The sequence below is a fragment of the Ooceraea biroi genome, chromosome 4, assembly GCF_003672135.1.
Source record: "Ooceraea biroi isolate clonal line C1 chromosome 4, Obir_v5.4, whole genome shotgun sequence".
Classification (NCBI taxonomy): Eukaryota; Metazoa; Arthropoda; class Insecta; order Hymenoptera; family Formicidae; genus Ooceraea; species Ooceraea biroi.
In genome coordinates, this window is record NC_039509.1 from 7,010,174 (window position 1) to 7,292,980 (window position 282,807).

Sequence of the window (282,807 nt, forward strand, 5' to 3'; positions counted from 1 at the left end):
TTAGACCAGTCGACCGACAAGTAATCGGAGCACGTGCTACGAACGCTCATGAATTAAAAATGCGTTTCTTCGTAATGGCCGAATAAAAGCCTCTTTGTCGTGCATTGCAAACACAATCGACACCGAGATTAATTATTGACACAATATTCCCGATGGTAATCGAGCGATTGAAAGTAATAAGATTGTTTCGCGGTCGATGTCGAGATCGGCGATATCTTTCAGCGTCTCCTGATCGAGATCACCGATCGGCGGTCGCACGGCGCGGAGGGCTATCCGAGGTCATCTGGCGATCCTCCGCGCTTGGAGAACGAACTTACTGTGCTCGTCGACAATGACGCGTCTTACATTCGCGCTCGCCCGAGTACGTCGAACTCTTGGTTGGCTTGGTTCGCGCCGTGTATATCGCACCGTTCGCTCAAAGAAACTACCGCGAAACGCTATCAAAACAAGAATCGATACGACATGCCCCGAGGCCGCGGTCGCGCATCGGGAGAGACGGCATGCCGATTGCAAATCAAGTCGCACTCGCTCGCTCACTCGCTCGCCGATCGCGAGAGAATCGAGCAAAGGAGAACGCAGCGTGACGCGGCTAAGCTCTAAGCTCGTTGCCTGACTCGCTCTCTCGCAACTGTGTTTCTAGCAATGTCGGACGGCCGATCCGACTTCGTGCCGGCCGATTCGCGGCCGCGATTACGTCGCGAGAGATGTCGCGTATCGCGATTAGGTCGGATTTTAATTAAACGAGCGCCGATAGTATCGCGCGCGTTGCTCGCTCGCTCGAACAGCCCAGCGAGTTACTTTCGTGCAATTAATTTCGACGGCACAGATTTTAATCCCTCTGCGACGTAGATATGTAATAGGACTAAAATACTCAATTAAGTACTTTGATTCGTAATGTGTAAATTAAACTTATAAATAGCTGAGAAAAAAATATTGTAATCTGTGACAGCATAATTATTTCATAATTAATTACTTTTAGGAGTTTAAAAAAGTTTGCGTAACTACATTTTATTCTAAAGAATAAGTAACAAAACGTATGGTGTTTTTTACATAACAACACTAGCACGAGCATTTCTCAAGAATAGACCGATTGAAGTTTAAGATAGAATCCTGTTTAAAATCGGAAAGCCCATCATTTTATCATAACAATACTCCTAATCAAACGTTGACCGAGTAATTCCTTTCTTTCTTCTCGACAAGTGAACTCGACTGTAAATCGACATTTACTTGGATGCAAGTCCTCTCGTTCGCCGTTGCTGCTATCAGTCGCTTGCGACGGCGACTTTTCCCACTGCGTGAAAGTAGCCGCCATTATCGATGCCGGGAATCGCGCGGAGGCCGAGCACATCGTGGCTCGTGGCCGTACGCGGACTTAACTTACGCCAGGTAGCCGCCGACGACTCGCGCGGTGTTTCCCGCAGCGCAGCGCGGCGCAAATCACACGTTGCACGCCGGTATGCGGGCGAGTCGGCGTCGCCGCCCGTCCGCAATTACAACCGCGCACTCGTTGTAATAACCGTGCGCGGTCCCGGCACGTGTAATATATCCAAGCCACCCTGAAAGAGTGCGCCGACCGCGCGCGCGGGGACCCGTTCCCGTTCTCTTTTGCCGGCCAACCCCGTTTCCGAGGCGATGCGCACCTATATCATCGTACGCCCGTCGCGGAACTGCGGGGTGAAACCGCATATCGGCGATGCCGGTGCCGGGGCACCGATAGGATCGGGCTGCCGTGCGGCCCGCGACGTTATTTACGATCGATAATTAGCGGTATCTATCGCTGCCGGCGCCAGCCTCGCATGGTACTCCGCCCAACCCGGGCCAATGATATACCATAGGCCGCGGGAGAGAGAGAAAGAGAGAGTGAGAGTGCACGAGCTCGTGTCTCCACATTGCCGTTGTTGTTCGCTGCTGCTGTGAATTATTATCAACAAGCTATCCTTTCGTGAATTTGCCAGAATTGCAACGGAACAATGAGATATCGGTGAATTTCTATTACTGGAGGATCTCGATGCGATTTAGTCAAAATCCATGTTGGAAATTGCAGATTTTGAAAGATTAATTAATAAAAGCACTAGAGGCTTTAGAAATCAGTGTGTCATGAATTGTGCACTTTCCAGAGGAACATTATTCCTTTCCAAAGTGCAAGAATAACAATCCACTTTAATTCTTAATTCCACTTTATGGATCAACTTCGTACGTGGGCTGCAAAAGTATATGATGCGCATACATGTCTAGGATATGAATTCCTTCCTTTGCGAGGATTACACGCTTTGCAGAAGCAGGTATTTAATGTGCCATTGTAAAACCAGGCAAATACTACAATAGCGAAATCTCTGCATAGGTACTTAGACCGTGGGGAACAACTAGCCGACAAAGCCACGGGATATTTATGATGAAGGAAAACAAGTCCTTATGCAGCGAAGTTGACTTTACGAAATATCGCATTTTTGTCGTGGGGAAACATAGATCATAGTCGGAATGTATACCGCTATGCATAATACTATGTGGAACAACTGTTCGCCTTTTGCAGTCGAGTTAAGTCTTCCGCAGCGCTTCAAGTTGCAAAGAACGATTTGCCAGGCAAAAAACTATTCATGAGAGGCTTAACAACGAGCACAGATTATCATTGTCCAGCCGAATGCACGAGATGCATCGATCGCGGTTTCATGGTACGCTACATGCATACATATACATATTCATAAAACAACAGTGGATATCTAATAATTTCCATACATCGATATACATGATGTGTCCGGTTGCGAAATGAAATTTCGTAGAAACGTTTGTGGGAATATCAGGAATATCAAGAGATAAAGCTTCGTGCATAACTCCACACGATGCACCATCGCATTAACAACGTTAATCAGAAGGCGGACGTACACCTGGCTACGCGCGCGCTTTATATAAATCATTACAATGTAGATAAATTCTAACGCTTATCTCCCCGTTGTGCTGCGGCTCTGCGGCCATTGCTGCCGGCTGCTCTGAGATATTACAGACGCCATACGCGAGTTGTGTCCTCGTATAGTATTGCGAAAGGAAGCTGCAGCAGCAGCTTGTAATCGCGCCGCGATAGAGAATCGCGAAATCGAAAAATGGCGCTCCTTCGTAATACCGAGCGTAATACCACTAATAATCTAAACGAAGATGAAAAAGGCATTTAGACAAAATCAAGACAGACCGAGCTTTTCATTCAAATCTCGTAACATTCCCGAAAAAACTAAATTATATTTTAAATTAAATAAAATAAAAAAGATGTTGAATATAAAACTGCAGGAATAGGCAAGCGTATAAGTCCCTTAAAGTTTCCTCTAAGAGACAATTGCACGTGTCAGCGTCGATAAGCTCGTGATAAGCTTCTGCCGGGACATACTTTTCACGTGTAAACTGGGAGAGAGCAAACGTCGTTGCAACGTGCAGAGTCACTTGACGGAACAGATGGCGATCAGTGTTGTACAAACCGGAGTGGCGCGCGTCCCTTAAGGATATTCGTGTTCGAGACAATTAACACCCCGGGCGCACCATTTTTCAGAGCGCCGTCCGTCGGTTTGACACTTTTGACTTTGTTCGGCGCGCCCGTGGCGTTGGAAACCCTAAAACCCGAATTAATTAAGCTAATGGTCAGGATCGCCCAAAAGAAGCCGATAGATTGAAGGGAAGGAGAACGGTAGCCAAGATGCACACGATGGGGCACGGGAAAAGTTGAAATAAATGGACGCCAGCGATGGACGGTGAGCGGTGTCGGCGCATTGAAAATAATCGTAGGAATTAAAGTCGAATTAATAACGGCGACGTGACGCGGCGCGTTAATGACAGCAATGCGGATTTAACACCTCAAGGTCGCGATACCTCGCAGCAATTATGCAGGGCGACATCAAAAAGCAATCTTGCTATTAATATTCATGCGCTCTGTATATTAATAACTATCGTCGCACGCGTGAAATATTTAATTACCGCGGAATAATTCGCGGCACGCACTATGGAAGCTCCAAATCAAGATCAATAGTTAACCACCTCGTTAATTAATATTTCACGCCTCGGAGAGAAGTGCCTATCGAATAATAACAGGTCGTTGCGGATTTATCACCGAATAGCACGTGCACAGCGCGCGTCTACCTTCGTGTTGAAATATTTATGTGGATCGCTAAAAATGCAAAGTGTTGTATTTCTCAACGTTAACTTCTCGGGGATAGGTACCTCGACGGACTGCAAAAGCTACTTAGTTTCCCGGTTAAACTTTGCTCTTGGAAAGTTGGCCGAGCCGAGTAGCGAAGTTTACCGACGTACATAGGTGGCGGTGAGTCGATGCGGTTCGATTTACCCCTGAAACATTTCGAGGAATCCATCAATGACGGATACCGCGCCGATGTTACGCATGATGCACGGAGCAATGACGGCTGGCATCGGTGCACGTAAATGTGTATGCGTACGTAAACACATTTACGCGCTCAGAAACGGAACGAAGTCAAGAGCGCTCGACGGAAACGGAAGTGCCTGTCATAGCTGGATACATAAACACGTCGCGCTATTATATATTCACGCAACGGGTGCCGCGAATAATCTCTTAGTCGCCTGGAATTTCCTACCAGAATGCCTGAACAAATACCGTCACCATGCAGACGCTCGCTCGCGCGGGATGCGCGTAACGCGGCTATGGCGGTGCAAACGCGATGCATCGGAATGCAATCCGGATTCTCTCGGGACGCCGACTGGCAAATTGCTTTATCACGCGATGCAGCGCGGTCGAAAATGCTAAAAGTATTTCACGCGTCTTAGACGCAACGGGTGTTAGTATCACTCGATGTCACTTGTTGAAAATACGTGAAAATTCTCCCGTGAATATAACGATCCCGTGAAGAGCACCCCTGCTCGATATCGCGAGTTATCGTCTACGAATATCGCGATACGTTTATCTTTACTCAATTCTTCTCGCGACTCCTTCGCGATAGACGTATTGAATAATAATGAAGCGAGTAGCGCGAAAATAACTCATTGCGCAAAATAGAAAATCGAAACCTGCACTTGACAAAGAGCAAGATTTGTATTTAGCAAGAGGTAAACTTCGATCGTCGTTTTCGACGACGAAGCCTTCCGGTACCCGCGGGCCGCGTACGCGGGCACGCATATTATTCAGGGCCGTATCTGTGCCATGTGGTCAGCAGGGCTCTCGGCAATATTTATGCCGTCGTAACTGTCCGCCTACCAGTAAAGGGGTCTCTAAACGCATCAATTTCACGCGGCGGCGCGAAAAGGGCGTGAATATTTGAAACGGATATCCATCTTCGGTTACTTTGTTATTTGGCCGGTGCGATCGCGTAAAGGACCCACGTTTTCCTTCTCGTCATTCTTTTTCGCTTCGCGCGTCGCAGCGTACGCACATTTTACGCGCACGCATGTTGCAATTACCATGAAAGCTACGAGATAGAATAATTCCCCGGTTAAAATAATTTAACATAAAACTTTGCAAAAATGCAACATAAACGCATAATCGCGTGGAGACTGTAATAATTAGCATGGAACGTTACGTAATTCGATTGCTTTTGTTTTTTCTCAAGTCATTTTAGTCGTTATTTTCGCACGTGAGGTATATACGAATACACACACATGCACGTTCACACATTAGTGGAAATTTCGAGCCTGGTCAGCGCTCTTCACCACAGAAACGACCGTGACGAACTTGACTCGCGCATAATCGATTCGCACATACGGTTCTAGTCGAATGCGCGAATTTGCCTCACGGACGATCTGTTTTCTATTCACGGGCGATTTGACGAGGAGGTCGCCACGACGGCTGCGGTGGTAACGGCAGGCAGCTTTGTTCGCAATTCGGTATAATGTCGCATGTATTTGGATCACGTTCGACGATATGTCAATATAAAGGAGTTACTCGCGGGTCTCTGCATACCAATTCGGGGGCGTAGCAGCTTGTTATCCTAAATACACGAAATCCTTTGGAGACGTACGGTCCGCCTTTGCCTTCCTCCTTCCTTCGCCTTGTCCTTCTATCCTATCCCCGACCGTCTGTCCTTTCCCGCCATTTCCGTCTCACCCTCCCGGCGAGACCCGGATATAATGCTAGACAAATTGATGATTCAATCGAATACCAAAAGATACACCGCGTCGCCCGCTGAAACTATCAGCTGATGGGTCAATTTAAATGTATTATAGAAATGATCAAACGTCGTGGATTCTATTGCAGTCAGCATAAAGAAACGTGTGAGTTAAATATTACACTTCTTAAAAACATATTAACAATATATCTTTAATACTATATGTAATGTAGTACACGAACGACTAAATCCATACAGCCCTGCAATATACTGAAATTATTTTACATAAATGTGTCTACAAAGAAAGAAAAAGAAAATTCTGCCTGCGATTTCTCTCTCGGCTTGATTCGTGGACTGCGAAAGAGGAATGGATGCAAAGAGCGAGAGAAGAGACACCGCGACCTATCTAATTTTTAACGCCGATCACTTCACCTCAGAATATCGACGATGTCGCTGCGGGAAAGGCGCCGATGCAGAATATAAAACAAGCGAGTTGAAGGAGAAATCGCGCGGTACCGGTAGAAAAAGAGACTTCTTTTATTTCTCACAATCCGCACGATGCGGGACGCGCGCGACTCGCCGCACTCTGGCGACGGTCGTCATCGTCGTCGGCGATGGTCGAAGCAGAAATTGAAGGATAGAAAGGAAAGAAGAAAGAGAGAGAACTCTCGCAGCTTTATTCGCACGAGGCGCTTTTTTCACATCTCGATTCCTATCCGGTGGCATCCCGTCTTTGCCTCTGCGAGCGTCGTCGTCTTCGTCTTCGTCTTCGTCGTCGTCGTCGTCACCGGGGACTCGACTATAAAATATTTGCTTTGGTAATGAGGCCACGGTTGAGCAACGCCCATGGGTACATCCCGGCCGAAGGGTAGGATTCGAAGTGCAAATAGGAGAATAGGAGGGATTTGAATTATCGTGACACCTCCAACTCGAGCTGTGACTCGACTACGCTTTCCCGTGCTCTGGCACACGATCCGGTCGATAGCCTCTGCCAAGAGAACTCACAGAAGCAATCACTGTGAATCGGATGCATGTGAAACGAACTTCGCACGTCGTTAGTAGGTTACTAAACGTCACGACAGAAGGGCAAAAATTTCTTCTGCGACGAAAAAAACTGCTTTAGCAGCACACAGTGTTTTATAAGATATTCGTAAAAAGAATTATTTTTTTACGATAAGTAATCCGTTTGTGCTAGTAGTATTATTTTTGACACGCGAATTTGCTACCCCTAAATTAAGAAAGATAACTGAAGAATCAAATTTTAATAATCCTCGGCATTTACTGAAAGAAATGGCGCATTAATTTCAAGGCGCTAATTACCATTTTCCCAGAATACATAGCAATTATTCTTACATTATGTCGCGACGATGATTTAATCCAGATAAAACTGAACGCGGACTCACGCACGCATTATATGTCAATTAGAGAAATGCATAAAAAGCGAGACAGGATGATACCGATTTACACACAGAGCATGGAATCATTCGTGCCCGATCTTGCAGAGACGAGATGAAGCGCCGTCGTTTTTTTTCTCTCTCTCTTTCTCTTTCCCAGGAGAGAAAGAAGAGATCGAGCGGACACGTTGCAACGCGTTAACGCACAATGCCGTAACGAGCTAACCACGATATCAAATTCTTTGCCTGTCAGCGCGGCATTTCGATGCTAAGATATCCGGGCGTCGTGTCGGTAGGGGGTCCAGCCCGTAGAAAAACGCCGGATGACCGATTATGATGAAGCGATTCCTCGCGCGCCGGGACCGCGAATGGATGGGCGGCGAGCGGAGGAGAGCGAGAGGAAGACCTGTACGAAGACAATCCCCGATACGTGCCTGGGGCCGAGCCACCTCGAATAATTGAAACACGCAATCTTGTACTCACGATAATGCGTCTACCCGCGCGTCGACGAGGCAACCGGCGCTATCGTTAACGAAAACCCTAAGCCTGTGTTTCTTCTCACCGATTTTTCACTAACGTTATCTTGCTAGCATCAAGCTGATCAAGTTCAATCTTTAGGAAAGATCGGCAAGTAGTTTTCTGTCATGGAAAGACTCGAAAGGCCAAAGATATTGATCGATGTAAAAACATTTGAGAATATCATTGCTTTTCTCGCAGACGTTAGCGCAAAAGGGTACCGAGCGACACGCGGCCGGTAGAAAGTCACCGATCGCGCAACTCGCCAGTCGTTAGATCGCGGATCAGACATGCGAGATCGAATCTTTCCGAGAACGGGCTCCGACGGAGGCGATACGATGGTCGATATGTCGCGATCGGTATTTACGGTTGCGCGATGAAATGCTGCGGTGGTATTACTAGAGCCATGCGCGCGGAACCAGGAACCTGTCGCTTTGATCAGCAGTGCCGCCCGCGATCGGATCTTCACAGCCTCGAGCCGCGAGATACTTCGTTGTACAAATCGCTCCGCACTCTCGTTGTACTATTTGTTTTCGCGTACTGCGAGAGTAGCAGGACAGCCGAGAACTGCCTTGCAGCCGAAACCGTTGACGATCCTCGCGAATAATTTCGATCAATCTGCCCGCTCGTCCCTCTCGTTGCGCGTCGGACCCCCGAACGAAATTCCCGACGACGCCACTCGCGCGGCGTTATTCCCTTACAGGACAGTCGGTTCTCAATGTACAAGACAAGGCCGTACACGCGGATCCTGGCGAGCGCGAGACGAGTCCAGGTACGTGCGACGTGGGGTACGGTGCCCCGTGTCAGATCGATCATATATCGACCGCGTCGAAGCACCCCCGCTGCGTACGGGACAACTAACCCCGCAATCGGTTTCCCCCGCTTGAAAGAACGTGTCCACCCCTCTCTTCTTCGCCGATCGGAACGACTCTCTATACACGTGCACGCGACGCACGCGCGCGCATACACACACAGGCAGCTGGTACCCTATGCTCGATATGTTACAATAAAAGTACTATCCTAGTGCCGACACGTGATGACTCTATCAGACGGAGCGGTTGGCTTGGTTCCTTTCTGAGAATCTCCGCTTCACGTTTCGAGCACGATGCACCAGTCATCGTCGAGACGTCCTCAGCATGTTACTCCCCCTCATCCTCCTCTCGTTCTTAGCAACTATTCGTGGCTGGAAACCATGGTCCGGTTCCCTCCTCGAAGGGGACGGCAAACCCCTCGAAGCGCCTACGTCCTACGGCACTGCTGCCTTCGAGCGAGATCGAACTGGCGCGAAATGGATCTGGCAGTTGGAGCCGTGCAGCTTCTCGGTCGTTTTTTCAACTTATCGATAATATCGGGGGGATGCGCTGCGACTCTCGCGCGTAGTCGCAGCGCATCCCTCCGGTCGATATCTCGACGGCGTCGGGCGACGGTAATTTGAAGGAGATACGAGGCGTTCCGCAATTAGCTTCCTTCTCGCCAGAGAGGAGGGAGATTGACACATTAATTACAAAGGATAATCGATATTAGCGACTGGGATGTTCGTATTTCTAAAGTCTAATCTGCAGACTTTAGCTGCATGAGCGATTAGAGATTGAAACTGAGAATTGAAGACTTTTGTCATGCGGAACTATACAAATGCCGAATCAAACATGCCGTTTCTCATTGTTTTGTGCTACCTCTGCGAGAAAAGAATCTTACGCAAATTTCCAATGCCATAAAGCATGCTTATTTATCATTTTCACCTATAAATAACGACGACAAGCAATAAACGATAATATCATAATTTTATAACAACGCATTTTGTGTTTGTATGTATGCGTGTATTTGCGTGCTTATACCTGTCCCGTGATAATAAAACTCATTTTATTAAAAGACTAAAATGAATGTAGTTATTTTTATTAAATATGCTGATCCAATAAATGCGAATCTCCTCATACGTCGCTCATGTACTCTACCATATCAATACACTGTCGACGAAACGAATCATTTGACGCGGCAATCGCGCTGTATCGGCACGCAATCTAACGAGCGCACAACGCGCTCGTCAGGCGAGCTTTTTTGCCAGCCAGCACTCTGACGCAGAAACTTATACTTAAGTCGGGCTCGCGCGCTCGATCTCATGCAAATTAGGTCCGGCGCGAATCGCGTTCTCGCTCGATGCCTGACGAACGTGACACGGGCAAGCGAGCGATTTCGTCGATCGAACATTCGCACGCGTGGCTTAAGCCAATAAAATTTTCACGCCGCGGCCGCCATTGCTATCGTTATCGGATTATTGCGAGAGAAGAACGCGTCTATCAGATATTTATTATCACGCTCCGTATCCGCGGTGCCGATATCGAATGCGGCTTGTTCGGTCGTATCTCATCAACGCCTTCGACCCCGTAGTCACACGCGCCCGAAATTACAGGGTGCGCCACCCCTACGCCAAGTCTCGACGAGTCTTTCTCTCATTGAAAGATTATTTAAATTTGCCGTGCACAGCTGAATATTTTCGCCTTTTCCCTTTTCACTGCGGCGAAATTATTCGCCGGACGGAGTGCTTTGTTTTCAAGATCGACGCGCTACGTGATCTGAATTTTCAATTTAGCTGGGAGCTGCACATACGTCCAAATTATCCGGTTAGCTATAGTTCTGATATAACTCACGGAATAATTTGATAATTGATGCATTTTAATAAATCACAATTCCTTTTATCTTAATAAATGTGATAAATGGATTTCTTTATATGGATCAATAAGAAAGTATGATTTAGGAGTAAATTAATGCCCGATGATATTACAAACGAAAGAACAGTTGCATACGCTCCTGCTTGTTCATTCGGCGAATTAAAAAGCGAGAGAGATGAGTGACTCACTCTTTCCTCAATTAAATCTCCCAATAAATAGATAGACAGATGCCGAATGTCATCGCGTATTGCTCACGGTGCTATTCTGCTGCACGTGAATCATTAAATAATTCCTGGATTTAATTCCTCGAACTACAAAGCGCAATTATTATTTCCAATAATTTATCTTAGCGTCAGCAATAAATACAGACGACAGAATTTCACTTGCGGTTCGGCAATTCCATTCTCACTACAATTGCAGAATATAACCACAAACCTCAAAAGGAAAATTTTGGTTTTTATCAAGTTACATTAATATTATTCGATATTACTTTAAAACTCATTATTTTCCTCTCGACAATTCTAATTCGAACCCTTTAACGCGAGCCGTTAGAAATTATGCTGAGCTATCGCCTCAAATCTCAGAAGAGAAGAATTGAAGAGTCACACGACGCTCTATCGTATATCGAGTTGTAAAAGGAATCCTTCAACAAGAATCCTTCAAGACTGCGGACGTGTCCTTCAAAGTCTACCGAACGACGTCGAACGGCATTCAAACTCTCTTCACTCACGCAGGCCGACGACGCACGTGAGGATCTTTAATTCCCACTGCTGGCCGGCGCCCATTTACTCTGCGGTCAGCACTTGCGATTGCAACAGGCCGCGCAAGTGAGTCCCTGATGCGTCCTGCGGTCGAACGTCATCACCGTAGCTCACGCGCCTTGACGCAGGATGCACCTACCCTGCGGGACCTTCTAATATTCGAAATTGCACGTCCTGGCATGTTTATTTGACGTCGGGGCTGCCGTAGAGAGTCGTCCTCCCGCCCCGACCCTCCGATCCTCCGCGCTGCCCTTCTTCCAATTTGCCGGCTGACATTTCTCAACTCCTTCCGTCGCGCGCGCGTCGTGAAGCCTCTTTTTTCATCTCCTATGTATCCCACGGACTCGCTTTGCCTTCCCCTTTCTATCGTCGACGACGGCTTTCGTCGGCGGTTGAAGTGCCAACTGCGAAAAACGCGACAACTCCCACGGAACGAACGAAGTCCGAGTTGGTGCATCCAGCATCGCGTTGCCTGCATCATGCTCGCAACAGTAAGTGACATAATTCATATGCACATACAAAGAAAATGTGCTTTTATAAATAAATATGCTCGATTTTAATGGACCATTAATAACTTTGCTCGAATATCGTACAAATAAATGAATATCGATATTGCACAATTGTTTCCTACTTCTTATATCGATTGTAACATTTCATTGTATTATATTTATGATGCAATCAAAAACGAGGAAACCGCTCACATGCTTAGCAAATGTTTTTTCAGGAAATTTCGGAAGAATATATCAGTCCGTTGTAAAAGAATAAGTTATATATCTAACGGAATACCATGCGCGTGGCAAACCGCATCCTAACTGTCCGGTAATTAATCGATTATCGTAAATGATTATTTATGACAAAGTGGAAGTGCCGTGGAACGCATGAAATCACCTCATGTATTACTATCTCACAAAAAACGCGAATGCGCCCATATGGCGACGCGGCAGCGAGAAAAAAAATAATTGCCTGTCGACTCGCGTCTTAAGCAGCGCCAACGTGGTTACGACGGTTTTCCGATTTTTACGTTAAAATGTACGATGCAATCGGACGTAGGACAATGCACTTACGCCGTGCGGAACGACAGCCGCGGCCGCAACGCGCTCGTAACGTGGCGCATCCTTGCATTATGCATCGCGCGAACAACGGCGCACGGCGCATCGATCTAACAATAAGACACGTCCGCCGGCGATAAATCGGGTGATATATACAGAGAGGTGCAATGTTACGCGGCGCGATATCGTCGAACGGGTAATTACCAGAAAGCGCGTTTTATAAAACTACCAACGTCAGCCTACTAATTATAGGCTCCCGCTTTGTGCGCTGACCGCTGTTCTCATGTAGATGTAGCCGGCTTCTACGAATCAACGAACCTTATACTGAAAGTGAATCTTATACTGAACGACGCGGATCCTAGAAACCGTTTTATTGACGCAAAAATATATCTATATAAAAATATATAAAAATTAATATAAGAATAGGTAATAACAATCTTCAGAAGGTGCACACTTTCTTAGAAGAATATTAGTTAATATTAGAATATTAGTTTTAATGTAAGGAAAGAGTTAAGAAACGTAAAATTGTTTAATCCTGAAATTTTCTAATTGTTTCAGACTAACTTTTGTCGAGAAATACTTTATTTAAGGACGTATATGATGGAAGGCTACCATGTACTGTATAACAAGCATGCTTAAAGCATAAAAATGTTCATTATATATTTGCTGTTTTAATTTAAAGCGACGCCCGTTTTCGTGACACGAGCGCTCGTCGATTAAACGGGCCGTGCGCCGTGCGGGCGAACGACACCTTGCGTAATACATTTTTAATTCCGGTAGGCGCATTGAGCCACGCTCAATATCACTGGTGGATCTGTAACCGGATATCGCATAGGCGCATCTCGGTCGTTAAGCCCCGCGCTTTTTGCGAGATGTCGAGCGATCCCTATCACTACAAATGAGCGCCATTTGCTCGCGACCGACTGCATGAAGATGAATATACACGTCCGAATCAGCTGTACAAACGGTGACTTCGGTCATGCGGTTTATACACGTTATAAGAGCTCATATCGAGAGAACGGGATTCTCGTAATTTATGAAAGTGCTCCCGCGTTGTGAGAAATTTCCCATAAAGTTTGTACACAATTTAACTTTGTTCGTAATTTGCTTGACTATATCAATCACGTGATAATTTTACTCAACATTGAGTATGTGAGATATCTAGCATTTCCTAAAGGGCGATCTTCTTATAAAGTTGCTCAGCGGAAATTCAGAGTGCATGTATACAATATATAAGCATCTATTTTTTAATTTCTAATTTTCGGACTATATCTAATATACGATTTTTTAAATAAATTTAATATTACAATAAGTTCTTTGAGATTACTTTAACTCTGTCTTTCCTTTTGCTAATATTTTTATTAAACTGTTTTGCAGAAGAAAGAAGTAACAATTGACATATTTCGACAATAAAATTTGCATGTTTAGCTTGTACCCTCGTATCTCACGAAATTTTGTTCTAATCATTGATTTCAAAAATAGAGTTATAAAGAAAGTCATCAATGCTCGAGATCATATGTTCGTACTTGCATTCGCAAGCAGCAACCACCCGCCAATTTGCGCTTGTTAATTCGACTTATCGCTGCCAAGTGGGTGCTCGCAGAGGATATGAAAACCTTTGACCTTTAACGGGATAAATTATGCTGAAGTCTGTCAGCTATAACTTTCTCATACTTTATGCTCTATAAATTTAATATTTTTGTTATTTTTATAAAAATGTCCAAAAAGCTCAATATCTTATAGCTTGCAAGCTCAAGCTGTAAAGAACCGATATGTTGCAATATATTATTCTTGTGTTTGATATTTTTATAATCTTGCAGTTTCTTCAAGTAAATATACATATATAAAACAATTAATAAATACAATCGTATAAACTCTAATAAAATCTTATCTACATATATGTTATATTTTAAAATAAAGTAATGAAATTTTATTATTTTTTAACAAAACGTTGTTAAAAAAATAATACATGTTACGTCCAAAATTATGTGTGAGTACCACACCAATAATCAATACTATTTTTATTTGAAAAAGTATTCAATACCCAATTCACCCAACTCAGCAAAATCAGAAACCGTTATTACTCGAGATGGCTCCTCTCTTCATTTCCTTCAATGCTAAAGTGTAAACATCGAAAAATCAGATAACCAATATAGGGTAGGCTTACCGCAACGGCACAGATCTGCACACTCCATTTATTTCCAACGATTTTTAGATCAATCGCCATCTCCCTCCTCTTTGATCCAGAATTCCAGAACCGATGTACGCGGAGAAAAACCGGTAAATATTGAACTAATGTCGAAACAGTAGAAACGCGTTTAAGTGGCCGTGACGTCACCAGCATCGCGCGTTACCGGACGATCCGCGATTCGCCGCGATGTTGCACGCACGAGCGATTAGCCGGTTTGGACCCGTGTGAAGTTAGCCCCCCAACATTAAAAAAAATTAACTATCTATAGCTTATTCGATTGCTCATCGTTTGCACATGTATGCACATTTCGAATTTTCGTTTGCACATTTCTAGTAAAAAAGTTATTAACAAAACAATTTTGGGGGGGCCAACTTCACGCTAGCCCCCCACCCACGAGCAAATTAATTAAAAAAACACTTAATTGACAGATTTTCGTTTGCACATTCCGAATCAGGTCGATTTTTCGTTTGCACACCCTTAGATAAAAAGTTATTAACAATCAAAGTTTTAGGATAGGTCAAATTTGGCAAATAAGCTCGGAACACGGATTTTGCATTCAAAGTGGCATTAATCGACAAAGTTTCGTTTACACATTCCGAATCAGGTCAATTTTTCGTTTGCACACCCTTAGTTAAAAAGTTATTAACAATCACAGTTTCGAGATCGGTCGAATTTGGCAAAAAAGCTCGGAACACGGATTCTGCATTCAAAGTGGCATTAATCAACAAAGTTTCGTTTGCACATTCCGAATCAGGACAATTTTTCGTTTGCACACCCTTAGTTAAAAAGTTATTAACAATCACAGTTTCGAGATCGGTCGAATTTGGCAAATAAGCTCGGAACACGGATTCTGCATTCAAAGTGGCATTAATCAACAAAGTTTCGTTTGCACATTCCGAATCAGGACAATTTTTCGTTTGCACACCCTTAGTTAAAAAGTTATTAACAATCACAGTTTCGAGATCGGTCGAATTTGGCAAATAAGCTCGGAACACGGATTCTGCATTCAAAGTGGCATTAATCGACAAAGTTTCGTTTGCACATTCCGAATCAAGTCAATTTTTCGTTTGCACACCCTTAGTTAAAAAGTTATTAACAATCACAGTTTCGAGATCGGTCGAATTTGGCAAATAAGCTCGGAACACGGATTCTGCATTCAAAGTGGCATTAATCGACAAAGTTTCGTTTGCACATTCCGAATCAGGACAATTTTTCGTTTGCACACCCTTAGTTAAAAAGTTATTAACAATCACAGTTTCGAGATCGGTCGAATTTGGCAAAAAAGCTCGGAACACGGATTCTGCATTCAAAGTGGCATTAATCGACAAAGTTTCGTTTGCACATTCCGAATCAGGTCAATTTTTCGTTTGCACACCCTTAGTTAAAAAGTTATTAACAATCACAGAAATGTGCAAACGAAAATTCGAAATGTGCATACATGTGCAAACGATGAGCAATCGAATAAGCTATAGATAGTTAATTTTTTTTAATGTTGGGGGCTAACTTCACACGGGTCCGGTTTGGACGAAATTACGGCACGCTCGGACTCCACAGATTCCGTTCGGCGGATAATTTCCGCGTGACACTTTGGACAAGCCACACGAGGTTCCGCACGAAATCCAACAATTTTCGAGCGAGCGAAGCGATCACGATGACCAACTCGTCGGTCATTAGTGTCATTACACGATTCTGTCACTGGGAACGCGGGAACTGACCGCGCACCGCGTTTCGGTTTCGGCTCGGTTCCGCTGCAACTTCACGCTGCTTAGCAAATGTGGTGTATTCAGGTGTATCGATAACGAATCCGATGTGCAATTTTCGTTGTTTCGTTGAACGCGGTGCGGTAACGGTATGCAAATCGAACGTTTTTAAGCTTGCGCCGGCCAACTAAATGCAATTCGGGTGGCAGTTTAGAATTAAGAGAGGTTATTCGGTTGCTAAAGTGATAGACGAGGTGATGAACGATTGAATGCACCGTCTTACTTCTGAGCGAGTTGATCGGACTGACCGACGCAAAATAACAACGCACTCGACGCGTTTAATCTACGCAGAGGTTATTCAACATAGCGTTTCGCGCGAATATTCCCGACGGATCACGAATTTAACGAATTTTTAACGCACGAAGTGGTGACTTGACTCGCCGACCGTTACGCGAGTTTGTTAGTGAAACGCGGAACGCTGAATTGGTTCATGATCGTGCCGCTCTGATTTCCAGTTCTGCTGCAAGGTAAAGAAATTTTCGTGTTTTATTTTATTTCGAGTATTCAATGCGGTACTATTAAATAGATAAAACAAACGATAGTATTTATAGATGAAGCAAGCATATGCTTGGCTGATAATATATTATGTTATAACTGAAAGAGATAATTTTAAGATTAGTAAAGATAATTTGTATGCATGAGTAATATAGCAGTAATAAAATAAAAATAAGGTAAAACAAAACAAAAAAAGAAATCAAAAAGGAGTTATATATTCCCGAACCATGTTCAATATTAAGTTAAATTTTTAATATATGTAAAATTGTAAATGATTACAAGTTATTTGTGTGCACAGGATGTGTAGAAGCTTTCGCGTTCCTTCTTCATCGTACATACGATGCCATCTACCGTGCAACAGACGAGGCGCCTCGCACTTCTTCAAGCGGCGCTCTTACCGACGTTGCGGATGCGGCCGGAAACTCATAAAGGTATACATCGCTGCGATGATAATAATAATAATAATAATAACAACGACAAGACGGATGCGGAACGCGTAGCAATCTCCGCCCCAGGAACGCCCTCGAGTAGGCTATTGGCCCGATATCCCTAGTCCGGGAAAAGGCTGCTATGGCCGGCGCGACCGAGCGAACGCGCCAATCGGAGGACGCCCTCGGCAAAACAAAAGGTACGCATCGCTTCTCTCTCTCTCTCTCTCTCTTCTTCTCTCTCTCTCTCTTTCTCCTCGTTTCTCTCTTTCACTTCGAGAGAGCTTCTCTCTCGAGGCCGAACAAATGAGTGCTATGCGGGGTGAGCCCCAGGGGTGTCGCGTACCGGGCAAAGAGGATCGCTTGGAAACCCGGCCGTGACCAGGCGGGGGTTCTCCGAGTTTTTGATGTATTAAAACGCGGGCTCTACGTGACACCGAATGCTAAGTAGACCTTCACACCGCGTGATGGCTTCGAGTCGCGAGAAGTGGCTCTCTCTCCCTCCCTCTCCCTTTCCTTCTCTCTCTATCCGCCGCTTTATTATTAATGTAACTATCGTCGTCGCATCACACTTCCTCCCCTTTGCAAACGGCAGCTGTTATTATTGCGCCGTCGCACTCGATAAATTAAACGGCCCACTTGAGCGTAACCCGAGTACCGCTACCGATCGTGGTCGACGATAAGATTTCGATCTACTTAAACGTACCTGTCTATATCCACAGTACGCTTCGTGGCTAGCCGAGATATCACCGGCATCTCTAGGGAGTCTCTCGCTCGGCTAACTGCCGAGCGTTTTCGGGAACACAAAAGTGCATTCGCGAACGCACGCGAACTGACGATGCGACGATCGTCTCTCGCAGTCCACAATTAATCGCAACAATAAACATACTTTTATGTATATCGCGCTCGATGCAAATGACTGTGCACAAATTTTTATAAATCAATTACGTACACGTCCCTACCGCATAATATCGAGAAATTTTTCGATATTTGCTTCGCTAAAAATATAATATTTAATTAAATGCTTGAATAAATTATATGTATGTATGAGTCTTGCCTCGGATAGTCGGACGACAAAAATAATATACAGGGTGTTTTCTAAGTAAGTAGACAAACTTAAGGAGGATATTCCTTGGCTTATTTTAAGAAGAAAAGGTCATATAAACATATGTCCTAAACTGCTTTGTTTTCCAAAAAAAGTACATCACTGTTTTCGTTCACTTTTCGGATAGCAGACTTAAATCCAGTAGATTTTTTTCTACGGGGACAGCTTAAATCTTTAGTTTACGCTACACCTATTCAAAATGAAGAAGATCTCAGAAATCGTATAATAGATGGATGTGAAAGAATACGTAACACTCCAGGTATTTTTGAGCATGTACGTCAATCAATGGAAAGGAGAGTTGACGCGTGTATCATGGCTGCAGGTGGACATTTTCAGCAGTTACTGTGATATTATTTTTCTTTTTAGTTACTATTTTCTTTTTCGTTATAATTTTTCTTTTTGGTTACTATTGTTTTTCATTTGTTTCATTTGCAATAACACAAACTGTTCTATAATAAACGAAAAGTGAACGAAAACAGTGATGTACATTTTTTTGGAAAACAAAGCAGTTTAGGACATATGTTTATATGACCTTTTCTTCTTAAAATAAGCCAAGGAATATCCTCCTTAAGTTTGTCTACTTACTTAGGAAACACCCTGTATATGCAATGAAATCATCACATAATAATGCAGACATGATAATCCAATTTTAATAATAAAGTGTTTTGCGCGTCCACGCTTGTCTGAAACTTTGAATACTCGATTCAATACTCGATTCAATTAATAACGGAAGACGAATAATTTTCTGCTCAAACTATCTCGCGTAAACCGGACGTGACGGATATCGTTCGCATGCGTTAAAATGAGTTTTTATGCAGTCGATCGAGCTCGGACCTTTCTATACCGCAGACCTGACTACACCGGAACGGCGGCTTTTTATCGGCTTTTTATTTGCGTTTCTCCGTAGTCAGGGCACTACTGTTTGTTTGTAGTCTCTCTTATTTAGCCGATAATCGCTCTTTTCCCCGAGACCTATAATTTGCGGCCCGATTGGGTGCCTGGCGCGAGTCAATTAGGACGAGGCGAAATGAAGCGACGGTTGCAGCCTCGCACACTCTTCGCTCTTCATTTTTGAGCGTTCCAAAAGCGTCTCGTCACGTCCTGTCTGTATATCCCTCCCATTTTCCGATTCCATTTCAAGGGCAATGCAAAAAGAAGCAGCGTTCACTTTGATAGTACTCGCAGAACACGATGTAATGCTACGCCTCGACCACGCTAAATATGACTTCTCCGTATGCATTAACAAAGAGTTGGAAATATCATCTATTTTTAAAAAACTGTACATAACGCATTTGTAACTTTTTGTTAATGCATACGGCAGTCATATTTATATTATAGTATAGTATAGGGTTGAAAGACCGTGAAGAAATATTTAATCAAACAACATATTCATAGCCACTGGTTTCGAAAAGAATCAATTTCACATTGCGCACACAGAAACTGAAATCGATCAAATTTCAGCAACTGTGAAAATATTATCATACTGAGATGTATCTGGATGCTTGAGCATTCTTATTATACGTAGCACGACCAAACACTACCTGAACGATCTGGTTTCCCTTCCATTCTTCTGATTTCCACTCGTATAAGATCGGAAAAACCGATCTAGTTAGAATTTACACAGAAACGAAAATCTGGCAGATTAGTTCATAAAGGTCGTGTTTTCGTAGGATTCTTTTGTACGGTCAATATTATTTTTAGTACTAAGCCATATTGTTCCGAGGTATATTCGCAGCAACTCTTTTAAAGATTATTATCGCGCGATCGATTGTTTATGCAAAATTTTTTTTCGAGAATTCCCTTTATATCTTCTGTATTTCTAGTAAACTAAAAGGTATCGCGGTACTGTGAAAAAATATTCGCGACATTTTTTGCGTTCACGAAATCCGCATGCAAAGCAGCTGCGGCATAGTGTCGTCCAGCGAACGAGGAAATAACGATGTACCTATAAGGGCGCGAAAATCAATTTGATAGACGAGCGTACGCGTGCCGAATTACCTCTACGTGATGTCGGGTCGTTTCGCCATTTTCGCCATTACATTAACGACGAGACGCGTCGCGTCGGCTCGACTTCCCGCGCCGTCCCACCATGGTTACAGGCGTAATGCCATCGTTGACGGCGAACAATGGATAAGCATCGCGATCCCAGGCACGTTTCGATCCTGCGACTCGGACAAGATTCAGGGAGCCGGCACGTTAATTAAGGTCATGCGGAAGGTGGCCATTTTCCGAATTTGTACTTTGCAGGGACCGTCCGGCGTTAACTAGAAAAATTAATACTAGAACCTGATAAAATTGCCACCCGGGAGACACGGACAGCAGAATATCACGTATTCACGCGTCTGGCGTTTCATCTTCTGCGTGCACGTTAGGAGCAAGTGAAATATTAAAAGTGTATCAACTATAATATTCAAGTAACATCGTTATCATACTCTTAACTTTTGCTTTTGCAACAAGAAAATCTCCAAATTTGTTTTATTTAGGAAATTAATAAATGCAAGAGAACGATAATTAACAGAGCATCGATTTTAAATGGTGCTATCGGCGCGAACAACTGATTATTCGTTCAATTATGCAACCTCGACGTCCAAGCTCCCCTCCTCCAGCTGGTTTACGTGCCGTTCCAGCTTCATTAAAAGTACGCACGGGGTTTAGATCGGGTGGAAGCGCCGATTAATCTTTTTTCGCGCTCGATATAATCCTCGACAGAGCGAGGCAGTAATCCGGGCCGCTGTCACCCGTCCGTGGGTCCTGGAACTCCATCCGACGGATGAGACGGATTACAGCTCGTACCAAATTAACCTTTGTCTCCCCTCCCGCCCGCGCTGATCCTCCCGTCCCGATGTCTCAGTTTTACACGAGAAGTCGCTCAACTGGCCGCGATAACGCGAACCTGGAGGACTGTACGTTTGGTGACACAACACAACAGGTGTCCACAGAATGTCCCGATACGGATCTACAGATCCTCTGGTTTTACCAGAGAACACGTCTTCTGGTCGAGTCCATTTGCGATCGCGGCTGATCCTTCCGTTTCGCCACTTCGCTGCTGTAACTGTATCCGCTCCTATGCTTCTATGGAAAAGGGATAAAGAATCAACGCACTGCGTGATAATGCATTAATTTTCCGACCATTTTTTTCATTATTTATTGCAAAACCATAGATATACAGAGATGAAATAAGAATCTTCGAATATCGATCAAGTATATTCATATATCGACCGGAAGCTATCAACTATTAAAAATAGTTGGTTTCACAAGAGTAAAATAAGATCAATCGTGTTTATATCTTCCTGTAAATCTGACACAGCGTCGTTTTACAGTTATATTATTTCAAAAGTAACGCAAACGGATCTTTAGATTTCCTCTTTGTTGCTATATGAGATAAAATGAAGGGCGGACAAAACCTGAAAGAGAAAAATGTCCGTCCGCCGCTGATCGTCCGCTTGCAAAATGGCGTTTCCATCGCCGAAGGGTGGTACGAGTGTGCATTCCAATCCCTCGTACCAACCCCTGTACGATCCGAAGGGTGGCGGGCACGTAACGTTATGTAACCGTATACACGCCTAAGATCCTGGAGGGTCGAAAGCGAATCGGGCTTTGTCGCTCGGCCATGTGTCCCTAATGCGACTCCCGTGGGGGGTCATTTCTATTCTATTTCCCTTTCATGGGGTGTGTCGCGAGCGGACGACCCTCTCCGCGCGCCGCCCTTATCGCTTATGGTAAACGCATCACCGAGACTCCCGTAAGGGTACTCTCTGCAGATTGACGTAAAATCAATGAACGAAGTCAATGGGCCCCTTTCGTCCCGTTTATCCCGTGAGCGTGGAAGAGTATATTATACGAGTTGTAGCACCTCGTCCACACATGGATAACGCGCCTACATATCACACGCAGAAACAACTCGAGTGGGCTCATAGAAAAGCTACATTGTTGTTCAATTTCGCTGAATGTCAGAAAATGCATTCTAACAATCCGCATTGAACGATTTTATTTAATGTGTACGACTAACCGTCCTAGGATTTCTAGGATCATAAAATTCCGACAAGGCAAAGAGCATTAACTTGATGATAACTGACGTGCTGATTTATTTAGCTCGAGATGCTCAGAACTGCGGAAGGTACCTAATCCAATAAGGAATGACAAAATGTACGCAACGCGATTCCAAGATTCGCGATTCAATTAAGCGCTGTACTCGAACTTCTTACTTCGCTTTGACGTCTCTTAATTTATCAAGTGGAGAACATAAGTTGAGAAATCTTTGATAGCAGCGATAGTGGTTAAACTATCAAACATTTATTGTCGCGAGCACCGAGAGAAAACGATCGTCGTCCTAACGATCGCGCTGAAGAAATAATTCTCCGATTACCGGCCCCTCGCGAGGCGTAATTCGTCGCAATTAGTCGTAATAAGCTGTGCCAGCGTTCAGTGATGACGTTAAATCGCGGGAGACGACGTGGCACACTCGCTCAGCGAGCGAGACCTTCACCTTTCGATGCTTCGAACTGAAATCGTGCCGGTCAGTTTCAAGAGTCACGCTCATCGGCGGAGGATGGCGTGGCGATTTTGCGCGTGAGAAAAAAAGCGTTCCATAGACTAATTTCCGTGCCGGTTTATTTATATCCACCATACATGTAATCGACACTCGGCTACCGTGTGACGTAGGGGAGAAAATGCGCGGTTAAGCTCTCGCAACTCGGGCCTCGTAAAGTGGAAGAGTCATCGTCGCTAACGAGGGAGCCGGACAGTCGAGGATCGGCCATTGACATCCTCTTTCGAGGATACCTAGGCGATCCTCGGCGACAGATAGTATCGCTGCTGTTAAGATTCTTGGCCGCGGAACCCGCTATACAAGAGATACATTAAGTATATATACGTATGTATGTATAGGTACGTATGCACGTACTTCGCCGATCGTTGCCATTAAATCGCGCGAGTCTCTTTGAAACTCTTCACGGATCGCCTTTGGTGCGCTGACATATCAGCGAATGCCTCGACGTTCGATGTCAGCGCGGATGGGTCTGAATTTATATAACGAGAGTTATTTAGGTCGCAGGGGGAAGAGGGGGACGATAATTGTGACGTCAGCTGCTGTGGCAGGCGTTACGATACGATTCTGAATGTAGAATACACGCCTTTCATGTGCCACCTGCGAGTCACGTACAAACGTTAATGCCCATTCATATTTCTATTTAAGAAAACACACACGCGGAGTGTTCGGTACGTGAAATAATAATATGCCGGCCATATTAAGAGGCACAGTTTGCTCTTTGAGACGTAAGACTTCAAACGTACCAGAGAATTCAATCTCGATTATTCGTTACGCTTATGACGTCACCTCCCTCGATCCTCGATTCACTCTTATTTTATCTGATTTCCTTTTTCAATATCCAAATTGTACGACAAAATCTCATCCATCGCATAGAATCGAAAATCACTCGACCGCCGTTGCTCGCATGTGTTGAAGCACGCGTGCAAAAATTCATCGGCGCACAATTACAACGTGAAACGTTTCTAATTCACTCTTGCGGAGGACGGACTTGTCCGGCGGTCACTCGTCGCGGTTACGCTCGCGCGGAGACACGGAACGAAGCCGGCGATCTCTCTCGAGGATCGACACCTCCGCTCCGTCGAAGCGCACCGGAGCGGAGATCAGGTCGCGCGCGCGTTAACGGGGTTTTTCGCGGAAACGAAATAAAAATGACGGCGAAATGCTCTCTTCCGAACAGGTAATTCCCGACATTTCGCTCTCCCTCGTCGTTCCTCGCCCGCCCCCTTCCTCATCCTGTCTTTCTTTCTCTCGCCCCCGCGCGAGCGGCAACAACAACGGGGCACCCTCTCACCACCCGGCTGGCACCATTGGGTGCCGGCAGCAACCACCCCGCGAACAGCTCAACGGCAGACGAACGGTTGTCGAACGGATTGCTTTTTGTTCGGCGCCTCCGTGCCCCGTCCTTTGTTTCCGCGAGTCGCCGCGCCGCGAGGAAATGACAAACAAATGAGCGCCGTTGTGTATAACGGATGCCACCCCCCAGCGTCGCCATGGCGATGCGACGTGACGATCGACGTTTTTAACTCGTCGCCACTGGCGGATACGTCGAGCCTCTTGGCGAGCGATCCAAAAAGAAATGATTCTCATCTTTTATTGCAAATACGTCTCATTGAATTTGCATGCTAGAATCGCGAGATTCAATATTATCATATTATCATGCCTGCTTAAACGGGATCTTTCTCGGGTACGGCGAATTTGCAAAACTGAATCTTCCTTTTAATAAAGAGCGTGAACAGACATCGCGAGAGTGATTAACATCCGATGATATTTATTTTCGCGAGACATTAGCGTCCCTTTTCCGCATTTATTAATTTATTAATTTATTAACGCATTTATATGCATTATTAATGCATTTATTAACAAATGCATTAATGCAAATCAACAATTCTATCTAGTGGAAGAATAACATGTTGAACATTAGCAACTTGATTTTATTTCTACCGTGATGCTAGAATTTATGCAGGTATTCTGTAAAATAAAAGGGCTTTCATTTGGTCGCATAAGAATTTCGACGTACATCAGGGCGTTGGGGACCTTTGTATCAGAAACAAAATGGCGCCTCCACCATGTGCTTTTTCCAAGAGACGATAACGCGCGTGCATGGCGGGGAGTTGCGCCGCTCGGTCACGGCGGTCGATCGCATGTGTGCCATTCAAAGTCGATGAAGAGGTGAGCCGTGGCGTTTTCGCCGGGGTGGACCTCGTAACTATCGATTGTGCTTCAAAGTCGATTGTGTCCCCATTATGTACGTAAGAGGGAGAGAAAGAAGACACGGGGTAGAACGACGAGGGGGAGGGGACTGTGTTCCGGGCGCCAGTAGAGCAGAGGGAGAGAGTTAAGAGAGATAGGGACACCCCTAAAGTACGGGCCGTCCAATTGACTCCGCCATATTGAGTTTGGTTCTATGGGCTCTCGAGCACACGGGCTCTTGGAATTGAGACACGTTATACGAAGGTCCGTCGTTCGTCGGATGGAGCTTCTCCAAGCTTCGGTAACTTCGTTACGGGGTTTCTACGTGAGCAAAATCCAAGCCGCACGAAGGTATATCACTCGGCGGCTTTCGCCTTCGGTACTGCCGTAGAAGTCGATGCCCGAGCGTCGATACGGCTAATTAATCGCACACCTTTTTATTCCTGGAAATGCCAGCGGAAGAATTGATTAAAAGTCCAAGAAAAATATTCACATGATTAAAGCTGCCGCTTTGTACTTGTATTATACAATACATAGACACAAATAACATCATATAGCATAAATATGGCACAGATCACGGCAGACAGTATATCTGCTTTTTCCAGTTTTACTTATTTTAGGAATATCTCAAACACTAATTTTTAATTCAAATAATACTCCATTTTTTGTCATTTTTATGATAATTTTTTGTCTCTCGGCAATTTTGGTAAATGCAGATCGCAAGATTACACATCATTTCGTCACATCATGACGATCACGGTATTCTCGCGCGATGGCACGGAATCGAGATAGACCACGATGTATTTATCGCTCGGGGTATCCGACTGGATCCCGAACAACACGACCCTCGTGTGAACTGCTGGCCGCGATACGTATCAAATTATTCTTTTAATAGGAAATGGCGGCAACGTTACACCTACCAGGTGTCGTGTCACGAGGCGCCGAGAAACGGTGCCTACGATGAGGAGGACACGGTGAATTACAATACGTCTTCGCCGCATACAATAATGCCGTCACAATGCTCGTTTCTGGCTACAATGGGTGTTGCTTTAATGGGAGTCCGGTTGCAATGGGAGCCTGCTGAAACCACCTTCGCCGCACGATTTTCCCGTGCGTGTAAACAGCAACCGCGATATCTCTCTTCCTTCCTCTGCCTTCCTCTCTCTTGAGCGCGCTCTCTCTCCTTTTCCTGAGAGAGAACAGATCCCTTCTTAAAAAGAATATATCTCGCTGCTTGCAACGTCAAGATTCTGAAACGTGAAACGGCTAAGTAGCAAGACACTCTCAAAGATCGCCGATCATTTTACACATCAGAAAACGATGCATCGATATGGTTTCCGCATCAATCATGTTTATTTGATCCAAGCTTAATAAGGAGTAAACGCACAAACGAGAAATCGACCGTTAGGCTTGCCTGCTCCTGTCAAAGTGAACTTGCACTTTAAGGAAGTGCGCTGGGACGCAAATCAAAATGCAGTCGCTACCGGAAGGACACTCCAACGTCTGGAGGGTCCTTCGCTATTACTGTGGAGGACTTCGCAGTGCTTGACGAATCACTCACTAATTGCGTTCGTGACATGGCCCGGAACTAACAAACGGTTCCTTCGTTTGAAATACAATAACTTTTTTTGCCAACGTATGCGTTTCGTCAATATACGCGAACGAGATCAATTTGCATGAATGCAAAGAAAAAGATGACGTACCTGTTAATAAACTGATTATACTATTTTCTATTGAATCTATTTATTGAATACAGAATTTCGTTGTTCTTAAGATACGTTTCACGATACGCAATTATTAATTATTAATTAATTAGATAAAATTAGATTTGTGCAATAGATTTCGTAGTGAATCGGAACTATATTTCGGATGAAACGTCCAATAGACTCCATCTCCTACTATCTCTCTCGCTATTATTCCCTATTGTCCTAATGGTGGATAATCATAAGGCTCTTCTCGAGAGTCTCATTACGAATCAAGGACCCTTTAATGGCTCCTATGAAACTCATTGGCCATTTAACGCCGAGGACACGCTGCGACATGCTGGAAGATTGACAGATTCGAGAGCGAATTTTCGTGTCAACCATTTCATCTTACGTAATGCTCGATTGCCGAGATTTATATATACCTAGATGTGTAATAAATTTTACGATAATTGCACACGATAATATTATGATCAAACCTTTATATATTTTTAGAAATTTTTATATAAATTTGTATGCCTTGAATTTTATTTTTTCCGAAACTGTTTTTTGAACACAATCATGTTACCGAGAATAAAAATATTATATGACATTAGTGTTAATATTATCTACCGTAATTATATCTGCAATTACAATTTACAATTAAACAAACACACGAGTTAAGGAATTTGCATTCTTTCCTACGCTATTGATTTCTCTGTGAAAAATTATTATTATGCAAATATTACACATGCATCAACTGGAATATGACAATAATAGCGCTGCAGTTTTTTCAGTAAAGCGACATCGTATACGCGATACGTGCGCAAGTTTTAACAATGGCAGTCACTCCATACTTGCGTACGTACGGCCGACACCCTTTACACGTTCCCCTTGCGGAAACGCGACGTCTCCATGGTTACAACATTGAAACCCCGCTGGGGGATGACAAAATGGAGAGGCGCAATACTCGGCCCGACAAAAGCGAAGTAGAATCGAAGAACGCCGTCGCCAACGTGCACCCGTATTTGAAAAGCCGATTTCTATATACAAAGTGCTTCACGTAGTCGCACTTTGTTGATAATGTACTTGCTGATAATTAAAGCCACTCTATGGCAAATCAGTATAGCGCTTTAATGTATTAATTGGAAAAGTTTTTTCCCAAAAAGATATTAATTTTGTCGATTAATTCTTATTAATACTATAAACGTATATGGAGTATCACAAAGCAGATACACACAACAGATACAAATAGATATATATAAATCTAGTGATTCTCTACTAAACTAGTATTTTTCAAGATGTAATTTGTTATTGACGCAGCATAATTATTAATTTTCAAATTTATTTCAAGACATCCATTCCACTACTTGCAGTCTGATAATATTCTGTCTCTTTTTTTCTATTTGATATTAAAAATAAAAGATATGAGAAAAAGAAATAAATATTAAAGTAGCGGTATGAAAATTAAAATTCACATTATGCAGCCTGCTTTAAAAATTCAGAGTACAAATTTTCCTCAGGATTGATTTCTACGATCAAGCACGAAACGGTAGGATGAGGAATATATTTGCGGCGCAATCGTGTTTCTCGCATTGTCGATAGTGCAAGCCAGGTGAAGATCACATCGTATTTCCTGCAGTCCCCCGATGGTACCCGCATTGACACTATCTGTCATCGGAGACATCTCGAATCACGAAATGCGGAACGTCACGTTTCTCGCCGGCCACCCCAACCGGAACAATCCTAACGATCGTATCTTCGCGCCTTACACGGCGTGATCGTCCCTTGACGATAGATAATATCGAAAATATAGCGTTATAGTTATTAATTTTTTAATCCTCAACGGATGAACATGACGCAATGCGTTACGAGCAACAAGCGCTTCCTGCGTGTTTGAAAGCGAGAAAAAATATTTCATAGTGGCTGATAAACAAAGGGGGATCACCAGAGAAAATGGCTACCCGTGGTATGGGGGCGTCTAATCCCGGATGAGACGACTACGGATGTGCGTCGACGACGACGGCGGAGACGAGGGTGGAAGCGGGAGACGGCGCAGACACATCTCTCGGATTACGTCTTAACAAGCTCCACGACGTTCATTTGTCTTATCCGCTGCCGCTAATGCGACAGCAGCTGTTGAAATGATTAATTCGGCGCGAGGACGCCGCGCCGCCTCGCTTCGGAGCCCGAGCGAATCCGCTCTCGGCTTCGCCGTCGCAGACGTGGCGTGGTTAACCGACGCATTGTGGTTAATCACTGTGGCTGTAAAATGCAAAGCGGACGAATGGCTTCGTTTGGCGCGTGTAAGTCCACCGAACGAAGGAGAAGAGCGAAGCCGCAACGCTCTTTATAACGTATGCATTCAACTGGAAACGTGGCTTGTTAAAACAAGATAACGATTTACGTCTCTCTCGGGAAATGTCGGCAGGAAAATTGTTTATAAGTCCTGCATGCCGTTCCTACATCACGCGCGATGCTCTGTTTGAATCTAACTGATAAGACTTCGATTCTTTCCATGACAAGTACATTTTAATAGCATACATTGGTGTTTCGTAATAATCACGTTGTGATTCGTCACGGGGAGGAATTCTATATTTCTCGCTCGCACCCTGATCCGAATTGACAGAATTCGTGCGCGTGTCCCCGCGTATGCGCGCGATCCGATTGGATTAATTTTCAATTTGCAAAGGCCACCTGTCGTCGACGACGACGACGTCGACATCGGCGGATCGCCGATCGATGACTAATCCGCGGGAACAAAATCCACACGACTCCTAACTGCGCTGGACGGACGCAACGCGCGCACGGACTACGGAGTCGATTAGGGTTGCGCGAGAACAAAGAGGCGCGCGGCGCGACAATTGCGACTCATCGCGCGGATATAGAGTTACAAGCGCGCGAGCGGAGAAAATGAGCGGCGAATATTAAGCCAGCACGGCAAAATGGCCGCCACGTACCGTGGGCGACAGAAAAAATAGGCACGCATTCGTTTCCTTCTTTGTTCCCCCCTCGCTGTCACACGGCGAGCGAAGGAGATGCGTAACGACCGCTCCGCTCCGCTCATCGCGTTACGACGTGATGCGGATCGAAATTTGCCAGCGTAGTGACGCATGCGCGACGCACGTCGATCGAAAGCTCCGCCCGGCGACTGCCTTTGTTTAATCCACGCAGTATCTACGCCCACCGTGATATCGGCGTAACTAGAGGTTCTGCGAGATTCTCGCAAGAGAAACGTCCGTAAAGAAAATGTGTTTCTAAAACCTAAAAATTACGGGACTCTTTCTTTCTTTCTTTCACGTTTATGATCCACCGTTCTCCGCTTTTATTCTATCTTTATCCGCGAGCTTTCACTCCGCGATCCGACTTACCACAGATTTTCCCTTTTCCTTCTGCCGCCCGTCATTTTATTCATTTTTACACGTTTGCTCTGCCAACAGGAAATAATCTACGTTTTACGATGCGAAATAAATCTATTGCTTGGAGACTTTACTTTTAATTATCTTCTCATTCGTGTCCTCCGCTCTCTCTCTTTCAAAGGACTCATCTCTCGTCGTAGTGTCGTAGCTTGCAACTTTATGACGCTCAAATCATTCGTTTATCCTTTGGGAATTTTAATGAGACTTCCCATACAGCACAGAAGCTTGCACCAACATTGCAGCAACGTTGCAACGTTGCAAATTGCAATGCAACGGTACAAAGACATTGCAGAGATATATATCCGCAAAATGCCAGCGCACTTGTAGCAACATGACATTAATATTTCGGAAACATTGCACAATCAAAATTTGTAATTAATTAATATTAATTATAATTCATTTTATTAAAACATTGGAGTCTTCCTATCCTAACGAGATTCGTCCAAATCTATTCGACCAATGGTGTGTGATGACCAGAATCTGAGCTCGGTAATATGCGCATGCGGTGTTTGTCTCTTTCGACTATCTAAAGAACATGGTGGTTGTACGACGCGAGCATCATTCTAAAAGAAAGTAGTTACGTAAAAGAAAAAGGTAAGTACTTTTTTATAATATTATGTCTAATTATAGCACTTGTGTGCTGTTAAAATCTTGTATCTATTAATTAATTATAATAGAGAATCACTCTATTTGCCTATCTCACGGTTTATATCACTATAACCTCAAAATTATGGAAATTCATTAGAAACCTGCATATTAATAGTTGTAATATTTTTAATAACTTTTTCTGTTATAGAAGCTGTTCGTGAAATACACAATCATGCCACTGATGCAGAAATTGCTGAATGCATTTCCAAGTGGCTTGCTCAAGCTCCGGTTAGGATTGAGAGATCAAAGTATGTTATTTTACATATAATTCTATACATACTTGCAGTATGTATATTTTTATGTAATTTTATGCTAATATATGAATTTTAATTCCTATTTTATTTTTACAGGCAACATACAAACAAAAACGAAGAAGATTCAATTATTTAATTAAAGGAAAAATATTTGAACATATAATTAAAGGAAAAATAATATCTCAAGAAGAGGATTTTTAAGTTTTTTTTTATAAAGAACAGTTACTTTTTTATAACAAAAATAGAGAAAATGTTTATTTCAGTTTTTATTACTATTGTTATATTACATATAAGTGTCTATTTATGTTAATAAATAAAAATATTGAAGTTATATAAATACAAATATTTAAAGTATATAATAATGAATAATTATAATTATTGCAAATTCATTACATTGCAATATTATTATGACGTTTCGTTGCAATGTTCCGAAAAGCGGACATTTTCACATTCCTGCAATCCTATAGCAATGCTGCAGAAACATTTCGCAGTGAATTTGTAATGTTGCTACGTTGCGGTGGAGATTCCTGCAATATATATGCAATCTTTGCGTGCTGTACGGGTCAAAACAGATTCGGGCAGGGATTTTACAAGCTGCCGGAAAAAGAGGAGAGTTCTCCTTCAAAAACCGTATGTCCCACAATCCGATCGCGTAAGCACATTTAGGACGTACTCGAGCGCAGAATTACTGCAACGAGACCGCATCGCGTATTCATCGGCAAGATGGACTCTCCGAACTTGACGTGCACGCGGGCAACTTTTGCGTAAGGAATAGAGATTTGAGCGGTTAATTGCGTGCGCGTGGAAATGCTCGAGTCGTTTGGATACAGTGCTAAACACATACTTGTCCCAGAGGGGAGCAATTTCCGCGCCGGTCGCAGGCGAAAAGTTTATCGCGCTTGGCACGTTCTCGCACGCGTGATGCATTCTCATTGAATGAGCGCAGCGCGTCGAGACGCAACTCGATTCTTGCTCACGTTAAGATCAGCACTCTCCCGCGCCAGCATCTTTTCTTTAGCAATCGGAGATATGTTTAATAGTTGCTTCCAAAATTGATTGAAATATCTCGACAGGTTTCGTTTTAATGAGGCAAGATTTAATTGTTTAATTTCTACTCGTGTTATCTATCGGTGCGTCTTGGCATTGGCTTGTGGAAAGATGAGATGTCACATCAGACCGCTCGGCCACGCTACTTTAATTATAGCTACGTTGTACGATGCGTGATGAATATGTATTGCGTGTAGGTGTACGTGTGTGCAATATATCTATATATGGTGCACATAAATTAAGGTTTGACATCATCACGGTCTCCAACGGGTAGCGTGGCCGAGCGGTCTAAGGCGCTGGTTTAAGGCACCAGTCTCTTCGGAGGCGTGGGTTCGAATCCCACCGCTGCCACATTTTTGCACAACTCTTGCAGGATATTTTTTTAGTCCAAAGAATGTTATACCCGTCATATATAAAAATACGCGACACGATGTTTATTATAAGTAATCGATAATCCGTCAAATTACCCATTGCTGATAAACGATTTGTTACGCATCGCCGCAAAACTGAGTCGATAAAGTAGCACTTGTTCCTTTTTAGCTCGGACTTCATAGATGTAACTGATGAAAACCGAAATTTTATTACGCAGTTCCGGGTAATTGGCCTTGATTAATCTTTCCTGAATGTTTTGCCAAAGTCTAAGATATTGATGTATAAATTATCTTAATTCAAAATCGATCGAGTTCCCCGGTAGTTGATACGACGGCTGATTACGTTTAATCTTCGAATCATGTGAGTCACGTCGACTATCGGAATTGCGTAATCACGTCTCGTACGTCGTAAATGGTAAAAGATAAATATCAGCACGATACGTCGCGCTGATGGTGAAGTTGAATGAGTTAGAATGAGACAGTGAGGGCACGGGTCCACAGTTCAACAGCGTTCGACTGACAATTCGAAGCGAGTTCCTCGAGTATAAAACGAGGGAATCTTTTCTCCCTACTTCGTGTCCCGATCTATCTTCCAATGGAAAGCATAGAAAAACGGAATCAAGCGGAATCGCGGGCGGGAGAGAAAGCGAATCTCGAAGACACGTTCTCGCGCGTGTTCGTGACTGTCGAATGAATGGATTGTCGGCTCGGCGCACAGTGGGCTAGAATCGAAAAAAGCTAGCCAAAAGTCGAATTTTTTCAACTCTTGGAAATCTGTGCATTTCGACCTTTTTTGATTCATGGATATCAGTATTTTCAAAAATGTGAATGGAGTTTCGTAGGAAAAATTTCCTTCCCATTAATCAACAATTAATAGGAGGCAACGCGTTAATGTTCCGAAAAACGAATTATGAACGAGTATAGGCTATAGCTTACATTCTTGTATGCGGATGCAAGTAATTTTGCTTTTTACTCTATAAATAGAATTGAAACTCTTTTTCCAAACAGTTATAACCATTAAAAATGTTTGTTCATCAATTTGTGTTAATCTAAGTTTTTGGTTTCTTAAAATATAAGAAAGAAGTAAAGTTCAATATCATTTTTTTTAAACAGCTGTAAAAGGCTGTTTGGGATTCTTGTTTTATCATCTTGTGTAGGATTCAAACTAAGTATTTCCGTTTGAATTGTGCACACCAACGCACACCTTTGCGTTATATACAGGATGTTTGATTTTAATTTTCATATCGTAATAACTCGAAAATTTGGTGTTTTGGTTAAAAAATGTTTGAAATGAAAGTTGTAGGTTTTTAAGTGAAGCATTACATAGCAATACCAGTATGACCTTGATAGTGTTGTCAAGATCATGTACAGATCACCGTGAAATCTTTAAATGCCGCGAAACGTACGACGCGGCGCGGTAGCGACCGTAACTTTCAAGCTTCATAACTTCGAAGTATTTAACGGATAAATACTTTGTTATAGTGTTCTGAAAAGCTCTTGAGGTAAGCTACAAAAATATCTAATGAAAACTGGAGGTTCCCATTTAAAAAATTCAAGGTGACCTTTGCGTGACCTTGGCAACGCTATTCAAGGTCATACTAGTATTATTATCTAATACCTGATTTAAAACCCTATAACTTTTATTTGAAACATTTTTTTCTAAAACGTCATGTTTTCGAGTTATTACTTTTGGCCAACTTTTTTCGAGTTTAGCCCACTGTGCGGCGGTGGGATGTGGCGGTGTTCCACTTGAGTGAATCTTAAATTCTCGGATACCTCAGGAGTACGTCACACACGCGAAACGGATAATTTTCAGAAAGATGCCTTTCAGCCAAGCGCGGAGATCCGATAAGAAGATATCTCGTTGCGATGGCCTGCGCGCTCTTACGACCGAAAACTCCAGTCAGTGATACCCGTTCCGTCGTCCGTGATCCGACGCTGACGCCAGAGTGCCTCAGGGGACGCCAGATACCGATCTTCATCGAGGTTCGTTGCATCACGCCGATACGATCACGAGCGTGCAAAAGTCGCGCGTAAAATCCGGAAGTTGGTCATTCGGCAATCGCCGGTGCGGTACTGTTCCGCGAGCGATTAGTGCTCTTGCTTCGTTGTCAGTGCTACGCGCGTTCTCGAAACCTGACTAAACGTCACACCCGACGTCAACGTACAATGTGCGTGTTGTCTAGTTGCCCAATTTACCGTGACACAATCACGTAGCTCGGAAGTGCGCTCTGTGCTTTGCAACTAAGCCGTTGCATGTTCGATAGCACTCGAGAAGCATCATCTTGCGCAGCTGGTGTCGCGGGTATCGATATTGTATTCGTCTACTACCGTCTTTAGCGTCCGAGCAAGTTCGTCATCAGTGAAAGAAACACGAGGTCATCGTCGAGTCGCGCGACATTCTTGACGTGCTCGTCGCTGTTTTGCTGACGACGCGCACGTGTCACCGGCCCGCGAGTACGTGCGAGCGTTCGAGCACACGACTCGTTGTTTGTACAGGAGGTAACTGGCGAGTGCCGTTGCCCGGGATTCAGAGAAACGGGTTCTCGCGGATCTCTTCGCGTCGAAGGTCGACCTGCGCGTCTCTGCTCCGATCGACTCGTCTGCAGTCACAGATCGGCTGGAATCATGGTCACCGTGAACGGCAAGATCGTGCGTGCATCGGCCGGCGAGATTATACGGCTGCACTTTCTGTCCTTCGCCTATGGCCTGTACCTGATAGTCAAGCGGCTGCTGAAATGGGCGTGGGATCCCAAGAAATTCTTCATGCTGCAACAGCGTGATCAGCCACCGCCGTGTCTGATCGACAATAGCCTCGGCACGCATTCCTACGTGAAGATCAAGGTAAGATGACGTATCACTATCTATCTGAACGCAATCCGGTGGATAATGCCCATGCGTGGCGCCCGGGTGGCGTGAGTAATGTTACGAGATACACGCCAGCGCGAAATATACTTCTTTCTTGACCTTTGATAGCTCCTGGTGGCATGACGGATTCCATCGCGCTGCACTCGAAACTGTTTGCGACTACAGCTCTTGCAGCTGAAAAGTTGCCTCTGATATATAATCGCAAAGATGCGATTTTCTCTGATTCTCTCGTTTATCTAGTAGCAGAAATAGAAATTCGAAAGCAAGAATAAATACAAGAGATTGTCGTATGTATGAGAGAAGAAATGATTTGCATAAGTTTTGCAGGCATTTCGTTTCTCTTTTATTCAGACTTATTTTGCTCTTGCACGAAATTTACTAAATTTACGCTTACGTCGATTTCAGCTATCCAGAGAATCTATGTTTCAAGAATTCTTGAAAGTTTGGAGTAATGCTCGATTTTCATACATTCGAACGAATTGAATCAGGATACTTATGTATCACAATTATATATATATATAATCACATGAGGTTTCACCTCGCGATATCAAGTGCAGATGACACTTAATCGCAAGAGAATAACACATTGCACACGGCGCATAGTGATAAGCGAATATTCTTAAATTGATATACTTTTTGTTTTTTATTTTTTTTTTACGATATCTTATTTCCTATAAATTCTAATAATAATTGTTGAGACAGATTTGGACTTGGACTTAAAATATGTAAATCTATACAGAAAAATGGTAGAGGTTTCATGTGCATTCTATGACTTAACACGTGAGATGTAACGTAACAGGAGTAGTGTATAATTGTTGATGATTAATGACAGTTTTGCAACAAAGTAAACTATTTGCGTTGTTATCGACGCAATGATTTGCATTACGAGTCTATTGTATCTTATGTGTACTTTGAAGTTCTTCGCAAAAACCAACGTCTGCAAAAATAACGAACGCAATCTATTTGAGAAGCTGCGAAAGCAGTAGTTAAGAAGTTCATTGTCTATCTTTTTATCGGTGAATTTGAAAAGTGTGACGATATCAAATTATTGTTTAGTCTAGAAGACAGACGGAGAATTCCATCACGGGGGAAATTATAAATCGTAAAGGAAGGCGTTATTTATACGAACGTTTAATGTAATTTAATCACGTTTTGATATGCATTATATACGCTATATTAATAGACCATCATGATTGCAATGACATCATTATCTTTCGTATTAAAAGATATACATTTAGTTAAATATAATATCATCAACGAATTTTTATTTATAAAGTTTATTCTCTCTGCTTCTGTATTAAAAATTTAATACATGTGTACAACTAAATTTATCTGATTTAGATTTTGAAAGCAAAAATAAGCCGAAAAAATTTATTTCCGTCTATTAATATAGATTTTTTTCTTATGTAGGGTGTTAAATTCCATTATGTGGAAGCAGGGGATAAAAATAAACCACTCGTGTTACTATTACATGGGTTTCCAGACTGCTGGCTATCTTGGAGAGAACAAATACCATGTCTCGCTGAACATTACAGGTTTCATATTTTATATAAAATTGTTCCACGAAATTATACGATATGCATCAGTGTGCTGATTGATAATCGCTCATTCGTTGCTGTTTCAGAGTAGTGGCTATAGATTTAAAGGGTTTTGGCGACAGTGACAAACCGCTCAACAAACGATCTTACAAACTTGAAACTTTGATAGACGAGTTGAAACAATTCGTTTTGACTCTCGGTGTGAGAACGTGTAACGTGATCGGCCACGATTTGGGAGGACTTTTGGGTTGGTACATGGTCGCTCTACACGGAGACCTCGTTTACAAATTTGTGGCTATTTCGAGTCCGCATCCCAACTTTTATTGGAACAGAGTATCAGGAAATTCTGCATTAGACAGCAAGTAGGTGTATCTTCGTGTATATTATAAAAGAGAATCTTCGTTAAAACATGATTCAATTATGTCACACAATTATATGTATTAAATATTATTTAATTATAACAATTAATAATATGGTGTTCCAGATGGATGCATTTTAGTAGATTGCCATTTCTACCAGAAATCGATGCGCTTAAGGAAGACTTATCTATTATTAACGATACATTCCGACATCTGCAAATGTCTGAAAATGAAATAGGAAGAAACTACGTTGAGGCGTATAAATACGCCTTCAGTAGAAAAGGTGAGTGAATCAAAAACCTTAAATCATATTGTTTGCCTCTCGACATATATTCTATATATATGAGAAATTAAAATACTCTTTCGCAGAGGATTGGACAGGACCGATCAATTATTATCGCAATCTTCCATTCGCGAAACTGAACATAGATAGTGGCGAACAAATTGATAATAAAACGCTGCTGATAGTCGGAAATATGGACCCTCTCGTAACGATAGAAAATATCATTCAAAGTTCCGAACACGTAGAAGTATCCAAGGTTAAAGTCATATCAAATGGCCAGCATTTTCCGCATCAAGAAAAACCGGACGCCGTCAATAAAGCAATCATCAAATTTCTAATAGGTGAGTTTTATTTCACTTTATAGTCTTTCACTTTTAGTCTATTTTAGTCTTGTATAAAAATTTTTCTTTTTACAAAACTTGCATCATTCAAAATTACATTCATTAATAGTATTTAACATTCAACTATCTTATATTTTTTTCATTATGTATACAATAAGAAAGTAATACATTTTAGGCACGACACATAACTTGGAAAAGGTCCCGTCGAAGAGTATCATGTCTTCCTGGTTAGGATCTTTAACTAATACCGTTAAGTATGGCAATCAAATGATCGATGCAGTACACAAACGAACTAACGGCGTAGTAAATGCGTTGCCTAGCAAAGCACTTTATTTGGGTCAAACAACAAGTTAGATGGTATTATCTAACTTATCCAGTTAAGTATTTAGACTTTGTACCTTATTTTAAATCTAGAGGTCCTACCTGTGTGCGTTAAAACATTGACGTATAAAGCTCTTAAAAGGCTTAAAATATTCCCTTGTTCTCTTTTTCATACAAACTTGCTCGTAACTTGCTCGTAACGAACATTGTGATTTCTGTGAATGACATACATCCTATCTATCACATTCACTTTTATGGAAACGATATCAAATTTTGAGCTATTTTTAGATCTTGTATACGTTCTTGATAAGATCTGTATGAATAATACGTAATCAAGTATATTTTTTACGGTTGCATCAGACCATTATTTGATAAAAAACAGCGCTTTGATAGCAATTCAAGTCTATGTAAAAATAAATTGTTAATATTCTCAAAAAATACTGATATAATAGTTTTAGCCGTATTAATTAATATCAATATTAATTAATATTTATAAATATAATTATGATATAAATCTCTCAATTATATAGCTAATAATATAATTATATGTGATATAAGTAGCTAATATTTTATGCCTATCAAATTTGTAACATCAATATAAGAAATATATTAGACAAGCATACTTATAATATGTTAAAATATATTAATTGCATATTAATTAGACATTGCAATAAAAGGCATGCAGACTTTTCTGCATACTCGAATCTCACAACAAATACTAGAAATATATCAATTGCGAAATATATTATTTAGCGCTAAGGATTAATATCGTTTGTAATGCCTTGTTGTCGAAAAGTGCAATGTACATATTATGCAAATATATAATTGTTATATAAAATTAAAGGTATAAAGGAAATATTTTAGTGCCATCTAACACCGATATATATATATATATATATATATATATAAATTATATATAAAAATTGTTTTTTCTTCGGGCATTAATGTTTAAAATGTATTTTAAAAACGTAATAAATTATCGGTTCAATATATCCTGTACAGATAAACTAGATAAATTAGATGCGATAGTTCATTCAAAATAGTTGAACATGTCATCGTATTCGTATGGGATATTACAGTTGTGAATAATTTTACAGGCAATCACGTACTCGTCGTATTTTCTTCTTTAGGGTTTTTTCTGAAAAATACAATATATAAGTTAATTAGATGTAAGAAGACTAACAAGATCACAATAGATAACAGAATTATTTTATACAACATCCATACTTTCCAAAGTTTTCGCCGTCTTCTATTGTCTCTGGCAATTCACAGTTCATCGTTTCTGGCAACAGTAAACAGAGCACAGCACCTATTATTGGCCCGATACCAAATACTACTGGAGGCAACCAAGCTTGGATAGTACCCTGCGAATTATTATAATATATATAATTAATAAGACAGTCATTAATTTTAATCATTAGTACACAATTGATTATTAGAATTGCGCCTAATGACATATCAAAAGATATCTCGCTTGCAACGTGCGTAATAAATTACCATCGTGGCGATGTACGGTGCGATCATACTTCCAATTCTCGCGGAAATGCTTCCCAAACCAACGCCGACATTTCTTACGACAGTCGGGAAAACCTCACTGCTGTACAAGTACACCGTAGGAAAGCTGATAGCCATACCCACCAGACCCAGCGAAGCTAGAAATACTCGAATGTTTGCATTGGTTACGAGAGTTATCAAGAGTAAGCTCACGCCGGACAACACGTTTCCTCCTATCAAAATCTTCAAACGGGATACTCGAGATATCAAAAGCAGAACTATTATAGTTCCAGGTAATTCCATGGCAGCTACAAGTGACGTGAGTATTTTATCAGTACATACACAATTGCACAATCTAATACTATTTCTAATAGAATTATTTTATCCCAAAATATGTAAGATTACCTGAGACTGCGACATTAATGAATATATTGCCATCGATATGGCCCACATATTGCACCAAGCCAAAGAAACAACTACCGCACATGAACCAGTTGATGGCGATGCATAGAGTTTTCAGTCTTAAATTCGGAGTTCTGAATAAATGTGTAATATTATATTTTTCTTTGCTCTTCGCGAGTCGGGTTGCCGCTTGATTCTCATAGGCCTCAAGGGCTAATTTTACATTTTCAAGTGGTATTTTGTTCCGTCCAGCAGCTTTCTGCAAAATTTGTCCTGCTTGTCTAGGTTTACCCATGGCTAACAACCATCTTGGTGATTCAGGAATAATCCTATTTTGCAAAATGGTGATTTAGTATCAGGACTAATATTCTGTATCTTTTTTACTAAAAAACTGTGTGTTTTGGAGGTATACATAATACACACAATTTATCTACATACCAATAATATGCTAGTAGGAAAATTGACGGTATCGAAACGGCCATTTGAAATCCATACCATGTTAGCGTCAAGTAAGAGATTAAAGGGTTCATTAAATGTCCGAGTAAAAACGGTACGTGAAACAGGACTGATATAATTGACCGCCATTCAATACCAACAATCTCCATAACTGCAATTAATTAATTGATTAATTCGTAATTCATTAATTTATAAGCAACTGTAAGACTTATATGAATAATATAAATGTTGTATTTGTGACCTACGTAAAACAAAGCTAACGAGCATCGTGCCACCAGTAGTTACGGCACACAAAAATTTGAGCACCAAGAATAATTCATACCACGGTGCAAACGCACTCGCGAATCCCGTCACTGACTGTAATGCAATTGCAATCATCAAAGGTTTCTTTCGACCAATTCTGTAAAAATAAATATTGATTATTAATAATAATGCATGTGAAGAAACGCAATTAAAAAAATATACATATATTTACATTTATAATATAAAGCTACTGTGTTATAATACATAGTAATCGCATGCATTAACATACCTGTCGGCCATTACACTAAAAATTAAATTGCCAACAAGTACACCAAACATTGTACAGGATTGTGCAAAATTCGATAATTGTTCTCTGTCACATACTAAATCCCACTGAAACAATATGTAATTATCTCATGTACATGCTTTTCTCTCTCTCTCTTCGTTATATTATACTAAATTAATATATCTTCGTGCAAGCTTTAATTAAGAAAATTAATGTTATTATATAAATATATATCTTCATTTATATATTTTTAGTAATAACGAAAAGATACGATATTTAATAAAATTGACTGACCTGCGTTATAATACTTTCACGAAATATTCGCTTATCGTATCTGAACGCAGTACATTTTTCCATAGTACCATTCCCAACATCAACTTCACATTTCATTATCATGGATTCATTGGTTGTTGATAATGGTTCAATGCATGAAAAATTAGTCGGTGGTGCAAGGAACACAATAGAAAGTTGATGCCAAGCTACTGGAAATTTGACGAGAGAGAGTGCCACTGCAATAACGATGTGCCATGGACCCATAGAGCCCATGGCTTCTTGAACCATATCCAAAGGTACGAGACCTAGAAATAAAATATTTAATTTAATTTTCCAAATTTTTAAACTATAAAGAGGAGAGATCCTGTTCATAATTTTCATCCTGTTTACATTTTTTAATCAAAACTTATTTATGTCATATTTTACTTATTACATCTAATGTATTTATACTTATACTTGGATATGTACGCAAAGTTAAAAAGAAACAAAATATGCGAGATTGCAACATTAATAACCTTTCGATCATCCATTTTGATCAACACGAAAATATCGCATATTTATGGAATGACTCAATATCTTGGACTCCAAAACATATCGCAATAAGACAATTATATGTATAAAGTATTTATAATATTATTAATATATCCGCGAAAGGAATATTTTTTTATTATTGCGTGTGCCATTGTTTGCGCGTAAAATTTATTGTAATAGTAGTTTTCATAGTAGACAATTTACTTCAAATTTCCGCTAGTGTTCGCAATACTTATTACGATACGTTCATGATAAGACTTAATTTTTTTGTCTTATCAGTCGTAAGTAATTATATATCCTGGATATCGTCTTGTATGTTAAGGCATAGTACGAAGCGTTGCGATAAACCGCAAAAACCGCTATGAAACTCATCGAATTTCTAAACCGGTATATTATCTACTCAACATGACATGTACGGGTATGATTACGGGTATCAATACGGGCACTTCATAATTTATACATATATGATTGCACACATGCATTTTGATATTATAATAATGATATATTGTATCACAGATACATCTGAGATTAAAATGCAGTAAACACGTACAAACTGTATTAACAATCGTCACATTAGCTTTTACATGAAATGTTTATGCAATAACTATTAAGATTGTGTAAATTTCGTAAAACATGTTAGACAGAAGAGTTAAAATATTCATGACATAATTCATGACATGGTACATTTTAACGACAAATGAAGATAAAGTTTTGCTAATTAGTATTTATTCAGTATTTACGTACTTAATAATAGAATTGTAAATGTTCTGCATTCTATATAAATAAATTTCTTGATGCTTAAATACCCGTTTTCTGAAACGACAATTTCTTGCTACTCGCTTATTATGAAATATCAACGAAAAAAATTACGGTCACACACCAACAAATGCATCATAATTCACGGAAAGATAATTGTGCACATGTTCTTATCGCATATTGCATATCACATTCTTTTTAACGATAAGTATGACCACATTCGTTTCCGGCTTGAAGTAAAACGAATTAATTATTCATTGCTACGCATTCACGATCATTTTTAATTTATTTAAAACTAATTTCTTCATTTATTACGAATATAGTCATTAATTTATGAAAGCAATTTTGGTTCAATTTTTCTTCTTATTATTTTAATGAGTAAACTCGAAATAGATTATTGATAACGCAATCAGCTGACATGAAAATTTACGATTTATATCAGAAATAAATAATAAAATACGGAGTTATGATTGTCACAGTCGTATTTACGGTGCTTACGTCTCTCGAAAATGCTTACACTGCATAGATGCAAAGTTATGCGCTGTGCGTCTTTTATTTCGCAAGTGTGATCATCAACCTTCAAGCAGTTGACATACAATAATTTATCTTTAAGTCGTAAAAATTTTTAAGTTATTCTTGTTGAATAATTCAAATTTTAATTCAAACATTTGAAAAATTCAATTCGGTATCGCACATGAAGCTATAATAAATAGATAAATTCTAGATTATTTCTCAATTTTCTCACAATCTGACAAAATAGAGAATTAATATTACTATTATTCGTGTTGAATAATCTTCTAACAAGAAACTTTAAAACAGATTTTTTAAATATTTTCCTGTACGCTACAAAATTATTGATTTTTTTCTTCTTTTACTTTTGACTAAATATTTTAATAACCGTATATGGAAATGTGTAAAAATAAACAATATTCTTAAGATGGTGAACACTTACAAAAATAAAAAAAATCTGTACTTGTAAGTAAACTTTTTTATCATAACTAATAATGAGAAGCATAGCGAAATTGTATTCGTTATCAAAGTAAGCATTTGATTTTTCGTGGATTAAAAAGATATACGATTTACAAAATATCTGTAAGTGTCTGTAAGAGATAAACATTATTGATAAGATCATGAAGTTCACAACATCGTTAAAGGAAGATTCCAAATGAATAACAGTATTGATGTATTTACCGATTGCACGCCAATTTTTCTCGATGTCACGTTGCATCCTTTATGTAACTTATTTTCCGTAATATTGAGTATATCAACTAATTATATCAACACTTCGTAGATCGAATCTAAAGAGGAATCTTTTATTAAATAGTACGCGAAAAATAAAAAGAACCTACAAGAATTTTCCGAGATGATCGACAGTGAATTGTTTAAGATAGGCTTAACGTGATATAAAGAAGAAACGAGACAATCAAACGCGAACAACATAGCTGAATCGTTAGGTTCGAAACAAATAAAAGAAATAAATAAATCATTTCCGCAACAGGCCTATAGGACTCCTGTACGGGATAGGTAAGGGGATCTGTTACTTGATCTTTCGCAAGGGAGATAGTGTGGTCAGTACTGTGCTCCAACCGCCTAATTTATGTTTCTTTGCCCGGTGAAGATCAAGTACTCATTTTATTTTCTTTTTCGGCCTCAAGAAGCCTGAATTTTTGACAGAAAATAACAGAAGATACTGTACTCTTAACGAAATTCGAATCCAAGTTGATACAAATAAATATTCGTTGCAAAATACACATAATATTAAAAAATAAAAATCAAATAAAAGAATATTAGATATATGATATTGTCACGATACATTCGCAAAATATGAGAATATTGATAATTTATGCGTACACTTTTTTATCAGAATAGAATTAAAATTATTTCTAACAGAATAAATAGTAATAAAATATTATTCCGTTCTGACAAATAAAGCGTACTTATATCTGCACATAAAATAGATTTAAAAAGTAGATACGTGAATATATCCACGTATGGTATTATAATATTTAATATATAACATAATTAAATATATCACATTATCAACGATTTTGTTATGATAAAAAACAACATTTTTAGTGAAATTATTTCAAGCTTTAATCCGTCGCATCATACGCGCTTTTATTTTTACAACGGGCGATGAATGCAATCGTTCAACACGATTAAAATTACGTACATCAAGAAAAAGCTATTAGATACAATTACATCTTAGCAACACAATGAACTAATTTAAGAAGCGGCTATCTCAAGAAGTATAACGCAATATGCGATGAAATATGATGCGACAGCAAAACGTATAAATCGCGGAATTTCTGCGAATTACTGCACACTCGCGCAATTAATTAAAATACCCTTTAAATTAAAACAAACCACCAGTCACATACGAGAAGCGCATTACACCTTCGTAGCCATAAGCAATAAAAAAAAGAAAAAAATGATTGGAAAGAAAAGAGGTGTGAGAAATAATCAGTTAGAAGATCTCTTGGCAGTATCACAGTGAATCACACATTTGAAATTGAGAACGCGATAAACGGGCAAGTACTCGTCCCTCGCAAGACTGTGCACTGTGGGAACTAGTTGCGCGGTGATGCAATTAAGGACACACGTGTCGTGCATTGGTCACTTCGCGTATATTTAGCGCGCCTGCTCTTAGGTCAAAGGTTTCGAAAGTATGTGATTTGCGCCAAGCGTTTTGCGAACAAACCTGAGTTGACTTACCTTTCATCGTTTAGCCGGTTCGCTATATGCTACCGTCTATGTGACTGTGAATTTATTTTCGAATCGATGCGGCAACGCGATTCTCCTCGCCGTATATTACCGTGTCGAGTGGCCGAGAGACCGATGCAAACTAAAAACGGATCTTAAGTTTGCCATCATTCTACCTTATCGACGCGGAATGGCCACCTTTTTATCTAGTTATCGCATCAGAAACTTATCATCGATTTGATTGCTAAATTGCGACATATCATAAATGCTCTTAAACTTCTCTTTGCGTTATACATAGTCGATATTATATATAGTTCTGACCTAGTTATGAGTTAATGAAATACACACATAGCAACAACGGAACTCCTTAAGATTCTTACGGTGCGATCAAATTATGTAATGATACAGATAAATATACAAGTATAAAAAGAATAGAAATAAACACATGTGAAACATATTTCTACAATTGATATCGTTTAATATCAAAGGATTTAAAAAGTTCGATGTATAAAATGTACTATGTATATTGAATATTTCTAATCGAGAAAATAAAATTTACTTGTCGAATGCGAATTTGCTGAGCACGCTGCTTGTAGACCGTTTCGCTTCGTTACTGCGTTCATTGTCCGGACTGGATAATTTTCGTTTCTTCAAGAGTCCTGGAGATTCAGTTGTATTGTCCGCGTTCGATGGTCTCGTTTCTCCTTTGTACCGCGTCAAGCCAATTTTAAGCAATTCACCGTCGATCATGTCGGGGAATTCTTCTTGTAGGTTCTTCTTATTTTTCGCGTACCATTTAATAAAGGATTCCTCTTTCGATTCAGTCTTCGACTTCGACTTGGTGGTTCTCATTAATGGAGACTTGATTAATGGAGATTTTTCCGGTTTTTCCGGTATACTGTTCAGGCCAGCTAAACCTATTGCAATATAACAAAATAGTGACACTTCTGATAATGAAGAGAAGAAAACTAATGCAGTCTCATTTACCTCTTGGCGATAATGGCGTGTTTTCGGCTTTTAAAAATGGATTCACTCTCTTTAACATTTGATTCATGGCCAACGGCTTGATTTCTACTTCCGGGGTTTTAATAGCTGGTAAAGGCACGTTGTCTTCCTCTTGGGTATTAATATCAAAATTATCATCGCTAACGATACTCTCCGAGTGATTTACCGTATTTTCTTCTCTCTTTGAACCATTGAAAACCGTTGACTTTGCGTCAGCAATTGTCTCCAATTTTTTTGCTAATGCCATCTTATTTACACGAGTAGCGTACCGTATAGCCAAATCTATGGTTCTCGTCGACGCAATTTGTTCGCAAATGTCCACTGCGCGATATTCCAAATCGCTTCTGCAGGCGAGCTAATTGTAACGATAATTAAATAAGATTCACAAACGTATCTAACATACTTGATTCTTAATGGAAAATAAATAAATATAAATATAAAAATAAAATATAAAAATGTACAAACGTTACTAGGTGAGAATTACTTACTGCTATCAGAGTTAATAAAGCTTCAGTTTCGTCTAGTGGATTGCTTCCTATATTCCATAGCTTGCGTTCCTTCTCAGTTTTATCACCTTCTGGCTCACAGAGTGGTATAGACAGAGGTACTTCAATGATTATTGGACGCGGAGTCGTCGGTGGATAATAACTACCCTTACAGAGGATGCACCGCATATTTCGTTCTCGTTCGCTCACACCGATCACAAAGAAATGATCTGCTTTACCCTTACCCTAAAGTAAAGTTATTAATCATAAATCGTTGAGAACTTTATTCGAGAAATTTGCAATTTCTGTGCATTACAAAATACCTGTGCATTTACATCACAGAGCACTCTCCATTGACAAGATGCTTTATCGTATATCCTGACGATATCTTCCGAATCCACCACAGTGGGTGAACAGGCTTCAGATAATCCCAACCACATAAGATCAGACGTTGGTGAAAGCGGAAGCGATAAGGTTTTACTACGTATGTGCACTCCCTGTATTTGTATTATCATTAAATTTATATTTTGATCACCCGCTGGACCTTTTAGTCAAAACAAAAGAAATGAAAATTAAATATATTTGAAAGAATGAATAAATAAGTTATAAATAACGTTAAAAGAAAAAAAGGAATATATTTTAAGTTAATTCGGTTTCTATTAAATAAAACTGTTTACCAATTCCAGCGTGATAAGCTATCACAAGATGACTTCCTAGACTATTCATTGCGATTACGGGTCCAGGCAGAGCTAAAATTTCACGTTGCGTTCCTCCTATCATGAATATTCTTAAATTTCTTCTAGATGTTGCTACCGCCACAAAATTATCGCCAACCGCCAGACACTCGCTTTCTTCGCCTTCTGGCAAATCCAGTGACCATTCTTTATTTCCTGAACCCCAACCTGAATGAAAGAACGGCAAAGTTTATTCAATTCACATTTATTGTTTAAATGAATCCTAAATAAATCGTTTTACTCATTATTTTTTTCTATCACACGTGCAAGAAATTTATCTACCTTGCAGAGCTATCACGACAATTTTGCTGGGACTGTCTTCAGAAGCCGTGCAGCTTAGCGCAAGTGCTTGAGTAGACAAAGCAGCCATTGAATGTCGCAGATAATTATTAATATGCATGCTACGATGAACTGCAGCATCGTGAAACTCCACTTCGATACTGCACTCTTCCCCATCCTCTGACGAGAAACATCTCACCATTCCAACATCGTTCCACATCTGAAAGCAGCACATGCGAAATTAATGGTGGAAATATCGTACGATATGCACAAACTATTCTTATATCGTACCATGAAATACGACAATAAATGAGAGGGTGTTGATCCTGGTTGAAAAGGTGATTGCAACTTCACGTTGGGGACGAAAGTTTTCGCGTCGTCTGGAGATTTCTCGGAGCCTGCATCGGAATGACTTTTCTGATCATCCTCCAGACTGACAGAGGCCTTAATTTTACCCAAAGATATCACGTTTTCCCCATCGTCATCATCCGATAATGCTAGATTATTCTCCATCAGGTCTTCATTTTTCTCCGAATCGGCGATTACCAAATTATGCCCAAGGTTATCGGAGCTTATCTAAACAGATTATCGTAACTCGCGATTAGTTTCGGTTCCTAGATTGTCATCTTTCTTATCTAGTGTCAGGTTGGTTTCCTCCCTGACGAAGTGAACCGTGACGTTCACGAAAGCAAAACGACAAGAAACATGACTCCAAGCCATACCTAATTGTAATAATCTATGCTATTAAATGCCAAATTATTGCAAAAGCTTGCAAAAATCTATCAAAATCCTGAAGCATGTGCATGCATGTGCGATATATTTTCTTACCACATCAACACACCCCAACTTCCCCATTGCGTCGCAGAATGCAATTTCATTGGAGTGATCTATGTGCCAGGCCAACGCGGTGATCTTGGTATCTTGTTCATGTTCCAGGTGTCCAATCACTTCCTTCGTTTCCACATTCCACACAACGATCTCTCCATACAGCGAACTAGCGGCAATGTACGCACCACATTCAGAGAATTTACAAATGCTAAGTTCCTGTGGAAAAACGAGGAAGTAATGTAATTCAGCCGTTATCGCATGAAAGAATCAAACTGAGCCAATGGCAGTCTTACAGTTTTTAAATTAGGACATTTGAGTCTGTACAGTTCCTTCCAAGACAACCTCTCCACTATGACTATATCCTTGTTAGACGGGTACGCAAGGTAGCTGCCATCAGTACACTTGAAAGAAGGCGTGCAATATGATTTTGCAGTAAAGAAGGAATTGCATTTTGGAACAGTATTATTCCAAACGTGCACAGTTCGTTTATCTTTGATGTTCCACACTCGAATCGACCCATCTGCGCTAGACGATGCCTGGGAATACAAAAATATTGATTAAAATATATTACTTTGATCTGAATTAACCTAAAGCTAGAATGTTTAACAATACGTACCACAAATTCTTCTTTTGGATCTAAAGTTAAACCTAAAATTGGCGCCTCATGCCCTTCCAATTCGATGCTATCTGACGTATTAATGTTTGTAACTTGGATCCGCATGTCACTTCAAGAAAAAATAACGTATCAAAGAATTGTTAGCCCATTTATAGTTTATATCATTTATACATAATGTTAGAAATATCAAATTTTATGTACCAGGCTCCAGATACTATTAAATTGCTATCTTTTGCGGTTGCTAATGCAGAGACTGGTGCTGAAAATCTTGTAACTATTCCTTCCTTGTCTAAATCAGGATAAGTAAGTATTTGCACTGTATTGTTGTCATTGCCCACAAAAATTTTACCATCCTTTAAACAAAAAGTGTTTGTTGCATAAAATTGATACAAGATTACTATTCTGTTTGCTAAAAAGTTGTCCTTATCACAGATATTCTCAATATGATTTTTATATTACGCTACTCCAATAAAGTTTACTCTTAATGTCTTAGAATTATTAATCACCTTTGAAATGGCAGTAATTGCTTGTTCTGAGATGCAACTGGTGATTGGATCATCATCCATTAAATTTAACCAGGATCTAACGTCTCCATCGCATCCGCAAGTAATAAGCCCTCTTCTATAATCAAAGATATATTTATTAATAAGTGACTAGTAATTTATTAATAATTTTTATTAAAAACTATATATATAGTAATATATGTGATGCCACTCACTTTTCGCCAGAATAGTAACAAACGTCTGTGTGTCCTTCCTGATGTGCATATCGCATAGGTTTCCTTTCCAATGGCATGTTCACTAAATTATTAAATTATGATAAAGAAAATATTACAGTCCCTGTATTTTCCACGTATATAAATATTTTAAAACGTTTGTTTGTTTGCCACGATATGAATCCTGAAGCAACTCGCTGTCGCCATTGATACCGGTATAAAATACGCGCGAAACGAATACATTGTAGTACGATTTAATCACACTATACTTAAAATATAAATTTTATTTAAATCTTCCGTGCAGCCATACCATTTAACAACAAAAATTAGTAGTTTAATAATAATTCATACAATTCAGCAATATTATGTATAAATAAAAAGATTTTCCAGCCTGTTGCACGTGATAAAATATGCCTGATCCACCATTTAGTCGTACTACTACCAGAGAGAAGCCTGAGAGCGGTCACGCTCGCGTTTTAACTGTAACGCCTCAAACGTGGACATTGAAGTGATTGAAGTGATTCTGTCTTTATTGCTCACTGAATATTGAATAAAGATAGAATGACGCCGCGAGCGTTGGGAGCGTCAAGTGGAACGCATATGTCCACGTTTGAGGCGTTACAGTTAAAACGCGAGCGTGACCGCTCTCAGGCTTCTCTCTGCTACTACCTCATCAATTTTCCTCAATTAAAATACCTCAATTTTCCAGTGGAGGCTCGTAGCGGAGTTTCTTCAAACTAATTCAGAATGCGACGCTCGTGGTCAGTAAACAGTTGTCTAAACTGCTCGTTGGACTTTGAGCGTCGTAATAACCCAATATTCTGCGAAAATATAATGAAACTAAAATAAATTAATGAATTAAATCAGATTAATCTTCAACAATCAATTTATTAAAATTATTGATGATAAATTGATAAATTGATTGATGATAAAAATGTAGCTATGCCGCATATTGCTTTCTTCGGGATAACCAAACAAACTTACACGGCTCGCATGTCAATCTCATCTTGTTGGAGATAAAATCGCGATCTATGCGAATGATCTATGATCAATGTTGATCATTTAAATTGTCCTGCGTTCTTCAGAAAGCTATAATATATTCTCTTATTCTAATCGTTTATAGTTTTTTTTCGATATGATACATTTACTACATTTACACGAGCGCTACTTCTGTAGTAACTTACTAGAATTATAGTAACTTACGATAATTCTCTGCGTGTAAACCTTTGACTATATACCTATGGACTGCTAATGGGCAGCCATTGTGCGATCCAAGATCTCAGCGCCACCAGGTACTAACGGCCAAACCAAGAACTAATAATCATATATTTCGTGAACATTGTTTTAAGAATATAATATTCACATTCTCTTATACTGCAATATAAAACAAAATATTCATGGTCATTGTATTAATATGATTTTTTAAATGCTTTTTGAACAGTAAAATTGTTGCACTTTTCATGTTAAATTGCAAAATAACTTCAAATTCTTTTCTTACTTACAATAAAGCATTAGGTACATGAGAATATAGTACAATAAAGTATACTTGAAAGGAAAAAATTAAGAAAATAAAAACGTAATCTTAAGAGACTAAAAATCAGTTTTATTATACACTAGCATCCCCCGACACGCGGGCTTCGCCCGCGATATTATGTGTAGAGTTAAATAAAAACACATTTTACCCCTTCTCACCCGTTAGGGGTGAATTTCGGAAAACCCACCCTTAGTGAGCACCTACGTACTAGTAGGAATATACCCTTAAAATTTCAAGTCGATAGATGCAGTGGTTCGGGCTGCACGTTGATGAGTCAGTGAGTGGTATTTGGCTTATATATATATAGATTACACTTACTGCCCTTTGAACAAAATTAGTTTTGTAAAATCTTTACGGACATATTTTACATGTAAATTACGTGTCAATTCTTTGCCAAACCAATATAACTTTATTTTTAAATAAAACTCTATTATTGTTTTTATCATTTTATGTTTGTGATTTTCTAATAAATCATTATCTAATACGTGCGCGTCAAAATTGGTAAAAAGATTTTGGACATTTATATTTATTATTACGTGCAAAGTCATTCTTTGAAATGCGTGTTTTATTTTCTATTCTATAAATATTAAATATTTTTTCTGTTAGGCTCGTTATTGTATGAGGTATGATCCCAATGATTAATCGACGTTCGTTCGTAAGTAAGTAAGGAGAAACCTTTCAGATTCAAGGATCTGTGCATCATCAACCATCGGAATTGCGGACCGATAATCGCAGAGAATTTAAGGAACCAAGTGTGAATTCTTTATTTCGAGACGATTTTTGTATTCCTGTTTTGGCTTTGTATCGTGTGATTGTACATGATTTGATACAACAATAACGAACCATTTTGTTTTCACTTAGAATTTGTCACTTATAACACCTCGCATGCGTCATGAAACCACAGAACAAATGCTTCAGTCAAAGGTATATGTATGATTATTAGTTCTTGGCTTGGCCGTTGGGACGTGGGTGCGCTGAGATCTTGGATCGCGTCTTTTACATTACCTAAGTGGCAACGTTAGCAGTCCATAGGTATATAGTCAAAGGTGTAAACGGGGTAAACCGATAATTCACTGCGTGTAAATGGGGTAAGTTACTATAATTCGAGTAAGTTACTACAGAAGTAGCGCTCGTGTAAATGTAGTAAGTGACAGGTAAATATATATAGGAAAGATAAACTAAATATATTGTAAGGTGCCTTTTCATGCAGCGAATTTTTCGCTGAGAATGATTTTTAGCGAGTAGCGAATAATTCGCCGCGAAGTGGCGAATAATTCGCCACGAATAGTTTGTGAGCGTCACATCTGTATGGTTGCATGTCAACAATAGTAAGAAAATATTATACATAGTTGTTTTGAAATGCTTTTAAATATTATATTTAACAAATATAGATTAAATTATTACTTTGTAGGAAAATCTTGAAATCTTTGTAATGGACGACGAGTCGGTTATAAACTGGACTTGGTATAACCACTAACTGCAGTGGTTATTGCATATGTACAATATGTACAATAAGCAAATTATTATTATATTGTACAGAAAAGAAAAGCTGCTGCAGTTGCAGCTACACTTTTACATTTGAGAAAAAGTGGAAAAAAAAGATATTGTAAAAAGAAATATTGGATAGCACCCATTTTTCAAGAAAGGAAAGTGCATGGATTCTTTCATGCTGTGCTACCTAAACTCGTTTTAGAAGATTTGAGATTTAATAATTACATACGCATGTCTGCAACTCAATTTGAAAAGTTAACATTCTTAGTTGGAGCAGACATATTCGCTGCTTGCGAATATTCGCTACAAGTTGAAACTTTTCAGCGAACAGCGATTACTCGCTAGTGAACAGCGAATGATCACGTGACCTTCATTCGCGGCGATTATTTCGCTGCATGAAACGGCACCTTTATGATATACCATGGAAACACTGTTAGATATCACCACGGCCTCATGTTAAAATCGAGGTAGTAGTACGACTCGACGGCAAAACGTTCGCAACTCTATTTTCACCAATTTTCAACAATTTTCAATAAATAGTATTGTTCAACGACGAGATGGACTTTCGAATACAACTCAACAGCGACTCGAGAAAGCTTATTATATAATATATAATTATAAATATTATAACAATATTAGAAAGCTTATGAAATATAAAAGTGATTAAAATGTTCAATAAATGAAACAAATTTTTCATTAGTACGAAAAATTAGTATTAAAAATAAGTTTTTTTTATTTATCCCACCAACCAAACCGCTCACAAAGAGTCCTGGAACTAAAAGGCGCATTACGTCAGGACTCTCCGCCGGTTCCACGCTCCCGGCTAAAAAGGGTGATTTTGTACGACCTACGTCCCCCTGTGGGCTACGTCCCCTGCCCCCAGGAGGTTCGGCCCCCCCCCCCCCCCGGATGCGCTCGTCCAAAATGCCGTGCATCCCTGTTGAGACCGGGCAGAATGCCCCACGAGTGGGTCATGCTGCCGAGTCGGTGACACTAAAACCGCGCCCGAGGATGAAAGGGTAGGAGAACCGCGGGTCCGAGAGCCCCGGTGGGAGGAAGGGTAGGAGGCCCGCGGGTCCGAGAGCCCCGGCGGGAGAAATGGAAGGGAAGGGTAGGAGGCCCGCGGGTCCGAGAGCCCCGGCGGGAGGAATGGAAGGGAAGGGTAGGAGGCCCGCGGGTCCGAGAGCCCCGGCGGGAGGAAGGGAAGGGAAGGGTAGGAGGCCCGCGGGTCGAGAGGGGGGGGGGGGGGGGGGGGGGGGGGGGGGGGGGGGGGGGGGGGGGGGGGGGGGGGGGGGGGGGGGGGGGGGGGGGGGGGGGGGGGGGGGGGGGTGGGAGGCCGCGAGTCTGAGAGTCCCGGCGGGAGAAAGGGAAGGGAAGGGTAAGGAGTCCCGCAGGTACCGCCCTAGCGGGGGGAAGGGAAGGGATGGGTAAGGGTCCCGCAGGTACCGCCTTAGAGGGAGGAAGGGAAGGGAAGGGTAAGGAGTCCCGCAGGTACCGCCCTAGCGAGAGGAAGGGAAGGGAAGGGTAAGGAGTCCCGCAGGCAACACCCTAGCGGGGGGGTAGGAGTCCCACAGGAAGAGCCCTGGAAAGACGGGTGGACTGCAGTCGGGAACGCCCGACTCCGAGGGAAGGGAAGAATGAAGAAAGACTACATACAAAAATACATACCAAAAAGCAAAAAGAACAAAATTACAATACATATTATTATTAACAAGTAATAACAGAAATAAGATAAAAGTGTACGCAAGTGTAATAAAGCCAGTAAGCACAGATACAATACACACAAATATAATAAAAGCCAATAAGCAAAAAATAAAAACAATTTGCAATATAGTAAACTAAATTAATTTCGCATATAAATAAAAACAATTTTCCGCGTTAAGGTGGCGTGTGGATCCGCATGGCGCGTCTGGGTTCTCAAATTGTTGCGCGTTCGCGACATCGTTGAACTCGAGCACAGCCACATTGGAATTCGTTGTAAACGTCGGATACGTCATCAGCCACTCTTGGTAGCCTCCGTTGAGGATCTTGATCTTCTTATACTTTGTGCCGGTTCACATTTCTCGAAAATGTCCTTCAGTATGTTCAGATAAGTGCTGGTCGTCAAAGTTTCCTGCGTAGTGTTCCAGTCCACCAGAATTATTACGTCCACGTGCTGCGCCGACCGATGCTTAAATAAATCGAATGACTGTTTGTCCTTGTGAAAGCAGTCCGCGAACTTGTAGCCCAGCTTTCTGAAAGCAAACACACCATGATGAACGTTCCAAGCGCGTCGATGAATTGAAAAAAAAAAGGATATTTTATAAAAATAGAAAGTTATAAGCGAAAAAACTTTATGCGAGATGTTGTATTTACCCCGGTTTAATTTCCGATTGTGGAATGTTGATGCACTTGTCGAACGTAATTTTGGAACCGTCATAATGAGCCTTCTGCCTGACGTCGATGATCAAATACCTGTCCACCTCCATTTTCTCCACCGCGTCGTTGTGCTTCCTGGAACTATGCTCACAGCGTATCTCTAACTTTTGTCTCAAGTCTGCAAGTATGTTTTTCACTTAATTTATCTAGAATACAAACATTCATGTATTTACGCACATGCAGCGGCACACAGTCATCTGGCTGGTCACTCTGGCATACACTGCCATACACTGCTGCTTACCTGATCGCTGGTCATGTTGGTGGAATAGATGGACTTGCGGTCCTTGTAATCCTGAGTTTTCTTCAGTCACTTGACCGTGTCCAGCCATCTCTTCAAGAGGATATACGCAGTCTTGTAGTCACCGTTCTTCTTCGCCATCTCGAACTTCTGGCGCATAGTGGGAAGCCTCTGGTACACGCTGCGTGGCTTCTTCCCCGCACAATTGACTCTCGCCTGCCTCAAGAGATCATTTACCCAGGTATACCCCAAATTCGCTCCGTTGGGCATCGTTGCTCGCTCCCGCAGCCTCGATCCTCGCCGCAAGAGTGAAGCATCCAGTGACACTGGCGACGTGTCCGGCGCGATGTGCTATCAGTCCAAGGATACGCGTTAATCGCTTTTAAGGGGGTATTCTAGTGTAAAAGCGGAATTTGTATGCTATTTTGGTGAATTTTTTTTGAAAAAAGTATAAGGTTTTTTGAGGCAGGGTTTTCCCTGCTTATTCATACATATTTGGTGTATGTTTCCAAATTTTTGTATTAGACAATAACTATAAATAAGTGCTGCACATGATATTAAATAAGAACATGAAAAAAAACAGTTGGTCCATGGTTCCCATGATTTCAGCTGTTCTGCTCATCTGAAACAAAAAAGCCAAAGAGATTCTTAATTAGTATGAGTGTGGCTATAGCAGGTACCAGAATGAAAAAAAATGTTGAAAATTTAAAACATGACTTCATTGAAAAATTAAGTTTCGATTTGTGCCATTTTTTTCACCATTGAAGGGCTGTAGAAATTCCAAAAAACAATATTTCGACTTTATTGTGGTAGGGGCTATAGCCACACATATACTGAAGATGTGTGCAAAAGCCTGAGTCAATTGATTAACTGGTTTTTGAGATATCATGGGAACCAATTTGAAAAACATGGTTTCGAGAAAAACACGTTTAAAGTTTTTCATACTGATTACATAGAGATAATGTTACTTACGATCAATCGGCTAGTCCAGGGCCATACAGGGGACATTCCTCTTGTTCGTAGAAGTCCTGCAGAGCTGATCTCTCTTCCCTGCGATTCATTCTCTGATCTCGAGAGAAGGTAGTGGAGCGCCGCTCCGAGCGGGTGATACGAGCTTCGTTCCGGGAGTTTGCGTACATCACCGCTTGCTGACCAATACTAACTCCCATCACGTTCATAAGTTTGAAAATTGGCATAAATCCTTTATTGAAAATTATAACTGCCAAGAATGTTGCTATTTCAACAACTTTCACGCCAGCATGGAGATGTTTTGGAGCAAAAGTCCAAATCAATGAATTTAGAGATTCATTGTACTATATAACCTGTACTATACAAAGGCTCCAATTCAAATGTACGACCTTCAAAGAATAACTATTTTCCGACCCTACCTAAAATACTAACACAATGCTCTGTTGTGTACCGCGCGGTCCAACCGCCGAGCGCGCGCCAGAGGTTATTTTCTATTAGGTGCTATTACTTTGTTAATTTTGCGAATCGGGCTAAATCTTCTCGCAGACATATTTTCCATACCATATACTTGCAAAATATGCCCAAAAAATTCGATTTTTCTGACATGCTACACTAGAATACCCCCTTAATCTACTTAGGGCCTTAGCTCATAGTGATTCGCAGAAGGGAACGTACCTGGCAGGTGCCGACGTGATATTCGCAGGTTCGCGCCGCGAACGAGAACGATCGCGCGACTTGAAGTATCTTCGTGGATCGTACGTGTCAGGTTTACGTCGACGGATAACCCGTCCTGCCGCGAACGACGAGCAACGACGTGCCTCAGGACGGCAACACTCTCGCTCTCTCTCTCTTTCTTCATTAGGCGCACCGGACGATACCGCGACGTCAAACCTAACCTCTCGTACGTAACTCGAACACCAAGATAAAGTTTTGACGGTGAATTTTGGAGGTTAACCTTTTCTCGCCCCCCATTTTTGCGCATATTTAGGTTAGGGCCAGCGCACGTACACTGAGGTGCATAAATGACTTCCTTTTTCGGTGTAGATAGGTGTAGATAAGCGCAGCATACATTCGACCACGCAGATGGCGCGCTTATCTACACCATTTACACCGAAAAAGGAAGTCATTTATGCACCTCAGTGTACATTGCCGTAGCCATAGACATAGTAAGAATAGACCGAGCGTGAAGCGCAAAACGTGAAGCACAGCTAGAAAAGGACGGAAAGTAGGTGGAGGATCTCTTTCTCTCTCTGTTCGCGTCTTCCCCACTCTCCGCTCTTACCCCTACTCTTCTTTCCTTAGAGAGAGAGAGAGAGAGCAATCCTTCGCCTGCTTTCTCTCTTTTTCTACCTGTGATTCACTGCCAAATCGAGAACACGCTCGGTCTATTCTTACTATGTCTATGGCCGTAGCACTTTATGCGACGCGTAAGCCATCGTGCGTTGACGCGACAAACCCGTCAGTACATGTCGGCCGCGCGGGCGACGCGCGATGGCTTACGCGTCGCGTAAAGTGCTACGGCAATGTACGTGCGCTGGCCCTAACCTAAATATGCATACGGATTCTTCTTTTTGAAGACATTTATGAAAAATGGGTCGGAGGTGCTACTTGTGCAGTAATTATAAAGAAAGAATAAAATCAACCGACACGTGATCGACACGAACCGTAATCCGTATGCATATTAGGTTAGGCTGATGGCAGAGGACGCGACGTAACGCTCACGTCGGACGTTAACGTAGTACGGTCCGTCGGCCGTACGGCGAACCGGGCGAACCAAAGCCGGAGAGCGCCCAACTAGGAAAGATTGGCTGCTCGGCGCGGCGCGGCTTATATACCCCCACTCGGTGGTCGTGGTGGGGGTGTGACGTCACGTCGGCGGCAGTGGCGTAGCGCCGCGGGGCATTTCGCGTAACGCGGAGCAGTAGCGTAGCACGCTACAAAGATGTATTTTAGATAGCTTCTTCGCGATGGTGCTGCCATCGTCGCACAATATTTGCACAATAAAATGCTTTTTACAAAAATTTAGCAATTTGTACGCACAAACTTGCAGCGGCCACCACTCGGGATAAAATAAAGGAATATAATGAAGCTTTTAGAAGTGACTGTAGAAGCGTAATAAAAAAGAAAAGTATATGTGAAACTCATGTATGTATGTATAAGTACAAGATACAATGTATGTATAGGTATAAGATTTTCACATATACAATGACCTGTTTTGACGCTAAAAATGAGCGTCAAGCGTCAGCATGAAAAAGCACCTTAATAGTTAACATAATATAGAGCAACACCGAGAAAGTCGCACCATAAAGAGTGACCGCAAAATTCGCCTATTTTTGGTCCCGCGATATTGGAATTGAATTGTGTGCCAAATGGTACTTTATGATAAGACATCAATCACCAAAAAGTTTTAAGTTGAGGTGAGAATTAGTTTCAGAGATATGGAGGGTCAAAGTAGTCAAAATTCATTAACGCGTCAGCTCATAACGCTTTAAAAGACGAATGTTTATGTCAATCTAATAATTAAAAATTTCGTATCCAGAGGTTTTGCTGATTGTTAACAACGAATTTTAAGTCAGATTTTAAAAATTCAAAATGGCTGATTAAATATGGCGAATAATATATTTAAAAAATGCATGACTCAAAGTTACAAAATCGATTTTCGAATCCTAACGAATTTTTAAATTGTTGAATATTTTATATTAATTATATTAATTAATTATATTAATTTCATAATTACTCTTGTTTTATTATCATTGTAATAATTTCGATGATGCATCAGTTATAGCTCGGGAAAGAAAGAAACAGAGGATGCTGTGCCGGTGATGTCAGACTATAGCCGTGACTAGCACGCAACTATTTTCAATATAATAATTAGTTATTTTCAGAACCTCTTTTCTGATAAGTAAAGTTCGGATCATAGAGATATAAGAATAGAGTGCGTGAGCGAGCTGAAAAAGCAATATAGCAATAGAAAGAGAAAGCTGCAAAAAGACCCCTTTGTCTTTGCACATGTGCAGATATGGGAAGACTGCGTATCTCTGCAAAGGCGCATGCGCAACTGAGAAGGACAGACGGGCCTACATGCGGCGCTCCTTTTCTATTCCTCTATCGCAACCGCTTACGCGTTAGCATTTTGAATTTTTAAAATCTGACTTGTAATTCGTTGTCAACAATCAGCAAAACCTGTATACGAAGTTTTAAATTATTAGATTGACATACAAATTCGTGTCTTAAAGCGTTATGAGCTGACGCATTAATGAATTTTGACTACAAACTAATTCTCACCTCAACTTAAAACTTTTTGGTGATTGATGTCTTATCATAAGGTACCATTTGGCACACAATTCAATTCCAATATCGTGGGACCAAAAATAGGCGAAAAAACCACTGATTTTGCGGTCACTCTTTGCTCCGATTAAAAATTTGAAACGTGCGAAATCAGTTTTTGATGGATACTCGCTATATTTTTCATAATTAAATCAATTTGAACTTGTGAGAAGTTCCAAAAGACTGAATCATCTTATTTTTCCTTTTTGTACTCTAAATTAATCTAAAATCTAATCGCAATATTTGACTGCTATTTAATATATCAAGAAACGATGACTGAAATGACTTGAACGAAATGAAAAGGAAAATTCCGATTTATAGTTTCAATAAACGACGGAGTGTCAGATCTGGAGCACCCTGTAGTTGAAAAGCAGCGGAAGGAAGAGCCGGAAGGAACGCCTTCGTGTGATATCGCTGCCGGCGCCGGCAGCGTATATCGGAGCACGCCCCCGAAACGAAACGCCAAAAATACGTAGGTTTCAAATGGCTGTCGCGGGAGGAACTTCCTGAGGGGAGAATCGAAACGGAAACACGTGAGTCGACGAGTGTCGCAAGGACGCGAATCCTCTTCGTCGCCTAAGGAAACGCACTCGCACGTATTGGGGTTACGTGCTGACCGCGGTCCGCGTTCCATGGGCGACGCGTGTGACACGTAGATCGTTTGCTTGCAGTTGCACGGCAGCAAACAACGCAGCAGTAACGTGGCATATGTTGAGTGTCGGTTGACGCGCGACAACGAGAACGATAAAGGAATGGGAATCGACGGTATGAGAGTCGGTGGTGGCAGATGCCCACCCCTCCTAGTTGGAGGACTGCTGCTGGCGTGCCTCATGCTCATCTGCAACTGGTGGACCCTGTCTTCCGAGAACCTGGAGCTCGTCAGGCAGATCGACGACCTGAACGAACAGCTCAAGATTAGGTAAGACGGCCTAAAAATTACCTGTCGCATAGGCACAATGCGCTTGCCAAAAGTGCTATGTTATTTCATCAGCACGATTGTTATGAAGTTAGCTGCGAAATGTTGATGTTGGAATGGAATGTCAAGATGCTTCTCATGAGACTATTTGCTTGTAGCGTGCTTATGACATGGTATGCACTCAATATTATTGTCATCTCCCGGTTTCTTCGTAAATCATTATTTTCATTCATTTCAGAGCACATTCTTTACTGTAAAATACAATTTTATTTTGACGAAGAAATTGGTTTTATTTTCCAGTGCCGAAGAGAGGGATCAGTGCGTAACGTTACGTGGTAACTTAGAACAAAGATATAAACACACGGAAGATGAATTGGCTTCGCTACATGTTCGATTGGAGCAACAAATTGACCTTAAAAAGAAAAATGAAGAACTCGAGGATTCGGTAACCGTGTGCAAAAGCGAGCTAGACTCATTGAACAAATTGGATGCCACTAGGACTGCAACATTAGAAACGTTGAGATTAGAAAAAGACACAATTAATACCCAATTGGACGTGAAGCGGGATGAAAACAAAAAGCTTCAAGAGGAAGTAGATAAGGTACGAGATATGTATTTTGTCTTCTAAAGTAGCAAACTTTTACTACAACGTATCATATAAAGTCACTCATTTCTCATGCTATTTTTATAGTTGAAGGAAGACATAGAGCGAGTTAAACTTAATTGTAATTCACCGCCTGACAAGAAAGAGACTCCCATTCTTCTGCCACGTAAGTCATAGTTGTTTTCACCTATTTTTGAATGAATTTTATTTAATACGTATTCCCACATTTGTGTTTCCCATTACAATTAACGTCAATTGTCAAAATTGATTTAATTTCTTGCAATTAAGCAGTACGTAAAGTGTTGTTTTGCATTCTATCACCAGTATGAGTATACGAATTGGAATGTTTGCTAACCTAGATAGCTAATTGCACTCTGCTTCATCGAGAGAAACAATCCTTAGTTGATTTTTTTCTCGAATCTCGTCGATATTCCCATTGATTATGTTCCCTGTAACTGCAATTGGGCTGCTCATGCGAGCATTAACGCGCGGCTATGACCTCGTTCCACTTTCTATGCACATTTTTTGACTGGCTCAGCATTATAAGATATTATCCGGGATTTGCTGATCTAGCAACGACGACGGTCATTAACAAGTCTCAATTGCCCCCGGTACCGGAGTCGGCTGTAAGAGTATCCGTAGCTGGTCAGCGAGGTTTGAAGTTCCATGGAATTCCGATCCTACCAACAGACCCACCCGGTGCTGTGCGCCAAACTCCTCGTTTCTCAGTGACCATGTTGAAGAAAGGTAGTGATACCTTTCCCCGTTCCCGGGGCGAGAGAATGCTACCGCAGATGACATGAAATTAACGAGTTTGCAATAGATTTGTATATAAATCACATTTTCGTATATTTATATACTTGTAACTAAAGCTCTGTTTGAAGACAAAACTTACTGTATCGCTTCTAAAATACCGTATCGCCGTCCATCCCTTGCTTCAATACTAACGATCTATAACAACTATTCTTTATCTATCTTTATCTAAAATCACGATGAAATTTTTATATGACGAAAGATCGTCTGGATTGTAATGCAAAATTGTCTATTAATTATCTACGAAATGTGAAATATGAAAATGTAGTAGTAGCCTTTTAGTTATTTTATGCTTTACATTGTCAAGTCTGATTCCGTATTTTAATTACGTAAAAATTATGATAAAAATCAGAAAAGTGATTTTTGTGAGTGTTAATAAGTGCCATGCAAGTTTTATTAACAAGCATTATTAACAACTTCTTTCCCTTAAAAATACAAAAATTTTGTATTTTTAATGTTTTAGTATAATCATTTTCTCTCTTGATTTTAAAAAAGAGAGAAATGTTAAAAATTATATAGTATAAAATAAGATTCTATTCTGCATATATTTATAATGCTTGAACGCTTTGCCCTATATTTATCGCGCTATAATCAGAACGCGAGATTGTTCCGACGATTTATATAATTATTTAAATTACGAATATATAATTACAAGAGATTTATTTATGTAGAGCTTTTTTTATATACAATTTACTAACAGCTTGTGTTGCAACATAATACTATATTTGTAATAAGATTTTATTAAAATGAAAAAAGAAGCATTATAATGTAAACCACAGATTTGGATTTGTATTTGTAGAGAAATATGTTGAAGAATAAACGATGATAAACTAGAATTGTCAACTCTTCAAAAATTGTAGGCATAAAACATGTTACGTGTATATTACTTTATTACATATAGAACATATATCTGTGATACGTTCAGTAACACACTCTTGCTTTTGGATTATATCAAACAGAATTGATATAATGATTATTAATAAATATTATGCGAATATCCTGATATCAGAGGATTCATTTACTTTATATTAACATATACTTTATATATGCGCGTGAAGCTTGCAAATATTGATGGGACTCGATTAATATTGAATTGAATAAATTAATAAAAGCAAACAAAGTTAATAAACATTAGTTATTAATGATACTCTCACATTACTGTTACTGTGTATATTCTGTATGACGGATTACGATTAAAATTCAGAAATAAGACAATTTTCAATTTTATTATAGTAACTTAGCTTACGTGGCTTTCAGTTGAAATGGAATCGAAACAAGTGAATGGCACATCGATTGATGCCGCGGAACAGGATGTGCCAGCTGACGTTTTGGAAGATCCTGAAAATCGTGCACGTGGTAATTAAAATTTTACATTGTGATATCACCATGCGCATTTTGCTCTGACTTTGCTCAAATATAATGTAGTTAACATATTAAAGCTAAAATGACACATATGATAAGCAGGAAAAATTTTATTTGTTTTAAATTAATTGGTTTTATATTATATCAAATCTCAATTTATCACTCACAACCGCAAACGTATACGTACACGCGTATTATTCTCTCTTTTCCATATAGAAAATTGAATTTCAAATCATTAAGAAAAATCAGATTGTGTGTTTATTATTAGCAACAAATTCTTATTTTTTATTTTCTTATTATTTATGTAGATAATGAAGATGACATTCAAAGCACAGACGATACTATGATACTTCTAGACAATGAGGAAGAAGGAAAAGCACAGGACATTACAAAAAAACCAGGAGATAAAAATAAATAATAGCATACAATGTAATATAAAAATGAATATGGCATTTATTTTGTAATAATCTTCAGATAACTAATTAGGCTAAAGTTAGTTGCAGAGAAATATTAAGCAATATATTTGTCTGCTTCATCATAGATATATTATAGATATATTTTTCCAGTATATCATGCAAGATATTCTGCTCATTTAATTGCATTATCTCAATCGTTTGTGATACATATATATATTTTTTATGCGTATGTTATTATCTTAAGAGAAATAGAATTGTTTTTTACATATTATTAAAGAGCTAGAACGTAATGTCAATACGTAACAAGATAAGTTCTAAATAAGTCGGTTCGGTACGCACATATACATTAATGAATATTAAGAGAATCTTTATTCATATAATAAGCGAATCCCGCATTATTGTAATCGTTCAAAGATCTGAGAATGACAAATAATTGCATCAACAATTGTTTCAAATAACATGTCTACCATAATTTTTTAATAAGCCATTATAAAGTGATTATTTTGCACATCATTTAAGACAACTGATAAACTTATATTTATTTAATAAGATGACATTTTACATAATTGTACAAAATATAAAATAGCGCAGCCAGAAAGACTTTAATTGAATAAATAATTAAGATTTGTATTTTATCTTGTCAGTTTTATTATAATCTTACAAGTAGACAGTTAATAATAAACTTTAATATAAACATATGTACACAAAGTATTACATTCGCGTTGATAGAGGTAAGTAATAAGCAGATTCATATTTGTAATAACGAAATATATTCAGATATAATACAAGTATGATTTTAAAATTTTATTTCTTCAATAATTATTACTTACTGTAAAATTATTTTGTATTAATAGTATACAAAATATTTTAGTTTTGTATTAGATCAATGCTTTAGCCAGCATATGGAATATATATATTTTATATCGCGAAATTCTTACAATTTTTATATATGATATTTATTTGTGCCATCAATCGAACTTGCTATCTGTTAAATAAAGAAATTACATCTAAATTAGAGGTTTCTTTTTAAGTACACGTTATTAAAAGTTTACGGAATTCTTATAACAAATGTATGTACATGCGTAACATCAAATAAAAATGTAATATGCAAGCAATCATTAATTATTATGTCGACCTTATACATTTTAAATATTCTTTATATGCTTGTTGTTACATTTTCCATTCACGATACTCTCATGGTTATTACACATGCGGAATTTATTATCTGCGCGAAATTATATTTCATATTTAATCCATTTTATATTTAACTAAATGTTGTATAAAACGACGATATAATTTAATTATTCGTGACATGTATCAATTTACTTATATATAAACATTTTTATATATAATTAACAATAATGTCATATACATATTACAATTCTCAGTTTACGTAATTTGATTTTATACGTCGTTAATTAGAAAATAATAGCTCTAAAATAACAATACTTCTCACTGATATGTGAAAGTATGAATATTTCATTTGCAATATCGCATCTTATGGCAATTTCTCTTTTTTTAAAATACATATAACTATTATTTATTAGTAAAGAAAGTGAGCGAGCGAGAGAGGGAGAGAGAGAGAGAGATAGACAAAGAGGAAAAGAAAGTTTACTTGATAGCCATTTTGTATTAATTATATTGCGAAACTTTGGCAAAATTATCAAAAGTACATTGTACATTATTATTACGGAGTAAATTAGTATTTATTAATAAATAAAAGAAACTGCGTTTTAAATAGATTAAATTATATTTTTATAGATAAAGATATTTATTTGATATATAATATTACAAGTAATAACATATAAAAGTGCACATTGATCAACGTTTAAACTATGTAATTAAACTAATATAAATTAATGTATTACAACAAAATGCAAAATGTGACTAGGACAATTTAAGTAACGACTAGACAATTACTATGCAGGTGCTTACATCTAAATAATTCTCTCTTTCCCTTGTTTATATATATATAAAATATACACATATCAGTGCAAATTTATATTCTACTACTATTATAAACATTTTGTGCCATTAATTCACATTAAATGTTAGATGAAGAAATAATTAGTGTGTGAACAATTTATTAATTTCAACTTATATAAACATAATTCTATACTTGAAGAGCTGCATATATGATCGAGGCATTTATCGTCAAATCGTCAACAAAAATTAAATTGCAATCAAACTGCAATGTTGTGCACTGTAACTGTACAACACATGCATAAGAGTCATAATTATGTTAAAAATCTATACAGTATTTCTCCTGGAGCTGTCGTATATTGGTAATGTATAGAAATAATGTATAATAGTTGCTTATATCGCCAGTTTAATTGTCCGTATTTATGGCAGACGTATTTTATGATATATTTCTCTTGAGAAATATCTCTTTGAAATATCTTGGAGATCACATGATTCACGTAATGCAACAATCTTAAACTTTGCAACTTATTGTAACTTGGACAAAGTTATCGCGCGCGCGTATATAATTTTTAGAGTACATATTTATAGAATGTACATTCTAAAAATCAATCTCTTTTATATAAAATCATTTAATACTTATATAACATTTCTCTCATATTTACATGGTGAATTAAATTAGAATAAATAAATTCAGTTTATCATTTACCACTTGGAGCGCAATAATCTCTCATGTAAAATTGCAACAATCTCTGTTACGAAGCTCTTATATAATATCTTGCACTTGCCACTTCGTCTTAATGTTTCATATACTTCTCTTTGGTCACGTAATCAGCTGCTAGTAGCAAACTAAAGTCTACAGATCGGAGTTTATTACAATCAGAGTTAGAATAGAGAGACTTTACTTGAGACAGTCGAAATATCTAACTAAAGTTGGATACTTTCGGCATTTAGCTTCGTCATCTCATCACTGATTGCTTCACGAAGCCTAAATGAACGTGAATGTACGTTAACAGCCTTTGAGAGATAAATCATGGAAGAGAGACTGCTGTCATCGTAGGAGAAACTGGAAGCCACGAGTATGACGTTGCGCCGTTTACAGGAAGCATGATTCTCTCTATCGAACGTTATATGTTATATATATATATATATATATATATATATATATATAACATATATGTGCACTCATATATATTTGTTATATACGTACATGCCGAGTAGCACGAGTGATTGACTAATCTGAGATCTCAGATTAAATACAAGTGCGCTTTCCAGTCTGTCTCTGACAATTTCACCTTGCCGTATCCAGAGTATATGGGGTCAACGATAAGGCAGTGTGGTGTTGACAAATCGTCAGTCTCTAAACAAGACTACTGTGTGAGTTATAAAAAGCTATGGGCAATTAATACGCTTACTTCGTTGCGAACCCTCTTGATATTACACTCGTCCTATTGCTGCCTTTGATTTCAATAATCTTGCTAGTAGGAGGCTCACTATCGAAACGGTTTTAAAGCGAATGATGGGAAAGGTGCCTCTGTTTCCGCCGGAAGATGAACGCGAATATCGAACGAATCCGCCACCAGCGGCTGCGCTTGCGGTTGCGGGACTTCTCCTTGGCGCGGATCTGCCTGATCAACGAGAAGAACGCGTCGTCTATGAATTGCCTGAGCGCAGCGGACGTCTCGTAAAACGGACAACCTAGTTCCTTTGCCAGTGCCTTACCCTCCTCCATGCTCACCTGAAAGGGGCTTTCAAGTTGAACGCGGGCGAGAAACGGCGTTGTTCGTACTACATGCTGTATGGACCGCACGGATACTTGCGACTTGTTTAATGATAACGATGATGATCGACTCGAGATGAGATCTGATGATCGGCATCTAATACGTACCTTTCGATGATGCTGCAGATCAAACTTGTTGCCGACCAACACCAGAGGAATCTCCTCGTTGGCGCGCACCCGCGATATTAGTTTCCTGTACTCCATTATCTCTTGGAAGCTATGTCTATCCGTCACGGAGTAACATATCATGAAACCTTCTCCGCACCTCATGTACTGCTCGCGCATGGCTGTGAACTCCACCTGTGCACATACAACATAAGAGGACCGTTCTCAATCTCATGCGCATTAAACAGAGACACTTATATACGAATACATAATCTGCCCTTCTTGCTAGTTTCCGTGTAATGCTATTTTCACCATCGTAACATACATAAGAATCTCAAACCTGTCCAGCTGTGTCCAAAATATCCAAGAGAGCTGCCTCGCCATCGATAACCACTTGCTTCTGATATGAGTCCTCTACAGACAAGAGAGAAATTGTTACATACATCTGCCTCGTATTCTTTTCTGCTACACCCTCAAGTATAGATCCTGAGCAGAGTCTCTTTTAAGCAGATTCGACTTATCTCCGATCATCTACTTTATCCTTATCTCTGTGACTCCTCATTGACTTGATTCTCTGCTAAATCCACATCTGTACTTGAGAGTTAGTGAAAATTCTATCACTTTTCTCTTCCTCTCCATTTCACCATGTACACACTGCACACACACACACACACTCTCTCTCTCTCTTTCTGTCCAGCACGAAAGTCTAGGTCTAGCTTACCTATAGTAGGATCATGATAATCCAGAAATCTGTGACTGACAAACTGCAGCGTGACGGCTGAAAAGCAACCCTTGTTACAGCGCAGCTCATACTCAAACGTTCAACGAGACAGCGCGCGCTCGCGGATACTCGTACGCGCCGATCGGACAACGATACCTGATTTGCCAACGCCACCATCGCCTAGCACTACGATCTTGTAGACCCTGAGTCTGCACCTGGTAGTGGTAGGCTGCACCACCACAGCTGACACGTTGTCCTTGCCGTTGTAGGCGATGTTGCGTTCCTGCGGCTCGGCCACCGTCGACATCGCGGTGGCTGGTGGTCGACTGTGCATACCGACACGGTGCGCACCCGCGTACGCGCGCGCGCGCGCGGTCCTAGCGACCGCGAAGGCGCCGACACGCTCCCGTCGGCCGTCGGCGAGGTGACTGACACACTCGATCGCACCGTATCGGAACGCGATCGATTCAGCGGACACACCCGCGCTGCCGCCGGCGGCCACTCTGCGACGCACGTGAAAAGCGTAGCCAAGCGTGGCTCATATCTGACGCGAGAACGGTACGCCGGCACTCCTGGATCCTCGCGCTGCCGTGCGGTACGGTCCTGCTCGAATCAACGGAACGGGCATCGACTGCGTCCGCCGCGACGGCAAATCCGCATAAGCCACCGGAACCAGACTCGACGAGATCACGGGAACACGACGACTGGTGACCGCGGTGATGCCAGCGAGACGCTGCAACATGCTAACGCGTGGAGGGGGATACGCACACGAGAGAGCGACCGCGTACGTGTGCGCGCTGCGCCTCGGCCAGCTTCGGCAGTCGTACAACCTGCCGCTTCTTTCTCGTCCGACCTTAGCCGTAGCTCGAACGCCGCCACCCGCGAAATCATAATTCGAACAAACATTGGTAGGTGACGCCACGGCTCCGTATTAGAACTTTTTTTTATTTTTCACTCGGGGCCAAAAAATTTGGCTACAACCGCTTTAATTAAAAAGCAACGCAATGGCATGAATGGCGTTTTATCTTGAAATAAAGCAACCTTATGGCACATAAAGGGAATTCTCCTTGACTAAATAAAAACCTTAGAAATTTATTCAGCGATTTACGCACACAAATCGTATGTCTGGCACACATTTAGTCGAGTCTTGCCAGATTTTGTCAAACATCGCTGGAGATCTCGCGTAAAGCGACTTAAATAAATAAAATCGTGAAAACAGCATCGGGATATTTTTTTACAGGATAATATATGATATACGAGGAGTTATAATAAAACTGACTTCGATTCAAACCTTGCACAGTCTTGCAAAAAAAAGTGTAATAATTTCGTTCCTGATTGGTTGTAAATTGTTTTGTATTCTTGTACAATTATCTTATAATTATAATAATAGTATAATAATATTATATCAGACAGATTCACACAATGTCCGTGGCATGAAAAATAGGGTAATCACCCTTTGCTGTTTATCCTTTTCCTTTTTTCCATTTACTTTTTGCTAATGATGCTTACGCTCCCTTGATGACTAACATACGTAGCGCAAAATATTCGATAATCGGTCTCATTTAAAAGTGAAAAATGTGTAAAAATGTGAACCCTCGATGCAACGACAGTATAGAGCATTACTTTTTTTTGTTTCTGGGAAGTTAATTCGCGATGTACTGTATTCCATTGGATTTTTATTTTCTTATCTCGTAATAGTAGTTTTGGGATTCACTGGAATACTCCTAATTCCTGTCAGTGGCTCGAAGCTTCTCCTCGACAGCCTCCTCGGAGGCCTCCGACAAATCCGTCGCCTGTATGTACTTTTGTACACCGACCAGCGATTTTTTCAAAGCATCGAAGGAACTCGAGTACAACATCTTCTTCTTCACCTTAGCCGTGTCGGGACACCACGACATCAGGAATAATTTCTGTTTCTTAGATGCCTGTAAAAGATGATAATGATATACGTTTAAGAATATTCTTCGCTCTATCAGACTATAGATATTTTTTAAATCTATTACAGAGAATAACATTCATAAAGATAAGCCTGAAGTTAATTACCTCAGAAGTACCCTGACACTGATGAGTATACTCGAAATCAAACAGCCCATAACGACACTCCCCGCTACCGCCCTTCTGCAAATCCTCGAGGAAGGCATCGTAAGCCGCGTCACGAGGTCCGATGACTTCGACGTCTATCTGCCTTTCATCTTTGATGTAGAAGATCACATATCGATGCTTTTTGTCTTTTTTTATCTCCTCGTACGTTGTCTTGCAAACATCCGCGACTGTCACTCCAGATGCCTAATGAAACATCAATAGGAACATGGATTATCCAGTGATATACCCCGAGAGTGATGAAATAAGCGATCCCGATGATTCAACCAACCGTTTGTTGGAATTTCCTAAGAGATCAGCTGGTATATTAATGTAATTATTATTATGTAATACTAACAAGGGAACTAACACAACTGTCCCTCACCGATTTTGATGGGCTTTGGATATGTTGTAGAGCATCGAAAAATATTAGACCCCTATTTTTTTTAGCTGCGTATCTCAACGTTAGGAGTTGAAACAGCCCCTCGAAGATAATGAATTTTTTCATTTTGAGCGAATATCTTTGAAAATATAAGATATATAAAAAAATGTTTTATACAAAAGTTTTATAGTATTTTATACTCTTTACAACGGTGTATTCACATTTTTCGAAAATGTCAAATTTTTTAATTTACCCCTATCTTCGAGGGGCTGTTTCAACCCCTAAACGTTATCAATACATATCCAAAGCCCATCAAAATCGGTGAGGGACAGTTGTGTTAATTCCCTTGTAAGAGATCTTCTTAATTTGGGAAGCAATTTTGAAAACTTTTCCTCAATGTATCTCATTTCATTGCAAATACGAGCTATGAACAGAAACTACACAAAAAGTCGCAAAACAGCTGTTTCGGCGCCGATTGCGCCAGGGTGGCCAGTTTGATTGGCACGGACACTGGGTCCTCAGTAGGTCGATACGATGTGCCGGCGTCCAGCAATCGGCACATCGCGCTGCCGTGTCGGTCAGGCCGTTTAAGCTTATTCCGCGAAGAAAATACGTGGGGGACGCGCTACCAAAATAAATTCTTCCCACGCGCGAAATCCTCCCGATGCGCTAAAAGAGATCCGGCGATCCCACTTCTAAAGTTATCCCCCTGGTTTCGGGCACGTGCCGCGCGCTACGAGCTCTCTTCTCGTAGCGCGCGGTCCTCTCTCTCTCTCTCTCTTTGCTCCGCGGAAGCCGGTGAGATGCGATCAACAGACACCTTGGCAGCAAGACGCAAGGTTCAAAACGCTAACGCGTTCTCAGCGGCTGCAACGCCGAAAAGAATCTTGTATTCGAACGCCACGACGTCCATGTGAATGTAATTTATGCAAGACTTTACGTGACAGTCGAATTGTCGAGCAACGTTTGGCTTGGTCGAGATATTCGCATGACGACTGTGCGACGTCGGCTCAGATTTCACAGAAACAGATGAACGGACACTGAGAATAGATCGACGATCGTGTGGAGCCTGGACAAGCTCGATAATCGATGCTAATACCAATATATCGCTATAACGTTCCCTACCTGGCAGACTATGAATAATGATGCGAATCCCGCAAGAGAAACGCAAAGGTTCGTTCGTGAACGCGGAGGATGCAACTCCCGGGTCGATACCCTAACAGGGCGGCGACAAGGGACGTCAGTTAGAGGGATGATGCCGGAGGCTCCCTCTTCTAGGCCATGTCGTACCCCTCTTAAATCTGAATCGCGTACAAGGTCAGAGGCGATGACTCATCGAGCTAGCCTAACCTGGTTTACCGCAGAGCCGATACGTCCGTTAGTTTCAACTGCACTTTCTTGCACTTTGTATGTTCAAAATGAAAATGGTACTCAAACTTGCAAAAGGAATAATATCGAGGTGTAACGGAGGTTGATAAACCCAAGTGCTCCAGAACGTTGTCTGGAATTCCGTCAAACATTTGTCAAACGAGTGCCTGTTCCGCAGCTTGCGGCTGGAAGATTCTTCTCGGGTTTTTGTCGAAGTTCGATTGCAAGGAAACGTTTCGAAGGGCGATAATCCGCGAGGCTTTCCGAGAAAGGCCATTCGCAACGTGGCGAGAGGTTAATCAACTGGCCGCCGCCACGTTCGCGGACGTAGACGTCAGTGAACTTGGAGAATCGCTGGCCCGCGAGAAAATAACCGACCTCCTTACAGGCTCATTGAATTTTTCCCTCTCTTCGCTACCGGGCGCACTGGGGCGTGCACCGCTCCTCTCTCTAGTTCACTGTCATCCTCGAGCGGCGGCGAGGAGGCACCAGAGATAATCGGCAGGTTGGAGGAGGCAGAATTTCGCGAGGACAGCCGGGTTCGCCTCGTTAACGAGGATATCAACGTGCACGTTTCCTGAATTTCTGAACGAACGAGAGACCGGCGCGACTGCTGATGAGAAATACGTTCACAATTCTCAATTCACACGTTACAGCTCTCCGTTTATTAATTCCAAGAAGCGCTTTACGCGATTCAACACTTTCCGGTAGTCCTATCTAATATCGCGCAGAAAACTATCATCGCTTATTTTATTTGATAAATAAAGCATATTTGTCACATGGAGCCTAGACGAAGAGAAAGAGCGTTTCACTTTTGTGCACGACATCGAAAAGCTGTCACTAGATACCTCCCGTAACTGTTTTTTTTTTTTTTGCATAGGTAATTTCCTCGAGGTAGAAGACCGGCAAAAGTACTCTGCAAAGGTACTCCGCGAGGGTTAAGGTCATGCTTAATTGCACGGATGGGAAACGTCGCGGCGATTCGACGCGATAGCAAGACTCTCCGGTACGCGAGTCAGTCTTTATTTATATCGCGCGAGCCGCAAGTGGTTTCGATAAAAGAAGCCCACGACCGTCCAGTCGCTTTGTTGCGCGACTGTAACTTTTCCCGATATAAGCTAGACGCGCCGTTATCGCCGCACTCGTGTTCGCTCATGTGCCTTCATTTTGCAACCGCGAGCTTCTTCGATTCTCTCCGTCATCGCATCGCTCACCGGAATCGTGTTCGAACGGAGGCGATTCTGCTCGGCGTGACACGTGACGTGCGAGAAAGTAGCTCGATTTACGTTCGATCCAGTGGATGACACGCTCTCATTAATCGCGAGTCCGTCTTCTAACAATTTCTACTCTCGTCTTTCTCTCGTACGCTCGAACACATTCATACGTTAACTTCGATGCTGTCGATGGAGATCGATAGCACGTCGGACCGTCATTCCTTCGGTAATGTCTCTGGGAATCGTCGAGATACGATGCGTGGACACCGTCGACAATCCCAGTGGGAACAGAAACGAGTGAATTCAAATAGAAATAGTCGGCGAGAGCGCGACACACATCGTGATTCGTGAAGCGACGACCGAAATAAATACGCGACGAATAAGGTCGAACGTTCCGCTAATCGACAGATCTCGAGAACAATCGCACTGTTTTGATCCTGAAATGATGTTTTCAACAGGTGCTCCGCAGGAGTCCTTAATATCCTGCAAGATCGCATCGGAATTCTATAATCTCGAACGTAGGACGCCGTTTTACGACCGTGCGTATTAAATTTAAACAACAAACCGGTTGGCGGACGGGTCTTCCGACGTTCACCTCTAAAATAAAATGATGCTCTCTAATTCAAATATAATATGCAGATGCTTATCTTCCGCGTAACGGAACTAGGCGTATCGCACATGACGGAGTGTTTTTCGACGGAGTAGAAAAACAATGTAAATACGTAACAAACACATCTAAAAATACGTAAAAAAAAAAACAAATATGTAAATACATTATCACTTCATTTGTCCGCACATCGGGCTCCTGTAAACGCGACATTAACAAATGTATATTTAATGACGAATTGAGTCATTGGCGTTCCTGGAAACCGTTACCTTTTACGTCGCGTTTGAGACGATTGTCGGGATGTCGAATACCCTCACAATAGCCTGCGAATCTTCAGTGAGCGGAGAATTCGACGTATTAATAAACCCTCGTCATATACAAACGGAACAAATTGGACTATCTCTTCTTAGAGGCAATGCAGCGAAGCTTTAAGAGAAAATCGAACTCGTCGGGATTGTATATCGATTAAAATCGGTTGCACCGCTCGAGAAGGGACGAGAAGACGGACAGGGATGTGGTATGTGCGAGAGATGAGGGTGTGTGCGTGCGTGTATAACATATATATATATGTGTGTGATGATACGTAAGAGGGAGAGAGCGCGAGAGAAACAGAACGAGAAACGCAATCCGGACACAAAAGCGCGATCTCACGCCGCGGTATGCGATGACGCGCGATTCTCGTCGTCACCGATCGATCGTCGGTTGGTTGGTCGGTCGGTCGGCTCGTCTCGCCAAAGTGGAAATGAATCATACGCTTCCTGGAAGCGACGGCAATTCCGCACGCACTGTCGCAAGACTCTCTCTCTCTCTCTCGAGTAGGAATCAGCATTCGCTGATGGAGAATACGCAATGGAGATTCGACGCGCGAGCCGCGATACGTGGCCGAGATGAGGTAATCGAGAGAACGCGAAACGTTATGAATTCTTCCAGTTGCCGTTGCGAGGAAGAAGGCGTATCTCGCCGGGCCTAGCGAGCAGAAATGGCGACCGGCGCGTCTGCTGCGGCCATAACCACAAAAAAGTCGCCGGGTGGCCTCGCCCGTCGGCCGACCGCGGCGCGTCACCGTTGCATTTGCGGGCGGTTTTCTCGGGACGGTTTTGTACGCGACGGATGGGTGCGCGACCCATCAGGATATTTACCATTTTCCGTAGGAAGCCGTGTAGCCGGTGGGCAGAGTCACGTGAACGAGCACTTTAACCGACACTTTCCCGGAGTATCTCGGCCGTGGTGGAACTGGATAGCGGCGTAGTGTCCAGTCGAAGGGGTCGCGCGGCTGGCTCACGGGCGAACGGGAAGGGAGGCTCCTCTCTCGCAGCCAGCTCTCTCTCTTTTTCCGCGGATCCTGTATCCCTACGCCTGCGCGCGCACTGCCGACGCGGTCGGTCTCTTCGATTGGCTCGCCGGCCGCCCGCGCCCCGTCGCGCGTCGTCGAGAGCTCGCGGTTGCGCACTCGGGCCGCGTACGTTACGACGGGCGCACGCGCGCGACGTGTAAAAATCGCGCGCGTCGCGAGCTTGCGATATTTAAAACGCGCCGGAGGACGTGGCGATCGACGGACGAACGGGCGGGCGGGCGGAGACGAGCGCGAAACGTCGACGGACCGCGAGGCTTCGCGCGATGCGAACGCGTGTTCCAACGCGTGTGCCAACCTGCCGCAACACGGCGACGAGTGCGAACGTCGTAGCTCGCACGAGAAATATGATGAGGATCGATCGATGGATGTCCGTAACGTTAGCCTGGCATGTATGTGCGCGAAATCGATTCGCAGGACCACGGACGCGCGTTTCAGGAGGAATTAGTCATTGACGCGGACGTGCCGATCGCGCGGCCCAATCACCGTCAGGGATGTAGGGAAATTGCCTTATATGGACAGCGGCGCGCGAAGGATCTGTTGGGCGCATACGCGTCGCGACTGCGCACCGACTTGTTGCGAAACGTTCCGAAATGCACGACTATGCGTCTTTAAATCGTGCAGTCGGTAAGGAAGAATCAAGAATCGACTTTTGATGCTCTGGAAGGAAGTTTAGCTTTTGTGGCTTTTGGACTCCTTATTACAGACAACGTTCATGCAAATAATAGGGAAACAACGATGATGCATAGTACATGCAAATGCGCTAAAATTAAACGATAAAAATACGATGACAAAATGGAATTTTTTATGACATCTTGTATCCGTACGAGAAACGCGTAGTCATTTGATTATGGACGTAATATTCATATGCAGAGTCTAAAGAAGTAAATAAATATAGGTTTTTGAGTACTCGCATATATTTTCTTAATACTGATAATAATAGTAATTATACAGTTTACAGTGATCGTATCTTTGTACATTTAAGAGCAACAGACACCATTACGTATACCCTAGAATAATAGACAAAATCATTATCTCATAGACAAATTTCTTCATAATTTACAATAAATGATATAATTAATGCTAGAACCGTGCACATAGATATTTTTCTGATAAAACGTACGTGTTTTGTGATAACGCATAATTGTAAAACTCATTTTAGACATCGTAAGAATAATTAAAAAATTACGCATCACATCAATAACAAACAAAAAAGAAAAAAACAAAGCTGTTATACGCGCTATATTGATAAATCTAACTTTTGCACGTAACTTATATACTACTTCAAAATAATAAAAAGTGTATAAGAACTTGACCTATTTTTTAATTCTATCTATTACTTGTCACTCTTCCGAGTATTATAAACATTATGCTATCATTTTAGCGCTTGGCTCTCTCTAACTTCTTCGTGAATATACCATACAAAGAATATATTATACAGATATAGATTGCTTTTTATAATCACGAGGTAAGCAATGCCAATGCTGCTTACACAAGTACAATATAACTTTTTCAAAGATGTTTTCTCAGTCAGAAAAATAGAACTTGAAAATGATAAAAAAAAAGTTCTCCAAGCTTATCTATGTTTAAACATAGCACATGTCTAAATATATGTATATACAATTTCGACAAATATATAAATACGTATACGAAAAAATATCATGTTACGATATAATAAAATAGAATACAATTTCCGTTTTGCATATATATTATGTGTTCTTATATGCCATGATAATAAATGTATGCTATTTTGTACGCAACCGATGTATCTTCATTGCAAAATTACAATACATTCAACAATGTTAAATTCATAAAAAACTAATTAATTAATTGATTAATAATAAGGTGCCATCAATCTGATGGCTTAAGCTAGTTTCTAATTAGCTCGGCTAATTTCTCAATTTAAATAAGAAAAAAATCTATATATTATTAACGGTACTTTTTTTCGATTGTATCAATATCCCCAAGTCCCTTCCCGAAGAATAAAAATTATAACAAATTCGAAATAGATGCATGATTTATATACAATGTTTTTTTCATAGAAATTATGTTGGCACTAAATTGCGACAAATATTAAAACGGCAATATATCATACTTCAAAATGCATTAATTACAGTAGAAATATATGTGCGCGAGAGAGATTTAATTAAGAGTAATAATGATTACTTGATATTAATATAATTAATTATTATCTACGTTAATTATATGCATTCTGTTTTATGACAAAATGACTTTTTAGCAAGATTTTTTTATTCTATCATGTACACAATATACGACGCGCTCACATATGTATCGCGTATTGTAATTACGTTGCGTTGTAATTAATTTCTATATTCTTGAACAAATATTTCCGTAAGTAGCGTAGAGTTTACTCACATGGCTAATAGTTTTTCCATCGTTAAATGCAAGTGTATCTTCCTTCCTTTGCATATATTTTTTCATATCTTCTTTCTTATTCTTAGATATGAAACACAAGAGCGCTACAACGTTGGAAGATAAAGAGCACTATATTTCTCTTGATATCAAATAATACGCCTTAGCCTTTAATTATGTAGCTATTAAAGAACATGTTCCAATTGTGTCATTTTCATGGGAGAACCCAGTTATACGTTTCATGTAGCGCAGTGTCTGGAGCATGACAAAAAGTCGCTTCGTCCTAATTGGAAAGATTTAAGATGTATAATATGCTGAGTGTCACGATGAATGGACGTAGTAGCTAGCAATGCTCTTTACCGAAATACCCTAAAAATCATCGAGTATTAGTTTACATTTCTCCTTTTTTTTATTTATTACGATTAATTGTAATACAACACCAGCTAATAATATTTCGCGTGTAAAATCAACGTGAACGATCATCGGCACTCAACGTATTAAACAGAAAAGGTTCAGTCGTCTTAGAGTAATGATATTACAAACGTTATATAAATAATCAGATTTCAATCAGTCAATCGTTATAATGAATAAGAACATACATCAGCTCCTCATTCGCCAATCGCGTTTGGCGAAGCGAGGCGATACCTTTAATTGCTACAAGATAGTTGCTTCGATAACTTGTCGTGTCTTTACAACGTCGAGAACGTGTCGACTGTTAGATGAGGCCACGCTTCTTTTTATAATCTTCTAGATTTAATGATCGACGAGGTCCCGTGTCCTTGATATTGTTGATAGGTTTCGGTAAGACACTGACAGGGTTGTCTAAAAATAAGATCATACATGGATATATGAATATAAAATTATACACACACACACACACTCTCTTTATAACTCATTGCCACTTCTTTTTGATTAAATATTAAATAAAATAAAAGCTTCCATTATGAATCGCGAGATATTCTTTGCGATACTTACTTGGAATAGGAACTTCCAGATCAATGGTTATATCGAAATCATGTGCATCGAACAGGTCTTCCGTGCTCTGCTTCTTCTTAGATTCCTGTCCGTTCTCTTTATCGTTAGCAGTCGACATCGAATCCCCAGCCGGATGGGCATTCGACTTGTCGCTTACTGGAGTTGCGGTTATTGTCTCAGATTCATCTTCCGGCTTGTACACCATCCTCGGTTTAGTACTTCGCCTGGTGAATGGATCGTCGACTTTCTTGCCCTTATTAGCCTTTATTTCTTCCTGGAATTTAATTAATTAGTCAACGATTATATCGCGCGTGTGCAATATATATCGAAAGAGCGGATCCCACAATTTACCATTATAGCTTTCTCAGCCTGCTCCACGTTTCTCTTTCTGTTGCGATCGTTTATGTACGATATACTGGAGATGGTTGCTGTACGCATCTTGTCCAGTTCCGACGCGCGCTCCTCCAACTCGCTTAATTCCTGGTTAAGACGACTAGCAGTCTCGTCATCTCCCCTGCAGTTAGCTGCGTCGCGTTCCCTCATCAATTGAGCCTTCTTCATTGCATAATTGTACGGCGTTTGTTTGAATCTCTCCTTCTCGCGGACTATCTTCTCTATATCCTCCTCCTTGAACTCGTATACCAACGCCTCCTTAATATCCTTCAGTTTTTGTTCCACCTCGTCAAACGTAGGCGTCGATATCCCTTGCAACGCGCACGTTTCTTTCCACTTGAAGAATTCCGAGTCCGTGAACTCCTGGTTCGAGACGAACTCCAGCCTAAACACGCGTTCCTGCGCACCGTGGCGCAACTTCAATCCCTTGTTCGTTCTCGTGCCGCCGAGCTGATAAATCTTCCCCGTCTCGCACACGCCGCTTATCTCGGCTACTCTATAGACAGGTTTACCGTTATTATTGCCGATCCCAATTCTGACGAAGCAGCCCTGCACTACCCTGTCGAAGAAAGGTAAATGGACGAATCTCTCCATCTTGTAACGAGATAATCGAATCTTGTTTAGATCTTCCTTAGTACTAATGTATACCGGCTTCTTCGGTCTAGCCTTGGCACTAGTAACCGATCTGAAATAACGATATGAAATATAAATTGATGCCTGACGCATGTAGAAAAACGTAAGACCGCTCGCGAGACGACTCACTTTTTATCATTATCAGAATCCGAGTCGCGACTTTCGCTGGAGGATGATCTACGTTGAGACGATGGTTTCGCTACTTCCTCTTCCTCTTCCGCACTATCCGATGAACCACTGTCATCGGAATATATATCTGATGCTTTAAGTTTCGTCTTATTTCCGCCACCCTTATGATCATCTTCCAGCTCTTCTTCCTCTATATCCTTCAGCTGTTGCTGTTGCTGCTCTATCCTCTGTTTCTCTTTTTCCTCTGCAACAAATATAGCAATTAAATCATTAAAAAGAGAAAAATAATAAAGCGAAGCAAATGTGAAACACGAAAAGGCATTTTAATGGATTAAATTTTTTACCTCGTTCCTTCTTCTCTTCGCGTCTCGCTTTAAGCAGCGACATTGCATGGAACTTCTTATCCTGCTTCTCTTCTATCGTTTTCTTACGATCCTTACTTCTTTCCTTAGGGTCCGGTGCCCTGTCTACTTTTTGTCTCTCCTCAATACCCTTCTCCTTCTTCTTCGATTCCTTTTGCTTTTTCAATTCCTGTTTCTTAGCCATTCGTAATTTCTTTTCAATTTCGAATCTTGTTTTCATGATCTCACGTTGCTCGATTCGTTTAAAAATTTCTTGCTCCCGTTCCTTCTCGGTCATTTGAGCGAGTCTAGCTTGATCTTCTGCGTCACCCATGAGTTTGTCGTCGTAACCATCGTTGAATTCTTCTTGGCTAGAATCGGAAACACTCGCATCCGAATCTGACACTTCACCTGTCGCAATGGAATGATCATCACTGTTTGCGCATCAAGATTTAAAAAGATTCTTAAGAAGAGAAATATCTTCTTCATATTTATAAAATAAAAAAAAGGATATTTATAATACACTAAGTATTTAAATACCTTCTTCTGGCTCTGAAAGTTCCTTGGCTGGTTCTTTCTCACTAGCACTATCTTCTGTACTAGATTTTGTCATCTTCCGCTTGCTCTTTTTTGGCACTTTCTTTTTCTTGGTTTTTCCAGTCTTGCTATTCCAATTGTCGTCGGAATCTGACGTGTCTGTATCGTGTTTAACGTCTTTTTTAATGGCTCCGTTATCTTCATTCGACTGAGAATCATCTTGAGACTTTCGTTTCTTTTTCTTTGCCAATGACAATAGGTCCTGATAAGATACAGGTAGACAATATGTACATACACGTTAGGAACTATAATGCGTAATGTGAAAATAAGATTACGTTATGCAATTTTATTTAGTAACACATTAAGGCATTAACTATAAGACGTTATCTATTTTAGGTATATGCAAAAGTAATTAGTTTAGCAATTTTTTGTGCATGTTTTTGCTTATTAATAATTAATCATAAACCAGGATGATAAAATCACTGAAAAATAACAGTGAGCCAAAATTGTGTTCAAATCATTGAACACATGACGAAATCATACATTCTAGATGTGATTGTATATTGCACATTGCACCTGTTGTGTTAACGAAATACAAGCTGCAATACGTTTCTGTACAATTCGCTCGTACATCGTTCCGTGCACGATAAGCACATTCATTTATTACCGTAATCTGCTACTGCTATTCATAGCTACTTCCGACGCATGAATATATTTGAATCTTTGTCGTAGAACAAGCGTTAAATCGCCAATTGCAGCTGAAAGTTGCAAAAAACGGTCGCGGAGATACATGGCACGAGACTTACATTGTCCAAGTCTGAACCGCTTTCTGACGCACTCCCGCTGCTATCGGAGTCTATCAATGCTTGACTCTTCCTTTTCGGCATCCCGGCAATGCAAATCTCTCGACGAGAAACGTAAATAGAGTATGAGCTCGCGACAATACCCCACCGGACCTCGTACGAGAAACAACAAACGCGAACTGACTCGACCAACCGACTGACCGATCACCCAATAGCACGAAGAGTCGAGAAACTAAACCAAACTGATGGCACATAGGACGCGGGAAGGCTTGCAGCGCGGCAAGAGCAACGACCAATTAGCTTGCAAACATGATTGAGCACCAGAAAAGCAAGACACTGATTGGCCACCGTGTGAATCACGCGGCAGACGCAGTCAACGAACTTGCAGCTGATGCGATCTACTTAGTGCTACAAATGCTTCTTTCATATAAAAAGAAGGAAAAAGTGTTTGAAGCATTTGTAGTGCTAGTGGACCTTGTTCTCTATATGATATATAACAATTACGGAATAAAATTTCCCTAGGCAGTAGAGTGTTTTCAATAACGGCAATTACTACGGAATGTGGTAGCCCGGCTGGTTGGAGCCGGACGGACCGAGCTGGTCGGAGGGGGTGGGAATAATAAAACGCTAGGTGTGTCGGCGTCCGTTTTTTTACGTGCAACGTCAAGGATCAGCGTTTTACCGATCGCGCCGATCTTGCGTCTCGTCGTATCGGCGGTGGCGATCCGATCTGTGCGGATCGGCTTCTCTCAAAGCGGAATGTCAAGGGCGCACGTGGCTATGACGCTGCGACGCTCCGAGGCTGCTTCCGCGAAGCCGCGACGATAGCGTATCCCAACAAAGTAGCGGATATCATTGAGGTAACGGTCGCGTCGCATACATGTGCCTGTCGTTTACCCGTGCACGAAGGAGGGTATGCTCTTATGGGGTAGCGAGCGGGCGGTAGCCTTTGCCGTGGAATGGAGACGGAGAGCGTAAAGTCCGGGGCTAGCGAGCATAGCCATAGCCACCATAGCAGAAGTTCTCAGAAGCATCATCGGTCTCACAGCACGAAACAACACCATAGACAACATTCTCATCGCACTACTAGGTACGTGCTCTTGCAAGTTTGTACTACAATAATCTTAACTGTGCCCAAAAGAGTCGGCGTTTCAATATTTTTTCCGAGTACGTGGCTCTTGTGCGTTGTACAAAAAAAGTGTTAAACGAAACTGTCAAGTTTTGACATTGCATGAATATACTTAAAATATTTTCTCATTAATATCTTGCATGGTTAGGAGCAATCGTAGCCAGAGGAAAGAGAGACAGAACTTAGATAGCAGTGAGATGGCTCCGTTTCAAACTACCGTGAATGTGCGGGGGGACAGTGTGGATAACTTGGGTCAAGAGGTGATAGAGGTACAGATATTACCACAAGATGAGAATTGGGGGGAAAATACTACGGCCGTTACTGGCAACACTTCGGATAGATCAGAATCAACCGAGGATGTGAGCCATTGGCCGAACGAGTCTGACGGCGCGTTCGGATCTGGCTGCAATCGCTATATCGGACCGATCGTCGCAATGATACTCGGAATGAGCGCCTTCCTTAGCCCCATAGCTATGGTTGTCTTGCCTAAATTGGGATTCTTCCCTGACTCAACAACAGTACTGACAATGCAACAGAAGCTGCAGCTACTGTCATGCAATGCCGAATGTAAAGGCCAACTGCTAGGTTTAGCCTTCAAGCTGGTGCTGCTGAGCATCGGCAGCTGGGCGGTGTTCCTGCGTCCGCGAACCGCCACTATGCCGCGCATATTTTTATTCAGGGCAGGAGTACTGTTGTTCACCACACTGTGCATTTGTGCTTATTGGCTTTTTTACGTTGTACAGGTTTGTCTTTACAAATTTACAGATAAATGTAGTACATATTTTTACAAATGCAAAATAGATAGATATTTATATCGAGGTATTCAATTCATTTCAGGTCACCGAGAGTGCTAAGACTGCCGCCAATGGCGAAATAACAGAGTACAAAAGTTTAGTAAATTACGCAGGTACCCTTACCGATACGCTTCTCTACATACACTACATTGCTGTGCTCCTCATTGAAGTTCGTCATTTGCAGCCCACGTTCTACCTTAAGGTGCGTCAAGCCTTTTCTTATATCTTTAAAATGATATTGCAATTGTAATCTGTTGCTTCAAATTATTTTGTTGATGTCTCATTGATACTTTTGTCCGCAGGTCGTTAGATCGCCGGACGGTGAATCGAGATCGTACGCGATCGGCCAGTTATCGATACAGAGAGCGGCCGTGTGGGTCTTGGAGAGGTATTACTCGGAGTTCCCGATTTACAATCCGTATCTGGAAAGAGTGCCGGTTTCGAAGTCGGGCAGGAAGCAATCCAGCTTCAAGTTTTACGAGGTCGACGGCGGAGTAGTGACTAGTGCTATGCAGTCGCGCGGCGGTGGTACTGGTGACCGGGCGGTCCTGGCGGCGCAGGCACGCCGTCGAGACTCCAGCCATAACGAACGTTTCTACGAGGAGCACGATTACGAGCGACGGGTAAGAAAACGTCGCGCGAGACTGATCACTGCCGCCGAGGAAGCATTTGCGCACATCAAGCGCCTGCATTCCGAGGTAGACTCCACGCCACATCCCGGACCAATGGATCCCATGGAAGCCGCGCAAGCAGTGTTTCCTTCCATGGCGAGAGCTTTGCAGAAGTATTTGAGAATTACTCGGCAGCAGCCGCGTCACTCCGTGGAATCTATCCTAAATCGTCTGGCCCGGTGTCTGGCCCAGGACGCGGCGCCGCGCGCCTTTTTGGAACCATTTTTTGCCACAAGCCCGGTGCTGTCGAACGAGAAAGAGAGACAGAAACGATCGCATCATTGGGCCTTAGTGTGCGAGGGAGAACTGCCCTCGCGTCCGATCGCTAATGGTTGTGAGTTTCAGCTGAGACAGGGCGAAGTGGCACTCCTATGCACAGTGCATCGATTACCACATTTTAATCTTACGGAACAATTGGCGCATCCTAAATCGAACAAATTTCTTCTGCGGTTAAACTCAGAGACTTCCGTCTAAGATTTCTCCCCGTTCACTGAAGCGTAGGCTATTGTAAGGCTTTATTATAGTACTTAAATTTTCTGACATGACAGACTGAGAGAAAAAACAGCGGTTGAAGAATAGCTACTCGACATTGTTTTGTCACATACTTAATGCTTGATCACTGATGTGATACGTAGGGGTACTTTGAATGCGTACATTACGCACTGCCAATGGGATGTCTTTTATTGTAAGACATAATTTATAAAGCAGATATGTAGATTACATATATATCCTTCTAAAGTCTCCTGGAAAATTTTAGCAACTAAATGAAATTAATATATAACGATCTCTCTCTAAAAGTTTCAAGACTTTTATCTTACGCGTAAGATGTACTTTCACGAATCCCATCAGTGAAGTGTTAAACACGAACACAAATTTATGATATCAATGATATTAAATTCATGACATTATTTTTTACTCTTTGAGAGGAGAAGCCACAGAATCATTAATTTGATTTAATTCAATATTAATTAAATCATACTCTTTAAATATATAGTTTTTAAGCAATTATTATAAAATAATAATTTGTATTTTTATTTGTGCATCAGTTTCGTAATGCCGAGTATGTACTCATTTCTTTCTCTCTTTTAATTTTAAGATATACATACATATTTATTTATTCCATTCTCATATCATGAGCTATAAATACACTTTAAATATATTTAAACAAATTTAAAGTGCATATATGCATATATGTATACTGCTGAATGAAATGATCATTAAATTCATATAAATAATCTCTGAAATGAACACAAGCAAATTCAGTTAAAATTGCTTTTTCTGAATTTTTTATTGGAATTTTATATTAAAAGTAATATTTCTATCATGTAATTGCTATGTTTGATACATATACTATAGTAAATTTGTATTCCAGTAATTTTTCCAGTGCCTCATCTTGTTGAATAATATTTTGAGGTCTTTTAATTTTAAGACAAGACATAAGGAGTTGAAGGAGTCGAACAATTAGATATATTTATACATATAGTACATTTACATTAATTAATATGTATTTCCGGATCCACATAAATTGTATTTGTAGTGCGATACTTACACGAGGAGATGCTTTTATACGTACATAAACTTACACATATGTGTTCATACGCATATACGCACATATAGCAAAAATGCACACGATTCATATTTCATTTATTGATGGGAGAATGTGAAACTTGTATCTTGTTATCTTGTGTTTTGAAATGTAATAGCACACACAGTAAACAGAAAGTCGGACGACTAGAATCGCAATTTTTCTGTGCTAACGTTTTATATCATTTCTATTTTGATAGAATGTTTATCAAGTATATACAAACGGTAAAGTAAATAATAGATAGTAAAGAATTCCGATATACAATTATCTCTGTTAAGTTTATTATCTCTCCTAGCAAGTGTCTTTTTTTGCATTATTTTACATTGAATATTTCTATATTATGATCACAAGTTATTCTTTTAGGAAAGAAGAGTGCTTCTTTCCATTGGTAACTTATACATCTGAGTTTTACGTACTATATGTCGATCTTTTCTGCTTTATTTACTCTTAAATGCTTGCTTGAATAATAATGGACAAAACATTTTATATAAAATTTAAAAATGATTTATTATATACTAGTCAATTATTTTTTATTGAATGGTCTTATTGCAATCTATTTTAGACGCGTCTTCCTCCACGATCTGTATTATCACATAATCTGATTATTATAATAATTATTTAATTGCAAGCGCTTTTGAGTAAATCATGGAAATCATTTCAAACAATTGCACAATTGATTAAACATGCAGATTATATGTAATTTATAATTTTAATAATTAAATTCCATTATAAAATAACATATCATAAGCGCACATTTGTTTATGTATATTTGAGCGCATATTCCGTATCATTTTTTTACCGAGGGTTATATTTAATATAAACTTGCGCGTTTTGGGATATGTATATAGTTAATAGAAAGAGAGAAAAAGAAAGATTTTCTGATTACGACATGTGTGATGTGTGTGTGTGTGTATATATATATATATGTAGATAAAGTGTATATATATATATATACATATATATTCATATAAATCTCTCATCATTCAGAATATATATTGATGAAAACGATAGGTTGAATTGTGAGCTAGGAGAGAAGAGAAAAGTGAAATTTTATATTAAAATAATATTATAAATTTCTTTGTCGCATTCCAAGCTAAGTCTTCATCGTCGTGATAAAACAAATGATAAATGTAAATGTATAAGCCTTCTACGACGGTGCGAGCTTTCCAAGAAAGCATACGTTTTTCATGACACAATCGTTTTGCGCTTATATAAGTTTTCACCGTTGTACACTTTATCATATTTGTAAATCGGTATATGTTAAGATGAAATGGGTAACGCCTAAGATTCTTTAAATTGCGCCAATCCGAAGAATCTTGATTTAATGAATTAAATATCAATATCGATAATACTCAAAGTACTTTGCTTAAACTTGAGATTATTACGAGTATATTTTATCAACGTAAGAGTAGCTTTTTGCTATGGATGTTTTTTTTTAATTTATGTGTGCTTGTGATGACTGTATACTACTTGAAAGGTGAAATATATACATTTGATGCATAAAAATGCCTTCTTCAGTAATACTATATTTATGATAAATAAATTGCAGCAACCAAATATTACGAAATTCGAATTTGTACAGAAACTTTAACAATTCTTGATTGTATTATATTGTTGCGGAATTTTGCGCGCATTCAAAGACGCGCGACACGAGCAGAAATCATTATTCCAAGATAAGGTGCGTAAACACGCGCTATCTAATAATTTGCTAAAATAGTTCTGAGAAAAGAAGCATCCAACAAATGTACATTTATTATTAGATACTCATCATAATAATGTATATTTGTAATATATTGTTTGTACCAGAAAGTAGGAGTAACGCAGGAAATGGCTGTATTGGAAACATCTGCTCCGGCTCACGGCATGTAACTCCTCCTCTTACATTATAAGATGAGATGCTATGTCTATGTAGTAAAGATTGATTTATTTAAACATTAAAATAATCTCCTAGATTAGTAATGTTTAATTATTCTTGTAGTCCATTTTAGAATTATACAGCGTTTTAACGGCCGCGTACATTCTATTATTTTTAACAGCTCCAGTATGATAATTTCTCGTTGCAGGAATAACTTCTTGCTTAGAAGTTACTGACCGAATAACAGATGTGTCTTTGTGATGCGTTTCAGCTTCATTTTGTACACCTTTGTCAAAAATAAACGTACTTCTTATACGATCTAACGCTTCCTCTAAAATAATAATCATCATCATAATTATGTGTTTAATCACAATTACGTGTCATTATGAAACGTGGATACAAGCTGCATTATGATACTTACGCTCATTCCTATGAAGTATCAGGTTGTTGGAGAAAGTTATGTTCCGTACGAACAGGTGAAACGAGTTTTCAATGTCGGATGATCGAATAACAAAATCGGGATCACAAATTACGAGATGGCATAAGAATCTGATACCTTGCCTCGATACCTTATGTTGAATCTTTTGTACGGTGGACCAATAATTTCGATCCAATTTTTCCGGATGTTCTTCCGTTTGACGTTTCTCCGTATTCCGTTCACTATGTTTCACCTGACACGCACAATCTTTGTAATTAACTCTCTTCAAGGCGTAATGCTGGTTGGAACCAGAAAATGGATTCTGCCACTCGGTACTGTCGATCACATCCAATCTGATCTCGGAGCACTTCTTCAACATGTTGATTGTGAATCGCAATAGTTTCACGTAACAGTTACACGACTCCGAACTTTCAGGTCTTAATAAATTATTGTTCGTATGCAGGATGTACCATACGGACGATATTAAAGAGTGCGTCATATTTACAGTGGTAAGAAAATCGGGATGAAAATGCTCCATTTGCGCCATGAGGATTTGTAAGACGCATGCGTCTGAAACACACGAGCATGCAAGAGTTATCCTTTGACCCATCTTTTTACGTAAACAAATATACTATTTTTAAAAAATAATAATAAACTTGAAAATAGCATATAAATAACCTGGTGTAATATAAAATAGGACGTACCTGGTGTAAAGTGTAATGCGCCTTTCCACATTTTTATCGCCATTGAATCTGTTGGAATAATTAACGTATAAATGATATCTGCAGTACATGTAACGATTAAAAAATACTAAATTTTTGCTGACTACATGTTACACACTTACGCGAACTTCTGCAAAGTTGCGGTACAAATACGTTACATTTACTGAAGACCATTACGAAATCTACCAAGGAAACGTAACAAAGTGACAATGGTCTCGAGAACACGAGTTCTTTGAATATAAGACAAACATATTGTAATCTGTAAAAAAGATAAAAAAATGAATGATATTACATAAAATCGGCAGGTAATATAAATTTATTTAAATTAAATGTAGAATGTCGATATATACCCTTTCTCGCAGTAACCCACTGTTTGCTGCACGTTACATAATACTTTTATAATTGCATTTATGAGACCTGTGAATTGATGAGACCTCCTCTGCAAATAATATTTACCTACTATTAAACATGTTCTTGTCAAATCTGCTTTTATTTGATTGAAAAAGAAGAAAAATGAAAATAAAATATACTCACAACACGTCCTATTAAAGTGACACACTCTAGAATAATTTCAAGCATCTCAAATTCGTGACCTTTCATTGGCCAAGCATTGTAACGCATCATTTGTGGCAAATAATGATTGTAGCAGTCATCATTGCGCGTGAATAATGGCGATTTTCCTGCCAAATAATTTCTTAAATACAACGACTCCAAACTGATACGTGAAAGTGCACCGAGCAATCTTCTCGCCTCGATACCACGTTCTCCCTCATGCCATGCATCTGCTTCACACTCGGATTTGATACAAAAATTATGATCCTTATAAACTGTAGAAAAATATAAATCGTTCATGTCGCGAATGTCGTCATTCCTCATGGCTTGAAAAATTGTTTGCAACACCATGATAACATTCAGCGTCAATTCCCTTGCAGTCAAGACTAACTAAAAAATGTGTATGTATGTGACATATATTCTATTCTATATTCTAATTCCATATAATAAATAAATATCATATATATATATATATATATACTCTAATTCCATATAAATACGATACAATTATATATTTAAACGATATAATTATGTATTTAATTCCATATGACACAACTATATAATTTAAAGATTTTAAAATAGAAATACTTCCTCACATACCTTATTAATTATAGGTACACACGTTTCTGATTCAATTTCTGCCTTAACTTTCTGTTCAAGTGCTGCAATCTCAAGCAAGATAAATTCTATTGTTAACCGTTTTTCATCTACCATAGTAACGATTGGTTTGACCAAGTCAGGATTTTCTGTATTGTATAAAACAAGAAAAGGAAAATGTATTAAAGAGAATTGTACCAACGAAAAGAAACATTCCATAGATATTCCTATATACAATTTTATAAATTCTCACTTACCAAAAATCCTAAATGTTTCTTCTTCTTGCAAGATGGGTAAATTTCTTCTTCCAGTTTTTTCTATTATTTTTATGTTAACGACCGGCTTTTCCGGCATTGATGCAGTAAACATTAGCTCCGAAATTCCGGCAAGAGGAAAATCTACAGAATAGTTAAACATTAAAAAATCATATGATGAAAACATATATCTTGTGCATATTCTTTTCTAGCATACTCACAAGTGTTGCATGTCTTAAGTTGGTAATTATTTTTCTTGTAAGTATTAACTTGGGTGCACGTTTCTTTTATCAAATTCCTATTTGTACTTAGCCTACTGAACAAACATTAATTTCATGTGTATTTTTATATTACATTTCAATTTCAAGAATGTCAAATCAAATATAATTCAATGGAGTATCAGCTTACCGATTTGTTGGAGTGCTACATTTGCTCTTATTATGAGAATTGTATAACACTTGTGGCTCTTTCAATTTAATGCTTCCAGACTCTAACAATTTACAACGTTCTAGAAGATTTCCTATTTCTAAATTCTGTGTATTAATAGATAACGTTATTATTCTTGTTCTTGTACAGCGATAAAACAATTAAAAAATATAGGATACACTCACTTGCAGTTCCAGCTGCGTCTTCAACTGTTCTTTTTCCTTATAAATATTGTTGATCTGCGATCTGTGACGATTGGCTTGTTCTTCAATTAAATGCATTTTTTCTAGCTTCTCGTTCTCAACTCGCAACTGAGCCTGTTGCAATTGCTGTCGCAAAAATACAATCTCGCCATCCTTGGTTATAAAGTCATTCAACAATTTTTTATTCTCGTTTCGCAGTTTTTCCAATTCCTTGTCACCTGCACAAGTCCTTATCATTTGTAAAGAGGGATTGCGATAGAATATTTCTACCATTTATCAGATATTTATTACCTGGTACAACAATGTTATTTCTGTTCTGAAAAGTCGAGTTATGATCCTTTCTGTCCATCAATTTATTCTTGAATTGAGAATAATCAATTTCTGTCACATTCTGACTATCCCGACTCGTACCCTGCATATTCTTCCTCATCGTCCATGAATTAAATGTTTCCACAGGCAATAGTGTCTTTAATCGTGACGTTACTGTTTCATTATGGGCAACGGTAGTAGGTGCAGGTACAGGTTTCTCCAGAAAATTCAGCCCTGCTGAATGTGTGCTGCTTTCAAACAACTTTGAATTCTCTAATATGTTACCCTCCTTGAAAGTGAGAATTTGGATGAAAATTTTGTGATTGCATTTTGGTAAATTTGAAACTGATTATTTTTTCAGCTGACAAACCTGCAAACACGCTTGCGATGCAATCAGGTCCATTTCCTCGATGTCTTCTTGATCGAAGTCATCGCCCCAGAGATCATCGTACTGCACGTTTCTGTTTCGGGAAATCTCAGTCTTCTTCTTGTCACATTGTTGATCGTCGAGTTTCGCTCGCTTCGCGGGCACATCGTAATTATTGTCCGTCATCATTTTCTCGGTCCGTTTAAACATCGCGACACGAGATTTCGTCAAACGTCACTGCGTAAGAAGCACGCGCGAGTGCGACGAAGTTGTTCAATGCCTTGCGACGTTTACGCATTATTTCCCTTTGAGGAACATTCCTCTTCTGATTCAGAATTGAATAAATCGCAACGGATTGAATTACGCCAAGAGTGATGCGTTAAGAGAATGCAAACCGTTGTGTGATACTTTATGTACAAATTATGTTAGATGATGTACAGATTAAGCCTTTCATCTTAGATTTTGATGTAAGCCGGCTCAATCGACAGCTTTTTCAGTACGGACCAAGGATTGAAATATTAAAAAGGTAGCTCGAAACTATAAAGAGTAATAAGTCATTAAAATGCCGGTTTATGAGGTTAAGAGATCTGTCAGACAGTCAGACTGACGTGACATAACTATTCAAACCTTGTTTTATTTAAAAAGAAAACATTGAATGAGTCTTACGTTAAAATAAAATCTAAGATGAAGAGTTCAATTTATACATTTACCGTACTCTATTAAACGGAAAGGCCTATATCAATACATCGCCGCTTTTCTAACCAACTTGTAACATGTCACTCTACGTTATCGAATGATTTTAGATTCAAGGATAAACCCTTGTCGATAAGTTATCTTATTGATAACCAATATTATAATAATGAGTAACTAGAATACATCTGGGTCTCTTTACACGGTATTTTTTTACATAGTTTTTTTAACGTTTTACTTACTTTAACACGATTGCAAAAACGCACACACTAATTATATATATATAATAATTATATATGTATAATAATTAGTTTACAGAAAATATGAAAATCATGCGTATCCTGTACGAATATTTCAAATTTATCTTATCTTCAATGTACTGTACAGTGTAGATGTGTTTGTTTTGCTGCAAATCCATATTTAAACTTTTTTTATACAGTCCTTTCTTTGCAAGTTAGTTTTGCACATCCACCATGTAAAAAGGGGTGTACTGAAATCGATGATTTGAAGTGTAATTACGGTGGCATAATCGGTTATGCATTATGTACAGATTGATATTACATAAGATGAGAATATTATAACAAAGTGAAAGATATATGTCTCACTCGAAAACATAACAATTTATTTCGCAACTTTATACATTTATTTTCTACATAGGAATGTTATTCTTAGAAAAATATGTACGTATTGTTATCTGCTATTTTTGTACGGCGCACTCGATGCAATGCTTATTTTGGCGTACTCGATGCAAAATGCATAATATAGCTCAACGTTATTTTACATTGAATTATACATTCTTTTTGCTAAAATATATATGTATATATTTGACATATTTTTTTGTATAAAACTTTTAAAATTGCCTTTTATCATATTTTAAAATACTACAAGCCTGTAATTTATTACGACTATTTCCGTTAATCGCAAAAATTATATTGTGCAGGTGACAAAACGTTGTTTTCAAGATACACTATATAGAAAATATGGAAGACTGTTTTAACCCTTTAACTTAAGTTATTACTTCCCGCTATAGAGTGAAAAGCTACCATAGTAGTTCTCTTCTTTATCTCGCATTGAAAGCTATATATATCATTATAAGGTGGGAATGTCTTCACATGTTTTGAGCTGCACTCGTTTCATCAAAAGACTTTAACGAAGCTGTTACTTTATACCAACTAGACGAAATACATAGTTGAAGAAACACCGATCGCGGTATTGATACTGTTAATTCATATTCTGCGACAGAGCTACCCGTCCAGCGGTGGAGCTCTATGACTAACTCCGCTAAGTAATGTGAGATTTAATTTTCCTTAATCTTGCTTACTCGATAATCCGTCTTGCGACTTTTTGGAACCGTACATCGCAAAGAGGGATAGCTGAACTACGTTGAGTGAAAGACCAATAACGTTCTGAAACTACGAATGGAATATGCATAAATTTCAGTATACTGACTACCTATTTGTAATGTACATTAGGAGACTATCTTTTCGTGTGTATATTCAAATTGCAAGAATACTTACGACAAGGAAAGTATTGTCAATGATGTAACCATACCACAGCCACATGAAGGAAACTAAAGTACCCGAGACAATAATTGGAATTGGAAGAATGTCTGCGTTCTTCGTTTCGATAACTTCCCTCTAAAAAATAATATTTAATCAACTTGCTATGAATATAATTATGATAAATAAAGAAGAAATTGGGTTTCCTTACAAGATGTACAAGAGGAGACGCAATTAAAAGAAGAAGAAGTATCGTGACCAGCATGCCAAATCTGTATTCAATTTTTTCTGAACTTTCCACTTCTGCATACGCAAGGAAGATTACGACAAAACCAGCTACCTTAATCATCTGTTTGAATAGCTTCTCCTGAGAAGAAAAAGATGTAATAGAAAATCTGGCTACCATTAAATATAAATCCAATATTTCTTAATTAAGCTTAGGCAGAAGAGATACCGTGTCCGGAGCGTAGTAATAAAACACTAGCATGTAGATTATACTAGTTATTAAACCAAATATATTAACATTTATCATTGCACTATCATTCAACATCAGTGCATATCGAAGCATTAATGTGCATCTGGAAGAGATTAGTAATATAATTGAAATTAATAAGTACATAAAATGTTGTTATTTATAAATATATTAATTTTAATTGTGACATTATTAAATAATTCTTAGTATTAAATATTGCGTCTATAAATCCGTATACTCACACTGCTGTAGCGCCAATAAAAGGCATTGAATCGGTACCTTCAGTTGTACCCTTTTTATATATGTCCTTGCATATTAAACTGCAAATTGTAAATTATTTAGAAAAGCACAAACAACATATACTTCAAATATTAATATAAGTGCTTGAATTTCAAGTATATTATATATTTAGCAGTGGAAACTTTGAGATACAATTTGTATCAGTGTAGTTCGTAATGAATATTCATGATATAAGTGATGAATCATGAAATACCATAAGATGCAAGATGTTATTATTGCAACATCATGTTAATGACATAATTATCACAAATATGACAATTATTACAGTGATGTCTGTGATGATTGTGTAATTTGCCATATAGCAAAATTCGAACATTTTTAAGTTTCATTTCTTTAATATCTGCTCAGCATTTTTTTCGATATTTATAACAATGTAAAGAAATATTTACAAAAAGCCAATTTTGCAATTTGCATGTATACACAACTTCTATAATTTTCACTATTAGATCCTCGCTGTAAAGCTTTGCTAAAATGACGAGGCCTTGAATTATAATTACTACTAGAGAAAGGAATATAAAAATATATTCATTGCAATGTACTTACGTTCCGGCTAACATTTGCATCATAGTAATTATCATGGCAAAAAATCCTACGGTTTCTTTATAAGTATCCATTTTATTTACAAGATTCGGTATGTACAATTCGTTATACTTCTGTCAACGCTTGCCAATTGCTCTCAAGGTCAAATGCTTCAAATTGATTGGCGTTAATGGTCAAGAATCAATCGTGAGAACCAATTCACGGCGATGCGTCGAATGACTCCCGTCACATTAGCGCGACTCGATTTTGTATTTGTTAAAGAGGAATGCGCATACGCGAAATAAGGAGGTTATCCAGCGCTGCAGTTAGAACTAGGATCCCTCTATAGAGGATCAAGCCGATCAAGTGACACGACTCAACGGCGAGGTAGACCAAGCTTTTACTTTCTTGGGTGCGTTCAGGATGACATTTAGGATGAAATTTAATAATAGTTTATTAATATTATTTTTTTCATCATTTGATCGCTCGGCGTCGGCAGGAAGTCAGGTGGCCGGTGGCGTCGGAGCGGAGGATCCAGGTGCCGCTCGCGGTCCGAGTGCGGAACTTCCGGTTTCTAGTCGCCGCGAAGAAGGGCACGACGACGAGCTCCCCTGTCGGGAGTAGGCAGTGGATCGGCGGGACTGGTGCTGGCCTCGGTGATGGTGCTGCCCGGGATGGTCCCGGGGTCGCGACGGCGCTGCAGATCGGCGCGGCATGGGCCGGGACTTTATTACGATCGTCCCGAGATTGATTATGGCTCTTGCACGTATTTTGCGGTAGAAATACAAAGCAGTATCCACCTACGGTGGTTGTTGCCACATTTTGCGTGCAAGAACCAATGAATCACGGCTAATGAATGATCGAACGATCGAATTGAAAGTAAGTAACAAGCGTAAGCACCATCTCGTCCAATTTGCCTTTCATTGATTCGATCTCCGTGCGTATGTAGTCGTTCTCGTCGCTGGCGCTGTACTTGTCGTCGCGCAGCGAGCAGAGCGCGTACCCCTGGTTGAACAGCTCTTCGGCCAACTTACAACTTGGATCTCGCCAGCTCGTTCGGCTCTTTCATCAATCTCAGCACCTCCTTGCGTCGCGGATCGTACGTCTTCAGCGCGGCCGGTTTGCTGCTCCGATCGATCTCGTTCTGCGACGGTGCCTTGTGCCGAGGAGCTGGCGCGTCCGGGTTCTCAAATTGTTGCGCGTTCGCGGCATCGCCGCGGAACGGCAACTGTTTGCCGTCGATCGATATCGTCACGTGACTAGTGAAAAATTTTGGTCTTGGCCGGCAAGACGACGTCGTTGCTACGTCGTTGCTGTTCGACCTGGCGTGCTTCGACGCCGCGGACTTGTCACCGTGATCCATCTCCATATCCACGTCCTTGACGGCAGTCTCCACGTTGTTCGGCTTGTTCTGCGCTTTCTTCGATCCCTCGTTCTCTTCATCCTGTAAGATCTGGAAAGATAGTCGAGACTGACAGGTCGTATAGAGGATCAGAATGAAAACAAGTTGATCACAACAGTAGGAATATTGGCCGTACAGCCTAAGACCTAGGCGTGTGAACCAGGGATCCCGGAAAGTTCGAGTTCAAATCTAAGGCAGTCTCCTAGTTATTTTTCGCCTCTTACAATTCAGAAGTGGGATAAAATCCGCTACCCCTCGAAGACAGTTGAGATTCATCCGCTACCCCTCGGAGAGGAGGGAGTTGAGAAGCAGCTGGCCGGTAGTGAAGCCTGAACATGGAGGTCGGGACGGACTCAGAGGAGTGAACCAACATGGAGATTGGGAAGGACTCAGAGGAGTGAACCAACATGGAGATTGGGAAGGACTCAGAGGAGTGAACCAACATGGAGGTTGGGAGGGACTTAGAAGAGTGAACCAAAAATGGATGTTGGGAGGGACTCAGAAGAGTGAACCAAAAATGGAGGTTGGGAGGGACTCAAGTGGAGTGAACCGACGATTTGGAGACATTCGGGGACGAATGTAATGTCAGGCTGGCCGAGCTGTAAGATCTGGAAAGATAGTTGAGACTGACAGGTCGTATAGAGGATCAGAATGAAAACAAGTTGATCACAACAGTAGGAGTATTGGCCGTACAGCCTAAGACCTAGGCGTGTGAACCAGGGATCCCGAAGAGTTCGAGTTCAAATCTAAGGCAGTCTCCTAGCTATTTTTCGCCTCTTACGATCCAAATGAAACCGATCCGGATATTCAATCGGAATGAAATCCAACATCTCGTTCACGACGTCGTTGAACTCGGGCACAGCCACATTGGAATTCGTTGTAAACGTCGGATACGTCATCAGCCACTCTTGACCAAGAGTTGTTCGGCTTGTTCTGCGCTTTCTCTCTTGGCCAAGAGTGGCTGATGACGTATCCGACGTTTACAACGAATTCCAATGTGGCTGTGTCCGAGTTCAACGACGTCGTGACCGACATGTTGGATTTCATTCCGATTGAATATCCGGATTGGTTTCATTCGGATGAAGAGAACGAGGGCTCGAAGAAAGCGCAGAACAAGCCGAACAACGTGGAGACTGCCGTCAAGGACGTGGACATGGAGATGGATCACGGTGACAAGTCCGCGGCGTCGAAGCACGCCAGGTCGAACAGCAACGACGTAGCAACGACGTCGTCTTGCCGGCCAAGACCAAAATTTTTCACTAGTCACGTGACGATATCGATCGACGGCAAACAGTTGCCGTTCCGCGGCGATGCCGCGAACGCGCAACAATTTGAGAACCCGGACGCGCCAGCTCCTCGGCACAAGGCACCGTCGCAGAACGAGATCGATCGGAGCAGCAAACGGCCGCGCTGAAGACGTACGATCCGCGACGCAAGGAGGTGCTGAGATTGATGAAAGAGCCGAACGAGCTGGCGAGATCCAAGTTGTAAGTTGGCCGAAGAGCTGTTCAACCAGGGGTACGCGCTCTGCTCGCTGCGCGACGACAAGTACAGCGCCAGCGACGAGAACGACTACATACGCACGGAGATCGAATCAATGAAAGGCAAATTGGACGAGATGGTGCTTACGCTTGTTACTTACTTTCAATTCGATCGTTCGATCATTCATTAGCCGTGATTCATTGGCTCTTGCACGCAAAATGTGGCAACAACCACCGTAGGTGGATACTGCTTTGTATTTCTACCGCAAAATACGTGCAAGAGCCATAATCAATCTCGGGACGATCGTAATAAAGTCCCGGCCCATGCCGCGCCGATCTGCAGCGCCGTCGCGACCCCGGGACCATCCCGGGCAGCACCACCACCGAGGCCAGCACCAGTCCCGCCGATCCACTGCCTACTCCCGACAGGGGAGCTCGTCGTCGTGCCCTTCTTCGCGGCGACTAGGAACCGGAAGTTCCGCACTCGGACCGCGAGCGGCACCTGGGGGTCTATAGCCTTCGGCAGACCAGCGCGACGCGGCTCGCGATGCGCGATACGCGACGTGCGATATCCAATGAGCGTATAGCTTTTCCATAAAAACTGTACGCCATCGGATATCGCATGTCGCGCATCGCGTGTCGCGTCGCGCTGGTGTGCCGTACCCGTATTACGTATCTCTTCACGGAGTGAAAATGCGAAAAGTGAGCAAATTCACTAGGTGTTGACCAATTAAATTATAAATATTCTAGTAAATTTGCTCATTTTTCACATTTTCCCTCCGTGAAGAGATACATAATAGTACCCCCTGAGTCCTCCGCTTCGATGCCACCGGCCACCTGACTTCCTGCCGACGTCGAGCGATCAAATGATGAAAAAAAAAATATTAATAAACTATTATTAAATTTTATTATTTATTAGTAAATTTTTATTATATTATTATATTTATTATTAAATTTGATTAAACTAAAAAATAATATTAATATTAATAAATTATTAATTTTAATCTATCATGAAGTTTTATATTTCACAAACATTTGTATTGAGTATAGAGATGAATATGAAGTTTATCCGAATTTCCCTAACTGTAGAAATATCATACATTTATTTATATCATGTCACGTATACTATAGATTTTCAGCGCTACATAGCGCTAATAGCGTCATCCTGAACGCACCCAAGAAAGTAAAAGCTTGGTCTACCTCGCCGTTGAGTCGTTCCACTTGATCGGCTTGAGTATGGTTCAGGACGGCCTAAACGAGGGATTGTATTAATTTTTTGTTTGTGAGTAACGATGCTCGATATGACGAAAACTGGATCAAATCTTTATTTTCAAATAGGCGAATTCGACGATCGATCTGACGAAGATTTCAATTTCAGATAATACAATTCAACACGGTATAACGGTTATGTCATTATTCGCGGGTGATCACTTGGCGTGCTTTTAACCTAAACTGGATGACAGATGCGTAAAATAGTTATGTGTTATTTCACGAGGAGCAAATGGATACAGAAGTGAGAGTGTGCAGATCTCTGCCTCCGTTGGTCGAAGGCAAGATTCACGGCAGTTTGAAGCTTATTATCGACGAGGTACTTTGGACCAAAAGAAGTCCTGGAAGTATCACGGTAGTGGCTTCCTGGTGGGGCGAGCATAACAGTGCGCAATTCAGGTGATTTACAATTAAAGCATGCTGAAGGCAATACGTTTCTTGCGATAAATCGTAAATTGCATCGTGGAAGAGAAAAGTATTCATAGTTTTTGTCTTTCAGACCAATAGACTGTACAACAGGTGTATCAAGAACAAATGAAGATAAAATAGAAATATATACCATAAAAACTAATGCAACGCTCTTTGAGGATTATATTAAAAACTGTAGAACGATAGAGTTAATAATCATCACGGAGAAGACCAACGAAGTTATTGGTGCTGCACATGTAGATTTATCTATGATATTTGAGCATAAGCTTTCTTCTCAATTTGTCTCAATATTGAATGACAGCGGTAGCAAATTAGGAGAGTTACGCGTCTCTCTACAATTAACGTATCTGACAAAGTCTCAAAATATACAGAAAATGTGCAAGTATAATAAAGAGCAAACAGATAACGATATCGTATTATCCACGATTGATAATTTAAAGCATAGAGAAGCGATACCTTATAAGAATTTAGATAGCATTAAAGAAAGCTTCATGAAATCTGCGAAGGGTGATGCATATGACACCTACAGATCGGTCCTTAAAGCTAAACGACCAGAGTTCCAAGAATATAAAAGGAAACACGACGAAGCAATAACGGACAAGTTAATTACCCAGGTTGTTGCGAGGGCGCAACGACTTAGAGGCGCGATATTGAAAGAGACTTACAACGAAGATCCGTTAGCTTTAAGCGACAGTTCAATGAGCAATGAGTCGTATCCTTGCACCTTGGTGGAAAATGAAGCGAAACTTTACGAGTATATCTTAGGAAAGGAAATGACTCTCTTGGAAAAGAAACAAGCCTTGGATACGTTAAAATTGACGTCTCCGACTTCGAGCTTGATAGATCTGGCATCTAAAGCGATTACGGCTCGTGAAAGTAATAACATGGATAAACTGAATGAAAATTCCTCCGTAAAACGGAACGATCCTGTAAAAGATACATCACGTAAGTGAATAATTCATACCAAGTCAAAAGATTTACAAACTAAGATTAAAATTTAAATAGTTTATCAAAAAAACAGTTGTGTTTTTCAGGAACGCATCCTCTAGATTACGTGGACAGTATAAGAACTTTCATCGAATCCTTCACATTGAGTCCCGCAGGATATAGACGTGCAAGATCGACGTGCTTGCAATGTACGTTGAGTCAATCTTCCTTCTCTTTTCTCTCTCTGTTATTTCGCAAGAATTATTAATAAAGTTTTACAAACTGTGTTTGATAACGGATATAAATAATATGTTTTGTAATCTTCTTAAGCACAGATGGAGTACCATTATCTCTGACATATCTTGTCCAATATGATACAACATTCGGATCTGCAAGGCAAGATGCGAAATCTAATAAAGAAGCCAAGTTTACGAAAATATGTGCCAAGAAACAAGTTGGACAAGGTAAAATAAATAAAATAAATAAAGACCAATTTTATCGCCAGAAAATCGTATAATCGTAAAAAGATCATTTCAGCCAAGATATGCGATAATGCAGTATTAATGCAATATAAATATCGATAATATAAGTACGGTAATATGTTATAATTATACTAACATAATTTTTACAGTTATCGATTTCAATACCGAGGGTGTTTATAATATATCAAGGGAGATCATAAGTAGAAATTTCCCTTTAAAATTTAAAGTGCTTGTCCGCCACCTTAATCATAAACTATCAACCGAATTGGGATGTGGTTCCATAAATATCAATGACGTTGCGAATACTGCAAACTTAAGCAGTACTCAGGACGTAATAATAACCAATAAAGGTATCAAAATAGGCGAATTGAAAGTTACGGTAGAATTAGGCTCCGATTTTCTTCACTTTGGGAAAGAATTTGTCGGTGAGTGTGATACATCAAAGTATGCTAATTGCAAGTCAGTTAAATAAATGCGCTGTATATTCGATGACGAAACAATTTTATCAGATGCTGTAATATCCGCAAAAGAAAATATTCCTGTTCTGGAGATAAGGTCATCGCTGAACACGAACGGTAATAGATATAGGAGCATAACAGGGACCCATTCCTCCAAATCGAGCAAAGTTTCATCCGTCTCCGCCAAGCGAATCGAATGCCTAACTAATGACAACAATCAGGACTTGCTTATCGCGAAAAATATGACGGAACACCAAGAACGAAGTTTGGATAACAGAAAGGTTGATACAAATAATCCAGAAAGTGCTAATAAAGATAAGGTAATAAAACAATTGGAATGACACAGCTACATCTTAAATATCTGCCTTACATACCCGTATTCCCGTTACTTGCGTTGATTTTCTATAGGTTTTGCTCCATGGCTTGATATACGTGGCCGAGGGTAAAGATCTGCCAGAATCTAATACCTATCTAATATGCAGAGCATTTTGGCGAGAGGACAAGGCAACGAGTCAAATCTGCAGTAATACAAAAAACCCATTTTATCATTTTTTTCAAGTAAACGTTTTTTCTTTTTATTGTTTAACAAAATGATTCTGATTGAACGAATAGGAATTTTACATTTTGAAAAACATTAATTGCAGCTGGTACCGTTGATTCACGGTGCCGAGTTATTGGAGAGAATCAGAGATAATTATATAATCATAGAAGTATACAGTCGGCAAAACGGCAGAACGGATAACTTGTTGGGAATAGCAAAACTACCTGTGCATCAATTGTACGTCGCCTATAGAGATCCGCTTGTTTTACCTCACTTATTATTGTCGAAGGTAATTAATCGTACTTTAAGGAGATTTAATATTTCCTAATTACCGTACGCAAACGTACACACGTTATTTATCTGTTTCCAGTATCCTGTAATAAGCGTAGACGACTGGGTTAGCATCAACGATCCAGTAAATGGAAAGTATTGCGGAGAATTGTTTGCGCTGGTTGCGCTTGGAACCGCGGAGCAAATTGCACTGTTAGAAGTATCGAGGGGTCTGAGAAACGCTAGTATTGTATCACGATCGGGTTACAATTATCATCGCCGCGTTCCCGACAATACCCCCAATTATGCAATAAGCGTCGGGGACGGCTCGCAGTGTAACATTCCCGAGATGCCCGAGAGTCTAAGCGCGGAACAATTTCCTCGTGATAATTTCGCTTATCACGTTTACGGCATGCCCGATCGAGACTTGGCCTCGGTCAATTACAAAACTCAAGAGAGTCAAACGGATATTTCGAGTCTCAAAGACGCAAGATCGGAGAGGTCGATGCAGGGGACCACGTGTTCGGAGCAATTGGTTCTCCATGCCTTGGTCGACCGTTTAGCAAATGCGTTACACGTTAATAAAACCAGTGCGGATCAGTCGGCTCAAACGGAGACGAGCCAAGCGGATGAAGCGGAAGCACACGGAGCAGGGATACGCTTAAACACGTTAAACAGTAACAGTCTCACTGACGACAGCGATAGTTGTAGTCCGAGAAATGATTTTCAACTGCCTACTGAAATGTACAGAAGCGTTGGCGTCGGGGCAGAGTACGACGACGAAGAACCGAATCGACAGCGAAACGATGCTTGCAATAATGCCTCCGACTCGTCCGTAACGGAGGGGAATACGAACGGAGAAGAAACGAATATCTCGCAGAATTGCGACAACTTTTTCTTCCGAGCTGTCGTGGAGATCGAGTGTGCGCTGCACTTGCCGAAAGTCGAAGGATTGAATGATTCGGTGGAACCGAGCACATACGTGACCTTTCAAGACCTGATTCGTAAACTTGACTCCAGCGACCGATCGAGTTCACACGTGGTAACGAATGTTGTTCCGCGTAGCTGCGACCCAAAATGGAATTGGAGATGCGACGTGAAGCTGCCAACGGATTTGCTCTTGAACGTATGTAATTTTATGAATGTCACGTGTACGTGTGTACATTGTGCGCATCATTTTTGTTGATCCTTTTTCAGAATCAGAAGAGATTAATTCTCAAAGTGTGGCACCTGATCGATCCGGATACATCTACGATAATAGATTTAGAAAAAGATGTCGTGATTGGTTTCTCCGCTATCGATCTCTCGGTCTTGATGGCGGGATTCCCTACGGTATCTGGCTGGTTTCACATCATGGATTTTACCGGAAAGTGCAACGGACAGCTTAAAGTAAATTATATATATTGCGATTCTATTTTCGGATTTGATATTTATTTTAGTTATAATCTTACGTACATTTATATCCGATATCACACGCACACACAAGCGCATGTGTGTATATGTATGTGTGTTTAAGTATATATTTTTTGGTTTTAGATAACTATAACACCTCTGGATAGTTTATTGTCGTTAGGAAAAGTTGCACCAAATAGCGTTATTAATTTACAAAATTGTAGTAATTTGTCACAAACAAACCTGCCATACGTGTATAGTGTACCATATAACAACACAGAAGCAAGAGACGCACAGCAAATCTTACCGTGTACAAGCTTTAACAAAGACAAATATGTAGAAAACGAGTGTAAGCAGAATGATTTTGTAGCGAATGTTGGTCATAGTTTGGAAGACGTTTCCATGTCCTTTCTATCATTATCCTTGAAGTAAGTAGCGAAATTGTTATTATTTTTACTTTATTTCTACTTTTTGCCATTTTTTAATAATTATTGGCACGTGTGTGTGTGTTTGTGTTACAGACAAAAATTAACTGAACTAGACGTGATTACAAGACGCTTACAATCACGTCTACACGACGTCACGAATGCCGCTTTCGAGGATGATTTTGACAATGACTTCGACATGATCGAGCAAAGTAGCGACAATGAAAACACCGATGAAAAGAACGTCGAGTCCCCAGGGCCGACCGTTCCTGCGCATTCCGTTAACGCAACGTCACAAGTGCCGAAACAACATGAAACGGAGGGCGATCGAAACCTCGCGGACGACGACGAGAGACGAACCTCTTCCATTCGAAGCAGCAATAATGATCCACATTTCCAGCCGACGCATAGTCAAAAGGCTACGAGTGCCGAGCCGCCTGACACCGGCTACTGCTCAAGTTCCAACACGCGATTCAGTCAACATCCCGGTCACGGCGAATACAACGGACACCAAGTTCGGCGTAATGGCTCGACTCGTAACAATTTGCCGGACAACGTTGCGGAGCATCCGGCGCGAGGTACTAAAACGCACATAAATCACTTGCTCGACAAGCTGTCGCTGGATCTGCCGCCTAGGCCGCCTGCGGGGGCAAGCGTGCCGATGAAAAAAGATATCTTGGAGTTATTCGCGAGTTTACGGGAACACAGGAATAACTGGCAGGATCAGAACACGAACAAGAACGGTCTCAACGTCGATACTTGCTCAGCGGTCACTCAGACTGAAAACATAAGTGAACGATGTAGCTACCCTCGCGCGACGAATCTCGCTTCCACTTCCGACAGCGGCAGCGACGAGCACCACGTTACCAAGCCACTCGAGCAAGCTCAGTCCCGTGATAAAATATCGACGCTAATACGCGAGGAACTGGTCGCGGACGAGAGTAGCGACAGTTCCAACTGTGATGAATTGACAACATATCTGATAACGTCTAACATACGTCACATGGACTTGGACATACTGAATCCACTTCTCTATCAATATTTGATCCCGGATTTACGGGTTGCGTCCGCCGTGTCGCCAGAAAGTAAAGCCGTAGAGCAATTGGACAAACGATACGATACGGTAACGAAAAGTCTCGATAAAATGTCGCTCGACGACAGAACTGATCGATCGACGGACAACGATGCTTCATGTCGACTAGATGCGCAAGTGAAAAGTCGAACGAACGTGTTCGAGTCCGCGGAAGAGAGCGCGAAACTCTTTCGTCTGACGCCCTCGGGTATATCGGCGAACGTCGACAGTAATATTGACGTAGCCGTCGTTCATAAAACTAGCGACAACGATTTAACGTCAGCTAACAGCATGGAATCGACCGCCACGTCGTTGGACAAATTATCGCTGGAGCAAGTCGATGCCAAAACGGAGAATCATTGCTCCACCATGTCCGAGTTGTCTGTCCCCGGAGTATCGAGACAAGCACCCGAAGGTGGCAATCCGGTGGAAGAAGTCAAGACGTCGGTAGCGACATTGTCATCTCAAGACGACAGCCAGGACGTGTCGGTGGAGAGCTAAAATTTTCGAATCTTTGACGGGCCTCTTATCGGGTGATCAGGCCAGACTGTAGAAAAAGGTTTACAAGTGCATCTCTTTTACGATATAATATATAGTACTGCATTTTTTGTAACTATCATCATCTTAATCATCTTAAAGGCGAACGAGTGAATATTAACGTCGATTAATATTAATACTTTGAAAAAAATTACTTTTATGTTAGTCTGGTTAATGATATTCTTTAACGTAAAAATGTAATATTTATATGAACGTTTCAACTAACTTTGAATCGAGGTACGCTTAAAACTTTCTAGCTTTGATTTTTTTTCTATTAAGAACAATATTGAAATTGATATTATTTAATACATTTCCTATTAACCGATGCTCGTATACGTAATGATATCAAGTATAAGATTATTGTTGTCAAAGTATCATACGAAATACTTGAAAATTATATATATATATATATATATTATATATTATTATATATAATATATATATTCGCGAAATATCTACTGCGTATATATGCGCATATTTTTATATAATCTTTGTACATAGTTCTCAAATAGATACATGGCTTTACGAAATGCATTGTATAAATATTAATTAAGAATGAAATAAATCGAATCTATGTATAAATATCTCCATATTTGACAGATAAATAATAATTACGGAGAAAATTCGGGTAAATTTGAGAATCTAGAGTACGAACAATTGATCGCAATACTTTCTTTAATCTTTTAAGTAAGCCGAGAGGTACGTTTCTCTTCTCGTCCACTGTTTAACCAGAGCGGGATGCATCAGCCACACCTTTGCATCAGTACCTTCGTGAATATGAATAGTCGAGCAATCTCTTATTTTCTACAATTACAATCATGTACGTGAACATTGCGTGAAGATTTAAATTAAGTTATACCTCGTTTCGGAAAGAGAAAACTTACGTGAAACAGCGCGAGCTCCTGCCTCTTAAATTTCACTTGTTGCTGAAACTCCTTCGTCATACACGTCCTGCACAAGAAGATTTTATTATTCAAATGCCAGTAATCTCCCATTGGCTTTTTGCCACATATCTTGCAGGTGTCCGTGTTACGACTGCAACATTTGAGATAGACGCCGAGTTGCATCTTCGCTCTACCCCCGAAACTGTGCTCGAACCTAATTTCCCCTTTCTCCGGCCACATCTTCCTCTTGACGTACATGCCGGGCCTAAAGCCAAATTGATGTTAGAAAATTGAAAATTTGTCACGGCACGCAAAGATCCTCACCCTGGATTTTTGTTGCCATCGAAGATCCTTCTCTCGGCGGTAGATGCAAACGGATATCTCTGTGATTTGACGAATTTAGGGAAAGAAGGGACGTTGTAATCGGACGGCGATGGCGAATCCTCTACGTGGGCAACGGGCTTAGCAGTACCACTGAATCGAGCGAGGCCACTGTAGCCCTTTTTACTGATGCTATGAGAGCATGGCTATTCAACGGATCAAACACAAATATATTATAACTATACGTACTTAATTTTACTTTAAAGAATAATAAAATGTAATATACTTGAAATTGAAAAGACTGAAAAGTTTGTACCTTAGTTTTAATAGTGTTAAATGATTCCAAGATATTGTAAGAGCCAGGCCCTATATTGGGATAATCTTCCAAGGTACAGCATCGCATGAAAGGACTCATGCCCTTCTTCGAGGTATCGCGTGGCTGTCCGGAACCGAAACATATTTTTTGTTGTTCTGGTTTCTTTATAACGTATTCGAAATCTAGTAACAGAAAATTAATTATATTTGGTGGCGTGATTTTTATTTTCAAGGGATACGGTATACATACTGTTTGGGCAGACCCACATCTTTGACGATGCAACTATTTGCCTCACAAAAATCTTCGCACAGTACTACATATATTACTATGGTAACCTTAACATCGATCTATTAACCGGTTGTACGATCAAAATTATTACTTACGTATTTTAATGCATGTTTATCATTAAAAACGATAATTTTATATAGGTACGAGGTATATTCTCAACAAAATATATGCATAAACGCTGCATTAAAAGATGCATTTTCTATTATGTAATAATAAACTTGTCGTATTCCTATATTCATACTTTCCATACTCAATTTAGTTTGATGTGCTTCGATGACGAAAATATATTTTACACTGCGATATAGGCAATCGACGAAAGAGAAAATATGCTTCTCGATGTAAAGTCAGCCGAGAGATTTTCAACGTACAATTGGTATTTCACACATTTCAATCGGTACGCTCGTACGACGTTCTCTCCTTTCGCCCAAGGACCATTAACCAAGTCGTAATTTCGCGCGCAACAGCGCCCTCGCGTGACGGCGCGTGCGCACGTTCAATTACGCGCGCGGCGCCAACGGTGTTTTGCTCAATATCGTTACTCGAAAAATTGCCGATAATCCTCATCGAAAGATACACGGCCGTTTTTACTCGTAAATACTCGAAATAACTCGTTCTGGGTACGCGCGTGCATTTAACTCGCGTTAGATACGTGGCGAAAGACGATGGGCGAGCGTCGACACAGGAAGCGGCGAGGACGCCGTCACTTGAGCAACATAGTGTCGTCAGTCGCCGCAGGTCGATGGTGTTGTCCGTACCGACGGTCCGTCCGTAGCCGTCTTCGCCTCGCGATGCGTGTTTCTGCACATGGCCGTGCCGCCCGACGAGCCTCTGCACTGCTCCGCGGCTTCTGGCGTCCCGCCACCGGTAAATGCACGTATTTGCGTCAGATTTTCACCCGTACCAACGGGAAACACGCGTTTTTCGCGGGGAAATATGTGAAAACCCGATTTTCGCGGCGGTTATAGTACGCGGTCGACGGAAATACGAGCCACCGGATCCACTGCTACGGCGCGCCGTATCATCCCACGGTGTTGGCGCCGCGATGCGAATCGTCGTGTTCCCCTAGCCTCGAGGAACGTTTCCTCTTGCCGCGACACGCACGCCGTTTTTCACGTATTTCTCGCTGAAAAATTGTTCGAGCTAATAGGACGCCGAGTATTCGTCGCGCATTCAAGGCCACGAGTCGTGACAAACAACTCGATGTCTATATAGAGCTGCGTCTCCGTCTTCCTCTGCTCGATATACCGCGGTGTATCCGTAGCGATTTCCTCGTTTCTCGACCACGAAAATCATTCACGTGGTCATTGAAATATTATAGTCGTGCTATTTCGGCGCTTTAGTTGCCATAAACGATCGTTATTTCTTAGATGGAAAATTATCTTTTCGTTAAAATCTAGAGAATAACAAGCGAATGATTTTTCCAATTAAAATATACTCTTCCCCTTCGTATTTTTTTATGTGTAAACAATTAGTATAAAATCACCTTTCCTCATTGTGTGTGTCTCGTGTGTATCATTTTTAATCCGTAATCTTTTCAGGATTGTCTCTAGCTATCGTTATATTTTTAGAACAATCGTATTTTACTTTGTATCCACCATGACTACATCATCGGAAGATGTTTTAATGCAAGTGAGCCAAGTACGTTACAAAAAGGGAGACGGTACTTTGTACGTAATGAACGAACGGATAGCATGGATGCTCGATAACAGGGATACCGTATCCGTCAGTCATAAGTATGCTGACATTAAATGTAAGAAACTTGTGCCGTTATATTAGTATTTAATAAATGTTTGATAAATTTCAGATTAATCACTGATCGATCAAACTGCAGAAACGTAGAGTTACGATTCAAAATTTTTCTGTGTTACAGTACAAAAGATATCTCCAGAGGGGAAGTCAAAGATACAATTACAAGTAGTACTACACGACGGTACATCATCCACGTTTCACTTTGTAAATAAAAATGGGCAGGAGGCACAGATCAAAGATCGCGACGACGTGAAGGAGCTGCTGCAGCAACTGCTACCAAAATTTAAGAGAAAAGTCAATAAAGAGCTGGAGGAAAAAAATAGGACGCTTCAGGAACATCCTGTGCTGCTTCAGTTGTATCGCGACTTGGTGATCACGCAAGTCATATCGTCGGAGGAATTTTGGTCGCAGCACGCCGCGGAGTATACGCAAGCCAAAAAGACTCAACGCCAAGAAATAGGTGTTAATAGTGCTTTTCTAGTAAGCCCTCTTCGATATTGCTCGAGATACATAAATAATTGTTAACGATATAATCGATTACGTAACGGTCGATGAAATGTTTCCAGGCTGATATTAAACCACAAACCGACGGCTGCAACGGATTAAAATACAACTTAACCGTCGACGTGATAGAGTGTATATTTAAGACTTACCCAGCTGTTAAGAGGAAACATCAGGAGAACGTACCTCACAAGATGTCGGAGTCCGACTTCTGGACGAAGTTCTTTCAGTCGCATTATTTTCACAGAGATCGTATCAACGCTGGGACCAAGGATCTTTTTACCGAATGTGCCAAAATAGACGATCAAGAACTCAAGAAAGATCTTCAGTCTGGGATAAACGATCCTTTGGTAGACATCACTTCCTTCGAGGATCAGACGCTGGACGAGAATTACGGCAGCGGGAGTAGTAAATCTGATAAAACGTCGGGCAATATCGTTCATCAAAGTATGATCAAGAGATTCAATCAACATAGCATAATGGTCATGAAAGCTAGCACTGCCAGACAGTCGATACAAACCAATCAGCCACAATTGAATGGATCTACACCGTCTGCGAGTAAAGTTACGAATGATGAATCGGACGATGGACCAAAGATTAAAAAGGTTCGTTCAGTCTTGCGTGTCTGTAAATCGCGCTCCGTGTAACACTGAAAATGTGTATCATATGTGAATATATATATAATTCTCTTACAGCGTAGAATACAAGAAAAGCTAATTTATGATGATCTCGATGCAAGCTGTGACACAAATATAAATAACGGAACATCATTGAACCTGACGCATGTAGATAGATATTTGCATGGGCCTGTACCGGGCTACGGAAGTGCGGAATCGACTTCCGACGAGCTGCTCGTTACGTTAAGTCATTTAAAAAGGGAAGCTTCCGGATGGATATCTGGCAACACGTTACCGCGGCAAGCAGCAACGTCCTTAGTCAGTCCGGCTGCGGCAGTGTCGGCTCTGGGTGAATTAACACCCGGTGGATCCTTGATGAAAGGTTTCCGGGAAGAGAGTCTTGGACGTGAGTATATTCTCGACATTAGATGAAAATTATAGGAGAAAAAGGTGAATTTATTGAGCATCTTATCATCATAGGCCTCTATGCGTCTCTTAATTATCGAAATTAAGTGAAACAAAGTTGTATCTGTCTAAAACAAAAATATTACAGAATTAATACCAAAGGATTTGGAGAAGGAGTTTCGTAACGTATACGTGTGCGCGTGCGAGCTGTTGAGGCACTTTTGGCGAAGTTTTCCTCCGACCACGCCGCAGCTTGAAGAGAAAGCAGTCAGGATGCATGATGCTTTACATAGATTTCATTCTGCTAAGCTGAAACCTTTTGAGGTAACGCATGTCGCCGATCTCACATTTATTCGTTTCCGCTGTTTCGCATAGAGACACAGTAGTCACGTACATTGGTATCGTACAGTGTCACGGATGCCTCCTGTTTTTTCAGGATCGTGTGCAAAGAGAATTTTCCGCGGTCAGTCAACATTTAACGAGCCACCTCAATCAATTGCTGAACACCGCATACAGGAAGTTCGCGGTATGGCAACAGCGAAAGATGCAAATGAGGTAGCCGTTAAAAATCTCTTAAAACAGCAACATAAATAAAAAGCAGAGCAATATTGATCACATATTGCATTTTGTAATATATACATGTTACCGTAATTAAATATTAATATGGATGTATTTTACAAAAAAAAAGAAGAAAAACCAAAGCTACGCCGGGTCATGCATCCTATGCTGCCACATATTGTGTTTATTTATTATTTTAAACGTGCTTACGACTACTTTCCGAACTACTTCTGCAGATCCATCAGCATTTGAATTCAATCGCAGCTGATACGTCAATTCGCAACCATCCTCATAATACGTAGTTTATAGCTTATTTATTTGTCTTAAGATTTTATACTACGTTCGAACGCATAGGCTTGCTTGAAACGCACGAATATTCTAAAGCCATCTATGTTCCCGGGAAATAATTAATTTTGTAAATCTTTACGTGAAAGGAGGGTATATAGTTGCATATAATTATCCAACGTTTACAACATGCGGCTATTTTTCAATCCAATTGCGAAATCACAAGAAAGAACGAATTTGCGCGCGCAAATATTGTACGATATCAAAATAACTGTGATACCGCCACTGTACAACAGTCACAAGCTCGTTAATATACTTTTGCCCTTGCCTCGATAACGCCTTCGTGATTATAATCCATTTCGATTATATATCGTTTTGTTGACGTGTGTGAAACAGCGATTTGTGATTTATTAATTTATTTTTTGATCTCCTTATTTTTGTAAGCAATGGTTGAAAGAGCGAGAGAGAGAGGGAGTGAGAGAGATACGATTCCTTATCGCAATCACAAGTGATCCATACTTGGTAAATTTGAATCTCTAAATACGTCTTGAATACTATACATATGCGAATCTTCCTAGATTTCATTGTTCACTTTACTTTTATCAAGGACAGTGGCATTGGTATACTTTGTACGATATCTGCGATATACTCAACTAAGTGTCTTAATTGTCGAATCCTATTTTTCCTTTTGTATTACTGGGTAAGGCGATCTTTACGTGACTTTTCATAAACTGCCTACTCGGTCTCTACTGTAGCAATAATTTTGTAGTTATTAAACAAAAGAAGCAGATGATGTGTATATATGTACGTGTGGTATATGTGCATGATGTACATATATATACATATGCATATCTCGCAGAGTAACAAGCGGCCGTATACTCGCGCGCGCGTTACACTATTATGATTATAGCTAGGATATATAATGATTATATTCTTACATTATGATTATAATAAATGTTATTATTGTGATTACGAATTATTAATATTATATCCATACACTTCGGCATTTTTTCTCCCCCGTCATACAGCTCTTCTATTATATTTTAATATATTCTCTTTCTCTCTCTGGTATGTTACATTCCAATATATATATATATATATATATATATATATATATATTGGAATGTAACATACCAGAGAGAGAAAGAGAATTTCAAATATATATATATATATATATTTGAAATTTGAAACATAGGTATTTCCATTATTTTAGTTTTTATGTGAAAACTGTTAAAAAATATGCATGTAATACGCTACATGTGCTGTCAGAGAAGTCTATACATACAATCAACAGGTTGCTAGTAACTCACGTTTGAAGAAAGCAAGAGAGAGATACATATATATATATATATATGTATGTATAGCTGCTATTAAAATTAAAGATCTTGTTCTTTGAAGGCAAGCAAAGTCGATCGCATGTAGAAAAGTGCATCTAAAGTACCCAGCAAAAGCTACTTCCGTAGAAACTTCTTTCTCTTCGACTTAATCCGTGACGAACGGATACGACGAAAATATGTAGCCCGATGTCACACGATAGACAGTACAGTTTTGACTTGGACAGATTTACTTGGAAATCCCGCTCAGCGTGCGGCAACATCTTACTTGAAACAGACGCGAGATGGCACGATCTATTGTTGATTGGGATCAAAATGGCGGCCAATAATGGGCAGCAGTGCGGGACGACATTGTGCACGGTGTGCACGGACGTCGCGGCTAACAGGGTCGTCGGGGAACGTCACTGTAGACGATAAATGAGCTCGCGCGAGAACGCCGAGCCACCGCGACGCGCGCCAAGCGGTGCCCGGAATGCATGCTTCCTGCTGTCGCACGCTCGGATCATGTGAGCGCGACTGGCCGTCCGGTGGTGCTGCTGCTGGTGCCGCCCGCGTATCGCTTGTCACGCGTTTGCCGCATATCTCGTGTAGCCATATTTACTGTATTATTCGCCGAGACGTCATCGTGTTTGATAGTCCGGCGAGCGTCGTATCGTTTCGCGGTGCGCGGCCTGCCGTATGGCTGCGCGCTATACCTGAAGAGGATCGCGTCGTCGTCGTCGTCATTGTCGTCGTGGTTGTCGTCGCCGTCGTCGCCGTCGCCGTCATCGTCGTCGTGCCGAGAGGATCGCTTCCGCGCCAAGTATGCAGCGCGTATTTCCTGCCGCCTCGTCGACGTCGGCGATTGTCACTGCCGCTGATCGTAGCTAAACGCTACAACGGTGTCACGATCGCGCTTACGGCCGTGTCACGTCAGAAGACGCGTCATCTACGAGTAATCCTGGGTCTTGCAAACACGTGCGTTCGTTCGTCATTACGCGGTCGAACGCCTGATCCTGCGGTGTTCCAGAGACGCTTGATTAATCAAAGCACGCTGTTGTCTCCAGTTGCAGCGTGCATCGTTACATTGTTGTGCCTCGTCCTGGATCCTGTGTGAAAGGTAAGTCAGTCAAAGACTCTTTTCCTTTATCGTTTAAATTTTGCGCAAAGATGCAGATTTCTGGAAAAGTTCCCTTATTAGCATTATACTTTGCACTTTGATTTTATTGTTCCGTTTTCTTTTTGTATTGAGTTTACATACTTGAGATATATCAAAGTTCATCGTGTTAATGGAGATTCTGATTATCATTCAAATATTTTGTATTTATCAGCAAAATTGATCGTATAAAAGTAGAAGGTACGATACTTTGTAATAGTAATTGTAACACATTCTATATATCACTTTCCTCTGTATTGATTAATCTTTAAAGGATTCCTAGAGAGATAATTCCAACAGCTTTTATTTCATAATAATGAGCTAAATACTATTTGCTTTGTTATTGATGATAGAATCAAACACAACACTGCTCTGTTTTGTTTTCCAGAAGATAATGGAGAGTTTCCTTTGCCAAGTCGCTAAGCCTGACTGTTGGACAAATTTATTAGGATTGTGCACTCACTTGGAAAATGTTTTCTAGAAGAAAAGTATAATTTGTTACAAAAAGTGTAAACAGACAAAGGTAAAAAGGAGTTATGTGATAAGAAGTTATGTTATGAGTGTCTTAGGATACGTCTTTGACATTGTTAGACAGGAGAGTCCACTACACGTGCACCAAGCAAGGCACTGTAGTGCCAAGCTTGGGTAATGGATCCCGTTGGTCCATGGTACACGTATAATCGTCTTACTGCGAGCAGTGCTACATTTCAAACTACGACAACGCCAACTACGAGTAGTGACTTTGTATCTCATCATTTAGCAACGGCTGCCACACAGGCGGTTCCATCAACAACGACGTCGCAATTACTTTTACAAGCAGCCCACACAACAGCAACTCTGGCGGGTCAACCATCCCCTTTTAACCCGGGGGGGTTCCTATCTCCACCCCCTGTGGGTTACGATGTCTTTTCCCCCTTATTTCATCATCCTAATACCAAACAGGCGCATTATGTCAGTCAACATAGGCAAGCCCTCGCTCAAGCGCAAGCGGTATCGGTGACGAAACAAAACGCCACGACGGATTCCGATATTCCTGTATTGAGGGAGAACTATAGCACGACGCATCAGCCTACATTTTTCGAGCAGCAAGGCGCATCAACGTCGCCCACCACGGCATCCACACTAGCTTGGACGCATCAGAATAATATGCAGCTTCCTAGCCCGTTTGGTATTCTACCGCACGAAAGTGTTGTCCCGTCGTCGCCAGGCCCGCCCTCCACGAAACCTAACAGTGGCTACGAGAACACCTTTAACGCTCATTTCAATACGGCGCAGACCATAAACAGCATTAACGCGTCCCAATTAACCAGTCCGTCTGCGTGCAACGCAGACTTTAAGCAGGCATCCGCCTGTCCGACCGACGCGAAAAAGTCAGTCAGCGTGAGATCTCAGTCGCCTACCGTCAGCGTAAAATCTACAGTGCCCACAAGCCAAGTTTCGCAGGCCAGCAGCAGTCAAACATTCTTCCAGCAAGTTCCGACGACGACTTTCAGTTCCGACAGCTTGACGAATAGCTACCCGGGCAATGGAAACCAATCCACCGGCAATGGGAAGGTACAATCGTTGCAGCATCAACAATCCTGCATCGTATCCACGCCGAACAACGCCTCGGGTAAAGAATACAGAATTCCGCAACCACCTTCAAGATCGACCGCGTCGACAACCATTTTTCTGAGCACCTCCGTACGATCGGGCACAACGCAGGGGATTCAGGACAAGCAGGGGACGCGCAATAATAATTTCGCATCGCCGCCTAACAAAGCAGCCGCTACCACCACTCAACAAAACATACAGACCAAGGCGCAGACGAAGATTTATCCAGAATTGGGCAATCATGGAATCGAGCACCGGAGAAACGAGCAGCAGGGACATGATAACAGTCAGTCATCTCCGATTAGCTTCTCCATTATGGATAATCGCGGCTTAAATTACGCCGCGAATAATGCCGCAAATTGCAACGCCACTGGTAAGCTTACGAACAACCAGAGAACCTCGTCCAACGGCAATCTACAGTCGCATCCGCAGCAGCAGCAACAACAGCAGCAGACATTTCACGTTTTAAATCAGCAGCAACAGCAGCAGCAACAACAGCAACAGCAACAAGCTACGCCTTACAGACATTATCTGACGGGATCGACGAATGACACGGAGTATCATCATCCGGGCAGATCGAAATCTGCAACCTCGACGGATTCGGCTTACTCTTCAAACACTTCAACGCAGAATGGGCCCGACTGCAGCGTCGTTGTTCCACGGCGACCGAGTCCCTTGCAAGCTCATTCGCAGGCCAGTCCTTTGGGTCACGTTCCGAGTCCGGCGTATCCAATGTACAACAGCCCAATGGCGACCATGTCATCGCCATCGCCGTTGCAGCAACACGCTGAGAACAGCGGCAATCAGTGTGCCAACGCCGCGGCGTATAAAGGTGGAGTACAACAGCAGGTCGCTCCACCGTCCCCTCTGGACGTGACCGTTCCCAGACCAGCGTCGCAGGGGCAAGTCGCCTACTCGTCAGTGATCACACGTGCACTAGGCACCACGGTAGAGAACAGCAAGGCCGCTTACAACGCGGAGAGTAAAACGTTCGACGGTAGGCAACAACAGGACTTTTCGCAGACGCAGAAGCAACAAGTCTGTTGGGAGAACGATAATCGGGCGCAGACGAATAACGGCAACCGAAAATTCTCCGTCGCCGTGTACACCAGCGCGAACGCCGCCGGCGACATGAACGTGCAGAACTTGCCGGTACAGCAGCAAGTACAAAGGCTGACGAACGTATCGGACAGACAGCAATCGTATTTCGAAACCAATCAAGTGGCATTACAGGATCTCAGCAGTTGCAGGGGAGATCCGATGAGCATCGTAAAGAATCTGCAGACGTTACAAAGTCCCTGTCAAGTGCAACAGCACGCGACAGCCGCTACTCCGACCGGTACAGCTGAACAGCAAAAACAAGCCGAGGAGCGACGAAAAGTCGATAACGCTAACAAGAAGAGAAAGAGTCTGGAAAAGGGCACGTCATTGTCGAACGAGCTTGCTGGCACTACTACGACGATGACGGAGTACCTCAGTAGGATACCTCCGCCAGCGCATCACAATGCGAATCAGCAGCAACAGAATGGTTACTTCGACTTTGAACGGTGGAACTTACCACCTCCGCCTACCAAGATGTTTCCCGCTGCATCTGGCGCCTTTGGTTCTCAATCGTCCTTGCATCATTCGAGTAACTTCGTGGGCAACCCAGCTCATCAACATCAGTCGTTGATGGTGTCGCATCATCACGCACCACCGCCCATTTCGTACTTTCCGGCTTTCCATATTCCCGCGGGTCATCATCCTCATCATCCACACGAGTTTCAGTCCTCGGTCGAGATAACGCCGATAGGGTTCGGCGAAAATACTGCGAATCAGAACGCCAACTACAATCAAGAAGTCAGAGATGATCAGCCTAAAGTAATCGTTCCTAATATCGAGGAAGAACTGGGTTTCCTTCAACAGGATCAGCAACTAATGCCCAGTGTGAATCAAATGAATAAAGACTTCAAACGACCGAATAGGGATCCTAACACAGGATTTATGACGAGTTATTTAAAATTTCTGCAAGGCGAGAGGGATCCTTCTCCGCCGCCTACTATACGTGGCGGTAGAAAGGCGACGTGGAACAGATCGAAACCGTACATACCCGTTGAGACGAGTAAACCCGCGGAGGTTTCGACTAACGGTGAAATTGTTAGACCCCAAGAGAAACCAGCGCCGGTCAAGGAAACGCCGGTTAAGGAAGCGCCAGTAATAGATTACACTAATGATCCTAGGTACTTTCCGCTGCCGAAAGAAAGGAAGAAGCCGAACTTCGATTCGAGTGACGATGGATTTACCAGTGACGATGACTTTTTATTTTCCCCTAAGAAAGCTGAGAAGAAAGTGCAAAATGCAAGTAACACGAGTAATACGGAAGTTGTTACTGTTAAGCCAGAGGGGAAAGGAAGAAAGGGTCGACCTATTAAACCTGGTGGACCCACGGACAGAAAAAGAAGAGCCGCTGCAGCGGCAGCGGCGGCGGCGGCAGCAACGGCAGCAGCAGAAACAGAGAAAAAATCTTCGAAGAAAGTTGAAGAAGGTAATTCACAGATCTATTTTTATTATACGTGCGTGTTGTGTGTATGTATGTGTTTTACTAGATTAATATTTTACGGAAATATACGTCGTATGTTTTGTACGTAGTGGATCCTTTACTGCTTCCTCCGAGACGTGAGACGTCGCGAAGAAAGGCAAAGGAAAAGACTTCGGTGAAGCAATTTTTGGACCGACAACAGGGTATAGACTATTTTGATAATGACGAAGAACAGGCCGATTCCGACTCTGATCCAGCATGGACGCCTGCTGTGAAATTGGTAGGAGACGAAGAAGAGAAACGGAAGAAACGTGCGAGACCCGTCATCACTAAAAAGATTCGAAAAATCTTGGAAGAGGACGGATACTCGTCCGGGGAGGCTGTCATCACGAAAAAGTCAATGAGGAAAAAACATGAGGTGTCTTTGAAGAACAACAGTTCTGGCAAGCTTTCCTGCAAAATTGACGAAAAGCTAGTAGCTGCAGTGAGCGACGAGGACATCGATATTTCGCCGTTTAAGGTACCTAATACAGTTTGCAAATTTTATACGTAATGTTTCGTGTCTTGTAAATATAATAAATTCATACTCTTACATTCCGCATGCAGCATTCCGCAGGAAACTCAGAAGACGCGGTAATCTTCAATTTTATTAATCTAGAATTTTAATTTAATTTTCAATTTTACTAATCTAAACATTCATATCTCGTACATTGCGCAACAATTTTGAAATAATATTAATTTCGTGCAATTGGATTGTATTACGAAGCGCCTAACTAAATACAGTATAAAAAAATAAAATTACTTTTAATAACAATACTTTTTATTTTCTTAGTCCGGTGAGTTTGTCGTGATCAAGACAGACCTAGATGAAGAATATCCTCCTCTCTGGAGGATAGATGGCAAAACTTTACTTCAGAAATATGAGCCGTTTAAGTCCAATGGAAGAACTTTATACAGAAACATATCTACGGTAAATTTAATTACGTATTATACAATACATACCTGTTACAAAATATGTTACAATGTTATGCTATTTTGTCGTTTTCCGTGTTCCATAGTATTCTGCATGGGTTTCGCAAAATCGCCACATATATCAACAAGTGCCAGTGAAATTCTGGCAACAGGGTAAGGTGGAAACTATCGTGGAGTTCTTGAGGGATGAGATGGTCATCGATGACAGGTAAAATTACTTGCATATGAAAGACTTTTGTATCTCGTCATCAGCTAAAAACTGTGCAGATTCTCATGACATGTATTTGCCTCTGATTGCAGAGAGAGTATCGACAAGTCTATGAAAGACACCGGGAAGTATCAAGATAATTTTGAAGTATATATACAAACATTGATCTCGCAAGCTTTGGATTCCAATTTTCTCACAGAGATATTTCAAGAGCAAGGTGAGAGACTTGAATAAACACCTTTTGCTACTTTTCTTTTTCTAGGTATTGCGTAACGATAACAATTACAAATTTATTATTATTATTATGTCTAGACGATTATTTTTTATCGAACGTTAAGACTGTCGACGAGGTGACGGAGGAGAGGAAACGTCGCCTCCTGTCCACGACTAAGTGGAAGCCGAATATCGTGACGGCGATATCAACGTGGCCGTGCGTTAACGTGCTCAAGGACTTACCGCCGTCGGAATATAAAGGAAAATCTTGCGCCGGTTGTCAGCAAGCTAAGATCTACGCTAGAATTCTTCTTTACGGACAGCCATATAACGGTACTACGCTGGAAGGCTCGCCACCCGATCCAAGAATACCTCATGAGAAAGTATGGCATTTAATGGGATTTAATCAAGTGTAACATTATCCTCATCATGATACATACTTAATCTTGTGCTTCAGGATTTTTTGTTCTGCCGCATTTGCCAAACGAAGATAGCCTTGTACAATAAAGTCGCTCATCAAAAGTATCTAATGTTTTTGGAGTGCGCGAGAAGGGTGGCAGAGAAGAAGGTAGCTGATCCGCACAAGGACACTACGATAATATTAAATGAATTATTAGCAGACGAAGCATGGTTGAATCAAGTACGTGCATCTCTTTACTGTCTTCACCCTATAAATAATAATAACGTACACACTCATTAAACAAACGCGAATTGCTCTTCGTTTCAGCTTTTCAAGGAAGTGAGGAGTATCTGGGCCGAGATCGACAGTACGGAGCAGCAAGCCAGGGTGAAGACGAAATCGAAAGCAGCGCTGTCATCATCGGGGAAGCAACATCAGAAAGCAGAGGCAACAGTCGCGTCTGCTCCTACTACCGTACTTACGTCTAGAGGGACTGCTAATACTTCTGATTCACAGGTGCCTATACAGAATACTGAAAACAAACCCCAAGCAGCATTTAGCGATGAGCATGTGGGTAGCGAACCATCTTAGTGGTGCTGTAACAACTATTTACATTTAATATAAAACAGACTAAGACTGCTACGGGTCCAGTGATACAATGCACCCAACCGATGCACGAACGTTCATTACGCCAACATCGATCAAACCAAACTACCAATCAAACGGATGTTTCACTGTGTAATAGCGGTGAGAAATCTTAGCTGTAAAGATTATATATGGCGACAAATGATCGAATTAAAAAGCGTGATTGAGGGACTATAATTACAGCGATAAGTCATAGTATACATATTAGGCATAGAAATGGGACATACACGCGTGCGTGATGACGACACACACGCATTAACATACGCGCGCGAGCACTCGCGCTACATACCGAGTACATGTACCATATTCACGTTGGATATAGTTTAGCTCTAGCCGAGATTTTGCCATTACAGTAGCATAATGATAACATAATAATAATAATGGAAACTGATATTCATGTGAATATAGGCATCTAGTTTAGTCTTTGTATTATCGTGATAATCTTACGTAATATAAGAGCAGAGAGATCCGATATAAATAAATAAATAAATATATATATATATATACACATGATGAGATCTGAAACATACGTTGAGATGTTATGGTGATATGTATTCTAACGCATCATCACTTTCTGTATATTTGCATCCTTACATTTGCATCATGTTTTATTTGCAAAATTACAATTTGCATAGCACGTATAAAAAGCCTTGCATTATTTTTCTGAATATTTAACGCGAAAGTATAAAAATCATGCACATACGTACGTACACGTTGCGCGCAGCGCGTTAAATTATTAAAAATTTGTAAATTTTTAATAATTGAGTACGATTTGTGATTGTTCCCTAAATTTGGTCTTGTATACACGTACACAACTGATATGAACAAGTATTAGTCGCCATAAAATTAAAAAATCTACGCTTTCATTTTTAAACAAGGCCCTATGATAAATGCAATAATTTTTAAATATTTGTATTAATTATAAAATTTAATATATTTATACATGCATATAAAACATTGCTGCATACATGAATTTTGTTTTTTGTGTGTGTGGAAGGTATGTTTCTATTGTGTCACACATTTCACACAATGAGTACATGCATTCAATAAGTGCTTTTCTAAAATGCAATATAATAATTTACATGTACAAATATTCTTCCATATTTATATATTAGGACGAGTTGCGTATAAATGGAGTTTGAACATATCGCAAAGGGCTTTTTAAAAGAAAATTCTCGTTCCAATATTTTCTTTACACTTCCATTATTACTGCGAATGTGCATATAAAGCTAAAGGCTTTTTCTAACGTGACATTTATCGCAAATTTGTACAATATATACATCAAGCTATATTTTATCGATTCTACGTTTCTGTGAAATCGAAATTATATTTGTTTCTGTGAAATCGAAAAAAAGAAATAAAAATACATCGAAATAATAATGTTTTAGTAAACAAAACGGGCAAAGGATATATACTCGCTCGCTTTAGAAAATTACAATTATTTTTATGTCTCTACTGTATACAATACTACATACCGTTTATAGAATCTTTACAGAAATCGAAACTTGATGACGATTCAATTAGGACAAAGAGAAAATGTTACACAGTTGCATTGCAGTTAAAATAATAATTTATGTTATATATTAAGTTGGCCTCTTACGAATACTTTCCAATAACCGATAAGTATCTTACGATAGCGTGATATCCGATAGCGTGATTAATAAGTTCGCTGTACATTAAATATCGTTACATATTTTAGATAACACACTGTGCTTACTATAAAATATTATTAAAAATTAATGATTATTATTTTATTATATCGATATCTGATTGTTTAAATGTGTAATTGTTTAAGTTTTTAATTTGTTTCCAGATTTATTAGAGAAAAGAATATTCTCTAAAGAGCAGAATAGTGATATGCATGTGTGGCGCGAATGTATTTTTCGAAGATGATGTATCAAATTATATTTGTAAATTGTAAAGATATAATATAGCGAACGGGAAGACGAGAATGTAAACGGCTGCCGTGTTGTCAGCCGGGGACACGATAACTTTTCAGGCTTTTTCGACAGGGGCAATTTCGAGTCGAAATTTATATGGTAAATAATTATTCCGGTGAGACGAGATCGGGATTGTATAATAAATTATCCAGTGGTTTATACTGACGCGAGAACTAAAATGCGGGCATTTGGACATTGACGCATAATAATTAACAAAACATAAAGGAAAGTACGCAGCTATGGAAGGCTTTCTTTTCAGCGAATGTGCCATGCAATAGTTCATATCAAATGTAATTTGTATCGCGTGCGACAATTCAACCCGCAACCGTAAATCGATTGCGAATTGATCAATCGAAATCTCTTCCACTTGAGGTTGCATTATCGCACGCGGTGCTCGCTTAATATGTGCGATAAATATTTACACAAGATTATTGCCAATATTATAAAACCAGACTATTATATGTTATACTTATGTTTTCTTCTTTTCATCATCTCTCCGCGAGAGCGTAATTCTTTCTCATTTGATTGTAAATTAGCGCTTCTCACATATTCATGCGAATCGATTACGAAGGATTATTAATAGTAATGAGATGACGTTACAGTATTTTGTTATCGCGCGCTCGACAAATATAAAAGATATGATCAAAATATAGATATTATATTATAACAAAACATTACTCGCATAATTTATGTTTTTATTAACCATTTTTCAATAAAACTTGAGAAACTTGTAAATTTGTGTGTTGAGGCGAATGTCATGCTTTCATTTCTTGCGATAACTGGAATGATGTGAGCACAACGGATGCAAGTATCGTTAATTATTATATATAATGCTGAACTTTTAAATTGCGCAAGATTCCTGTGTGACCAAGATTATTAATTGTATCTCCCTCTTTTCTTCGTTTATTATCTAAATTGTTTTAAATTATATATTATTTTATGCACGCATTAGTAATCTATAAAAATGTATTTTTCAAAGATAGTTTTATAAGAACTTGACAAACACGTTAACAGAGGCAATTCTTTACTATATTTATAAAATATCAAAATTGACGAGATAATATATTAGAAATACTTGGCCTTATAATAGACTTTAAATAACTTGAAAAGTTCTTTACGTGCTAATACTTTGAAAATATTATCAGAATATGAAATAATAATAACTATAAAAAAGTATAAGTGTGTGTGTAGTATATGATTTTGAGAATAAAATAAATTATTTATCATTGAATTAAACATGGAATAATTTAAAAAAATTTTTAAAACGGAAACATGAACGAATGAGAAATGAACGAGAAAATTATTTATATAAAATTACATAAAGCATTATATCGTAATTTTTAACCAATAGTCATAAGTCCAGAACGCGCTTACAACGATAAAAGCTCTTAAAAAGTGGCTTAAAAACCATCTGATTGGCTGAAAAGCCACATTGAAGACGCTTTAATCGTTTAAATGTGTTCTAAATATGGACCATAACATAAGTATTAATATCTAGATATATTTTTGAATCAGAAAACTAAGATCTATCCACAATGTACAGTACATACCATGAATATCGGTCTAAAGTTTCGATATCGCCGCGCATGCGTCGTTAGCTAACGGATGTTTGGCCCGCCATCTCTGGTCTCACGATTTTCCTACTACTCACTCGTGACTTGTTTCAACTTGGTTCGGATCGCCAGTCGCAGTCAGTCGTGTTTGTTGCCCATGAAGGATGCCTTCTGCCAACCCTAAACTAGAGAAACAGGCCTCTACGGAGGCCGTGGATCCCTTACGCCAAGTGATCGTCGTGGTCGAGCACAAGATACGGAATCTCGAGAAGCGTAAGGTAAAATGTAGCAGCCGATAATGACGTAATTACGGAGGAAAATCTATTTGTCAGATTTGCGGTGATTCCTCGCGCCGTGCGATCCGCCATCACCCCGATGCGCCATGTGCTCGCGCCGCGACATTTTCCTCTGCTTCTAATCAGGCGCGTCCGTTTCGTCGTTTCGTACACGCAGCGTTAATCGAGTCCCGGTGCGTAAAAGCACGCGAGCGACGAGTTTTCCTCATTGGACGCTCAAGTTGCGAGCTTTCGAACGCGCCAATTTGTCAACTTCGTGTCATGGCGGTGTATTGTCCGTGTATCGTACGCGAGATCTTGCTCCACGCACGCTTTTAGACGCAGCACCGCCGTGACTCGGCTCACGTTTTTACGTTGACACGTTTATCGTTAACGTCCGCCGATTGTCACGCTTCATTTCACTCTCGTCGTACGGGAACCGTCTTCACGATCATCGCTTCGATCGGATTAGCGATTCCGGGTTGTAGCTCGATCGCCGCAACCGCTATCGAGTCGTCCCGGCGATCGAATCGTCGTGCGATCTTCGCGCGTCCACGAAATTTCGAAAAATAATAATAACTCAAATTAAAAGTAATTTCTAAAAATAATAATAATCCCGATTAAAAGTAAGATCCGAACGTACGTGTACCTTGCTATGCTCCGCTTGGAACTTGGCTAGATTTCGTGTCACGCTGACAATTGTCTCATAATACGACTTATCTGCGAAAAATTATACAAATATTTATTTTATGACTTTTTTTGAATGAGTTATGTTGAACGATCAGTACAGTAGCATTTGGCTGTCCCAAAAGTACAAATGGAGAAGAGGTATATTTTCTGTATTCAGGCAAGGCTCGAGTCCTACAAGGATTTGCAGAAAAATGGGCGAGAACTCAATGCAGACCAAAAAACTGCAGTTGCCAGATATGATGAAGTACTTCAAACGTTGGAAATTACTCGGGACATGTATAAACAGATTGTTAGTATCAACAATGACGGTATGAAGCAACAAAAGAAGCTGGCGCGGAAGGAAGTCGTTGAACGAATGCAACAAGATATTGCAAAAGTATATACATATTATTTATTAATATTTCAGTTTTCAGTATTCTTTGCAATATCCACAAGTAAAGAATATAACATGGTATTGATTGTAGGTAAAGGAGATGGTAGTTATTCAACATATTCTCATAAGTATGGTTAATGATTCTATAAGGGATGACTTTGTTCATGGGAAAAATGGAGCTTTAAAATTGCTGGAGGAAGAGCTGAAGGATTTGGATAGTTTTTCTAACGAGGTGATGCTGAAACAGCAGCGTGGAGAAAGTGATCTGATGTTTGCTCAGCAAGCTCAAAAAATAGCTGAGCATTACGTGGCGATTATAGATGGGAAGCAACGCGAGGTCGTTGGCACTACGTACAACAAATTAAAGGAGATTATCGGGAAAATCACTCAATGCGGTTATTTTGATCAAGTTCGCAAATGTCCGGAAGCAGCAGCGCCAGTAGAAGAGGTACGCGTTCAATAGCGATTCCCATCGAATTAATAATCTGATATACAATACTATAAATTTTTACTGTATCTTCGTCCCATTTGCAGATTACTGAAGCTGTGTCGGAGGCTAAGATCATCGAGGCTCAAGTTGTACAGGAACAAGTTAACGAAGAATACAACAACGGCAACGATAGGCACATTCCACCCGAGTCCATGATACCCATTCCAAATTTTCCAGTTCAAGTCGCCTCACTTCCCGTTGTTTCCGGCGCCGCTCCGGTCTCGGGACCCATCCCGGTCGTTCCGCAACCCATACCGCCTCATCCAGCCGCACCAGTCGACACTCCTTACTACGCGAACGCTACTAATTTTGTAGCGCCGCAGCCACAACCGCAGCAGCCGCAGCAACAACAGCAACCAACACAGCAGCAAATCCAGCAATCTCAGCAGCAGCAGCAGCAACCTCCGCCCGCGCCGAGAATCAACGATGTTATAGGCACGCCGAACTTCTTCTTCTTACAGGAATCCGAGCTCGATTCGCCGGACGTCACCTCGCAAGCACCTATCGTATCGCACATTCCTCCCACGGTCAACGCGCCCATTCCCACGCAGACCTTTACGAACCAGAGTTTCGCGAGCGCACCGGTGGCCGTACCCCAGCAAGTCATATATCAGCATCAACCGCCGCAGGATATGTCGCACATTCCCGGATTCGCGAATCCCAATCCACCGCCGCCGATCCCCATGCCGCCGTCTCACCAGCAACCGAACATGCAATACAGCCCGCAGCACCCGGCCGGTTTCCAGCCACAACAGCAGAACGCGACGCAACAGTTGCCCCAACCAGGCCAAATTCAAAACTTTAATGACCAGACGCATCAGCAGGAGACTCAAACCCAACTGGAGGTAAGTCGAGTACCGCCAATCGCTTGAAACTAATTTGGAGATCGCGGGTATTATCGGCGACGATCGGTGATTCACGAATGTCTTCTAGGAGAAAGCTGAGAACGGGCAAAATGAGACTGCTACCACCGACTCGTCCTTGGAACAGCAAAATGAATCTGTCGATTGGTGTCAGATGACCGAGACCAACGACTGGAATCAGCCGGATCAACAGCAGCAATCTGTCCAAGACTCTCAGCAAGCACCGCAGCAACAGGCGTCTCAACAGGGTTGGGGTGACAACCAGCGCAGTGCGTACAGGGGTAGAGGAGGCAGAAGGGGAACCACTAACGGCTACAACGGTAGAGGCAGGAATAATTATCAGCAAAACGGTCGTGGGAATCAAGGTGCGAGATAAAATTCGATTTTATTAGAATTATTCGAGACACCTTTCTTTTTTTCTTGAAAAACTAAGGTGGCGTTATCTTTTGAAATTAGGCACGTACTATCGCAACGATGGTAATTACCAGAACGGATATCAGCAACGCCCCTGGGGCAACAACGACGGAAATAACGGATTCAATTCTGGCTTCAAGCGGGGCGGCGGCGGTGGCAGCGGCACCGGCAGTGGCGGACCTAGGGGTGCACGAAGCGAGCGCGGTATGGACAGAGGCGGTCGTGGGCAATTCCGAGGTCAGAGAGGGGGCAATCGTGGTGGATATACGCCACGCGGCAAACCCCATACGCAACAATAAATAATATACACTCTAAACAATACACACTTTGCGATTCATGATTCACCTGTCTATTTATGAAAAAGCTTAAGTCGGAACATGATGCATTTGTAATACAAAGTGAGACTTCAAAGTAAATAGATATCGCGTGCAGTATCGCGCGCGCACGAGTATTACACACAATAATAACTTTGATATTAAAGATTGATTAAATAACGGAGATTAACGCCATGCTCTGGAACATAGTTTTTGTAATATACTGGAGGAATTGTATAACGTGTTTTTTATCTATCGCATACTTCGCACGCGAATTAAGTAATTTTGCGAAGATAAAGTTGATTAGTTATAAATGAAATATAGTTTTGCATTTGGTGTAATTATACAAAGGTACGTATAATATGAAAGGAAAAAGAAAACTAGTTTGAGAAATTTTCTGTTGATATTTGTTGAGACTCGTGGCTTAGGATATTTCCTAAATATGACATATTGAACGAATGGAAACTTTGCATTTTAATTTGATGTCTATAATTACAAAAGAGCAGATTAAAAAGGGTAATATTGATAAAGAAAAAGGATAATGCGTAGAGAAGTGACATTTGTGATATATATAAAGAAAGATGGTGTAAATTCAGAAATGTGAGCCTACCGTGCAAGTATTACTGCGTTGTGACAGAAGGCAGGTTTCACAGGGCAACAGCTAATTAACAAAGATTTAAAAAGATAAGAATAATTTTAATATTACAAAAAAATACAAAAAAAAGAAGATATCGGAGAAACTCGTACATTTAATGTAAAGACTACGAGACGTATTTAAAGAATAACGTTAAGATAATTACAAGTATGTAATAGGCGATCTGCACGACTATCTCTTCGTCTTGCGGCGCATCGTTCCAGAGAGAATTTTCTAAGATACCAGAAAAAAGGGGATACACAGCGAGAGCAATGCCTTTTAAGCTATTAAATATACCTTCTTGACTTCATACTCCTTACCTGGTGTATGAACTTTCGAGGCGTACATACATACATACACAAATAAATATTTGAAAATTTATCGAGAGATTTATTAGTTGGAAAGGAAAATAAGTCATTCGTGTATAATGATATGTAAGATCTATGAAAGACGTTTTTTCACACATAGTTGTATATGTATGATATACACTATAGATATCAAACACAGCACACACACACACACACACACATGGAATCGCTGTCGCTCCCTATTCTTTCTCACTTTTCTTTCTTTTTTCTGTATAATTGCAAAATTCTTCACTCTATGTGCTCGTCCACGCAGCCGTGGCCAAGCGAAAGAGATCGCGGTGCAATGTTCTCGTTTACGATGTAATGCGTAATTACCTGTTTTTCTTTTTTTGTATTTTGCCACGGAAAGAAAAAAAAACAACGTATATAGTTATTTTTGAAACGAAGCAAACGACTGGCAGTGAGAGACTTTGGCATAACAAGTCTAGTTTGTCGATATGCGATTACTACTGACACCCAGAAGCGGGGGAAAAAAAGAGCATGAGAACGAAAATAAAGGGTATGCTTTATGTAGTTCACCTGCGACAAGCCACGCTCCATCACGTTAGACACATAAAGAAAAGTACCATTTATCGTATTTCGTTTGTATATTTGTGTTAACTATCCCACCCGATTCCATCCCATCCCGATTATGTTGAACTATTCAACGAAATACCTATGTATCTTCCAAATAAAGATCTAATTCAACTCGGCAATTTCTATTTATTTGCTCTATTTGAAAATTTCGACAAATCATGCGTTCAAAGTGTTCTATTTCTTTTAACTTTAATTTTTTTTCCTACGAAATCGATTCGCAATATTTAGTCGATTCGCACCAAAAGATTTGATCTTTCGACTAATTACGCAAATACTTTTATTTTTTCACCGGTTATCTTTCAGCCCCTAATGGTATGCAATCGATGCACTATGCACTGTGTGCACTATTGGAGGGGATACGGTACAACCTGCTGTAATCCTATTTCCGATTTATTGTTTTTTTAAAACCATTATGCGCACATTGTGTGTACGATTGGCACAAACATTTTGTTTGGGACGAAGCAAAACGCAACAGATTAGTTGATATTTGATTATAACAATGATTTGACATTCCACTCTTAGGTTATCCTCGATTAGGTAATTTATCCGAATTAAGATTAATAGTGCATTCATCAGAGGTTAGTGAATAACAGTTTAAAACTTTTACATGTTTGTATATACAGTGGTTACGTTTATATTCTATATTATAATGTTCGATCTGTTAAGTTTGAAGTTAACATGACAAAGGTTAGTAGCGCGTTTTAAAATTGTGACTCGTTAGAGATTAGGGTAAATCGATAAGATTAAATCGTCTTTTTCAACATAACAATTACCTGACATTACTGCTTGAAGGTAATAAAATGCTTTTTCTTTATCATTTTCTTTATCACTTATCACTAATTTATCTTTTCCATGCTTTTCTAATTCAAATACCAATTCCAGCCAGTCCACGAAAATGCTTCTGCAAAGATTGTATCGCATTACGAGGTGCAGTCGAGATCTACGAAGAATTATTCCATGTAAAAATATTCACTCGACTTTTAAGGTACAAAATAATAATATATTGGAAAATACGTATAATATAATATAGATACAACATTGTACACATATTGTATGCATGCAATACACTGTTGTGCTAATTATTAATATAAAATCAAACAAAATTTTCTTTCCAGAAGGAGAGCAATGTGCAAGCGGTTGGGAAACTATGGGTAACATCGCCGTTTATTATAATGGGGATGTGGAGTGTGACAAAAACCAAAAATGAGGAGGAGACCCAAGTCGCGGGACAAGTTCTTATTGCTAAAGCAGACGTGCTCTTCGATCAGGGAGATTATAAGGGTGTATATGATCTTCTGTCAAAGTATGAGGTAATAAAATTAATCGAGTCACAATTTAACTGCAAATTTGTTTATCCACCTCATGTCATCCCTTTATAGGATAGTAAGGACGTGGAAATCTTATGGCGTTTGTCCAGAGTCATTTACAAGATGTCCGAAACGGCGAACGATGTGGAGGCGCGGAAACTGATTTATCATGGATATGACTTGGTACGCGTCGCTCTTGGTATTCAAGAAGATCACTTCGCCGTTCAGAAGTGGATGTCTGTGTTTCTCAATAGCAAGAGTTCTCTGGATGGCACAAAGGCACATCTGAAAGAATTGTACAACATCAAAAAGCACATGCTAGTAAGTTAATTATCTATAATGTAATAATCATTTGAAACTTGAACGTTTACGTCGAAAATATTCGCGGAAATTGCCATTTTCTCATCCCGTTTGCGTTCACGTCGCAGAGAGCATCCGAGTTGAATCCTACTGACGCAACGACGCTCTACATGCTTGGCTACTGGTGCTACGAAATTTCTAATTTAGCATGGTATCAACGAAAAATAGCGTCTGCTCTATTTACCGAACCGCCAACCTCCTCCTTCGAGGAAGCGTTGATGTATCACAAGAACGCCGAAGAAGTCGATCCGAACTTTTACAGTCACAATTTGCTTATGTTGGGAAAAACGTATCTGAAGTTGGATCGCAAAGAGGAAGCCATTAAATATTTGAAGAAGACCGTGGAGTACCCCGCGAAGAATGACGATGACCAAAAGGCGAAGCAGGAAGCGCAAAAGATACTGAGCAGCATTTCGGGATAGGATATGGATTGAAATAGTTTTGATTCGACTTTCAGTGAGAGAACACGATTCAGATTGTTCCAACATCGTCGCTCATACAATTTCCTATTACATGATTTTACGTACAGCTGCGTACACTGTATATACACACGTAGATGGATGATCGTTGATTTTGGATACACGTTTTAGCTTAAAACTAGTTGAACACACATTAATTATGCGATACACACACACATACGTATAAGAATACGTACGTAGGAACGTACAACATAATTATTTTATAAAAAAATAAATTTTATCTAAAAGGATACACGCACAATATGTGAGATCAAAATAGAGAAGAATTTCCTAGAAATTTACTTAATTTACATATAAATTTTGAGGAAGTAACGTTGATAATGGAGATGGCGGCAATGACGGCGACGGGGGTCTCACTGCGAGAGTCTCCAGTTCGCTGCAGTGAAATTGACACGCGGAGCTGGATGTGCTCAGAGTAGATTCCGACTGCATTCCTCGTCCTTTACAGATCTTTTTCGCTTGATTGTTATCCTTGTCTGCTTCTATCACATTGTCATCATCGTTGTACTTATGAAAACAGATCAATCTCTTCAACCTGTGATAAAAATTTTCATAAATTTGTAATTATTTTGTAATAATTATTCCATTTTATCATGTATTATTACTATTTGTGCAGTAAAGTGATTGTGTGTGTGTGTGTATATGTGTGATATTTTATTTACTTCGATTTATAGCCAAGAAAACTGGGACCAAATACAAAGCACAAATACCAAAAACAAATACCAAATTCTTAATTTATTACACCGGTCTTTCAACCTATGGACTTGCGCTTATTTTCCCTAGCTCTCTCCCACCTTTCTTCGCCCCTCTGTGTGTATGTGTGTAGTTAATCAATTATATGATAAAACAAACTTACTTGGAATATTTAAATTGAGCAAACTGTAAGGGTCCCATAATTGCCAACATGGGACACAAAAATAGCGTGGCGTACAGCCAACTCACTCCCATTACGAGTAGCAGAAATACACCGATTTGTATGTACGCCAGAACGTGCGAGGGTAACATCAAAGCACCTGCAGCTCCGCTCGTAACCGCTGCCATGAGAGTCGGGCCGCCCATCCGTTGCAATGCCACTTTTACTCTATCCGTTCTCTTGTTAGATATGCATCCTTTGTAACTTACGGCGTAATGTAAACTAAAGTCTACAGCGAGACCTGGTGACGACGAAAATTTTATTAATTTCATGAAATTAAAATAATTCGAAATCTTAATCAATCATTTTAATCAAAGTTTTCTCGTTTACCTATTGCTGTGGATACCGCAACGCTTTCCAGCACGTCCAGCTTCCACCCGAGAAGGATGAGGATAGCAACAGTTACGATTATTGCAGCGCCGACGGTCATAATGGCGAACAAACTGATGAGAGGGTTTAAAGTCACAAACGCCAGTACGATCAGAGCCAACATCAACGACACTCCTATCGCCCAGAGAGTGCCCTCGTGCAGCGCTCGCTGGAGTTCATAAAATTCCAAGTTGCTGACAAACCATCCACCTCGCATCCCTTTAGGCGCATCCCGTAATTGCTTTTGCATCCAACTCTCAACCTGAATTTCATGATTATGAGTATTATATTATGAAGACTGAAGTCTACTGCAGTTCTTTACGAGTATAAGTGTGAGTGCATGATGCTTACTTGATGAAAGAATTCATCCATATTTGTAAAGGAGAAAGTGTACGCGTACGTGCTGTCGTATTCAACAATGAGCGCTTTAATTTCAGGTATTAATTCCGTCGCGTTTGCAAGCGTGTCGTTTAACATCGGAGGCGAGGACAAGGCCGTAGGTTTGACGAATTTTAGGCCCGCAGAAATTCCACCGTTTCGAATCCACAAATACGGCGAGCGATGTAACTCCGCGTTAGCTGCGGCCGCACATCGCTGGAGAACGTCGGGTTTAAACGGAAATCTGCTACTTTGGCAGCACGGTGCATAATTGATGCTGGGATCAATGGGATCCTCGCAACGTCTCTCCATCCACGAGCGTAGCGATTCGATAAAACAGTTGGGCAACAAGGGCCCCGTAGTGGTGCGGTAGAAGGGCTGCTTCCGTAAATCTTGGCAAAATCGTGCGAGCCACACTTGCGACTTCGGGTCAGAAATGTTAAAAGTTTCGTCCCAATCTGCCGTTCCTTTATCGGTGGGATCGAGATAATTACCGTTATCAACCGGGTTCATGCCCCATACAAATCGCATCGGCAAAATCTCGGCATCCCTTCCAATCTAGATAGAAAATCAAAAACATATAAAAATGACTCTGCTCTGTTACATTGCCTTATCGGGCAAAAGAGGTAAAGTGTAAATGAAATACAGTTATACCATTTCCTCTCGCTCGAACCAGAATCTCCGCACGTGTGTCATCTCGTACTGCTCGAACAGATGGGATTTATGGAACAACTGGAAATTGATGTAGTCTGGCAGCTGCAAGCCCGGATAATGGAAAACGATGACGCAACATATTATCGCCAGAATGCCCAAACTCGGTAGCCAGATCCATTGCAAGCGAAGCGTCATCTCGATTAAGAAGGCGGTAAATGCTTCCGTCACCTGATCCCCAAATAATCGTAGGGGACGTATAATCTTTCGAGTAATAAAATTCATTGGGGATAAAGTTATTTTACAATGCTCCGAGATGACCATGCACGCTGGTATCCACGTAACCATCAAGACGAAGTTGGCTATAACCGTCATGCCTGCAAATAAACTGTTATACAGAAATTATTATAGCAGAAATGGAAAAGTTAACAAACATATTAGATACATCAAAGCACTAGAAAATTAATACCTGAAGCAATTTATAGCGGTCACGTTACTGACACTCGACGCGAAAAAAGCTACAGCCGTGGTGAAAGACGTGACGAACATGGATGGGAAAGCGTGCTTCATGGTTTCTTGTATTAAGCATCTTAGACCATCGTTGGAACGTTTCTGCTGCTTTCCAGATTCATATATTTTACAATACACAAATGCATCATCCGCTCCAATGCCTGGAATATTTATGAGTATATTATATATTGTTAATAGCGCAACAACATATATAATTGCATTCTCGTTGTATGAGTTTTACGCAGATTATTATTTGAAATACTGATACTAACCTATGGCTACAACGATGGCCAACAAATTCATAAAAGGAAAGAACGTTATACGCAAGACGAGGGTGTACACCGCGTATGAAATACCAAGACTAAACAGCACCGTGAAGATTGTCGTAATGGTCAAAATTATTGAGCCGGTGTACGCCCAAATGCAGAGTGTGATAAAGATAAAGCTGCCAAGCAGCAGCCTCGAGTCAGATACCAATTGTTCGTCGAACAACGTAGTTTTTAGACCCAATTGCATGCCTTGAACGTGGAAATCTCCATACGTCAAGTCGTCATTGTCTATCGCATTGTAAAAGTCTAAGGTCGCAGAACTCGCGGCGATAGGGAGAAACAGCATGGCAGATTTCAACGTCGAGTCGTTTTCATTGTCCTTCTTAACTGCCTGTAACGATCCAATCGATTTAATCAATTCAAGCTATAATCAACATGGCATGATAATTAATTGACAGAAAGATACGTGGTCTTACGTTTGAGATAAAGTCAACGTCCAGGAGATAGTGTAGCAGATGGTACACCGCGTTTCTCGCGTAACACTCGGCCGGCACCTCTCTCTGACACTTCAGGTCGTCCGCACAGTTAGGCAATAACTGACGATTATAATAGTAATGAGAGCATTGCTGCAGAAGTGTTTTTACTTTACTCAGATCGTTCTCCGTCACTCCCAAGCAAGAGGTGCGATTGGATAGCAGTGCCACATAGTTGGCCGGCGACCAACTTCTACAGCACTTCTGATGCGCGGAACCTTCGTACGCGACTTGACACAGAGATGGGAAGTGAACGTTTCCACGAAGTACGTCATCGATACGACACTGAGCCAATACACCTTCCAGCGACCATAAATCCTTGTCTTTCGACCTCGCGCCGATTATAACACGAGAATACGAGGAAGTTGGTAGATTACAGAAAAAGTGTTCACCATCAACATGCTCCTGATTCTTATTAGCGTTTATGTCTATGGTGGGTGTACAGTTTGCCGATATTTCGTTGAACGGATCCTCTGTCAAAGTTTGGTTGAAGTTACTGTCAGTTTTCGACTTTTTTCGATTCTTCCCCTTTTTATTTTTATTTCTATTTTTATTTCGTGATTTCTTTTTACGATCACTCTGATAAAAGACAAGCTGATTATGATTTTGCATATATTAGACTATAAATGTAAATTTAGAGACAAGGCAACGACATATCGTTTGCTCATTGTGTTTCTATTGTACGTCTACTTTTATCAAGAACTAAAGCTTTTTGATACGTTGCAAATATGTTACTTTGTCCCTTGGAACAGTAACGATGATACAAAATTATCGAAACTAAAACTTCACAGACATACCTGTTGATTTGCTTGTTGATGTACATATAGTTGATACTCCAAAGGATTATCAATTAGTTCTGCCCTTCCCTTTGTAGCTTCCACTAAATTATGCCAGGCTGTAAGTCTTTTCGCTAGAACTGTACCTCTTGCCTCGAAACCCTGTTACAGGATATTGTTACATGCAAACAACAGTGTTACATTTATATGTATCTATACTCATAACTTTTATCTAGATTTGTACATACCATTTGAGGATCCCTAAAATCTGGAAGCTTGTTGGTCATAAATGGTATGATCATACATATTGAGGAAAGTACAAAAACAGCGATGAAGATAATATATGGGTGGTGAGCCACCACACGAGGAAACCACTCTGCTTTCATCTCTATAACGTTTTACTCTTGCTTTATATTTTTATTCTGAATATTTACCTACAGAGAAAGTTATTGAAAATCATCAATATGATTAACAAGTTTGTTATCATTCAATTCATTATTTTTATTGAATATAATTCGAGAATAAAAATGATCGACGTATAAATGATTTCAGCATCTCAACCCAGTGATTTACACTCATTAATGCATAAATTCTTTGTGTAATAATTTTTTTAATTTTATTTCATTCAAGTACTTGCAAATAGTAAGTGTTCTTAATAAAATACCTTATAATTTTTACGATATCTTTATACATGTACAATTTACACGTGCAATGTTTTAAGATGATTCTCGAACGTGATTAGCGTCCAGCGTCTTCCGAATGCACGGACAAATAACTACAAAAATATAAACAGATTTCAGCCAATTTGAATCTATCTACGTAGTATTTTCTTTTTGTTCTCATATTATTATTCCGTCATACCGAATGCGAGTGCATTGCATTTTCTCTTTACCGATAATTCTTCGAGAAGAAATAACACTACCTCTCTACACCGATCTACTTCAAATAATGGCACGTGTTTACAGTTGGTGGTAAATGGTATAACCCGAGTAAAGCACGAAAGGGCGGAAACATAGACGGAATTTTTATGTGTGTCTCTTAAACTGCAACTCGCATGCGCGTCATTGTATACTTCAATAAAGTTAGCCGGACAACTTCGACTTTAAACATTTTTGTTTATACGAATCGTTTGTTAGTCGTTTGTTATTGATTGTTAGATTAATTAAAACATTTGTTAGACAATATTTTCTATGTAAATACAAAAACAAATTTTAATGTCAAGATAGCCGGTAAATTACAATTTTTGTTTTAAAATAGGCTTAATCGATGCGGAATCGTTTGTTGTTTCCAAATATACTAATTAAAACGTTTATTGGATCACAGTTTCGCTTAAAAAAGTGAAATTCTATTCAAAAGAAGAGACGAAATTCCATCAGTAGTTTCCTTTCTATGTTATTGAATGATTTAAGGGGATACTGGAGCTGCTAGTGAACTTCTTCGCGATGGTGCTGCCATCGCACAATATTTGCACAATAAAATGCTTTTTACAAAAATTTGGCAATTTGTACGCACAAAATCGCTGTTAAGCGGTGTTTGGACACAATTAAGGAATATGAGACTGCTTTTCGAAGTGACTTTAGAAGCGTCATAAAAGAGAATTCTGTGTTTTCCTTTAGGATTAGAGGTTAGAATACAGGAGAACACAGAATTCTCTTTTATGACGCTTCTAAAGTCACTTCGAAAAGCATCCTCATATTCCTTAATTGTGTCCAAACATCGCTCAATAGCGATTTTGTGCGTACAAATTGCCAAATTTGTGTAAAAAGCATTTTCTGTGCAAATAATGTGCGATGGCAGCACCATCGCAAAGAAGTTCACTAGCAGCTCCAGCATCCCCTTAAGGTATAAGAAATACTGTCACGCCATTTTAATTCAGGACAAATATCGTTAATATTCGTCCTGTGATATATTTATAATTATGATAAGAAAGACTTGCTCAGACCGTTTGAGCACATCATGAAGAACAGGTAATGTAATTTTATTCTATAAATTAATTTTACCTTTATTTAATTTGTAGTTGTAATCGAGTAATCCGATGTTATATATCCATGTAGAACGTTCTTTATAGTATAAAGTTAAGCATTGTGTTTAAGATCAGTAAATTTCGTTACATTCTCTTTAATTTTCATTTATTATTCTTTAACGTTGAGTTACATTCCCACATAAAACGAAAACCTCCATTGGACGTCCAATGGACGTCTGTCATGGAGGTTCAGACCATCCAGTGGACGTCCTTTAGACATCCAATGGACAGCCACTAGAAATCCATAGTTCCGCTGTGCGCACGTCCAATGGACCTCCATTAGACATCTGCACAGACGTCCATGGGACGTCGATTGGACGTTTTGTGGATCATTAATAGAGGGTTCACGGAGCCTCGGTGGACGACTAACCGACGTTCCATGGATCATTAATGGAAGCTTCATGGAGCCTCGAAGGACGACCCAGGCAGCACATATTGGTTTCAAAGCCGTTATAAACGTTTTAACGTAACGTTTCATAACCATTTTATTGAAACGTTTATTTAGGAGAAAAATGTCCAACGAAAAAACGTTAAGAGAAACGTTTCTTTTTCGGGAAAAAACGTTTCAGAAACCATCAGAAAAATATTTATCAATTCTATATATCAGTGCCTCAAAGATAGACAGAGTTAAGTCACATTTTTGTAAAAAACTAGATTTTTATATTTTATGAATTACTCTCTAAATTTCGTGTAGTGAAATCTCACTCTTTTGGAATGAGATATCACTTCAAGCAATAATGATTTCAAAAGAAAAGAAGAAGAAAAGAGTACTGGATCGGTTTTCCGGATGGTTATTTATAAGGTGATAACGCAAATGTTTCTTGCGAGAACGTCACGCCTGGCCTGGCCATCTATCGGTCGCTTGGTGAATCAGAGGCGGGAATTTCACACACACTTATGTTGATTTTTGTCTCTTGTTCCATAATCGAGTACATTGAAACGTATGATGTAAAAATAATTAATACTCGCAAATTAAGTAGAAATTACTTTTTTTTCTATATTAATTATATAATTTTGAATCAATTTAATAAAACACATTTTTTGTTTCTGTGGAAACGGGAAAATACGTTTTTAAAATTTAGGTCTAAAAACGGTTTCTATTTAAACCGTTTCTTAAATGGTACTTTATGTTTCTTAGACATTAGATACGTCTAAGAAAGATATATTAGACTAACATGTGCTGCCAGGAGCCCAATTCTGTACTCGCCTACCGATGATTGTCGGTGTCGTTAACTAGCGACAGCCTATGAGAGCCACGCTTTTCTCCAAGGTCGTCCTTGCCATTGGCTGTCGCTGGTTACCGACACCGCAATCATCGGTAGGCGAGTACAGAATTGGGCTCCTGGGGACTAATCGACGTTCCGTGGATCATTAATGGACGGTTCATGGAGCATCGATGGACGTCTATTAGACGTTCCGTGGATCATTAATGGAAGCTTCATGGAGCCTTGATGGACGACTAACCGACGATCCGTGGATCATTTATGGACGGTTCATGGAGCATCGGTGGACGTCTATTAGACGTTCCGTGGATCATTAATGGAAGCTTCATGGAGCCTCGATGCCACGAAACGTTGGTTAGTCGTCCATCGAGGCTCTATGAACCTTCCATTAATGGTCCATGGGACGTACATTAATCGTCCACCGAGGTTCCGTGAATCTTCTATTAATGATCCACGGTCTAATAGACGTCTTTAAAGACGTCTAAAGGCAGGAGCACAGACTTTTGCATAAGCGCATAAAAAGATGCATAAGAAATTTGATTGGTCTATAAGCATGTGCATAAGGAAATGGACCAATCAAATTCCTTATGCATCTGTTTATGCGCTTATGCAAAAGTCTGTGCTCTTGCCTTAATGCAGATCTACTGGACGTGCAAGGCGGAACTATGGATTTCTAGTAGCCGTCTAATGGATGTCTAGTGGATCTCTACTGGATGTTCCGAATCTTCATGACATACGTCTAATGGATGTCCATTACAGATTTTCGGTGGATGTAAATTTATGTAAGATATAACTTCAATTATATATATATTATTAATAATTAAAAATAAATTCTATAATATTGTGAATTTCTAAATGTTAAACAAAATCAACTGAAAACTTGTAATTAATAATGAAACTTAAATATTAGTTTATTGGAAATACTCTATATGTTTAATAAATCTATTATACATCCATAATGGATGTCTAATGGACATCTGCAATGGATTTGTAGAGGACATCTATTATGGAGGTATCATGGATCTCTAATAGACGTCCATCTGACGTCTATCGTGGAGATAGATGTCCCATGGAGCTATGGAGGCTTCATGGACATCCACTGGATGCTAATTTCTATGTGGGATTATTTCCGTTACGATTTAGTCGCGAAAAGTAAATCCGCTTCGTTCAAATACCCGAAAACGTGTTGTCAGTTCGGATGACTTATTTCCAGAACACGTAAACACGATTCCGCTCGCTCCGTGTTGTCCATGCCCATAAAAGGCAATTTTCTAGCCGAAATTAGGGCAAATTCTGTTAGTCTCCGTGCCCGGACGTGAAAATCCGGGGATACACTCGGATTTTTCGTTCGGACAAAGGGCAGAAGCGACTACGACGCGATACCGAGTGGATCGTATAACGCTCGTGTCATCGTACCGTCCAGTGTCAGAGTCATCGCGCGGTGCGCTCTCAAATCGCGACCGTCGCGGAGTTGTTCGGCGTCTCAACTACGTTGAGGCCTCCTACGTTGAGTGCCATTGAACTGCAATTTCGAACTGTTGTCATTAACGAACGGTGCGAGAGTGCCCTCCGTCGTCGATCGCTCGTGAGGACGTGCGCGGCAAGATCTCCGCAGAGCAAGATTTCCGAGACCTCCGACCTCGGATTCACGTCCTGCCGTTCAAACGATCGAGCCGTCGGACATCGATCGCTACAGCGTTGTCTAGCACTCTCGACCGGGATCAAGTGGTGAAGTCAAATAAAGCTTTATTTCGACCAAATCCTTGCGATCAGTCTTTTACGCTCCGCTCTCCTGACACCTCTCCTCTCGCTTTCAAGAAGCTCCGACCAGCACGGATCTCGCGCTCATCGCTGAGCGATTCAGTGAGGCCTGCGTGGTCAACCAACCGGCCTGCCTCTTGCACAATACACATTGAATTTATAATAATTTTGCATAATCTAACTATTGTTTGATTGAAATTTAATTTGATTTAATGTGATTCAGATCGTCTGTGTAGAGATCGATATGGTTGAGATGCATGGCCCAGATTGTTTATTTGCAAGCGCCAAATATTAGATCCGGTTGTAAGAACATTTTTGTGAGCGTTTTTCATCACGCGGCTAGCAATCGTGATGAATCTGTTGTCAAGCTGGCCTTTTCCATGACCGGTAAGCTTATTAGTGAATTTCATTTTTGTGCCTGCCTCGAGGGGCAGGGCAGGGGAGGAGAGGGGAAGGGAAGGGAGCCCGCGGGTCAGCGCCGTCGCGGGGGGAGGGGAAGGGAAGGGACGGAAGCTCGCGGGTCAGCGCCGCCGCGGGAGGAAGGGAAGGGAGCCCGCGGGTCAGCACCGCTGCGGGGGAAGGGAAGGGAGCCCGCGGGTCAGCGCCGTTGCGGGGGGAGGGGAAGGGAAGGGACGGAAGCTCGCGGGTCAGCACCGCCGCGGGGGGAAGGGAAGGGAAGGGAAGGGAGCCCGCGGGTCAGCACCGCCGCGGGGAGAAGGGAAGGGAGCTCGCGGGTCAGCACCGCCGCGGGGGGAAGGGAAGGGAGCCCGCGGGTCAGCACCGCCGCGGGGGAAAGGGAAGGGAGCCCGCGGGTCAGCGCCGCCGCGGGGGAAAGGGAAGGGAAGGGAAGGGAGCCCGCGGGTCAGCACCGCCGCGGGGGGAGGGGGAGGGAAGGGAACCTGTGGGTCAGCACCGTCGCGGGGGGAGGGGAAGGGTAGGAGGCCCGCGGGTCCGAGAGCCCCGGCGCAACAAAATTACAATACATATTATTAACAAGTAATAACAGAAATAAGATAAAAGTGTACGCAAGTGTAAAACCAGTAAGCACAGATACAATACATACAAATATAATAAAAGCCAATAAACAAAAAATAAAAACAATTTGCAGCCTCGATCCTCGCTGCAAGATTGGAGCATCCAGTGACACTGGCGACGTGTTCGGCGCGATGTGCTGCTGTCGGTCCAAGGATACGCGTTAATCGCTTAATCTACTTAGGGCCTTAGCTCATAGTGATTCGCAGAAGGGAACGTACCTGGGAGGTGCTCCGAAATGCCGACGTGATATTCGCAGGTTCGCGCCGCGAACGAGAACGATGGCGCGACTTGAAGTATCTTCGTGGATCGTACGTGTCAGGTTTACGTCGACGGATTATAACCCGTCCTGCCGCAAACGACGAGCAACGACGTACCTCCAGAACGGCAACTCTCTCTATTAGGCGCACCGGACGATACCGCGACGTCAAACCTAACCTCTCGTACGTAACGCGAACAAGTACACCAAGTTTTGACGGCGAATTTTGAAGGTTAACTTTTTCAAGGAAATCACATGTAAATCCGCCATTTCCGCAACTTTTCGCGAAAGTTTTGATTTATCGCTTTCTTTCATAAGGCTGAAGTCACATGGTACGGAATAGAGTCATAGAAAGGTAGAGATAGTGCACCTCGGCCCGTTTGCGCATGCGTTGGAAATTGCCAGTCTAACCTAAATATGCATACGAATTACGGTTCGTGTCGATCACATGTCGGTTGATTTTATTCTTCTTTTTGAAGACATTTATGAAAAATGGGTCGGAGGTGCTACTTGTGCAGTAATTATAAGGAAAGAATAAATCAACCGACACATGATCGACACGAACCGTAATCCGTATGCATATTAGGTTAGGCTGATGGCAGAGGACGCGACGTAAACGCTCACGTCGGCCGTACGGCGAACCGGGCGAACTGAAGTCGGGAGCGCCCGACTAGGAAAGACTGGATGCTCGGCGCGGCGCGGCTTATATACCCCCACTCGGTAGTCGTGGTGGGGGTATAGCTACTATATAAAGGATAGCTGACTCGTCCGCCATATTGGAGCCCAAGCTTTGTTCGGTTGTAAATTTGTGATGTTACTTTTTATTACGTGGCAACTTAATTGTTTTGTAAAAATTACTGGCTGTTCGGCCCCAAAATGTTCGAACCACTCTAGGAATGGTTTTAAATTCTATAGGTAAGTATTTTTATTTATTAGTAACAACAAAATGTAACGACAAATTTGTCTAACCTCACATCCTTCTTTTTACTTACATATATTTGTATTGACTATTTGTTAATTTGTTAGCTACTTATAATAAGCATATAATGTAATAATATAATATTATAATTAAGAAATATTCATTAACAAATAGTCAATACAAATATATGTAAGTAAAAAGATGGATGTGAGGTTAGACAAATTTGTCGTTACATTTTGTTGTTACTAATAAATCAAAATACTTACCTATAGAATTTAAAACCATTCCTAGAGTGGTTCGAACAATTTGGAGCCGAACAGCCAGTCATTTTACAAAACAATTAAATTGCCACGTAATAAAAGGTCTGTTCTTTATTGCTGAACTGCTGCACTAGTTCAGAGTTTATCCTTTTCCTTTCAATGTGTAGTAAAAAAGATAAACTCTGAACTAGTACAGCAGTTCAGCAATAAAGAACAGACCTAAAAAGTAACGTCACAAGTTCAACCGAACAAAGCTTGGGCTCCAATATGGCGGACGAGTCAGCTATCCTTTATATAGTAGCTATAGGTGGGGGTGTGACGTCACGTCGGCGGCAGTGGCGTAGCGCCGCGGGGCGCGGAGCGCCCTATTTATTTTGCATAAATACAGTTTCTGAGATATTCAATAGAAGATATAATCGAAAGAAATATCAAATTAAAATTATATTTTTCAATATTGTAATATTTTGAGATACTACGCTTACTCTTTGTAGAATACATTAAGTCTACAAAATATTTCACGACGTAGTAACATGTTAACAAATATTGTCTAACAAATGTTTTAATTAATCTAACAATCAACAACAAACCACTAACAAACGATTCGTATAAACAAAAATGTTTAAAGTCGAAGTTGTCCGGCTAACTTTATTGAGGTTCATTGTATAACGCATAAGGAAATAAACCAATCAGAATCTTCAATTTCCATCCATTAGAAAATGTCCATTAGAAAAAGGTATCAACGTCCTTTTCTTTGCTGCTCGTCACTCAGGTAAAATAGTTGCGATGTCTAGAGCGTTATTAAGGTAAAATATGTGATCTTTTTTCTTTTATTTATTAATAAATATTTTATTTAACAAAATAAACTGAACAGAAATTCTATTTCATTACTATTATCTTTTAATTGATTGTGCATATTTTTTGCAATAAAGTCCGTTTAAAATTTCGCGGTATAAAACTACTTTAGTCATTTTCTAAGCCTTTTCATTAGATTTTAATTGATCCAAGTAGTTGCTATCTGTTTGAATTTAGTGCCCCATGCTGTGCGCGTCAATAAACAGACTTGAAGCAAATGAAACTGTCAAGTACATACCGACATTAATTATGATATTCAGATACATTGTATCAATGTACCTGTGAAACATTTTGTTATAAAAAAATAATATTGTTACGGAAAACGTGAATTTAATTATATATGTGGAAGGTGCACTCTAAGAAATAGGAATATATATTGGTGGAGAACGCTAACAGTATTCAGTAAATTACGATTGTTATATTTGCATTCACGCTTTGTTTATCACATCATTCATTTAAGTTATCATAAAATATAGTACTTAAATTTAATTTTAAAACTAGCACTTGTACGTGATTCTTGAGTCACTTTAAATTAAAGCGGCAGAAATTTTGTAGGGGTTATAAATGCATTGGTTAATATTAGTCAATATTTATTCTTGCAATGTAAACTGATTTGTGATAAAATTAATACATATAGAGAGCGAGAAATTTTTCCATTTTCAAAATTTTACCATTTTTTTAAAACTATTTTGTACATTTTTATTTTTTTATGTGTTTGGTGCTTGTTTTTATGTTCTAAATCTCTGTCATACAAGAAACAATGGTGGAGACTGCCTGTGATCCCACATTTGAGAGGCATTTCAAGGGTCACAGAGATGCAATTACAGCCTTGTGTTTCCATCCAAATACTACCCAACTCGTATCGAGTAGTCTGGATAAAACACTATTGGTGTGGAACCTGACAGAGTCAACGCGAGCTTACAGATTTAAGGCTCACAGAGATGGTATTCTGGATGTCTGTTACGCGCCATCTGGAGAAGTCATAGCTAGTGCTTCGAAAGATAGATCTGTAAGAATCTGGGTTCCAAAAATTACAGGTCAATCTATAGACTTTAAGGCTCACTTTTCTGCTGTGAGGTCGGTACAATTTAGTCCAGACGGGCAGAAGGTAATTTTTATTTTAATTGAATAACTTATTGCCGGTTTTCTCATTAGTGACATAAATTGTTTATCAATATTTTTAGTTGCTCACTGCATCAGATGATAAAAGTATAAAGTTGTGGTTGGTATGTCAAAGAAGATTCCTCATGGCGTTCAGTGAGCACACAAATTGGGTGCGGTGCGCCAAGTTTTCTCCTGACGGTAGGCTCCTGGTGTCCTGCAGCGATGACAAGACGATCAAAGTATGGGACATTAGCAGCGGCGAGTGCATCAAGACCTTCAATGAGATAAAAGGTGCGTTAAGTCCACCCTTGACGATGTCGCATTCCGGATATCCGGAGTGAAAGATCTCATTTCGTCAGATCCTGCCGCGTACGTGGAGTTCCATCCAAGTGGCGCAGCCATCGGGTCGGCAAACGTGGGCGCGTGCATTAAATTGTACGACCTGAGAACTGGTTCTTTGTATCAGCATTATGCCGCTCATACAGGACCTGTAAATATGATCAAGTTCCACCCGAAGGGTAACTTTATGTTAACGGCCTCCAACGACTCTACCATAAAAGTAACTTGAGACGTTGTAATACAAAAATCGCAAGAGCTTCATCACCGTCTTGTTGATACAAAAACTGTTGGCTAGGTTCTAGATCTCTTGGAGGGTCGACCAATCTACACGCTCAAGGGGCACGCCGGTGGCATAACGTCGATCACGTTCTCGCAAGACGGTGACTTTTTCGCTTCAGGCGGCGCAGATCGGCAGGTCCTGATGTGGAAGTCCAACTTTTGTAGGGATGACATAGCTAAGAAGGCTTCTAAGCGATTAATACTTCCTGCCAGCAAACAAGAATTTGACGATACGGATGAAAAGTCATTTGTGGATAGCGACAGACCCGGGGAAGATGCGCGAGAGGACCGGGACCGAGAGGAAGTGAGAAATTGATATGAAAAATATTAAAAAATTAATATACCAAAAATAATGAGAGACTACGAAAGAAGAGAGAAAGTGAGATTAATCTTAATTAATTGTTACAATTCTAACTATCAACATTTATCATTCAGGATTTATCTGACGTACTAGAAGAGCTGAACTTGGAAACAGACAGGAAGCACCCGTGCGAAGGACCCGTAGCCGAAATCCCAGGAACACAAGTGGAACCAAAAGTGATCAATACAAGGAACATCAAGTCATCGGGAAAAGCGCGCGTGGCAAATGTACTAATCCCGCAAGATCAAGCCTTGTCCTACGCGCATTCGTCTAGTCAGTCCGTTAAAGTTATGGAAGCTCTTTGTGATCAAGTGCAGTCGCTGCATGACGCTGTGAGCGTGTTGGAACAACGCATGACAGTATTAGAGGAAGCGCTTGAGAAATGATTATTTGACAATATCTTTTTTACTATTAGACCATAATTATTTTGTGTGCGTGTGGTGTGTGTGTATGAGCATAATTTGAATTGAATATCTTTGTGATCGTGTCAGATCACAGATTACAGATATGCGATATTTATTATACGAGGGAGAAATGTATTTTGTGATATATTACGTACTCGGAAATTTTAATCCACAATGTAAGAGTTGCATGGAAAAGACATTTTATTATAAAGAACTTAAGTATAATATTTTTGTACTTTTATACATCGAGTAAAGTATGATAAATCCAGGAAAAAGTAACAGAAACTTTTACAATATCCATGTACAAAGAACATGTTAGCAGCACTCGTTTACGATCACCTCGTATCGCAAGTAAGTTATGATTGTTTAGTCCTCAGAAATTGGCACTGTTTCCCCGTCTTCTTGATCGTCTCGAAGATCTTATCCGAACTAAGCGCAGTGGCAACGGACACCCTTTTTTCTACCAAGTCTATCTTGATGTCGTCAATGCCTACGTGTTACACAATAAATTATGTATCCAACGTTCACTGTGAACATAGCTGCAATGTCGCATTATTCCTTACTAAAATTTATATTGGGTCGTAACAAAAGTCCGTGCCGTTGTTTAATCTCTTAAAATGAAAAGATGACAAGATCTTGAAAGATGGAATCTTGAAGCTAGCATAAAGATGGCAAATATTGGTAGGGTAAGACGGCGCATAGGTAGTTGAATAAATATCACAATCTTGGAATTTCACAAAAATAATGCTACGAACTTCGTCTACTTTCGTCACAACCCAATAATTACGTTACTCTTATACGCTTGTCTTTTCGCGCGATGTTGACACACGTTTTAACCTCACTTCGTGCGTTCCAATGCACTCGACAATTTCTACGAGACAACGACCTCGGGGGAGACGTCGACGAAACGTTATTCACGGAATACGATCGCGTGTGACAAAGAGAGCATTTCTACATACGTAGAATCGACCTGAAAATCTCGCGTATCATACACACCTTCCACTTTTTTCAACACGTTTTGCACCGCGTTGGAGCATCCTTCGCACGTCATCTCGACACTGAATTCGTGTACCTAACGAACATAACGAAACAGATGACTCGCATGACATTCCAATTACTCCACGGGGCTGGCAAATTATTTTGCTGCTTTACCTGAGTTGCCATAATGAGTTTATAGCACGTGTGCGGTGTCCGACGTGGCAAGTGGGTTATTCCTGACGCGGAAAGATCGTATTGAGTAAACGGAAAAAATACACGCGCGATCTTTTATCTCTGGCTCGTGATAGAATCAATCTTTATCGGATGTTGGCCGTCTCCGACCTCAGAGTAACGTATCTTTAACCATATGTTCGCCGTAATTGCCGATAATCTTCGTATCTGATAGAAACTCCTATCTGTGCCAACTCCGATCTTTTTTGTTCCTTCGCACGTTTAGAGAGAATACCCGATTTGCAAACTAACGCGTTGTAAAAGGAGTGATGTATCGATGAATCAATTTGCGCATCGGCGCATTCTAAAGAAAAGATAATTAGTTTTATATTTACTTATATCTCAATTGTTTACATGCGTAGAACGTAACGATAAGCTCAATTAACATTTGTTTGCTTTGAATTTCATTGGTACTAGAGAGGAGAATAGTTATTTAAAGTTACTTACCGCAATAAATGTATCTCACATATCTGAAATCGTATTTTGAAAGGCTATTATGTAATTTGTAGGTATATTTGAATTTTCTATTAATATTTCTTGTATGTGTGCTTTTTACAAGACTCGTGTCTCTTACCTATACTTGTGTCTTTTATGTTTGTAGTAGACTACAATATATATATATTTATTTGGAAATTGAGGCCTCTCTCAATTTCGAATTAAGGAATATATTATTCCTGATTTAAATTAGATAACGGAAAAATATTTACAAAAACGTTATATAGAACAGAAACGATATTATACACATTAAAAATATTAATATACATATGCACACAGGTAATAAATATATAATATTCATGAATTAACACGCTATATGCAGATAATATCTATAAGTGATTAACATTAGACGACGGCTCTCAGGGAATTCAGTTTTTATTTTCATCTTTGCATCTTAACAAAAGGTAAAAAAGTATTACGGTTGAATGCCTATTAAATGTCAGACTCTGTATATCTCAGGACTGTCGTTTTAACTGTGTGTGAATACACAAAGGACAAGCTTACGTTCTACTTACAGCACGATCCTGCGAGCACTTTAGCTAAAGGGTGAATTCGTGATACAGATTTTCCCAGATCGACTATAGCATTCCTACATTTTTTCCCCTCTCTCTCTCTCTTTAATGTATTTAATCGCGATGGAAATTCTATTTGTACACGACTTTCGATAAACAGTGAACGGTGAGCGAAATGTACAGTTGATAAATTATGCATCGTCCCTGTTGTTTATGCGATTTTATGGGATTTTCCATGGATGTAAAACATAGAATAACGACGGACGACAACTTGGGATCTTTCGTGACGCTTGTGCAATCGAGAGATCTTATCACAATAATCGATTCGACTCCTACTGAAAATATCTGCCTCGCTCGCACCGCAAATCGAATATTCCGTCGATCGTTGTTCTCTGTCTCATAGGCGCGTACCACTTATTCATACATTTGCAGTCTATAATCTAATCTTGCGCAGTCGTATTGCTCTACGGCGCCAGTAACAATCCTTGGACATTACATAGCGCGCGTTAATACAGTACTTCGCACACACAGTACGGATACTCGGCTCATCGGATACAATGCTAGCTTCTTCTGCGGAGACACGTAGAACCATACTTACTGTAGCCCAACACGCTTTGTCCCTTCGCGATTTGTGCAGGATCGTAATATAATCTCTCTTCCCCAATTTTTATTCATCCGACAAAAACACGGAGACAAATTATGCACTGATGAAGAGCACCAGGATAATTTATATAATTATGTATGTATACCGTGACGGTGTTTTACACTTATCAACGATTGCAGGGCGCGTCTGTTATATCCAGCGCCCCGGGAAGCATCGGGACTAGCGACAATGCGACAATGCGGTTGAAACGCAATTTTGTAATAACGTTGTACTCGTAATTGCGAGGAAGCGGAGTTTAATCAACGTCGAATTTTAGCTTTGGCGTAATTCTTTTTTTTTCAAGCCTTCGGCACGATCCGGGGATACACGAGCGGAGATTGCGATATATGGCAGTTTACAGTTTTCACGATCTCGAGACATTTCATTCCCACGTACATACATATGGCATGCGCGCTCTTACGCGTAAACGTTATGTAAGTACATACACCATAAATTAGTTAAGCGACGTAATGGGGGGCTCCCTTGTCAAGACAAATCCGTTCCCTCGATAAGAATGCAAGTAGAGGCCGTCAGTTCGGTTTTGATGAGGTGACATGTACGTCGTAGATATACATGCGAAACGTGCGAAAGGGACCTCCGTGGAAAACCTGTGTGCTGCGGTATCATCAGGAAATTGGAGGGGTGAAAGGGGGCAATTCAGGGACGACTTGTGCATCTATCGTGAAATAATTACTGCTAACTGAGACTCATTTTGTTCGTCAGTCTATTCTATTTCTCATTATTCGATGTAAATGCAAATGCGGATACGTTGTTGAGTAAATCATGTAGTATATATAACGTCGAATGCTAAACGCAAGAGTCAATGGTCGGAAGATTCGATTATTTTCAAGAAAATGCAGCTCTGTTTTGTACTAGTAGTAAAGTGATATCGGAATAGCGGTTTTAGCGGGCGCGACGCAATTCTGGAAATAAAAACTTTGCGATTATATCTTCATTATTATATATATATATCTGTTCAACGTTTAGTCCGTCGGACTGACTGGATTGTAGCCCGATGGTGGATTAGCGCGAATCCAACGTCAGAGAAAACTATAGGTGTTTTGGACCGCTCTTCCGGTGGATGAAGCCGAGCCCTGTTGTTCCGCAATGGTACTCTGCTGTTCGAGTCTCTCCAACGATTCCACACGTGTTCTTATAGAACCACCGTATGTGCGTACCTATTTTATTAACGTCATCATAAGTTTTCATGTACCTTTAATCTATTATCATGTCAGAAGTTTCTCTCAAAGTTTCTGGATTTTAATAAACAGCATGAAAATCACACACAGAGTGTTAGAAAGATGCCTGCCAATACTTTGAAGAACAAGATTGTTCAGACAGAGAGTAAAAAAGTATCGAATAAATTGCTCAAGATATTTTATCGAGTTTTTGATTCGAGATTCAATATAATTTTAAAATTATATAAATCATGACAATGACAATCTTCTATTTCATAAGGTTCATCATTAATTATAAGAAATATTAATGTGCATTTTCTTAACACCCCGTGCGAAAAGAGAGTTCTATAAGCAAATAGAACTCTTCGTCCAGATCATTAACATTATTAATTTTAATAGAGACTTTTTATAAACCCTTAATGTTAAATTGGCAGTAAAATGATTTGACTTTCAAGCTCCATTAAAATGGTATAATCAATGTAATGTCCGGACGTGTCCATATTGCTTGATAGAGATTTTAAGATTGAAATACATAAATCTTTTACAATTTTCAGTATACCAGAAATTTCAAGAAAAAGCTTTTATACATAAAAGCGAGCTCCTTGTCCCACGGTCATGTTTCTCTAAATATTATATCTTTTTTATATATGTATACAAAATCTCAAGTTCTTTACGAGAATTTCGTCATACAGTAATTTTGTATTTAGACGAATGATATACAAATTTAATAAAAAAAATCATCCTTTATAAAATAACAAATAAGATAAATAAAAGATATATATATATATAATCGTGATAACATATTTCGGAAATACGAGGAAATTAAAGAAAAACATAAGAACATAAGTAATTTTAGTAATGTATTGTAATTTGTCTCTTTTTTTGACACGTCTGTTGTTAATATATCAAGTAAATATATTAAATTAATTATAACAAATCATTCGAATCATGACAAGTGTACATAAATAAATTGCATTTCATAATTTAACTTTGTATATCAATCTATAGGTTCCATTCAGATTAATTTCCACGTCAATGCATACAAATTTTTCCATCGAATTTATAAGTTTACAAAACTGCAGATACCGATCAGGTTTCATTCATCATGTATCATCGATACGATACGGTGAATACGGGCGCTTTAGCTGGTTATCTACTCACTGTCTGTAGATTAGACTTCAGACTGTGGGTGTTGGCCACTCGCGCTCACACAAGAGACTTCCACTGCAGACTCTTACTTCTCTGGACTCCGGGACTACCATGGGTCTCCTCTCTTGCGACTGTTGCACGTTTGCGCCAACCGCCACGTTGTGGTGTCCCGAGGATCGCGAGGTGTGGTTCGCCGCTACTACGTATTCCGTTAGAGTAACGTCCGCAGTCCCGCCAGACTCGAGGGGTATCGCGTTCTGGCGAAAGTGTTCGAGCATATCGTAAATCGCAGGAAAGCACAGATGTTGAACTCGGCAATGACCTTGATCGTTCAGCGTCATCCGTAAATGCTGCGAATGAAAGTGATACGATGAGAAGGGGGCGTGAATCGTCACTCGTTAAGGAAGAAGACAGATATCAGGAGCAGCAATATCTGCGCTTACCTTTGCCCGTCCTTGGAAATTGAAGGTCAACACGAATTCGCCTTTCCTCGTTTCACTTTGTCGAACTAGGAACACACCGTGACCGTTAGCTGCACTATGCAACACCAGCTGCGCGGCATCCGACCGAGGAAGGGTGCCGTGGAACCACGGGTACTCCCGCAAGCTGCTCGACAGGTCCAGCTCGCCCTCATTGGTAGACACTGTAAAGAGCGAGTGCAAGGTATACGACTCGATTTACTCGGGACTACTTGTGCAACGTGCAACATTGTGCAATATCATTGATTTATAATCAGAGGATTTATTCCTTACTTTGTTCAATCTCTTGTTGGGAGGAACATAGTTCTAGATTACTGCTGCTACGCATTCGGAGTCTTGGAGGTAATTCCGGTGGGTTTGCTTGGGAGTCCTCGTTATGCTCGTGACCAAAGGACCGGAAGGCTTTGCTGGCCGAGTTGGCTCGCAATCGATCGCTCTCCGACCCGATGGTCACCGAGCCATGGCCGAGAGAATCTCCCAAGGAGTCACTTTGCCCAGAACTACTACAAAAACTCTGCTGCGCCGTTCGCATGCAATATTTGATCGTCGCCAGCCACGATTTCATGTCGTTCGAATCATGCGCCTCTATGACGAACTCCATGTTCTGGGTCTTCAGGACAAAAGTGTTCTCGTGATCCGGCATTTCTAACGCCGTGGTTTCCCTCGCCTCCGTTATGGCCGAGCAGAAAACGCCGCTCCGCGGCTTCACTGCTTTCGGCGGCGAGTAAAACTCCAACATGTATCCGCCGATAGCTTTTATCAAAGCTAATCGCGATTTCTCCCATTTCTGCGTCCCGTCGATGTTCTCCCCCATCAAAGAATTTACTATTCCTTCTTTCCTGCACTCCACCACGATTTTCGACAGCTTGGCTTTCGAGTGTTTGTCCTTGCGATGCTCACTGTGCGACAGTTCAACCTCGTCGCTTTGCTGCTTGTGGAAGAAACTCTTGCCTTTCTTGAGCCCCTTAAAGGATAGTCTGCGGAAGAAGGGCTTGTGGGCAGGCTTCGGTGATACCGCTTCCCCTTCATGTTCGGAGTAGTCGCTGAATTCCTCGTGCGACGAAGCGCGAACTGGTGGATTGTTAGTATTTTGGCTAGAAAGATTTATGTCCCTTTCATTGGCCGCTGCACTCCTAGTATCATGCAACGATAGCGATCTACAAAATGTAAGGAAAACAGAGTTGAGAATGCAATTTTAAAGTAAACAATTTTAAAAAGACGCTCACTATAAACCATAAAATAAAGAATGTGGAACTTAAAAAATAATAGAGTTTAAAGTAAATATGTGTGTATATTTTTTATTATAATACAAAAGCGAAATTGTAGCACAATTTCCTTACAGAAAACAGTTTCATGCTTCTAATCTTTTACCTTCCTTCGTGATTCTCTCATTTATTATTATTACCGAATCCGTCATTAACACATTTTCGTATTTCATAATTGTATAAAATGCATGCTTATAATAATAAAACATCAGCCTATATAGGTCTGCAAAATTTAATTTATTCTTTTCCATTAATTCCTATATTTTGAATAAGAATACTATGCAAGGTGTTCCAATCTTTTCCAACCACTAGTTCTTTGCCAACAACAATCTCACGTAAACAGCATTAGAGCATTAGCATTAGCATTATTATCATATCAGGCAAATTGCTCCAGTGTCTTTCTCAACACACAAGATATTAATGATGTCAATAATAACCATGATGGCAAAAACAATAACAAGGTAAAAACTACAAGATCGCGAGCACGCACCTCACGTTGTGACGCAAGTATTCGTTCTCAAAGTGCTCGCAGAAGCTGTCGACGAATTTCTTGAGGAAGTCGCGGTGCGAGAGGCTGGTACGGGCGCTCTCGGGTAGAGTCAGGCTAACGTAGGCGCAGAATGCTTTAGCAAATTCGGAGGCTGAGGCGCGGGCGTGTCTCTCGCAGAATTCACTCCAGCCGGTCGTTGTCTCGGGCGACGCGGCAATCACCGCGGACGACGTGGCCGTCGTCGTAACAGGCGCCGTCGCCGCCGCCGCCGTCGTCGTCGATGCGATTGCCGTACTTGTCGTCGTCGTCGTCGTCGTCGTTGTCGTAGACGCCACCGTTGTCGCCGTCGTTGTCGCCGCCGATGTCGCCGTTAACGTCGCAGTTGTCACCGGCGATATCGCGGTGCTCGCTGTCGGCGTGGGCACGGTGTAAACACTCATTACCGGCGTCTGCCTTGTGAAGGGGGCGAAAGGTCTCCCCCTTGTTCCACCACCACCACCACCACTACCACTGTCAACGCCACCCGTCGCCCTCCACTCTCACCCAATATTCCCGTCGTAGGGACCACTGTCGCTTCGGTATCCTTTCACGGTCACGAACCTTGCCGAGAAAGGATCCGCGCGCGAACGCGCGTGCCGAACATATCACAAGTCACTCGATATGCACGTCCACTGTGAAGTGCAACGATCGTCGCTGACCAGAACGAGATAGCAGTTGCCTAACGAGATATCTAGGAACGAGGAAAGGAGAAGTAGAAAGAAGAAAAGGAAAATATATGTATAGGAATGGCGAATTCTGCGCGAAATTCGACGGTCTAACCGGCAACGAATGATGTTAACCAATTTCGGCGAGCGACCAGGCTGCAAAAAGGTCCCTCGGCTTGTATACTGGTCATTCGCGCGGATCAACGTCCGTGCGTTCTCGGCGATCTTCTTTCCGTTCCTCTTTCCTGCCCCGTATTTCTCGCCGCCGGCGAGATGACCGCTGACGATGACTTCGTCGGATGCTCGTCGACGCGCACGCACCTGGCGCGCAAAGTACGGACCGCAACTGAGTTTTGTCTCGACCGTTCCCGAATGAATCTGCTTTTACGTTCTATTATGTCGTTCCGCCCGCAGCGCGGGAAAAGGAAGACCCGAATTAGCCGGGAACGTGCGGTGTTAATAGACGCTGTGAAACGACCGAGTTCGAGAAAGGCCTCTCGACTGTTTGTAAACTTTACTCATCACCCGCGCGAGTAGGCATTCGTGCGTTTTCAGCGATTTTCCATTCGTTCCTCGGTCCCGGCCAGTGCTCCGTATTTCTCGCTGCCGGGTTGACGAGACCGATCGGTGGTGGCGACTTAATCGGATACTCAAGACGCGCACGTAGCAAACGGCAAATTTCTTAACGCGCACATACCGCAGTCAAGCTCCTGCCCGCGTGGAACTGTCACGATCGAATCGTTGTTCCCGTTTCGAGGAAATATTTACGGACATTATGAAATACGAAACCGCGATCGACGAACTGCTGGCGCACTCTGCTCTTCGTCTCACCGTTGAGGTTAGGCGATCGCGTGGTCGGCTGTCGATCCCTCGCACATGGAAATCCGCGTTTAGGGACTCCATCGGTTAACCTGTCTGCATATTTAATATTTGCACGCTTTTGGCCTCCATTAAACATTGACTAACTATTATTAAGTAAAATAAAAAGACAAAACTGCCTATAATTATCTGTAATTATTATATCAATATTAAATTATTGTCGTTTATTTTTATAACGTGCTTTGCATATTTTGTACTGCGGTCGGCCATCTCGTATATCGTATTCTTTATGGTGGCTATATTCACGCAGTATGCGCAGATATTTACATTCAGATATAACCTAATTAGACCAGCAAAAATCGAAGAAAAATAGAAAAATACCGAGATGATCGAATCTTGCACGAAGAGACGGATGCTGCTAGGTATCACATTTTTAGGAGGGTTAGTTGTCACTTCTATTTATTCTACTAACATTAGATTAGCATAAGGCAAAGTGCTTGCGTATTCACGCTAAACTTTCTTCACAAATATGTAATTTGCAACATATCATTTTATTTTTAGTTTAACCGTTTTAGCATTGATTATCGAGAGCCACTGGACGGACATCCCGAGTAAGCTTTACGTCGACAATTTTGAAAATAATTCTTGCATCTCGGGTGAGGAGTACGAGGTGATATCCGAATGTCATCCGTGCACGGCTTTCGAAATTGCGAGCGAAAGTATCGGTATTTGCGTCCACGCGAGGTACAAAGAAGTACTGAAGTGTAAGAGTGGAGAGACAATAACGAGAAGGTAAGGCAGAACTACTTATCGACAAGATTTAGCGTGCCAACACGAGAATGCTGTACTTTATTTTCACGTAAAATGTTGTTTTACAGTTGTGATAAAGTGGCTTGGCTTGAGGAAAGAACATTTTGGATGTTCGAGGGCTTCATGTTTGCCTCGGCGATCGTTTCTTGTATCAGTATACATTGGAGAGAGGACGTACTAAGGCAGAGAATAATTAGGAAAGTGGCAAGACAATTACGCATTAGTGTATAAGTGTTGAGCGCCGGTAGGAGAATTCCCGACTGTTTTATACTTTGATACTTTTGTTCGTTTAGGAGAGGAAGATGAGCGAGGTACATTTAGCAATATACTCTATAGCGGACCTGTGTCTTGCTCCAATTGAAACAATTATAACTCTCTTTACTATAAAATATTGTGAATCTTCCGTTGACATCAAACTGATACTAAGCGAGCAAGATTTGACGGAACGAGCATACACGATAGATCTCTCAAATTTTGTCTACAAGGTTGTGAGCGTAGATGAAATACCTTATTACGCCAGCTTCTGCGAATTACCAAATATCGCTATAAATAAAGACAGCTGCGTGGCTGGTTTGTGTACGGTCTTGAGGCAAATTGTGAAAGACAAGGCAAATGCAGACTGCGACATCATAAGTTCGATGCGGTATTACACGCTGTTAGGATTTAAGGGTTCCTGCTTAATGGCCTGCTCCGAGGCCAGTGTGTGGACAAAATTTTGCGAAGTTGATTTGATTTTAACTTTAAAGTCGTTAAGTGTAAAAAATTTAGAGAAGTCCGAGTTGCCTATCAGCTTGGCCAGATTCGAGTGTCACATGTCTCAACCGGTTAGACTGCATAATTTGTACAAATATACAATGTGCAAGAAGTTCGCTGCGCTCAACATAGCTAAAGAAATCGAGACGAGTTTGCTGGAACACACGTACGCGGAGGGTTCATGTATCACATTAGCTGATATAATCATATTCGTGTGCGTACACATCCTGCTCGGCACATTTTCAAGCCAGATGATACCAAAATTGGTGCCCTTGACGGCCAAATGGTACAACAGAATGTTAACGGATGAATTCATAATAAAATGCTTAAGCTGTTTACCGCTGAAGAGCGATGGCTTGAGCACGCTCCAGTATACACTTCCGGTGGTAGTGAATGAAAGTTTGTACAAGAGCGATCCCAAACGGTACAAGCCGAAAAGTCGCATTTACACAAGGCAAGAGGACATAGAGCGCTCGTTGCAATTGGTCGGAGATATGAAGGTCTCGATGGAACTTGATGTCGCACCGTTTGGTATCGAGATCGACTTGAACTGGTCCGACGTGCCTTTCGATGCAACGCCGGAGGGCGGTTCGTTACCGCCCGCGCGGTTGCAACGGAAGCAGGAACAACTGCAGAACCTGTGTAAACCCGTTTTAAAGTTAGCGAAGGCAGGCAATACCATCGTGGACTTCTGCTCGGGTAGCGGACATCTGGGAATATTGATAGCGTACTTGTTGCCTCGTTGCACGGTTATTCTGCTAGAGAACAAAGAAGAGTCTTTGAACAGGGCCAAGCAGAGGGTACAACGGCTGAAATTAACGAATGTAAGGTTTTGCCAGTGCAACTTGGATTACTTCAAAGGAGATTTCGACATTGGTACGTCGCTACATGCCTGTGGTTTAGCGACAGACCTGGTTATACAGTGCTGCATACAGAAGAACGCGATTTTTGTGAGTTGCCCGTGCTGCTATGGCTCGCTGCAAGATTGTCACCGATTGACGTATCCACGAAGTGAAATTTTTAAAGGCTGCATTAGCAATAGGGAATACTCGTTTCTGAGTCACGCTGCTGATCAGACACACGACAAACAAAATGTTAAGACCAAGCAAGGCTACAAGTGTATGACGATCATAGACACGGACAGGAAGCTATTTGCTGAACAGTTTGGATACAAAGTTCATCTTGCAAAACTAGTTCCGGAAACGTGTACACTTAAGAATCATTTGTTAGTAGGGATACCAAAAGATAAGCTACTACATAGCAACACATGTGAGAATTAATTGTTCTATTATCATAAACAATTGTTTTATGTAGTACTTTTACATCGTTGTCAGTAGCGTCATTGATTAATTTGAGATCGTGAATTATAGATATTTCGATTTCAATATGCAAGCATTTCATTCGACTGCAATAGAAAATTGTTTAATAAAATAAATGTAATAAAGTTGTTTAATGTAATAATAAAAAAATTTAATGTATAACAAAAAATAATATATGTATTATTAAATATATATAAAAAAATATATATTATATGTATAAAAATACTTATTTATTTCCCGCAATTTTAAATATACTTTGAATTTAACTTTAAAAACTGAGAAAGTCTTTTTTGCACTTTTACTACAAAGTACAATATTAAATATATAGATTGAGCCTTTATCTTAAATTTTGACATAAGTAGATTTATTTAATTTTCTGCCTGAAATAAAAGGCTCTGTACATTTACCAAGAACGGAAACAAAATATATTTTTATATTGTTATAAAATCATTTTACTAAAAAATTATATTATGACTGACTGGCCGTTGAGTCGTACTATTTTATTTTTCAATATAGACAGAGGCGTTACTCGTAGCGGCTTTTCTCGAAATTAATTTTTATGTATGTAAGCTAAAAGATTAAATGATAAATCAGTAGATTGTGAAAAGTGTCGAGAAAAATAGAAAATAAGAGAGATAGAGAGAAAAGTGTAGATAGCGTTACTGAGCCACTTCATTCATTTTGTATAGGTTAACCTAACCTGTATAAAATTGTAAGAGACCTGAGAGACGCTGCACACTGCAGCGATCACATGCTACGCTACACGTGGTTTGGTGAAAGAAAGTCATTAATTTATAAAAATTATTCTTTATCATCGTGATGTCGTTTTTCATAAGAAGTGGAGGACGAGGAGGTGGAGCACGTAAACGCAAAGTAAGTTTTTATCTATTTTATTTTAATTTTCAGTAAAATAATATTGCGCTTTTTCTGAAGGTTATAAAGTTGTGCAAAGTAGATTGTTTTGCTTTTTCTTTATCTAATTTTCGTAATGTTATATTTATATACCACATTAAAATTATTTCTTTACGTTAATGTATCAAAAGTTAATAGGATATTAGGTAATTAATGTACCTTTAAAATGTGAATATGTCTATAAAATTACACATTAAGTTCATGTAGCCATAGGGCTTTAACTGTATTGCAATATTGTAAAATCAGCGTATGAACGAGCACAATGGTTACCTTGGAAAAACAACTACGACTCAGTCTACATCGAAGCAGTCGAAACAGTCAAAGAAGAAAAATAAATCCCTACCTAACGACGATGAAAGTATTGCCAGTACAGATGAAGAATTTGCAGAGGAAAATTTAAAGTAATAATAATTGAATTTATGAAAACTATGTATTTATTAAGTAAGATTTGTTGTCATAAGATTGTGTTTTTTTAGAAATGAACGAAAATTTGAAAGTGAAACTGAAGAGGAGGAGGAAACTGCGCAGGAGAAGCGTTTGAGGCTTGCGAAGAAATATCTTCAAGAAATTGAAGAAGAAGGTATAACACTTAAGATTTATTTCTTTCTATTTACTTTTGTTTAAACAAGTTTAAACGACGTTTTTATGTAAATATGTTCGATATTACAGAAAAGGACAGAGCTGAATTTGAAGAGAACGCAGTTGCGAAGAGATTACGCGAAGAGTATTTGGAGGAAAAGGGTCGATTAAGAAAAACTATAGCGATCAACTATGTTGGGCATGGAGAGCTCATTTCATTGCGATGTAAAGAGCACAAAGGCTCTATCACTTGTTTGTGCCTTTCTAGCGACGGCAGTGTACTATATTCAGGTTCCAAGGACGGCAGTTTAGTTAAATGTAAGCTTGCAAATGTTTTAATTGGAGATAATTTATGGAGAGAATTGCAAAAACAATTATTTTCTCTCGAATATTCTCATGTACATGTTTCTGAATAACGTAATTGCTATCTCACTTGTCAGGGTCACTAAAGGAGAAAATTAAATTAAATGCCATTAGAGGGAAGAGAGGAAAAACGAAGGACGGAATGACTTCCATACGGTGTTTAGCAACCAGCACGGATGGAAAATTTCTGGTGAGTTCGAGTCTGATATCTCTCCTTCGTTTTTTGTGACGCGACTGAAATTTTTCATGTAAATCCTTCTCGTCGCAGGTAGTGGGAGATGACGGGTGTAAGGATATCAAAGTGCTTTCTGGCGATACTCTTAATCACATAAAGAATCTGCAGGGGCACAGAGGCCTCGTAGTCGGATTGGCATTCCGCAAGGATACTCACACGCTGTACTCCGCGTCCGAAGACAAAAGCGTAAGAGTTTGGAATCTGGACGACATGGCTTACGTCGAATCCTTGTAAGTGAGACTTTCCTCGCGAGAAAATTCGAGCGCCATGCCTCATTCCGTTTTCGAGTATGCCACGTTGATTCTCTGGGTTTACAGATTCGGTCATCAAAGCGGTATCACGTACATCGACGCACTGTCGCGAGAACGCGCTATAACGAGCGGCGGTTTCGATGGCACTATTAGAATATGGAAGATAGTCGAGGAATCGCAATTAATATTTAACGGGCACGACAACGGCCATAGCATCGACGCGGTTAAGCTCATTAATGAAGAGGCCTTCTTCAGTGGTGGAAGTGACGGACAGCTCTGCGTCTGGGGATGCCAGAAAAAGAAGCCGCTGTGCTCTGTGACGGAGGCTCACGGAAGGGACGAGGTCAACGGTCAACCAATGTGGATCTCGAGCATTGCGACGTTGTTGAATACAGATCTGGTAGCGTCAGGTGCGCCATCGTCATATCTCGTTTTATTCGCTTTATCTACATTTTTTTGTTCATAATAAATAAATGAATTATGATTTCCAGGATCGCGGAACGGTGTGGTCAAAGTGTGGCACTGCGGCGAAAACTTCAGGTCTCTCAATCTCTTGTTCGAGGTTCAATTGGTAGGTTTTATAAATGCGCTCGCGTTCACGCCCGATGGGAATCATCTTGTCGCTGGTGTAGGAAAGGAACATAGGAATGGAAACTGGTGGAAAGTACCAGACGCAAGGAACGCTATTGTTATCATACCATTGACGCATAAAAATAAAAAATGATTAAACTTTTCATATTGTTAATATTCGTTATGTAATTTGTACATGTATATATCAATGACAATCTGTATGTATACAATATTTCATTGATTATATCTTATTAATTAATTTAAAAATACATACCTGAGTGAGTAGGAGAGGAGTGAGTTGTACGCGAAGAGACAGTACGCATACAATTCGATGATGAAGCAAGAAAATCGCAATCAAAATCGTAGTTAATTTAACGAAAACTCGGTGGAAGTATGTGACATAGTTTCGCCAAGACACGCTGCAAAGTCTTAACAACTACAACCGAAAGTCCCTTTATCACGTGAAGGTAGTGTTTTTTCGTCAAAGAGAAATAAAATTTTCGAATTTGAAATTTGAAAGCGAATTCAAGTATTAATCATGCTTAAGATTGGCTTTAATGATGAACAAGAACTGGAGTATTCTCAACATGATACGAACGTTACCTTTAAAGGAATCTTGGCTGCTTTATCATCATTATTCCATAAGCAATACCAATTGTTCGACTTCAGGACATCTCGCCCAATATAGATGTACATTTTATTTTTTTATAAAATATTTTTTTTTATATACTTGTCCCTTTATGTAACTAAATTCGAAATAAGAAATATCCTCTGAATTGCGAATGTATAAATAAAATTAATATAAGATGATAAAAACATTCATATGTTGATAATTAATTTAAAACAGAAGCTGTCTTTGCCACACTAACGATTTCATCCCGATGGGAAATGTAATTCATTCAATGACGATGGTTTTGGTGTGAATGAAATGAAAGAAATATTGGTCCACAGTACAAGTATTTATTTATTCTGTACAAAAGTTGAGTTATAAAATATTATGTCCCTATTTTAGGTCTTGTTCTTAGTCTTGTATACCATGTCGTCTCGAGTACGTTCGTATAATAACAATATCGCCACATATGGAACGCTAGTCCTCGCCTGGAGTTATTTTATGTATTTTCTCTTTCTTTTTTTCTCTCGCGTGGTTCCGATTCGAGGTTTCCGTTTCGCGAATAGCACGAGTCGACGAAAACGAATATTTCCGGTCGGCTTTTGGGCGATCACCAGCGTTCCGTTCGCGCGAATCCTGGACTCACCGTGTACATATAAACCAAACCGACTTTTTTTAATCCGCATATTTATTCGAGTCAACAAACAGTAGTACAGCGAGTGTACGCTACTTCTTGTGCATTCTTGCGATAAGTTTTCAAACGAGTGCGATATATAGGCCATCCTTAAATGGGAGGAGGGGGGGCGCACATCACCCTTCCGCCGTATCGTATTTTTTTTTCACCGTAGCTGCTTCGCTATCTCTCCAGGCCGTGAGGGTGCTGCTCGGTGCGTTTTTCTTTCTCTTTTTTTCTTTAAAGGTTCTCAAGTGACATCGTCTTTCGCGAAAATACGCTCGATTATTTAATCTCTCCCTGTTTCTCTCCAGGCTGGCATTAATTTCCGCAAAACGGACTCGAAGGCTTATTCAAGGATTTTGTTTATTCCTTTCTCTTTCCCGCGTGTGCGTTCGGGTCTTTCATCCCTCCGTCTTTTTTTTTCCTCGACGCTGTTTTATTTAATTGTTCGGTCTTTGACGCGGCTGAAGGTATGTAAATCGCACTTTGCAATAGGCATAGCTGTTTTTTTTTTGTTCTTCATGTCTCGCCCTCGCTTTGTGTTCCGCTGTGATTGCCAGTCTTTTCCCCGCGTAAATTCTCCCGTCTTGGAAACCAGCCAGATTTATCAAAGTATCAAAGAGTCGCTTTAATCTAGAAGATCTAATAATAAATGAGTCTCGCATTTGACAGAAACCGCTTGAATCCGACAATCCGCTTTTCGTCGCTCGAAACGGAGTTGGGCGTGTGCTATTCTGTTTTTTTCTTGCGGCCGATAAATCATCCATATCTCTTGTTACTCTTATCGTTATGAAAGATGAGCTTTTTTAATATTTGCACGGCTGATGTATTGTTGCTTTATTGCACGATAATCGAATTACGCAAGTTACGATTTTTATTGCTGCTGGATTGCCAAAATACTGCCTTTGCCCGACTCCGTTCGATACATACAGTTTGAATGGGATTCTCTCCGCCATGTCGAAAGGCGACGAAAGGATTACACTGATCGCAGGGAGAGGTGCGTCTTCGGGGTGCAATTGACGCTCGTTGCATATTAGATATGAATCGGTGCTGTTTCGAAGAGATATTATAGTCATCGCGCGTTGTTTGTCCGCCTAAGAGAAATTACCAGGTACGCGCAATAACTTAACTCCACAAGTGTAATGCAATCAGGATTTCCGGTCAGATGTACAACGCAAAAAAAATAATGCTATACGCAAAACACACATGCTACAGCCGTGACGACACTATCTGCTTTCGCTTATTACAACTTTTACGCAACAGTTAACGGACTTTACATAGAGAAGCATTGAATAGTGCAATAACAATTTACGTTCGTCAGTCAGTCGGTTACGCTATCACGAATAAAGCGAGTCTTGTATTATTTTTATCGTGTATGTGTAAAGAAAAGTAAAAAGGGAAAGTAGTGGAGTGTGTGTGTGTGTGTGTATGTGTGCGAAATATCCATTGTCACAATTATCTTCTTCCTAAGTTCCTATTAAAGTGAACTTAAAGTTATACGATGTCGTATTGCGCTCTTTAGTAGATTATTAGTCACTGTATGTATCTGGATGTGTAAAGTATTGCGTAGCCTTCAGCGGAAACAAGTCGTTTGTTAATGAAAGATTCGTTGTTCATAAAACGCACGCGGTATTAATAACAGTTGTCGGAATCGTTGAGACATCTCTTTTATTCTCGGGACGTATTGAGAATTATTGGCCCTTTTATCTGGATTATAATATTTCTGTATGCATGTATGTCCTTGCCCTTGCAACATATTAGAAATTGGCGATACTAATTGAATATGGCAGTTTATTCTGATGATTGCTTTTCAAGTAGAACGTAGGACGATTTATTATTGCATCATTTATAGATTTTACACAATGTATGAATAAAAAATGTATTACGTTAATATTGCCAGAAAATAGTAAATGTTTATTAATATTATTCCCTAGTTATAGACTTAGTAACAATAACCGAAACATGAAATTGAAATATTGATCCTTTGAATGAAAATTGAATAAAAATTTAGATAAAAATCACAGCATAATGTACAAAAATCGATCCGGAGTATTTAATCAGAAAAAAAAGTAAAGTACGGTAAAACTTAGGGACAATATTTTAGGCCAATAAAGCTTCTAATATGTTTATCGTATCTTCTACATCAGAATTTCGGAAAATTGTTTAGACCGATATGTATAGTTATTAACAACATGCGCTTGAGTACAGATCGTGACGAGAAAAATGCGAGGATTCTTCGCATAATATAATTGTTTCTTCTTTAACATAATATTTCTCATTATGCGTATTGTAACAGAATTTATATACTTTATGAAATTGAATGTTGCAAATTTAGGACAATTCCTGACCTACTACTAACGTGAACGAGCGATTAAAATAGAACACAGACTAGAACTTGCATTACCGAAGTGAGACGAACTTGGTGCCAGATATTGTTGTTCGCCCGCGATTTATACGACACAAGTGAAATAGATCGTGCGTATCTCGTGCATCGACATGTCTTTTGTACTAACAGCAGGATCGTAAGGCAGGACGGCCCACATTCTGGAACGAACATGCTCTCAACTTATCAACTGCAGAAATCTCGCAAGTGCAAAAGTGAGAAACTGCAATAGTGTTAACGTATATCAAACGAATATTTAGACAAATATCGCTTGTGCGAACCTATCGATTTCTTAATCGCTTAAATACAGCTATTGCAATTTTAGGTCACGGTATTCGTTGGACAAATTAGATTCTCAAGAGCTTTCGCAGATAAAATATTTTCTATAGACAAACCATGAACTTTAAGGAGTGCGACATGAGATCGATACTATCGGTATGCTACTCTCGCGAGAATACACCGCGCCGTCGAAAAAATCCTCCTGTTCCAGACCGTCCTGATATCTGCCTACGGACTTCCCCGCGACAAACAGGGACGATTCGCGCAAGGTACTTCGGAATAAAATACGATGCAGCTGATCCCCCGGCCTGACGCACGATATCCCCTATTTCTCTGCCTCTCCTCTCTCTCTCTCTTTCCTTGTTTTAAATTACTTTCGTTTGCCATCGATATACTTCGCTATATATCGACATACATATAGAATATACCTACGTAAAATTGTGTAACACCGACGAGCCTGCGCTCCCTCGCGTAGGACCACGTACATCCTGCCCGCCTTCCATCTTCACGCACGCTTCCGTTGCACGCGTGCATGCGTGAGTGCGCATTGCGCTTACATGAACGCAGTTTTAGATATATCGTGTGCTTCACTTTATTTTCGTACTCTCATTCTCTCTCTCTCTCGCTCTCATTCTCTCATTTTCGTTCTCTCCTAACGTGCATACGTAAACTCTCGCTGTGCGTCTCGCACAGTTTCGCGGCACAGCTTTGTGTCCAGTGTAATGCGTGTCTTGCGTACGTCTGTGTGTGTCTCGCCCTCGTGAAAAAATTCATTTACGTTTACCTCTCTCGCTTTACGTACTGTTACCTGCAATTTTCTCTCTTCTTTTTTTTGGGTTGATTATGGCGTTTTTTTCCTGTTTTTTTTTTTTCGCAACCTGGTGGCCGCTCGTTTAACTGCTATTTCGCTATAGTGGACTACCGTTATGAACACTACGCTACTTTGTATTGTATTCTGTAATTCTGTAATGAACGACTGGTACTGGTACTGAATGTGCATACTGGTGAACACACGCAATCTATAAGGTCCCGTTCCAAGGATACCATACGCGGCGGTGAGCCGAGCGCGGCACGCAAACGACGAGCGCATTCGTTAATGAGCCCTATTGCACTCTCCCTCTCCCTTTGGCGAGACCGGGGATTTTTCATTAATATTCTGAGATGCATCGTGTCGCATCTCATTATTCACGAAATGCGTTGAACTCCGTGAAACAATTCAAACGAACGTGTAACAAGCGCGTCCGCACGAACGAAAACGGATAAATAAATCGCTGATCGGACTCGAAGCGAGATTACCGCGATGTATGAATCCTGGCGAAGATATTGCAACATCGGCGCTGGAAAAGAAGCTAAACGAAATACATTACGTTCGATATTTTTTACCTGTGTGGCGCCCTTCGTCGTTCTCCCTTTGATTAACGTGTCGCGTACACAGTTTCCGACTTTTAGTCATTTTAACAGGAGTGTCGTCTTGCAACAAGATGCCGCGTATGCTAGCCGTGACGTCGAGAGTGTATGTATGGGTCCTGTACGCTCCGGGGTTACAAAATAACATATGCAACGTGAGAAATCACGATCTGGCTAAGTGTTGTCCCTCCGCACTCGCGAACCTGCCTCGCCCGTTTAATTTAATTAGAGTACTCGTGTGTCCTCGGTTACGAATAGTTTTAATCGTAGTTTACAGTTAGTCGCTCTGTGTCCGCCCCGTCTTATTAAAAATCTTAGACATCAACATACATTCATCTGTTTTATCTTTATAATAAATCGTTATTAGAAACCTATCTCGTATCCGCTATGCATTTTTAATATAAATTTCACCGTGTCTGTGTGTGTGTATACGTGTGTGTTACCGTATTATTAATATAATCATTTTAATTTGTTTATATTTACAGAGAGACGCGTATCTCTACGAAATTCACTTTATATCCACGCGCACCCCCCTTTACGTTAATTACTTAATCCATTAGAAACCGCGCGCGCGCGGGCCCTGCTGTCGGCGCGGCGGATATTTTACCCTCGATCTCGAGAAGAGAGGAACAAGTCTTTGTCTTTTTTTCTTTTTCTTTCTTTTTTTTTTCATGCGTGAGAATACGCGCGCGCGGTGGTACTTCTCGTTCGCGACGAGAGGCACCCGCGCGCGCCTCGTCCGGCATCCTTTCTTGTTCTTATACACGCACACAAGTGGATGATTACGTAAGTGAGAAGCGGCGTACCGAGAACGTAACGGCAGACGGGAACTCAGGCCTCCTCGAATGGAATGGACGTGAAGCGTATCCTGTTCTTTCCTCTCTCTCTCTCCTTTTTTAAATCTACTTCGGACGTTTATTTACACTGTGTTTAAATTGTATCAGCGGTATCAACCGATCGCGTGGACCGCAATATAGATCTGACTCGTTAATACGACGACGTGCACAGATCCCCGCGTGTACACGTTACATCTATTTACACACGCCTCTGAACAAACAAACCCACCGGAGATGCATTCTATCTGTTGTTAAAAAAATACCTTTTTTTCCTCGTCAGTAGCAGGACGCCTCACGTCTTGCGGTCTCTGGTGTGGATTGTGCAATGAGGGATTTGTGTTTCTCCGTATGCGAATGTATGTATGTATGTACGTGTATAGGTGGGTGAGAGTGTGTGAGAATGGTGCGGATGCGTGGTGGTGGATGGACGACAGAAACGAAAGAAAGGGGAAGATAAAATAAAAAGAAAAAATGTGAATTTTTGCAGTGAGTGACCTTGTCTATTTTCTATATCGAATAGTTCGAAGTCTATGTTATCGTTATAACGTATTCGCTTATCGCCAGCCGCGAATGAGAGTGCCATTCATCTGCGGATCCACGTGGATGTGCGGATCCTCAGCGCGTTTACCTTTCAGCGTACACGAACGATCGATCAACCGGTGTTTTCCCGTGTTCTTCTTTCTTCTATGCCACTTCTGTGGTGAATTCGACGATTGCCTGTCTCATGACACTTTCACGATTCCTCACACAATGCCATGTCCTCGCGCGGTAGCATCGAGCGGCCGTGGTTCTCCGCAAAATAAAATGTAAAATAAAGTGTCGCAGAATGAGACTGGCATCGGGAACGAATATTCGTAACGTAAATGTTTTTGCTCCGATTAGCTCTGGATATTTCGTGATACGATACCGATTGTCTGCGAGTGTGACGATTTGACGTCATTTATTTGGGGAAAAAAGAGTACGCATGAGATTCGAATCGGTGGCCAGCTGGAATCGTGAAAGATACAAACGAGACGAGTGGACAGTCAAACGTGCCTGTGCTCGTAACACTACATCATTGATAACATCATTATGGACAACATAACACGCTGTTGAGCTTTCCATGTGTGTTCGCATGATCCTCGTAATGGTCACGATCATTCGCAGTCGCAGATACAAATGGAGATGATGAACCGTGAATAAACTTTTGAAAACGAGTTAGGCCGCGCATCGAGCAATCTTCAACCGCGCGCGAGGACTTCCGGTTTCGCTACGGTAATTGAATAAGGATCTCTGTTCTTCGCGCTTCCATTCTCTCACAGCATACACATACACATATACACACAGAGCACGGCATTCGCGCGCAATTTTCCCGTTACTCGTTTCCCGCGCGTAAATTCGTATATTTACAATAATTCGTTAGTGCAGTCGCGTTCCTCTCGTGATTTTCCTCCCATGGCCGACGCGAACGAAAAAAATTACTCACTGCTTCGCCCATCGTTCTTGCGTGTCGCGTCCGCGTGCGCGCGTACACGCAATTACGCTTCTCCGTGGTGCGTGAATTTTCCATTGCACCGCATTACGGACGCGAAACGCATACACGGGCGCTGAAAGTCTTTTTTTTCTGGCGTTCAATAATAAATAGAACAATAGAAAAAAAAGGACGCAGAAACAAGGATCAATAAATCGGGAACGTGATTGAATGGCCGATTAGTCAGATACCGTGAACAGCATGAATAGAAACGTTACTCATGTACGAATAATCGGAACGCAATCAAGAGCGAGGGAAAAACAACAAACGACGGGGAATTGGCTCCGGGGGGGAGTTCGTTCGTACGCCGCGCGATCGCCGTTTCCACCCCGGCGCCGGCAGTACGTTAATTTGTTTGCTATTAAATTTTATATTTCGCTAGCAAATATATAGAATATCGAGTGTTGAATATTCGTAGTGTAATGATAGCGGATATAATAAATATAATACAGATCTATAGATAGAAGTCTCGGTATGGTACAGCTATTATACAAACATGTCTCTTACTCGACTCGCGACTCAGTCTCCCTTGCACGCTATTTTCTAATTCTCTCGCTCGCTCGCTCGCTCTTTTCTTTGTTATTTTTTTTTCACCGAGTCAAGGAGATATTATATCTATTCTCATTCTCGTTGACTCGCGAGAATAATCTGACCGTTGGTAATGGCAGAAATTCACACAAATAAGTGACTCACGTTCGCTGAGCATCGTCGCGGTGCTCGCATAAAGTCTTTTTAACACTCATACGTTTACTCGCAGTTTCCTCTCTTTGACTTTCACGTGCAGCATTCTTCTTCCTCTCATTCTCTCAGTATTATAAGATTTACCTAGAAATACGGCACTCTTTCTTAAACCTCCCCGGCCCCCTGCTGCCTGTCGGCAATGGCGGCCACAAGAGCCACTTGTACATATTCATTAGGAATTTATTTACACGCGTGCTAACTATCCTACTCACGATCTCCGCACGCGAAACTCGAATGATCCTTCGTCCTCGGCGTCCCGGCCGGCGTCCGCGGCGATCGGTCCGAGCACAGACGCCGCGCGAGAGATACGATTACTCCCACGCGATCCTTTCTAATTCTTCGATTCCTCGTCCGGCGGATGATCGAGATACCATGGCGCGATAAGTTCGAATTCAAGCGTCTGCGGGATTGCCAGGAGCTTGTCGCGACGAGGAAGGGCCGTCTCTGCCCCTCAGATTACTGTTACCGCCTTGGCCGCGAACCGAGAACATCCCAGGATTTTCAGGTACTCTTTTCTCGAGGCGCGGCGCGCTCGGACGATCGCGCTCGGGAAAAGCCACTTTCCTTGCCGGCTCCGAGCGAGGACCCCTTAACGAAGGATCGTTCGTCGCCCATAGCCGTCGCGAGTCCATTTATCTTTGTTCTCTCATTGTTTTTCTGTCGAATTAACTCCGACTCGCGACGCTTCGATCAAAGAACGCGATTCGACGGGGAGATTCGCGCAGCCCCGATACCAGCGTATGCCGGGGAGACGACGTCCCCCCCTCGTATGCTCCTCGTACTCTCGCTCGAGGATACTTAGCACGCTGCCGCGACTCTCGCGCTCCCGTCCTCTCACGTATTCGAATAAATACTTACAGTTAGCGTAATGATAAGAAGGACAACCAATACGACTACCATTTATAGTAGTGATAATAGTGGGCGTGTACTATAAGTAGTGTCTAGTAGTAGTGTTCTTTTTTCTTTTCCGTCTTTTTTCTGCTTTCTCCTCCGCTACCCTCCCGTCTCGTACCCTCGGCTCCGTTGTCTTCATTTGTCCTGCAATACTCTACCCCGGGAACCCCGTTAGTCCGTTAATTGCAGTTAATATGGCGTTGCCGCTCGTGCACCGTGCGTGTCTTCTCCCTCGATGTATTTCTCTCGTTCTTCGCCTTCGTCTTTTCTTCTCTCTCTCTCTTTCCCTCTCTATCCTTCTCCCCTCTCTTTCTCTTTCTTTTCTCCTTTCCGCTGCATCTCTCGAGTCGACGCGACTACGGATCGTGCGTGTCTTACTACGATCGAGGGGACGGCCGAGGGGACGCGCGTGTATGCCTCGCGCGCCGCTCAAGAAATCAATTAAACGTAGGATAATCACAGAAGAAGGGGTTTCGACGCATGGGATATACGACGTTCTCGTACGTGGCCGATGCTGCCGCTTCACCGCAGGAGCTGCTGCAGCAACGCGTTCATCAGCAGGCTGACTGTCGCCAGGATCAGGCTTTGCGCGTACCGTACCCGCGACGAGACGACGTACGAGTCCGCACGGTTGTACGTCAGCTCCTCGTTCTTCACTACCTCGTTCGGATGGTCCGAGTACTCCTCTGTAAAACACAAGAATGGAGATTATGCGTTAAACATTACAGTTCCATTGCATGATATATCAAATCTTACAAGTTAAAACTGTCCGTCGTTACCAGTTTTATTGGAGGAGATAATGTTTTTAAAGATAAAACTGAAAAGATAAAAAATGCCTGCGCACATTTTATATTCTTCTCTGACTGAACGCTGGGTAATGTTTTCGCTCTTTTATATTTAATTTCAGAGCAAAAAGCGGAATAAAGTATAAATTTGCAACATTGCGATACGAACCAGTCCGCAAATGGGAACCCGTGTCCTCCGCAGATACGACAGGGATATCAACGGGCGAGCATTCGGGTTGGCTCTCAAATTTTAACCATTATTACCTCGCGCGAAACCGCGAGGCGAAAGAGAGAGAGAGAGAGGGAAAGGGAGAGATGAAATCCTTGGCAATTCCGCGTCGACACCTCGGGAACGTGTATTCCCTATCGCGCCGCGTCTCGGAAACACGGCGCCGTTAATGGCCGAGCGGCCATCCGCGCGCGGCTTATCGGCGAAATGCAAATGCGCGCGTATACGCGGCGCATTTAGAAGTCAAATTGTACCGTGAACGTCGACGCAGGAAAGGCGAGCGATGCCAGGATCGACAGATGGCTTTCGACCGAGTTTTCATCCGCCTCGATCTTGACATCGTGGCCGGTTCCGCTCGGCTTTCCACCTGGCGCGTAGACGCGGAGACGCGCGCGTGTCTGGCAGCGTGCATTCCCAACGAAATGTGACGATCTGATCTCACGTATAAATCTCATGTATAAATGCGAAGCGCGTGAACGCGCGAGAACTTATCTTCCTCTACTTCCGGAAATGATTGCGAGAAAGAACACGGAAATCCATGGCCAGCTGCGGAATTAAGCGGGTAATGAGCTCGAGTAAGCGTGCAAAGCACGCTAACTTGGCGGAGCACAATTTACAATCGATAATAACTGACGGTGGTCATTATTATCACTTCTACATTGCAATTTGGCCTGGATCCTGGCGAAAAGGTAACGCGGATAGAGCATTATGTAGATATAATAGGACGCGCGGTCGCTGTTCATCGCGAAGCAACGCTCGAGTAGAATGCGTTAAGAGAAACCCTGACTGACGCATTGCTGATGATTCGCCGACTGTCAATTAACGCTTCGGGATCGGTTTGCAACGACCATCGATGATTACGCGGAGTACCAGTCGCTTCTGAACGTGCGCGCGTGATTTAATTACGCCGAGCGCACGTCGCTCATGCAAAAAGCGATAAAAACAGGCTAATCGAATTCTCATGTGAACCGCCGATGACTCTACAGAAGTACGACCGGTACCGATGCGTTACCGAGCGTTCACCGGCCGATTGCGAGCGTGTACGAGGCGCGAAGAAGCCAGCCGAGGTCTCGCCGGACAGACACGAGACAGACAGACGGACAGAGATGGACAGGCAGAAGCGCGAGAGTTGACGCGACGATGTGCGATACGTACTGTTCTTCTTCTTCTGGCCGATCGAGGTCTTGGGCGGCGTGATCGAGGACGGCGGTCCATTGTGCACTGGCAACTGCGGCTGATGTGGATGCGCGGGATAGAGGGGCGGCGAGGGCATGTGGGGTAGGGTCGGCGCCGCCGTGCCCTGATGATGATCGTGATGATGATGAATGCTGCCCCCCGGGTAGAATCGATCCCCGCCCCTGTAGACAATCGGCGGTGGCTGGGGTGGCAGACCGGCGGCTCCGCCGCCCAAAACCGCGGTGCTCGTCGAGCTGCTGCTGGTCACGGTGCTGCTGGTCACGGCTACGGCTGGGAAAAGAGCGTGAAACGGTCATTACGGCGTTTTCATGATCGCGAGCGGCGCAGGTGTCGAAGAATAATCGACGCGCAGTGACGATTGGGGCCGTCGTTCTTGGAATATCCGAGACGACGACGGGTTTTATTACAGAGCGCACGGAAAATTCATACTGATATTCGAGATGCATTGGCTGCTTGAAATACGATGTCTTATTCGAGTGTCTCGTCGTTGGACTCGTTCGACGTACCGAATCACCGCGAGTAGGTACTACTCCACTTGTACAAATACTTACAGAAAGGAACATGTTTATTCTAGTAGATGATTGTGTCTTTAAAGTGGAGAAGACTGGAAGCCAATTTGTTAGGCATTGTTGCAAAGGACTCACTTCTCTCTCACTTTACGATTTATTTCATGCAGCCATGTACTCTTCAAATATATCAAATTACACACGTATAAATATTAAATATATTAAATTACATATATTGAACAAAACATTTTAATACCATAGAAATATTTTCTGACCTTTTGTAAAGAATACAAAGAGACTTATTTCATCCCTACACTACTGATGATGAAACGATGATGGAAATATATATATATATATCCAAAGGTACCCTTCGTTATATTCACGCTTTCCCATTGCGAGCGGCCAACGATCGTCCTCGCATTATCCCGAGCGCAAAACTTGACGCAGTACCTGCTAACCCTTCGGAAATAAAACTCGCGGCCGAGAGAAGGTACGCGCCCCCCGGCGATATAATTGTGTGGAGGTAGCCGCGCGCGAACTCTCGACGTCTACCGTCGGACGCGAGGTCGGTCTCTCGGCCGTGGAACCTTCAATGCCCGAGACGCCGAGGAGGAGAGAGTTCAGAGTTCCCGGCCGGCGAAATAGCTGGTCATTATAGCGCATGAATCGTCTCCGCCGGGGCGGAGGTGGCAGGCAGAGAAGAGGAGGTTCCGAGGGAGAAGCGGCAGGACGCTTCGAGGATGCGCTTCGGAACGAATTGGGGAGAGAATAGCGGGGCGAAATGAAATGGTAGAATTTATTGTGCTCCGGGACACGCAGCGTCGGTCCCCCGACCGCAACAAATGACGCATGGGTGAGGATTATAATCGATAGGAATTATTTAAGAGAGAGGAACAGAAAGAAAGAAAGAGGGAGACAACGCGAGTTGTGGGGAGGGAGGTAGATGTAGAGCGACCAGGAGGAAATAAGCTCGAAGGCTGGCGTGCGAACGAACGACACCACCTGTGTTACATCGGCCGTTCATTCGCATAGCTGATTACGGGATAATGAATTTTTACGAACCGTTCCTGCCTCTCGCCCCTTCCCACCCCGTGTTTTATTCCCTGGGGTGCGCGTCTTCGACGGAAGTCGCGCGAAATGAGAAAGCGTGAAGAGAGCGCGATTTACACGCGGGATGAAAAGGCGGTGTGTCCCTCGTGTGAGAGACACCTGTAATTTCAGATTATGATAATTGAGAAATTAGAATATAATTGCCCCGCAACACGATGGTCTTCCATGGGAAGACGGTAGGCTCTGCATTTCGGACACCGTCTCGCGAAGGACGCGCGATGCGATGCAAATGAGCGAGCTGCTACTCGCGCACGGCGAATTGCCACGCGAATCGCGAATCGCGGCGGCCAATTTTCCTTCGGCGTCCGCGATGGCGAACAAAGGAGGACTCGTCCAAACGCCAGAGAAAGATTCCCTAAGTCGATTCGCGTATCCTTCGACCTCGCGCTACGGCACATCCGCTCCGGGTACTCACAGTTGTTACGCGACGTCGCTGACGAGGACGTCTCGGCCTCATTGCCGCAGCAGACCTTGAAGACGACCTTCATGTTGTGGCTGGTGCACCGTCCGCCGATGCGCCTGTGGAGGTCGTCCTTGGACGAGGTGCTGATGAAGTAGTAATCGTGGCCCGGGAGGAATTCGAGGCCCCCGGGCTGTGGCGTGAACGGCCTGAAGGTGATGGTGAAGTACATCGTTCTGCGCGGCTTGTCACACACCGCTATCACCCGCGGACTCGGGTTCGTTATCCGACATGTCTCATACTCCTCCTTGGACACCTGCAAAACACACCAGAGAAATTTTAGAGTCGGTCGCGACGTATAATCGATCGCCAACATTAATCGTTGATTGATTGCCGCGAGAGGTGCCATCTTGGAGTTTCCCGCCCCCTTCTGCAGAAGAGGGCTTCATCGCCGGGGCTAATCGTCATGTAGGAAGAACGACGGAGACAATGGGACAACGGATGACGGAGGGTGGAGGGTGGACAATTAAGCGAACCCAAGTGATTAGCTCGTCGTCGACGCAGTCGAACGGTCTTTGAGAGGTTTTGCTTTGCTCGAGAGGGTGAACGCTGCTGGAATGTTTGATCCGTGAAAACCGAGAGCTTCCCGCGTTATCCACAGTTGGTTCTCAAACGAACGAAATTTATGAGAATGTATTAATCGAAAATACGATATCTGCTTTCGAGCCATATTAATTTCAATCACACATTATTTGATAAAATTCTGCGTAGATTTTAAAATATTTTATGCAGATTATAAATGGATTGATAAAAAAAGTTAAGAGATTAATAAAATAGATCTTACGTCTCTTTTTGCAGAAATAAAAGCAGTCATCGCGTGAAAACTAAAAATAGAAGGCGGAAGCCGTGAGATTACTTAATGTGCTTATAGAAGCATGTCTATATTTCTCTCAGTTTATCGATAAATCTACATTTCAGTAGCGTATTATACTTGTTGAATAGCGGATGTCGTTTTGGGGATATAATGGATGTGGCTTAAAGAACCAGTTTCAAGTAGCAGCAGCTGTCTAAACATTGGCAGACTCTAATCGACAATTTTTTTATGTTCAACATGGTCGATGTTGTCATAGACATCACGTTATATTTCTGTATTCGTTATTTAGCCAATTATGTAACAAGACAGAGAAAGAAAGAGAGGGATATAAATTAAATTCTATAAAATGACATCCATATAACTTTACTTTTACTGCAATGTTAAGTTATTATAAAAATTAACTTACATTGTAGATGATGTACTTCTCAGTATCGTCATCATACGTGTCCGATGGGTAGACGGGACATATTATATTGACTTGATCATACTCGAACGCTGCGTTGTTCTTGTTCACGTCGATTATATGATCTGTGTTGTCTATTCGAAATCTGCAACAGAGAATAGAAAGAAATTTATAAGTATAATGTCGTATATACTTTATAACGATATGATTCTTATTCATTATGCAAATATAAATCCCATTTCAATCAGAAGCAAGCAGATTTATGAAATTATTTGTATCATATCCGGTAGTATTATCATTCAAATGTAATACACATATGTGTATCGTTTATTCCTTCCTTGCGATATGTCGGGACAAGTTACAATTGAAGAAACAATCGCAATATTCCAAATGTATATTTTCCCAAATATGTATATACATGATGCAATCACGATACTATGCGTATTGAAATTTCTGCACGCACTTGACTAAAAGTCTACTCTCAGCTCTCGGAAGCCTACAGCAAACGCTTCTCGAGGAAGATCATATTTCCCGTGGACTATGGGCAATGCAACGCATACCATCGTTTCCGCGCAGCAAGTTCCAGGACTATCCGTGAAACATTCGCGAGATGCCGACGCCTGCAGTGGATTCTCAGGGGAACGAGGGGCACGCGGGGAAGCACCAGCGTCCCTACGGTCTGTCGGTAGCCAGGTCAGGAAAGGGAGAAAAAGAAAAGACGCGGACTCGCCCTCGTAAGCACCCAACGTCAGATAGGCAGGCGCCCATGGTGTCGAAGCATCGCGCAAGTGTATGTACCGGCCCTTATACACGGTGTCTCTCAGAACAACTTGAGATTATAATCAATTGGAAACCTCGCAAGTTGAGTGACAGTTTCTATCGGGAGATCATCCCCCTTCTTGATACGCAACGTTTAAAATTAATTATCAAATTGTCATATAATTTTGTGTGATATCAGATAATTGAATCTTTTATTAATATCTTCCTGGAGTACGGAGTTAAAAAAAGAAAGTAATTTCTTACATATTCGAAGCCTGAGGAGTCCGCTCAAATTTTTTAATCTTTGCGCTCGCGAGCACGAAGCTTATTGTTATCTGCATCTTAAAACGATCCTGCCTATCTTGATTCCTTTGCCTACCTATCTTTTACCTCGGACACCCCGTACACTTACGCGTGCGGGTATGCACTAGCTGGCAGTTGCACACATACGTATGTACAGATCGCACGCACACACACGTTGCCGCATTATGTAGCGCGGTGGGTTCGCTGGTGAGGATACAGTCGGGATGGAGGAACGAAAGGTCGGCGGATGAGCAGGGGAAGAAGAGAAGGTGCAGAGAGGGAAGAGGCGGCGGACGGTTCCTATATAACCGGTTCTTCCCGCGAGCACTCTCGCACACGCTAATACGCGCTCCGCAAGCCTAGGTGTACACAAGAGCGAAGTCTTCCCTGTTTCGCGTCGACCTATTTCAAATTCACGAATCGGAACTGCACTCTGTCGTTCGATAAAATGCGAGCTTAAACCGCGAGCACGCCTTACGTGAAACTTTACCTCTGAAGCTTACCGAACCGGCATCACGTTTTATTTTCGTTAATTCAATTCTGTATTTGATGCATTTATTCAATTATCTGTTCACAACTAACGTGCATCATTCGCCAACATCCATTCAATTTTGATATCATATATAGAATTTTATAGTGCACGACGTGTCCTTGCAAGAGATGCTTTATTCTTTCGCTATTCTTAGCGGTTTAAACAGAAATAGATTTTGCCACGTTGCAAACGTTCGACACCGTGCCGCTTCTTATTTCCTCGTTTTTGTCTTACACCCCGTCCTCGTTCGCGTTTATGCACTTATAGATGCATGCGCCATGATCCGATGCATCTACTTTTTGCGCGTGCATCGCGAGCGCATTCAAGCCCGAGATGTGGAGCTTACACGCGTATTTATCTTCTGTCTCTCGCCCGCTCGATCTTTCTTATGCGCATTTGCTCTTTCGCGTGTGCGTGTGTGTGTTGGTAGATGCGCGCGTTCTTCTGCATTTAACATTTATTCAAGTCGCCGCCACGTATACGCGCACACGTGGTTAAGCGTATAGATATTTTTGTTGCTCACTCGTATTCTCTCTCCGCGCTTCCGCGGTTGGATCGAGTGTAGTCGGTCACGGATGATATAAGCCGCAAATCGTCCGCATTTATCTTTTTCCCATGCATGTACCCGAAGTTTTGTCACGAGACTTGATTTACCTAAACTCCTCGCTCGTCGACGTTCAATTTATGGCGTTCTACGTAAAGCGGATACGATACACATTCTTCCCCCGAGAAGAATTCCAAAAAATTCGCAAATGATCGTATTTCAGCTGCTGAATTAAATTGCAATTTATCTAACGCTTGTTTTTCTGATTACACGTGTGCCGAGAGACCGGCAATTTCGGATTCTTCCCTCTGTCCCTCAGAATTATTACAGGGTGGGTTGGCCGCAAATTTATCAATCAAACGATACGGTTCTCAAGTTTGATATGAAACTCTTCACGGGAACTCCACGAATCACCCTTATCCGAGGGAAATACGCACGCGGGACGTCGCGGTTGCACCGGGAAACGCGGGCGTCGAATATACGCGTCCTGATCGTTTCGGAGCATTAACGGACAATCTCACAAGTGGGCGTGTAAGGTCTCGAAAATTGGAAGGTAGGCCGGGCCTCGGCTAAATTAACGTTTGGCGATAATATCCGCTCCCTCTCTCGTTCTCCGTCTTTCTCACTCTCTTCCCGTTTTCTCTCTCGGAAGGTACCCCATCGTTGGTCGGTCGATTCGGAGCCCTAAGCGCAACGACGGCCGAAGAGCGCGCGCGTACACGCCGTATGCTGCACGTATATGCGCGTATATGTGAGGATGCGTGGGCGCAAAGGACGTTTCGTTCACGGCGTGGCTATTCGCAAATTTATTAGAGACCGTATATGTACGTGGCAGCCTGAATTACTCGTGATAAAAACGCGCCCCGTTCTCCTTTCGCCCAGATTCGCCTCTCTCAAGGCAACAACCGAAGAGGTTTTCAGACGACGTCGTCGTCGTCGTCGTCGCCGCGGATAATGTACGCGGAGGAGGCGACACGAGCGAGAGCAGCTTTATCGCCGTTTCCGCCGAAACACGTAGTCAAACGTGTTTAACTTTTTTGCTCGATCGTTCGTTCCTTCAACGGGGGGTTTTTTTTCTTCGCCCGATTATTGCCACCGCCGGGTTAGAGACCCGCGGAGAGGAGGATCCGGTCGCGTCTTCCTCTTAATCGCGAAAGTTCGACCGTAATCCCAGCTTTTTCCGTCGTTTCGCCGCTCGTTGCTAACGTCGGCGTTCTTTTTTTCCTCGGCGAGTACCTCGATACCAACGAGCTATAAAGTAAGATCGTCTTTTGCTCCTCGAGTTCTCCTTTCTACTCTCTCTCTCTCTCTTTCTCTCTTGCTCTGGCCGGCCACGAAGAACGCCTTTCCTATACGTACACGGCGGCCGGACGTGTTATTGGTAGCTCCGATGTGTGATTTAAGGGTCTCCCCCCGGGGAATGGTGTCATTTGCATATACCTACGTATTCGTAGGGTCCCTCGAGTACCCTCGTATTAATGTGATACCTCGCCTCGGTTCTTAACAGTTCTTTTCTGGCCTTAGGTAAACACTCGGCATGAATATGTATGCCACCTTGCCGGTGACCCGTCCGGGATTCAAAAGTACTACGCAACGGACATCGTCGAGATGCGCCTCATAGTCACTCTTCTTTAACGCGATCACCGTGCTGGATCGTCATCCTAACGATATATTATCGAACGCGTGTATTATATTCGGCGATTCTCCAACGGCCGATGTTGTAACAGAAGAGAATAACGGTGCGTCGCGGTATAAAGATGGAGAAAGGTGATCGCCATCTCTCAATCGACGAGGACGGACGAGCAAGGCTGGCAGAGAGTCTTTGTGTTGACTCATAACGAAACGTTGTACCTCTGATTGAACGTATGATATCAGCTTTATAACTTCCCTTCCTGAAACATGCGCTACAAAATAGCGTCCCAGTTAAGTATTATATATTTAGCAGATCGGTTACTGACACAGTTTTAGTTTGCCATATCTGATATTCATAGCACTGCACTGGCATGAAAACGGGAAAAGTCGAAGTTCAGAGATAACGGTGCGCCAAATATAACTGTTCAAGTTAGTGTCAAGTGTCGATAACACAATTGGACACACGTGACATTTTTAGCAATATTTTGTCGCTGACGAGGCATCAGGTATGGATACGCTCGGGACAGCAATCTGCGAAACGATTTCCGTACGAGTGCAAAAGCAGATTTGATCGTCGATATCGCGCCGTGCACTCCACCTCCAACTGTCTTCATTAATTCCCACCACTGTCTAGCCGACGCCAATCAACCACCCGACGAACCCTACGCGAGGGTCTTGCTAATTGGAATCGCGAAAAAGTGGGCGTGTTCCGATCGGGGTTCACCATCGTTTCGGGTCGTGCCTGCGAGTTCCTGCCAGCCATTCGGCGGCTGGATGGCAATTTTCTGTCCCACTAATTTCAACACCGGTGACTCTGTATCTGATGTGTACATCTTCATTTTCTACGATGCATATCTGGACAGCGTGTCCTATCAGTCAATTTAAGCAAATCTTACTTCGCGTTTGCGCTAGTTTTTCTGGACTCTAATCAGAGATATGGAATCATTGTCGCGTAAAGATGTAATTAAAGGTATAATCGTAAGCAAATTTTTGCACTGTTCGTGCACGGGCAACGGGTCAACGTTCCTAGCTGGGATGAGAAAATTATACGTAGAACACGCAGTCAGGGTTATTTCGATCGACCGAGTGCATCGGAGAGGGTTAATGCAATCGTCACGATCCCGCCGTTCGCCGGATTCACGCCGACAATGTTGAAGCGAAAGCGCGAACAAAGCAGAGGCGAGTTAACTCGCCTGACCGAAAGCGAGCAACGAGGCGATACATTCGCCCACAAAGACGGCCTTTCGTTTCCGATCCTTGACCCTCGCGTGTCGTCAAATTGAAAGAGAGGATCCACGGCTCTGGACGCGCGCGCGAGATGAGAGTCGCACAATCCTCGGAGCGTGCAACTTCGTTCGCGGAGCCGACAGCGGGACAAAGACTCGGTGAGAAACCGTGAGGAAAGCGTACTCACGTGCGCCGCAAGGAAAAGAGACACGAAGAGGAAGAGGAATGTGTAAAGGCCGAAGGAGGAAAACAAGATGAGCTGGTACAGGGACGGATCAGGATGAGCCGTTGTGCTATCACTATATTTATCATTATTACTTCTACACATTTTTATACACTTTCTAGAAACAGCTTCGTCAAGTACGCTATTTGACGTCAAACAGAATGTCACTTATTGATGGCATTTATGCGAAGATTTTCGGCGAAGATGTGACCATCGCCTGCCTTTCTGTCCTGCATTGTAGCTTGAAAAATTGACGAATCTCTCTGAACGAGATTATTCTCTGCAGGGTCGCTTGACAGAGCTGTAAAGCCAAAACTCAAGTTTCATTGCTTTACATACGGATCCGCCCCTGTCGGCGAGGAGAGGAGGAAAGGCAGACAGATGGAACGAACGCTTGTGCACTAACTATAAGTGGGATATTCTGGCAGGAATATCAAAGCCGGCGACCGCGTCAAAGAGAGCGCAGAGTGCAAGAGTGCGCGGAAAGAAGAGAAGAAGAAAGGCGGGAAGAAAGGAGGACGTAAGAAGGAAAGGGAAAAAGAACGCGCGCAAAAAGACACCGTGGACGCGGAGCGTGGACATTACGGCTTCGGGACCACCGCTTGACTCTTTCATTCATCATGTTCATTCCTCAAACGGGCATTGTGTCCGCGTGCGTGATGTACGTTTCTTTCCCATCGCTCGCGCGACGTGCACAAGAGTCGTAATACTTGCGGGACCGCAAACCGTAAACGAAGATATAAATTCAGTTTGCGTAGTTGCGTCAACGCGTGAGTTTATGTTTCATTAAGCGGAGCGTTACAGTAATCGATTTTATTCTGGTCCCTGTCAAACCAAGAAACTACAGACGATATAATAAGTTTAATAATAATAAGTTTCAGAGAATCGAACAAATTATAATAAATAGTTAATTGTCGCCTATTAATTGCGATGATTGCCGCGACCGAATAAGCTCGCCACATGACCAGACGTGCAAAAATCAATTTTCGCTGTCGTAAATCGCGTCGCTAAACCAAGAAGAAGAGAGTCCGGCGGGAGAATGGGGGGAGTGCACGGAAGCGTTAATTTTCCGTGCGAAATCCGAATGGCGGCGCGGGGGAATAACGCGTCCGGGGCGCGGAATCGTTAAAGCCCGTTTCTCGGAAGGCGTACGTCGGGTCGTTCGCACCTGCTCGGCTCTCGGCTGACAGTTGCAAGTGCTGCGGGGAGAACGTTGTGCGTCGCGCCGTGATTGGTTCCCCCGGGGGTGATTTTATTTCCGCCCAATATGCGGACCCTTTGTTATCCCCCTCCCGACAGTTGCATTCGCGGCACTTTCCAATTTCCGTCGGTGTCGATGGCGCCATCATTTTTTTCGTCAAGCATATGATTTAACCAGGGGACGATATTTAGATATGCGAATTAGAATATCCTTCACTTTGAAAAAAAAATGAAAATGCTAAAGACTCGAATGATTTATAAATCGCAGTTATGTGTCTTGCATTGAAAAAGCTGATTTGAATGCGAGGGGTTGCTTCGTAACAAGCTGTGCACAGGATTGGCTTCAGTATATAATACCGTTTTGTCTTATTCGGCATGACAGCCGTGCATTCACGTCTGATGCGTGCTTAAATACGTGAAATGCGGCTATTTGGTTTCGAAACCGAAGTACGTAACGTCGCACGCGATATGCATACGAGATACAAATAAGACCCTCTCGTGTGCATTCGGCGGTGCCGCGTGACATTTGAAAAGGCGGAGATCTGCCTGGGCTCGCGCGCACCCTTCAATTCCTCCGCGCGCGTTCTTGCAGTCGCGTTCATTCTTCAAGAGCCGTATTCTTCGGAGATCTCTCACGGCAATATCTCATATTTCGCACGCGTGTACGACGCTATCCCGTGAGACGCAATAATTGCTCGTTAACGCCTACACACCTATCATTTGCAACTGCAAACGCGCGCGCGCGAAGCAACATTCTTGCACGCGGCTGATATTCAGAAACGTTGCGGCAGCGACGACGTGGACGTGGCTTTATAACAACTTCCTGAACGAGGACGGCGATGTCTAGCGACCCGCTTAATGTACGACATTAAGGCGTTACGTAAACGCGTCTCGCGTGTTGCGTGCGGGTGACTCCTTGTCGTCATCATCCTCTTCGTCTTCGTCTTCGTCTTCGTCGTCGGCGACGGCGGCGGCGGCGGCATCTTTAGACGTCTCTCTGTCTCTCCATTAAGACCAGCGGCGTTATTATTAGTTAACTTCAAATATTTATCGTATTCTTCCTCCGCGCGGCCCGGTTCTCTCGTCTGTCGCGCGCCCGCCGGTTTCATTTCGTCCAGGCTATTCTCGTATTCCGGCTAAATAGGGGCTACCCAAAACGAGGACTCGATCGCTGAATTAGTCCAACGAGAAAGACCTAATTTTGTTTCTGGGTTATTTACTAAAATTATGATAGTATTAGAAGGTAGATGGATATAAAAGATGACAATAAAAACAATTTGATACAAAAGCAGATATATATTTAAATAACTTGGTAAATAAAATTGAATAAAACACGAGACATGCATTTCTCAGTTGAAGAAACAACGTTATTAACAAGTTAATTTTAAAATATAATAATTGATATAAAATTATCGTCTTATTTAAAGGGAGATTTCAGGCGAATTCGCGTAATAAGATGAAATGTAATTTTTAACATGGAACAAATGTTCCGTGGTACTTAAAGAAGCAATAGTCATGATTAATTCAAAAGATTGCTAAACGTTGATCTAATTTCTTTTAATTTGTACAATTTCTCTCAGACTCCCGTCGAATTTTCGGCAATAAATGTGCATTGGCACGGAGAAGAAATCGAGAGGAAATGGAAGACGGGGGGAAACGAGCGTGGCAATTCGAGCGCGTTTCCCCGCTCGTTCGGGAAAAAGCCGCTACGGCATAGTTGCGTCATTCGCGTTTCGCGCATTTGTTACGCCAATCTCTCGCGTTTTTTTGCAGCGACCGGACAGGGCAATCATCGCGCGAGAGCGCGTTGCCGGAAAAAGAGTCGGGAAAGAAACTCCGCGCACACTCGAGATCCCGGTGCAACGCAGGGTGGAGAACGCTAGTTAACGAGATGTCGGGCGATTTCACCCTCCCACCCCGCCGCAGGTAAAATTCCGTTCGAACCGGCGAGTTTAACTGTACTGCGGCGAAATACCGGCGAGCGACCGATAATTTGTCGAATTCCGTCGCGGCTGTTCGAGATAATCCATTATCGACGGTACGTTTCGTTCCGCCTGATGGAGCGATTTGCCGCGAACGGATTAATGAGATCGACGACTGCTCTTGCGCCACGAGACCGTCGTACGATCGTCAGATCCTTCGCTCGACCCGCGAAAAGCCGCGCGCGAGACGCGGGTTTAATATATATAAAGATGAATCACGCACACACAACAGACGAGTTGCATCCAAAATCGCATTAGAGTGAATCACTGGCAGTCGCTCTGAGCCGTCTGAGGACTATAGCGCATTTAGCAGAAATGGTGCTGACATAATGATGAAGCTGATATATGATTGCAACTTCCGAGTTTCGAAACGCGTAAGCGTCAGCGCGAAAGCCGTATTTTGACGAGACTAATTCTGTGAATTGCCGGTATGAGAGAAGATCGCTTTTAGAGTTCCATCAGTTTATCCTCACGAGTTTATCTTCGTCTTGGATATCCGCTTTCCTAGAAAAGCTTAGAATTGAAACTTGTTTTGTATTGATACCTAGTCAAGGTAATCTTTGAATTATTGAGATACCAGATTTTCACATCACAAAATTGCGTTATTGAGCCATATAAGTATAGAAAGTAATCGAATACTCGAAATATTGTTATAAGGGATAGGTCTCAAGAGATGTCTCATCGATCGTCAAACTTTGATCATAAATTAATTTTCGGTGATACCCTAAATCACTGGCCTCATTTTCTTCGCGTCTCTTCCATTCATAACGAATATAATCCATTTTATGAGCGCCGGGAATTGCCGTTTCCCTCGTCGGTGCATTCCTCTTATCTATCGCAACATTATCCGTATCTTCCTGTCGTCAACTCGCGTATAGCCCCGACGTCTCTCCGAGGGGAATAGATCCATAAACCCTCCTCCGTGTCTCGAGAAAAATTTCTCTCGATAAATCTCGAGGGCCGAGCGAACTCGACGATAATAAGAGTCGCGAAATAACATCCTCGCCCGTTTACATCGATGCCACCGTGCTCTACCAATGTAATAGTATTCCGAAAGAAGCTGTGCCATAAGAAACTTTGCATGATGCTACCAAAAAAAGAAAAAGAGGAAAACGACAAGCTTGGAGCTATAACGAAATTGGAGTGCAAGTTTCAATAATACTGGAGATCTTTGGGAAAATGTATTTTTATCATCGACCGTTCTCTTCTTGGCACCGAGCAATTTATTTTCCTTGACTTATATCGTCACGCACTGATCCACTCTGAGTCAACAATGCGACAGGAAACGAGGCGCAAAGTGTAGCGCGCACGGGTTCACGTTGTTCCGTGACTTTTATTAGAGGGGCAGCTAGACACTCATCGCCAAAGTTCATCGATCCACGCGCGCCCCGACGCCGGGCGTCCTATTAAAAGCCGCCTCCACGGCGCTCGTCGTTCGAGGCGTGGTGCGGCGGCACTAAAGTGGCTGGACGGACGTAGTGTCGGTGTCGGGGAGAGATCAGAGGACCGACGTCGAAAGAAATAGTTCGCCGAGAGAGCGCATCAGAGAGCCGGCCGCACGTGTTTTCGAGAAGCTCTCGCGTCGTCTTCGGCTGTGCATCGTCGATTTATCAAATGCGTCGTCGAAAGGCGACAACCTACCGCCTTTCACCCTTTGCGTTCACGCCGCGGCTCAACAGGTGATAACATGAGCGAGACACGGCGACGCCGCCGCCCTTCGTCATCTGCTGCTTAATTAGGGTTGTCGATTGATTTCCTGAATCTTTTGGAGCTACGAAAGGATAACTCTGACTTGTACAGTGCACTTGTAAGATAGTACGAATCTTACATAGGTAATATGGAAGAAAATGGAGTAAAAATATACGGCTCTTTTTGATAGAATACCAGAATCTTAATATATTTCTCGATTAATTGATTTCTCGTAAATATCTCCGTCAATAATTGCAGAGTTGTATAATATTGCAAATTAAAGAGATTTAATTAAATTGTGTTCTTTTTTCAGCGAGGTTGAGCAAGAAGTTTGAATGAAGGAATTTTTTGAAATTCTCTCGCTATTTTTGACGCGAATGGTACAAATTGCTCAATATATAACGATGAAGTCTATTTTTCATAGGTCATGTGTGTGAGAATTAATAGCCGAGAACTTTGTATCGTTGATTTATCACAGTTGGAAACGCCACGTTGCGTCAAACATTTATCCAAGCTTATGAGTACTATTATTTTTGCGTTTGTTCTTTTCGTATATGCTCGAGCGATTATCGATCATCATTTTGTATTGTAAATGCAAAAAGCGAAAGAGCGACCTATAAAAACAATATTTAATATGCTAGATTAATGTCGCTCAAGAGTCTCGTAGAAGCTACGGTTTACAATACCATAAATTATTCATCGATGAATATCGAATAAACTTACTGCGATAGTGTGTAACAGAATTAACAGCTAAATTGTATTCTTCTGCATAAGTTTGTATCCTTGTATTTTTTAATAACCGCTTCAGCTACATTAAGAGTGATTTAATTACACGTTTCCTAATTCCAGGTGATCCTCGATGTTCGCCATGAGAGCAGCGAGAAACCGAACGGCCTACGATGACATTTGACGACGATTTAATTTTACGATCGTCGGCTTTATGGGACTCTCGAAAGTCGATTAGGAGAAACCGCTCTTGGGCGGAGCTGCCGTTGCTCGTCTTAGCCCTTGGATTTAGGAAGAAAGCGCAGAACTTGCGACGCGACCTTGGCACGTTACGACTTCTTCAGGTTTATGGCTGATACCGAGTCCGTGTACGAGGAGAGTCGATGAAATGTTTACGATTGTGGGAATATTTGTTCCTTATGGTACGCTCAGGACGAGAAGATAGTTACATTTCAGTAAATCTCCGGCTGAACACGAACCGAGAAACACGGACTGTATGTGGATCTTATATTCCAGTCGACGATGCAACTGCACGTATTTTTCGCTTAAATATTGATGTTATTGTGGAACTTCATTACGGTCGACGCATAAATCGGTGTTTTTTAGACGCGCACGTTTATATCGTACGTTTGATTCTAATTGCAGATGACTGAAATTTCTTTCAATCCTTTATTCAGCGTTAAATACAGAACATAAATGGATTTTTGGAAGCCGGTATTATTAGAGTCACTACAGCGTTTCTGGTATTCCAAGGTTATCGACCTCACAAAGCCCTGTATAGGTAGCAGATGTCATATCTCGTTTGCTCAAAATTATCGCAACTGATGGTGAACCGAGAGTAAAATCTAGAGAGTGAACAACAAGTTCTCATTCTACATTTCTATATTATGTTATAATTACGCAGATATTTCAAATTATATTTTATCAAACCGCGAGAGAAAAAGTAGGGTACTCATCAAAAACTTGCGTCCAGAAAACATCAGGAAAAGATACAATCGATACCATTCGCAGAGGACGATGCAGGGTACATTCTGCACCATTGAAAGAAGTCGAAAAGTATCGACTTGCTGGAAGCTATAAAATCCAAAAGACGTTGGACAGTTTCCCGTTGTGTTTCTGATCCCAACCGTCAGGATTGATGTCCCAAGAGACTATGAGACATTCTCTTTCCCTCTCTTTTTCTCACCCTGACTAGCTACGTACATCAAGTCTCCAGGTAGCGCACAGTATCGGACCATTTTTTCCATTCCACGGTCGCATCGTCGCCGGATTTGTTCAACGAGATCCGCATTGAGACATTTCCGCCTGGCCGATATGGGGATAAGCCGCGTCCCGGATCCCCCGGGGTCGGGACACCGTTGGCTCCGGAGTCAGATCCGCGGACGGACTCCTCCGTCGTGTTGATATCCCTGCGATAGGAATATCTCCATTGTTCGTGGACGACGGTCGTGCGCGGGCGGGTACGCGCGCAATCGGGCCTGTCGGGCCGCCGTGACAATTCGGGGTCACTTCCTAGAGCACCGGGCGTTTCACACCGGCGTGACACATCGGCACGGCGATCCGGCGCGACCATACGGTCACGAATTCGCGTGATCGCGCCGCGTCGCGGAAAATCACCCCGACGGCGGGACCCGACCCCGCCGTGTCCCGACACCGAGACGAGATGAATCTTCTCTCCGTTCCGATCGCCATCGGTGAGAAATCTCGACCTCCTCGCGATTTCTACGTGACGGCTGCTCGTGTGCAAAACTCGTCAGGATGGTCTGACAGGAGTAGGATTGAAGGAGTTTTAAAGTCGGCGACGGTTTAAAATCTCTTCTGAAATGAAGCTCTACCTGACGTTTCGCTTCGGCTTGAAATTGTGCAGTTTAAAGCGACGTGATGCTCCGAGATTCGTGAGACTTATGTATCTCTGTCTTCTCAGATTTGTTATAATGAATTCGTATTTTTTCTTTTATAGCTGACCAGGACAGATTGTATTAAGGAATGTAACAGTTTGAAGTGTCTTTGTATCTTTCTAATATAATTATAAATATTCTGTGAGATTTCTCTTTGCATTTTCTAATTTCGCCTAGATAGAAAAATTAATTTAACGTCTTTGCGATTTATCTTGTAACATGTACATTAGTGGTATCTCTGTCCAAAAAACATGACGTTTTTAAAATACAGCTAGAAAAAATGTGCCGCGATATAGTTATTGATTCTTTCGGACGTTCGAAGTAATAGTTAGATAGAAACTTATCACTATCGGTTTTTTAGGAAATCTGGTTTCTCACCTTGGTGAGATAACCTTTGAATTATCACCATAGCTACTGATTTATACTTGCTACATATCTGCTTTTTGATAAAAGCCGCGCCGCATCTGGTACTTTACGTACATTGGTTATGAATATGAATTTTTATGTTACCTATAAATAAATTGCGGCAAATGAGTATTTAATAAGACAGCACATGCATTGTAATACGGCTAGAGGAATTTTGCTCTTTTTATTTTTCATTTTACGGTAGTCGTTGCCTGCCACGAAAAAAGTAAGTAAAAACCGCGATAATAATAATGACATATAACTATGCGTAATTGCCGGCAACTGCGAAAAGTAATCGCGCAAAAATGAAGCAATTAAACGTAACAAATTAAGCGCATTAAATTTAGGAATACAAGCCAAGTATAATTACCAAGGGCCCTTTCGTATAATCCCTGGCAATTACAACTTATTTATGATAATTACTATGGCTACGTCAATCGTCGTGCCGTTGCATGCTGTGTTGTGCTATGAATTTTCATATAATAATTTTATTTCTAGCACTTTTTTTTATATTTTCTCCCTCAGCTCACGCAATTTTGCAGCAATAGCATATACGCGATTCTTCTCAGCACGGTAATGTCCTCAGGATTGTTTGTACATGTCAACGCGATGTCGTTATCGTCTTTTATTCTCAACGTTTTTCCTAGCGCGCAGTGGACAGGACTTTTTACCGCATTCCGTGCGTCTGTCAACATTTCGACGATTCCTTCGACGAGTCTTCTCCGTGCATAAATCATGCCTTCGTCTCCGCGTGTGTCCCGTATAATCTCCAACATCGTCGGCGTTTGTTCTAAGGAAATAGACTCGTCATCCCTTTACGACACGCTAAGAAGCAAGGTAAACACCGGAGACCGACGTTCTCGTTGACGTTTAACCCAAGGTCTTACCTCCCTCGACTTCTTACCTTGGTTTCCGCACGTGACTTCCAACGTGCCGATTCCTTTTCTGCAGCGAGGGAGCAAAGGATAGGGAAGACCGGAAGAGGAGGAGCCACGTCGGGATCACGGCCGCACCACGTGTGAGCATCCCTCGGGACAAAGAGGTCCATGGGATCTCTAGTCCCGAAATTCGGGTCCTATAATCTGCGCGGTGGGGAATCGCCTTTATTTATGCGACAGAGGCAAGTGGTTGTGCCAATACGGGGTCGGCAAGTGGTCGTGGAAATCAACCTTGGAACCTTCTCCTCTTCGGCTTTTTCTACCCCGCTCCGGTTACTCCCTTTTTTTTCCTCGCGCGCATCTCGGTCGTTCATGTCGGCCCGGAAGGTGAATAAGTAGTGGGCCCCAGTCTGCGCGTACCCGGGGCGGGGTAGCCACGGTATAAATCTCGGCGCCCTAGACAAATGGGGGCCTCCTAACGGTGCGTGCTTGCGCAGAGTCCTGCGCGAGTACGCCACGAGGCTGGTCCCTTTGTTCGTCGAAGGACAACGCGCCGGGCGGCGTGCAGTTTGTTTGCTTCGTAATCGCCAGGCAACTCGCACTGATGCACTTTTCACGAGGTAGTTCTCGCTCGCGTCGAAGGCCGCATCGTCGCGAGTGTTTGCGTTAGGCCCGAGCCTGAGGAATGAGCTCGCAAGCGAGAAGGCGCAGGGATAATCACGCAGATACGATCTCGTTTCCTGCGAGTGGCACGAATCGACGGCGATGAGAGAACGATTTAGATTAATAATTGCAGCGGATGATAGAGTTCGGCCGTTGGAAATTGTCGGTCGACGCGATACGCTCGAAGAAAGAAAATTAGAAAGAAAACTGCGCGTGTACTTTTACATTGCGTGTATTTACACGGCTCGCATCCCACTATTCTCACTGCCTCTTGTTTTTATATATAATATCATGTTGCGATTGAAAAGGCAACGTTCATTTAACGTGAATTGTTCACACGCGTCGTAAAATTCCGAGTCGAAATTGTAGTTCTACATTGAACCTCGAATTCTTCATTTGAGGCGTTATTCAGCGTCTATTTAGCTACTACGTTAACACTAAAATATAAAATAGCATCTTAACATCTGTTTGTAGGAGTTTGAGTTTCAATATAGGAGTTCTAGGTTCTATTTTCCTAAAAGTAGGTTCGTACAACTGCTAAAAGCATTAAAGTAGGCGCAAAATTTCGACTCGGGATGTCTCAAGGTTTCATCCTGCCCTTCTCTCTTCTGCGGTCCAGATTTATAACGACGAACTTCTTTTTTTCTGCAGCCAGCCACGAAAACGATGGAACCTCGCTCGAACTCGGGGAGGAGCTGGTCGGACATAAATCCTAATGTCCTAGACTTAGATGAATAGGCCGTAACAGTGCGTGTACGCGAGAGGTCTCCACGCGCACGCACAAGGTCTCCTGCGCTCACCTCTTTTGTCCGCTGAGGACAAACGTATGGAGCAGCGGCAGACATTTTCGATTTTCGGCTTTCAGCCGTGTTGAAAGAATCGCGAGAGTACCTGGGCTCCTTCGAGGATACCAGTAAAACGATGATCCCCGGCGTGGATCTCCAAGCCGGCTTCCAGGTACCTGGGATTATCCTCGCCCCTTTCGGAAATTTTCCCCTCGCGTGTCTTCCCTTCGTACCTTTCGGCGTATCGTGGAGTTTTCAGCAAATAATGGCCACTTGATTGTGGGTATCTTAAGTAAGAGCGCGAGGGACATCATCTCGTCATGCTGCACGCTTCATTCGTATCGCTCCACGGTAGGGGAACACGAGATCCATTGTCGAAGTTCGAGGCATCGCGTCTCCGAGAAAAGAAATATTGAGGCTAGAAGTGGCGCGCTTTGTTTGCCCAGCATTGTCGCGAAGGTTAATAGTGAAGTGGTTTGTTGCCGGAATTTTTCGGGACCACGCGGTTTAACAACAGATGTTCGCTGATGGGCGGAACTGTTCGCCCTCATAGCGGTACGTTGCATACAAATACGGTGGAATTGGGCGCTCGAAAGTGCAAGCGCTTTTGTAGATTTTCTGGGTTTCGCGGCAAGAGTTCGATGATCCATTCAGAGAGAAGAATAGCCTATATTTATGTAAACGATTATAAAGCTTATTAAATAAAATATTATTCTTTTGAGAAAAAAACTCGTGCATTGTTATATCTGGATAAAAATCTGTCGAGATTTCATGATATTTTATTGCACGGTATTTATAGATAGAATTCCGAGATCGCGCATCCAGTCTGCCGACGAGATCCACGAACTGCATCATCAATCACGGCGTTCCCCGTCGATCGCGCAAGGTGCAATTACGGATATCCAGAAACGGGTCGCGGCCTCCGAAATACAAAGAATCCATTTCACCCTTCCTCGCCTCTCGCGCTCTCGTCTCTCTTTCTCTCTCTCTTCTCGTCGATTGCCCCCTCGCTCCTGCGCCACCCCCTCGTTCCTGCAGTCTCCTCGTTCGCCCTCGAGAATCGACCTACGGCTGTTCCTTCGGAAACCATATATTTTTCGTTTCACAGTTCGCGGCGCCGTTGAATGCCCTGCCTCCATTCAGACGAGGGTGCATCTCCGTAGCAGCCGCCAGGTATAAATTCTGGCGTCGGCTACGCGCGTACGATGGGGTGGGTGAGGGGGAGAGCAGGGCAGGGCAAAGCTGGGAGAAAGGAGGAGGAGGAGGAGAAAGATCGGTCCCATGGTAATCGATTACCTCCCCCGTATCCCCAGAATCCCATATAGTGACCGGCCCCATGGCCCGAAGATTGAACCTTCGATAACCGGCGCTCCTCTCTCTTTCTCCTCTCTTTCCCGCCTCTTCTTCCTCCTCCTTTTCCTCCTCCTCCTCTTTCTTCTTCTTTTCTTCTTCTCTTTCACCCTCTCTCGCTCAACTATTCTCGAGAGATTCGACCGAGTCGCTGCTCTCGTCTATTTTCTCGCGCCGCGCGACGAACGACGTATAATTCCGAGCCCTGGAAACGCTGCGCTAATTAAGCGTACGTTGCTTCGGCACCTGCTTCAGAGGAACACACCTCTTCGACTCACGCGGCTCTAGCTCGTTCTGTGAACCGTCGCTTGCAACACACGACGAGATGGTAATAACGTAACGCATCTCGAAATAGCGATCGAGGAAACGGGTCAAAGGGAATAACACGATAAGCCGCGGCGACATAACCGATGAGTAGTTAATGCGACAAATAGGATTGAGCTACGGTGGGTTCCGCGAGGGATCGCGCGTCGTTGTTGAATTCTCTCACAGCATGAATTTATACCGATTGATCACTAATTGACGATCGCTTCGCGATGCTTGCCATCCGCAGAGTGTTACGTAGTGATCTGAGCGCATTCTCCAAGTACCGTCAAAACGCAATTTCACGCCGTTAACTACACGCGCGCTATGTAAGTACGTACATATAATGTGTAACACAGGATTGAATCAGATGCGTCTTCGACCGCGTACACGCATTCGCACGCACCTACGCATCCGTGGCCACCAAACGAACCGCGCGTAACTCGATATTCCTAGTTCCAATTATAATTCCGCGTGCAAAACAGCTAATTGAGAGGACGGTGCCACGAACGAGCACGCTACTTTGAATTGCGCGTTTTCCCTTTGTTCGATCACCGTCACCAAGCTCGTTTCCATGTGTTCACCATCCGCGGATGTGCGCGCGGGTAAACCGACGCACCGTGCTTTGACGCCGACCCGCACGCGGCAATTAGATTTTATCCTCTCTGCTCCTCTCGCTCGAGAGAACTTGAGAAAGTAATGGAAAATATGACCGCCGCGCGTAACTTGATATTAGATCGACGTCTCGTTCCGTCACGTCTACGACAGGCCTGTGTCTCTGAGTTCCGACGATCAGGTACTTCAACCGTTAATTTAGTAACTCACGGCGCAGACACATCGATAGAGATGGCTCAATTTAACCGTTTGAGCTCGAGTCTCGGCCACGTGGCGGCGAGAAAAGTCATGCTACGATAGGAATAACAAAATAATTTAGAAAACCATTGACACTATTGTATAATGTTTAAAATAAAAATAAGATTAAATTATGTACTTTCTTTTAGTAACTAAGATGTACTGTAAGACATTATTCATAATATGCACATTACTATGTTATTTATTTGAATTAATTCCAAATTATCATGATTTTTAAAAAATGTATTTCTCTACGATGATAAAAATATTTTTTAAATTAGATGTTAACACAGTTACGCAGCATTTACATCTATGAACATGGGGTACGAACATTGATCGTAACTAAGAGACTTATCGTGTATCAGTAGTGTCCTTCTTGGAAAGCGGATACATGATAAGATACAACTAGAAATATCAACCGATGTCTTCATCGAAAAGCTGACTCGGAAGGGACTATGTAACAGCAGACTATAATGCAAGGTGAAAATCGTTTATAATTGGATACATATAAACGATTAATTCTTGAAAAATCTCGAGTGAAAGTCGAAAAGCAATTCGATTATTAACTATCGATTATTAAAAATCAATTTAATAATCTTAAGTCCTTTGAAGAAACATCTGTTACGAGTACTGGAAATTAATGATAATATTACAATATATATCAATAAATGATAATACATCCAACGTAATAAATTTATGCAATGATGCATAAAAAATAATATACAAGACACAATTAAACACAAAATAAAGGACACAAAAATAAAGAAATACCTACATGTGAAACCGAAAATGTAACAGAATAAAGAAACAAAGAACATAAATTGTAATTTGAAAATCACGGCGACAAATTTACGACGTGATCGTCGCGAATAACCATATACATATATGTACAAAAAGGTAGACGTCGCTTTGAAGATCACGTTACAAAGTACCTATCAAGGTGGTGCTTTTCTGTCTGGGCGTTTATTTACGACAGGCCGAAATCGTGGAACCGGAGGAATCGAAAAGGCAAGAGAAGGAAGCGATCGAGACACGGGTATCGTCGCGCATATCGCGTCTCCCTCGTTCAGCAGGAGACGCAATCGTAGGCAGTCACAGGAATCACGACGTATAACGTGAAGACGAGGACGACACGGCTGGGTGCATAGCGGGGTGCAGCTGCCTCTTCTTTTGCAGCCGGGTAGCCGCATCTGCCAGTCTTCCTTCTCACCCTACACGCCTTGTCCTTCGCCTCGTCGGTCTCTCCCCGGTCATCCTCCTCATTTTGGGCCCGCGGCGCATTACGCGGCACATTTTCCCCGAGATGCGTCCACTCGCAGGAGATCCCGGCATCGAAAAGGCCGGTCGATCCCCTCTCGCGGTTCCACGCTTCTCGAAGCAGCACACCGCCAGGTAATAACATCCCTCGCACGTATTTCGGCTCGTAATGTACGAAATATAGTCAGGGAATTATTAGCGCGACGGGTGATGATACGGTGCACCAGTACCCCAAATACTGTATTTTCGGTGAATCACGCGGAAAGAGCGTTGTGCACTGAGGAAAGAACGGAATTCACGAGAACGTAATAGACATAGGTAATATAAATCTCACGTTTCGCCGATGACACCTGCGGACGAGATTGATACGTATCTGCCGATAGTTTATTAATGACTGAAACGCTATCGCGACGGCAAAGCTGCCAATTGGCAACACGCGTCGATGAGGAAATGAAAATAAACTTGCGCGGCGTAATCGAATAGCACCTGTTATCGCCAGTATCGCCGTAGATGATGTAAGCTATCGTGTTCTGAGGAAGAGAGATGATGATTCGTAGTAATGTGTTACAAGAACCATAATTGAGCGTCCAGGATAACGGTATCAGCGTGATGCAAGAGTTGCGTGGATTCGATTTAATCGAATCGAATTTTACGATAAAGAATCGCGTTCGGACAATCATCTCAAGATAAACGTTCCCCAATTGTTGCACAAAACAATAAAACAAAATCGGACGTTACAGTTCGTTTACGAGTGACGGATAATAAATGAAGCAGCCGTAAATCACGCTTTATATCCCTCACGTGAAAATATGGTTTCCCCTTTTGTCTGCGACAGGTTTCTTACATTAATCCGCCAGCGTATATTGCGGAGAGGGCACGCGGAGTCCTCTTAGACATTTGTTCGCCGTCTCGAGGATAGTTCATTGCGAGTAAGGTGTTTGCTAGACGACGAGGAGCAAAAGAGGATTCGCAGGAGCGCCTCCGCTGTTTGCATTGCGCTCAAGTGTACGTTAGCGCACGTTATTCGGCGGGAACGCGTTCCGAGCGGACGGCGGACTGCCGCTACCATTCACCGGCATTGTATCGAACCTTTAAGCTTCATTCAGCGAAACGTAAATCCCCAGCCTCGGTCCCCATTCAAGGAACACGAATGTAAGTCGCAGTCGTGCGAGTACTTCAGCTGCTACGAAAATCCCAGGACTGCCGGTGCAGATGTAAACACGCTGGATTCTTTTGAGGCGCCTCATTCGCGTTTCCGTGTGGTCGGGATTTTATATAAAGAGACGACTAACCCCGAGACGGGGTGCATAACGAACGCGCCACTCCAGAATGATCCCCCGGATAAATGTATGTCGACGGTGGATGCGACAGCGAGAGATTTTCGGCTTTTCGGTCATTGTATACGAAGGACCGCTTGCCCCCCTCGTGTTCGCTGCGAGTCAACGAGTTTATTTCTTTGTGCAAATTTGAATCGCTGAGACGATAGATGTTAATATTTTTATCCAATATTGAATTTTGTTAGAATTATAACATCGCTGAAATTCTTCGATAAATTTGTTATTAATGCACCATTTAATTACCTACATTCATGAGAAATTAATACTTATTCCACACTGAGAAAATATAATGCATAGATAATGGAATTCACATTGCATTTTTCGGTTCTCGATATTCACTACCGGTCAGTCCGTGCATAGACTCGAGCGATACGTGGGAGGATACTTATCCTGCCGTCGAGCCGGTCAAGATACGGGGAAGGAAAGAACAGGATGCGGCGGAGTTACCACCTCGGGGTAAGAACATATCGTGGTAGAGAAGCAGTCGTTTATACGTGGGTTTAGAGACCCAGGATGAGCGCAAGTTGCGTTGCAGGGAAGAGAGAGAGAGAGAGATGGAGGAAGAAGGGGAAAGAGCGAGAGAGGCGGACAGGAAAATCGTTCCTCGCTCGATGGCGTACACATATGACGGGAAATTACCGCCAATTCCCGATAAGTTATCGACAATTTTAGAAGAATGCCGCGGGGAAGTGACGCCACGTCGCGCGTTCGTATCGAGCAAAACCGACAATTTGCCGGGGCATTAAAGGCGAGTCCGCGGCTCGATCGCGGTTCCGTGCCGCGTGTAACGCCGAGCCGTTACAGATCGAGTCCGCGAGCTCTTCCGGTGCGAGACGTCGACGAATTAACGGCACTTCTCGCCGGATCGTATCTCCGAGATGGCACAGCAGCCTTCCAAATTTCGTCAGCACAAGCGCTCGCGCGAGGAAGTTATTAAGGCAACGCGTGGTGCTACATTAGGCAGATAAATGGTGAGATAGATGGGCACCGTAACGGGGCAACGATAGAGGAGGATTAAATTACAGCGCTACGCGGCTCTGAGACTATTCATACGCCCGGTTTGCGGAAAAACAGAGGAGCAAATTACAGAGAGACGGCCGTCTCTGTAATAAGGCACGCAGCGCGTGGACGGCGCTCACTCCGCTCACCCCGCTCGCCGGTTAATCGCGTCACTCGATTAGTACTCGATCGTCGACATAAATCCCGCGTAGCGGCACGTGAAAATCAGGGGTTGATTGACGCCGCTGTAATCTCGGTCGGATTAATTTTGCGATCCCGGAGATACACGCGGGATGAATGCGATTTACGTTCACCGTCGGTGTAATTGATTCGCGTGTCTGTAATAGCGTCAAAATCGGAAACGCACTGGAGTTACGTCGATTCCCAATCCAGTTCTGCGTCGGAACCCGGGGGTCCGTTGTCGGGGGAAGCAAGGCGAGTCGTGAAAAGAAGTCGGGAAGGATCTCGGGCGATTCGTAGAACACCGCGAGTTCAGATCGAGATGCGAGAGAAGTCGAGGCCAGAAACTCCGGGACTTGATCTAAACTAGCCGGGCGGGTTCTCTCCCAGCGGCCCGCCCGTAATTAAATATTATAAATGATCGCTGGCCGCATCTTGAGGGTTTCTCTCCTCGCGATGGCGACGGCGAGAGAGGAGCGCTCCCAACACGGTAGACGGTTCACGATCGCCCCGAAGGGAACACTCCGCTCGGCCCGTGCAGGAGCGTAACTCGTTCCCGTCACGGTCCGAGCGGGCCCTTAACGTGTGCGCTACGCGCCTAAATGAAGAAAATCGAGAGGAAATTAATGTCAGGCCGCGGGTAGGTCTGACCTTTAACGTTTCACTCGGAGCACGTGTGTAAGACACGTTAAATGGTGCCGTCGTGTCGGACGTGAGCGGTAACGGAGTTATTCTAAGATAGCTGGCAGGACTTGCTCGATTGTAGAGGAAATAGTATCATAAATATATATACGATACAATGTAATTAATACTCTCTTCGCGTCCCCTCAGGTGTAACCGTACAGGATATCGTCTTAGGATCTTCTTCATCTTTTCGACTTTCACGTTTCTGCAACACGTATGTGTCATATAAAGCCTTTATTATAATTGCTCATTGTAATTTTCTAATCACACTCTCAACATAATCCTCTTTTAATTATATATGGCACATAGCGCGCATTTACATGTTTGCTATTTTTATTTTAGAGCAACGTGCACAACGATATTCAAGAGAGAGAGTCACTCGCGGTGCAAAGGACGTGATTTTGCAACACTTAGAACCCGATAGAGAACTCTCCCACCAGTATTCGACCAGGTGCGGCAAGACCGTGTCCGTCATCGTGACGGTGACGCGGCGTAGTAGTTCCCGGCAGTTCCGTCGAACGCAAGCTAGCGATGCTTTATCAGCATTAGCGGAAGTCAAACAGCTTGCAGATATCGAGACCGGACGGTCTGACGTTACGCGAGAGGAGGGTACGAAGTAACTCAAACCCCGGATCCAACGGCCGGATCTAGTGGCCACGGTGCGATTCAGTACACCGACTAATCACCGTGAGAAGTCCTCCTTCCTCCGCGGAAACGCTTAATTGCCATCGGCTTTCTCCCGATAACGTGCCCGGGGAACTTCGACCCCTCCGTACCGCGAGATACGGAGGAAGGAACGGTGTCGGAGGCCGGGTCCATCTAGATAGAGTCGTAGCAAGGCGGCGATCCGTATCACGCCATCCGACGTGGAAGACAATTGGAACCGAGATTTCGTAACGGCGACGATAAACGTAAAAGTAAACGATCACGGCACGACACCGCGTCGGCTCACGGAATGCAGCCCCTCGTTCTCTTCTTCCTTTCTCCATCCCCGCGGGAATCGCCGGCGTTCCCCGTCGAATAAAAATTTTAATTCTCCGTGAAGGCGCTCGCGGCGACGACGCTCTGGATTTCCGTAAACGCGAGCCCTTGTTCTCGTATCGCGAAAACAACGCGGCGATTTAGCGTCACGAGCGCCAGTTTTGCAAAGCTTAATTAGCGGAGTGCGCAGTTAGCAGTAAGGATATCAACGTTCCCTCGGCAAATTAGAGATTGCACCGTTTCGCAGAAAATCGTTCGATTTTCATATCTTGTTTAAACGAGTGTGACTATGGTGTTTCTTAAAACCGGATTTCTTGGAGGTGCATTTAGAACGGCAGAGATACCTGTGAAGCCGAACCTATTAAAACTGTAACGTGCGTGAAAGGAATACGTCCGACAAATCCGATTTTAAGAAATCGGATTTTAAGAATTTGAAAAGTAGCCGTGCAGCTTTAACGAATTTTTCCAGCTCCCCGAGGAGATGCAAGAAGATTATTATGAGATAACAATAAGCTCTTGTACGTCTGGCGTGGACACCTTCAGGCACAATGAATCACGCTATGGATCGATGGTAACGCTGATCTCTATTATGAAACAAGAGTCGTCGAGCTTCTCCGAAGTTAGTTTCCTGTCGATATCCGTAACCGCGTGGCAAACAACTATATTGTTTACTCCAGACGTGGGACGAAACGTGAATAATACCCAGCTTCCTCGTCGACAATGAAGTTCGAGAAATTGCGAACAAGGGAGAAAATAACGAGAATCGCTGGCCGGCTGCGAGTTCCCATCCCGACAGCATTCACCAAATTTTTCTACCCGCGTAAACAAGTTGTCCTCCGATCCGAAGGAGAAATCCGATAGGATCGCTCCCCGTGGTATTCCATAACTACAGGAGTTTTCCTTGTTTCGGTGGTAGTCGGCCTGGTGGAAAACACATGTCCCGACTGCGGGATGGACACGATCGGTCAGGCCGGTCGACGTGGCATACCTCATCTCTTGTCAAGCACGAGGGAACGGCTCGTCCTCATCGCCTCGATACAACGGGGACAGGGGCAAGGGGAAGAGGATCGCCATCGTTGACGACCGCGGTGGAAAAGCAGGACGAGCTAGATGGGAGGATCGACGGGGAAGGGAGAAGGAAAAAGGTGAAGGTGCAACGAGGTAGAAAGCGACCAACCAGTCTGGGTCCGGGTATTCTATTATGCCGGGTTATCTAGATTATGGCATTCCTGCTTCGGGGAACCTGGCAACCCAGGGTGGACGGGATGGGGTGTTGCGAGAGTGGCTTGGCAAGAATGGGCACCCGCGCTCACGGTCGCCCTTAACTACTCGTTTTCCATATATCGCGGGCCCTCGAACGGCCCATTAATCCTGCGGCATCTCTCGAAAAGCCTCGAAATTAAAAAAAGGAATATGCGTAGATATGTGTAGGAGAATCCCGGGGAGAAACGGCCTACCGCGCGCGCGCGTTCGAGACAGGTAGTGCGTTCCATCCACCCAGGTGCCCTCCTTCTTTCTGCTCGTGCTTTTGGAAGCTCCGACGCTTCGCTTTGCATTAAGCAACGCTCGGCTGAACGGGGGATTATTCATGAAGCCGAAAACGGCACTCTCACACGTATGACGTAATATTAAGTAAATCAGTGTAACTTTGTCGTTTATCCGCGTCATTGTCTCTTCAATTTTTATGTCGTTTTTTCCCCGGAAACTGTTGTGTTGTCTATTTGAGATCTGCTGAATATATTATAAAATCAGATTATTTACCGATGCAGATTGCAATATTGGGAGATAGAGTCTGAAGAATTTATCTTATCGTGGCTTATTTTTGCGTGCTGCGGCGGTGATTCTTATCGCTGTAAATGTTTCGGTTGGAGAACCGTATTTTTGAAAGCCGGAGCGTACGTAAGAAGCCCGGGACCGCCCGAGAAAGCCAGGTAGCGGGCTCCAGGTATCCGTTGTTTCTGTATTCTCCGTGTTCTTTCATTATCTCGAGATAATGTTACATTAGTGTATCCGTCTGTAAGATTTACGGCGACAACGGTTGGCACACGGCGCCCTTAATAATGGCGCCTGTAAAAATCCGGCAGGGCATCCCGCTGGAATCGCTTCCGCAAACAAACTCGTGTCAATATGTCGATCCATTAGCGAGTGATTTTCCCGATTTTACTGCACCTGCCCGTGCGACCGGACACGAATTTATATCACGATGGCGCCATTAGCGGGTACTCGAGAAAGATTAAACGCAGACGTGTATGTGTGTGTGTGTGTTGCTAGATAAGACCGGCGAAACTCCCATTGCACCCGAGAGATTAGGTGACTGTAGCAGACGCAATGGACCGCATAGCGAGATAAAAGAACTGCAAACAATTGGAGAAGTTTGCGTTGTAATCGATGCTCCTTCCATTAGCCCGATCCCGATAAGGACGATGGTTATGGGCCCTCATCTACCTCTTGAGAGGCCAAAAGACCGGCACCGTTTTTCAGAATCCATTATTGAAAACAATAGCAACATTCCTGGCATTTTATTACGCTGCCTAACACGCGAGTGCCGAATTTTTACAAGAATTCTCGTTGATAGCGCTGCGGGGGGAGGGGACGGGGGATTCTGTCTTCGAATCTGGGTCCTATGCAAATATAATACATTATCCGCGGAGATCCCCCTCTCATGTGCGTCATTCTCCTGCTTGGAAAAAAATTAGCACCGTAATTTGAAATCGCCAGGCACGTGTCTAGTTTGTCTAGGCGCAAGATAGACCTTAATAGTATAACAGTAAACGCGCCGCTCGAAAGTGGTTTCAGTGCAACGGCCGGTTCCTCCAGTCTTTGAACGAGTCGTGAACAGCCGAGGCAGACAGCTGTTGGTTTCCGGTTGCCCCCAGAGATGGCGTCGCATGTAGCTCACAGAGAGGCAAGCTGAAGTTCGAGGACCTCGTCCGGTTCCCCTCGATGAGAAGGATACTCTTCGGAAACAACATCGCGCGAGAAATGCGACGCGACGACGCTTCGCTCTGCATCGCATTAAAATATTTTGCGTTTTATAACTTGTTCAACAGGGCCTCGTCGAGTTTGTGCCTGAGTTATGTATGGAGATTCCGATTGTTTTGGAGCGGCGTGAAGTTGCACGCCGTGTCGAGGGGGCTTCCGGTCGTTTTTATTCGACGGCGCGAGATTAGTGCATTGTCCTGAATTAATATCGCTAAATTAAGGGAAGAGAAACGCGCAAGACTACAGACATTTAATCAAAAAATTGTAAAAATGCTGAAGAACGAGGTCATGTGTGAAATGTCTAGCGTATATTTTAAAAGTCTCATATAAATCAATTTTTCTTTTTTAAACTTTGCTAAAAAGAGAATGTTTTAATATGCAGTATTCATATCTATAATTTTATAGAGTTCTAAAATTTAACACGCATTAGATATGTAATTCGTTAACTAATTCGAAGCTATTTGCAATCATGACATTTGAAACTCGGGCATATATTATACACATTTTACATCCAAGTTTATATATACGCAGCATCTGTTTAAATCGGTTTAAGACTCGTCGCGAAGGAGAACCCTCGATATTAAGTACGTTTCCAGAACTTAACTTCTCGCTTCACGGCTTCCTCAACTTCTCGGTTTTTCTTCAGACCTGCAGTAACGACTGTTTCTCGCAGGAGAATATTGCACGGAATACGAGATGGATAAATATTAAAGACTCTGGGGCGCGGTGAAATTTCAGCGCAGTCGCCACGGCGCGAACTGCACTCGGGGCGCAAATTATCTCATTAAACGCTTCCCCGTTTCGAGGCCCTCTGCCTTCCGCGGCGCAACAAAGTGCGGCCGCAATAATTGCGACGTCATTCATACCCTCACAATGCGCCCGGCCCCAGACGAGAGTCACGTTGCAGTAATGGCAGCGGTGGCGGCCGCCGTACGCGAAGACTAATCTTCCAGATACAGAAAGTAGTTCCCCGGGGCGACAAAAAGCAACGGGCGTTTGTGTATACCTCAATTATACGAGGCCGAAGAGGGGAGAGGTCGCACCTTGCGCGTCGCAACTCGAAAGATGTCAGTCCGCAGATCGTCCTCACTCGTACTTGATCAAACGAGTGTCGCCCTCTTGCGTTGTGGGAGAACTCGGTGTCTAGTACACCGACGTTCCCCAGTTTTCCCACGAGCGAATTAAGATTGATTCGGATCTGCGTAGGTGCACAATTTCAGCATTGACGTCAATAGCATCGCGACGCGTGGAGTAATAATAGCGACTGGTAGAAATTGGATTTTGAATCGGAAACACGTTCAGAGCCGATTCACACGTCTACTTGCGTATCAGCTTCCGCATAATCTCCCTGATGAGAGTTTGAATAAATGCAATACAACGTGCAGTACGTTCTCCCCCCAGTCAAAGGCCATTTAACACGCGTATCTCGGCCAGCCGTGTTCGCACAACTTATGGACCGTGCTGTATAAGTGTACCACGATGGGAGACGCACACGCAGCCGCACGCATATGCGTACAGGTTCATGGGCGCGCGGAACGGTCGTGAATGCGCCGCTCATTACGGTATAATGGGTTATTTCGATCCTTCTCGAATTACCGAGTCGACAATGAAGGGATCCGATTCGAGAAGGCTTCGCTCGCCCCTTGGGTCTTTGCGAGCGTTTTCGGATTGGTGGCGAGGATGGAAGAAAGGGCGAAACCGAAGAAGGATGGAACGAGGAAACGCGGAGTGCAGAAATAGAACGGAAAAAAGGAGCGAAGGACGAAAAGGGATGAAGAGCGATATGCGATTCAATCGCGTGGCCTGAAGAAACACGAAGCCAAGGGGGTTGGTACGACGTAAGTATGACAAATATTTCTCTCAATGGCGTTTAATAGCGTTAGCAGTGAGTGCTGAATCAATACTTGTCTAAATCTTGATTTATTTAGCAATTGTGTCATTCCGTCGTTCTGGCAAGCTGCAGTAAGTACTTATGCAGGATACATCGTTCTCCATGTATCAAAAAAATTAAATAAATTCTCAGAGAACTAAAACGATGCTGATATAATACAATATTTGAATTATTAAAAATTTTCTATTTTACGAAGAAATTGATTCTGAATAATTCGTCGGACTGTTGCGATCCAGAATTTTTATTGTTACTCTTTCGGACACAAGTTTGCAAAGTGCAATCTTCTCCACGGTTTGGCGAGTGGAACGTGCACTTATACGCACTTCACGCATTCTCTCGAGTCCGTGTCCACCCTCGTTCGCCGCGTTGTGCGTCGCTCCATAGACGAGAGCACATGAGTCCTATGCCCCGACACTCTCTCGCCGACACACCGTGCCTTAGAAATCACCGAGTCTTCCGGGTGTGACGGAGCGGAAATCGCCATTGTGTCGCGCCGGCACGGCTCTTCGCTGTTCGCGCACGACTCGCGCCTCGGAAGAATGAGGGAACTGATCGCCGTGCTAGGGCTCGCTTTTCACTACGTGCTGCGCTATGGCAATCATAGGGGACGGGAGGACGCGAAGGGCAACGTTTCATCGGCCGGTGCGGCGGGATGACGATTGCGCTCGCACGAGCAAAACGCCCAGCAGAGCGTATGGGAACTTCTGATTGGACGTTTCGATCGCGAGAGAATCGCTCGATCGTTGATGCTTACGTGCGATACATGGTGGATCGAGGGTCGCTCTATCCCAAGAAAAATTCTACTATACGCGACAATGTAATTTAATCATACAAATAACAGTTGCAAAACTAAGATGAGATTATCAGAGTTAATATAAATGTAGACGCAAGATAATTTCTCACCGACAAAGAAAAGATTGAAAATTGACAAAACACCGGAGTCGAATTTATAAAGCAGATAACTACCATTGTTAATTACGCACTCGATCCGTAGCCGAATTACCACGGAGGTTCCCGTGATTGACGCGGTCGGGAACGTATTCCGCACGCGGGTGGAAACTCGGAAAGCCGTCGATCGCGATCGCTAATTAGGTCGGCAGACGCCGACGAGCGTCTTCTCGCGCGCATTCGGTTTCCGTGGGAATGAAATTACTCGGCGTCGCTCACGTGTACGTGTGCACGCAGGCAAAACCCGAGATGCATCGCGGGCGGGGCGCATCCCTCGTGTCTGGCCCGCAATTATTTTAAGTGCGCGGCGATATCCTCCGAGTAGCTATTAATGGCGTTCCCGCGGACGGAATCGCGTGCCGAACGCGGATAACGCAAGGAGGACGCAAACGTCCGCGATGTACGACGAGCGGCGCGTACAAACGTGGGCGTGGATTAATCGGCGCAATAATGAGCGTTACGGTACACCGAGTCGCAGCGATATAGTTTTTTCCTCGCGATGTCACCCGCTGAGACGCGAGGGTTTCGGTTACCGGAGATCGTCCGCCGATGTAACCGTTAATAATCCTGATCGGCGCATCTCGTATCTCGCGGAGACGGTGCGTGATTTTTAGCATTACCGCGAATTTATAACCGATGTTTGTCCCGGCGCGTTATTGATATCGGACTTAGTTGCTCGGTGCACCACGTTGTTCGTTTCTGCACCGTTGAATAATTGTGATTCGCGAATTATGATTACGAAAATCGCGCTTGGGGATTATTTTATTCGCGGGAATGATTATTAGGAACGAGAGAGAACATGATTTCTACATTTTAATCATATTTTACACAGTTAGGTAATAATTACGTTGAATTATAACAGATTTACGTTGCCATTAATAAAACCCTGGTACTTTGATGTGGTTTATCTATAGAGTTGTAATTACGCCAAGACGCGCGATTGCGCAAAACCTCGAGAGGTAATGCCGTAATTAATAAATTCACTTCGTGATGGATAAGTCGTGATGGATAAGTCGTCGGCGGTCCAAGGATCATGATTAACATTCACGAAATAATTACACTCAATTATAATCGTGAAAGGTCATAATAATATTCGCCAGTTTGGTAAAGCAACCACGAAAGAGCATTAATTACACGTAATCGCAATTACGAGAACACAATCGTGATATTTAATAACTCAATTAATTTCGTCACGTCGCAGACGAGGCGTCGACACCCTCGTGAGATCGCACGGTTTACATTTATATAATTATGTCTCATTGTATATCGCGCCACGCAACCACCACCGCGACCCTTCATCAGATCAGACATCCGGAACGTTATTATTCACGCCACCCTCGAATAACAGAAACGGATACGCTCGGCAGTGGCGTCGTTCAATGTGGCACGACATGAAATTAGGCATAGCGACGTAAATTCTAGTGCTCGCACGTTTTACGGATCACGGTTGCCGCCTGTCCCTGACCGACGCGTAAAGTATCCTGCCAGCCACGTAACCGCGCCAGGGGCTGTTCGGGACGCACGGGGGTGAGGCGGCCCTTCATCTTTCCCGAGTGTACGGGTCACGGGGTTTCTCCTTGTGACAGGAAGCAGCTGCAGCTGCGACGATGCAGCTCTCGATTACGTTGTCGATGGTGGCTTTTCGTCGTTGCGGAAAGTGTCGCCCCGACGGGTTTCCAGTTTCCAGGCATCTCCTGTCGCCATAACTAACCGTAATGAGGTCCCGGTAACGCGCGGCGGTATACTTTTCCGTATCCTAAATGTAAAGCGGTTGACCTCTCGCTCTCGAGTGGAAGCTCGCCGTGTTCGGAGCAGGAAGCGTCGTCGGAACGGATTACTTTGGATTACTCCAATATGGAGTGACGATTAGCGGGTGTGGCTCCGCCGTCGCACCGGAACTTTTTACCGTACGAACGGGTCCATAAAGTGCCGCGCGAATTGGCCGCGGACGGCTGCAAACGCGCGGAACCAGTTTCCTGAATTACTGGAAAACGCGCGCGTTGCACCGATGCGCTCTCTCGATCTCGGGTTCGCTTTTGCAGCGCTTTCAGGATGAACATCGAGTGATCGGGGGACTAACGGTAACGTCAATAGATTGAAAGTGGCGCGATCTGTGTCTGGTGGAAAGTAGAAAGGTACGTTTAAAAGTGGAGCGTTTGTCTTTTTACTCGCAAATACTCTCTTATAATAAAGCTAATAACAGCAAACTTCTGTGACACAAGTCTGCTTCATCGACTTGACGTCGATTTAAAACGGTTATTGGACGGTGAACAGTCTCGTTTACGACTGTCGTAAGTCATAATCCAAGTCGTAAGAATCTATTCTCGCCGGATACGGATATTGTCGACACTTAAATCAAACTGTTTTGGAATAATAATTTACCAAATTACCGTTACACCTCCGTCGTTTTTATGGTGAAGCAGCAGCCGCGCAGTTGAGTCACAGTAGCGTAACAGTAATAGTCATACATACGTCACGAAAAAAAAGTATTACACGGATAAATAAGCCTCTAAACGAGTTTATAATGACCAGCCGTGTCCGGCATCGCGCAGCGTTGTCGCGGGTATCGCCCGGCACTCGATCCGACAGACTAGGACAGGGCGAGACAGGAAGAAGGTGTCTCACAAGTTCACGGAGATATTTACGCGCTGTCCGCGCACTCGTAAATGTCGCCACGGCGTCTCGCTTCTTGTTTTCCCCCTTGACGTGACAGCCCGTTAGGCTTTAATGATGAATAATTAATTTGCGGCTCGTTAAGCTGGCCCGTCGCGCGCCGGCCGTTCTCGCCTCTCTCGCGCGGGCTTCACGACTCCGCTCGTAATCGCCCTAATAGGTCGCCCTAATGACGCCACGTCTTCCAAATCGTGCTTTTATTCGTCGCTGTAATCGCAGCATCCGCAGCACTCGGTCTCTTCCATCTCGCTGCGCGTCGCGCGAGACGCAAGCAGGAGCAGGCGCGTTAATCGTACGATGGAGTTTTTCGATTTTCCAGACGGGCGATTAGACACTACCCTGCTCGGGGAAGTTGCCGATTTAAGAATACGCTCTCGTGTGCCTCGGAGTACGGGATTTCACACCGCTGGTAATCACAGCCCGCGGCGCTAAGCTACCGGTGACGCGCCGCGCGTCCGCGCGCGCTGCATCCGACCTTCCTCGGGTTCACTCGCCGGCGTATCCTAGCTGCGACCTGCTTTTACCACTAATAAGCACCGAGGAAAGGCGATTGATGGCGGCAAGCCCCGGTCAAAGTTCAAATGAGGAAACCTTAATCGGCCGCTGGATGCTAAGCGCCTTTAGAACGTATATGAGATGTAAATCGATGGGAACTTTGCGGTGCCGGAATGTTAATTTCTCAGTTAAGCTTTTAGGCACCCCGACTTTAACGAAAAAAGAAATGGAAAAAATTACTTAAAGCATCTTCTGCATGTACGGATACACTGTAGCAATTACTTGATTTATTAAACTTGTTTATGAATGTTAGTTTACGGCTGAATTATGCACAGTAGAATACTTATTATTTCACGCAATCGGCTTCTAATGCGGCACGCGTAGAATTTACGGCGACGTGAAGCAACGTTCGTGTAATGGCGGCGATTAAGATTCCGATATGCGCATTTTTACGCCTACGTGCTGCCGTACGGGCCGTCGTGACTGAAACATCCGTCGGGTTTCCGCGTGATTCGCTATGACGATAGTGCGCCCGGATGCGATGGGTTATTTCCACGAATCGGCCAGCGAATTCTCAACCTTCAGGAACGAAGGGTACTAGTTTCCTCGGGGAAACCGCTGATTTGCGGTGGCTGTAAATCGATGTTGCCTTAATACTCGGTGCTGTAAAGCGCCACGATACCCGAGGTAGGTACGAGGGCAGATAATAGGAAGAGCTTCTGCGCGGCTCTCAAAAACGAGCTTCCCCCCGTGTGCATCACGGCAATTTAATAACGGGATCCGCGGCTCTCGCGCTAAAGTGTAACGGGTAAGCTGCGTTTTCGCGGAAAATTCTTAACATTTTGCCGCGGACGAGCGTGTCGCGTGAAACGACTCTGGATGTCGCAATACCTGCATGACTCCGTGAGGAAATCCAACGCGTCTCGATAACGAGTTTTAAACGAACGTGATTGTAGTCACGTAGTGATTGTAGTGCGTGTGAGATATTTGACATCTCGGGTAATCCAAATCTTATCTAAATGAGACGATGCGAGCGATATGACACGCGCGTTCGTGGAAAGGAATGGAACCCCAGAGGGCACGGGTATATACCCGCAGAATTTACCGCACGAATTCTTCGAATGACGCGGTCGTTCTACACAATGACGCATTTAGATCCACCTACGAGGCAAATCCCGACGCTAGCAATTCCGACGATATGACGAATAGGCCGCGGTAGGTAGCGAATATTCTATATATTCCGGCGTAGCGGCTTGGTGTCGGGCCATTCATTAAGATTGCTCATAGTGACGTCGAGCTCTGACATATCAGACGTAATAATCGAGCAAAAAATCAATATCGAAATAAAGTCTGTCACCAGACTTGAAATTTGATACTTATATGAAGATATCGATTGTGTCCGCAGGCTCAGCGGAAAAAAGGACGATGTTGCCACAGCTGTCACGGATAGTCGTTTCAGCTGCGATTACTGCGTGAAACAAAGAGTTAGCACTTATTTACAAAACCTTAATGTTTAGAAAAAATATTTTATATCAATTTTTTACGATAATACGGAATTATCTACATCTCTCATTGGAATACAGATGCACACGTCCACCAATCTTGATCATCTTGAAGTTTGCAGGGAGGAGCAAGAGAAGAGGATTATATAAAAGTCCAGCGAGAAAGAATTTGAAAACAGGAGATAATTTTTAGCTGAATCGATAAAATCATCACACGTCGATGGAGAGAGAAGAGAGGCAGAGAGTTCAATAGTCCAGCAGCGCGCGAGTTCGTTGCGGGCATTGAAGTCTCCAACGACGATGCGTGGCGATCGCTCGATGCCGCCCGTGTTTTCGGCCATTCGCGTGGAAATCGACGCGTGCTGAGAAAGAGAGAGACACACACACACACAGGCGTGTTACCTCGCACCGCCATACCTCGAAAGAGATCTCGCTCGTGTATCTCACTTGTACAGCGACTTGGAAAAGAAATGGAGCACGATGCGGCTTTCGTAATATGGAAACGCTGTCACTGGTTTACGCAATGCGGGCGTAAACTTTATTCTTTCATCTTTTTTTTGGTAAACCATACAAAAGCGCATACGGAGGAACGATCCCTTTCAAGGGGCATCCACGAGCAGGCAGTAAAACGTCGGAGCTCACGCTTCATCCGATAGTCGCTGCGATCATCGCGGAAGCAGATTTATGATAATCAAGCGGCCATCGGCCGTCTCTCTCGTTCGCTCGCAACGGCCGACAGCTTTCTTAAAACGAATCTCGATTTCCCAATAAGAGGCCGAGATTTACGGCCTCCCGTTTCGCTCGGGCGCCTTTTTTGTGCCTTGTCACGTCTCCCTTCTCTCCGCGCATCTCCTTCTGGACCCTTTTTTTCGGGCCTCGCGAAGGAGGTGCGCGCTTTTTTACTGCCCCCTCGTACGTCCCACGAGGAGGATGGCCTGACAGCGTCCCTCTTCTCCTGCGCGAAATGGATTCTCGCACGTATGCGAGCGTGCAACACTCACTCACTCACTGATTCACGCATTCGTCCGATTGCGAGCGAGCGAGGGAGACCATAGTCTCGTAACTCAGTAATGCACGTGCGACTTCGAGGTCGTCAAAGTCAGGTAGACATCGCCGTAAGCGGAGAATAGAACGTCCGGATTTCGCTGGGCCAGCGACATCCGACTCCGAACGTGGTCGAACGAGAGCTGTCTTGCTTCCGTTGAAGCAAGCAGAAATACGTCAAAATAAAAAATAATTCTGTTAAATGGAATTAAGCTGCAGGCACAAAAATAGATAGTTTCAGGATATGCAATTTGAAATTGCCGTTAAAGGTACGGAGAAAGAGAAAGCGTATTATGATTTCTTGATAATCAAGTATGACATAAAAGAAAAAAAATGCGATTACAGTTTGAGGCGAATCGGGAAAATAAACGAAATCATCGAGCGATTAATCGATGTCGTTAATTGCGACGGTTAATGGCAGTCAGAGTCAACATCAAGAAGGAAATTGGTCGGTTTCTTTTCACGGCGCAAAAATGGAGACGTTACACTCGTTGAGCAGCCGGCGGATTCGAGACGCGAAATACGGGTAGCACGAGCGAGCGGGGCCAAGAGAGGACATGCATCTCCCGTCGTCGGGACGAGGGCAAAAAGTCCCTCGCGAATTACGCAGGCCGCTTCACACCAGGCGAAAGAAATCGTCGGGGGGTAACGAGGTACGTATAAGGTCCGTGTTTCCTTGTACGGCAAAAAAACGTTACGGGACCGCGGCGCGGTTAACTTTACCCGCGTAGTTATGCAAGCAAGCGGACAGCGCGGACCCAAGCTACGAAGTCGGTCACAATGTTGCAGCGGCACACGCACACGCGCATATGCACGTGCATGAATGCGCGATTCGTTGCACCTTTGCGCCGCCACTCTCGATTGGACAAGTCGTGTTCGGTTGCCCTTATCGATCAATTACCGCTAAAGAGCGCTGCACGCCGCGAGAAATACGTCGCATTAGGGAAGGCATTAGCAATACGCGCGTTACCAAGCCAGTCAGACGACACAGTCCTTTGCACAATCCCGTGCGGGAACGGGATAATGTTGCCTTGGAAAATTCTCCGTGTCGAGAATACTCGCCGGACTCGCAACTCCGAGTACGGTGAAATTCGCGATATTCATGGCCGTTCGCGTGTACGAAATTAGCACCGTCGAAATTTCGGAATATCTCAACTCGTGGAAATTTTCTCAATTTCCAACTTTCGGCTCTTAAGCCCGCGGCACCGAAATTTTCCGCTTGCGCAGTCCGGATATTTTCAACTTTCGACTGTGGAATTTTCAATATCGCAAAGTTTCGACTTTCGACGTTACGGAATTACTTCTCCCCCATCAATCACAGAATTGGTGGTTACCGCTACCGTTGCGCGAACTTTCCTCGATTTGCATGCGAGCACGCCGCTCACACGCGCTCGCTCGCGCGGCTGCACCGTTCGACTTACGATATTGCGGCTGCCATAATCCCGACGCGGCTCTGACACGTCGCTTCCGCCACTCTTTCTCCTCGCGATCGCCTGCAATTTGGACGTCACGAGGAAACGACACGGTCGAGATCGGCCAATTCCCCGGCGCATTAAAGTCGCACGTACATACGGCGCTGCTGCAATTTTGGCAGACGCGATACCACGCCCGGCGCGATAAAAGCTCGCCGGAAGCGGAGAGGGCGAGATGCAACGGGGAGAAAAGAAGGGTGGCTGTTATTCGAAACGACGACGACGATGTCGGTTTCGCCGTGAGAAATCGATTCGCCGGCAAAACGCTCGCTTGCAGCACACTCGGGCGAGTCTAAACGTCTTGGCACGCGCGCCAAATGCGATATAGTTCTCTTCGTTCGCGCGACTCACTAACGACAAAGGGAAAGACCGGGATGCCGGGAAAACGGCGGAGAAAAATATTGGAGAAAGATTTGTCGTGACGTCGAGTTTTATGGAAATTTCTCTGCAGTGCCAGTATGAATGAGGGCAGCAGGTGAAGTTGAACTTATTCAGATATGTTGACACGTAATTGTGTACGTGTCTATTCTTCTTTAATAAGCCATGTGGACTATATAAAATATCGAAATCTGCATTTCCATTGCATATTTCATATTAAAAGTAATTATCGAATTTCGATTGAAGATTTGATGCGAATAAAAACTTATATTCAACTGTCACTTTTGTAATCAAGCGTGCAATGAAAGTCCACAATACAAGCAGTTTCGTAGAAATATTATATTACTGATATCGTACATTAAGACATGATATGCCATTCTAAAAAACTGCGATCATGAAATCCCCAAATTTGCACAAAATCAGATTTCACTTTACACAATTTCTCTCCGAGGACAGGAACAAATACAGATTTCAAATATAGGAGTAATTGAACGCGCGCGAATATGCCATCACAAATGGCGTACACAAATCAGTACTTTGATACAAGTAGAACAATTTATGTTATCAAGTTTCTTGTCGAGTGTTTTTCGAGCACAGCGAGTCGATCACGCAATTCTCACAAAACACATATTCCACTTCTTTCATCTTAATTCTCCTGCTCGAATCGAATGTGGTTTCTGCATGGAATGAATTAATCCAATCACCAATTTTACGCAAAAATTTCACTTTACATTCTTTTCACAGGAACTAGTACACTCGATAATTACATGATCGACCGCTGGATCGTCGTCGTCGACAGTCGAGACGATCTCGAGGGAAACGAAGGAGATCGCGTCCAGACGGCGCACTTACATGGAGTTGGTGGTGTTCCAGTACATGCTGATCGTCTTCGCGCAGTTGCTCACAGTCGACAGTAGTACCGTTTGCAGGCACACGAGGAACACCAGAGTCACGAAGGACGTGGAAACCATGGTAACAACGTGGACGACGACGTAGCACCGTCACCACGGGTACCCGAGCACGGCAGCAACAACAATCACCACCAACGGCACCAACCACACGAGCACCACCCGTCGCAGTCGTCCACAGCAACCACCTACTTCTTCCACCACCGTCGCACCTCCACCACATCCACACTCCACTTTGACTGTATCTTCGGCGACTCGCCCCCACGGATCCTGCGACGCCCGGTATCCACCCTGTCCAGCTCGTCGCGTAACACCCTGTCGCTCACACCGTCATTGCGCGGATCCGAAGAATTCCAGGATGCCTCCGTCTCCTCGATGGTCGATGACTCCCGATGATGATCCTTGATGATGGTTCTGGGCGCTCCTCGACGATCCTCGATGATCCCTTTTCCGATTCTTCAAGAGAAATCACTACGCTTCAGGCGATCGGCGAGTCTTCGTAGCGCGCGACAAAGGAGCAATCAGACTCGATTCGCTTCTCTTGACGCGCCGTTGTCGATGGTGTCCGCGGTAGCGCCGGTCCCATGGATCCAGCCCGTGTTTCTCTCGCCTGGACCTGGACGGTCCGTCAGGCCGTTCATTGGCTCAGTTGTGCTCCCGGGATCCCACGGGGATGACAGCGAGGACGCAGCGAGACGCGGAACGCGCTCTCGGGAACCGTTTCGGAGCACGAGCACTGTCCGTCGCACGCCGCGTCGATCACTCGATCCGGCGAATGCACGCGACAGCGCGGTGCATGTCACAGATCGGAGCTTATCAGCTCGGAAGTTGACAACTCGCGTGAAACGAGTACTCGGTGAACGGACACTAGACTCGCGAATTCGCAATCTTGACACTTTTCAATCGCACCGTCTCGTACCTCCACATTATCCGTCGAGAGGCCCGAGAGATGCCGCCGAGACCGTTGGATCCGTACTCCGACTACGAGGTCAACACGTAAATCTCACTGCCGGCGAGGATAATCACTGGAATCTCACTGAAAACGGAAGGGTGCTGGTTATCCCTTCCGGCACTCGCACTCGCACTGGGTATCTTCGCACTGGAGCGTCGAGTCGCACATTCCACGTCGCACACTCCCACGGATTCCCGCGGAGAATTCCGAACAAACTTTCAATACAAAAATTCGCCGACGTGTCGTTTCGGTCGTACCGCAAATCCACGATAATTATCGCTATTCCTGCGCGGCTCCTCCCGTAACGACGGACCAAGTCACTCAGGGTGGTATTGTACGCGAGAGCGGCCGGAGAGCGTACACCTCGACGAGACTCCGGGCTCTCTCGTTGGACTGAGCGCGAACGAGCTACCTCACTGCTCGGTGTCGCGGACGCGTCTGTCGGCCGAGCGGGCCGTCGCGGCCGTTCGTCTCGCGTCGGCAGCCTCGGCGGCTGGCGACGGCTGAAGGGTGTCGGGGAGCACCGAACGCCGGCGAACTCGCACGAAGCCGGCGAGACCCTAGCCGCTTCCCTCTCGCGCGTGTATGCCTCTTTGGCTCTCTCGGGCTCCACGACTCCCGCCAGCTACGGCGGCGGTATTACGCCGCCCGCTCGCGAGACGCGAGTTCTGGAGCAGCTCTCTCTCCTCTCTCCGGGTGGAAGCGCGTTCGCTCGTCGCCTGCGTAACCGCCACCGCCACCGCCGCCGCCGCCGTCGTCACCACCGTGGCCGGAGACGACGCGACGTTGCGGTCACAGTGACGGAAGTTTTTCCGCAAGTGCGTTTCTCTCCCCGTCGCTCCCCGTCCGCGCATTCGTTCAGAGACGAGAGATCGAAGGAGTGTACAGTGTGCGGTCGCGACTCACCGCGAGTTTCCTATTCGATTTAGGTCGATGTACGGTCTCGAGGGGGTTTCGTGGATCCACTGTGAGAATAACGCGATTTTCTCGCGTCGAAGCTTAAGCGGACAACCGATGCTTATTTATTTCACGGGTTCACGGTATAGAAGCAAACGTTTTGTATTCGAGTACGTCACGGTCTCTTTTGAGTTGCAAAGTGACACTAGTTGTTTCTATTCCGAGACATTGACATTGGCACGTGATCTGTCTCTTAATAAATGAATAATACATACGTTGAAAAAACTCCACGATATCCTCCTCGTGAGTTTCTCTCGACGGGCTCAAAGAGTTCTGCTCCGATTTTTTCTCGACTTATTACTTCGCCGGACGCGCCTGACACAAAGCAGATCAAACAGGCTCCACTGTCACACGCCAGCCGCTATTTCGGCCCCGGCGATGCTCCACGCCAGCGCAAACGTCTCTGCGTCGACCATCTCCGGAGCGACGCGACGGGGCGAGGGAGGTGGCAGTTTGACACTCGTTAAGAAAAGCAACCACCGTGATGAATCCGCCTCGGCAACCGCGTAACTCACCAGGAATTTAATTTCGGTAGTGCGACTCGCGGCGAGAGATGTTCCTCGGTCGAGTTCGGCCATACTGATTGCACCGGCGTCCCTTAAGCCTCATTACCGTGCGAATTTCCGGTTCGCGTAATCGACGCAGCCGAGCAGGAGTAGCAGCGTAACTGCCCTTCGTAGGATGCCCCTCGTCCTTCTCTCTCGGCGAGCTATGAATTAGCGCGCGCGTCGCGACCGCGCCGTTCTCTTTCCTCGAGCTGCGGGCTTTTAAGAGCGAGAGTGCTCGCTTGTGACTTACGATCGGCGCTAGCTCGCGTTTCCTGTTACAATCTCGGAGCGTGCCGCGTTTCTTCTAATTCCGGCGCACCCTTGTCCTCCCGTTCCGCTACTGAGAGAGAGAAAGAGAGAGAGATGCGTCACTCCGAAATGGTATCCTGGGAAAACTTTCCCGTGGCAGTACGTGCTGCTAAACGTGGGATTATTAGGAAGGTGCACTCCCCAACAAGTTTGGAGCAGACTCTCCCTTGGCGAACGTTTACACTCGGGGATCTAATCTGAGTATCGCCTAATGCGTTCGCGTGAAATATCTCGGCTGATCGGAAAGGAGCCTGAAATTTTGAGAATTACGTTGGACCGAATGTACCACATTGATAGACGATCATTATTTCATCCTTTAATTATTTAACGTTTAGCTCCTACAATAGCAGAATTAAATTGATAAGATGATCTCGAACTAATCTTGTCCGTATGTCTCCTTTAAAGAAAAAATTATTTCTCTTTGAAGGAGAACACGCAAGAACGCTAGTCACCGCGTTTCGACGGTTGCCTCATCTGACACTCTCTTCGCGGATGCGCATGAACAGATTTTCTGCGGATGCTTCACGAGTACGTGGCGCCCTCATCGCTGAGAGACGATCATCGTTCTCTGTATTGCTTTCGCGTGTGCAACGATCTTCGGGGCATGCTCCCTCTCGGAGACCTCGGAGAACCGGTATCTACCCACGGACAGTCATGTCGGTCATTAGTCGGACTAATGTAACGCTTCGAATTCTATCGGGACCCGTGGCGCCGAGGACGTTGCGTTCGTCCTCCCACTGAAGCGTCGAATCGTTAATATACGATGGGAACGAGGCTCGTACCTGTTTTGCATTTTGTACGTGTTACGCTTTCTCTCTCACCTCTCCCCGCCCCTCCACGCTCCAGCCGCAGTTTTTTTTAATTAACGCGAACTCCGCCAAAACCCGAGATAAGGGATGGACCTCGTTAGGTCGAAATCGACGGCGTTACCCGGATTAATGTCCGCCGGTGCGGATGACGGCGATTTGGTAAACGAGATCGGCACGCATACGCAATATCGTGACATGTCATTTCATTGGTTTATCGCGAAATGAATTTAACGACGATTAGATAGCGCACTCCCGGGGTTCGGACTCCCGACGGTTTCCTCGGAAATTACGGTCGCGCATTTATTACGTATCGCCGGCTGATTTATTAGCATTCGAGTTTATTAATTAAACAGATGACTGTCATTAAGCCGCGCTTGTTGCGCTAATGACAGCGCGTTCTCGCGAGCGAGCGAGCGAATAATAGGCAGCGCAGCAAAGCGCGCAGCGACAGTTCGCTATAGGATAGAAGCGAAACGGATACGGCGAGCGATTACTCGCTCATTCGTCGGAGCATTGATTTTTCTCTCTAGTCACGGGCAATTAAACAGACGCGTTTCATCACTATCGTATAGCGATAAAGCTCGAATCTGCCATTCCAATCCGACCTATATATATATATATATATATATATATATCTTCTAAACGTTTACACGGAGAATCTAAATGCGGTGCAAATCACGCGTCGATTCGTTACGGCAGACTTGTACTTAAATTCGATAGCACGAACGTGTTGTCGGACATGAGGCGCAATGTGTTTTCTACATAAAGACGAAAGAGAAACTAATAAAAGCGAGCAAGCGCTTTAGGGTCGACTTTAATAAAGTCGAGTCACGCTCTTCATACAGGGAGATCTTTAAATCGTCCTCAAATAAACCCGGTCAGAGAGAGAAAGAGGAGAGGAGAAGAGAGAGGTCCTTGATCGTTGACCCGCGATCCGTTTGCTACACATCTTGCCCGCGTGGTCTCTCTCTCTCTCTCTCTCTCTCTGTCTCTCTTCCTCAGCTTCCCGGCTTTCCTGGACCTTCGTCTCTCCCTTTCGCTGTCTTCGTTCCGTGTGCAAAGCAGCCTCGCATGAGAGCGCGGCACAATGGAGGTATTAAATGGATGTAAGGTAGTGGGTAAAAGCGCGGCGCTCTGACCAGAAACGTATATACGCGAGTATCTCGGGCAACGCGTCACGAAAATGAAAGTGCTTCGCAAATATTGGTTGCCGTCGACCTTACTGCGGTCTCGAGAGGAGAGAGAGAGCCGGGAGAAAGGAAGCGGGAGAAAAAAACCAAATCCTGTGTACATATTAGGCGCGCCGGTCTCGAGCACTTTTCAGAGAGCTTTCTTCCCTTCGGCGGACCCGTCTGACCGCTCGAGCGAGAGACCGCAGAGATGCATTTCGGGAGACAGGTGCGACGCTTCGGAAAACGGCATGCTGCACCGCGGAAAAGCAAAAGCCGGCTGCGGCAATCGGTTACCTGACTCGGCTCAGAACATTAACAAACAGACATTTCGATACATCTATCAAGCTGTCATAATAAGTTTGTGTGATCCAAGAAGAGTCTCCTGATGAAGAAAAAGTCATAATTTCACAATCACCATTTCGACTTTGTATAGGCATTATGGATGAAATCCTTCGCATCTCTTATGAGCAGCAGCGGTACCTGTCGGCATCCCCTTTCGAGAGGACCCACTAATCGCCGAACCGTTTGAAGATGGATGTATGACCATTCAAGAGGAGCAGGTGTAGGATTTTCGAGCAGCGTTTTGAATTTGCTGAAAACTCGCGGACAGTGGCGTAGGTTGAATTTGAACGGGAATGATTGCGCGTGAAGGGGATGATCATGCTCGAGAAGCCTCGCGGCTAGATGATTAAATGAAATTTGCTAGCTCAATCATATATGCTAGCTGAATCGCGTATGTATTATGCAAAAGCGATGAACATGGAGAATGCTTTTGACATAATTCGAGATACCTCGCACACGATAAGAATTTCTCTCGTAACGTCTCGTACAAACGGTTTTGTTACAAGCTGACTGTAGATAGCTCGATAGATTATTGTTATCCCACTCGTCGGTAAGTCACTGATCCTACGAAACGATCTACTCGGAACGGATTATCGTATGTTAATAAGCCCCGGGAACCCGAAAGCCCGGCTACGCCTAATTTGCGAGGTAATCGCGATCTTTACTCGCACAATACGAAATTCTCAACGGTCATCGATCATCATTATTTATCGCCGTTCGCCAAATTCGTATCGCGCGCACGTACGCACGTCGACGCTCCGCTACGTGCGCGAGTGCGTGTGAGTCGACGACGAGCGCGTACACGCACTCTCACGCCACGCCGGGCCCAATCCATTTCGCTTCATTACGGCGCTCCTCTCGCGAGAAGCCGAGGCTCTTCTTCCTGACCCTGCCTTGAACTATGATTGGACACGTTACATCGATCCTCGTCGATCCTCGTCGATCCTGATCCGAGGCGTCTCGCGCTCGCGCGCGTAAACGCTTCGCCGGGCCTCTTCTCACCTTCGTCAATCGCGCCTGACGATATCGCCTCGTATCGGCCCGTGGCCTTTCCGCGGGCAAAATAGAAGAATACAAGAGAAGACGGGATGAGACGCGCACGTCGGTCGGTTGGTCGGTTGGTCGGTAGATCGGTCGGTCGATCGATCGATCGACCCAACCGCTATTCGACCAAGCAGTTGTACGAGCACGCCTCGGCACCTGCGGACTTGCGCGCGAGAGAAACGCTTCGCAGTGCGCTACCCGCGATGCCCGAAGGATCCATTAGCCATTAGCCGACGTTCAAGCCCGTCAACTTGTCAACGGCGGAACAATGCGACCGCGAGAATAGAAATCGATTTTTACGCTTCCCTTCTATGATGCCATCGTTTCTCGACTTGCCTCGCGCTATTCTCCTCGCGGCCGTGCGTCATCGGGTCGCGAACTCCGCCACGCACGCATGTTACGTAAGCGATCTCCTATCAATACCCGCGATTCCGATGTCGATTAACGTTAGCTCCCCGCGAATTCTCAACCAAGGTTTACGTAAGAAGAGATTTCCTTTCCTTTCCTGTCGCGTGAAATAAATACGATCATTTACGTAAGAAACGAAGCGCGAGGGGATACTGACAGGTAATAATCCACGATACCAATCGTGCGACATTAATAAACTCGAATGAACGCAAAGTGGGGACGAAATATATTTTTTCTACGAGCTACGCTGCTGATTTCGTTCCGGCATTGGGAACTGGTGATGTGCAGGCCCCGAGACAATGGTTCCTGCCGTCATCCTTCATTGTTTCGGCTGCGTCTGGAATCTTAAGAGACTACCCCATTATTATACATCCATCCAGAGGGACCCTACTCGCTTTTCCCCCCTGTAATCCCCGAAATAAAGCGGCGGAGGCACCAGACACCTGCGTGAAATCGGATGATATTTAGAGACGCACTTGCGCCAAGCAACTGATCAACTTTTATGAGCTTTCCAAGTCCCGAGCATTATTTATTTTACAGAACATAAAATATTATGTAATATATACGATGTGTTTTAACGCAAGTATGCACTTCGTATCCAATATCCAATATACATATATATAAATGTCAACAAACTGTAATTAACTTCTCCATTACAATATTGGATATAATTAACATATTTTTCTTCTTAATTTGTAATGAGCAATTTATAATATTATTATTATTTAGCATTACCGAGTTCTGGATAATACATGAAAAGAGAAAAAGAAAGAGGAAACTTCTGGCGTCATGGAAGATTACAGTAATTCTCGCAACTATTAAGTCGGCCGTTTCATTTTATTTATCCATTAATGGCTGCTGATCTTTCTTACGAAACACGCACGTCGAACACGTGTAGCTGGAATCGCTCGTCCCAGCTGTGACTCGCGCGACTCGGTGTCACGAATCGGGCCTCGTCGCTTCCTGTATCTCTCGAGTGAGCCTAAACGCCGTGCGGACGAGCGTACGTGCTTACGTTACATCATTACGCATTTGAATGCTCGAGAAATTATGCCGCGAGCACATGGGCACCAAGCATCCAGCGTAGTCACGGCGTTCATGGCACCGACATGGCGCGCATTCGTGCGCGCAAACCAGCCTCGATCTCCGGGATCTCTTTCACGGCTCTTGGATCTGTCGGACACCGGCGCTTTCCAAGAGAATCAAAGATTCCTGGATGCATCCTGGTGCGGGATATGTGTGCGGGCGGCATAATTCCGAGTGCAACCGCGCCGATGGGCAGACAGCATAAAATGACTTCGACTACCATAGATGTATCCCGCATTACACAGGAACGAAGGTGCGCGTACCATCCCTATTCCACTTTCCTCTCCCTTTCTCTTTTCATTCGTTTCTGTCCACGCACGAACATCACGCATGTCCTAAACCACACGTGCAAGCGCGCACACACGCACATAACACGCGCGGATAACCGATACGCGTTTGTAGTTGTATCCATCGTCGAGCCAAGAAAAAGAGAGACAGAAAGGAATACAATGGCAAATGGTATTCTATTATTCCAGATGGGTCCCGCGAGCATCTCTCCTTCGTTGCTCACGGGGTCCGAGGAATGCAGGCATGAAATCATTCTCCAATATCTCACCGTAGGACTACCCTCTCCCTTCGTCTCCCCGCGTCTGATGGTCTCTCCGACCATCGCCCGTAACCCAAAAGTAAACCCTAACCACCCGGCATCCCCCGCGTCGCGCGATACGCCCCTGTCTGCGCACCGGTCATTCATCACTCTCGTCTAATAATCCTCTTTGCTCGCCGAGGTAACATTAATTGTGGCACGAGATGCATCGCGCTGAATGCGACGCGGACGCGCCCCGAACGATGATGATCGATATCCCCCTCTTGCTTTTTTTCCCGCGGTTTTCACTTTAGCCCTGATTATGGTGGCTCGATCGTTATGTTGCTCTTGTCGTCCGTAGCGATCACGTTTAACACTGAATGGCGCTCGTCCGAGCCCTTGAACGGTCACTTTTACACTCGACAGTTTTAACGCCGCATGGAGGAGTTTGATAAATTACGCCGAGTCGAGGCAGCGAGTAAACTTTCAGCCTATCAACTTACGATAAACAATGAATGATGGTTACCGCGTTCTTTCGAATTTACCAAAATTTTTAATGTACAAGTGCTGATTAACTTGACCTACTTGTAATTTGTTAAACTGCAGCATTGCTTCACGGATATATCAGGTAGTTCCACTTCGCGCGAAATTATCGGTACTCGACAAATTAAGATCGGTTTTGTTCCGTAAAGAAATAAATTTGGAACACAAGTGAATATTTGGCCGTCGGTGTCGGTATTTTTGCCGTATTTGAGAATTATGATAGTCTGCCCCCGTGTAGAAAAATTAATAGGGTCTTAAAAAGTCCCGATTAATTTCCTCAATATTAATATGGCCCTAAAATGGCATGTAACAAATATTTTTTCGGGACCTTATAAGGAAATAATAAAAAATATTGTTTTAATCATCTGTCCTATCGGGCCACGATGTGGCAATGATAGGGCATCCCTTTTTAGGACATCCCTAGTTATTCCTTATAGGGACCTTTACTTTCTTATCAGGCCCTAACAATTATCTGCACGGGCCTTTTTAGGAAACGTCGCGCGGTTGGTGGTTTATATTTGAGATCTTTCCTCGCTCTTTCCATTTCTTTTGTTCGTGTCGTAATTCGGAGGGAATAAGAAATTGCGGGCAATGATTCGGAACAGAATCTATTCCAATTTCTGCGCCAACGTTTTTCCGCGATCCATCGTTTGTTTCCTCCGTTATTCCCAACCCGAGAAACGTTCGCTCTCTGTAACGAATGTTCATCGCGCGTGGGGTGTGGATTCGATTTCCATTATTTCCGCGCCCTTCTGAAGTTTCCCAAAAAGAAACAGCGGAAATTAAAATGTTGCCGATATTACCAGGAATTCCAACTATCCCTTCATTATCACCCGTATTTATTCTATGACGGGCAGGAAATACGGGAACGCACACGGCAGAACAATTTCTGCCTCTCGAGCCGTCCCTTCAAAATAAATTATTATTGCAAGGGGGAGTCTCGTTACGCAAACTCGCGTGAAAGAAACGTCATCTCCGCGTTACGGAAAATTGACAATTTTTGTACGCGCACGTGATTCAATTTTCTTTTTACGAATTCCAATCAACACAATCTATCCTGATCTATTTTCGCATACATCCTTCGCGCGCGTGTATTGCATGACGTAATATGATCCCGCCGATATCCATACTCGCGTGAATTCGACGCTCCATTTGTTTACGGCCGAGCATTCGATTCTATCCCGCCGTGGTACGTGAACGCGGAATATTATTCCGTGCGCGTGACAGGTGCACATCACACACGCGTTACGGAAGAGGCTCTCTTTCGCACGAGTCCCGAGCAGGAGCAGGCTCTACGCGCAATTCCACCTGCTGCAAACGGCGGTTACGAGTCGCGTCTCGAGAAGCGCAAATTTGCAGATCGATATCCGAGATGTTTATCTTGACGTTTCCTACTATCGAAAGAACTACTAATATTACTTTAATATTACTTTAGAGAGTATTTTTCTTAGCTCCTTTGTATTATAGTAAAATAATTTATAATTCTTTAATTATTTTTCGTGTACATTTCGACGGGGCGGCGGGAATGTATTAGTAGCTCTGATGTATTTCCTCGTTATCCATCATAGAATTTGTTCCGTCTTGTTTCGGAATATACGTTTCGGTGCTCACAAGGACCCTTTATAATATCACTGCACGCCTCGTTTAATACCAGGCACACGCGTTGCGTGAAGACAACGACTTCACGACGATAAATTAAACCATATGCGGCTTGGAAATTGTAATAGTGCAAGCCGCTTGTGACTAGGGCGCGCGACCCCTATGGAATGGCCCTCGTATTTTGGATGTTTGTTCGTGCGACGAGGAGGAGCATACGGGCTGCTCGCCTATTGTACTTCCGCGGACTTCAATATGATTTATTTCGACTACGTGTTCAAGTCGCACATAAATTTTTCTTTGACTAGTAACGATTGCACTGACGTTAGCACGCGATAGAAGCTGCCAAAATCAATTTAGACGTTAAATATTCAAAGCACAATTTCACATCAGCAAATAGAATGTTTTATTCTTTTCTTGAAAAAATACATTTCACATATTCATGCAAGATATTTTAACGTTTTAAAAATTTTTCTTGGAAAGAAGAGATCTGACGAAAATGTAAATATTCGCCACATCGCGTCTCTCCTAACAGTGTACTTTGCTCGGAAATTTACTCTTTTAGCAAGAGTATTAAACGAGGTCAGAGTTGAAATATACATATCCTTTTGAAATTCGCTTTTCTGGCTAATAATATTTTAACGATGAAAGGCTTGATAAAGAAGAATTAACGTTCCTATACACACAAGACAGCTCGTCGCGTATCCACATAGAAAAAAGGATGGACTATTTCGTATTTTCATTCTCACGTAAAATCGTCAGAGAATTTCAGAGAATTAGCGCATACGATCGATTCGTAGAAAGATTCGATTTCACAGATAGTAATCGGGAATTCACACGCTCGCCCCGTGCTCATGATTTCATAAAGAGCAACGAGTACGTACGGAGTTTAATGTCACCATCACCATGACATTCTTTTCACTCTTTACACGTACGTTCGCGACACGACTGCACGATTGTACACACACTACTACGCGACTTAGCCTTAATTAGCTTAGTCCGGCTTAATGCACCGAGATGCCCGAGCCTTTGTCTCTCTCTCATGTACGTATCTCTCTCGGTACACGCATGCATGGCCCGTACACGCGCGCATGTACGTGTGCACCTATCTACTGGCGCCGTAGTGGTGGCGTAATGCTGCATCGGCGGGCGTGTTGAACGTCGAACACTTTCGCCGACGTGGCGGCGTATATCGGTTAATGCTTCGATTTATTGGCCGGCACTTAGCCCCCGCTGCTCCAGATTCCTCGGTCAGATCGGATCGGATCGGATCGACGCGCGATATGAATTAGTCTCGCGCGTTGATCGCGAGCGCGAGTGCGCTCGATCGCGGATTATTTCGCTCTTTAATCGAGCCGCCGATCGGCAAAGCTGTCTCGGTGTGCCCTCGGTCTCGCTGCGAATCAACTCGTCGGGAAATCCTTCGCCGTCCTCGATAAATACATCGGTATTTCGATCGGTGACGTCGGATTGCGCATTAAGCCGATGAGCTGTTCGCGATAAATCATTTTCGCGAAGCAATTAGCGGCGGATCTGTTATTACGTACTCGAGCGTTCCTATGCCAGATGCTCGAGGCATATGTGTCCCGACACGAGTTCGTCCCGGAGGAACGCAATTTTCGAGCAACGATTTCGACGTCGTAAAAGACACCGTACGTCACCTAAAAGCGCGTAGAACACCAACTGTCGGGCTTCCGCTTTTACCGGGCTAACACGTTTATACGAGCGGAATAGAGTCCTCTATTTCTGACGCGACGTTTAATCGTAACTGCAATAAACCTGCCTAGACTCGTCGAAGATGTTTTGTCAACGTTCCCTGACTTGCACTTTATAATTTAATCAATTTAGCGGTTTATTTCATAAGCGTAAAAAAAAGAATTTCAAGGACGCGTCTAACAAATCTAGAAAGTGGCGCTTTCGCGCAATTAAGATCCTTCTCGATTCGAGACACGATACACGAGGTATACCGGTTAAATCCGCGTGACCGATGTGGTCTCGTTCTCCACGGGAACTTTAACGAGCGGTAAAATTTCCTCAAGACCGCGTTATAACTTGTATACACGCTCGCGTTCTGTAATCATTACGGGCTATCTCTGAGCATTGCGCAATTGCAATCGCGTTGTGTATTTGGTACATGTAAAATAGACGCATTAAAACTGTTACACGCGAATATGGCTCCCCATGAATTTTACATTGCTGACAGAATGTTGAAATTGGAGTCCATTGTCTCGTGAATTCTTTCGTGACGTTTACGACACGACGCCAAGCGGCGAGGGAGGAACCGGTTGCTTCCGCGACTGATTTTTCGAGCTACGTTTACGATGAAATAATGCGAGTCATTTCGCGGACCACAGGCAATCGCGTTCGAGTGACGTTAAAGGCGCTCCGAAACGAGACCCGGATGAGAGACCCTCGCGTCTCGACCTTGCTCGTTACGTTGTGGTGAGCTGCCTTTTGTACAGTCTAAGTGCTCAGAGCAAACCTTACGTAATTTTATATAACAAGGTTGTCCATTCAAGTGGGTGAAATTGTAACAATTAACCCGAGCGTTGGTAAAGTTGAGATTTCTCTAATAATATGTATAACATTCAATATGTGCTCGCATAACACAAGTTAAATTGATGGCTCAGTATCTCTAATGCCACTTTAATATCATTATTATTTCATTTAATCCTGACAATATTCTGTTGAATATCAATGCACATACGATTTTAGATGTTATACATTCGTAATATTAGAAATAATTTGAAATACATATAATGAGAAAAAGAGAGACTAATATGTGCGAGATGATACATTCACAGTTTTAAAATATCAGTTTCAAAATATCAAATAATGTTTAAAAACGTGGAACCAAGATATACTTCATGTGCGACACAATTGTCGGTGGAAGAAAAAGGAGGTACGCGGTCACGGACATGTGCATTCCTGCAGGCATGCGAATAATTCCGAAGGACACAGGCACCGTCGAACATCAGACGACGGGGGCCAGGTGATTTGTTTTCGGTGTAAAATTCGCGATTCTCCTCGCGTCCACGCCAGTACGTAGCCGCGTGTACCACAGGCGGACGTGTCCGTGGACTGAAAAGGATGTACGCCGCGAAACAATGTGACCTGTGTCCTCGGGGCGGCCATTTCTTCAGAATTGGCCATTTTCAATGTCGCATTGGCTCCGGCAGTTCGGTTAATTTCGAATTCCGCTATCCGGGCACGTAACTGTCCGTACGCAAAAAAAGCGTTTTTGATCACCAGGAGGCAGTCTTTTGAGATTACACATCACATATGTGGGACTTCATTAAGTTCACGAGCGTAATTGTCTTTTTTTTTCCTTGTGATATCTCAACTTTACCTTCATTTATAAGTAGCAAAATTAGCTTCGTACGATGTTAGGTATGATTTTATGTAACGGCGCTTTTGTTTGTAGAATTGTAGAATACTTTACACGATCGCATTGCGTTCTCGCTATTTAATAAACTGAGTTGAAATTGATTCGCGAAACCGTCGAATTAACATCACGATATAATAGCTGCCGCGAATTAGGCGAGACATGTCGCGTCCAATTAACGTTTTCGTTAAGAGTTAATGAGCGCTTTCCGCGTCACAACGCGGCAGCATCGCGGATTTGTCACCCCCGCCGCGGGAGAGACAAAGCACCGCGGATTTGTCGTGCGCGGTCGCGCGCTAACCAGATTCGTTATTACGTGCACACATCCTTGTATAACAAGGGGATTGCGTAATCGGGTCAACTCTCCTTGGTCCGCAGGCACGACGTCCATCCAGTTAACGTTTGAAGAAGAGAGAGGGGACGCGCGGGGAGTCCGGGCAGCAGGGCGGTGCGCTTAAATGTGGCGCTTGATTGTCGCTCTTAATGCCAATAGGAAATGACTCACTCCTTAACGCCGCAATGATATCACTCTCCGCCCCGCGGTGTCGTGCGACCGAGAGCGAGCGAGCGCGCGCTGCAAGATCATGATCCAATCTATACAGCAGAGGATAGGTAGGTAGTCGAGCGTGGGCTAAATCTCCGTACGATCATGCCGATTCGCCGCCGACGCGAATTCACGCGAGCAGAATCACATGTCCCTCCTCGTTTACACCTCTTATCCAGCCTCGCGCTATTGTAATTGCATAATTGCGCAATTCGCGGGGATTCTACTGCATTGCACTTGCAAACTGCCGATGTTCGCGAACGAGCTTAGAATGCTCTTTATTAGTTTTTTTTTTTAAAATAAATGTCGGCAAATAACTGGCGAGAAGCGCGAGAAAAGTAAGAGAAACAAGCGAATGTCTTATTTCGCAAGTGTGCCGTGCGTGTCGGCAAATTGTGAAAGCGATTTGGGACTTACAAGCACGCAGCTCCGTAGTCAATTATGTCGAAAAGAGTCTGTGCCTTCAGCCGTATTCAAAAACAATTTCTTAATGGCAAATCGCGGCGCGTTGGGATACAATAGGAAAAAATAATTTAGTTCTGCAGCATTGTGTCGAGATGACGAGCAAGGATTCCTTGGCACAGCTGAATGCTCTCGCATAATAGTTACCCTTCGCTTACGTATGTCCTTCGCCTTAATGTATGCGGCATTAATAATCTGGATAATAGTTGTGGAGCCACTGCGGGGAGCGAACGTGGAAACCCAGACGATTAGGAACGTATGCAAGTCGATGAGTGCAGATCGCGGCCTCATAGACTTGTCGTAGCTGGCGTAGGCGGTTCTTATAGGTGGTCGGAACGTCGATTGTGCACCCGGTATCTGTAATTATTTAGGTCGCCGACTGCGTGTTGAGCAACGCAAAACGAGTCGCGCCAGGCGACACTACAAGGCGACAGGATGGCAGGCTAAGTGTCTCTGACAGTTTTATTGGCGCATTCGTTATTCTTTATTAACGAGGAAAAACTTCATTAGCCCGGCGACGTTTCTCCAAATCGCGTGCAACGCTCCGCGGATGCTGACTCGTGCAGTCGCAATCATACTTTAATCGCGTGCCTAATCAGCGCCTGTTTCCCTCTTGTCAGAGGCCGAGGGAAATCGCTGCAGCAGGCGCGTAAATATTGGGTTGGCCAAAAAGTAATTGCGTTTTTTTTAATATAAATAAAAGGCGAATTTTTCATGGGAAACAAAAACTTTATTAAACAATATATTGTCCATTTTGTTTGATTATCTTTTGCCATTTTTCAGGCAACTTCATGATTCCGCGCTCAAAAAAGTTCTTATCTTTTTCAGCAAAAAACAATTCCAAGAACGATTTGATATCCTCATCAGCAGTAAAGGTTTTACCATTCGAGGCGTTTTGCAAAGAACGAAACAAATGGTAATCTGATGGTGCCAGGTCTGGCGAATATGGTGGATGTGGTAACACATCCCATCCACGCTGCAACAATTTTTGACGAGTGACCAAACTTGTATGTGGTCTAGCGTTATCATGGTGAAACACACCTTTGCGATTCACCACTTCTGAACGTTTCTGTTTGATGGCATCATTTAATTTATCCAGTTGACGACAGTATACGTCTGAATTAATGGTTTGATTCCTTGCAAGCAGCTCAAAATACAGAATACCTTTAAAGTCCCACCAGACTGACAGCATAATCTTTCTTTGGTGAATATCTGCTTTTCAAGTGCTTTCAGCAGGTTCATCACGCTTGCTCCACGATCTTTTTCGTTTGACGTTGTTGTAGACGATCCATTTTTCGTCGCTTGTTATCATACGTTTCAAAAATGGATCATTTTCCTCACGTTTCAAAAGAGAATCGCAGATGTCAATACGCTTAGTGAGATGAATTTCTTTCAGCTCATGTGCTACCCAAATATCGAGCTTACTAATGTATCCAAGTCGTTTTAAATGGTTTTCAACACTAGATTTCGATATATTAAGATTCTCAGCAATCTCTCGTGTCGTTAAACGCCGATTGGAATCGATCAGTGCCTTTATTTTGTCATCATCAATTTCGATTGGCCTTCCTGAGCGTGGTGCATATTTCACATTAAAATCTCCAGATCGAAATTTAGTAAACCAATTTTGACACTGCCGCAGTTTTAAAGCATCTTCGCCATATACATCAGATAACTTTTTATGAGCTTGCACAGCGTTTTTCCCTTTTCGGAAGTAATAAAACAAAATATGACGAAAATGTTCTTTTTGATTTTCCATTTTGAAATCGACGGCAAAGAAACAATTGTTAACGAAATCGTGTACTTTCTTTTTGTAAAACAAGCTTGAACTGTGAGTTGTTAACCTACATAATGAATTTGCGGTTTAGAATGAAGTTAGTTACATTTCAAGACATGTATGTCCATCTATTGGAAAAAAACGCAATTACTTTTTGGCCAACCCAATAGTAAGCGCTTATTAAACAGCGCATAAATAAAGATCTTTTCTGCGCCGCGACGCTCCGCGGCGTTCCGAGGCACCGGAGTTATTGCAGCCGGGGCACGAAGGCTGCGCCTCGTCGCCTTAAATTACATTCCGCGATTCTTAACGAGGGGGACCACGCGAGTACACCGTGTGAGCGGATACCCTGCACACGAGAGAGAAAGAGAGAGGAGTACGGTAATAGCGAGTTAATAGCTGACGCGATTTCGCGCGAGCCCGCCGGGCGTTGTGGTCTCCTACGCCCGGTACCGATCTGCGATCTCGGTACACGCTAATATCGGCAACGATGATGGATGCCGGTGTCAGAGGAAACTGTTTACGAGAAACCGTGCATCGCGCGCGGCCCGGTTACACACCGGTCTCTCCGCGGTCGTAACAGACACACTTGAACCATTGTATCTCACCGGGTAGAACAAACCGTCATATTGTATCTCGCTGCCATTTGCTAAACGTGGTACGTAATAGGTGCAAATGCCTGTATAACTCGCGGAGAGTCGTACTATCTAAATCACATTCGCCTGTTTGTACAGGAAATGCAAATAACTCCAACTCTATCTTTCAAATGCGATGCTTTCTGTTATTTCGGCACAATTGGGATGTAGAATTATACAATTTTTATAAAATTTCGTTTTCATTAATAATTTAATACAATATTATATACCTTTAATAATTATATTGAACTACATTTAGTTTTAATAACTGTCGGATATATTCTATATCCAAAAACTTTCAAACCTCGTTTTATAGAAATTAATATATTATATAAATGTACGAATGAATTATTATGACAAATGTAGATTGGGCTTAGCACAGGATTGCGATCTGGGCCCCGCTCGTTAGATTTACGATGCTCTGGAGACACTGGAGGCAAGCAGAAGTACAGCGAGAAAGCGTGTCCCCGAAGATCGCGGCTATGTCGCAACGAGATGATGAGGTAAGAGAGCGATTCCGGAGCAAAAGCGGTCGTAAAGGAACGCGGGAGGTGGCGCAGGAGAAGGAGAAGAAGGAAAGAACGAAAAGGAAGAAGTGGATCTACATAAGAGATCATGACTCGGGCGCACTAGTCGAGTTTCGCCGCGCGGAGAGCCAGAGAGGAGAAAGTTACCAGGAACTGCCTGAATCTGCCCGATTGGCAGCCTCCTTGCGCTCCTTTTCCACGGACTGGAGGTATTGTAGTCACGAACGTGCAACCATAGCAGCAACAATAACCTCCCCCTCCCGGCGCACAACGAGCCTTTGTTCGCTCCTTCTCGCGGTGTGCGGGTGGTTTGTTCTACTCGCTCGATACTTGCTCGGTACTTGCTGTATTTTCAATCCTCATGATTATTTTATTTTTGCTCTTCTTGGCGCGTACCGCGCGCGAAATCCTTTTCTAGAAACTTCATAAAAATATCAGTATAAGCATATACATCCGAGTATGTACATTTTATCGAGCGCCTCCGAATGACTCACGGATAATAAAATATCAAGATAAAATCAATTTTTAATAATGTAGTGGATATCTTTTTCCGCGCCAGTTACCATGAAAATATTTTATTACACATCATTAAAAATTCTCCATGAAAAAATTCTTTATTTAATTACAATATTATATATTATATTATTTTTAATATCATAGAGAAATTCATTTTTCTTTGTTTGGCGAAATATAAAGACCCTCCGATCTGTATATCGAAATATAACGTAGCGAAATTTGATTTTGATTCAGTGTGAGTGTACATTTACGTCATCTTGTCAATGCGATTGCATTATTTTGCTCCGCTCTGACCTCTGACACAGTTTGAACTGCACTACGGCTTTAGTTCCTTGCCATTAGTCGCAATTAGTCCTCGCGATGAATTTTCTATGAGCAAATAATCAGGCGCGCTTGTACACGTAACTCAGAGACGTCATCGGGACAATTATAGTTTCATGATCGAGAATCGACGATGATCGTCGAGTCCAATGACCCGTTGAAACGACGAGAAGACTCGATTACTGTTGAGAGTTTTCGAAACCGGCGGTCTATTCTTATGCTGATTGTTGCTACCGATTCCGAAGCGCCTAATCGGCGGATCGAACCGCGATTCGTGGTGCTTTGGTTAATGAACTACAGTCATGTTACAATCAAATGCAAATTGTCTTAATTAATGGCGATCCACGATTCAACCGTGACTCGTAACTGCGTTCGAGCAGCCGATTGCTCTATGATTCGTTGGATCAGATACCATTGCGAAATTTTTCTAATCGTTTCTGTTCCTGGGTTAAGAATTAAATATCGAATGCCATGACGCACACATGCGAAAAACATGTCTCATGCACACACTAATCTCAATCTTAAAACAAACTTGCTTTTGACCGAGTCGAGGAAAGTTATCGTGATCCAATTTCCGCGGCCCGGATTCCACACTGGAGATTCGTTTCTTACGACTGTTCGCGTGTAACAATATCGATAATTAATCGGTAATGTCATTTCGCCGATTGTAAGTAACGCCTACTGTGCGGGAAATGCGGGCCCGATCGGACAGTTATTAATAATTACACTTTCGAGACCAGTCAGATCGGCAGATACGTCCGGACGTACGGCTGATTTGTCAATACGCGGCGAGTAATGCGTTTCGCCGCCGCATGACCGAAGCCTGATTACGATATTTGTTCGCCTGCGAACCAATAATGCCCACGCGATAACGAGACGTTGATTATATTGTTGTATACGTCGGGCCTGATTGACGTTACGTTATCATTGTATGCATCAATACAGCAAATTTAATTTAACACAGACATTACGTATGTAACGTAATATTGTCTAGATATAAGGTGTCTTCTCGATCTCAATTTTGAGACCAATCTTTTTTCTAATTAAAATCGAGCCACAATTTAAGACGTAGCGTTCGCAAATGGAAGATTACATTTTTCCGCACTCTAAGATATAAAATTTTATCTCGTTTTCCTTGGCGAATATCCTGCATTAACAGTAGCGTAACTACGCGCGTGCAAGTGGTTAATGTAACAATAAAAAATCGCGGGACAACTTGTTAAGGGATACGCCTACGTTGTAGAAAACACTTGCGCCAAGAATTCCACTTTCGCTGTCAGGCAGATCAGGGGATACACCGAGATGTTAATACAATTGGTTTATGCGTGTTGGTTAAAGCCGGGTGTGTAGTAGCCGAGAAAGCCATAACTTCGATATTTATATTACGCTAGTGCGACCTATAATACTGCGACCAGATAACCGGACTACACTCGAAACCAGTAAAGACGACGAGGACAGCCGAGAGCATTTAATATATCGTACGCTACTGTTGGATTACTCCTTTTGGTACGACGCCGTAAATTCTCGAAACTCTTTGGTAGTAAAGTAGAAAGCAGAACTATCGCGTTTCCTCTCAACTATAAATTCTACACGACGAATTAAAAAGGATTCCTTCAACATTGGGGCGTCAGAAATTATGAGCATTTCGAGATTAAAGAGCGCAACGAGTAAAAAGATAAGAGCAGATAAAACGATCTTGCATAATGTAAACCGGGGACTTTCGCGCGCGAATCGCTCCCCAATTCGAGGTTTAGACATCAATATATTTAATGCTGAAAATTGATTGAAACTCAATGTTCGTAATTGCTGTCTGTTATTAATTGTGCACGCGACAGTTATTAATTATTAGGATGTACCGATGTGCACGCATCGTTTATCAGCACATGACGATTAATTTGCCATGCTGCATGTATACATTTGATACACGGTTTCTGCCAATGTAAACTCGTAATACTCTTAAATGATTGCCAGATGCGCCGTTCGTCGTACTGGTATTCAATGGAACTTTAAGTACATGCCTACGTAACACGTGATGCGTTGCCGCAGGATTATCACATCCGGCGACATGTGAGCACCAACATGGTTCCGAAAAGAATGCGTTAATCTGTTCATGATCAAATATTTACATTATCCGTAACTATGCCACGAGCAGTAACTGAAGCAACAAAAATTAAACGCAGAATAACATAAACGCACAATCACATAAATTAATTTGCTTAACCGTCGGAGTTACGTCAGATGGAGAGTATTCCATTTAGCAAGCAAGTATAGCAGAACAAACATAAATGGTTCGAAAGTATTTCCAAGCTTTTCCATGACAGTACGTTACGAGGCAGATGGGATATCCTGCCATGTGCTGGATCTACGTCGACTCGTTCAGCGATCACGATTTTGATCGTTTCATCCATTGTTACGTGGCCAGGTATTAACCGGCGGCGTGCGTGCGTGTACAAGATTAGTCATTGATTTCAAACAGTTAAACCTATGGTTACGGGCGCCCGCACGACACGAAGATTCCACGGCATTGGGTTTAACTGTGATTCGCGTAATGACATTTGAACGAGCTAGCGCGCGCTCTCGGCTAAATCGCATCTTCCGTTCCAGCGAAAGCTTACTCCGGCACTTACTTTTCTTCCACCTGAAATGATATAATAATACGGCTGTCTGTCAATACGCGAAACGTGTCCGTCGTGAATCGCCGCTCCTTTCCCGCGTGCGACGTAACCCGCGCCGAACGAGCGAGCGGGTGGCACACCTATTCGACGTAAGGACTCGCCTTCGCATGGACACCTAGTCGATAATTACATGTCTGCTTTTAATAATTCAGATCGATTTGACCTCGAACGTTCTCTCGTTCGTGGTATTTCCATTCTTTCGCACATGGACGTTTTTCTGCTTCAAATTATCCCCTATTCTTTCCTGGAGCTATTCTGCATCTTGTGTATTCTTTTCTCTTGGAATTTTTAAAAACCCGCTCAAGATTTGGAGAGAGATAATTATACTCGTAGTGTTCGCATCGCATCATTTTTCAGCGAATGTTGCACACGCACGGCGCACGCATGAAGTGAACGCGGCTTGTTAGAGTCTTGAGAGACATTAACCGTTTGCAGATCAAGCGTTGCGATCTTTATTCAATGCTTTAATTAGATTGAGTTATTTCGCAACACGCAATCGTAGCGTCGGTGGCGTCTCTGGTCCGAGACGATCGCGCGATACGCGCGAGTCGACGTCGGGAGATCGCCGAGCCAGAAAAGAACGACTTTGTGCCACTGATATAAGAGATAGGAGCAGCTTTGTCTCTGATCGCTCGGGGTAACCCACGTGTCCCTTCCCACGTAGTCCACGATCGTGGATAATTGTCAGTTTAACTATCGCCTGCGCGCTCGGCTGTATACACACGTTTCCGACGTCGGAATATCTTTTCACGCTCGTGCGTCGTGCGGCACGCATGCAATTAGAAATTTCCTTTCACTGGCTCGTTGACACTAATCACGCGGGCGTCTCCGTCCTTCCCTCCGTGTTTTTCTGCATCCTTCTCTCTTTTTATACCTTTCGTTCCTTCTGTCTCGCTCCCACACACCCGCGCTCGATGGACACCGGTTGTCCGTTCCGTGCTTGTGTGTACGCGCGTACGTACGCATGACAGAAACCGATTGCTTTAACGATCGCCGCTAAATTCCAATTACGCAACGTTCAATTATATTTTCCCGTCGTACACAGCGCGCAATTGGTTGACAAATTTTCGCGCTCGGATCCGGTGCAACTAATTGGCGGCTGCGATAATTTGCATAGTACCCGTTAATTCTCGTTTATTCTTTGCGAACAAGTTCTTAAACTCGATTTCGCCCATTTTCACTTGAGGCGAACGTTCACGCGGTGTAACCGCGTGAAAACTCTATACATAAATTTAAAATATGTATATATATAAATGTAATGCTCGGCGAAACAAGGGCGATCACGTATGTATGTATAAAAAAAAGCGATAAGGTTGACAAGGATGACAAGGTGCCATGATACATCCGCGGCGATATTTCGTTGCATTACTAGCAGAAGCAAAGTTACAAAGTTGCAAATTTGCCACATTTTGCAAAACTGCACCCATGTTCTCGCATTCTTGTTTCTCTCTCTCTCTCTCTCTTTCTTTTATAATAACTCTATATTACTGAGAGTTCAGAGAGAATTATTCATCTTTAATAATAGCCCGAAGCATTCTCGGAAAAAAAACTTGTTTCTCCTGGTAGTAATTCGCGCAGTCGAGTTGCAATGTATTCTCAAACCAAGTAAAAAGTTCAGAAGATTGTATGTTGGGCGTATATACATGTGTATGCTCCAAAGTCCACAGAGCAATTCCTCTTCTTTGTTTGCTCTAAATTATTTTCTAAAATTTTTTAATAACATGCTCCAGTACTCCCTTACATATAATAATCTTTTCATTATGTGTATCATCTAAAAGATAGCAGCGATATCACAAGAGGGTGAACATGGAATCCTATACGCCGCTACTGTATAATTACCACCAGGAATTAAACGGAACTCCGCCAAGAGGAAAACATACAAAGCAGTTTTCCGCGCAACGTATAATTTGCGCGCAACCACACGAGCATAATTACATATTTCTTTCATCGAACGACAGTGCTCTTGCAAATCATTCGCGGCTATTAATGCCAAGTCCTTCTCTCATTCCATGCCCACCACGGGAATAAAGTGGGAATACCCAGTGGCACCAGTTTCGCGAATACCGTTAAGCGGTCATTTCCACTGCTCCGAGCATCCGAGTGGCAGCCACCGTGTTATTAGAAATTCGGGAAGAATTGCCTCACGTCTAATAACCCCTCCCCGAGAATGGTTCTCCAGAGGGAACCAGCTCGCTCGCTGCGATTCGAAAACGCACAGCACGCCTCGTTGATTCTCACGAACCGCTCGAGAGTGATTCCGCTCTCTTTCTCTCTCTTTTTTCTTCGAGAGCTTTTTGCTACCCATAATAGACTTGCGAATCCGTGGATTTTCGTTCATTCCCCGTGCCCCGTTCCGAGACAAACGAAACGGACGAAACGGGCGCGGGTATAAAGGAAGAAACGATCACAGTGGGGCACGCTCTAATCACGGAGAAGGTCTAATCGCGGTGGACCCGCGGGCATGCAATAGCAACGGGGCGAACGGAGGAAGGACGGAAGGAAGGATAGAAGGGGGTGGTGGCCGCTGCAACGGCAGCAACAGGTATCGGCCCGCGCAACGACCATGGTATCGATGTCTCGGGGATACCAGACCGGCCGACGAAAACGGCATAGACGTATATTTTGACGACTGAAAATCGCCGGCTACCCGTACAAGAGCCCCTGGGTGCCCCCCGGGTGTCGATCGAGCGCCGCGCTCTTGCCGGCGCGACATGCTCCGACCTCGACCGTTTCGTTTTCGTTTAAAGATCGAGATTAACGGCAACTCCAGAGAGGGGCTCTCTATTATTTCCTAGGAGATTGACCGCGAGTATAACCGCACGTTACGCTCGCCAGCTTCGTCGATCTCGCTTTCGGTTTCGTTTCCGATGCTCGCAGGTGCATCCGAAAATGTGGATCGTTTCGACCGGCATGCATAGACTGACTGGCTTGTATACGCGTCGGATTCAAATTACAATCTAGAGCGACGCGGAACCGCGAATTTTCTGTCGATTCGCCAGATGGTAATGAGACGAAATTAACGAGCCGTGAGTCTCGGCCAAGCGGCTTTTTTCGGTAGCTCTCTTTGGAGGAATTCCGTGTCACTACCCCTCCTCCACCCTTATGCGCTCTAACCGTCTCTCTATTCGTCTACTAATTTTACGGTGTGACTATTAAGCATGATCCGCAGCACGCATATCTGACGATCGACTCGCACACTCCGTTTTTTCTCGTCTGGGATATCGCGCGGTGCGCCATAATAACGCAAATGGCAGGTTCCTCGTTTCAAACAGTCTCGACGTTAAAGTCAGGATGCACAGGCGGCCACATTCCAGATGGAAATCGCCGTTCCGGTGTTTCTCGTTTGTCATGCTTCCTGTCTCGGTGCGCGAGTGCGTTAAGTGCACGTTAAGAACTTGGTATTCTTCTGCATTATGTGGGAATCCCCTCGAATTATGGACAAAGTAAATTTTTAATTCTCTCCCCCGTCACAACGCGATACATATAATTGTGGATACACCATCTTTGTTCGCGTCAAGTCGAGATTATAACGGATTGTGAAGTGGTGAATACATAGGAGTAGATGAATGGATGATAGTTTATGAAATTATAATTTAAACCCACGATGCAGCACTCTTGTGGCCTTTTGCTCCGATCTACTAAAATTATTTTCATGTACCGTATATATTTAACGAGCATTTATGTAATTCGAAACCGGATTTCTCGCATTTCTCATTAAACGTGAGTTCTAAGCGCCGTTACAATGTACAGTTATTTATCTTTAGCCAGACGTGTTCTTCTCAGAGATAACATCCGTATAAAGAACGAATTTTTCCAGGCAAGGGCAATAAATACCTCCTCATCGCAATCTCATTCCCTTAGCTATTATGTCCAGTACCTTTGTTTCGGGTTGACTCTTTAGTAAGGTCAATTAACCGTCGATAGATTTAATTTGATGCTAGATTTTGTTGCAGTAAAATCTAACGGTGCATCCATATGAACGGAAAAAGCGATAGAGAGAAGGTACGAAGAGAGCGAGAGCCGCAGCATCATGACGAAAGTATGGATTTGCGCCACATCGAGGACAGGTCGCCGATTTGCGGCGATCCGCATCGATGAACGTTTGCAAGAATATGCGAGAATTCGCTGCTACTTTCCTTCCTCGTTCCAAAGAGTTATACGATGATTACATGAATGATCTCGGAACCAATCGCCGTTTCTGGATCAACGAGTTTGCAAGGGAATTTTCTTCGCCCTCTTCGTAAAAGATTTATTGCACTTTCTTCGCGATCACTCGAAGATTATACAAATAAGTATTAATTATAAAATAAATGCTGTCTTATATATTAAAATATTAATTGATCTCTAAATTTCATCTAATTATGAAGGATAAGAATTTATTAGAATACAATCAGGTAAAAATATTTGAGAAAGATATATTCACAGATCATATATAAAACTGAAATTATTACCGTATGATTTACGCTAATATTTACACTCTTCGATAAAAGACACAGTTAAAGATGTGAAATACATTCGTTTCGTTCTGATAAGTCCGTCACATCTTCGATATTAAACCGGAAGATATTACACATCTAATATTATCCGTTCCATTTCACCTAGAAGACGTGTCTACGTTGATAAATGAGAGTTATAAGTACGATCGTATATCAGCATTCGGAAATTTTATATGATATCGCTGACGTCGTGTCTATTTTCTTATTATGAGCTCGTGAAAGGATTTAGAACGGAAAAGATTTATCCTCTTCCGCTTATTCTTGAAAGCTTGTATTCGTATCGATCTCTTTTTACAAATAATACAAATCTCGCAAATGTAACGTTACCATGCAAATCGTACATGTAAATTTGTAAAATAAAATTAATTAATTTCTTATTAATTAATGCCTTATAATGCAATGTTCATTCCTGTTTCATTGTTTTGGCGAAATTTCCACGCTGTCTTTAAAAAGGATGAATAAAACAGATAGGCAATTATCTCTGCAAATTGAATCGCTGGCATTTGCATGCGTGTCTCGCACATACTTGAAATATCGATACTCGAAATATCGATAATTGTACACTGACAGATACAACTTGCAACTTTGTTTCGTTTTCTTCGCCCAAAGTCCAACGCTTCGTCCGAGACGTTGGAACTTTCTCTCATGGCGCGTTGGAGGGTCGCGTCTATAGGGATTTATTAGCGAGTTTCGTAGCTCGTGCGATAAATTACGGATTTATTGGGCAAGAGAATGGTCGGATAGCAGACGACTTCGTGGCACGAAAGAGGGAGAGCCGACCAAAGGTAGAGCGGGGGAGGGAGACGTTCTTTATCGCTATCGTCGGGATCCCCGTCGACATCGCTGGCCGATTAGAAATCACAAAATGACGCGGCAAATTGGTCCCCCTATCGATTTTAATTATCCGCGGTCTCGCCAAACTGACGGCGCTCATTTTGCGGCGAATAATAACTCCGGGCTGTCTTTCGCACACGCGGATATTTCAGATCGATATAATTTGCGACTTGCCGGTACATTTTCACGAGACGGCACTTTAAACGTAAATCTTCACGCGTTAGTCCTGCCACGGACGAAGGTGTTGCGAATTAGGTGCCAGTTCGTTGCGATAAATTATTGCAGGTTTTGTCTCTGCTGGCTTAGTTTATGGACCTGCGCTGGACTGCGCTCGACCCACGGTGCACGTGAAATGAGTATTATTAACGGTATTATAATATACTTAGATGATATATTAACAATGCCGCTCTAAGCGAAGAGAAAATTCTTCATTGATAATGGTACCGCGCGGTCAAAATGTATTCCTGCAACATTTATATTTACGAATATGAAATATAGATATTGTGCATTCTCTACGTAATGATCTATACATCATTCTACATAATTCAAATAGCCATTAAGTTAATTAATGCAAATAGTATTACACAGTAACGTCGGAATCCTGCAAACATTTTTCAAGCTTTGGATGTTATAATCGTATTTCTCAGATCGGACTGTGCAATAGGACGATAAGTTACGTGATAAGCGTATCGGCATGTAAGATTGTTAGAAGCTAATCGATGCGACGTGAAATATGTCTATATTATGCCAATTCGAAAACTTTCGGCAAAGGCGTTTTAATTGGAGGCGAGAAGTTGCGGTAGAACTCGGATAGATCGATTTTCGGATCAACTTTTAGATCGATATCCGGCAAAATGTTTCATCGAACCTCGGAGTTACTAGGATTAATGGTCGCTACGTCGATTAGAAATTAAAAATATCCATAATTAAATCACCCGTTAATTAATTCTGAATATGAATTTATTACCGGCCGAAATACAAGGACACACTGTAGCTCATTATTCCCTACTAATTTGTGATCGCATCGTTAGACCAAACGACATGAGCTCAGCTTTGTAAGAGAAGGAAAAGGGAGAAGTACGACAGACGCGCAAGACGAATTTCTTCGATTAGGATTAACCTACTTTTTCCTCGGCTTCGTCCCGCCATTTATTATGGATACGCGTATCATTACGAAGCGGCTCTTTCTCGTTTCAAATTCATAACTAAATAAACTCGATACTCGGAAGGAGACTTCGATTAACACAAGGTATTTTCGTATGGCGATATATCATCCTTCGTGTCCGTTATTCCAATGGATCAAGGTTGTTAAACGAAATCATTTTCATGATCAGTCGTGATAATCACATCTGTTCGCGTCATAATAGAATTCCACACTTTCTTGCTTTAATATTTTCCAGTCGCAACAAAAGTGTAAAAATATTCAGTCATCCGAGGCACCATTTCTGACGTGTGCTAAAAAATTGTCTTGCGTTCCGCAGAAGCAGCTTATTCGATATCTCGCGTGCGTGCGGGTCCTCGGAGAATCGGAAGAGGAATTCCACGGCAGCGGGCGCTCTTCTTTTACCTTCGCAAATTTCTCGTTGAGTTCCTAGACGGATACCCGCCGAGGCGTTCGGTGGGTGGTGGAAACAGCAAACGAAGCAGCCTAGGAAACGGTCATTCGAGAGCGCCGCAAGAGGAACGGAAGGTAAGGAGGCGAGGAGGACGGCACGAAGGGAGAGAACGCCAGCGGACGGATTCCTTCGATTCGAGTTCGCTTCGAGTTAGCTGGATTTGGCGAATACGGCTCGTTTGTAGTCCGCCGAGGGGCCCGCGGCTACCGACTGTGGCCTCTCTCTATTTCTCTTTCGCTCTGCCTGCCTCGTTCTCGACGAGCGATTCGAACCACGGAACCGAGCAGAACGGAACGAACGAGCTACCTGCCAGTCCTGCCAGACGGATGCTGCGTCTCGACCGGAGAAGCTGAGTGGAAACGAGGCGGCAAGAGGAAAAAGGAGATGAAGGAGGAGAACGAGGAGACGGGCGCACGGACCTGTTGTTCGTAACACGTGTTTGCGTGAACCCGTCCTCCGTGTCTCTCTCGTGTCCGTCCGTCTATAAGGGACCGGGCGAAGGCGACGATGTATTACCACCGGTGACAGTCCATCTCCTCTCCTCTATCCGTCCCGCACCACCCCTTCCTCTTCCTCTTTCATCTGTTCCTGCAGTACGACCACGCCGCTGCTCCAGGGAAATGAGTGAATAAAGGCGGCACCGGCGGCCGCCTCGTTGCGCTTGCTCCAGATTTTGGAATGCGGCCTCTCCAGCCAGGCGAACAGTGTGGGAGTTTGCGTTAGACGAGAAATCGTAGATTCCGGGAAGAGAAATTCGAGAAAGAACGCTCCCTTCGTGCGACAGCCATTGGCCTGGCGAGATTGGCAGGCGGAGACCGATCATGTGCTACCGGAAAAAGGCCCATAAAGAATTTTCTCTAAAGATGAGTCAGCAGGAAGGAATGAGGGAAAAATATACACGTAACTAATTGAGAATATTAATAAAATATTATAACAGCAAAAATTAAATTTGTAATTAAAGGTTGGAATAACTTTGACAATTGATAAAATTTGCAAGTAAAATTCCTGTTAGTATAAAAAAAAGGAAAAAATAGAGAGCCTCTCAAGAATGTAGATGTACACGACAATGAACGTGTCAGATGCAAAGACAAAATACAAGAGAGGGAGAGGGAGAATCATAAGGGCGCAGAAAGAAGGGAGGCCTCGGCCAATGAGGGGCCGTCGTGACGGCGGCCATTTTAATGATCGGCGAGGTAAACAAAGAGAGGAGAAAAGGGAGCCGAATGACTTTCCAGCCCCTCTCTCTCGTCGGGGATGCATGCTCACCAAGAGTACAGTAACCCCTTTGCACCGCGTAACGCATACGCACGTGGGCGTGCGAGGGGTGCCGTCGACCAATCATTGGCCCGCGTCTTCTTACGAGACTCGAGGGAACACCACGGTGTTCCCCTCCGACGTTCTTACCTTTCGCCCCCCCGTATGTACACACGCGCGTATACACATATCGCGCGTACATAGTCGCATACGGGTGCATACACGTCTCTACAGGGTGTATCGTAAAAAATGGGAGTCATTGGCGCAGATGTGCCTCCTGATGAATCTCGAGATTGAGTTTCATCGACGAAATTCGATCGGCCATATTGTTTCACATTTTTTGAGTTCGCAATGTTGAACATGGTAACATAGTGTTTGATATCTAATTAAATACGAATGGTAATAAAATCTTGAATTAGAATAAAATAGAATCCCCTTCAAATGGAGGAAATCAAATCGCTTACTAGCACCTCGCGGATTTATGTAATAAGAAGTTCTGGATTTATGACATAATGAGAAGCAAACAGTTTTAATTTTATATAATTTTGTATAAATATATTTTATTAGATATTTCTGTATTCTAATTTTCTATGCAAACAATATCTGATAATTACAGTTTTTAAAATATGTATTCTAAATAATAGAAAGTAAAAGAAAAACGGAAAAAAAGAAAATAATTTTTATTTTACGATAAGATCGATTTTCATGTGCATCACACATAAAATGAGAAGTGCAACCGAGACTTTCAGTCTTCATGATACACCCTGTATATTCTCGTGCGTACATGCACGCATCGTCATCGTCACCCTTCTCGTCGGCTCGTTATACATTTTATGCACACGCGGGAGGAGGGATGGATGGAAAAGTTGTATCGCGCGACAAGCCGCGATTCGTTGATGAGATTGTGAACGAGTGAACGAGAATGGAGCGAGAACGGGGTTGAAAAAGCGCCGAGGAGGCGGGCGCGGAGTTCGTCCGGGCCGCGATTAATTAATGCACGCGTGTCGCTAACGAGTACGAGACAAAAATCATCGGCGGCCCGTCTCCCGATTGAAAGACCCCGGGCATCGACATGGCGATCGGTGCGTGAAAACAATTTCTTGCTTGCCGGGTACATTGTCCCGCCTTCTGCTGAGTAATGACTCGGCTGGTTCGCGCCGTTTCACGATCAGACAGAAGAAGAGACAGAGAGGGGGAGAGGCATCGCGTGTATAAATCTCCTAGAACGGTTTCTTGCGATTTCCAGGAGTCTGTATTCTTGTGCTGGCGAATCGCCGGGAAGCAAGCGTTTAAATCCCAATCGCATGCGGGCACCGGCTGCTGAATACGGTTATAAATATGGATCGCTGATGCGCGTAAAATGCCCGTTTTGCCAGCCAAAAAACGCCAGCTGACAATAGCTTCGTTGTTTATTCAATATCAATAGTCATGGAGGCGTTATGCCTGCTTTTAAACAGAATTATTTTACATCGTGTGCATGCAGCTTTTGCTCTCTCCTCGCCCCTATCGAGACGAGACATCTCACAAAAATATTATCGCCTCGTCATCGTCAACGGCAATACAAAAAAACCAATAAAGTAGTTAAATATGCAATAAATAAAGCATTTAAATATGCAATTTAAATGTGCAGCCATCGATGGAGGATCTATGGCTGGTCCTCTCTCTCTCTCCCTTTTTCTGCCTCTCTCTGTGGCATAATAAAATAATTTTATCTTGAGCTATTATATTTTTTACGTTCCCTTCATGCCAACATATGTGTCAAGTATTTTCAGTATGTTTCATGCAAACTGCTATTATTTATATCGAGCTTTCTCCGCTATCATGAGCACACGCAACGTCGGTGCGACAGTTTGACAGCCGCATTTAGCGGTAAATCTGCAAAGAGGATGCGAGCCGTGCATCCACACAGATATACGGCTTCCAATTTCGCACAGTGGGTCTACCCGCAGTCCATTCGACGGGTCGAAAGCGCCACCGGCAAGTCGTCGAAGAAGCGGGGGCCGGGGAACAAAGCGCGATATATTTTACACGCCTACCGGAAGTGCGGCGGTGTACGCCAGGATGAGCGAGCCGGGATGAGGGAAGAGGAAAAGCAGGAGGAGAGCGGCACACATGGAAGGCTTCGAGAGCGAGTGCACACCCTCGTGAGAATAGCCGGCCGCGTGGGAGGGGGATAAGCAAGGAGGCCGAAGGGGGTTGCGGAGGGTTTCTTCGTCTTCCTGCGCGACACTACCCTTCCTCTTCTCGGTACACACGTCGAGCGGAGCAGACTCGATGTGATTTGACTGCATTCACACCTACGCCGTTCTTCTGGCATCAGCCCAGTCCTTTGAAGCCCGGGGGACCACGGCGCGATGCAATGCGCATGTGAAAGAAAAAAAGGAAGAAAACGCTGCAGTGAAACGCTTCGCCAAGACACTGCATTATGATTATACAGGGTGTTTCCTAAGTAAGTAGACAAACTTAAGGAGGATATTCCTTGGCTTATTTTAAGAAGGAAAGGTCATATAAACATATGTCCTAAACTGCTTTGTTTTCCAAAAAAAAGTACATCACTGTTTTCGTTCACTTTTCGGATAGCGTGCTTTAAATCCAGTAGATTTTTTTCTATGGGGACAGCTTAAATCTTTAGTTTACGCTACACCTATTCAAAATGAAGAAGATCTCAGAAATCGCATAATAGATGGATGTGAAAGAATACGTAACACTCCAAGTATTTTTGAGCGGTACGTCAATCAATGGAAAGGAGAGTTGAGGCGTGTATCATGGCTGCAGGTGGACATTTTCAGCAGTTACTATGATGTTATTATTTTTCTTTTTAGTTACTATTTTCTTTTTCGTTATAATTTTTCTTTTTGGTTACTATTGTTTTTCATTTGTTTCATTTGCAATAACACAAACTGTTCTATAATAAACGAAAAGTGAACGAAAACAGTGATGTACTTTTTTTTGGAAAACAAAGCAATTTAGGACATATGTTTATATGACCTTTTCTTCTTGAAATAAGCCAAGGAATATCCTCCTTAAGTTTGTCTACTTACTTAGGAAACACCCTGTATAATACACGTGCACGTTATAAAGATCTCTCCTATGCTGGCTATTGACGATTTCAGCCACGCCTGGTTTAAGTGAAATTACTGCAGTAAAATGTGATATGTGGAAGGAACAATTAAGAAAGTTAATTTCAGAAATCGTAAAATAATCACACTAGGTTTCTCTCATAAATCTGGTTTTGAGTACTAACTTTTAAATGCTGTTTTAAAAATCGCGGTAGTTTTTAATGTGACATTAAGGTCTGAGCGATAGTTTTAGGATGGATTTTCGTATCTGGCAGGAGAAAGAAGAAATGATTATGTCTTGAGCACGATCAGGACTTCTCGAGAATTTTTGTGACGCTGCCTGATGACTTGAGCGTTAAGTTCGATGTCGCTGTCGGATGCTGTAGGAAATTCGGGAGAAGTTACGACGCGGATTACATTCCTGATCTACGAGCGGCGTAAATTAATGAAAAGTTACCGCGAGAAGCATTTCCTCAGGTCCCGGCGAACGCGCGCGGTTCTCCCGTAAGGTTTTATTAATCCTATTCACGAAGCAGTTCGAGTTACCGGCGCGGAGAAGTACGTCTCGTATAATCTCCCCCGCAGTCGGTAGTTCGAGTTTCACGGAAACGCGTCTTCATTAAGCCCTTTCTTGCGATGCCGGTATGCTCGGTTCATTCCTGAAAGAAAAAAGATTGAACCCTGATCCTAACCCCGGAATTCCTCGCGCGGAAGACGCACCCGCGTCTGTTCTAATGGCGTTGTTAGAAGACCGAGTTTATATGTAACTTCAGTTTTCTGATGTATGCGCGTACGTGTATTGTGAAGTATAGTCTTTTATTACCTTCTCAGGTAATCCTTGGTGTTCTTGATCCACAATCGAATCATGTAACTCGCGTAAATGCAATATTCGAATGTTATTAGTCCACTTTACATGAGACGCAAAGGAAATAAACACTTTTTGTTTAAAAAATTAAATACAGTTGAATCATCGCATAACGAGTTTATATTATTCCAGTATCATCGATCTCGATCAGATTATCTCGATGGTTTCGGATTCCATTTAAAACTGCAGCAGACACGACAAAACAAACAGTCGACGAGGAGGTGAATTAATCCAGCGTTGGACTATAGAGCGAGCGCGCGGATTCGATTCTCCGTTCATGCGCTTAATGAAATCATAAAACGCGTTTAATAAGCCCTGCTACTCGATCGTTACATCTCACAACCGTCGAGCCCCATTAAAGCACCGTCGCGCGGAGTTACGGGGTTTTCGGCTTTTCGGTCCCGGGACTAATAAACCCGTTTACAATCTCCCGCATCGTAATACGGCCTCGCCGCGAAATTACCCCGCGATTACACTTCGCTATTTTTGATTTACGTCTGAAAACCGGTAGTACGCGCGTACGTACGCCGGAGCGCGCGCGCTATTCTTGGGTTTCGATTGCGAAATCAATCTCGCTCTCGCTCGTAACTCGGCGCCCGCGCGCTCTCCTGGTATCGGCCACGTCCCGAGCCCCATGACTGCTATATAGACGGTATCCGCCGATATAACTACTGTACGTCTCGTAATTCATTAAAGCGGTATTCTTGCCTTTGGACTCCGACGTGGCGCGGAACACCGGCTCTATATCCCGCTGCCGGCTCCTCTCTGTACCGCGAAGGCCGCTGGGCTGAAGCTGGCCCTTCGCCTTGTGTATTAATTATTGCACTGTGGAATATACAGGCGACGTCAATTGATCCCGTAACGACGGACACGGTCGTTCTTCCTACGTACACGCTTTCATTCTCGTCCGGTGCTTCTTATACCCTCGCTTCTTGCCCCGCTCGCAATCATGGCACGACTATAGAACGTGCCTGTAATTCCGATTTATCTCTAACGATTTTTCGACGGCGGGAAAGAAGAACGTTGATGATGCTTTTATCCTTTTATATTAAGAGTCTGTATTGTACAGTGTTATTATCAATGTAGGTCGTCGATTGTGCGAGCTAACTCGGCATGCCAGTAATGACACAGAAATTCCGCGAGGTGTACGTTCGCCCGTATGGTGCGATCGCACGTTTAATATTCGATTATCGAAGCAAATGACGATATCGAGCAAAGTCTACATCATCCGTAATGAATATTTTCTCTTATGTAAGAAAACCAAAGGGTCCTTTCTTAGAGGATTGGCCGCGCCAGACTCGAGCGGTATGTGGACAGCACGATGTAACTACTGTACATCCCATAATTCATTAAAGCGGTATTCTTGCCTTTGGACTGTGGCCATCAACGGACTTGCTGTCTCACCGGCTATCTGCGGGACTCGTGGCGAGATCCGAGCCGAGAAGAAGCCGTGAACGAAGACGAAACAGTTGCAGAGGAGAGAGAAAGAGAGAGAAAGACCGGCAACAGAATCCTTCGCATGTGTACGTGTATTAATTATTAGTATCATCACCACGACGGCAATGTGCATGCCTGTCGTTCCTTCAGACTCCTAGAACTCAGGAAGTGTTTGCTGAACCTATCTTGGACACACCTTAGAAGGGAATACTTTCTGCATTCCACTATTTTAGATCGATTTTTTTACTCTCATTTGAAGACGAAGTCGCATACCGATAGAACCAGTCGTCGCAACTCAAGAGGCCGTTTGGAGTGTCTACATGCTGTAGTCTGACGCCAATGATAATTCGGGCGCACCAATAAGATGCTCCAGCGGGTTATCGGTGAACATTAATTTTTACAGACCATCACCATTGTGGCGAGAGTGTACGGTGGTGCTTCTTGGACGGACGAGGAGATCCGCCGAGAAGGAAGAAGCACATGAAGAGCCCTAAAGATGGCTGATGCTTGTAACCAACACCATCCAGAGCGGCCATTTGCGAGACATAAGGAATCCGATACGGGGTTTTGATCTCCATAAGCCCACCCTCTATCGTGTTACCCGTGGACATCGCTCTCGCCTTCGCGAGGCACAACAAAGATGGCCGTGAGACAGGAAGGGAGGTAGGAGGATCTTTGCGATGTCCGCCTGTCCTGCCAGGCCACGAAGAAGGCGGTTGCGATGTCTGTCGGCGATGCCCTTCCTCGACCTTCTTCTTCGAGGTTAATTGTCCACTTTGTCGCTGAAATGTTCTCCTATTCGCTCGGTATTCGCTCTCGGGAAGACGAGTCTCGAGGATGGGAAACTATCGATAAAAAAGGGGGGAAAAAAGAAAAGAAACGTAAAAGTGGGAAGAACCGGGCAGTACTGTCCGGCGCGACATGAACTACTTTGTGTACGCCGTACTAACGGCATGCAAAATTAACGCGATAAAGTACCGTTCGGTGGCGGGCGCCATTGTCGAGTGTTGTGGTAGTAAAGTCTTAGGCACTCTACCTGGTCACGACGCCGCTTTACTACAGAGAGCATGCTACCGCCGCATTGTTGAGAAAATTGGTCGGTCAGGTTCCCCGGGTACTGTGTAAATTCCGCAAGCGGCTATTTTCAAACTTGCATCAAATTGCCGGGACGCATTTAACGAGCCATAAAGTTAATAAACAATGAAGCACGTGTACGAGAGAGCGGTTACAATCTTTTTCATCGATATCCCAAGGACCTAGGCGCGTTCCAGGCATCACTTCTGGATTTAATTGTCGCGATTATTTCTAAGTGCCGAGGCAGCCGTGCGGCGATGTGTGCACATCCCGGGATGCCTAAGAGAGCTAGAACATAACTTCATACGAACGTTAAGCGTACTTGATACACACCCACACAGAGACAGTCAAGACTGGCAGCTCGAGCAGAGCGAACGAAAATACTGTTACGTGTACAAGGATATTCGTCCTTTTACCTGCAGGTCACAGCACGACTTAGCTGATCCCGTTGCACGTTACTAAAATACACCGGCCGGTGGAGAAACGGCTTCCACCCTTGCCCTCCCCCTTCGTTATCTCGCGATCGCGCGTAATCCGGTCGAAAGTTATTACGGGCGTCGCGCGCCAGCAGGTCCGCGTTATCGTTGTAGGTTTTGTTTCGCCGCGAGCATGCCGTGGAATAGGAAACGATCCTATGAAGAGTACCTCTCTCGCCTTAATCTCGCGGTCATCGTTTTCACACGGCGCTCCATTAGGTGATATATTCGCAATTTGTCGCGTCGATACGCGTGCTCGTCGATTTTACGGTTACGTCGGTGTTCCCGTTACCGATCTTATGGCTCCCAATATTAATGAGAGAAAAGCAGCGGCGTCTGCTTATCGGTTATCCCCCGCGCGCGTGCACGTTATATCCGGTTGCGGCGTTCGAGCCGGTTTCGATGATGCTGGAAAAATCGCGGCGACCCGTTTGATTTTCGCGTCGCGCCGGCTTCCGATAGAGTCCTCTCGGTACGCACGGGAGCCGAGGAGGAAGTTGCCGTTATCTCAAGGTCATCGGCGTCGCACGGACACTCTTAAGGGATGAATACGTTAGTTAGTCACGGCCGTAGGTTGCCATCTTGTTTCGCCGGCTTGCAGCCGACCAGATACGTTGGGGGATATGCGGCCTGCCGTGTTGCCCGGCAATTTAATTTCGAGTGTCGCGAGTTTAATGGTACCGCGAGGACACTCCGCTATCGGTTTTGCAATTAATGCAGGATAATGGAATTAAAGGCACTCCGGGATCTGATTACGAGCGTCCTATCGGAGGAACTTTCGCCTTGGCGGACCTTGCGGGGGAGATCTTCGCCGGTTTAACTTCATTAGGATAGAGTTAAGCTCGCTGTAATTGGTTTCCTCATTCCCGACGAGAGGAAAAAACCGCTGATATAATACAATATATCTCAATTATTCCGACGCGCAAGATTGTAAAGAGCGTTTCCGGTCTTATCAGAACCGCATCGAAAGATATTACGTGCTCTGGCTTCATAAAAATGGAAAGTAGCTTCGTTAATTGACATTTTACGTCACTTACAGTCAATTAACGAAACTTTATATCTGAAGAACAGAAATCGCTATTTTCTAAACTTCCATTTATGAAGCGAACGAGTTCTGAGACTACGACTTAATTTACGATGATTAAGCTGTTTCTGTTCGAGTTACATCGCGTGATGTCAATCTGTATGTACATCACGGCTATGCAATCGCGAGAAGCGAAAAGTAACTCGTTCGTTGCGGAGGCGAAGACTCTCACTCCGATAATGCCTCAATTTCAATTAGTCGCGCGTTTTGTCGTGCGACTGCAGATTCATCTTTGAACCGGCTCGCTTCGTCTCGCCGCCGTACAATGCGAGAGCGCGACGCAAATTGATACATTGGCATCAATATCGTTCTGTCGATCGAGATTTTTGGTCCGATTAGTTTCGGACGTTCGGTCGCGGCTGTCGCGATCGACGGTCGAATCTCGTTCTCTCTCTCTGTGACCGGCTCTTAAGAGCACCGCACCCGTTAGGCGACTTGCTCGCAGAAACGAAAAGCCGCCATGGAAGCGATAAGGCGACCAGTCGGCCTCGGTTCTTGCGAGAGATCCGCTCTCGGCGCGAGCCTTTTTCACGCCTCGCCGCTCTGCAGCACTCTCGCATCGAGATAAAGGATTAAGACTCAGTTTCGTAGCCTCTACGCGCTCGTCTACTCGCGTAAAATTGCGCTTGCAGTGTTTCGTTGATATATTTTCTGTCATTAAAATTGCTGCCGGTTTCAGCGAACGAAAGTCAATAATTATATTGTTGCGGCAAACAATAGCTAGCATTATTCCGATAGATTTTTCAATTTCGGGCCATCTAAATTATTTTTCCAATATTTCCAAGAGTTTAAGATTTTTTGCAGAAAGATTGAGGTCTCTTTGTCAACTCTACTTCGCCTCATCACGAATTAATGATAAAGAAGAAGTACGCTATAAAAGTTCTGTCGCGCTTGACATTTTTGATTGCTGCTGACGTCGACAGTATCTCGTACGTAAACGCGAAAACACGTGTTACGCTTTTAGAACGTAGCCGCGAAACGTGAGTCGTTAAGTTTTCGCAACGAGGCTGTTCTAACTCGGCGCGATCAAGAAGCAGATATTTATAAACTTCCACGATAACACGGCGCAGTGCCATTTCCGTCCTCCTCCCGCGCACCGTGTCGCCTATCGTTATAATTATCCGATAATATCAGCTGTGCGACGTGTACAATGAGCTCCGTTCTCCCGTACCTACTCATGTTTCCAGTTCTCGCTCGCATGCCGCGTAGCCGCGACTTTTCCGGAACGATTCGGTTTCGCTTTCTCACAGCGCGATATCACTAACCGCGACTCCACCGTGAAATTGAGGAAGTCCATCGTCCTAATCTCGATCGGACGTTAACTCGCTCGTGATCGTTCATGATCGCGCGAACCCCTTGTTATTCTCGAAGTGTGCACTTCCTGAATCAAGGATAATTTTCGTAAGCTTCGTTTCTTATTTGTTATGGTCTTGCGAGCTCAAGGAGATGAGAATCCAACCGTGGTAGTAGAGCTAGGAATTATATCAGGGCGAAGATTAATTAAATAACGTAAGTTCTCACGCGGTGAATGCACACTTACGCGACAGTTCTGCTACGCTAACCCAGGAATTTGCTGTAGGATTTCGCAGTGTGCATCTCCGCTGGGTCAAAGGATCCAACAATCGGCAATTCTCCAACGAGAATCTCGCTCACTCGACTTCAGCATCCACGATGCACTAGTTTTATCCCCGGTACCTATCATCCCTCCGCGAGACACACAATTTCCACTTATCTTTTGTCGGTGGAGGGACGCGGTGTGTAAAATGCGCGATAAACTAGAAGCTTTACCGGGTATTACGAAGGCGCTAAAGGCCTTATTCGAGCTCCACCAGCACACCACCGCGGGATTGCACTATAAAATTGCGCGGGTTACATCGCGCGCGCGCGCACCTGACCGCATCACGTCCGCCGAGGCGTGTTTCCCCGAGAGACGCAGTCGATAGTTACCTATTATTTAGTTACTCCTCTCGAGATTATCAATCTTTTTTGAAGTAGTCAGCGAAGTAGATTGCTTCGAGATCTTGTCAACTTGGAGTGATATATTAATCATGCTACGAAGTTACGATTAGTTACACACCTTGGCTTGCTGTTTATCAAGCCTAGTTAGCGATTCTCTGTCCCGCTGTGAATGAAGGTTCCATGAATTCCATAAATTTAGATTAACATAAATGCAGAAAGAGAGAATTTAATCACGCGAGCGCCGGTTCGACGCACGAAACGCAAGAAACAGGGCGTCCTTGAGTTAAAAATTATTCTTATTAAATTCTTATAAGCGATTAGTATAGCACAAGTATCATATTTTCGTCGGGGATTTCGACGACGCTGAGATCTTCATTAAAAGCGGATAAAGAGCCGGGGCACTTCGTTCTGGAGCATAAATAGTCTACATAGGGGCATAAACGTCCCGCCGTTATAATGCGATACTCGTGGCGGCGTGCTCATTATTGCGGCTCGTTGCGTTAATCATTCGCGGTACAAAGCGCGCAGAGTGCAAGCCTCGGAAATCGGCTGTCTTCGATGAATCATTTTGAATTACAACGGCGGCGAAGGTGCACGTACAAGAATTAAAAATAGTTTGACGAGGTGCAATGCCACCTGGGACGAGTCGATATTTAAGCGTGATCACGAAAAAAAGGAACAAGGTATTGATTTCCATCCGAGGCAGAGCGTCAGAACGTATTGGGCGGGAGCGTGCGTCGGAATGCGCGCAAGGGGAGGTCAGGGGGAGAGAAAAAGAGAGAAAGGAGAAGAGTGCCGGTAGTACCGCAGCTAATACATTATTGCATTGCACACAACTAGGCAGGCAGTTAATTTAGCGGTGGCATGCCTCCATCGCTGGCCGATTGCTTCTTGTATTGCTTTCCACCGGTCATATGCATAATGTAATTGACTTCATCCCGCGCCTTCGCATGGTCGTCGCTGGCTTCTATTCCCGTTTCGTCATCCCCAACCCTTCCTCCCTGCTCTGTCATGCCAAGCTGCTCTTTCACCCCTTTCGACGCTATTTCGCAGGTACGATCAGATCATGGCTGGCCGAGATCACACAGGTCAGAAAAAAAGCGAACGTCGATACGCGTTTGTTGGCCAAGTCCGCTTGGTTCCGCTCGGACCTTCCGAGTGGGACTTAATAGATTCGTAACGCGAACGAAGATAAGTTTGACGCGTTTTATCGTTGCCGCAAACGTCGGAAGCAAGAGCGTTGCTTCCGCATGATGCAAAGAACCGCTGGTAGCGCATTAAACGTTGCAGGAAGATGCTTCGGCATAATGCTTAAGAGGCTTTTAAGGTTTTCGTGCCGCGTGCGGAGAAGAACGAGAAGAAACGGATTGTGTTTCGCATGATCGCGGTTATGCTCATGACGCGTGACGGGGAATTCTGATGGATCGTGGTCGCGGATCGTTACGGCGTAATCGTCCCGCGGGTGGACTTGATCGACAGATACGTCCGGCCGGCTAGGAAAGGTCAATTTCATGTCTCGACGATCGTTATGTCGGGAGGCATGTCAAAGGTGCCGGGTGTCGCAATCGAATCTCATCGGTGCTTTCAACGCGGCACACCGGACCCTCTTCAAAGGCTTTTAATCGCACGTGATATCGCGCTATCCATCGAATCGCTTTGAAAAGTTACAATATCCATGAGATAATACCTTCGCGTCTCTAACGATTGAATCTCGCGTGATTTGTAAAGCGAGAACGTGCGAGTGTCCGATGATCGAGTTAACACCTCTTCTGTGAGGTGGATAATAGGAATATACACGGGGATCAACACCTTCTCCCCGAGGCGACACGAATTTTCGGAGTAACGTATGTTCGTCGACACGGCGAGGCTTTTCGGTGGCGCCTGGTTGTCCGCGCGGCCAGATATATCGTTAATTATGCGAGCGGAAGCGTCTAAAAGGCGGGATCTCGCGTTGATATCGCGCGCTTTCTTTTTCCCCCTCATCGATGGCCGATCCGCGATAAATGTCTTCATGCGATCCGCCGCAAACGTAGTGCGGGCCGTGCCCTCGTATCTCGCCAGCGGCCATTTCTCAAAACGTTCCTGAAGTAAACTGTTGCAAATTAAGGTTGCACAAGGAGCCAGCGGTCATTTCTCAAGCTGTCTTCCCGCATAAATTATTGCAAACGAAACCCCGCGACGAAAGAAACGCATAAAGTGCCTCCTCTCTGCCGTTCTCCCCTTGCCTCTTGTCCCGCCCGACTGTCTCGCTTTCTCCATATCCCGCGTCGTTCTCTTTCTCTTACGCGAGCATTCTCCCATTTCTCCGTTTCCCCTCTCCCTCCAGCGGCCATACCGCCAGGACCCGATATCGCCGAGTACGACTAATCCACCAGGTAAAAAATAACCCGACGTGGCCGCGAGACGCCATTTCGACAACGCTCGAAAACTCCTGATTATCTGGCGGTACGGGCAGCGTCATAAATTAAGGGAAGTTTTCGGCCCTTATTGTTTACCCAGCGTAATTGAGAGCCGGCGGAAATAGGATACCGAAAATTAATGGAGTATTTTAACTTACGATCGCTGGTAGCATCTACCCTAATATCCTGATGATTTGCCTTACGTACCTGAAACAGAGAAAGAACTGCGGTCAGCGGCAGGTGAAGAGAACAACATAAATCGCAAATAAATGCCTCGAATTACTCGGTCTTACATCGTAACAAGCAATGATGAACTTTTGCGGTTGCTTTCGCGTTCATTACGCGTGCCCGTTTTTAAGTATCTCGTGGATACGTGCTGTTGTCACCACGTTATGAGAGCTGATTAGTTCTTGTTAAGTAAGGATGTTTCGCATCGTACGATTCTCGCTTTTACAACTTCCTAGCTTGAGTTCGCAATCAACGAGAGAGTTGGAGCGTAAGTAATTATAACCCACTTAGAGCCCCTCCATTTCTGTATTTCGAGGTATAGGAACGCCTCGCGCGCGGAGAAAAGTTTGACAAAAGTTTTCGCGGTGCCGGAGCCGGTGGTACGAGAGAAGTCGATATCAGTCGGTCGAATTACTTCGTGTTCGTTTGAAAAGGATATTGCCGGAGAATCATAAAGAGGGGCGTCGATTCACTTTGAAGCAGCTGTCGCGCTCGAGAAATCCATTTCTGTTATAAATCAACCTGGCGAGCGAGCGCTCAAAAGAGAGAGAGCGATTAATGGCCGAACTATTCGCTCGCTGACGTTGATGAAATGTCACGTCAGACTTGCGTACCGGTCTTGAAATAATTGTCGGGGCGAAATTGGGTGACGCAAAGATGCTGATCGCGCAGATGCATTCAGAATGTTTCAGCAACGCGAATATCTGAAGTCTGAATTGATAGCGATACTACTGAAGATCGATCTTCGATCTTCTTTACTTGAGAAGATCGGTGCTGCGTTCTCGAGTTTTTCCCATACAAATTATAATATCTTAGCAATACGTTATTGCACATCAGCTATTTTTGAAAGCTGTATAATAGCCCGGCATTACTCAAGTGCGCAATAAGACGTGGCCTCAAAGAGTCCCGACGGAAACGATAATCCGTTTAAGTGCGTTGAGTGCCGGCGTACATGTTGCATTCGGATTCAGGCGACACTCCGTTCATTTCTTCGCTGGATAAATCGTTTGCGGAATGACCATACGAAACTCCTCGTTCAATCACGACGCGAATCTCACGTCCCGCGCTAATAAAAAGTGCCGCGTGCCCCCGAGATCCCCGGCGAGGATGAATCGAAGGAGAGCCGGCGACCGGAGAGGAGACCGGCAGGACTCCCATAACGCAAAGTAATACGGCGCGGTTAATTCGACGAAAATTGCGAGGCTGTCTGCCCTTATCCATCAATTTTAATTCAGCTCGCGGCCCACCCACCGAGGGCGCGCCGCCTCTGGCAACTTCCGGTCTTTCCGTGAAAAGAGGTGCGGACCTTTCCTTTCTTCCCTTTCTCCATTCGAGGGGGGCCAACCAAGAAAAATCGCTATTATTCGCCATTCGACCGACAACCCGAAAATGCCGTTGCGTTCGGAGCATTTAACTTTCAACGCAGCAAATTGTGCTCAATAACACGGAACTAAGTGCGATGCTGTTGCGATCAATTCCGTGAAACACGGGCGCTTATAGTTTTACCGTTTTTGCGACTTTTATTGTACATGCAGCTTTATAGCTTTCCTTTTTCTTTCTGCATTTTTTGCTCTACACTGAAAAACACTGACGAAAGTAAAGTTTTACAGGTTCCCAATCTGTCTTCAAATCTTTAAACTTTGACTGTCTTATTTTATTTCAAAGAAGTCTGGTATTCAGTGCTTCTTTTTGTAACCGATTGACCAAAGGACCACCTTTCCAATCCTATATTTCCTGTCTTGCGGTGAAAAAGCACAAATAATAGTCCACGTGCCCCTCGTCAAGCGGATTAGCTTTTACAGCCTTCAGGCTTATATGTCTACCTGTCGGACTTACACCCTTTATCTGGTTCCTCCAACCGCTTTTCTTTCGATTCAAAAGACAATATCCTCATATCCGTTCGATCAGCATAAATTAGAATAGATAACAATGCTTACGATTTCTTATAATTAGCATAAATTATAAAATTAGGAGATAAACATGACTGATCTTGAATATGTCAGATAACCATTTACTTATGGGAGTTTCTCTTCCGTTTGAGTATATCGGTTGATCAAAGTTAAGTTTTAGACCTTTTAAAATAAATTTATTAAATGTTGCAATGCATATGTTGCGTACCAAATAATTCTATCTAATAAAATTGAATTAGCCATAAAATACAAATAAACTAATGTTTACTAAAAAAGGAAACAAAAATTTTTAATACAATAAAAGATCTTTAAAGATCTATCGAATAGATCAAGATAAAGAAATGCAATATGATATTTACAAAAACTAATATAATAATATTTCGAAATTGTTTCTATGTGTTTGCGCATTTACAAATTTCTAGTAATTAATCTATATAAAGAAAATTGTTTTTCAAGTCAAACTGTGAATTTCAAAAGAAGGTACATCGTCAATATAAAACGTCAGTATAACTTACTTTTCCTTTTCTTCCTATTTTTTTGGTATCTCGGAGTACCAAAAGCACCATGTTTTTTCATCCCTCCATTTTTTGCAAAATGTGAGATAGTAATTTACAGCTCGTAGGGCTATTCTCGCGCGATTCTGATAATGGATGTAGGTGGGGATGCAGAGTAAAATAGAAGGAAAACTAACGGTAAGAAGACTTTCTCTATTTTTTGCCCTATATTTGCGTCAGCAAAATCAGCCCCGATCGTACAATGAACGGTAACGCGCTCGGCGAAAATCTTCCTCTTAACGGGCGTAACGTGTCGTACTTCTTCGGGATTATTACGGCCGGTAATAATTTCTCTGGAACCCTCGGGGGCGGTTTTCTCCGCGACGCTCGGACTGCCGTTCGTCGTCTCCATGAACGATAGGGTGATCGCAAAAGGGTGTGTCGGGAGCGAGCTTTCTAAAGTCCATGCAATCTCCTCACAACCCTCTCTGCATCCTTGGGATCCTACAGTCGCAGCACTCGGTTATTAGGCACGAACGGCTTGATTTCAAATGTGGTGTGCGTTTTCAAGTTGCAGTACATGCAATGGCAGAGCTTCTCAAGTCTCATATCATATCATAATTATGTGAATAGAATGAGATTGTTGTATATAAATGAAATAAATCTACGATTAAATAAGATTTATTTCAAGTACCTATAAGGTATTTAATATATAAGAATGTAAAGTCTTTATAAACTTTATAAAATTTCTCGTAAAACTCTTTTACATGTTTATGACGCACAATCAATGTTATAATTTTTATGCTCCGGATTTATCCTTAATGAGCGATAAAATTGCAATATTGTACAGTCGAAAAAAAGAATATGATGACAATAGCACATACGTATGCACATTCATCTTACGCACCATTATCGTGCAACGCCTTTTGAGAGTCGCTACATACGTGACTCTCGCTTCAGCGTTCTCTCTTATCTTCGATTTTAGAGGCACAAGGGAGAGGTTCGATTACGAGGCGCGGGATATCCCTTGCTCGCGTCATCATCGCTCCCTCGTCCTTTCCGGTGCGGAGAGCCGAGAAAGAGAGATTCGACTGGAGAAGAAGGAGCAGAAAGGGGCAATGCACTCTTTGATGACACCCGTAGACGCTGCTAGGTGCGAAGTGTGTATGAATTTCATACGAGGGTTGTAAATCTTTCTCCTTTTATAATCCACCCCCGCCATACGCTCAGCTCTCTCTTTTCCATGAAGGGACGAACCGCGCGTTTACGGGGGTTGAAGCGTTGCGGAGCATTCAGACGCACCACGGGGTGTCGTCTATGGAAATAGGAAGGGTTCCGAGGGAGAGAGAGGCAGAACAGCTGACGAGAGCGTGAAAGCTATGGTGTGCGCGGATATGGCCGACAGCCGGAAGACGATTCTCGCGATACGCACTCGCTCGCGAAAGGCTTTCCACATTCTCTCTTTCTCTCTCTTTCCCTCTCTGCCGTGATCGTCCGCATCACCCTGGACAGTCTCAATTATTTCGCACTCTTTGAGTCGCGGCTCAACGTTACCCAAGCCGTGCTAGCAAGGCAACCTCTCCACAAAGTGAGAACCGCGCGCGTTAATGAGACACCGTTACGGTACTTTTTTGTCGCCGGACTAGCCGACGCGTTACGGACTATGCCGGGCGAGCTTAACCACCGGTCCGAGATTTACCGGGTTTATGGGTCATGGAGTGAATGGAGTCGAAGTCCTGGACGTTGGTTTTATCGCGCCTCGCTTCATCCGAGAATGAGGATGCACTTTTTTCCGAGCTGGCTTTCGCTTTTCTTGCTAAAAGTTAATTCCATTTTCTCTCTGTCTCTTTCTCTCTTTTGTGGAAGATATTTCAAATATGTAATTCTCGTAAGTCTTTGATATTGAAACCGTATTACGCAATATGAATTTAACTGACTTTGAGTAATAAAATCTTGACCCGTGCACATGTCTTAATGTTTGTCCTATGAATGTCCAGAAGCTAAATATTACTTTGTTTCTTCTCTATTGTGCGAGACGTTTGCAATGCAGTTACTGTAATCTTTGTAGTTAAGTGTTTAACTCCTTCAGGTAAAAGGTAGTCTCCATTATTTGCATGAAAAACTTCGACGAACACGGCAAGCATTACTTGAATAAGAGAAATAAATGTAGATTTGTGTGATCTCAACGTTCACGCGTCACGACAATCTTTTTTCCAGGATATACGTATCTTCGATGTCTTCTGTTATCGATATACGTGAATCTTGTTATTGCATTCGAATATGGAATGCATAAGTTTTCTCATGATAGCGTAGTTTACCGTTGTTTTCAAGCGACAACTACATTATACAGAAAAATGTCTCTCTTCTCACTTTAATCGCATCGCAGTCCATACGCAAAACATTTATTCATTACACCAGAAAGTACTGTGTACTTGAGGTCGCAGAATTATTGTTGCACTGCTACGAATCACATTGCGCTTAACGTTAGCTTCGAGTGCGCGTTACAGCGGGCTTACCGTAAATTAACATTATCTCCGTGTTTTCTAAGCTTCCTCTCTGTCTCTTTCTCTTTCTCTCTCCGCGCGTCCGCATAAAACCCAATTAAGTTTCCAGTTAGCCGTGCAACTGGATTGCCATGCATATTACGGTAACGGCACGGCTTGCGAGCGAGCAGTAGCTCGTAAATTTGCGTAATAACTTGAGGAAAAATTAACGGCGGGGAAAACACGCGTCGCGACCTTGGATAAAATAATACGGCGCGTTGCATCGTACTTGCTCGCGAGAAATCAATTATGTCGATGAATATATATTGGTTATTAGATAGTGAGCATCCTTCGTCGCGTACGTTAATAATGTATGACATGTTCTTGTCGTATTGCTGCGGGCTTAGCCCGATCGTTTCGAAGACAGCGCTCGGCAGCAGTAACAACGACGACGGCAGCAACAGCGGCAGTGCTAGCTAATGGGATGCACCCCACGGGACCTTATACCATTGTTGTTCCGTAGATGCGTGTACTCTCCTCTGACCCGCGACACGAGTTTGTGCACAGGCCAGATTTCCCTCGGTTAAAAGTCCACTCGCTGCGAGAACCGGAAAAAGCACCGGAATACGAATAGAGAGTGACGTCAGCCTGCTATTCGATCCGTGAAGATTAACGAAGCTGAATCCGTGACGCAGATTGGCCCCGACTGAACAGTTATGAGCATTTATCGCGATGAAAACTTGCTGATTTATCGAACACTCCGGTGAACAATCGCGGTAATATAACCGACCGGGTATAAATACACGTTGAGTGGTGTCTTTTTACGAGCAGATAGCCATAGCTCTCGGCGACAACTATTTTAGGTAGGAAGCGTAATGCGAGTAACATGAAATAATCCGTCTGCATCGGATATCTTTGACCGTCGAGTAACTCGCTGAGATATTCTTCTGTGGTAGAAGCGTGCCGGAGGGCTATTTTACGATGGACCAAAGACGGTTCTGTCATTCCGACGATAACTCAAACATTTCTCGAGTCGTCAACCTGTCGATGCCGCGGGTATCTATGTACGTTTCACTTGTCGCTATCTGCCCTCATAACTCAACGAGGGAAAAAGTGCCACACGAAAGGTTTTCATCGGAACTTCGTCGAACTACGCGGAAGATTGGAGGGCCAAAGATGGTATGCAGACGAGACAGCAGGAAAGATAGGCGATAACGGAGAATGAAGTCGCTGAACTGCTCGACTAAGCGCCCAAAGTCGATAATTTAAGTGCTACTAGCGCAGTATTTATATCTGCTACGAGGCATATCGCATACGTGACAGAGTTTGGCACACATGCACTCCGTGAACTGCTTCTCAATGTATAAAATGTGAAATCAAACAAAAATCGCGATTTATTTTATGTTGTCAATTTAAGAATAATAGAAAATACAGAATTTGTCTCTTTTTGCGAATTTTCTTAATTTCTTTTTTAGTAACTGACTTGCAAACGTTTGTTAATTGAACTGTTTGATTGCAAATGTTATATATTATCCGTTCAAGGATTTTTGTTCTAACTAAGCAATTTTCAAGCAAGTGATAGTCAAACCCGCCACACTGACAGAATCTTTGGCGCGCCATTATATGGTCTATGGATGGGGCCAATAGACAAATGGACAGCTTAAGGCTGCCGTTATCGGAGGAAGGGTTTTAGAACCTAATCTGGGTTCCAGTCGAGGATAAGGAGTGTCAGGGCTTTGGATTCTTGATATATACGTGCGTATACGTACACAGGTATTGAGATAGCCAGGTATAACTTCAGGTTCGACCTATGGAGGACGCGTTCATCACTCCCGAACTGACACCGCTGAGACAACGAGAGATTAGTCTCGATATACGCATTCGTGTCCCCGGTTTCATGGTAACTTATACCATATCCGTAGATTGTGTCTTCTACCGTCATGTGGAAATTAAAATGCATGGACGAGAACCCAGTATTAGCCTTCTTAACACTGATAATAGCAGCAATTAATTATGCCGATAAAATGATAAAACTGTTGTGGCACCTTATAAAGATCGACATGAGGCAATGACACGAGTGATAATTTTATCGCAATTTAGTATTCGATTCAATTTCGTATTAGTGGAACAATGTGCTCCCTTTAATTCCGTCACGATAATCACCGTTTTATCTCCTGGACCTTTTTTTAATAAAAAACTAAAAGCAGCAAAAAGAAGAATAAAACTAGGACATTGAGTATCGATTGTTACATGATACATCTTACATTTTGTAATTTAGCGAAGACATTATTTTTTCAGGAAATTAATTTTCTAAATCCCGCTATTCTTCGATGAGGTCACATCGAACTGCTACAATCGGGAACGAGATTCGCGGGGGGTGCTTCGATTGATTTTGTTCGATCATCTAGAGAGAAAGGGCGGTTTGCCTGATTAATTTCGCCTTTTCACATCGAAGTACGTAATCCGCCTAGTCACGGAAGTCCATTCGTGCTCCCCCGATTTTCCGCCAGGGCCGATGACGAGAGCATAATAACCCAAATCGTAGGGGGAATCCTGTGCACCCTACTCGAGTAGGGAAACCAGAAGCGTTCTTGAAAAATAGGCTCGCCCGGGATGTTCCTCGAGGCCGTAAGATCAAGGACAAAGGAAGATTTCGCCGGCGGTCGCCATGTGGAAAGGAGGGTAAGAGCGAGGCGGAGCGGAAGTCGACCAACAACTCAACAACGACATCGTTCGCCGGGTTGTACCTAAGGATCGAAGGGATAATCCCAGGGAATCCACTCACAGTCGTTCCGAGAGTATCGCCGGAGGGGTCTCGATGCTTTTCCCCGAGCGAGGAAAAAAAAGGGGAGAGACTTTCCAGCCATCTTGAATATTGTCCCGAAACTTTTTCAACGGTCCGGCCAGGCAGCGACGCGAATAAATCGGGCTGTTCTAGCCGGTGTGACGTACCGGTTATAACGATGCCTTGTTAATATCTTGAACGACGACGTCGGGTTACCCGGAGGGTGGCTCGAGTACATTCGAGGTATCGTGGGCACGCGGTTTTTTCAAGCGCCCCGTGCGATCCTGAAATATTCAGGCTGCCGCCGTTGACGATGAGCTCCGGACCCGAACTCTCCCTCTTTGTCTTGCTGTGGTGCGCTTAGACGAGAGAAGGGTCGGAAAATCTGATAAGGGCTTCCTGATCCTTACCACGCTGATGCCACCCGCCGGCTATGACGATCAATCTGACCACCGACAACGATGACGACGACGATGTCGACGTTGACGTGAGCCAACATCGGACGTCGCTGGGAGATTGTGTACAATATCAATCATATTTTCTAAGCAGAGTAACAAATTGGATATATTTAATATCGTTTTATTCTTTTTGTTTGTAGTATATTATATTATAGTATAGTACAGTATAGTATAATATAGTTTAATTGTAGTATAGTTGTGAGATCACTTTGCATCACCAAGAAACAAAAGTTCTTTATCGTATTATTGGATAATTAAATAGTTAAGAATTAGAGGGGAGACTTTTTACAAGGATATTTCTATATCATTTCTCCCATCATTACTCAGGGAAATATAATCTATTCAATGTAAGTTGCTAGGCTTATACGCTCATATATAAATAATGGTGCTCCGACACGCCACGGCTTGGAAAGCCGTGTCAGGCAATCGATCTTTATCGGTCGCTCAGCGAAAGTAAGAAGTTTCGCTCGTCTAGGACAGGTGATCCGCACTCGTTCCACGTACGCGTGTAGGCGTGACTGTGCTCGCGTGCACTCTCGTCTTAATCTCTCCGATATCGTTCCTTTATACCCAGCATCAGCGTGCTTGCTTCTTGCCGGTGATTCATCTCGAGCGGAGAGCGACTGACTCGGCTGAAAGCGAGCCGGCATAAGGTGGTTATCCGTTTCTTACCGGCGGATTTATTAGCCTTACCTATTTGCAGGACTGTGCGAGTGCGGCCGGTTGCGACCGGGGCGAATCCGCGACAAAAAGGATCTCCGCGTCGCGAGTAATGGAGGTAGTTTCTTCCACTTACTTGTGGTTCTGTTTGTTCGCGTGGTTTCTTGCGATCGCGCCGACGTCTCGTTGGGATCGCCGTGGTCGAACAAGCGGTTGAAAAGTGCCGGTGGGATGCATTTAGTGTGGGCTACGGTTTCGCGAACGCGTCGCAGAACGCCTCGCTTTCTCTCGTTCTCTCATTTTCTCTGTGTGTGTGTGTCTCTGTCTTTCTCTTTTTTTTCTCTCTATCTCTCTCAAGTCGTGCTCCTCGTTCAAGGGAATAACTGTGTACAAGGAATCGTGATAGAATGTCGGGGCGAAGATACCGCGAAGGAGGGAAGTTAATTAGCCGTTACCGACGCGGCCGACGCTCCTGGAGTACATCGCTATTCTGCGCTCCTACGATCGCACGTAATGGGAACGAAAGTAATTAATTGACGCTTTTTAAACAATGCATTTTTATGATAATATTTATTAAGTGAGAGGGACCTTGTGAAGTGTGTTAGAGAATCGTGTCAGTAAAGTAAGAATTAAGCGAGGCGCTATGAGACTGTGTTAATAAATATGTTAATACAAGGTAATACATGTTCATATTTATATTAAACAGATTTAATATTTTTCTATTCTATAATATTTCCATTCTTTAATCTGATAATAAGTCTCTTCACTTTATTAAAATCCCTTTATTAAAAGTAAGAAAAAGGATTTGTGAAGATTTTCAATCTCGTCGCTTGAATAATTCATAATCTTTACATTAATTTTAACGTTTACATTAAACAGCATGTTAACTTTGATATCCAGATAATTAGTTGCACGAATGTAATTAGTTTCCAGTAATTTCATATCATATATATATATGTATATATACATACAATGAAACGTCAAACTGTAAAATTATTAACATATTAACGGGAGTGTGCGCTACCACTTTAATAAACCGTTCACAGCAGATTCCACGGATCATAAAACCAGCTTAAAATTCCAACTGTTCCGCCGACCACGAACTCTGACCTGTCATTTCGGTAGAAATTTCCCGAGCGAACTCATTTCAGGACCTGGTCCAACGAGCGATTCATTAAGGCTAGCTTCGTCGCGCGATGATTATTCCACGTGTTCGACGATAATAGCACCTATGTATTATGCGTAGGTACCGTATACCTAGTGTACCTAATCTTCGTACATGGACATCGAGAAATATGCTGTGCATTTTGTTCCTGCCTGAAGCAAAATTAAAGGGCACTAATGAACAATCTCTCTGAATTATTCTACTATTCAATAATTTATCAGAAACTATATTTGTAAAATTACATTTCACATGGATAATAATTTTCTACGTATTTTTGTGCATTGTATTACATAAATCTCATATAATAACGTCTCTAGATATACCTAGTATTTTTTGAATAAATACTTTCGAGACGAGACAATTCCGAATGTAATCAATGTAAAAGTTAAAACTGACGTCTTTTTACGGAAAGCTACCGAAGCCGTCCACTCGTGAAAACTCATCGATCGTATCGCCTCTCTTGCGATACGATCATCCTCCAGCAAAATCGTCCTTCTGCGATCGGACGTTTACTTTCGCGCGAGAAATTGTGCGCGCATGAGGGTCCAGGATAATGACACTGACGAGGAACAGAGCGTCGGCAGAAGAAGAATACAAAGAAAAAAAATTAAGAAGAAACAGGCGTCGCGGACTAAAAATACTTCCGACGTGACAGCACGCGGAAAGTGTGACACGCACCGCAAACCGGTGAGTCTTTCCGTACTGGTTTGCGCGACGCCGGCTGATCCGACCGGTGACTCTCCAGAGTACAGGTTCCTCCAGGTACCTTCTGCGAGGTCTACCTTCCGTTTTGTGTCTCGCCTTTGCGGTAATGCGAATCGCGTTAGTGTATCACCGCGTGATATCTCTTTTTGCATAACTTCCCACGCCTGCTGGTAGAGCTTCGCTTCGCGGCCGGTCGAGCGGGACCCGACCGCGGTTCACCGAGTCCAGTTAGGCCGTGAGTGTTGCTTAGCGCTCCGTTAAATATCGCGTAATGATTCCGAAGCAGGCGGGCGGTTTACTTTCGGGATCGCTCGCGCTCAACTGGAATCTCTTGCCGCGTACGTGGGACCGTTTCGCACGTCCAACGCTCAATACTGGCGCTCGGATTCCGGTTTCGATTACTGGATTCTTGTACTGTTAATACAAGTTGCTAAGTACCGTAAGTGATACCGGCGTCCGGCGCCTCGCATAGGATTCATTCGCAATCATCACCTCCGAGAAATTTAGTTATCCTGTCGACGAGATAATTTGTCCGATAATTAATCTCGTTGCCTATTGAGCTCAGCGAGCAATACATTGATTGACGATAAGGATAATTACATTTACCGTGCGATGATGATTATAAAGAAACACCGAAGTATTTTTTATACGAACATTGCTTTCATAAGGCAACACAATATTATCTATTTGTGCAATGCATTCCGATCTGTGGCTTTCCTTTATATTATTCTATACGCAGCCGAGTATTTTTAGTTCCGACGTGAGCTCTGACTGTGAGCACGTGGCGTGGCAAATATAAATATGACTGTGCTAATTTTGAATCAATAGATCGGGTTATTCAGTGCCAATATAAAAATCGTTTTTTGCCGTTCTGTATAAGGCGATCGTATGTCAAGCGTAATAAGCCACGATAAGATGTCCTTTCAGAAAGCGTTCGGCCGCGTGAATTTTTGCGTTAGCGGCGTCGCGGTGTGTTAAGAGTTCGGCGTGCCCATAAATTTTCCAATTTATCGGCGAGTGCCGGGCCATAAAGCCGCTTGCACAAGCATGCATGTCGCGCACAGCTCCCCGCGTGAAAAAAATACGACCAACCGGTCGAGATTTCGCGGCCTCGTGGAATTAACACCCGCTCTGGGGTGTTAATTCTCTCGGCCGTGGAAAAAGCGCGGTAACTTCGGCGGTCGGACCGCGCCTGTCATCGCGGGACACGAGCCGGACGCGTGGGTGCATCCGTATTTGCGCAGTGCTAATTTCGCGTAATGAAGATCATACACGGACGGGGGCAACCAGGCCAGGAATGTCTCGCGGCGTGAGACCGGTCGGCCGTGTGATGGAGAAAAATTTCCCACCTGGCGGATGGCGGACGTGCGCCGTCCGTCGAGGCGTTAATTTCCAGCAGGAAGAAAAAGAAGCCCCTCAGTTGGAAGCACTCACGCTTCATCGAGAGAGAAAAGGAAGAAAAAGGGGCTTATCGCGCCTTTCGTGAAGAATCTGCTAAGTCATGCACAGAACTATGCAGCGAAAATACAAAAAGATGCTAGACAACTTGACGTTATAATATTATAATTTGATATTATCAAATATTATTAATTCAAAGCATATCACACATAAAGAAAATTCAACGAACTGTATCGAGGAATGTATTGAATGCATAACCAGAAACAATACAAGAAAGATTTATATATATATTAGTTTAGATGTCAATTCATTCACGCTTTGCGATTTGAATCCGTTCAGAGTGTCTTGAAAGCGAAAAAGAGAAATTAACTGTCGTTTCTATCGTGCCACTTGATCGAGGCAGTGAGAGTGGACACAGATCATTGAGTGTTTGTCAGTGTATCGAGAGACTCTCGATCGTACGGACACGCTATAAGTGATCTAGACACAGTGTTCATTATATTCTAACCGCTGCAATAAAGATAGAGAGGCTAGTCTGAGCGTGTACAAATGTACATATCCAACACGAATGAACCCGAGTCGAAATTTTGCGCCTACTTTAATGCTTTTAGCAGTCGTACGAACCTACTTTTAGGAAAATAGAACCTAGAACTCTTACATTGAAACTCAAACTCCTACAAACAGATGTTAAGATGCTATTTTGACCCTGCAACATTCGGCTATAATCTTGATCGTAACCTGCTTTGACGCTCTAGCGGCAAAAAAGGAAATTTCGGACATATTTTAGTATTAAAGTAGTAGCTAAATAGACGCTGAATAACGCCTCAAATGAAGAATTCGAGGTTCAATGTAGAACTAAAATTTCGACTCGGGAAATCTTAGGATTTAATATAACGCTTGAGGCAGGATATTAATCCGGCGGTCTTTCTCCCGTTGGCGCTTTGGCACGTACGACCGCGGAAAATAAAGTTTTCCAGACGTTCACGCGGTCACACGCCGGCGGCAAAAGTTCCCCTAGAGCAAAAAGTCGCTCTCCTCGGCGCGGCTGCAGGAAAGTTTACGCGGTAAACGTGCAGGAAATTTCCTGTATAACGGACCGCGCGGAAAGGAAACTCGTTGAAATGGGTCAAAGCGGATTCAGCATGAACCCACCTGTTGCCCGTTCATCTTCCGGTATATCTATATAGCCGCGGCCCTGCTGGAAGCGGGTGGAGGAGGTAAATGGTCGGAACGTGCGAGCGCGCCTAGACCCAGAGCTTTGGATTGCCATCGATCGGACTCTTTCGCTACAGGTGCACGAGCGGGCTTCGCCTCGTTATCCGTCGTCTCGTGGATGCTCGAGGCGCGACGTACCGAAACGTGCACCGGAATTCGTCGAGGGCACCCCATCGCGCCACGGTGCACGAGAGTAAAATTTCATTTCCATCAAGTCCCAGCGATTAACTTTCACAGAGTTTCAACTACGAAAATGTTAGACATCTTACTGACAAATATTTTATTAAGGAATCCTGTTTCTTTCCACGTTACTGATTGTGATAGCCAGACGGTAAAATCGGTTTTGCCTGGGTCGTACCGCGCGTGAAACAGCCGGGAATATCTGGGTGAACGTATCGCGAAGACGGAAGTCGGTGAAAACACGATTAAAGATGTTGCGTGCCGATAAGGCAGCCGGTCGAAATGTAAAATGATCAATATTGCAGGCGTGAAAGCTGCAACAAAATCGGGGAAAGTTGGATATCGATTCTTTATATGGTCGATATGTTCGACGATTTTATCAGATTTTTATTCCGAGATTGGTTGACACCGTTATACGGAGACTTAAAGTATAAATATTTTACCAGAATAAAATTCTTCATTAATGATTTTTCGACGTATTAATAAGTGTATTTTGCGGCGTGTGCTGTTACTTTATAGATCGCACGCATCATGAATCGCATCGAGAAATGCTCCGCGGATTTCTCGAGATTCGCGGTATTCGCTATCGTCATTTCGCGGAATCCGCTATCACAGCACGAAATCGCATCCCTTCCAGCGCGAGCCAGGGTGCATGAGAAAACCCGCGCGGCGCGTCTCGCGTTCCACAGGAGCTGATTCAATGCGGACGGTAGAAGCGACGTCCGGTATCCCGCGGATGCGGCGTCGTCGAAGCGGGGAATCGGAGAAAGATCGCTATTAACTTAATCCGCGAGCATTTCAATCCCGCCGAGCTGATCCTCCGTCGCGATTCGATCGGCCGTGGCTCTCCGTGAATTTCTACGCGCTCATCTCTTCGTACGGGGGCGCATTCATTCCTCGATCGTTGACGCCGTACTATTCCTGCTAATTATCGAGTAAACTCCCTCGCCCGTTCCGTGCTTCTTCCATTCCGTTTCTTCGGTCCAACGCAGCGTCGACGTGTCGCAGCAACGATCGACGTCCTGCGTGGATCGTTCCTGCTTATCGATCGTATCGATCGTACCGGCGCGCCCTATCGCGCTGAGATCGCGCATCTTCGAGAGCCATAGCGCCGACAGGAAGAATGGATAGAGACAGCGGTGGAGTTTACTACTTTAGACAAGCCTCTTCGACTTGTCGGGTAATTAAATCATGGTGTACGAGGGGAGGGAAGGAGCTCGAGCGGCTTAACAGCGTCGGCTCCTAAGATCCCGTCGCGTCGCGACGACGCTGACATACCGATGCTTGACGTACGTTCCTGTCACATGCCAACAGTATCCGGACACCATGTGGGTGTGTCGACCTACCTCAATCATGCATGACACGCACGTGCGAATATGCTCAACTGGTTAATAGAGCGGATTCCGCAGAAAATATGATAGGAATTGATGAGGCTGAATATATTCTTATTTGATGCACAATAACCACATTCACGTTATTTCTCGAATTAAAGCAAAGGAAGAAGAAAGGGTGTAATTATAGATTCGTGAAACTGCAGTTACCACTCAAGCAATGATCGACTATGGATATTTGTCCCGAGGACATCACATTTTTTTACACTATTTCACTCTCACACGGCGAAAAGTAATACGAGTTACCTCTTACAAGGGAAGGTTTTTAGGTGTTACACTCGGATTTCAAAAATTTTTTGCATGCAGGTAGGGAGGTCCCCAAATAGAAAAAAAAAAAGTAGCGGCCCAAATGCATATTTGCGCGCTACGTGCGCAATTTTCGATGTTAGGTTAATTACTCAAAAATGCTATTTCCAATCGAATTCTTTACATTTTTTATTTCACCTAATGCACATTTATATTGCTTTGAATAATTTTGTGTGTGTGTGTGTGCGCGCGTATGTGCTTCTGTGTACGTGTGTGTACTTGTGTGTGTTTAGAAAATACGAGCGTCTAATGTAATCTCGTGCCGCGCGAGCACAGTGCGTATAAAATGGTATTTGCATCGTAACTTTTTTAATTTTTTACTGCAACTGCCAATGCACACAATTTGGAATAATTGTACATTGCGCAAATCGTAGTTTGCTCTTTCTGCGTGATTTATTGTATGTGACTTTAAATAGATTTGATCAGAATCCATAACGAGGACATAAAAGATCTGGTCAAGGGAGGTTTTTAATTCTTTCAGTTTTAATTTTGGTTTTGATTTCTTTTTAAAGCGCTGTGCATTAGGTGAAATAAAAAATGTAAAGAATTCGATTGGAAATAGCATTTTTGAGTAATTAACCTAACATCGAAAATTGCGCACGTAGCGCGCAAATATGCATTTGGGCCGCTACTTTTATAATTTTTCTTCTATTTGGGGACCCCCCTACCCGCATGCAAAAATTTTTGAAATCCGAGTGTAACACCTAAAAACCTTTCCTTGTTAGAACTCTTAGAATCTTTAGGGAAAAAGTTCCACCGCGCTTTAAAGCTGCTCATTATAATCCTTCGCTATTAGCAAGGTCGCGGTCTCTCGGTGACTGCGCGAGAGGAGCTTTTTCCTGCGCCCCGAAATCGCAAGGGGCAACGAGGCATGCAGAAGCGAAGGAGGCCTCACGGGTAATTAGCGGTAATTAACGGCGGTGGCTCGGCTGATACGACGGTTTTAATTACTTCGCGAAAGGCAGGCCCGCGTTTCCTTTCTTTCCGTGGCTGACCCCATGCCACCGCGCCGATACGGTAACGAGGAATTAAGGGACCGACGCGCGGCGGCCCGACTTGATCTCTCAAGTACGCAATGACTTTCGACGTGTGGCGACCGAAGCCTCTCATTAATGGCGGCCGGGGTAATTTGCGTGGATGACTTCGGTGTGCGCACTGCGCTCGGCTTTCTCTCTTTCTCTTCGTCTCTCTCACCCTCGCCGACGTTGCACGCCGATATGCGCGCGGCAACGGGATTTTTGACGCCCACGCTGACGCGCGCGTTGGGCCCGATGTGACGCGCGATGACCGATCATTAGTTCACGTCCGTCCGACAACCTACACACGATCCCATTCGATCCGCGATCGTTCCGATCTGCGGACTCCGATGATGGATCAACGCGCTCAACGACAGCCGGATATTTACAGTGAATTATGTTACAGGACGGTGATCCTCGTATGATGTCGTATGAAGCTGTCGAGACTGATTGTGAGTCGCGGAGGAGTACGGCGCGCAAAAGATTTGTGGATTGAAAGAGAAATACCTAATCTTTTTCTTTCCATTTTTAATGTTTCTTTCGTTCCATTTCCGCTCATCCGTTCCTACGAGGTCGACTTAGACAAAACGCTTTGCGAGGAAAGAAAGGGTCAAGCGCGAGAAGATGTGCAGTCTGCGATATCGCAGCAAGAGAGAGAGAGAGAGAGAGAGGGGGAGGGAGAGAGAGAGAGAGAGAGAGAGAGAGAGAGCACAGAGGGAAAGAGATAATGTATGTAATACGTAAAATGTGTTCACGACGTGGGCACGATAAAGGAATGCATTTTTCAGCGCGACGATGTGCAGCGGGAGTTCCGCAAGGAGCCATTTGTCGAAGGGAACGATTCCTCAACGGAACGAGAAATTCTCGCGGGTTACCGGACGTCGACGTTCCATCACCGGCGGGGGCTACGCACCGATGATAAATCACCTCCTCGTAGCTAACTCGTCCACGAAATTCGCGCGGCGGCTCGCCGCGACGACGTGGCGGCGAGCACGAGGACGGGGTGAGGCGAGGGGGGTACTCGTGGTCCAGGGACCGGGGCTTTAATACCGTTAGCATAACGAGAGGCTCCGGTTATCAGCGTGCGATCGGCCAATACTGCCGGGGAATAAATGAAGAGGCGCAGATCCGAGGCGAAATCATTACAGTAACGAGACATTAAGCAGATAAGAAAGACGCCGGCCTTCGGCTCGTATCTATCGCGTATGCTGCGAAAGTATCTGTGTATGTGTGTGTGTGGGGGGGGGGGGTACGCGTGTTTCTGCACGTGTGACCGCACACTCCACGAACTCGTAACTCGCGGTGAGGCATACGTGCCGGAATGGAATTTTCGTTATTAAAATACGGTTCTCTCTCTTCTGCCGAGCGGATCGCGAGTAAAATTGTTCGTTAACATGTAACGGACGGGAAGAGCGGGCGGGCGAGCGCATGACCCGCGTCTTCGACGTGCCTCGCGATGCTGCTGCTTCGGCGAGCTGCAAACAGCTCGTGCATGTACGTACGTACGTACGTACTCGTGATATGCTATTAAGCATATTAGCATGCCGTTAGGTTCGCGAGCGCACGTTGCACGAGCGCCGCATCGCGATCGCGATCGCGCTTAATGGTTTAGAGAGCGACAGGAGAAAGACCGGCTCGAAGGAAATCCCTGATGCTAAGTCAGAGGGACTGACGACCGGCTTCCTATAGATAATGCGCGCAGATATTACGAGGCGAAGTAAACTCTGTGATTAGCGAGGGCAATTATCGATCGTTTCGCTACTCATCGTGACCTGTTGTAAATCACTTTATCGCACGCTGTTATTAGCGCCCGATATTAATGCAATCGTAGCCCTATATATTAATTACCGCCGGCTATCAGAGGGGAGTAATCACGCCGAATGAATTGAATTCTACTAGATCTGACGTGCTACTAGAAATGTGCGTTTCTAATAACGCATCGACAATGCGCTCACCGAGTATCGGCTGCGTTGCCAATCGGAACTATTAATAATGCGGCGAATAACTAACGGCCTCTCACCAGTGTTATTCCATTATTATCCTTTGCGACGTCATAACTTTAGCTCGCCGATCTCACATTAAGATAACGATATTGTCATTATGCAACAATCTATTTTTCACGTTAAATTTTCTTCCTGGAAATTGTCGCACGGATGGTGGTGAATGTGTCTTATTTATTTATTATATTTCAACAGAACGATTATTAACAAGTGTCACCGAGATGCCAAAAAAGATATCGATCGTGACCTCGACGATCGATCCGAGAGTCTTCAGCGCTGGGACACTCTGGGCCCGCTGCTTTATCACCGATTAACAGAGGTATTTTAAGAGCGGTACGCGACGGAAGGGGGAGGTTCGAAGGTAAGGGCTGTGGAAAGAGCGGAAGGGTCAGGCAGGTGATCTTGTTTGCTAATGGCGTACTCGTGTTCGAATGTAGTTGCCCCGCTACGTCCATACGTCTTCTGATTAAGATTAAAGAAACCGCGTATCTCGCGTCGAGCCGCGCGCTTAATGTATTCACGCGCCCATGTAAAAGTTAAGAGTCGCCCCGGCGCACGATAGACCGCACGAAACCCTTTCCTTTCGTCGAACCGGGTGCCGCGCCGCCGTGTATCGATCGGGCTGCATTCACTCACAGTGAGCGGCCGCTCACTGAAGGCGAAGTCGTGTCCCGCTTTTCGCGTAATTGCGATCTATGTGTAGCCGGCGTGCGCGTCCGCGCTTTCATTAAGATTGTGGCGCCTCGGGGACGTAATTGGCGGCGATCACGACGAGGAATAATTAATTCGTTTACGTGCAGAGCGCGTGCTACGCGCCATGGTCTCTTCATTGTCAGGTAATACGTGCACTTGGGGCGAGGGAAACCAAAGCGCTTCCCTCCAAATGGGAGAGAAGCCCTAGATATGACGAGTATCATTGTCACCTAGTGACGGACGAGTTGACGAGATATCGATGGCGCGGATAACACTCTTTCGCATAGCACAACGGCTCTTCTTCACGTTCGATTAGTACGTCTCGCGCAATTAGATCTCGATCGAAATCAGTTTCTCGAAAGAGATGTAACGGTAGTGTAAATTATCAAGTTTTAATCTCTCGCGCATTCATCGTATGCAATAATATCGTTGCACACTGCGTTCTTATATGATTGCACAGACTGCAATCGTCGGCCGATTACGCGGCACTCGAGTGCACGCGTCGAATGCGCGAGCACTCGTCCCGGAACGTACTCCCAATCAGGCTGCAGCACTTTGCAAATGCGAGCAACTTGAATGCAACGAACCCCGCGCACGCACGCACGCAGACGCATACGCGATTGCGTAAGGCGATTGCAAGTGGCGCAGGGTCAACCCCCGGATCGCACCTCGGGCCCCAACGACCCCGGAGGCTGCTTTGGTTGCGGAACGAGTGTCGCGCGGCCACGCTCGAGCCGCGTAATTGTGGAGGACAGGCAGAATTTCTCGCCTCACTAACAAAGACGCGGAGAAACCTGCACTCAAGCGAGCGCGTTCGACAAAGCGGGCCTCGTGAAATAAAGGCGACCACGTCCGCCATCTCTTTCTCTCCCTTTCTCTCAGACCGTTTCTCTCTTTTTCCCTTTCGCCATCCCGGTCTCTCGGTGTTGCGCGTACTTATCGAGAGCGCACAAAAAGAAGGAGAGGCTTGGGAAGAAAGAGAAAGAGGCCTCGATGGCCTCATAGATGTGCTGCTGCTGCTGCATCGGGAACACCGCGGGACGGGGGACCATGAAAGGAAGGCCCGGCGTCCCGTCTCCGCTTCGGCAGCCGTTGTGCGTGACATCAATGGACCGATGCCCGCGCGAGAGGAAATGTCCCGCTAACCGATGGTGACAAGCATTGCGACCGCACTGCGAGGAGGACGGCCTGGGCGGGAACGACGACGGCGACGAGGAAGCGAGAGACCGCGGAGTGTGACACTACCAGTGTAGGAAGAGTATTGTTTTTCCCAGACGGCGTTCACGAGTTCCTTCTCGCTATCCGGGGCGAGGCTCGCAACGATGGGACCGTATACCATACGGAAGGAGGAGGGTCTTGTTCCTTGCGGTCTTGTTGTCGCCGTTGGGATGGACGGCGTTATCGTGTTACGGCCTCGGACGCGTCGAGAAGAAGGCCCGAGCGAGACGAATTGTGAAGCCGCGATCGCGTTCAATCCCGGCGACTTGCGCTCACTCGCTCGTCCACCAGGACTGCCGTATGAGGCAGGACGGAGGAGGAAAAAATTTAAGAGCACGCTGTAGCTGTCAACCGTTGTTGTTGCCGGCTCAGATCGTGCGATTGCGTCCGATTAGCCGGGGCGGATTTCTCCTCGACGAAAAAGTTCCGCAGCCTCCTCTCGCTGGAGATCGCTCTCTCGTTACTAGCATTATATACGCGTATCGCAGATGACTCCACGAGAAGATGATCAACGAAAACGAGGTCATGGCGTCGAAGGAAGGAACGGGAAGTGCCTTTCGACAACGGTAGATGCGCGAACTCCAGCATCATCGAACCATCGCAATCAAGGTGCCGCTTCGTCGGATCGTCCTGCTCCGATGACCAATCGCTTTGACGCCTCTTGACGGAGGGGACCCATTTGTCTCACGTTTCTCTCTCGGCTGCTGCGAGTGCGTGCGTATGCGTGTGCGTCCACCACGCGCTCACCCGTCCGGCGTGGCATCTTGTTAATACGGTTAATTATTATCCAGACCGCACGGTTAATTACCGAGAAATAATTATCCCGGATGGATACGTCAATTCACAGCGATATGAGACACAACCGAGGTTTTATTAAATTGGTGTCAGTTTTGTAATTATAAAACATTTTTGACATATCCTAATTATGTTATATATTTTATCCTGTTGATTAATTTCGTGCTTTGTTGAAATGGAATACGCATTATATTATGCTATTATTGAATTATTGATATCATTTAAATATCCTTTTCATTATAGATAACGATCAATGTGCAGAAATTCATGCAAGTTTCGACATTAAAATTGACGTATATCGTGCAGGTTTCTCCATTATAACTTCAGCTAAAGAGATTTAACTAGGTTTGGGTAAAATTTATCTCCATACGATTCTTTCGTCAGAGACTGCGAAACGACAGCAATCTCGAGTATCCGATACACTTTTGCGCGTTCTCGATTTCAAACCGGTCGTTACTAGTTTTCCACTAGAGAGAGAAGTTCAACGGCGACGCGGTTGTTTTTCCCGTCTGCGAGTAGACGCCGGTGAAATACGACGAACTCTTCAAAGGGGATGTTCCGACGCCTAGATTGGAACGGGACGCGTCGTCGGAAAGTCATTAAGAGACTCGAGACGTTCGACAGACAGGATCCCATGAAAAGGCTCGTGTGGAAACGCGAGCTAGTATAAGTTTACGGACTTTGCGATTCGGTTGAATTTCCTCGCTTCCCTATCCGCGTCGCTTTGCGTGTCATTGGTATGGAAATTTCTGAGCGCGGATGAGCCTCCGTAGATTGCAAATAGACGGATCGCAAGCGGTAACTGACGCGCACAAACGGATACTTCGCTTCTTCGCTGGTTCTTGTCAAGCAATTAACTGAACAACCACGTGCTGTAGAATGTCGAGCGCGCGGAAGCTTTTTCGTGCGAGTTAATGAAGTTTGAAAATATGATAGTCGTACGACGTGTTTTATTGAGTTGAGAAAACGAGAAAATCTTTTTTGACAAATTTCAAGTGAAATTTGCACGGATGAAATGCAGAATCAACATGTTTTGTTTCATTGCTGAGGAATGAAAGGTAGTTATTATACGTGAGCGAAACTACGTCATCGTACGTTCCTAAAGCTAAATTATCGCGAGATGTATCTCGTTGACTTTTTGCACGTTTCCGTGCACGTGTGCAAGACACACATATCCCCTTCGTATGTTCATCTTAATACGCGGCTCGGCGGAGCAATCAAGTCAGTGATATGCCGGGTGCCTTCCGAAACGACGCGGAGACGAGGGAGGAGAAAGAGGACCCCGAGCGAGCGGGACCGGGTAGGTGTTATCGGCGGATAGGTAGTCAGCTCGGTACGTATATTCATGCGCCTCTGAATAACTCCGAAGCGATGATATCGAAGCTACAAATTACCAGGAGGCCAACCACGAAACCCGCGATGGGAGCCCCGTCTTCCCTCCCGCGGTTCCTCCTTCGCCCGGTAACCACTTTTTCTTCGTCTTCTTTGCCATCTTATCCTCTCGGTCCACCTCTTGCGTGCGTTTTTTGCTGTTCTTAGTGCCGCAGGATCGTCTCTTCCTCCTTCTTCCCTTCCGTTTCGTTCCTCCCGAATCTCTCCCGGCCCTCCGAGTCTTCGCATCGGTTCATCAGAGGTCCATCCGCCGAAATTATAATAACAATAATGATAAAAGCAGAAACAACGTGCTGTGTCCGCGGGAATATAGGTGGAGGACTGCGCGGGATGGGAAACGGCAGCATAGGGGGGTACCAGCGGGGAGAGGATCCTCCACCTGCCGCCCGGGAGCCATCGTGTTTTTCTTCATCTTCCGCTTCTTCTTCTTCTTCTGGCACGTCTCACCGTGCCGCTTTTCGCTGAATCGTCAACCATCGATATCCCCGCGATTGGGCAGGGATATACGAAAACCGCTTTGAAAGAGACAAGGGAATGGAGGAATGCCAATTAATAATTCATAATGAGCCCTTAATTATTCCGAATACTAATTCTTTGATATATTATGGAGTCGACACGAAACAACCAGGAATGCCATCTAATATTCTAATTGCTTCGGAGAATCCTTTTTACGGGAACTGTTTGTCTTTTTCTAAATCTCTAACAAAATTCCTCGAAACAGAATAAATGAAAATGATCGTTAGTAGAAAAATCACTAAAAATAACCAACCTAAGAATTATTAAATTAGTTTTTCACAAAAAAAACATATTCATAAATTTTCTTTCTCAATGCTCGATCATAACTACTACTTGTATATTTAAAACCTTGCTTTCTGACCTCGTAACGGACTGCTTTCGGACGATTAGACATTTCCGGCGCCGACGCACGTCAAGATGTGAGAGGGATCATCGAAAGCATCACGAGACGATGCATACACAACGTCCGGGAAGAATAAGCAGACGCACTTTTTGATGCGCGCAGCGTGTGAGAAACTCGCGGTCCACCTAATAATTAATGCGGAGGCGTTTGAAGTACGCCACACCCATCGGAACTCAATCAACGCAAGGCTAAAGGTAAGCAGGGGCTTTGTAGGGACGAGCGAGCGGGAACGGGCTTATCTCGAAGAGGCCCGAGTCATCCTAATCAATAGCGTTGGTGGACGCGATGATGGCGCGCATCATCTTCCTCAGCAGCGGGCGCGCCGCGATGCGACGTCGGTCGTTCTCGTCTCACGTTTTTCCATCTCGTTCTCCATCACCGTCGTCGTCGTCGTCGTCGTCGTCGTCGTCGTCGTCGTCGTCCACGATAACCGCGCGCTCGGCCTCCTCTTTCCACGTTGCGCATTAATTAAAATGCTCGGCCGTTTAATGGCCCCCGCGTTTCTTTCGCGTTCGTACGTGACGCGTCTTTGTGCGCGCACTTCCTCGACCGAGCGTCGATCGCGCGATTAATCGCGCGCGAGAAATCGACGTTCGCGTGATAGCACGTCCCCCGGGGTGATTTACACGCGCGAATATTATGATCGCGACCTATCGTATCGGGGACGAATCAATTTGCGCGCGTAACAGAACTGTGACGCGAGCGCCTGCCGGGCTTATCAATCGCGATTGGACGTGACTGGGCCTTACTAAGGCCTCCGCGCTGCATGAGCAAGCCTCTCTCTGTGCACGCCGCGCTTTTCTTACCGCGGAACAAGCCCGGCCAGCCGAGCGCTTCCTGTTACGAGGTATTCAGGGTTCTTGCGAATTCTGATGTAAGAACGGCGAGTAGTACAAAGTAGCGGCGTAGTCAAACAAGCTAAAGCTCCCGGCATCGGTCCGACGACAAGAACTCCGTGGCAGCAAACAAGTAAAGGAACGTTTCGCAATCACCTTTAATTATTCCCTGTCTACAAAACGCTCGTTTACCAAGCTAATAATCATTGCTCGATAATGATTGGACAGGTAATAATGACTTTCGGTAGCAGCTTCATTAACATGTGTGCGTTTGTGAGAGAAAATGGAGCGAGTAGAATTTTTACGAGAAGTATTCAGTCGACACGAAAATTTCCGTCACGCGTACGTTTGAAACTGCCGAAAGAACGCTTCGTCTTTGGACACAAATTACTTGACTCCGGTTGCTCCTGTCCGCCATCGGGCAGAAAGAAGGGAGAGGGACAAGACGCCCGCGGTGAGAAGAGGCGAGGAGGGAAAGGGCGCATTCCCGTCGGAGAGTCGATTCATCTCGCGGTCTCGTTAGGTTCCCGCACGACGAAGGGTATCAAAGGGAGGCCCCCGACAGGAGGGCGCAAAGGTACTCGTCCTTCGAGGCCCGTCCGCTCCTGTCCCCTCTTGACAAACAAATTGTTGGTCGTGTCGCTCCGAACGCGCGGAAATCGTTCCGACGCGACGCGTTTCCTCCAGTGAATCTGCGATCCTGCGGCGAGATTCGAGAGATTGCGGGAGTGACGAAACACGAAGGATAAGGAGGAACGCGGGGAATACATGTGGTACGACGATACAGGCAAAAAACGGCAAAGCCGATCGCGATTTAATGGGCAATTTCGCTCGAGTCCCATGAAAGCGATAGTCCATAAAAACATCGGTAGCATTCTGGCTTACGTATATGTCACGTAAACGAGCGTGCGGTACGAGACGGCAATTACTGCGAAACGCGTATCTTTCGTGATTATCTATGTATTAATAATAGATACTTAAAAGTGCCTGTCTGGAGTTATTAACGAGACTGTTAGAAAATGTCACGGTATCATGTCCTGTTTTTCAACGATTACGACCGATTCTATATATTATTTCTTCCCTTTCAACAACAATCATAAATTAGAAGCGGTTTTAATAACGCCGTCACATAACTTTCAACATGCTGCTGTTTAACAGAAGATTACTCCGTTGCTTAGCAGAGCATTCCGCGATGTACGTACAAAATACAAAATAAAAGAAGCCAATTACTCACTTAGCGTGGTGCAGGCGAAAAGAGGAGGGGCGGGGGAGGGGGGGGGGGTCATGGAGACGTGCAATTTAGGGAGGCACCGACGGCATGTTACCCCGCGTCGCCGACGCGTCATTGTCATTTGTCATTGTCTCTTATGTTAATGTTCACCGGCGCCGGCAAGATAGTGGGGGCTTACTAATAGCGGTAATTAGCGCCGTGGAGCCGGTCGCTCCAATATACATCACCTTCAAGCTGCGTTTTCGCCCGGGGAGCATCTCTCTCCTGCACCTTTCCTTCTGCCACCTTTCGTCTATCCTTTCTCACCGTCTGTCTGTCCACCGTCCGTCCGTCCGTTCGTTCGCGATCCGACCGGACGGATGTAATGATTTCGCATACGTTGGCGAATCATCGCTAGATCATTACGCGCGGCGGCGCTCGCATACGCCGATCCGTCTAGAGAGTTGTTGCTGGTCATCGTCTGCAATCGATATCGACTCTCGAGACCGACGGCGGTTCGTGTGTACGTATATATTCAACAGGAGAGAATGTTCTGTTTCTCTCCCTTTCTCTCCCTTTCTCTCCCTTTCTCCATGATCGGATCCGTGCGTACGCGACTAATTATTATTCTTACAATTTACCTTGTCTTATTACTCGCGCGGTAAATACGCAGTCACGACGTTACGCCGATTCATGATTGCGCCGCGCGCGTCAACTGTGTGGGAATGTTTCCCCGTGATCGTCGTCGTCGTCATCGTCATCGTCGTCGCGTCGTCGCCATCGCGCCGGTGATTAATATACGCGAGCGAGCGTGCGCGGATACGCACACGCGAAACTCGTTTAACGAGCTCGATTTTGCCGGGCGCGCTAATTCGTTTTTGCATCTCCATTCCGTTCTCGCCGTTAATCATTTTTCCGCTCGGGTAACGCGCCACGACGAGGAGAAAGTCGAATTCGATTAATATTTATTTTTTCTTCCATTTTTTCCAGCTCGGGTCCATTCTACATTCGAGGTAGACGGCGACGGCCGCTCGCGATGCGAAGCCGCGATAGGGGCATCGATGTTCAAACGTCGTTTCGATTTTTATGATCGATACCGGGAAATAGCTGGCGGTAAACGAGTTCCGTTATTTCTGATTGAAAATCATCGCCGGACGCGCCCGGCACCGCTAAAAACTGTGTCAAATCCCATCACGCCGACTGAAACTTGTATCAATTCTATTCTCCTGTTTTATTTGCCCTCCGCCCAATTTTTAATACATCGCGCGCGCGTTCGTTATGTATTCGTTGTTACACTTTCTACCGGGCGCATCCTTTGAGGGAGGGGGGCTTAATAAACCCGCGCGGCGGGTTATTTCGAGTTCCAAATCTGGCGCACGAAACTTTTTCAGGTCTACCGACGAATCATCGTCGGTTCATTAGATTGCCCAGCTGCTTGGAGATTACTATTGTCGCGATTGTTGCCGGTCATCGTTTGCAATCGATGCCTCGAAAACAGTATGGGGTCTATTCTCGGCATATGTATGTGGTGCGGCGGCGCGTCATTTTATTCGCGCGATACTAAAGCCGACGGATTCGCCTTATATATTTGCATTCAGCCCGTAATTAAATATTTTTCCCGTGACGGATTGCTCCCACTGCGTGTGGTATAAGCGTCTGTATGAGCTCGTGACTGTCAC

At 43.2% G+C, this 282,807-nt stretch overlaps 24 protein-coding genes, 2 long non-coding RNA genes and 1 other non-coding gene across 54 annotated transcripts; 15 read left to right on the forward strand and 12 right to left on the reverse strand.

Moving 5' to 3' along the window:
• Window positions 1-32,473: 32,473 nt before the first annotated feature.
• On the forward strand, window positions 32,474-32,555 carry Trnal-aag. Its single transcript has one exon. It is a non-coding gene; the product is annotated as a tRNA-Leu (tRNA).
• Window positions 32,556-34,268: 1,713 nt separating this feature from the next.
• On the forward strand, window positions 34,269-39,128 carry LOC105282548 (epoxide hydrolase 4). The gene is made up of 6 exons (XM_011344580.3): window positions 34,269-35,419; window positions 36,854-36,978; window positions 37,068-37,343; window positions 37,466-37,623; window positions 37,710-37,964; window positions 38,140-39,128. The coding sequence occupies exons 1-6, from the start codon at window positions 35,204-35,206 to the stop codon at window positions 38,316-38,318; spliced, it is 1,209 nt and encodes a 402-aa protein (XP_011342882.1). The 5' UTR covers window positions 34,269-35,203; the 3' UTR covers window positions 38,319-39,128.
• Window positions 39,129-39,211: 83 nt separating this feature from the next.
• Window positions 39,212-50,368, reverse strand: LOC105282549 (WD repeat and HMG-box DNA-binding protein 1). The gene is made up of 21 exons (XM_026968913.1): window positions 50,095-50,368; window positions 49,883-49,997; window positions 49,578-49,729; window positions 49,377-49,485; window positions 49,054-49,296; window positions 48,761-48,976; window positions 48,224-48,508; window positions 47,936-48,152; window positions 47,597-47,821; window positions 47,243-47,463; window positions 46,923-47,165; window positions 46,417-46,789; window positions 46,062-46,346; window positions 41,461-41,744; window positions 41,170-41,273; window positions 40,883-41,037; window positions 40,620-40,788; window positions 40,185-40,510; window positions 39,783-40,087; window positions 39,513-39,649; window positions 39,212-39,423 (listed from the first exon to the last, which is right to left on the reverse strand). Exons 1-21 carry the CDS (start codon window positions 50,169-50,171, stop codon window positions 39,387-39,389), a joined length of 4,278 nt encoding a protein of 1,425 aa, XP_026824714.1. The 5' UTR covers window positions 50,172-50,368; the 3' UTR covers window positions 39,212-39,386.
• A 4,431-nt stretch (window positions 50,369-54,799) lies between these two features.
• On the reverse strand, window positions 54,800-57,756 carry LOC105275706. Of its 2 annotated transcripts, XM_026969379.1 has the most exons (4): window positions 57,417-57,756; window positions 55,776-56,123; window positions 55,472-55,652; window positions 54,800-55,350 (listed from the first exon to the last, which is right to left on the reverse strand). In XM_026969379.1, the coding sequence occupies exons 2-4, from the start codon at window positions 55,861-55,863 to the stop codon at window positions 55,113-55,115; spliced, it is 507 nt and encodes a 168-aa protein (XP_026825180.1). In that variant the 5' UTR covers window positions 55,864-56,123; window positions 57,417-57,756; the 3' UTR covers window positions 54,800-55,112. The 2 variants fall into 2 exon arrangements, with proteins under 2 accessions (XP_026825180.1, XP_026825179.1); XM_026969378.1 differs by lacking the exon at window positions 57,417-57,756 and having other exon boundaries at window positions 55,776-56,251.
• A 1,100-nt stretch (window positions 57,757-58,856) lies between these two features.
• On the forward strand, window positions 58,857-65,287 carry LOC105282554 (Golgi membrane protein 1). Of its 3 annotated transcripts, XM_011344591.3 has the most exons (8): window positions 58,857-58,886; window positions 60,390-60,601; window positions 60,740-60,987; window positions 61,285-61,585; window positions 61,676-61,754; window positions 62,162-62,335; window positions 63,659-63,757; window positions 64,072-65,287. In XM_011344591.3, the coding sequence occupies exons 3-8, from the start codon at window positions 60,821-60,823 to the stop codon at window positions 64,179-64,181; spliced, it is 930 nt and encodes a 309-aa protein (XP_011342893.1). In that variant the 5' UTR covers window positions 58,857-58,886; window positions 60,390-60,601; window positions 60,740-60,820; the 3' UTR covers window positions 64,182-65,287. The 3 variants fall into 3 exon arrangements, with proteins under 3 accessions (XP_011342893.1, XP_026825176.1, XP_011342895.1); XM_026969375.1 differs by lacking the exon at window positions 58,857-58,886 and having other exon boundaries at window positions 60,152-60,601; XM_011344593.3 differs by lacking the exons at window positions 58,857-58,886; window positions 62,162-62,335.
• On the reverse strand, window positions 64,933-69,845 carry LOC105282557 (GTP-binding protein Rit2). 4 transcript variants are annotated; one of them, XR_003406505.1, is made up of 6 exons: window positions 68,862-69,845; window positions 68,706-68,762; window positions 68,325-68,398; window positions 67,988-68,179; window positions 67,310-67,837; window positions 64,933-67,165 (listed from the first exon to the last, which is right to left on the reverse strand). XR_003406505.1 is itself a non-coding variant. In XM_026969376.1 (5 exons), exons 1-5 carry the CDS (start codon window positions 69,037-69,039, stop codon window positions 67,607-67,609), a joined length of 732 nt encoding a protein of 243 aa, XP_026825177.1. In that variant the 5' UTR covers window positions 69,040-69,845; the 3' UTR covers window positions 64,933-67,606. The 4 variants fall into 4 exon arrangements, 2 of the variants coding, with proteins under 2 accessions (XP_026825177.1, XP_026825178.1); XR_003406504.1 differs by having other exon boundaries at window positions 64,933-67,216; XM_026969376.1 differs by having other exon boundaries at window positions 64,933-67,837.
• Window positions 69,846-70,187: 342 nt separating this feature from the next.
• On the reverse strand, window positions 70,188-75,674 carry LOC105282555 (cofilin/actin-depolymerizing factor homolog). Its single transcript, XM_011344594.3, has 3 exons — window positions 75,495-75,674; window positions 70,749-70,991; window positions 70,188-70,630 (listed from the first exon to the last, which is right to left on the reverse strand). The coding sequence occupies exons 1-3, from the start codon at window positions 75,495-75,497 to the stop codon at window positions 70,430-70,432; spliced, it is 447 nt and encodes a 148-aa protein (XP_011342896.1). The 5' UTR covers window positions 75,498-75,674; the 3' UTR covers window positions 70,188-70,429.
• Window positions 75,675-76,601: 927 nt separating this feature from the next.
• On the reverse strand, window positions 76,602-82,121 carry LOC105282558 (RNA polymerase-associated protein RTF1 homolog). 3 transcript variants are annotated; one of them, XR_894507.3, is made up of 8 exons: window positions 81,894-82,121; window positions 81,091-81,349; window positions 80,554-80,961; window positions 80,210-80,453; window positions 79,406-80,132; window positions 79,055-79,328; window positions 78,679-78,901; window positions 76,602-78,448 (listed from the first exon to the last, which is right to left on the reverse strand). XR_894507.3 is itself a non-coding variant. In XM_011344597.3 (7 exons), exons 1-7 carry the CDS (start codon window positions 81,972-81,974, stop codon window positions 78,795-78,797), a joined length of 2,100 nt encoding a protein of 699 aa, XP_011342899.1. In that variant the 5' UTR covers window positions 81,975-82,121; the 3' UTR covers window positions 76,602-78,794. The 3 variants fall into 3 exon arrangements, 1 of the variants encoding a protein (XP_011342899.1); XR_894508.3 differs by having other exon boundaries at window positions 76,602-76,716; window positions 78,083-78,901; XM_011344597.3 differs by having other exon boundaries at window positions 76,602-78,901.
• Window positions 82,122-82,467: 346 nt separating this feature from the next.
• On the forward strand, window positions 82,468-87,569 carry LOC105282559 (vang-like protein 1). Its single transcript, XM_011344599.2, has 4 exons — window positions 82,468-82,980; window positions 83,168-83,762; window positions 83,857-84,015; window positions 84,116-87,569. The coding sequence occupies exons 1-4, from the start codon at window positions 82,850-82,852 to the stop codon at window positions 84,956-84,958; spliced, it is 1,728 nt and encodes a 575-aa protein (XP_011342901.1). The 5' UTR covers window positions 82,468-82,849; the 3' UTR covers window positions 84,959-87,569.
• On the reverse strand, window positions 87,513-92,655 carry LOC105282560. Of its 6 annotated transcripts, none has more exons than XM_011344604.3 (14): window positions 92,488-92,655; window positions 91,776-92,097; window positions 91,388-91,694; window positions 91,079-91,314; window positions 90,876-91,000; window positions 90,689-90,783; window positions 90,471-90,611; window positions 90,217-90,362; window positions 89,599-90,006; window positions 89,415-89,503; window positions 89,187-89,323; window positions 89,047-89,094; window positions 88,346-88,912; window positions 87,513-88,255 (listed from the first exon to the last, which is right to left on the reverse strand). In XM_011344604.3, the coding sequence occupies exons 2-14, from the start codon at window positions 91,980-91,982 to the stop codon at window positions 88,032-88,034; spliced, it is 2,730 nt and encodes a 909-aa protein (XP_011342906.1). In that variant the 5' UTR covers window positions 91,983-92,097; window positions 92,488-92,655; the 3' UTR covers window positions 87,513-88,031. The 6 variants fall into 6 exon arrangements, with proteins under 6 accessions (XP_011342906.1, XP_011342904.1, XP_011342905.1 ...); XM_011344602.3 differs by having other exon boundaries at window positions 91,776-92,179; XM_011344603.3 differs by having other exon boundaries at window positions 92,483-92,655.
• Window positions 92,656-93,063: 408 nt separating this feature from the next.
• LOC105282561 (sugar transporter SWEET1) lies at window positions 93,064-95,490 on the reverse strand. The gene is made up of 6 exons (XM_011344606.3): window positions 95,277-95,490; window positions 94,676-94,753; window positions 94,416-94,539; window positions 94,173-94,328; window positions 93,980-94,099; window positions 93,064-93,874 (listed from the first exon to the last, which is right to left on the reverse strand). The coding sequence occupies exons 1-6, from the start codon at window positions 95,345-95,347 to the stop codon at window positions 93,770-93,772; spliced, it is 654 nt and encodes a 217-aa protein (XP_011342908.1). The 5' UTR covers window positions 95,348-95,490; the 3' UTR covers window positions 93,064-93,769.
• Window positions 95,491-99,269: 3,779 nt separating this feature from the next.
• LOC105282562 lies at window positions 99,270-106,321 on the forward strand. Of its 2 annotated transcripts, none has more exons than XM_020032719.2 (13): window positions 99,270-99,417; window positions 99,514-99,803; window positions 99,904-100,778; window positions 100,868-100,969; window positions 101,096-101,224; window positions 101,392-101,667; window positions 101,752-102,020; window positions 102,109-102,258; window positions 102,345-102,530; window positions 102,612-103,637; window positions 103,709-103,900; window positions 104,048-104,331; window positions 104,425-106,321. In XM_020032719.2, the coding sequence occupies exons 2-13, from the start codon at window positions 99,637-99,639 to the stop codon at window positions 105,899-105,901; spliced, it is 5,133 nt and encodes a 1,710-aa protein (XP_019888278.2). In that variant the 5' UTR covers window positions 99,270-99,417; window positions 99,514-99,636; the 3' UTR covers window positions 105,902-106,321. The 2 variants fall into 2 exon arrangements, with proteins under 2 accessions (XP_019888278.2, XP_019888279.2); XM_020032720.2 differs by having other exon boundaries at window positions 99,297-99,417; window positions 99,501-99,803.
• An 81-nt stretch (window positions 106,322-106,402) lies between these two features.
• Window positions 106,403-108,247, reverse strand: LOC105282564. The gene is made up of 5 exons (XM_011344611.3): window positions 107,708-108,247; window positions 107,459-107,640; window positions 107,146-107,348; window positions 106,822-107,086; window positions 106,403-106,741 (listed from the first exon to the last, which is right to left on the reverse strand). Exons 1-5 carry the CDS (start codon window positions 107,724-107,726, stop codon window positions 106,613-106,615), a joined length of 798 nt encoding a protein of 265 aa, XP_011342913.1. The 5' UTR covers window positions 107,727-108,247; the 3' UTR covers window positions 106,403-106,612.
• A 233-nt stretch (window positions 108,248-108,480) lies between these two features.
• LOC105282563 (general transcription factor IIH subunit 1) lies at window positions 108,481-112,833 on the forward strand. 3 transcript variants are annotated; one of them, XM_020032721.2, is made up of 7 exons: window positions 108,481-108,610; window positions 109,315-109,496; window positions 109,617-109,975; window positions 110,062-110,601; window positions 110,692-111,019; window positions 111,167-111,342; window positions 111,455-111,577. In XM_020032721.2, the coding sequence occupies exons 2-7, from the start codon at window positions 109,343-109,345 to the stop codon at window positions 111,575-111,577; spliced, it is 1,680 nt and encodes a 559-aa protein (XP_019888280.1). In that variant the 5' UTR covers window positions 108,481-108,610; window positions 109,315-109,342. The 3 variants fall into 3 exon arrangements, with proteins under 3 accessions (XP_019888280.1, XP_011342912.1, XP_011342911.1); XM_011344610.3 differs by having other exon boundaries at window positions 108,492-108,616; XM_011344609.3 differs by having other exon boundaries at window positions 108,593-108,610; window positions 109,285-109,496; window positions 111,455-112,833.
• A 296-nt stretch (window positions 112,834-113,129) lies between these two features.
• On the forward strand, window positions 113,130-123,993 carry LOC105282565. 3 transcript variants are annotated; one of them, XM_011344615.3, is made up of 11 exons: window positions 113,131-114,294; window positions 114,719-118,447; window positions 118,552-118,961; window positions 119,048-119,074; window positions 119,274-119,411; window positions 119,500-119,621; window positions 119,714-119,838; window positions 119,934-120,217; window positions 120,292-120,474; window positions 120,562-120,750; window positions 120,864-123,993. In XM_011344615.3, the coding sequence occupies exons 2-11, from the start codon at window positions 114,979-114,981 to the stop codon at window positions 120,993-120,995; spliced, it is 5,079 nt and encodes a 1,692-aa protein (XP_011342917.1). In that variant the 5' UTR covers window positions 113,131-114,294; window positions 114,719-114,978; the 3' UTR covers window positions 120,996-123,993. The 3 variants fall into 3 exon arrangements, with proteins under 3 accessions (XP_011342919.1, XP_011342917.1, XP_011342918.1); XM_011344616.3 differs by having other exon boundaries at window positions 114,722-118,447; XM_011344617.3 differs by lacking the exon at window positions 119,048-119,074 and having other exon boundaries at window positions 113,130-114,294.
• Window positions 123,994-124,536: 543 nt separating this feature from the next.
• On the forward strand, window positions 124,537-129,475 carry LOC105282567 (caprin homolog). The gene is made up of 6 exons (XM_011344619.3): window positions 124,537-124,650; window positions 125,495-125,713; window positions 125,802-126,158; window positions 126,245-127,045; window positions 127,134-127,428; window positions 127,520-129,475. Exons 1-6 carry the CDS (start codon window positions 124,537-124,539, stop codon window positions 127,774-127,776), a joined length of 2,043 nt encoding a protein of 680 aa, XP_011342921.1. The 3' UTR covers window positions 127,777-129,475.
• A 151-nt stretch (window positions 129,476-129,626) lies between these two features.
• Window positions 129,627-131,737, forward strand: LOC105282569 (regulator of microtubule dynamics protein 1). Of its 2 annotated transcripts, none has more exons than XM_011344622.3 (5): window positions 129,627-130,161; window positions 130,252-130,354; window positions 130,485-130,679; window positions 130,749-130,997; window positions 131,105-131,737. In XM_011344622.3, the coding sequence occupies exons 2-5, from the start codon at window positions 130,265-130,267 to the stop codon at window positions 131,456-131,458; spliced, it is 888 nt and encodes a 295-aa protein (XP_011342924.1). In that variant the 5' UTR covers window positions 129,627-130,161; window positions 130,252-130,264; the 3' UTR covers window positions 131,459-131,737. The 2 variants fall into 2 exon arrangements, with proteins under 2 accessions (XP_011342924.1, XP_011342925.1); XM_011344623.3 differs by having other exon boundaries at window positions 130,488-130,679.
• Window positions 131,507-142,651, reverse strand: LOC105282568 (protein dispatched). 3 transcript variants are annotated; one of them, XM_026969396.1, is made up of 12 exons: window positions 142,175-142,647; window positions 136,579-136,689; window positions 136,163-136,348; window positions 135,936-136,076; window positions 135,082-135,717; window positions 134,609-134,996; window positions 134,296-134,497; window positions 133,830-134,214; window positions 133,149-133,733; window positions 132,759-133,059; window positions 132,372-132,669; window positions 131,507-132,050 (listed from the first exon to the last, which is right to left on the reverse strand). In XM_026969396.1, the coding sequence occupies exons 3-12, from the start codon at window positions 136,298-136,300 to the stop codon at window positions 131,798-131,800; spliced, it is 3,327 nt and encodes a 1,108-aa protein (XP_026825197.1). In that variant the 5' UTR covers window positions 136,301-136,348; window positions 136,579-136,689; window positions 142,175-142,647; the 3' UTR covers window positions 131,507-131,797. The 3 variants fall into 3 exon arrangements, with proteins under 3 accessions (XP_026825197.1, XP_011342923.1, XP_026825198.1); XM_011344621.3 differs by lacking the exon at window positions 142,175-142,647 and adding an exon at window positions 136,776-137,282; XM_026969397.1 differs by lacking the exon at window positions 136,579-136,689 and having other exon boundaries at window positions 142,175-142,651.
• Window positions 142,652-144,435: 1,784 nt separating this feature from the next.
• LOC105282571 (POC1 centriolar protein homolog A) lies at window positions 144,436-146,955 on the forward strand. 2 transcript variants are annotated; one of them, XM_011344625.3, is made up of 6 exons: window positions 144,436-144,473; window positions 144,999-145,351; window positions 145,428-145,638; window positions 145,707-145,906; window positions 145,982-146,269; window positions 146,401-146,955. In XM_011344625.3, the coding sequence occupies exons 1-6, from the start codon at window positions 144,461-144,463 to the stop codon at window positions 146,710-146,712; spliced, it is 1,377 nt and encodes a 458-aa protein (XP_011342927.2). In that variant the 5' UTR covers window positions 144,436-144,460; the 3' UTR covers window positions 146,713-146,955. The 2 variants fall into 2 exon arrangements, with proteins under 2 accessions (XP_011342927.2, XP_011342928.2); XM_011344626.3 differs by lacking the exon at window positions 144,436-144,473 and adding an exon at window positions 144,480-144,645.
• LOC105282570 (copper transport protein ATOX1) lies at window positions 146,916-148,241 on the reverse strand. Its single transcript, XM_011344624.3, has 3 exons — window positions 147,883-148,241; window positions 147,727-147,802; window positions 146,916-147,220 (listed from the first exon to the last, which is right to left on the reverse strand). Exons 1-3 carry the CDS (start codon window positions 147,892-147,894, stop codon window positions 147,087-147,089), a joined length of 222 nt encoding a protein of 73 aa, XP_011342926.1. The 5' UTR covers window positions 147,895-148,241; the 3' UTR covers window positions 146,916-147,086.
• A 550-nt stretch (window positions 148,242-148,791) lies between these two features.
• LOC105282573 (SH2B adapter protein 1) lies at window positions 148,792-154,621 on the reverse strand. Of its 3 annotated transcripts, none has more exons than XM_011344630.3 (5): window positions 154,151-154,621; window positions 152,669-153,489; window positions 152,360-152,559; window positions 152,006-152,266; window positions 148,792-150,767 (listed from the first exon to the last, which is right to left on the reverse strand). In XM_011344630.3, exons 1-5 carry the CDS (start codon window positions 154,588-154,590, stop codon window positions 150,630-150,632), a joined length of 1,860 nt encoding a protein of 619 aa, XP_011342932.1. In that variant the 5' UTR covers window positions 154,591-154,621; the 3' UTR covers window positions 148,792-150,629. The 3 variants fall into 3 exon arrangements, with proteins under 3 accessions (XP_011342932.1, XP_011342930.1, XP_011342933.1); XM_011344628.3 differs by having other exon boundaries at window positions 152,669-153,552; XM_011344631.3 differs by having other exon boundaries at window positions 150,629-150,767; window positions 151,929-152,266; window positions 152,669-153,552.
• LOC105282574 lies at window positions 150,648-151,752 on the forward strand. The gene is made up of 2 exons (XR_894509.3): window positions 150,648-150,759; window positions 151,322-151,752. It is a non-coding gene; the product is annotated as an uncharacterized LOC105282574 (long non-coding RNA).
• A 1,353-nt stretch (window positions 154,622-155,974) lies between the features above and the next one.
• Window positions 155,975-156,821, forward strand: LOC105282572 (protein JTB). The gene is made up of 3 exons (XM_011344627.3): window positions 155,975-156,114; window positions 156,235-156,465; window positions 156,552-156,821. Exons 1-3 carry the CDS (start codon window positions 156,059-156,061, stop codon window positions 156,712-156,714), a joined length of 450 nt encoding a protein of 149 aa, XP_011342929.1. The 5' UTR covers window positions 155,975-156,058; the 3' UTR covers window positions 156,715-156,821.
• LOC105282575 (glutathione S-transferase C-terminal domain-containing protein homolog) lies at window positions 156,760-158,705 on the forward strand. Its single transcript, XM_011344632.3, has one exon. The coding sequence runs from the start codon at window positions 156,786-156,788 to the stop codon at window positions 158,514-158,516; it is 1,731 nt and encodes a 576-aa protein (XP_011342934.2). The 5' UTR covers window positions 156,760-156,785; the 3' UTR covers window positions 158,517-158,705.
• Window positions 158,706-158,773: 68 nt separating this feature from the next.
• LOC105282576 (U3 small nucleolar RNA-interacting protein 2) lies at window positions 158,774-161,734 on the forward strand. Of its 2 annotated transcripts, none has more exons than XM_026969360.1 (8): window positions 158,774-159,428; window positions 159,681-159,868; window positions 159,944-160,047; window positions 160,137-160,364; window positions 160,487-160,599; window positions 160,678-160,874; window positions 160,962-161,305; window positions 161,387-161,734. In XM_026969360.1, exons 2-8 carry the CDS (start codon window positions 159,717-159,719, stop codon window positions 161,617-161,619), a joined length of 1,371 nt encoding a protein of 456 aa, XP_026825161.1. In that variant the 5' UTR covers window positions 158,774-159,428; window positions 159,681-159,716; the 3' UTR covers window positions 161,620-161,734. The 2 variants fall into 2 exon arrangements, with proteins under 2 accessions (XP_026825161.1, XP_011342935.1); XM_011344633.3 differs by having other exon boundaries at window positions 158,776-159,428; window positions 159,714-159,868.
• Window positions 161,735-166,035: 4,301 nt separating this feature from the next.
• LOC105282577 (ephrin-B2) lies at window positions 166,036-214,084 on the reverse strand. The gene is made up of 5 exons (XM_011344635.3): window positions 213,932-214,084; window positions 176,309-176,450; window positions 175,044-175,344; window positions 172,971-173,282; window positions 166,036-171,487 (listed from the first exon to the last, which is right to left on the reverse strand). The coding sequence occupies exons 1-5, from the start codon at window positions 214,048-214,050 to the stop codon at window positions 171,324-171,326; spliced, it is 1,038 nt and encodes a 345-aa protein (XP_011342937.1). The 5' UTR covers window positions 214,051-214,084; the 3' UTR covers window positions 166,036-171,323.
• A 4,488-nt stretch (window positions 214,085-218,572) lies between these two features.
• LOC105282578 lies at window positions 218,573-239,995 on the forward strand. Of its 3 annotated transcripts, none has more exons than XR_003406454.1 (3): window positions 218,573-228,276; window positions 231,462-231,815; window positions 239,072-239,995. It is a non-coding gene; the product is annotated as an uncharacterized LOC105282578 (long non-coding RNA). The 3 variants fall into 3 exon arrangements; XR_003406453.1 differs by having other exon boundaries at window positions 218,573-226,721; window positions 228,043-228,276; window positions 231,462-239,995; XR_003406452.1 differs by having other exon boundaries at window positions 231,462-239,995.
• Window positions 239,996-282,807: the final 42,812 nt, after the last annotated feature.

Bases quoted from the DNA above. Each gene is read 5' to 3' on its own strand.
- LOC105282548 (XM_011344580.3), top strand. From the start codon at position 35,204: ATGGTCACCGTGAACGGCAAGATCGTGCGTGCATCGGCCGGCGAGATT. The intron at 35,420-36,853 runs GTAAGATGACGT...TTTCTTATGTAG, and splicing joins ATTCCTACGTGAAGATCAAG to GGTGTTAAATTCCATTATGT. The intron at 37,624-37,709 runs GTGAGTGAATCA...ACTCTTTCGCAG, and splicing joins ATACGCCTTCAGTAGAAAAG to AGGATTGGACAGGACCGATC.
- LOC105282549 (XM_026968913.1), bottom strand. From the start codon at position 50,171: ATGCCATTGGAAAGGAAACCTATGCGATATGCACATCAGGAAGGACAC. The intron at 49,486-49,577 runs GTACATAAAATT...TTTTTCTTGAAG, and splicing joins TTAATAGTATCTGGAGCCTG to TGACATGCGGATCCAAGTTA. The intron at 48,977-49,053 runs GTAAGACTGCCA...GTTTTTCCACAG, and splicing joins AATGTCCTAATTTAAAAACT to GAACTTAGCATTTGTAAATT.
- LOC105275706 (XM_026969379.1), bottom strand. From the start codon at position 55,863: ATGGCTGGACACGGTCAAGTGACTGAAGAAAACTCAGGATTACAAGGA. The intron at 55,653-55,775 runs GTAAGCAGCAGT...ACATACTTGCAG, and splicing joins CCAACATGACCAGCGATCAG to ACTTGAGACAAAAGTTAGAG. The intron at 55,351-55,471 runs GTAAATACAACA...GTTTGCTTTCAG, and splicing joins CAATCGGAAATTAAACCGGG to AAAGCTGGGCTACAAGTTCG.
- LOC105282554 (XM_011344591.3), top strand. From the start codon at position 60,821: ATGGGAATCGACGGTATGAGAGTCGGTGGTGGCAGATGCCCACCCCTC. The intron at 61,586-61,675 runs GTACGAGATATG...CTATTTTTATAG, and splicing joins TTCAAGAGGAAGTAGATAAG to TTGAAGGAAGACATAGAGCG. The intron at 62,336-63,658 runs GTAGTGATACCT...CGTGGCTTTCAG, and splicing joins AGTGACCATGTTGAAGAAAG to TTGAAATGGAATCGAAACAA.
- LOC105282557 (XM_026969376.1), bottom strand. From the start codon at position 69,039: ATGCACAGTCGACCACCAGCCACCGCGATGTCGACGGTGGCCGAGCCG. The intron at 68,763-68,861 runs GTATCGTTGTCC...GTTGCTTTTCAG, and splicing joins TGGTGGCGTTGGCAAATCAG to CCGTCACGCTGCAGTTTGTC. The intron at 68,180-68,324 runs GTTTGAGATTCT...GTATGTGCACAG, and splicing joins TTTTGGACACAGCTGGACAG to GTGGAGTTCACAGCCATGCG.
- LOC105282555 (XM_011344594.3), bottom strand. The intron at 70,631-70,748 runs GTAATTAACTTC...CATCTTTTACAG, and splicing joins AGTGTCAGGGTACTTCTGAG to GCATCTAAGAAACAGAAATT.
- LOC105282558 (XM_011344597.3), bottom strand. From the start codon at position 81,974: ATGCCGAAAAGGAAGAGTCAAGCATTGATAGACTCCGATAGCAGCGGG. The intron at 80,962-81,090 runs GTATTTAAATAC...CCATTGCGACAG, and splicing joins ACTTTCAGAGCCAGAAGAAG to GTGAAGTGTCAGATTCGGAT. The intron at 80,454-80,553 runs GTAAAAAATTTA...TATTTGTTGCAG, and splicing joins CGAAGAGAAGAAGGAACGAG to AGGAAAAAGAGAAACAGAGG.
- LOC105282559 (XM_011344599.2), top strand. From the start codon at position 82,850: ATGGAGACGGAGAGCGTAAAGTCCGGGGCTAGCGAGCATAGCCATAGC. The intron at 82,981-83,167 runs GTACGTGCTCTT...TTGCATGGTTAG, and splicing joins CATTCTCATCGCACTACTAG to GAGCAATCGTAGCCAGAGGA. The intron at 83,763-83,856 runs GTTTGTCTTTAC...AATTCATTTCAG, and splicing joins GGCTTTTTTACGTTGTACAG to GTCACCGAGAGTGCTAAGAC.
- LOC105282560 (XM_011344604.3), bottom strand. From the start codon at position 91,982: ATGTTTAAACGGACCGAGAAAATGATGACGGACAATAATTACGATGTG. The intron at 90,784-90,875 runs GTAAGCTGATAC...ATGTTTGTTCAG, and splicing joins TGTAGCACTCCAACAAATCG to TAGGCTAAGTACAAATAGGA. The intron at 90,363-90,470 runs GTAAGTGAGAAT...TATACAATACAG, and splicing joins AGAAACATTTAGGATTTTTG to AAAATCCTGACTTGGTCAAA.
- LOC105282561 (XM_011344606.3), bottom strand. From the start codon at position 95,347: ATGGATACTTATAAAGAAACCGTAGGATTTTTTGCCATGATAATTACT. The intron at 94,754-95,276 runs GTAAGTACATTG...TACAATTTGCAG, and splicing joins ATGCAAATGTTAGCCGGAAC to TTTAATATGCAAGGACATAT. The intron at 93,875-93,979 runs GTAAGTATTCTT...TTCCATTCGTAG, and splicing joins TTGACAATACTTTCCTTGTC to TTTCAGAACGTTATTGGTCT.
- LOC105282562 (XM_020032719.2), top strand. From the start codon at position 99,637: ATGGATACAGAAGTGAGAGTGTGCAGATCTCTGCCTCCGTTGGTCGAA. The intron at 99,804-99,903 runs GTGATTTACAAT...TTTGTCTTTCAG, and splicing joins CATAACAGTGCGCAATTCAG to ACCAATAGACTGTACAACAG. The intron at 101,225-101,391 runs GTAAAATAAATA...TAATTTTTACAG, and splicing joins CAAGAAACAAGTTGGACAAG to TTATCGATTTCAATACCGAG.
- LOC105282564 (XM_011344611.3), bottom strand. The intron at 107,087-107,145 runs GTGAGGATCTTT...ATTTGGCTTTAG, and splicing joins GATGGCAACAAAAATCCAGG to GCCCGGCATGTACGTCAAGA. The intron at 106,742-106,821 runs GTAAGTTTTCTC...TTGTAATTGTAG, and splicing joins AGGAGCTCGCGCTGTTTCAC to AAAATAAGAGATTGCTCGAC.
- LOC105282563 (XM_020032721.2), top strand. From the start codon at position 109,343: ATGACTACATCATCGGAAGATGTTTTAATGCAAGTGAGCCAAGTACGT. The intron at 109,497-109,616 runs GTAAGAAACTTG...TCTGTGTTACAG, and splicing joins TAAGTATGCTGACATTAAAT to TACAAAAGATATCTCCAGAG. The intron at 111,020-111,166 runs GTGAGTATATTC...AAAATATTACAG, and splicing joins CCGGGAAGAGAGTCTTGGAC to AATTAATACCAAAGGATTTG.
- LOC105282565 (XM_011344615.3), top strand. From the start codon at position 114,979: ATGGATCCCGTTGGTCCATGGTACACGTATAATCGTCTTACTGCGAGC. The intron at 119,075-119,273 runs GTAATCTTCAAT...TTATTTTCTTAG, and splicing joins CAGGAAACTCAGAAGACGCG to TCCGGTGAGTTTGTCGTGAT. The intron at 120,751-120,863 runs GTGCCTATACAG...AATATAAAACAG, and splicing joins CTAATACTTCTGATTCACAG to ACTAAGACTGCTACGGGTCC.
- LOC105282567 (XM_011344619.3), top strand. From the start codon at position 124,537: ATGCCTTCTGCCAACCCTAAACTAGAGAAACAGGCCTCTACGGAGGCC. The intron at 124,651-125,494 runs GTAAAATGTAGC...TTCTGTATTCAG, and splicing joins GGAATCTCGAGAAGCGTAAG to GCAAGGCTCGAGTCCTACAA. The intron at 127,429-127,519 runs GTGCGAGATAAA...TTTTGAAATTAG, and splicing joins AAACGGTCGTGGGAATCAAG to GCACGTACTATCGCAACGAT.
- LOC105282569 (XM_011344622.3), top strand. From the start codon at position 130,265: ATGCTTCTGCAAAGATTGTATCGCATTACGAGGTGCAGTCGAGATCTA. The intron at 130,355-130,484 runs GTACAAAATAAT...TTTTCTTTCCAG, and splicing joins ATATTCACTCGACTTTTAAG to AAGGAGAGCAATGTGCAAGC. The intron at 130,680-130,748 runs GTAATAAAATTA...ATCCCTTTATAG, and splicing joins ATCTTCTGTCAAAGTATGAG to GATAGTAAGGACGTGGAAAT.
- LOC105282568 (XM_026969397.1), bottom strand. From the start codon at position 136,300: ATGAAAGCAGAGTGGTTTCCTCGTGTGGTGGCTCACCACCCATATATT. The intron at 133,734-133,829 runs GTATAACTGTAT...TTTTCTATCTAG, and splicing joins GGTTCGAGCGAGAGGAAATG to ATTGGAAGGGATGCCGAGAT. The intron at 133,060-133,148 runs GTAAGCATCATG...CATGAAATTCAG, and splicing joins TGGATGAATTCTTTCATCAA to GTTGAGAGTTGGATGCAAAA.
- LOC105282571 (XM_011344625.3), top strand. The intron at 145,352-145,427 runs GTAATTTTTATT...CAATATTTTTAG, and splicing joins TTAGTCCAGACGGGCAGAAG to TTGCTCACTGCATCAGATGA. The intron at 146,270-146,400 runs GTGAGAAATTGA...TTTATCATTCAG, and splicing joins AGGACCGGGACCGAGAGGAA to GATTTATCTGACGTACTAGA.
- LOC105282570 (XM_011344624.3), bottom strand. The intron at 147,221-147,726 runs GTGTGTATGATA...TGTAACACGTAG, and splicing joins CGTGTTGAAAAAAGTGGAAG to GCATTGACGACATCAAGATA.
- LOC105282573 (XM_011344628.3), bottom strand. From the start codon at position 154,590: ATGAGTGTTTACACCGTGCCCACGCCGACAGCGAGCACCGCGATATCG. The intron at 153,553-154,150 runs GTGCGTGCTCGC...TACATTTTGTAG, and splicing joins TACTTGCGTCACAACGTGAG to ATCGCTATCGTTGCATGATA. The intron at 152,267-152,359 runs GTAAGCGCAGAT...TTTCATTCGCAG, and splicing joins ATTTCCAAGGACGGGCAAAG to CATTTACGGATGACGCTGAA.
- LOC105282572 (XM_011344627.3), top strand. From the start codon at position 156,059: ATGATCGAATCTTGCACGAAGAGACGGATGCTGCTAGGTATCACATTT. The intron at 156,115-156,234 runs GTTAGTTGTCAC...TTTTATTTTTAG, and splicing joins GGTATCACATTTTTAGGAGG to TTTAACCGTTTTAGCATTGA. The intron at 156,466-156,551 runs GTAAGGCAGAAC...GTTGTTTTACAG, and splicing joins GGAGAGACAATAACGAGAAG to TTGTGATAAAGTGGCTTGGC.
- LOC105282575 (XM_011344632.3), top strand. From the start codon at position 156,786: ATGAGCGAGGTACATTTAGCAATATACTCTATAGCGGACCTGTGTCTT.
- LOC105282576 (XM_011344633.3), top strand. From the start codon at position 159,375: ATGTCGTTTTTCATAAGAAGTGGAGGACGAGGAGGTGGAGCACGTAAA. The intron at 160,048-160,136 runs GTATAACACTTA...TCGATATTACAG, and splicing joins TCAAGAAATTGAAGAAGAAG to AAAAGGACAGAGCTGAATTT. The intron at 160,875-160,961 runs GTAAGTGAGACT...CTGGGTTTACAG, and splicing joins ATGGCTTACGTCGAATCCTT to ATTCGGTCATCAAAGCGGTA.
- LOC105282577 (XM_011344635.3), bottom strand. From the start codon at position 214,050: ATGGTTTCCACGTCCTTCGTGACTCTGGTGTTCCTCGTGTGCCTGCAA. The intron at 175,345-176,308 runs GTAAGTTAATTT...TGTGTTTTGCAG, and splicing joins AGAAGTACATCATCTACAAT to GTGTCCAAGGAGGAGTATGA. The intron at 173,283-175,043 runs GTGAGTACCCGG...CTCTTTTCCCAG, and splicing joins AGCGACGTCGCGTAACAACT to CCGTAGCCGTGACCAGCAGC.